This window comes from Cryptotermes secundus, unplaced genomic scaffold (assembly GCF_002891405.2).
Source record: "Cryptotermes secundus unplaced genomic scaffold, Csec_1.0 scaffold1044, whole genome shotgun sequence".
In the NCBI taxonomy this organism is placed as follows: domain Eukaryota; kingdom Metazoa; phylum Arthropoda; class Insecta; order Blattodea; family Kalotermitidae; genus Cryptotermes; species Cryptotermes secundus.
This window is the reverse complement of record NW_019738363.1, coordinates 588248-876605: the sequence shown is the minus strand read 5'-3', so window position 1 is coordinate 876605 and position 288358 is coordinate 588248. Positions and strand designations below refer to the sequence as shown.

The 288358-nt window shown below is 40.2% G+C and overlaps 12 protein-coding genes, 2 long non-coding RNA genes and 1 other non-coding gene across 27 annotated transcripts in view; 9 read left to right on the top strand and 6 right to left on the bottom strand.

The window, feature by feature from the left end:
- Positions 1–23010, top strand: part of LOC117282826 — a 71394-nt gene extending 48384 nt beyond the window's left edge. Inside the window, exon 3 of the long non-coding RNA XR_004513716.1 lies at positions 22972–23010. This is a non-coding gene — a long non-coding RNA (uncharacterized LOC117282826). The remainder of the gene's footprint in view (positions 1–22971) is intronic.
- LOC111870963 (ABC transporter G family member 20) overlaps positions 1–27438 on the bottom strand; it is a gene marked incomplete in the record, with an annotated part of 56529 nt that extends 29091 nt beyond the window's left edge. The window contains 2 exon segments of the mRNA XM_033754058.1: positions 8333–8473; positions 27334–27438. Coding sequence (XP_033609949.1) covers positions 8333–8473; positions 27334–27347 — 155 coding nt within the window.
- A 7029-nt stretch (positions 27439–34467) lies between these two features.
- On the top strand, positions 34468–34540 carry Trnav-aac. The gene has a single exon. It is a non-coding gene; the product is annotated as a tRNA-Val (tRNA).
- A 26076-nt stretch (positions 34541–60616) lies between these two features.
- LOC111870947 (ABC transporter G family member 23) lies at positions 60617–104347 on the top strand. 3 transcript variants are annotated; one of them, XM_023863620.2, is made up of 17 exons: positions 60617–60991; positions 78335–78533; positions 81724–81883; positions 83055–83209; positions 84556–84663; positions 85061–85154; positions 86165–86344; positions 87267–87359; positions 91873–92000; positions 94026–94230; positions 95095–95272; positions 96181–96296; positions 97724–97794; positions 99355–99443; positions 100553–100729; positions 102068–102154; positions 103953–104347. In XM_023863620.2, exons 2-17 carry the CDS (start codon positions 78337–78339, stop codon positions 104165–104167), a joined length of 2253 nt encoding a protein of 750 aa, XP_023719388.1. In that variant the 5' UTR covers positions 60617–60991; positions 78335–78336; the 3' UTR covers positions 104168–104347. The 3 variants fall into 3 exon arrangements, with proteins under 3 accessions (XP_023719388.1, XP_023719389.1, XP_023719387.1); XM_023863619.2 differs by having other exon boundaries at positions 60618–60991; positions 78332–78533; XM_023863621.2 differs by lacking the exon at positions 87267–87359 and having other exon boundaries at positions 78332–78533.
- On the bottom strand, positions 97805–108247 carry LOC111870950. Its single transcript, XR_002843955.2, has 3 exons — positions 108055–108247; positions 101141–101300; positions 97805–98184 (listed from the first exon to the last, which is right to left on the bottom strand). It is a non-coding gene; the product is annotated as an uncharacterized LOC111870950 (long non-coding RNA).
- A 29-nt stretch (positions 108248–108276) lies between these two features.
- On the top strand, positions 108277–111958 carry LOC111870949 (ADP-ribosylation factor-like protein 3). 2 transcript variants are annotated; one of them, XM_023863622.2, is made up of 4 exons: positions 108277–108336; positions 109030–109290; positions 110352–110588; positions 111290–111958. In XM_023863622.2, exons 1-4 carry the CDS (start codon positions 108304–108306, stop codon positions 111329–111331), a joined length of 573 nt encoding a protein of 190 aa, XP_023719390.1. In that variant the 5' UTR covers positions 108277–108303; the 3' UTR covers positions 111332–111958. The 2 variants fall into 2 exon arrangements, with proteins under 2 accessions (XP_023719390.1, XP_023719391.1); XM_023863623.2 differs by having other exon boundaries at positions 108321–108433.
- Positions 111959–119831: 7873 nt separating this feature from the next.
- Positions 119832–185489, top strand: LOC111870959 (luciferin sulfotransferase). Of its 7 annotated transcripts, XM_023863639.1 has the most exons (9): positions 146863–146992; positions 148010–148065; positions 158554–158774; positions 170206–170302; positions 171367–171547; positions 172925–173045; positions 173945–174039; positions 174552–174857; positions 185410–185489. In XM_023863639.1, exons 1-8 carry the CDS (start codon positions 146882–146884, stop codon positions 174843–174845), a joined length of 1176 nt encoding a protein of 391 aa, XP_023719407.1. In that variant the 5' UTR covers positions 146863–146881; the 3' UTR covers positions 174846–174857; positions 185410–185489. The 7 variants fall into 7 exon arrangements, with proteins under 7 accessions (XP_023719408.1, XP_023719407.1, XP_023719406.1 ...); XM_023863640.2 differs by lacking the exons at positions 146863–146992; positions 148010–148065; positions 185410–185489 and adding exons at positions 119832–120049; positions 120845–120942 and having other exon boundaries at positions 174552–175042; XM_023863638.2 differs by lacking the exon at positions 185410–185489 and having other exon boundaries at positions 174552–175042.
- Positions 123961–132944, bottom strand: LOC111870958. The gene is made up of 5 exons (XM_023863637.2): positions 131601–132944; positions 127652–127841; positions 126002–126249; positions 125293–125380; positions 123961–124957 (listed from the first exon to the last, which is right to left on the bottom strand). Exons 1-5 carry the CDS (start codon positions 132554–132556, stop codon positions 124877–124879), a joined length of 1563 nt encoding a protein of 520 aa, XP_023719405.1. The 5' UTR covers positions 132557–132944; the 3' UTR covers positions 123961–124876.
- On the bottom strand, positions 175427–187280 carry LOC111870960 (luciferin sulfotransferase). 3 transcript variants are annotated; one of them, XM_033754053.1, is made up of 8 exons: positions 186682–187280; positions 186358–186568; positions 185553–185749; positions 182375–182471; positions 178661–178814; positions 177638–177758; positions 176408–176502; positions 175427–176268 (listed from the first exon to the last, which is right to left on the bottom strand). In XM_033754053.1, exons 2-8 carry the CDS (start codon positions 186423–186425, stop codon positions 175969–175971), a joined length of 1032 nt encoding a protein of 343 aa, XP_033609944.1. In that variant the 5' UTR covers positions 186426–186568; positions 186682–187280; the 3' UTR covers positions 175427–175968. The 3 variants fall into 3 exon arrangements, with proteins under 3 accessions (XP_033609944.1, XP_033609943.1, XP_023719414.1); XM_033754052.1 differs by having other exon boundaries at positions 186358–187280; XM_023863646.2 differs by lacking the exons at positions 186358–186568; positions 186682–187280 and having other exon boundaries at positions 185553–186306.
- A 4814-nt stretch (positions 187281–192094) lies between these two features.
- Positions 192095–204786, top strand: LOC111870972 (protein fem-1 homolog A). Its single transcript, XM_023863663.2, has 6 exons — positions 192095–193609; positions 195351–195533; positions 196742–196984; positions 197706–197831; positions 198801–199034; positions 204357–204786. Exons 1-5 carry the CDS (start codon positions 192398–192400, stop codon positions 199023–199025), a joined length of 1989 nt encoding a protein of 662 aa, XP_023719431.1. The 5' UTR covers positions 192095–192397; the 3' UTR covers positions 199026–199034; positions 204357–204786.
- A 791-nt stretch (positions 204787–205577) lies between these two features.
- LOC111870981 (protein Skeletor, isoforms B/C) lies at positions 205578–220104 on the bottom strand. Its single transcript, XM_023863680.2, has 13 exons — positions 219964–220104; positions 218385–218610; positions 216308–216582; positions 215413–215485; positions 214710–214884; positions 212673–212778; positions 211023–211159; positions 209851–209986; positions 209152–209341; positions 208643–208743; positions 207229–207483; positions 206215–206322; positions 205578–205817 (listed from the first exon to the last, which is right to left on the bottom strand). Exons 1-13 carry the CDS (start codon positions 220022–220024, stop codon positions 205615–205617), a joined length of 2046 nt encoding a protein of 681 aa, XP_023719448.1. The 5' UTR covers positions 220025–220104; the 3' UTR covers positions 205578–205614.
- Positions 220105–226593: 6489 nt separating this feature from the next.
- Positions 226594–233084, top strand: LOC111870955 (fibronectin type 3 and ankyrin repeat domains protein 1). Its single transcript, XM_023863632.2, has 6 exons — positions 226594–226626; positions 228585–228666; positions 230092–230319; positions 230648–230775; positions 231630–231847; positions 232952–233084. Exons 1-6 carry the CDS (start codon positions 226614–226616, stop codon positions 233030–233032), a joined length of 750 nt encoding a protein of 249 aa, XP_023719400.1. The 5' UTR covers positions 226594–226613; the 3' UTR covers positions 233033–233084.
- A 1003-nt stretch (positions 233085–234087) lies between these two features.
- Positions 234088–239962, top strand: LOC111870976 (39S ribosomal protein L47, mitochondrial). Its single transcript, XM_023863675.1, has 6 exons — positions 234088–234254; positions 234764–234937; positions 236471–236567; positions 237337–237454; positions 237921–238080; positions 239617–239962. Exons 1-6 carry the CDS (start codon positions 234154–234156, stop codon positions 239759–239761), a joined length of 795 nt encoding a protein of 264 aa, XP_023719443.1. The 5' UTR covers positions 234088–234153; the 3' UTR covers positions 239762–239962.
- A 2666-nt stretch (positions 239963–242628) lies between these two features.
- LOC111870971 (UV-stimulated scaffold protein A) lies at positions 242629–257418 on the bottom strand. Its single transcript, XM_023863662.2, has 12 exons — positions 257170–257418; positions 256925–257035; positions 255325–255544; positions 254703–254823; positions 252886–253326; positions 251816–251947; positions 250909–251195; positions 249808–250124; positions 248151–248340; positions 246716–246862; positions 245509–245666; positions 242629–243873 (listed from the first exon to the last, which is right to left on the bottom strand). The coding sequence occupies exons 1-12, from the start codon at positions 257289–257291 to the stop codon at positions 243771–243773; spliced, it is 2349 nt and encodes a 782-aa protein (XP_023719430.1). The 5' UTR covers positions 257292–257418; the 3' UTR covers positions 242629–243770.
- Positions 257419–257580: 162 nt separating this feature from the next.
- On the top strand, positions 257581–283565 carry LOC111870984 (phosphatidylinositide phosphatase SAC2). Of its 2 annotated transcripts, XM_023863687.2 has the most exons (16): positions 257581–257768; positions 257924–258309; positions 259882–260139; positions 260318–260437; positions 261429–261654; positions 263160–263352; positions 264148–264313; positions 266156–266317; positions 267727–267797; positions 269089–269310; positions 271039–271097; positions 273184–273352; positions 274540–274611; positions 275755–276011; positions 278029–278363; positions 278846–283565. In XM_023863687.2, exons 1-16 carry the CDS (start codon positions 257642–257644, stop codon positions 280058–280060), a joined length of 4038 nt encoding a protein of 1345 aa, XP_023719455.1. In that variant the 5' UTR covers positions 257581–257641; the 3' UTR covers positions 280061–283565. The 2 variants fall into 2 exon arrangements, with proteins under 2 accessions (XP_023719455.1, XP_023719456.1); XM_023863688.2 differs by lacking the exon at positions 269089–269310.
- Positions 283566–288358: the final 4793 nt, after the last annotated feature.

Here is a 288358-nt window from a genome sequence, read left to right as displayed (position 1 = left end):
TTGAGTTGTGTTAACTGACTTCTGACTTGTTCTGCCACTTTCACTGCTCGAATGAATATTATATACCCTCCATGTTTATGTTGTTCACCTCGTTTGATTCTACCCTGTAGACCATAAACAAGTAACGGCCATTTTTCATATTGGTGAAGTTTTTCAAGTAAAGCTTCCTGAATATGCAAACAAGTGTCACGTCCGTATGCATGGTCAGCAAGTAGTTTATTCCTGTTCCTTACTATATTGACTCTATGTAAGTCGGGTTCGGTGCTGCAAGAGACCACGAGCGTGCTCGCGGGAGGGAACTGCCGTACAGCGATGTTTTGGAGACTTTCCAGCAGATGAATGTAGACTTCCCCGTAAGTCTGGAACAACATACAAACCAGCATAGCGCAAAACAGATTCTGTTTCGCCATAGCGGCGTCAGAAATTATCCTTTCACCACTGTAATCAACAAAGTTTCTTCCTCCGTGACGATTTTCATGAGCTGTGAACTATGAGTGCTGTATATTGTCCTGAACTGGTACTGCTTGTTCACTGTTACGTATAAAGAAATGTACAAATAATTTGAATTTCTTGCCTTGACAAAAATATATGATATTTAAAGTTTGCTTCTGGTTTACAGTTACTTTGTTAGCGACCTTATAATCAGTTTATGCTCTTTGCTATGGCCCTTACCTTGGACTAGCAACGGGTAGCGTGTGTCTGAATCACATAAAGCTTCTGTATAAATTGCTTTACATATGAAAATTACTTGCGTACATATGAAGAACATCCTTATCGCTGCATTAGGCAAAATGAACAGGGGAAACAAACAACAAAGCAAAGTCTGCATATCTCCTGGTCTGATCAGTGTGTATGCACTTACAGAAACGCAAGCACTTCTTATATTGATGAGTTAGGCTGTGTTCACGATAACAGATCGAAACCTGATTCAGGAGGAAATTAAGAGGCGATTGAACTCGGGTAATGCTTGCTACCATTCAGTCCAGAATCTTCTGCCTTCTCGTCTGCTGTCCAAAAACATAAAAATTAGAATATACATATAATTTTGCCTGTGGTTCTGTATGGGTGTGAAACTTGGTATCTGACATTAAGGGAGGAACATAGACTGAGGGTGTTTGTGAACAGGGTGTTGAGAATATCTGAACTGAAGAGAGATGAAGTGACAGGAGGTTGGAGAAAACTGCATCACGAGGAGCTTCATAACTTGTACTCTTCTCCAAGTATAATTAGAATGATCAAGTCAAGGAGGATAAGGTGGGCAGGTCATGTAGCACGAATGGGGGAGACGAGGAATGCGTATAGGATATTGGTGGGAAAGCCAGAAAGATAGAGACCACAGGGAAGACCAATGCGTAGATGGGTGGACAATATTAGAATGGATCTTAGAGAGACAGGATGGGATGGTATGGATTGGATAGATCTGGCTCAGGATAGGGACCAATGGAGGGCTCATGTGAACACGGTAATGAACATTCGGGTTCGATAAAATGCTGGGAAATTCTTGAGTAGCTGCAGAATTGGCGGCTCCTCCAGAAGGGCTCAGCTCCATGAGTAAGTAAGTAAGTAAGGCTGTGTTGTGCTGTACGTACCAACGCATGCTCATCGCCCACTAGATCCGCCGATAAAGACATGTGCTTAACTAACATCTCACTTTTTAAGCGTACGAGGAAGCAGAGGTATAACTCCACGCATACTTATATTCGGCAATAAATTAAGGCGAATGGTTTGCTTCACGCTCCGGCTGTCTTAATGCTGGGAAAAGAGGTACTTCTGCCGCTCCCCGGTATAGAACCTTGGGCTCCCAGCGAGTGGCATAGTCATTTTCTTGATCTCGCTGAGCTACTAACAGCTTCATGGAAAATACAGCTGAGAATAAATTCAGAGCTACATCAGTATTCTTCTCAAGATGTACGCAGTTCTCAGAATGACGGTCTTCGCTTATTATTATTATTATTTTTATTATTGTCATTATGTAAACTCTCAAATTTTGTATTTGTTTTTAATTATTTTATGTGATTTTAAGTACTCTTGCTAAACTTGCAATTGGCCTCTCTGCTGTTAAGTTGCACGTAAATAAACATGAATTGAATTAGAATGTTGAGCTGCCACACAATTAAATAAGAATTAATTGGGTTATTATTATTATTAACTTCTATGTGTGTATGTATGTGTATTGTCCTGTCTCACCACATAATGGAATAACCAGCGGAAATGTACTTATTTTATTTTCTCACCTGTTAATGCTAATTTTAATTTTTCTTGCAATTGTTATTAATTTATTGCCGTTATACAGACTGTCTTATTTGTAAAGGCAAAAATAATACCGTCTAATGTGACTATTTAAGTTTTATCACTTGAGGATTTATCTCCCTTACATGTTTCGATCCCTACGGATCATCCTCACAGGGTATCAATACTTTCGGAAACTACTATTACAATAGGTGTTAATTCTATGAATACACAAATGATGTCTAAAACGCAAAATATACGCAATGTTCAACCTTCCACATTCACGGCGGCCTTCTTGGTGTTTATCTTGCGAAAGGAGGTTCTTAGTATTTCCGTGTTTATGCGTGGCCTGCTGTGTTGTTTACACAGTTTAAGCTTCATCTTGAAAGTTTTTAAAACAAACTTTTTTAAAAAGTTTTAACACCAAGAAGGCCGCCGTGAATTGTTGCACTTAAGACGGAGTTTGTCTCATGTATATTAAATAGACATCTTTGTCCCACATTCAGGAAAAGTACACTACTGTATAGTGCCATCAGTGGATACAGTAGGAATTTTTATGTTCGGCATGTCTTCCGACAAGACAGACACCACATAAGTGTTTCGGACTCGTTTTGGCATGAGGTTTCTGTGTTAATGTTGCAAACGTTTTATGTTTAGCGTACAAACTACTGCACATTTGGATTCGCCATATACGAGATCATGCCGATTGCTGTATTCTGGGATGTGATGCCATGCAATCTGGTGGATGTTACCAGAACTTCGCAGGAGCGCGCAGAAGCGTTCTCTGGGCGGCATCACATCCTGTAAGAGAGCAATCTCGTTAGTCACCGCCGTTAGAACCGCCCGTCTCACGATCTGTCAACATATGTTGTCGTTTAGAAAATAACTGCTTTGTGCAGTTACATTAAGAACCCACGATTCTAGCTTTTCAGATGAAAATCTGGATTATTAATTCTCTGTCTGCAATATATTCTCTGTTTATAAAATTCTATTTGGATTGGTCATACCTTACGCGGTAACTGCCTTCTAAAAGAAGTTATTGAAGGAAAGATAGAGGGGCGGATAGAAGTGACCAGAAGACGTAAGAAGATGCTGGATGACCTTGAGGACAGAAGAGGATATTTTCATTTGAAGGAGAAAGCTCTAGATCGCATTAAGTGGAGGAACTGCTTTGGAAGAGACTGTGGACCTGTCGTCTTGACAGATTACAGATGAATGAATGAATGAATGAATAAAATTCCACATGCGCGGACGTTTCTGTCTACAACTGAAATGGGGACCACCTTTGCTCCCATAAGTGTTTGTGAGGTAGTGTTACCGAACCAGTTTACGTCATGCCGTGTGGAGGCAACCTTACGTAATATTACGTCTGGTGTGTGTCCGAATGATGGAAGTACTCATATGTTGAAAATAGGATATTGATAACGTGAAGGTTTGCGTCACTGACCGACGATGAAGCGTCCTCGTTGCTAAAGTGGATGAAGTCTAGACGAGATATGTACCACACATGAATAAATGAGGACTCCGTGGCCTATACTTCACAAGCGAACTATATCGACCGAGCGACCGCCGCTTGTCGGCGAAGTTAGTGCCAACTTTTGAGGATAGAGGGTGTCACGTGGTCAGCGCAACGGTTCCCCACGGCCGTTAATATCGGTTTTGAATAAATTAGGAGAGCGTACATAATTTTGCTATAAATACCACGGATGATTACAGCTTGGAAGATCTAGGCGCAGATGGGAAGTTGAAATCTAAATATAAAGCAGGGTGTGCATATGAACGAAGTAGTACAGGGCACAGGAACACGGCGACGAACCGTTCGGTTCCGCAAAGCTGAGAATGTTCGTGATAAGCGGAGATTTAGCAACATACAACTTATGCATAGTGTATGATCTACTTTCTATCCGAAGCGCGAATGTTAACCAGCTTTCCCTGAACCATTACGAGGATATGATGTTTACTGTGTGCCGGAGTGTCACGGGGTTCGATTTGGTATCGGAGGAATCTGCTACCAGCAGATTCATGGTAATAGAAGATTGAAGATGGAGGTAAAAGATTCCGCTGACCCGTTTGTAACGATCTTCCAGACTACATGGCGCCACTTCCAAGAAGAAACTAATCCTCATATTCACAGCCCCGAGAACCCGAAATCTTGCAGTTAGAGGTTAATTTGATAGTTTATCTGTTATTCCTGATGCTCCCACTTGGAACATGGGGCATCCGTGAAACGCTTCGTTTCTCTTCAGTTTCTTAATCTTGTAGAGAGTGGGTAGGACTCCTTGGACGGGGGATCAGCCGTCGCAAGGCCACTAACTTACAAAAACAGACACCCATGCCTTGAATGAGATTTGAACCCACGATCCAGGTGTTCGAGCTTGCGAAGACAGTTCATGCTTCAGACCGCGCTGCTCCTGCGATCGGCAACCGGTGGAGCATGAGGTGCGGCCAGTAAATAACGGGTAGAAGATAAAGTTGTCCCTGTGCTTAACTAATTAAGCACTGCGCCGTGAAGGCGTATGGGGGGCGAATGTACAGATCCACATGTTCTTGACCTTGGCACTAGTTGGAGGTGAGTGGTCAGTTTCACGCTCCTGCGGCTTTACCCCCGGGGAAACTGCCCCCGGTACTAATTGGATGGGAGGTTGGGTGAACCCCAGTGCCAGCCTGGACTACATGGAAAAGAGAAAGTTCTTGCCACCACCAGGATTCGAACTCCGACCCCTCGGTAGCCCAGCCCGTAGCCAGTCGCTATACCAACTGCTCTACCCCGCCTCCAATTAAATAACGGGACTTTTGTGAAAAATCGCGTTGATTTTCAAAATCTTACAAATTAATTTCTATCCCCTTCAACGTACCCCCTCCCCTCATCTATACATCACTGCATACTAATTTTCCATTGTTCAAAGTCGTGCCGCAGGTCATCAGCTGACACCGTGTTCAGCAGGTTCGCCGTTTTCAATTTCACCTCATAGACAGACTGAAAATTATCTCCTTTCAACGCAGCTTTCAATTTGGGGAACAGGGAAAAGTCAGGAGGGGGCTAAATCCGGTGTGTTCAAGCACTGGAATGAACTGTTTCACTCCAAGGGTATTGTCTTAATGCAGAAGCCATGATTTCTTCTTCCTCGGGACCTCCAGATTGTACTTTCCATTAACCGTACGCCTCTGATGGCAAAGGAAGCGATCGCCATTGCCTTCACTTTCCGTGCATGATTCCGTACTGTGTACGTACCGTATCTGCCATTGCTTACCTGTATTTGTTTCCGTGCCGTTTAAGCATCCGTATGATAATGGAAACGTAGATTGGAGGTATCTGGTCTTTTCGTCTTCAGGGCTGAAACCTTGATAACCTCCTAGTCTCATAACTCGGAAGACCGCAATTTTCAGGCCTAAAGCATTTACGCCGGTCACGGTAGCCGAGCGGTCTAAGGCATGTACTGTCTTCGCTCGCTTCGAAACCGGGATCGTGGGTTCGGATCCAACCCAGGGCATGGATGTTTAGTTTGTGTGTGTGCATTTTTCTGTGTTTGTGTACAGGTAGAGGCCTTGCGACGAGTTGATCACCCGCCCAAGGAGTCCTACCGAATGTGCAAGATCAAGAAAAACCGAAGTGAACGGAGAAGTTCATGGAGGTAGGCCTAGGCCCACTGGGGCTGTAGTGCCAAGGGGGAAAAAAAACATTTGTACCTGACAAGAGCGTTTAATGAATTTACATAATTCTACCAATTAGCTATAGGACAATAATGATTCGACACGGCCTTTCTCAGATGTTTTGTTATCAAGGCTTAGAAGGGCATTAGATTTGAGTGCTTGTGACGATGTTCGGCTTCAGAAACTGCATTTAGACACACTTCAAAATTCATCAGCTCTAGCGTATACCAATGAAATGGAGAAGGAAAATTTTATATCGTAAAATAACTCTTTAAATCCTAATGGTTCCTATACGTACCACCTTCTTAAACACATTAAAATTCTGACCACAGAGTGTGTCCGTGTGCTCCTTATGGTTCTCACAATAAACAGCTATTGTTTCCCTGAACAGTATTAACCGGTCGGGCTTGTAGCGGATACGTAATGTTTCCTGTGAGGTACGGACTGGATATTATTTAGAAGGATTTCAAATATCCATAACTTGAAGATATCTACAGAGAAGGCCAATGTTGTGGCATTGAAGGATCAAATTTCCATCTTTTAAAATAACGTGATGGAACAAGTAAATAAGTTTAATTCTGGAGGGATGTTATATCTCATATTTCGAAAAAGAAGAAGAAGAAGAAATCACAGAATGCAAAGATTTACTATATGTTTATGGTATTGTAAAAGGAACCTTTAGAAATAGAACAAGTCTGGATACTCAGATGAAGTTCATAATACTGCGGCAATAAGGAGTGGCTTTCGAGTCTGTGAAACACAAATCATGACATTCAGGGATACTTTCAGGCTGCCGAGATGCGATTCTTGAGAGAAATGCCTGGAATAAAAAGAGGAGCTATAAATAAAAATGATGATATTAGGAACAAGATGCATGTGTACAGTCTGAACGCAGTCCTCAACAAATACAGAGAAACGGGAAAAAAACCACGTACACGGCATGACTGAAAATAGAATTCTCAGACAAAGGGCGGACTGTCAGCTTCAGCGAACAAGAAAGAGTGGACTGTCTGGGAAAAGGCGGCAAGACAAAACTCGAGGGGCCGCAGCAGACCTTGAGGCCTAATGCTTGATGAAGGAGGTGGAGAACTTCAGTCTGAAGGCCGAAGGCTGAAGGCTGAATATACATGAAGACCTCATTGAACATTCACTGACGGCAGACAGAAAGTAACCCTCTGGCTTGGTGTTCGGCTATTGGCTAGCAAACCATCATAAAGAGATCATCGTAAAGGAATAGCTCAGTCGGTATAGTGACGGGCTACGGGCTGGATGGTCGGCCTCGATTCCCGGCAGAGGTAATAGACTTTTCTCCACATCGTCCAGATCGGCTTTATTGCCCACCAAGCCTCCTGTTAAACGGGTACCGGGGGCCTGTTTCCCCGAGGGTAAAGCGGCGGGTGCTTGAAGCTGACCACTCACCATCTAACGATGAGGTCAAGAATGGTGGAGCTATACCTCCACTCCTCTTTACGTATACTTGGCTGGTGCTTACTTAATTACAGGGACAGTTTTAACTTTTACCTTTTTACTATAATCGTGAAAATGTCGTTGGTTATGAACCAGTACGAACCAAATGAGCCTCTGGCTGTAAAATCTGAAGGCTCAGTAATGCTAAATCCAAAGTCGGTCGCTGGACATGATTCTGGGGCCCTTACTAATAGTGCCATCCTCACGGAATTTTTAATGGGATCAGTGTGTACACCAGCGAAACCTATTGCTTTTGCATTCGTATTATTCAAATGGAGTCATTGTTGCAGATGATCGTCGAATTATTTACATCGAGAAGGAAAAAATATTTAAGTAACTAACGGGTGTATAAATTTAAACAGATTTTTTTTTTTTTAGTTTTTAGCCTACTTTTCTTATTTTGAAAAAATAAAGTAGGCTTGTGCGTCTGTGTATCCCCCTTATTAACTTTAAACGCTTGAACCACTCTTTATGAAACTTGGTATGTACATCATGACACCTGAGCCCTTTTCAACGGCCTGCTTCATAAATACCCCCCTTCATCAGTTTTTGTGTTTGTATGTGTATCCCCTACCATTTGCTAGCAGGGGTTCGGTAAAAACGTTACCGCGACAATGATTACACACACAAAAATAGAAGATTTGTTGGACACGTCGTTTTCGATAGGAACCATTTCGTACCAAGGAAAGTAAGCGATTAGCTCGTACAAAAACTTCTTGGTCATTTTGTATTTCGAAAGATATGCTTTACATGTAAGGGCCCAAAATTACTTCTCCAAAAATGAATTAAGCGTATTAATTAGTAATTAGCTTCATGAAAGTAACGTCTCTTCAGCTTTATTATCTGCCATTTAAAGAAATTTAATAACTTCCCGTTAATTAGCTGAAAACGCAAACAATAGACTTGTAGTACAAGAAGTCTTACTTCAGGTCACTTCTTCTTCACAGAATGGATCTACAATACTAAAAGCAAAGAATATACTCACATGCATCCCCTGGGAACTGTCATGTTGAGATTATCCAGGATTACTTTCCCCGTTCGCTTGCTGCCGTAATGTTTGCACGCCTGTCTCACTATAACCGCCGCATCCTCCGCCATTTTGATGTCAGTGTCACGGTTTTCGATCCTGCAATATACGTCATCAAGGGATTAACGTACAGAATTGCCGCTACCAAGAAACCATTCACATGACAGAAATACAAATAAATGTTGTGCACATATTTTCAGCCGTATAAAATGCCGCAAAATTTTGAATATTTTTACACGTGTTTAGTATATTGTTAAAATTCCATACTTTTTATTCTAGATTTTATTTATATTTGTGTATTAGAGAGCGGAATGGAACTTAGGCATAAATTATGCAATTCGCATTAACATATTGGTAAACGTGTTGCAGAGATAAAGGCTGTAGGTAAATTTTATTTCTTCTTCCAGCCAATGTTTATCGAAGTGTGTTTAATATACATATATATGCTGAACGTATGTGCAATTGTGACCCAGATTTTCCAGTCTGCACCTACACTCATTTCCCAACACAGACCAGTTTTTATCTATCCAGCGAGAATGCAGAAGCCTCTGGCTAATAAACATAGCAACATATTCTATTGGATGAAAAAGTCCGTTCCTCTCCACACAATGATTCGCCTTGGTTGGAATGTATATATATATAGTAAAAAAAGTGAAAGTATCCCTGTAACAGGCCGTGGAGGCTCATAGGGTCGTGAGATATTGAGGTTCTCACATTTTCTAGACAATCGGCTCACAGATGGCGGCAAGGTTGTCAGCCCTACGCGCCGGCCTCCCTTTACCCCCAAGATAATTCCAAGAATATTCCTGGTACTCATTTCTATTAGAGGATGAGTCGACCCCAGGGACATAATGCGACTTGAAGTATTAGAGCAATTGAAAAAATCCAATAATCTCATCGAGACTTGAACCCGCAAACTTCCGGCTTGTAGCATAGTGCCTCAACCAACTACGCTACCGCGTGCCCCTAGTTGAAATATATATACATTTGTTATATGACATCCCATGTTATGCGTGTTTTATTTAAATTCATGTACACTGGTTCTCGAATTTACGAAATACTGTCGTAAATTTCACTTGTTCAAAAAGAGTTTCAAGAATCTCTCTGGTAAACGGAACGGCTCTTCGGACATACAAGTATGTATTTATCTCGGCCTGTTATGCTCGTAGAGTGACATGACTTCAGGAAGCGGGAATCGTTCATTGCTAGGCATCGACTCGGTAAACATATTCACGCGGAAGCGAATGCACGTAACTATAGAAGAGCGGCATTTTCTGTGGTACGCACCGCCCTTGTTGCTAGACAACGGTGCAATAAACATATCTTCGCAGCAGTGAATCAACACGCAACAATAGAGGAAGCGGTATTTTCTGTGGGGGCCGCCCCGAGACTATATAACGAGGATCTTATGCAGCCAGAATTATAACTGAATCGAGTTCTCGAGTTGGCAGTTTCAGTATAGAACTGAGAGAGATTTGGCAATTGGCAGAATAATGGGAAGAAAGGAATTAGACTGTCGAAAGAAAACTTAATGTGTGATTAGATGTTACAGACTAGTACTTATTATCCAAAATAGCTGGATAGATTGTATAATAAATTGGAGAAATAAAAAAAAAAAGATGTTACAGTGAGATTGTTATGAATCTGTTGCCAGGAAACGACTAGTGTAGAGTGTAACAGACTGAGGACACTAGCGCTGTAATGGCCTGTAATTGCGATTGGCTTGAATAAGATTTCAGTAAATCCAATCATCCAATCCAGAACCCGTGTATATGTCACACACACCCCTTACACGTGACAGTTTTATCCATGTGCTTAACTAATTAAGCACCACATGATAAAGATATATGGGGGAATGTCTGCATAGATCCACGTATTCTTGACCTCAGCACTAGTTGGAGGTGAGTGGTCAGCTTCACGCCTAGGCCACTTTACCTCATGGGAAAGAATTAAGCACCACGTCAGAAAGATGTATGGGGGAATGTCTGCATAGATCCACGTATTCTTGACCTCAGCACTAGTTGGAGGTGAGTGGTGAGCTTCACGCCTCGGCCACTTTACCTCATGAGAAAAAATTAAGCACCACATCGTAAAGATGTATGGGGGAATATCTTCACAGATCCACGTATTCTTGACTTCAGCACTAGTTGGAGGTGAGTGGTCAGCTTCACGCCTAGGCCACTTTACCTCATGGGAAAGAATTAAGCACCACGTCAGAAAGATGTATGGGGGAATGTCTGCATAGATCCACGTATTCTTGACCTCAGCACTAGTTGGAGGTGAGTGGTCAGCTTCACTCCTCGGCCGCTACCCATTAGATAGGAGGCCGTGTGGGCTCAAGAGCCCACCGCTCAGCCGTCTAGCTCATAGCCAGTTGCTATCCCGGCTCCTACTCGGATGTACAACACAACGAACTTCGTCAGTTGCAACATAATCAGCTTGAGACCAGAAGTGTTTATGATGCTATGGAACACAGAGTGGTCTCAGTGGCCGGTTATTAAACTGCCGTTCGGAAATGCAAAGTTGATGCACCGTCCTGAAGTTGTGTGCTTACCTTTCCAGTTACTTATATTAGCCGTAAGTTGTCTCTTAACTTTGTTTACTTAGGATGAAATTCTCGGAGTGTCACTAATACAGCAGAAATTTCTGCCTGTCACCGTGCAAATATACTTGAAGTAAAGAAAAAAAGATGCACATGGTGCACTGAACTGTGATTTGTGTGACATATTGTAGTGTTGTTATAAGCACTTTGTTATTGAGAAGAGAAGTTGATCTTCATAATCAACTGGAGTTTCGTCATGTCTGAAAGCGAACCGATACGTTTGCATACCAGTAAAGTATCAATAAGGTTTTTAACTCAGTTACTTAAGGTCATTCTCAGTATCGAGATTATAGCTTAGCGTTCATTATGGGAAGTTTAATAGATACGGAGGAGTTGGTGGAATGAGAATTGGCAGGGGATATCGTGGTACTTGAAGGTAATCTGCTATAGTGTCACTTTGTCCAACACAAATCCCACTTGACCTGATCTGGGAATGAACCTGGTACGTCGGGGTGAAAAGCCGACTACTAACCACCTAAGCTATGACAAGGCCCAGGTATCAATAATTAAGTTTCTCAGAGTAATTAATTGAAAGAAGAAATGAACGCCAGGAATATTCTTGGACTGTTCTTCTGGGTAAAAGGCAGCCGGCGCGTAAGGCTGACAACCTTACCTCCATCTGTGGGCCGACTGTCTAGAAAATGTGGGAGCCTCAACATCTCACAACCCTATGGGCCTTCATGGCCTGTTACAGGGATACCTTTACTTACTTTACTTACTTTTTACTTAGTTAATTGAAAGAAACTAAGTGTCCGGTAGTAAATGCAGTTAAGGAAACAACCTTAACGAGACATATCAAAGGAGAAATATTCTGAATTATTATAAGACAGTAGATTCATCCAAACGTAAAGAAAGTAATAAATTAATTAATTTAATGGAGTAGGGTATTTTGGAAAACCTTATTGTCACACAGTTGGAGAGAAATTTGGAACCCAAATACTCGTATTGTCTTCCCACTCATGCCAGAGTCTCCCAAGAGGTTTATTCTGTTAAAATATTCCAAATAAAATTTTGTATGCGTATCATACTCCCCCCCCCCCTGCATAATGAGGAGCTTCATAACTTGTACTCTTCTCCAAGTATAATTACAATGGTCAAATCAAGGTGGATGAGGTGGGCAGGGCATGTAGCACGAATGGGGGAGAAGAGGATTGCATATGGGATATTGATGGGAATGCCAGAAGGAAAGAGAACACAGGGAAGACCAAGGCGTAGGTTGGCGGACAATATTAAAATGGATCTTAGAGAGATAGGATGGGATGGTATGGGTTGGATGGATCTGGCTTAGGATAGGGACCAGTGGAGGGCTCTTATGAACACGGTAATGAACCTTCGGGTTCCATAAAATGCTGGGAAATTTCTGAGTGGTTGCAGATTTGACTTCTCCTCAAGAAGGGCTCAGCTCCATTAGTAAGTACCGTGTTCCCCCATGCGTCCTCTATTTCCTTTCGTCTATTTCCTTTGATTTCCCTAAGAGTATGTGATAAGTAGAAATTACGAATCTCTTGCTTATGTCGATTTCATTATCCTTCTATTTCATCATCTCCTTCCAAACATTCTCCGCGCCATCCTGTTCTCAGCACTCAGACTTATCTATGTTTCCGTAGCGATCGGGAGGCGAGTTTCGCACATGCCGTGTGCGCTGAAACCCCGAAAGTAAGATCAGCTTATATACTATTTCATTTGTTTTCCTTTCGTGGGCTCTTTATATCTTCAGGAATACAATGGGATGCCCTCCGTGTGACGTAGGATGTACCATGTCTTTGCACCGATTATTATATTCAGCCAAGGTCCTACCGTTCATTGTGATACACGCTTAGCCTGAGCTATCCTCTTATTCACGTCTCAGCGCTGCTCTAGCGGCGTTTCTTGATGCACGGGAGAAGTTCACGGATTTTGGGGTCCCCAACCTAATTACACGCCGGTCACGGTAGCCGAGCGGTCTAAGGTGTGCACTGTCTTCGCTCGCTCGGAAGCCGGGATCGTGGGTTCGAATCCCACTCAGGGCATGGATGTTTAGTTTGTGTGTGTGCGTTTTTCTGTGTTTGTGTACAGGTAGAGGCCTTGCGACGAGCTGATCACCCGCCAAAGGAGTCCTACCGAATGTGTAAGATCCAGAAAAACCGAAGTGAACGGAGAAGTTCATGGAGGTAGGCCTAGGCCCACTGGGGCTGTAGTGCCAAGGAAAAAAAACCTAATTACACCTCACGTCTTCATCCCATTCAACATCAAACACAAACGCACTACAAGTAATGTAAATTGCAGAACTTATTCCTTTACTTATTTTATTTATGAAAATAATATGAGCATGACAATATAAAGTAATATAAGTAATGATATTAGTTGAGTCATACAGTTGCAGCAAGAGATAAGTACGATATGTGGATATCGGTATAAAACGAGCAAATGCCACAATGTTTTCAGAAGAGGCCCATAGGGGTTGGGGGCCGTAGGTGGCTAACTCCCCACTCCAAACTATATCGTTTCTATGTTCCTGCGTATGAAGATTCCCCCCCCCCCAAAAAAAAAAATATTCCCGATCTCCCGCCTTTAATGTTATGAATAATTGCAGTTACCGCACGAATATGACGCGCATGCAAAGTACACAATCTGTTAACTGGAAAATGTTGAAATGAGCTGCGAAATATTCTAAAAGCATTTATGGTTTTGTGTTGAAGTGTCCTGTTGCATTAGAGTCTCTGTAGCAACCCTTTTTGTGGCGTTACGAGGTTATGCGAGTTTGTTTACTCGTTCACACTGTCGTGGTACACTTGTTGGCACTACGCCGGTAGCCATTGTGATCATCATGGATCGTCAATAACTGTCACTAGCCTGCTCATTGTACCAGTTTGCGCACTGCATGAGCACACCTTCATGACGATCAAAACACGTACAAATGTAATACATACATTTGTACCTTGACAATGTAAATGATTACACAAAATTTACACAACGTAAGAAACCCACTGAAATGTTGCGTACTGAAGGACGGCGAAACAAAACAGTTCGAAGATTTCACTTATGGCTTATTTTGACAACAACTTCAGTAGCTATGACAACAAAGTTTTGTATATTCGAACGGGTTCGTGACGGCACTACAACTTTTACTGAAATTTCGTAAATGTCAAACAAGATTATTTTGCACAGAATTACTGGGGTTTTGGACTCCTTCCGTCCTCCGGAATTCTAGGTAATAGAGGACACGGCGTTTCGGAAACTGGATCTGTTTCCATCTTCAAGTGAGAACGGAAGACACTAGACCAGTGATTGAGATTAGCTCTTTCTAAGGGGCCCAACTGAGTAAGTGTCTTACTTTCTTACCTGAAAACGGAAACAGATCCAGTTTCCAAAACGTCGTGTCCTCTATTACCTAGAATTCCGGACGATGGAAGGAGTCCAAAACCCCAGTAATTCTGTGTGTTATCCACCATAGTCAGAAGCCTTTAGAATGGGCTGCACAATAGCTCAAGCGGTTACTCGCTGGCTTCCCACCGCGGCGGCCCGGGTTCGATCCCGGGTCTGATCAAGTGGGATTTGTGGTGGATAAAGTGGCGCTGGGGAGGGCTTTCTCCGAGTACTTCGGTTTCCCCTGCCAATCTTCATTCCACCAAATTTTCCATCATCATAATCACCCGGGGCAGGCTACAAAAGACTAATCAGTGGCCACCGTGCCGAGTGGACCAAATTGGACTCCACCCCAAACTAAGCGAATTTAACGCTTTAGAATCTAAGATGATTTTGGCCTACTAATCCAGGACTTGTAGTTAATGGTAGAGGACAGACTGACGGACCTTAATAATTTTTATTTGGTAAGGAAATGAAGCACTTACCAGTTGTGTTACCAATATCAATGACACCGACAGTCACAGAAGTATGCAAACAATATAACAGGCGTGACATCACATAAACCACATTGTGACAACGCACTGGATGAACACATGAAAATTCTGAGGTTGGCAGCTCTGTGTTGCGGGAGTGTTGCCACCTGAGCGCTTTGTCAATTGCAAGCGAGAATACCGCCGACTCAGCTGCTGATCCGCGAGGCAGGACACGTACGGCGTTCGGAAGGCACTGACCGCGCGACCACGGCTTCTGAAGTATATATGGCACGCCGACCATTACCAGAAGATATTAAATAAGTCTACATAACCTTGCAGTTCGGAGAAATTCGGTGTGCAAACATTCTTGCGTTTGTTGTTCGTTTTCACAGCCGTTTCTAAAATCTACAGAACGCCCACCAGTATCCTGTATAATGTTTTGTGTTGGCAGTAATGGGCCACTTTCATAGCGACTCTGGGGTCCATCCGGAGTCCTGCCCAATTGGCATGGGGCTCTCCCCTGCCGGAATAAAGGCGTGTGAAGCCTAAAGCTGGCCATTCACCTTCATATCCTCCTGAAGATACGAATTCGTGGCAGACTTGTCTCCAAGTCTGTACGTTCCTATGATAATCTGCCTAGGATATGGAGGCATATTTTCCTCACAAATATTGATGCTTCTACCAGACTACACGGTGCCCTAAACCGGAAGACCACGCTCTAAACTTTCACCACCATGAAAAATTCCATGGCCTTTAGTGGTCTTCTTCATACTCGGCCGCTTTAACCCCGGGGAAAGACTCAACGGTTCCCATTGGACAGGGGGTTGGACAACTTGGAGAAGGGAATATTTTGACCCTACCGGGACTCGAACTCCGACCCCTCGGTCGTCCAGCCTGTAGTCAGTCGCTGTATAGACTGCGCTATTCCTCTTCCCCTCTGTTTCTGTCCTCGAGTAAAAAGAAAACTACTTCGTTGGACCCTACAAATTAATCTCTTAGTTTCAGAAAATTGATCATCACAGATTTGTAGACCCTGTTGTACAAAGCCTATACGTTTTGTTGTCAAATGCCTAGAATTTATAGTAGGAAACCGCGCGGTCAGTTTGCTTTGTAGATGTGAAGGAGGACTCACTCATGGAGCTGAGCCCTTCTTGAGAATCCGGAAATTGTGCAGCTACTCAAGAACTGCCCAGCATTTTATGGAACCCGAGGATTTATTACCGTGTTCACAAGAACCCTCCAGTGGTCCCTATCCTGAGCCAGATCAATCCAATCCTATCTCTCTAAGATCCATTTTAATATTGTGCACCCACCTATAAATTTGATCTTTGATCTTCTTAGGGGTCTGTTTCGTTCTGGCCTTCCCATCAATATCATATATGTATTTTTCTTCTCCCCATTCATGCTAAATGTCCTGCTCATCTCATTCTCCTTGACTTGATCATTCTAATTAAACTTGGAGAAGAGTACAAGTTATGAAGCTCCTCGTTATGCAGTTTTCTCCAACCTCCTCTCACTTCATCCCTCTTCGGTCCACATATTCTCAACACCCTGTTCTCAAACACCCTCAGTCTAAGAATAAGGACGCCAGTATAAGTTGTTTTTTTCGGTTGTTTTGTTTCATGGTAATTATTCGTTTTCGGACGCGCTAAGTACAGTTGGAACATGATATTAGTTCGTCAGTATTAATTCTTCAGTGTAAGCAGGGTCACCTTGTTGAAGGACAAGCTATTTATTAGTATGAAAATGCCACACAGTGTGACTATGTAATTAGTACTGTGTTCGTGGGAGGTTTGTAGTTATGCACAGGTACGTAACCACCTCGAATGCCCACTTCAGGCTTTGAAAATCTGAAATGACGTCGCGTTGACAATAAAACCTGCTGTTATTTCTCAGCAGACCTTTTGTTAGCTGGATATCACTCGCCTTATGTGATCGCAAATAAATATTGCGACGTGGCAAATGTGATTAAAGACGAGGTTTGGATTGGTAGTAGGATTTATTGAACACTTACACTCGTAACTACAAATAACTACGTCAGTCTAACTGAGTTACACACTCCATAGATCACTGTAACTACAGCACACAAGAGGTCTTCTCAGACCTTATTAACCGTTGCTTGGTAACGGCTTTCGACAGCAGACGTTCCCATTCTCCATGATTCCCGAACTGTCCCCAGCCTCAGCTACCAACTTCTCACTTCAGACAACTGAGAGTCTCAACTGTATCAAAAAAAAAAAAAAACAACTCATAGTCAGTGTTAAAGTTATGTTAGTTAGTTTAGTTATTTAGAGAATGTGGGTTTCCCCATGCACCGCGACCAGTTTGATCTATTGTGCTTCCCTCTATGATATTCTACCAGTCTCTATACCCTACCGATAAATGGTGCGTACCATCAGTCCCGCCGAGCAAGCGAGTTCGGCCACTTGCTTAGCAGTATCTATAATGCTTCCTCCATCTATCAGAGGCCTTAGAGACTATTGTTGGGCGGGAAACGTCCTGGAATTTGGCTCAGCGATCCCCTTTGGGGATATGAGGTTCTTTTACGTGCCGTAAAGTTACGACACAGGACACACAGCTTTAAGTCCCTCCCGGAGGACTTGTTCCCTGAATTTTTCCGCCCTTAAAAATTCGACGACCTCCGCCGGGTATTTGAACCCGCGTACCACGAGTCGTGAGGTGGGAACGTTACCTCTAGACTATGGATGCCGCTTAAAGTTATGTTACGACCGACGGTCAGTCGACTAGTTTCTCTGGTGACAAGCCCCATCTGGAGCCCAAGATAAGATTTTTGCTACTGTCAGACAGTTGCACGTTTGTTGAAGTGGAGCTTTCGCTCTCTGACGAGACGACGGGTTATCGTTTGCAATTACTGCTGGTCGTCGCCAGCACAGTCAATCTCGGGTCCCATTCTCGCGGTACGTAGGTTATATTTTACTGTCTCAGATTTGAGACTCTCCCAACATGGAGGGCCAGGTCCCGAAAACGATTCTTCCATTATAGCATGTTTTCACTTTGCCGGGGAAACAGCGTGTCCACAGAATTGTACCCTAGCAACGGCTATTGTACTGTGGCCTATTTACACAGCTGATACCTGGCGATGGGTCTACATGTCACAATATGAAAACGTAAGGACATTAAATATCATATCGATAATCGTGGATCTATACGTCCCCCTCACATGTAATTGATGATGTCATGGTGCTTAATTAATTAGGCACGGGAAAATGATTTTTTTTCCCCTCTAGGCATTAGCTGCAATTGCCTGATGCGAGGTGCCCGCGATTCCTTCCACCAGATGATTCGTATTGCACTGTAAATTTTGTGTCACTTCTTTGTCCCCGTTCTTCACATCGGTTGCAGTCATCTTTTGGTCACGTTCAGTTCCCCTGAACACACGTGCAGAACGCTCATGTCAGTGGCCGCGCGGGCTAGGGCATGAACTGTCTTCGCTCGCTCCAACACTGGTATCGTCGGTTCGAGTCCCATTTGAGGCATGTTTATCTGTGTGCCTTTATTCTCTGTTTCTGTTGTGCTTCGTGTAGATATCTGCCTTGAGACGGGCTGATTCCCCATCCAAGGAGTCCTACCGACTGTGTATAGATTAAGAAACTTAAAAAGTGGCCAAGTTCCAACAAAGGCTGTAGAGTCATAGAGAGATAGATAGACATACAGATAGATGTAGGATGCGTAGCTAGTGACTGGTTTCCTACTAGACCAATCATTAGTAGTAATATATTATCTGCCGGTCACGGTAGCCGAGCGGTCTAAGGCATGTACTGTCTTCGCTCGCTTGGAAACCGGGATCGTGGGTTCGAATCCCACTCAGGGCATGGATATTTAGTTTGTGTGTGCGTTTTTCTGTGTTTGTGTACAGATAGAGGCCTTGCGACGAGCTGATCACCCTCCCAAGGAGTCCTACCGAATGTGTAAGATGTAGAAAAACCGAAGTGAACGGAGCAGTTCATGGAGGTAGGCCTAGGCCCACTGGGGCTGTAGTGCCAAGGGGAAAAAATAATATATTATCTAGTTCAAAACCAATTGTCACCTATATCACTTATATTTATGTGTATTTTTATAAAGAACAATCTTCCATCCGCTGTGAATAATGCAGTAAAATGTGGTATAAATGAGGAAGACTACGGTCTGGATAAGCGCAGCAATAAATAAACACGTAAACACTGTGAAGAGTGTTATTTCATGGGTTGTAATGCCCCGTACTTCGGAGGAAGCCAACCGAAATAATGGCAGAAGCAGGCTTACTCTTCGACCTTGCGCTGGCCGCCGTGGGTTGATGAGATCCACAGTACATATCCTAAATATACGGTCGGTATTGTTCTCATTTTGCAACAGACTGTACTTACACTGCTTATCTTTTCCTCTGTGACAAGCGGATTCTTCCAAATATTTGTTATGATTTCATGTTTTTGTTCTCCGTCATGTTTTGTAGGTCTTTGATTTTAGTCCATGTACGTAATAACGCAATAAATGTAATTTTGACATTTGCCACAACCAATATAATGAGTAGCTTTGCAAATTTAATCAGTTTGTTTCATTTACATAATAACAAACTTGTTGTTTACGTTTTTAATTGATATTTGGTACTGTGAGTAGTGTTTTAGCGACTTCATAGTGGTTTGAAGACTTACGTGTGCTGTAGTACAGTGATATTGGGAGTGTGTGTTTTAATGAGGCTTTGTAGTTTCCTTGTTATAAATCCGTGAAGGATAGTGGAGATAGACTGAAGAGATTAGGGCGGAGTGCTTTTTAGGGTGAAAATCGGGAACAATGTTATAATTAATTGTAGTTACGACCTAGAGCTGCCTAATAGATCCACTTACCAATCCGAACCTCGCGTCTTTAGTCACCCATACACGTGACAATATAATTGTGTCCCGACATTTGTTACTGCGGTCAGGGTTGCCGTTGTCCCAGCCGAGATTCGAATTGGGAACCTCTCGAATACATTTTAAAACCGTTATCATTTAACTTTTGGGATCTAATCGTAATAAATTCTGATGCGATCTTGGAAATCATTTCAAACAACCCAAAATTTCTGAACACCGAAGTGAACGGAGAAGTTCATGGAAGTAGGCCTAGGCCCACTGGGGCTGTAGTGCCAAGGAAAAAAAAAAGTTTCTGAACGCAGTTCCACATACAGTCAATTTTCATTACACTATGCATGCTGCTACGAAGAACCGTCCTCATGCACGAGTAGATTCAAGCGGCAATAATTTCACAAGTGGAGGAGCACTTCAGGAAATTGTACTCCAGCACGCAAGTTCAAACGACTGCAGAGCTCATAAATATTCCATTGTTCCAGCGCAAATTGCACAAAATTGATTTGGCTGTCAAGTCTGAAACATTTGTTTGTTTATTTCTCTGTGAGAATTGTGATTATGTTACGTTTAAATGCTAAACATCAATCTACGATTTAAAGATAAAATGCTAAACATACACAATTTATTAATTTAACAGAAGACAGAATTACAAGATAAACTGCTGAATTTTTATTTTTCCCACTTTTTAATGAAGGTACACAAGAACAGAGGGCGAATTTAATAAAGACATTTGTAAACGTCTGTATTCTCTATTAAAAATATATATATTCCATAAATAAATACATTCAAATATAAACAGGAAATACAGACTGTGTAATTTTTAATTGAAAGGATAATGCTTGTTACCTAGCTACCTACACTTCTGACAGAACAACACACAGACAACATAGGAATGTTTACTCGTACGAACGTTTATAATATTTAAATCGATCACTTTACAGCGTAGTGCATAAGTATCCCGTGTGGAGACAGGGGTCCAATACCTCCGCCGTAGCCCTGCGAGTCGTAGGAGGCGACGAATAAGGAAACCAGTGCGTGGGTGCATAACTGGGCCACCTTGTTCCTGGGGGATAAATATGGGGACCTAACCCTTTAGGTTGGGTGGAGTCTCGAACCTGAGACAGTAAAATATGTTCATGGGTACTTAGGGACTTGGACATGAGAATGACTGCCCTGGCGAGGACCAGCAGCAATTGTAAACAACAGACCAATCCTCCTGTCAGGGAGGTTGTTACATAAGAACTATACCCGCAAATGTTCAGTTGGGGGAAAAAATTACTGCTCGAAATTCTCAAGGGGCTTGTCGCAAGGACGAACTGATTGGCGGTGAACCGCCAGTCGTAAAGGAACTCTGACTCTGACTATGAGTACATGGGAAACTCGTAAGATGACATTGGGAAAGTTTCTGGTACTTAAGTTGACTACGCTGTAATCAGAGGAATAGTCAACAGCGAGCAATTCACTGTATCAATATTATGAATGAAAAGTTTCTCTGAGAACCAAAACTGGTGAACACAGAAATGTGTCCATGTAGGAACGCTTTTAATAACTAATATTTCCATTTCCAGCCAGAACAGTTGGGAAACAAACAGAATTTTCCATGCTTACCTGACCACTTTCTATCAGAACAAATGTGCAAAGCAGAGAGTTCCTTACGCTCGGCTGACTGCTTTCTGGAGGAACAAATGGGCAAAGCAGAAAGTTCCTAACGCTCAGTTCAGTGCTTTCTGGAGGAACAAATGGGCAAAGCAGAGAGTTCCTTACGCTCGGCTGACTGCTTTCTGGAGGAACAAATGGGCAAAGCAGAAAGTTCCTAACGCTCAGTTCAGTGCTTTCTGGAGGAACAAATGGGCAAAGCAGGGAGTTCCTAACGCTCAGTTGAGTGTTTTCTGGAGGAACGAATGGGCAATGCAGAGAGTTCCTAACCCTCAGTTGAGTGCTTTCTGGAGGAACAAATGGGCAAAGCTGAGAGTTCCTGACACTCAACTGACTGCTTTCTGGAGGAACAAATGGGCAAAGCAGAAAGTTCCTAACGCTCAGTTCAGTGCTTTCTGGAGGAACAAATGGGCAAAGCAGGGAGTTCCTAACGCTCAGTTGAGTGTTTTCTGGAGGAACGAATGGGCAATGCAGAGAGTTCCTAACCCTCAGTTGAGTGCTTTCTGGAGGAACAAATGGGCAAAGCAGGGAGTTCCTAACTCTCAGTTGAGTGCTTTCTGGAGGAACAAATGGGCAAAGCTGAGAGTTCCTGACACTCAACTGACTGCTTTCTGGAGGAACAAATGGGCAAAGCAGAAAGTTCCTAACGCTCAGTTCAGTGCTTTCTGGAGGAACAAATGGGCAAAGCAGGGAGTTCCTAACGCTCAGTTGAGTGTTTTCTGGAGGAACGAATGGGCAATGCAGAGAGTTCCTAACCCTCAGTTGAGTGCTTTCTGGAGGAACAAATGGGCAAAGCAGGGAGTTCCTAACTCTCAGTTGAGTGCTTTCTGGAGGAACAAATGGGCAAAGCTGAGAGTTCCTGACACTCAACTGACTGCTTTCTGGAGGAACAAATGGGCAAAGCAGAAAGTTCCTAACGCTCAGTTCAGTGCTTTCTGGAGGAACAAATGGGCAAAGCAGGGAGTTCCTAACGCTCAGTTGAGTGCGTTCTGGAGGAACAAATGGGCAAAGCTGAGAGTTCCTGACACTCAACTGACTGCTTTCTGGAGGAACAAATGGGCAAAGCAGAGAGTTCCTAACGCTCAGTTGAGTGCTTTCTGGAGGAACAAATGGGCAAAGCAGGGAGTTCCTAACGCTCAGTTGAGTGTTTTCTGGAGGAACGAATGGGCAAAGCAGAGAGTCCCTAACGCTCAGTTGAGTGTTTTCTGGAGGAACGAATGGGCAAAGCAGAGAGTCCCTAACCCTCAGTTGAGTGCTTTCTGGAGGAACAAATGGGCAAAGCAGGGAGTTCCTAACGCTCAGTTGAGTGCGTTCTGGAGGAACAAATGGGCAAAGCTGAGAGTTTCTGACACACAGCTGACTGCTTTTTGGAGGGGAAAATAGTTAACGCATAGAGTTTCTGGTACTTAGTTGATCATTTTTTCATACCAACTGGAAAACACAGGAGGATATGATTGTAGCGCTGGTTAGTGAAACCATAGATAGCAATAAAAGATAAGTTTCACTGCCGGAACGTTTCTGCTAAGATCTTTTACACATTAGTTTATTGTTGTGAGAAGGACACACACTGTCAGTGTTGTGCTGTTTCCGGTAATTCTCCCTTAGTGCATGTGTTTTTCAAGTTCATTCATATAACGTGACTTCATTACCTATAGTTACATAATCTATCTTTTTGTTCAGCTGCTTGCCCCTCATTCATGAATATGGCCAAAGGACGAGACGGATTGGCCGTGTTTTGGAAGAGATGGCTGAGAGCCAGCGCTGCTCTGCGAGATTCTTCTCTAGGCATGGAAAGGCGTACTTGCTGGTGCCTTCATGGGTTCGTAAGGCTTCTCATTAGTTTCAATTCATCACTCCATAAGAAAACATAGGCTTGTACCGTTACCTCAGGTATTTCTCGTACTATAATAACGTTTGAACAAACTCAAATTTTGTACTTACTAACCTTTTGATTTCCTGTTATTAATAGACCCTCAGTATGATGACCGAATGACATCATGAAATGTGGTCATTATGTAAATAACGAGTCTATGGTTGTCTTTGTCTTCGTTTTCTTTTATTATTCCATTTGCTCCCACTTGGAGTATAGGGCATGCTTGAAATGCTGCTTTTCACTTCAGTTTCTTAATCTCAGACAGTCGGTAGGATTTCTTGGACGGGGGATCAGCCCGTCGCAAGGCCTCCACCTAACACAAACACAGAATAAACACAAACAGACATCCGTGCCTTGAGTAGGATTCGAACCGACGATCCCAATTTTCGAGCGGGCGAAACAATTTCATGCATAGACTGCTCGGCCGGCCACTGTGATCGGCTGTCTGGCAGCAGTACCTGATTATTCAACACCGGTGATACCAAAAGTCACCAGTAGACGCGGTCCTGAGGCAGTTCTGTTCACTTCCCGTCCTCATAACCCATTTCCCTGCGAGACGTTTGAGGGTCTAAAGGCGACGACAATGAAAATTATAGTACTCTGGGATGTGGCTCCGTGCAATTTGGTAGATAGAAACTTTTGGTAGAGTGCCTTGAAGGAGAAACAGCTTCCACTATATAATAACGCACATGACTTCACATTTAAAGAAGGCACGTATCTTCATATCATCTGGAATGCAACAGCTTGTAGCCCGGTGAGAGTCAGGAGTTTTTTCGGACGAATGTAAAGTTTATTGCCTTAGTAGAGAAACATCCATGCCTCGAGTGGGATTCGAACCCACAATCCAAGTGTTGGAGCGGGCAAAGACAGTTCATGCCTTAGACCGTGCAGCAGCTGTGATCGGCTGTTAATGTTTATTATGAGGGAAGAATTCAGTTCACACCGTGGAACCCTTCGTAGGGCCCTTTGGCGCACTATACTGAGTGACTGCCTATGTAGTACCTCAACTTAAGCCAGTAGTTTCTTTGCATATTTCTCCGTATCAGTATTCTTTAATCTTTCTATTTTTCGATGCTGTGCGCAGAATGGTCAGCTGACAGCGTCAATAAATAGCCAAGTAACCAACCAGGAAGCATAGCCGACCTGCCAGCCAACAATCCGTCACTAAGCAACGCACATTTTAGGGAAAAATGACAGAGGAAGAGAATATTTTCTAAGACAGTTGCCTTTGTGTCGTGTTATTTATCAGGTGTTACCAGATTATGTGTACAAGTTTCAGGAAGTTCGTGAGTGCCTTAGGTCAGTGTTTCTCAATCGCCGGACCTTCGTCTAAACAAAAATAAACTCCGTGGCATGTAGTCCGCAAGCGAACTATACCGACCGAGCGACCGCCGCTTGTCGGCGAAGTTAGTGCCAACGTTTGCGGATAGAGGGTGTCACGTGGTCAGAGCAACGGTTCCCCACGGCCGTTAATTTCGATTTTCTGGACGGCGATCTACGTCTTATAAAAAAATAATTTACCGGACCGCAGTCTCACGAAGGTTGTTTACCTTGAAAAATCCATAGCCTTAAATTATTAATCACACCCGCGTTATGAATTTCCTTTAGCATAACATTAAGCACTGCTGTAAAAGTATACCCCATGTCATATTTGTTTGTCAACCAATATATGGAACGATCCGGACTTGTATTCGAATATCATTGGTTCGAGTCTCAGCCGGAGAATTTTATACCCTTATATATATTTTTTGTTGAGAAATAATTTCGCCCTATTATATAATTCCGCAATAGTGCCTTGAAATAAGTCACTACCACTTCCTCAATTTCCTCTTTCACTTCATACTATGTAATGATAATTTCACTCTGCTTGTCTCTAAACAACACTGGGAGTCGACGCTATACCGTCTCGACACTCACAGCGTCGTTAAATGCTCAACCAATAAACTTCAGATCTTGATACGGTTTTGCTAAATAGCCCTCTTTCCAAACATGAATAGTTTAGTTCCTACCTCGCAGACAAAATAGGTACCGCTTGGCTTACGAACCGAATCGAGATTTTACTTGAAAGTATTATACTAGTAATTAGCCTTAATGTCAACTTTAGCGGATAGAGGGTGTCACCACAGCTGTTAATTTCGGTTTTATAGACCGGAGCCTTTATTTCCTTGATATATTTCCTCAATTATCCTCACGAGGCTGAGGAGACCACGTTCCAGACCCACTACTTCTCAGAACATCTGGTAGCGCCGGGAATCGAACCCGGTCCTATGGATCTATAGCCAAGAACTCTGACCACTAGACCACATAGTTGGCACTAACTTCGCCGACAAGCGGCGGTCGCTTGGTCGGTATAGTTCGCTTGCGGACTAAAACCACGGAGTTTCTTTTTTTATTATCCTTAATACACTGTGAGTTCTGAGAGAAAATTCCTGATCTACAGTAGGGTCTACACATCGGTACCAGGTGCTCAGAAATGGTCCAGTCCTGCCTCAGCCAGTTGCAGTTCCCGGGTGTTCGCCTCTTGTGGCAGCAGAGAGCACTTCATCGGCAGCGGAAGGACTGTGCGTGTGCATCACGGCACTGCCTTAAGATAGGCCACGACCAATGCATGTTGCATCTCCCAGATTCTTCGTTCGTATTCATCGTAGCGCATGCGCTTAGTAATTCGGAATTGCGTCACATTATCAACGGATATGACGTCGTAAAATAACCAAATAACTATATAGTAATTATTGATTCTATCCTGAAGATGGTGACAGCATATTCCTCCGAAACATTCGTTACTACATACGAGACTAAAAGGTATCATAATCCAGGAGTCCAAAATATATACTAATTAAGAGATGTCTGACGTTCCTTCATATTCGAGGGGAGGTGTCGCGTTCGATTTTCACCTCGGAGACCGACTAACTCTCCAGAAAATTTTCGTGACTGATACTAACAGGATAGGACCATAATACAGATCATGACCGCGTCTCTCCGCATCCTTTCGTATTCATATTTCGCAATCATCAAATCATCCAACCTTATAACTGGTCTGCCCTATGCCAGCTTTTTTGTTAACGGGTGGAACGCGCCCCTCTTATGGCACGCGAGAGATCTCAAAAGTCACAACTTCCACTGATTATTAGCGTAATAGTAAAGTATACACAAATGTACAGATACAATTCTTGGAAAATGGTAACCTTTGTTTCTGCTGCAGTCTGACAAAAACACCCGTGGAGACTCAAGAACCAAAAGGCTGAGAATCACTGGCCTCTATGGCTCAGTTCGCTTTGAGACAGGGAATCTGCCCTCCGGTACTATTAAACGGAACATGCATACCACAAGAGGAATCACTCAAATACCTGGGTCTTCACCTGGACAGGCGGTTGACCTGGCGCACACATATTCTCGCCAAAAGAAAACAATTGGACATCAAATTTAGTCAGATGCATTGGCTAATTGGCAGAAAGTCAGAACCCTCTACCGAAAATAAACTCCTAGTTTACAAGACAATACTGAAGCCTATTGGGACTTATGGCGCACCATTATGGGGAACTGCAAGTACATCCAGCATAGAAATGTTGCAGATATTCCAAAATAAAATACTTCGCGCCATAGTCAGTGCACCGCGGTACGTCCCAAACAGATTGCTACATGCCGATCTAGGCATAGCCGCAGTAAGGGAAGAAACAACAAACATCAGCCGTAAATATAAAGACAAAATCACAGTACACCCAAATAAATTGGCAACCATATTATTAAAATGAGGCAGACGAGCCTAGAAGACTGAAAAGGCATAAGCCAACCGACCTAACGACGCGCTTCACATAAATGCAATACATACAATAACAAAGTTACACTCGAAATAGATTTCCAGAGAATGCTCACTGGAGCATTACTCTCCCCGACATGGTCTTTCTTAGTATTTAAGCTTTAGATTAAGTATCACATAAGATGTAGTTATAGTCCTTAATATGGACTGATTGTACAAATACATGGAGATATACAAAAAATATATAGCTCAGAATGCACCGTCAAATAATCCAATAATTAATCACTAATACTTTGCGTTTTACCCTGAATATAAGTTGTTCGGTAGGTCAAGAGATTCTATATTGCTAAGGACCGTGGAAGCGACATTACTCTGTTTCTGCCAGGGTGTAAGACAAAACTCAGTTACTCACGCGTTTCGCCTCATGACACAGGCCTGTGCCCCCCGCTAACCAAGAAGCGACTGAGCTGCGAAACGTGCTGAGCGGATGTGTACGTAAACTGTGCGTGCATTGTTACTTCGCTCTGCTACAAGATCTTGTGGTATTATACCAACAGCATACCAAATTATAGCCAGCCAAGGTCAACTGCTGAATTCTGCAGTATTCGGCTATAATTTCTTCTTTTCTTCTCATGCCTCTGTTCGACATTAGTTTCGCTCCCTTGTTACTTTTCTACGTATTTTTCGTCTTCCATATTTTTTACATGATCGCCTTTCTTATCGATTAATAGTGCGCAGGCGCGTTATCAGACAGAAAATGATACCACTATTGCTTCCTTGGGAGTAAGAAGCTTTGTTCCTTAAATATACCTTTTAGCTTTTTATATTGCGGAATTTTCAATTCCAGGCATCCACTTACTCTTAATCGATATTACTGCAAGTTTCTTTTTTTGCTGGAAGAAAGGTATACATATTCAATTTAAGTTGGTTGAAGCACTATGCTACAAGTCGGAAGGTCGCGGATTCAATTCCCAGTTAGTTCATTGGGCTTTTAGTTTATCTAATCATTCCAGCCGCACTATGGCTCTGGAGTAGACTCAACCTCATACAGAAATGAGTACCAAGAATCTTCCTGGGGGGCTGGGGGGCTGGGGGGCAAAGGACGTCCGGCGCGTAAGGCTGACAACCTCACCGCCATCTGTGAGCCGATTGTCTAGAGAAAATGTGGGAGCCTCGACGGTTCACAAACCTATGGCCCTCCACAGCTATGTTCTCTGTACGTGTGTCTATATCGGGAAATGAACACTGCTATATTATCACGTTCGGAAATGTATGCATGGCCCAATAATTTTGGGAAATTCTCTCCCTCTTGTTTATTGCCTCGAAACCTGCAATATGTATGGTAGAAAATATAATGGGCATAAAATGTGTTTCAGTTCTCTCTAAAATATTTGTTTGGAATTTTGTTCTTGTAATTATTAAGCGACATACGCTCGGCGTCCGTTCAGAAACTTGTATACCTTGACGTAAAGAGCAGTTGCACGGCTTAAAGGTCACTACCCGGACTATCTCAGGGTTGCATGCGAACCAAGCGGCATGTGTTTACGGTACGCTGCTGGTTTGACAACATCCAGTTAGTATAAGAGTGCAAAACTAGGAGTGGCCGTCTGGACACGGAAATCGATCGCTGCATTAGCCTTCCACATATCTAAAACTTGAAGGCTCTGAATTTCTCATTTTTGGGTTATTGTAGGGAAGAAATATGTCGCGTTAACCAGGTCATTAAGTAGCGAACAGTCTTCTGTTTCAGTGTCTATACTTTATCTCTAATATATATTACGCGGAGGGTGTATCTGTTTATTATTTATATATTTACACACCGTTGATCCTATTTTGACCAATAAGATCTAAAAGTTTGTGACGATAGTATATTGCTACAAGTTTTTGGACATTATCCATAGTCTTGTCTATTTCCTAAAAACCGTCCTGTTTCTTATTTAAAACACAACGTTTCGGAGACTGGATTCTGTCCCCGTCCTTCTAAAACCTACTCAGTTGGGTTCAATAGATAGAGCTAGCCCCTATCTCCGGAGGCTAATATCCAAAAATATAATACTTCTATTTTGACCAAATTTGGCATTGCCTGTAGGAAAGAATTTTAAACTGCGAAAGCAGCGGGATTGTGATAACAGCGAGATCAGGATCGTTGGATGGTGGCTGCATGATAGATTTCAACGTTTGTGAAAGGAAGGTATCCTGACACAAATTTGGGCAATGCGTTACAAACAGTTTCCTTCAAGGCTCTGACTGTAGTACACTGATTGCATGATGACTGTTGGCAAACGAACACAAGGTTGCCCCATGCCAGAGTCGTTGCGGTACTTTGAAGACCGTCACAAAGGACGTCCCAGTTCAGTGGTTCCTCTTCTAGATGCTGCCGATTGAGACCTCTGCCTGGAGACCGACAACTCTAACAGAAGTGTCTGGCGGTTTCCTTATCCCTCCACGCAAATACCGCGTGGTACACTGCCTTGCATTTAGCCCTTCACTAGGCGTCCTACATTCTACCCTATATCACTTTATTTATGGATATTTATGTATAGATCATTTTAAAGAACCGTTTTTATATATGTAGGCACTGTGGTACAGGATGAAATCGTTGAATTCTCCACTTGACCTAATCCTTCCAGCCGCACTATGGCCCTGGGGTCGACTCAGAAACAGAAATGAGTGCCAAGCACCTTCCTGGGAGTAAAGGACGGACAGTACGTAAGACTGACAACCTCACCGCCATCTGTGAGTCGATTGTCTAGAAAATGTGGGAGCCTCGACGTCTCAGAACCCTATGGGCCTCCACGGCCTGTTACAGGGTTAACTTTAGCATTATATGACACAGAACTGTAGAATTATTAGTGAACAACGCACTGGAAATGGTTTCGAAGGAAACCATCACGCCTAATTTCGAAGCAATATCCGGATATACGTTTGCTGTACGGACTAAGGACAGCTATGTAAATCCTATGTCAAGATAGCCGATGCCTTGTTCGAGGTCTGAATCTGCGACCTGCCAAATGCACGTCGGAAACGTTAGTCCTGCAGTTTCAGGTAACTTGTTCGGTCAGACCGTCGTTAAGTAAATTGAAAATATGATGTAAATAGAAGTTAATAATAAAGTTGCTAATTTCTACTGCGCTTTTATATAATTGTAATGAGAGATTGTATAGTTCAGCGTCACAAGCCAGAAAGTGAGCCTGTTTCATCCAATTATTTCGTCAGCCTAGAAAGTTGTACTCGGATAGAACAGAAACCTGTATATTGGTTTTGTCGAGGGAGAGTTTGAAGTTCGATCAAGGCGTCATTTGCATATCGCATTACAAAAACACGCGTTTAGCAGGGTAGGGCAAGTTTCGATGAAGGTTATGTTGAGCAAATGTAAGTGCGGGGCGTATTAACTAAAGCAACACCGGCATTTTAATTGAAATAGAAAGGAAAAGAAAAATATTTTAATGTTATACTTAAAAAATATATAAAGTCTCCAAAATGGCCGGCCATAAAGAAGTTCTCCTATACAGAAATGCTGTAAGGTTTTGAGTTTATTGCTCATACGAAATAAGAGTATAACTTTTAAAACGTGATCGAAGTTACGGCAGTGCATGCAACCTTGCACGTAACCTCAATATGCAGTAATAAGACAGACTTGTTATTTATTATCTCTTATTGTTTGTTTAAAAGAGGTTACATAAGAGATTTTCAGCAGTTGCATTCGTGCTGCCATGCTGAAACCAGCAATCCCTTTCATATTATCCCAACAAAAAAAAAACCGTGACTTTAGTCAAGCGAACTATACCGACCGATAGACCGCCGCTTGTCGGCGAAGTTAGTGCCAACTTTACCGGATAGAGGATGTCGCGTGGTCAGCGCAACGAATCCCCACGGCCGTTAGTTTCGGTTTTCTAGACTTGAGGCGCCATGTCCTTGAAATAGCTCCTCTATTATCTTCACGAGGCTTAGTGGACCCCGTTCCACAACCACTACTTCTCAGAAAATCTGGTAGCGCCGGGAAGCGAACCCAGGGACTCTGACCACTAGACCACACAGACGATCTGGAACACACATCATACTCCATATAGATAAAGATGAATGTCTTGCTGAAACGTCGTTGCCATCTATATCGGGTTACATGTAGGAATGGTCGCTGTTATTTTATCCTTCCGTGCCAGTTCTAACCACATTTTCAGGAACGACTGCTCTATGGTGTTAGTGGGAGTCTGCGACGTTTATTAATAACATCAGTCGGATTTGCCATCTGAGAAGTGAATTGAATCAGAAGACTCTACTGGGGTTTCTAATTCCCTCTGTCCTAAAAGCAATGGTTCCCCCAGTCGCATTCGAAATATTACGCACCACACATCAGTGTTTAATTGATACAGGGTGTTTTTGTTTTGTGTGTGGGTTTGCAGCACTTCACTGTCATCTCTTTTGAGTGTTTACCCAACCACTGGAGTGGAACGGCGCATGCGTAGGTGAAAGGGAATAGTAAATACCTCTATAATGAATTAGCGAATCAGTGAAAGAAATTAAGTGCGAATCCGAACAGTATTTTAATCGTCATGCAGTTCTTATGTAATAAATTCTCAACTGTCCCTGCCTTCAACACAAAGATAAATACGGCATTCAGTAAGGAAATCAGTCCATCATCTGCTTTTGCAGATTCGGTCCTCTGACCTATGCAAATTCAGAATTAACTTCCAAAAATATAGGTTCTTAGAGTTTGTAACGATGGCATATTGATATATTTATTGATTCGTTGGGCATTATTCATCGTCCTGCTTTTTATTTGAAAAAGCAACGTTTCGGACACTAAACTCCATCTCCGTCATCACGAAAGGCCTACTCAGTCGTGCGCAATCGATAGAGCACCCAAAGAACATTTGGAACACGAATACGATATCCTAAACGGAAAGTCTGAAGCACGCTGTTACGTGAAAGAATCATCGAATCATTTTCCTTTTGACGAGGACATCATTACATGCAATTCCTGGACATGTTGGAAAATTCCTCATTACTCATTCAATCATTCATTCATTCTTCAATGGCTGTACATCCCTTTGTCGGGCCCTGGCCTTTTCTTCAGTTGCGTAATCTCATTTACACGACGGCAGGCCTCCTTGGACGAGTGATCAGCCCGTCGCAAGGCCTCTACCTACACACAGGACGACACAAACACAGAATAAAGTACACACAGACATCCATGCCTTCAGTAGGATTCGAAAGCACGATCCCAGCATTCGAACAACCGAAGGCAGTTCATGCCTTGGACGGCGCGGCCGTTCTTTGGTTGTAGGCCCTGTAATTTGCCTAATGAACAGGAGATTTCTTGCTAACTCGGCAGGTATTGTGTAAGGTATTGAATTATATTGTTCAGTTATAATGGAAGATATTCAAAGTAGCTACATTATGCATATGGGTCCTTGGGATTTTTCTTCTGTTTCACTCACATAATCTTGGAATCCTGTTATGTAACACCAATTGTTATCTCTTCGTTGGGTAAGCTCTTTGTAAAGAGTACTGTATTTTGACATGTAAAGTTATGTAGTGTCATAAAAGTTTACCCAAGTTTCCCTCGGAGGAAAGTACAGTCCATGAATTCAGGTTCGTAGAGTTAGGTGACCAAGCAAGTAGACACGTGCAGAACGCTGCTACCTCGTTCGATTCTTGTTGACGCTGACGGGGAATTGCATGCAAACAAATGTGAGAAACTGGTCTCGTTCACATATGCAGCTTCTATAGCAAATGGTTCCTCCCCCTCCTATTCTTCTTCTTCTTCTTCTTCTTCTTATTCTTCTTCTTCTCCTCCTCCTCCTTCTTCGCTCATCATTATTTATTATTATTAATAACATATCCGGTCTAAAAACCGAAATTAACGGCTGTAGGGATTCGTTGCGCTGACCACGCGACACCCACTATCTGCTAAAGTTGGCACTATCTTCGCCGACAAGGGGCGGTCGCTCGGTCGGTATAGTTCGCTTGCGGACTAAAACCACGGAGTTAGTGTTTTATTATTATTATAATTCAAAGAGGATGAGGTGGGCAGGGCATGTAGAACGAATGGGGAGAAGAGGAATGCATATAGGATATTGGTAAGAAAGAGACCACTGGTAACACCAAGGGGTAGGTGGGTGGACAATATTAGAATGGATCTTAGAGAGATAAGATGGGGTGGTATTGATTGGATTGATCTGGCTCAGGATAGGGACCAGCGGAGGGCTCTTGTGAACACGGTAATGAAACTTCGGGTTTCATAAAATGCTGGGAAGCTCTTGAGTAGCTGCAGAATTTTCGGCTCCTCAAGAAGGGCTCAGCTCCATGAGTAGGTAAGTAAGTAACTAAATGAAATAACAATAAAGTTTGTTCCAAATTCACATACTCATTCCGTCTTTTTGCAAAATTTCCCTAGGTGTCAGTATTCTTTTAGTTTATGTTGTAGACTCTCTTCCGGTATTCTTTCATCAGTCTTTCTATCGACATGATTTATCGTATTTGTCCTTGCATTTGATTTTGTGCTGGCTCCGTTTTCAGTTGTCTCCTAATGTCTTCGTTTAATAAACACAAGAGAATGTGTGTGAGTTTTTGTGTTAACGCTGTAACTCCAAACCGAAGCACACGAAGAGCTGACACTTGCATACATAGTTCAGTAAACATGAATACTATGCGATTGTGAGGCACTAGCGTACCCGGGTCAGTTCTTCATGGAACCAAATGACTTTTATGAGGCCCCCTTAAATAAAGCTTTACATTTCATTCGAAGTGTAGGATTAATAAAGGGTTAAGCCAAGGAGGAAGCACAATAGATCATTGAAGGTCGCAGTGCGAGGGCCGGATTTTATGACCCACTCCTTACACCCATACATAAAGAATGTGTCGTGTTTGCCCATGTTGTATGGGAGACCAAAGAAAGTTCCTATAATATTAGAATTATATCATCTAAAAATTAATTTCTATAATCATAGAAAAGGTAACAGTCCGTGAAAGCCCATAGCGTTGCGAGACGTCGAGGCTCCCACATTTTCTGTAGACTGTCGACTCACAGACGGCGCTAAGGTTGTTAGCCTTACACGCCCGCCCCCTTTACCCCCAGCAAGATTCCTGGTACTCATTTCTGTTACAGGCTGAGTCGACGCACAAAAATAAATTAATAAAGAATTCCTGGGAAAGCTGTCTCTGTTGAATTACACGACTTCTAATTGCGTTTCTTCAGAATCTGGCGTTCCTGCGGTTAATGTGTGGGATACAGCAGAAATTCACGTATACGATTATCATTTCAGTGCGCTGTGGTCTGTCGAAATGGGGACCGCTAACTTAACCTCGGCAAGGCAGTGTCTTTGCGTTGCTAAGATTAGAAATTATATTGGATTTTAGGTCCTCAAGGCGCTAACGATAAAGACTAGGGTTTCTGCTTGTTTCCTGCTTGTCCTACTCTTCATCCCTGAAGATGGAGGTGATACTTTACTGAAATGTGTAAAATGTGAGGTTTTCTCTGTGAAACGAACGGTATTTGAATTGTGAGATATATATTACTGATTGCTACAGAAACAAGATTTCGCTTGTTTCCGTGGTGTAGTGGTTATCACATCCGCCTAACACGCGGAAGGTCCCCGGTTCGATCCCGGGCGGAAACACTTTTTTTTTTATTCTTCTTTATATTTCTTCATTTTGCGCGAGGTTGCTAGCTGTGGTTATCAAGTAAGTTGGCACGCAATCTGTTATTAAAAATGTCAGTCTGTGATTTCTGAGAGTTTGCTTGTCATGAAAATCGGCTGACTACATGCAGCTCTTGTCTCAAGACGGGAAGGATCTCTTTCTCATGTGATCAATATAACAAATAATATGAAGCCTTAGAAAAACTGCTGCACATGTACCGAACTGTGTTTATTTCCGTCGGATCAACTATACTACACATTAATCTTCTACTATACCGAGTGTCCGGATGAAAGATGTCCAAAATAAAAAAATGTATATCTCGGAAACTAATTATCATACACGTATCCTGATTATGTCAACAGAAAGGAAAACTCTGGAAGTTTATTTTCATGCCCCGCTTATGCGCAAGCGCCGCCACACTTCTGCCATCATGTTAGGAATCACCTGGACAGAGAAATTGCTAGGAGATGATGGATCGACAGAGGTGAACCAATTGCTTGGCCTCCTAGGTCGCCAGATTTACCGCCAGTGGATTTTTTTCTTGTGGGTTATGTGAAGAACATTGTCTACCGGGTTAAGATCAAAGACCTTCAACACCTGAAAGCCCGCATAAGGGACGCTGTGGCTATTGTAACACCAAACATGCTTCAAGCCTGGATATGTGTCGGGCCACCAAGCGAGCCCACGCTGAAATATACTGAGAAAGTTATATACTCAGGAAAAGTTTTGACAGTTTCCTTTTGTAATGGTGTAACCCATAAATGTGTATAATAAATGCTTTCTGAGATATATTGTAATTATTTTATTTTGAATACATTTCATCCGGATATCCGATATGTTTCGGACTTTCGGCCATCTTAACAGTAAGTAGATTCACAACTGGCCCAGCCTCCCACCCTATCGCATTGGCCAGTGTTGCAGTGGGTATATTTGTGTTGTCGGTTTGGTACATCGGAGTGTAATTCTACCATGTACATATAAGATCTAAAAGATTGTGATCATGGCATATTGCTACAAGAATTATGTTCTTGGACATTATCCATCGTCTTGTCTATTTTCTAAAAAACTGTCCTGTTTCTTTTTTAAAAACACGACGTTTCATACGTGGCATAGGTGCACGGAGATAGGGGCCAACTGAGTAGGTTTCATCGGAGAACTGGGACAGAATCCAGTCTCCGAAACGTCGTGTTTTTTAAAAAAAGAAACAGGACGGTTTTTAGAAAATAGACAAGACGATGGATAATGTTCAAAAACACAATACTTGTAGGTACCATGTACATCTTTGTTACAATGTGTTTTGTTGTCCAAATTATTAAAATCTTGAATTCTGAAATTCTTCTATCGTAAATATTTTGTTCTTTCCTTTTGGTTTTATATTGTTTTGGTGTTTTGTAGAAGCAGATGTTTCTCACAGGTGTCTTATGTGTACCACTTATGCCATGGTGAAGATTGTCGTTTTGTTTTTCGTAGCTGAGTTCTGTTTTAGGATGTGGAATTATTTTTGATTGTGATTTGAAACGTGAAATATGTTATTAGTGTATATGTATCTGGTATCTTGTTCTTGAACTTTATTTGTATGTGCGTGTTTGTTCGTACCTTGTCGTCTTGATTTTTGATTTTGTGGTTTGAGTTTGTGTTCTGGTGGTGGACTGGACATAGGCTATAGTCCGCTATTGCTGAAAGATGGCCACGAATTCATTAGTGAGTTCGGCGTCAGATGTCAGGGCTCTGTCTTTGTAGATGCTTTCGTGTTTCTTTTGAGAATGTCGAGGGCATGTGAAATTCCGACATTCGCCGCATTTTGAACGTTTACCAAAATAGGCCCTTTCTATTAGATGCAGGGGAGGTTCTTGCACTGTGGGCCACAGTTTACCTCTGGTCACCCATTTTATCTGTCTGGATATTCATTGTGCAAATTGCGCTTTGTTACTGCTGAAATTTTACGAGGAACATGTTTTAATCTGGTCATCATTTATGGAGCCACAGCCGAGAATGGCGATTATTGTGTCTGGAATGTGACGCCGTGTAGTTTGGTATCAACGGTTCACCACTCGCATTAGTTTGCTTTTAGTTCCAAACCTTGTCTTCCTCTCCATATACCACTGATCGAATTCTCCCGCTCTGCTTTTTCTTCTACCCTGAAGATAGAGGCACAAGTTCTCTCAGAAACAATAGTACATGTGCCGGATGGGCATTGCCTAGGCCTTTTCTGCATTTACAATTATTTTCCACAAAAAGTTAGTGCATATATATACTAAATTGCACTGGCATGCTGTAGCGTAGTTGGCTGGGGCACTATTCTACAGTCCGGAAGGTCGCGGGTTCGATTCCCGATGCGTTCACTGGACTTTCCTTTCAGCCGCATTATGGCCCTGGAGCCGACTCGGCCTCTAACAGAAATGAGTACCAGGAATCTTCCTAGGGGTAAAGGGCGGCCGCCGTGTAAGGCTGACAACCTTACCTCCATCTGTCAGCCGATTGTCTAGAAAATGCAGGAGCCTCGATGTCTCGCAACCATATGGACCTTCAAGGCCTGTTACAGGGATACCTTTACCTTTTTCTTTACCCTTATTCTAAACTACACTGCATTACATAGCAGAAGTAATATTTATGTATTTTGTTTGAGGTCCGCACACTGGTGACTAGGAACAGTTAATAGCTTCTGAGATACAAGGCTGTCTAGTCTGGTGAAAGTGAACAGACGTTTCGGAGGAACATATCGCCTCCACCATCAGAGTCGTGGATTAAGTCAAGCAAGAAACCAGCTCTGCTTGCTGATTCTTGCATGCTGTTCTTGATTGGTTTATTCTTCGACCTCAAAGATGGAGGTGATATGTTCCGCTGAAACGTCGGTTAACTTTTAACTGACTACATGGCGTTATATCCCAGGAGACAGAACTCTTCAACAGTCTTCATGGTTACTGCCATGAGGGCATCAAATTTCACAATTTTTCAATTTGTTGCGCGCTCTGGGTCTAAATTGTACTGTGAGTGATACGTTTTATGAAGGGCATAAGATGTAATCAAAATTAATCGATTCCCCGATCCCACTGTCATCCCACCTCTCTCTCGCTCTCTCACTTTCTGCCCGGAGAAGAATTTCTGGAGTTTCGACTATAGATGGCAGTCTGTGCTATGACTGGTCTGCCATCTGGGTGCCCTAGTATGGTGGTAGTAAACGTGTCAGTTCTGCCATCTACCTCTGAATTTATGTACTATTTGTCCTCGTCTCTCTGCACACTAAGATAAAGTGGCTCTGGGGCGGGTTTTCTCATAGTACTTCGGTTTCCCCTACCAATTTTCATTCCCCCAAATTCTCCATGATCAAAATCACACGGGGCAGGTACAATAGGCCAATCAGTGGCCGCCGTGCCGAGTGGACCCAGTTGGACTCCATCCCCCCACCAAGCTAAGGAAAAACAAAGTTAAGGTAGGTTTTCAGGTTCTCAGGGCGATGGTTATGGAGAGCATTGTTTTCTGAGATATGTCCGTGTAGTCCGTTGAAAGTTAACCGACGCTTCAGAGAAACGCGGCTTTCCACCTGCTTCCACGCTGGTTTCTTGCCCTGCTTATTATGCCCTGAAGCGGGCGGCGATATTTTCCTCCGAAACGTCGGTTGACTTTCAACGGTCTACACGGCTTTTTAGCCCAGAAGATGGTACTCCTGATCACTGTATAAAGATCAGTAGTGTTTAAAGAACACTCTTCTGCCCGAATGCTCCAGTACGATCAGTAAAAATAAAGTAAGACGCCTTAAACGTAAGTTTGGAGGTAATTTTCTGGCTATCCCCTTCTACGGAAGGGTTCCCTGCAAGATAAGAGGTTTTCCTTTTGTTCCTCTTTACGGCGTCTGGACCACCTCTGAGGTCTAGGTAGCCTCCCATCTAAAGGATTAGTACAGGTTCTTTCCCCTGAGGTAAAGCTGCCAGAGCTTGAAGGTGCCGAGAAAAGAATGCGTGGAGATATACTTCTACTCCTCTCTGCGCCTTCATACTCATAGAATGGTGGTGAATTAGGCACAGGGATAAGTCGCTACTTTCACTGATAGAGCAAACAATGAACCTTGATATGAACCTCAAATCTGAAAATCATTTTTACTAGCGCTCTGTGCTACCCATCTTGCTTCGCATCCGGAAAGTCAAAAATCCTTCGACAGAATTTTGACTGCCTTTCATGTTCGTAATTTTCCGACATGGTCCGATCTAGTTTGTTAATCTTTATGAGAATATTTTAATCTGGTAGGCCTTATTTAAAGACGCTGTCAGTAACTATGATCGCCTCTGTGGTCTAGTGGTCAGAGTTCCTGGCTACAGATCCAGAGGTCCGGGTTCGATGCCCGGCGCTGCCAGATTTTCTGAGAAGTTGTGGGTCTAAAACGGGGTCCACTCAGCCTCGTGAAGATAATTGAGGAGCTACTTGAATGGAAAAGTAGCGGCTCCGGTCTAGAAAACCAAGTTTAACAGCCGTGGGGTTTCGTTGCGCTGACCACGTGACACACTCCATACGCAAAAGTTGGCATTAAATTCGCCGACAAGCGGCGGTCGCTCAGTCGGTGTAGCTCGCTTGCGGACTACAGGCCCCGGAGTCAGTAATTGTGGTTATAGTCCTACAGGGTCAAATGTCATCATAATTGAATAATAAATTGAAAGAAATTTGAAAGGAGGCGGTGGTTGCCTGATTTGAGACTCTGTCCCAGCATTTCCCTCGAGGGACGGAGAGGAACAAAATACCTCTCAGGATAGTCAGTGCTCCGGTCGAGATTCGAACCGATTACCTTTGAAATACAAGTCAGAAGCATTACTCCTTAAACTAACTTTCTCAGTGTCATGCCTTAAAATAAAGTAATTGAATTACGTATATTGTAAGAAAATAACCAAATTATAATGACGCTGCCTTAGAGCATGGTAATCAGAGAAAGGCGCCGTTAGAGGTCTTCTTCTTCTTCTTCTTCTTATATTCCGTTGTTTCGTTTTACTTGAGTTTCTTAATCTAAGACAGTCGGTAGGACTCCTTGGACAGACACCCGTGCCTTGAGTTGGATTCGAATCCACGATCACAGTGTTCGAGCGGACGAAGACATTTCCTGCTTTAAACCGACACGCAGGTTGCAGTTAATTAATTCTACCGGTAGATTGATCTGCTAGCAGCAGTTAGTTTTTCGCACGCGTCACTTTCATGAAAATGTTAATTAGAGAAGATTTTCTAAATTTGTATTTCGTTTTATTTTTTTCAGTATTGGGTGTTATGAGTAAAGGAGTTTATCGATTTATGCTATAAAAATATCGCCGAAGGTGATATCGCATAAATCGAATATAACTTCCCCCCTTATCCCCTCTCATTTCTCGTCTGCCACCCACACAGTACTGCACTACACTTCTCTCCACTGCTCCATGAGCGGTTCTCCTTGAACCTAGCGGTATTGATATAAATCAGTCTAAATTAGTTGATCGCATTGGAGTGAATTTCCTCCTTCCAGCTCACCTATAACGATAAGCGCTTGTACGCTAAATGAAGCCCCTAGCGCTGCTTTGTTATTCGTACATCCATAACAGAATTATCTCCAAAAGTTTGGCAGGAAAATCATTGTAGAAATGTGTGTCCCTTTTATCGATAGCGATGCATAAAAATTCCCACGAAAGTCTCGAACTTCATGTCCGGTCACTAAGCGAAACATGAAATGCGGTTACTGGAGAGTTTGCAGGTCTGACTTAACTTGGTATAATGATTCCTTCTGGTTGAGTTTCACAGCCCAGGTGGGAGGAAGGAGGAAGGGAGGTCATCAGGCGCGGTGAAGACTTGAAGCTGCATCTGTTTGTAACCTCTGTGACGTCCCAAGTAGCGTTCTACGTATTGTGCAGGGATTACCAAGTTATGACGCAGAACGCCAAATATTTGATCCTCAGGGCAAGTCGTGACGTGTGTAACGTTGTGACATACCTTGACATGTCTGAACACTTTCTTTCTTGAGTCGGTTTATCTTCATTACTGTTTTAAGATCTGACTGACCTCGATATGTAGCCCCTTCCCATAAATATTTTGAAACAAATATTTATTTTTGTATTACTGTTTATTTTTACACACTGTTCGATCGCTTTATATTCTAGTACTGCTTTCATTCATTCAGTCATTCATTAGTGGCCCTACAGCCCTCTGTTGGGCCGTGGCTGATTTTTCACTTTCGTGATCCTATGCGTACACAGTCGGTAGGACTCCTTGGGTGGGATCAGCCCGTCGCAAGGCCGCTACCTACACACAGGACAACACAAACACAGAATAAACTCACACAGACATCCATGCTTTGATTGGGATTCGAACCCACGATCCAAGTGTTCGAGAGAGCGAAGACAGTTCATGTCTTAGACCGACACAGCCACCGTGATCTGCTGAGTACTAGTTTAGTTTTATGTGATTACAGAATTTCTTTGCCTTGATTTTTATCCGTCTGCTGAAGCTGCTTCGACCCCACTCGCTCCTTCTACAAATGTGCAACTTCTAGAGCTGTTAAGTGTTTTGAAAGTCTTGCATACCCAGCGTCCTGTTTCTGTGTTAAACTGGGCTGCATCTTGTTTTGCACCAGACTAGCACAATGCTGGAGTAAGTTGTTCCATGGAACAGATTCATTCTTGACAAGCTAATAGTCTTTCATTTTCTCAACTGCTTAGAAATTTCTCACCTCTTATGGCAACCAAATGTTCATTACCGTATTCATAAGAACCAGCCGCTGGTCCCTATCCTGAGCCAGATGAATCCCATTCTCATCTTCGAACCATATTTGCGCAAGATGAAATTTAATATTATTCTCCAATGTATTCCTACTCCAAACAATCTCTTCTCTTCAGATTTTCCCACCAAAATTTCGTATGCTTTCTCATCTCTCGCAGACGTTCTACATGTCCCGTCAATCACAAGTTTGATTTTGTCAGCCTAGTAATATTTACTGAAGTGTAAAAATATGCTGGGTTAAGGTTGGAAGAATTATATTCAGTTTCGTTAAGTCTAAATGGTAGGCCTCCCGGAGGATATAGACTCTACTTAAATTTTATTCCCTTTTTACATCAGGCCGCGCCATAGCTCAAGCGGTTAGTCGCTGGTTTCCCACCGCGGCGGCCCAGGTTCGACCCCGGGGTCTGGTCAAGTGGGATTTATGGTGGACAAAGTGGCGCTGGGGCGGGTTTTTTCCGAGTACTTTGGTTTCCCTTGCCAATCTTCATTCCACCAAATTCTCCATTATCATAATCGCCCGGGGTAGGCTACAATACGCCAATCAGTGGCCGCCGTGCCGAGTGGACCCAGTTGGACTCCACCCCCCACTAAGCAAATTAAAAAAAAATTAGTCACTGGCTTCCCACTGCAGCGGCTCGGGTTCGAGGCCAGGTCAGATTATGTGAGATTTGTAATGATTGAAATGGTAGTGGGAGCGGTTTTTCTCCTAGCACTTCGGTATCCCCTGCCAATTCTCATCCCACCAAATGCTCCACACTTATCACCTATCATCCGGGCGTGGTTAAATAAGCCAAACGGTGGCCGACGTATCAAATGGACTCAGTCTTACCCCACCCCAAGAAATAAAAGAAAACCTAAACTACGTCTACAAATATTGGCATTTTCCATACTCGTTTTTTGCCATTACTTGCAATTAACCGAAGGCCGTGGTCTCCATTTAATGCATACGTAGGTCCGTTGTTGACAAATATAATTTGCTTTGATAATATGGACTGGTTTTTTATACGTCAGCATGGGAGCCGCTGGCCAGATATTGAGGGCACGGGAGTGAAATTTCGACTCCCACAGAATGTTGATAATCCCTTGATTATCTGAGTGACCATGGAGGTCGTCACATATACGCCCCGTCTACACGAGCGCACGAAGTACGTCCGTTGCAACGAAAGTACTTTATGACGGACTTTCCTGAGGATACCACACAGTTGCAGAATGCAGTGCGTAGTTTTTTGTCTGCAGTGGAGCCAGAAGAAAGCGTAGCATTCGCCTCTCTTCATTATTTGCACAACAGACGTCACGACGTTCGTTACAACCGACGCATTTTGTGCACTCGTGTGGCCCCAGCCTTACACTTCATAGATCATACTTCATCCGTTATAAATCATATAACTTCTGTTCAAGTTGCCTCTTCTGTCTCCATCCGAAGTTTTCCGTTATCATGAAACTGTATAATATAATACTACACCATCCTGCTGTGTTCCCCACTCCTAGCCGTTGCACAAAACTGGCTTAATTTTACTTACTTTTAAGTTAAATAAATTACTTTTTAGTAAATCATATTGTGTAGCATCGCATGATCGGATGGTAGTGAATAATGTACTGAAACAAACAAAATTCGTGGCCTGTAGTCCGCAAGCGAACTATACCGACCGAGCGACCGCCGCTTATCGGCGAAGTTAGTGCCAATTTTGGGGGATAGAGAGTGTCACGTGGTCAGCGCAACGGATCCCCACAGCCGGTAATCTCGGTTTTCTAGACCGGAGCAGCTCTTTCCTTGAAACAGCTCCTCAATTACCTCACGAGGCTGAATGGACCCCGTTTCAGACCCACTACTTCTGAGAAAATCTGGTAGCGCCTGGAATCGAATCTGGGACCTCTGGATCTGTAGACAGGAACTCTGACCACTAGAACACAGAGGCGGTCAATGTACTGGGAAGGATACTTACATAACCTAATTAGAGGTAATATCACAGTATTTGTTTGGAGGGATCGAGGAGAATCCCGAAATCAACGTTGAGGCCAAGATTAGAATAGGCAATTCTTTAATCACTACTTTACCTGACACACCTGGGCGCCAGTAATGAGAGACAGGTGCATAGAACTGCACCGTAACCATTCTGCAAGGTGCAGTTTGTTACGTAACTCTGGGTAGGCTGCTGTACATTGGATTTGCACTAGTAGATCTACTCCCGTTAGATAAACAAACAGCGTTTCATAGATACATTTAATTGTGTACTAATATGCAAAGCTGTTTTCTATAAGGTTGGGGGCTGTACCCCGTGTATTCAGAATTCGGTCGTAATAGTCTGTATTAAAAAGTACATACTGTCTCGTTGGTTGCCACGCTGCTCTGCATGTCGCATGCTTCTTGCAATTTTCTTTCCTGTCTTACACTTACACCCTGCAGATGGAATCAGCACGGTCGTCCGAAACGTCAGCGAACTTCTTCCAGACTACTCTACCCCAGAAAATAATACTCGTTGTTGTCTGTGCTGTGAAAACCTCAAATCGTACAAAATACATGTTCTAAGAAGCAGGTTTTTTATAAACATTTCTCTATAAAATGACGACAGTTGAAGACAGAGAGACTCCTGTTGGCAGGTACCGCTACTGGTAAGTTGGTACTATCTGGAATTAACGCTTGCGCAATCATAACTTCGTGCAGCACCATTACTCTTATTTATATAGCGATATATGGGATTGTCAGTGTCGGTCAGTGTGACTTAGCAGATGGCATGTAGCGGTCACACTCCGCGAGAATGCTTTCTGGCTACTGTCCTGCTTCATTATTTCGCAGTCTTCCTCACTAACTCCACGTAACATCTCGAATAGACCATACAACTTCGTTTCACATCCCTTAGAATTTTTTACTAACAATTATACTTCAATTTCATGAGGCCTTCTTAAACCCAATGATTATTCGTCGAGGCGAGCCTGAATGTGACAAATTCAACTGAACTACGAACGCCAATTTTATATCCTTGCCCGTTCATAATCATTTTCTGGTTTTAGTCCACGCTGCTTAACCTCTGCAGTTAAGACAGTGGAGTTCTATTTTCTTAAGATTCAATCACATGAAAACTGTGAAAATTTGTTATCGTGAGCGACATCATGTCTGATATTGGGTACCAGCATTTATATCCTTCATAATATGGTGTTCTGGCTCGAGACACCGGGTAGTCTGATAGGTGGTTATCAACGTACGTAAGTACAAATTCCATATTCAAGAAGACCACAATTCAAACCTTCAAGGCCACTAAAATTTGAAATATCATACATTTGCAGGTTGTTGCGGTGACAAGGGAAGCCTAAGGCAATGTATGTCTGATGAAAGGCCCAGTGAATTCTGAAATGGCGATGACGTATGAATATTGCTCGACAGTTTCCATCGTAGCCTGTCACAACTTCCCCCCAAACGCAATGATTTCTAAATTTTAATTGTTGTCTCGCATTCAGCTTAGCAAACCTCTCCACGTATCCTCTTCACAGCTCTGTGTGTTTATGTGAACATTAAGGAGCTTTCTTGGATTTTAATTTTTAAATGAACATATTTTAGGTTTTTATCGATTAATATTTAAGTGACACGCAGTGTCGTAGTTGGTTGAGACACTATACTACAAGCCGGAAGGTCGTGGCTTCGATTCCCGGTGAGGTCACAATATTTTTCAGTCAACCTGACCCTTCCAACCGCACTATGGTCCTTGGTCGACTCGGCTTCTAACAGAAATGCATACCAGGAATCTTCCTGGGAGTAAAGGGCGGCCGGCGCGTAAGGCTGACAATCTCACCGCCATCTGTGAGTCGATTGCCTAGAAAATATGGGAGCCTCGACGTCTCACAGCCCTGTCGGCCTCCATGGTCTGTTACAGGGAGAGCTTTATATTTTTATCTGTTAATATTTATCAATGTTGTAGGAATGTTATGACATTTTGAGAATTTTAATCAATTCAGTTTCACTATATATGCTTCACAGATTAGCCCCTCCCCACCTCTTGGAAGGTGCGCCCCACATTTTGGGAACAACTGTCATAATGGGTTGTAATATGCAATTGCTGTCGGCTGTTACAGATGTAACAGGGCCTACGGAACTTGATAAGCAATTTGCAGCCTTCGGTGAACCCGAGGTAGCCAAAAATGGAAACTGATCGAAGACATATTATGAAATGTAAGAAGTGCGTAAGATCGCATAGAATAAATGAGGAGAAACCTCGTGGAAAGAAACCCTTTGCTAGAACAAGGCGCAAATGGAAATGTAACATTGAAACACTAAGAGAAATGACTCAGTGCAAAACACACTCGATCGCTTTTACGATGATGATTATAAATGATCGGATAGACCAGTAATATTTTCTTCGTGGCTTGATTAACTATGCTTTCAGTGTAGTGGCCACACAGCTTGGAACTTATGAGTTACTAAGGATTTAGAAGGAAGCGGTCATGGTATAATCGATGTACTGTCGCGGAATTTGTCAGGAGGGAATGAGGAGGACCATGATAAAACTCAGCCAAGATAACCAATATCCTGCTCGAGATACGAACCGAAAACCAACTGAGTAGAAATCTTATGCCGTTGCCGCTAGGCCTACCTTCTGGTTTTCGTATTGTTAAATGCGATTTCTTGCCTCTGGGATGACACATTCTACACAACAGCTTCCCGGATATTACTGGATGCGACCCTGCCACACGGGGTACAGGCCTTCTCTTATTAGCGGAATGCTGTGTTTCTCCATTACAAGTTGTCCTTTCGTAAAAGCTAGTCGTACAAACAGCGACAGGTGTTATAGTGCGTGTTGTTCTGCAAAACAATGTTATATTTTAGCGTCCTGTTGCACTGATTTATGTCCATGATTTATTCTGATCGTCTTACAGTGCATACATATATTCACCTTTCTCTTCTCTCTTGCACCACATGTTTCGGCACTAAAGTGTCATCTTCAGGTGCTTTTCGATGACGTCGAACTACTGCATTGCATGCCCTGTTGTCTTTATACTAAAATAACTAAAATATATATTCGTCATATATATTGCTAAGTTTTAAAATATTAAAAATGTTAAAATGTTCAGGATTTGTCATCCTTATGTCGTATTTCAGTACGCGAGTCACACCTATCTTCTTCTGTCGGAGTATTCTTCCTACTTTCATGTGTATTGTGCTTTGTGCACAGTACACAGTGTTTTCTTAATCTGCAGTTTTGTACTTAGAGATCGATTATTAATTCTGAGATTGTTTAAATTGTTATAAATTTCAGACACTACCTCCGTCTCGTCTCCTGCTTATTGTTAGATTCTTGCTTTGCTTAACCTTAGGCCCTGAAGATGGAGGCTATTCGTTCCACCGAACCGTCTGTGAACTTATATTGGACTGAACTACGTCATATACTCAAAGATAATACTCTTAATCACTTAAGTATATTGCCGCTACTATGCAATTCAATTTTGCCACGCCTCTAAAGGATGTAGTAGCTGTCCACATGTACTGTACGGAGGGTTTCGCCCACATCTTGTGGAATCAGCATGTATGACAATGCTCTTAACAAATACTCACTGTACAAATATTTATATTGATCTCTGAGGTGTTCAGCGGTGTCAAAAACACTTTGCTTTCATAAACTTCCTACTCATCCCAGTATTTACATAATTCCATCCGTTTGAAGCCGAAGACTACGGCCACGAATCCTTAACTCCTCGTAGTGTCTTCCCTATAGATGGAGGCAAATTACCTGCTGTTTTTTAATTCTTATTGGAAAAGAATTGGAGATTTTAACTTAGATCATAAAGATTTGTGTCTTCCGGGATGTGACGCCATGTAGGCTAGTGTTTTGGAGACATTTTCTACCTCTGTCTTCAGGACGTAAGAGAAGATGGTGTCACATTCCAGAAGATTGATCTTCATGTGTGTGAAGATGGCTGCCGCGACTCTCGCATGGACAGACAAAGTCAGATGTGGGGATGTCGTCCAGGAGGAAGGAGAACATTTGGAAGAACAAGGAAGCTATGGTATGAACATACTGTGGCATATTTGCTCGAGGTAAGAACTGAGAAGGCAGCAGAGATGCCCGTTGTTAGGCAATAGATTTGTAGCACACAACAGTAAAGTAACTGGGAAGCGATGTTCCTTACGCGCTCCGTGCGATAGCTACGTGACGCAACAATAGAATAACTGCTGGCGGCTATGTTCTCTGTGCTGCCCGTGCCGAGGCTATATAGCGAGGGCTAGCTGAGGAGAATATTTGGACCGAAGAGAGATGAAGTAACAGGAGGTTGCAGAAAACCGCATAATGAGGAGCTTCATAACTTATACTCTTCGCAAAGTATAATTAGAATGATCAAGTCAAGGAGGATGAGATGAGTAGAGAAAGAAACCAACCATTAGGAAGACCAATACTTAGATAGGTGGCTAATATTAAATTGGATTTTAAAGAAAGAGAATGGGGTGGTATGGACTGAGTCAATGTGGCTGAGGATAGGGACCAGTGGAGGACTCTTGTGAACACGGTAATGAACGTTCGGGTTCGTAAAGTGCTGAGAAGTTCTTGAGTTACTACATAATTGGCGGTTTCTCAAGAACGGCTCAGCTACTTAAAGTTAGTAAGCTGCCATTGGATTAGAGTTGAGAATTCGGCAGTTGGAAGCCTGTTAGTTCAGCTCGGGGCTGTAGTGACATAGGCGACAACCAGTGAAGGCGTGAAGCCGTGAACACGGAAATTGAGGGATCTACGGCGCTGGAAGCCGTTACCAGACAACGACTGGTGAAGACACAGCAGACAGAAGGACTTAGTACGTGCTGTAATGAACCGCAGAGTGTGTGAATTAGCGATAGTGCTATAGTTACTCGTAGTTACGATGGGAAAGTTTTTAATAAATCCAGTTACCAATCCAAATCCCACACTCATTCAAGTGAGAATATATTAGAGTCAAAGGAGGATTTATCCTAGTTCTTGACTGATGATCTGTTTTCGTCATATGCAAATCGGTCTGCGGCTGTGCTGCAGCTCAGACGGTTAGGCGCTGGTCCCTCACAGTGGAGCCTCGAGTTCAATTCCTGGCGTCTTCGTGTGAGATTCGTGATGGATGAATTGGCTCTGGAGCTGGTTTCTCTCTTACTCTCTTCCGTTTTCCCCTTTAATCATCTTCCCATCATTGCTGCATACTCACCTGCCACTGAGGCCTGAACTGTACGGTAGCCCTGACAAGACAGCAAGTTTGTTTTTTGTAGAATTTGGCTTTTTAATTGTACACTTTGGTCTTTAAATGAAGGTGTGTTCACCTCTGATTTGACAGGTGGTTGCTCCAGAGCAAGAAAATCAGGTTTTATAAACCAGTTTTTGTAGCCTTTTGTTTCTACACACCTTGTACGACCCTGTCCTCTAACGCAGGAACGTCTATTTTCTTGTGTCGGCACCCATAATCTGTATTGACGTCACTGATGGGCGTTGCTTATTGAAGTTACTGAAGCAGACTGCTGCAGAGAATAAGCGAACAATAATTTTCTTCCAAAGTGCCCACAAAGTATGGTTACATGCTGGGTCAAATAGTACCCGCCTGCGTTGGTAAGAACTGAAGGTCTAAGTCTCTTCAGAAGGACGGAGCCTCGCCGTCCGGCTCACTGGGTCTCGCTTCTCTGTTGGCGGTGATTCACACCATCAAAGTACGCATTGAGGTGATGACCAAGGCAATGTTTTACTTTCCCATAGACGTAGTGTGAGAAAACAGAGCGATCTTGCAAGAAAGGCCGATGGCAATATTTGGACACATTTACATGCTAGAGCACCCATGTACACGAAAAAGTATTTTTAGCCTGCTTTCCTGGTTTGGGAAAATGAAAGTAGGCTTATGAAATGACCCTTCTGTCTCTGTATCCACCCCTATCAACTCTTGAAGTAAATGAACCAATCTTTATGAAACCATGCATGTATATCATTGGGCCTCAGCTAATCTGAACAGCGTACTTCATAAATCCCTACTTCGAGACTGTGTGTCTCTATATATATCCTCTTTCATTGCTAGGCAACGGCTCTGTAGACAGATACCAGTAGCAACGAATACACGCAATAGTAGAAGAATTTTTGGAGGCGTTTTCTATACGGTACATGTTGCATCAAAAGAAAGCAGGCTATTAGTTCTCACCACAGTTTCTTGCATTTCGATAATATTGAAATATTCTTTTTCTCGAAAACTTCATGAATGATTGGATGGACTTTTCCCTTTACCGTATATAATAGTAGTTTACGGACAATACTTACGAAATGTTTATTTCGGGATAATATAAGCTGAGATTCTTCATTCGTATGTGAAATAATTAAACACTCCTTACGCAACGAGTACGTGACGTAACTCGCATATTCAAAATGGTCTATTGAAAAAACATTTTACTTCTTTTCCAAGGTAACGTAAGCAAAATCAGTCCATATGAGGAAACATGCGCCGATCTTTAACTTGCTGAGCAGCTTATTCTGTAAGAACTGCACACTTCTCAGAAGGAAACTATTTCAAGTAGATTGCTACGAAGATGGAGAGGTGTCGTGTGTCATTCGGTCCGGGCCGAACATCGCCAGATTTGTTCCTCAGTATCTCCAGTGACCGACACAAGGGATTCAGTCCCTTTCGGAACCCTGAACAAGCTTCAGAAACGGATCCGATTGCTGCGTGTAGGACGCTGTGTAGTCTCATAGATATTTAGCGATGTTTCGGAGGACCGTACTACCTCCATCTTCAGGGAAAAATAAGAGAACGTGGAAAATGACATGGGAATAAGGAGAGAAAAGATCAGGGGCAGGGCTATATGCGAATGAATTGTAGTAAAGGGAGCAAAAGAAGATTGCGATGTTTCGGAGGACCGTACTACCTCCATCTTCAGGGAAAAATAAGAGAACGTGGAAAATGACATGGGAATAAGGAGAGAAAAGATCAGGGGCAGGGCTATATGCGAATGAATTGTAGTAAAGGGAGCAAAAGAAGATTGCAAGTGAGATCCTTAAAGAGGCTGTTTCCATGTACAGAGAGATTGTGAGACAATGGTTTTGAGTGCGCGAATGGGGCTTAGAGGGAAATAATGAGAGATATAGTAAGCAAACATTGGCCCCAAAGTGTCCATTCCAAACAGAAAATTGTGTGACAGAAAAGACATAAGACTAACACAGAGTGATACAGACGGCAGTGTTGGGGGGGGGGAATGGAAATGGAAAATAATGGAGAAGCTGAGGAGAAACAGGATAAAATATATAAGAGGGTCGTAGGGCGAGGGAAGAAAAACGGATAACAAGAAACAGTGAAAGAATACAGGGCCCTTAAAAAGGAAGACATTTTGAGGGGCCTCAGATTCCCCGCCCCTCCCCTTACCACTGTTGGTTCGCTCAGGGTCATCATCATGATACTCCCTGTACCACATCCGTAGGACATTTCGACATTCGGCTTACAAGAGGGCAGATTCTACCGAAACGTCGATACTTATCTTCCAGACAATAAGGCGTCACATTCCAGAACACATTTGTTTTTCTCTTTCGTATCCTGCCCTTGCGGGCGTCACGTGACTCCTGAGCCAGGGGCTGTGCCTAACATTCACCCGTTTGATGATGTAACGATTGGCAGAAATAAGAAGCATGTTCGTTTTGTAACATCTAATTTATGGCTCAAGTAATTACGCTCATAATATGCAAAGTCAGCCGTTTGTAATTGCGGACATACAGGGCATATGTACTCAACAGCTGTGTGGAAATGTTATTAGCAAACAAGGGAAATCGCTTTCGTAAAGCGTCAGGTTACGCACGACGCCCGTCAATATATAATTACTAGGCCCATCGTAAAGAAAATTACTGTTCCTGAATTGATCAGTCATAACTTCCTGCTGGTCACTGAAGTTGAGTGAAATGTAAGAAATGACAAAGAACGATATATAGTTGAATTTGACACCGTATAGTATGGCAGAATTTTGGCGATTTTTTTTAGGAATATAGTGCTTTCCTGTTCATAGTCGAAGTCGCTGGCAGCTTGTTTTCCTACCCATTGACCCTGAAGATGAAGACAATACTTTTCTCCGAAATTTCGGTAAAGTTCTATCAGACTACTTGTTCTACCAGAAGTAGATAGAGGATAATATTAAAACGGGGTTTAAAGAAGTATGGCGTTAAGATGTGAACTTGATTCATTTGGGTAAAAACAGAGACCAGCGGCGGACCCACGTAAGCATTGTAATGAAGCTTCGAGTTCAATAATAGGAGTGAAAATTCCTTTGCTAACTCAGCAGCTTTTACTTTCACAAGAAATATTCCCCCCTGCACTGTTAGTACTCCATCACGTTGCCGTACGGTAACTCTCCTGTTTACAGCGGACAGAGCACTGCAGTCCTGATTCCTAATAATTCTGCGGGCGTCCGTCCGTGTCTTTCTGTCTTCTCTTCTGATGACAGGAACCGTACTAATTCCCAACCCCAGGAACCCTGTCATTACAAATTTTATGCTTTCGCGATTATTAATCATTGATGTTAATTCAGTTCTCGGATTGTTATATCCTGTGAATGTGGACGATATTGCTGACGTTTCGTAGGTACATGTTGCCTCCATCTTCAGAGTCGAAGTGTATAAGTTTATGAGTTTTCTTGTAGGTATATAAGGCATGTACTGTCTTCGCTCGCTTAGAAACCGGGATCGGGGGTTCGAATCCCACTCAGGGCATGGATGTTAATTTGTGCGTGTGCGTTTTTCTGTGTTCATGTACAGGTAGAGGCCTTGCGACGAGCTGATCACCCACCCAAGGAGTTCTACCGAATGTGTAAGATCTAGAAAAATCGAAGTGAACGGAGAAGTTCATGGAGGTAGGCCTAGGCCCACTGGGGCTGTAGTGCCAAGGGGGAAAAAAAAATATATATATATATATAAGGCATTCTGTTTTTAAAAAATAGCGGGAAAAGGGATGAAATAAAGTGGGGATTGGTGCCCCGTATGTACAAATAAGGGCCCTGAAGTTTCAGCTTCACAAATTTCCACGTAAACTGTCGCAATGGACCAAACCAAGGCACCAATCTCCACCCTATTTCTCCACTCTCCCCCACTTTCCCCCATTGCTTTTCTAAACCGAACACACTATAAACACACAGAGGCTCACCAACCTACACAGCCTCAAACCTGAAGATACAGGCAACTTAGGCAACATCGCCCACACCCAGACGGTGTAACAACACAAGCACAGACTCAACATCGAACCTATCACGTGTTCACATGGGCTAATTAACTCCGAGATACAGTGTGTTCCATAGCAGCAAATGTGGGACTCTTTGCCTGATCAAGAAATTGCGTCATTCGTGTTAGACATTTCCCTGAGCGTGACGTGTTGTAGTCTGGGTTATAATGTTTTGGAGGAATTTGTTGCTTCCATGTTCAGCGTAAAAGATCTAATCTAGCTCACCGTGTTCACAAGAGTTCCAGAGCCAGCTGAAACCAGTCTGCTTCTTCATAACCTACTTCTTCTAGACAGCTTTCAGTATTACCTGCTTATCCAGCATTCACACTCTGATCATATTCTTCTGCTGTCACCGATTATGACGTATGACCTATTCGGATTTAGGATTAGCACGAATCAGAAACAAATTAATCTTCTTAAGATTATATATAACTCCTTAGAGAGATGGGGACACGCGGTAGCCTAGTGGGTTGAGGCACTATGCTACAAGCCAGAAGGTCGCGGGTTCAAGTCCCGATGAGGTCGTTGGTTTTTTTTCAATTGATCTAATCCTTCCAGCCGCACTATGGCCCTGGGGTCGACTTAGCCTCTAATAGAAATGAGTACCAGGAATATTCTTGGTGGTAAAGGGTGGCCGACGCGCAAGGCTAACAACCTTACCGCCATCTGTGAGCCGATTGTCTAGAAAATGTGAGAACCTCAACATCTCACAACGCTATGGGTCTCCACGGCCTGTTACAAGGATATCTCTGCGTTTTACTTTACTTACTCGTTATAAAGATAACCGGAGCGAAGCTTCATCATCGCTGAACTGATTTTCTCTCTGAGCGGTCAATACAAAATAAGATCATAAATGAAGGAAGGATAAGTATAAAATATTTTTGGAAGTCCATCATCATCAGAATAGTGTTAGAGTCTATTCTTAACATAATACGAGAATTAAAATCGCCATCTGGGATGTCTCGATCCACACCGGCACGTTCCTCCCGGAATGTTACATGCTCAAGACGTGACGTAGCCACAGAGATCCTTCAAAGAGACAAAATCTGTTGCTGGAGAACACAAGAAACGTAACCGCGCCCCTTTGAAATCACAAATGCGTTGTTAGGTGTCATTTTTTCCGTGTACCTTACACGACTCCGCTTACGTCATTACTTACCTTGGCCTGTCTACACTTGAAGGCTAATTCTAATGCTACATAAATTGATGTTAGGATTTTTCTTACCTGGCCTATGTATAAAAATATATTGACTACTAGAAGGTTTTCACGCTTCGCGTAGAGCAATTATATACGAGTTTGTTAGGCAGAGGGGCCAGAAAGTTAGGTGCAGGGTCAAGGAACTGTGTGTCAGCTGACAGAATAAAAGAAAATAAAACAAAGAACTGAAATATCATGTAGTCTGAAGAAGAATATTCGTCTAATCTGAAGATGGATTTAGTAGATTCCTCCGAAACTTCAGTCACGGTCTATCAGACTAAATGCATGTTCCATAAGACACTAATTTTAAGTCATTTTCTTCTGCCATGAAGATGGAGGCAGCAAGTTTCTCCGAAATTTTAGTCACTATCTGCGATACAATCATGTCCCAGAACACGGTAATCTTCTTTGTCCCTTCGAAACACTGGTAACGGTCTACCAAACCGAACGGTCACCGCCGTGAGTACCTCATGTCTCGCAGGACCTCACGGTCGTCCTGACTTAACACAGAAATGGACTGTATACTTCTGTGGCTTTAGGAAAGAGTAAGACCATAATGGGCAGATGCGTTCAGTTTCAAGATGACGTAACAGGTAGGAAGAGAACTACAGGAAGGTTCATTTTGTACCAAATTTATGCTCATGGTTACCATTCGTTTCTGATCGAAGTCAGTAAAGATCCTGCCATCCAGTCGCAAAAGGAAATGTGCGTCACCAGTTCTTCCTAGAACTCATTGCCTTAGGCCCTGCTTCCTTGGAAAAATTCCCTGTCATCTCTTTTCTCTGTTGCCATTTTGTTGAACGGTTATTGCCAGTCAGTGAAATGTAAATACGTTTACGAAACAAAACTTATTCTTGTCAAGGAATATGTTTCCTAGGTGCGGTAAACTTGTGTGTACCAATTTTAAACTTTCAATTTACGCACAATGCTAAGAAGTTATATTTCTGTCCAACCTTATTATTTACGTATCCTAGTTTAGATTTGGAAGAAGAAATTATTCTTTTTTATATTATATATAATACATGTAATATATTTATATATATTACATTTCCACGGGAACCTGTTTGCCACCGTTGCTTAGCAATGAACTACTCCGGCTTTCAGGCGTCATGTCACAATATTCTGTCATATCCAAATAACAGTAAGGACTGTTTCGCGGGAGTTAAAGCAGTGCCGTATGCAACAGTCTTAAGAGTAGTCGGCCATTTGTCTCCCTCTGCTACGGAGTCTCATTCCAAGTGTACAGTCATAGGTTTGGTGTTTAGATAAAGTTTACCTTCACTTTGCTTCTCTAACTTATTAACATATTTTATTGGCCTTACATTCGTAGCTCCAACGTCTATTCCTCCAGGGAATACCCACTTCTTATATAACCTTTGTAATATCGTCCATTGTTGTTTTCTGCGTAGCTTACGGACATTGTGACCTCAATAATGTTTAATTTAGTAACGTCTCTCAGTATTTATGGATAGTATATTTTACTGCAACTTCTTATTCTTCTTCTGTTTCCAGCTCAAGGATTTAATGCTACAGTCCCCTTCTAATATATAGAAATTTTAAAACTCCTCTTGCCATCTATGTCTTGATCTTTCGGCGTTTCTCTGTCCTGTTGCACCGTTTATTTATTTTCCATTTTGTCCACTCTCGTGAATTTACTCCACGTAATGACCTGCGACACCAAATGCATTCACCTTTGGTTTCCTTTCAAATTTTCCTCACAATCAAGGTCTCTCTTCTAAAATATGAACTTGGTTTAAGTCTTATATTTTACACACATAATATAACGCCTTTCATAATTTTACTTTTAAGAAGTTTCTATGATATAAAATTTAGTCAGAAACGGCGTGTGTGTGTGGGACATAAAATTTACTTCTGGATGCAAGAAACTTATTACTTTATTTTTTTTATATTTATTATGCGTATATTTCATATGCTACAAGGCGGAAAGTCGCGGGTTTGATTCCCGATGAAGTCACTTGATTTTTCAATTGGCCTAATCTTTCCAGCCGCACCATGGACCTGCGGTCGACTCAGCCTCTAACAGAAATGAGCACAAGGGTATTCTTGGGGGTAAAGGGCGGCCGTCACGTAGGGCTAACAATCTCACCTCCATCTGTGATTCTACTGTCTACAGGAATGTGGGAGCCTCGACGTCTCACAACCCTATGGACTTCCACAGCCCGTTACAGGGATGGCTTTACCCTTTTTTTAAGCGTCTATTTCAATTTCGAAGGCTGTAGCTTCGAATGATCAGACGATCAGACGCGGTAAGAAGTCGTCATGCCCGATGAAGCCACTATTCTGGAGCGACTGAGGAGTACCATCAACATCTCATTTAGGACAACTGGTATTGGAGCAGAAATTTGAAACCGGGATGGGCCGATTACTTAGAAAGAACGGTACGTCCCGTTGAAAAAGAGTTAGTGGCACGAACACAAGATACCAGCATTATCCAACATTGATCATAACTTACATGGAGCAAGGTTCGTCTGGCGAAGCTTATGGTTTCTCAGCTAGTCAAGATATTCTCCGCTTTCTATGCAACAGAATTACCAAAGATTCACTACAGTGTTCAGTAGAGTCTGTCATTGGATCCTGTCCTGGAATTCAATCGCGTATTATTCCGAGTAATTCGGTATACTGAAGTTTGAAGCAGAAGGTTCCTCCGAAATGTTAGTGCATACTTACCAAACTACACGGGGTCAAATTCCGGAAAGAAGTAACCTCGATTTAGTAGAACTCTTGAATGGTGCAAGTAAAAATGTGAAGTTGCCCCTTTGCTTAACTAATTAAACGCTATGCCATGAAGATGTAGGGGGGAGTGGATGTATAGATCCAGGTTTTGTTGACCTCGGCACCAGCTGGAGGTGAGTGGTCAGCTTCACGCCTCGGCCGCTTTACCTCCGGAGAAAGAGCCCTCGGTACCCATTGGATAAGGGGCAGGGTGGACCACAAAGTCGATCTGGACGCTGCGGAAAAAAAGAAAATTCTTGACCATACCGGGACTCGAACTCTGACCCCTCGCGCGTCCAGCCTGTAACTAGTCGCTATACGAAATGCACTATCCCAGCTCCCCTTTGAATTGGGATCGGTCAAAATTTAAATTCCAATCATAAATTAAAACGTCTCTTTCTCATTTGGGAATGACTGCATTTGAAAAAAATTCATAAAGCAAAAAGGTCTTGAGCAAACTGTTTCTAATTATTGCAAAATATGAGTTATATAATGAACCTGATTAAGCTTTAATCCGTAGAGACATATAAAGTGTTTCACAGGAAATGGCCTAACACGAAAAAAACTGGTTCTCAGTTGTTACTTTTTCGTGGAGAAATAATAATGGTTATTCAACTTCCGTGCTGGTTTGTGTTCTCGTCAGGGACGCTGTGTCTGGTGGACCAGATGTAGTTCTCCATCATCTGTATGCTTACATATTGAGGCACTTCCCAGCACAGTAAGTGAAGTCGGGTTCTCAGGGTGGCCATTGATCACTGCAGCCGTTCCAGGTCATTTTCATCGTATGCTACGGATTTCTCGTACGCGCAGTCAAATACAGACAAAATACAATGTATATAGGTCTCAGTGAGCTCTTATGAATAAACATTTTTATGAAAATGACGGCAGCTTACGAGAGAAACACTTACTTACTTACTTACTCATGGAGCTGAGCCCTTCTGGAGGAGCCGCCAATTCTGCAGCTACTCAAGAATTTCCCAGCATTTTATGGAACCCGAATGTTCACAAGAGCCCTCCACTGGTCCCTATACCTGAACCACATCTATGCAATCCATACCATCCCATCCTATCTCTCTAAGATCCATTCTAATATTGTCCACCCACCTACGCCTTGGTCTTCCCTGTGGTCTCTTTCCTTCTGGCTTTCCCACCAATATCCTATACGCATTCCTCGTCTCCATCATTCGTGCTACATGACCTGCCCACCTCATCCTCTTTGACCTGATCATTCTAATTATACTTGGAGAAGAGTACAAGTTATGAAGCTCCTCATTACGAGAGAAACACTATTGTTGAAAAATCCGCCTATTGCTAAAAACTGTACTAGCTCCATCCAGTGTGCACAGCGCTCTGGCGGTAAACTGTGTTACTATAATTCGCTCAGCATCATTATGATTTCACTTTATTTTATCTATCGTCACATGTTATCGTGAATATAGACGGGATTTTGGATTGGATTTATTTACCACTTTAACCCACAACTCGTAATTACACTTAATTATAGTCATTCTAATTTCCACACAATTAACAAATCACTAGAGCACACGCTAGGTCTTTCACAGCCCACAGTGTCGTCACTAGGCGCTTCCTGATAACCGTTTCTAACAATGGCTATTCATCTGCTTGCTTGCTCAAGTCGTCTCTGAACGGTGGCTCACTTTCAACTGTGAATTCTTGCTCCAAATAAGTATTCTCTTCAAAGAGTGACTGGCAAGCTCTATCCTTCATTGGTTATAATATCTCGGCACGGACCACGTAGAAAACACCGTTTCTTTGTTGCGTGCATATCCGTTGCAGCTGGAACGTGTTTACCGAGCCATTCTCTATTGGCAGCCGTCTATTCTTGCCTATCATAAATCTGCCGTCTTATAACGAACGTTGTTCCGTTGTTTGTTTGTTGCCTAGAAACGGCTGTTGTTTCAGAGCCGTTCGCTAGCAGTGGCTGTTTCTCTTGCTCCACCGTTCTTGCTTTGAGCAAATATGCCACAGTACTATAGTTAATACTGTAATATGCGCTTCGCAGGGCTACAGACGTGCCTAAAATGGAGTTTAAAGATGAGTATTTTTATTGCATATATAACTAGTCGTGTTTGATGAGAGCATCAGAAAAATTCGACTTGAGCCCTGTATAACTAAGCAACTAACATATTGCATGGAGCAAAGTCCTTCACAAGCTAAGATTCGCAAACCTATTCAAGATATTCCCCTCCTTTTATGGAGTCTGTATGCTCGTTACGTGTTCACACGAGCTAACCTGATCTTTATATGAAGTTGAGGTTAACTGGATTAGTACACAACAACATCAAACTCCTCCGAAATATTTTACTTTTGATCCCCTAGCATAAGACTTTATGGTAAGGTAAGGTAAAACTATCCCTGTAACAGACAATGGAGGCCCGTAGGGTTGTGAGACGTCGAGGCTCCCACATTATCTAGACAATCGGCTCACAAATAGCGGTAAATTTTTCAGCCTTACGCGCCGGCCGCCCTTTACCCCCCAGGAAGATTCCTGGTACTCATTTCTGTTAGAGGCTGAGTCGACCACAGGGCCATAGTGCGGCTGGAAGGATTAAGTCTATTAAAAAAATTCATCTCATCGGGACTCGAACCCGCTACATTCCGGGTTATAACACAGTGCCTCAACCAACTACGCTACCGCTTGCCCCCAGCGTCATACTGTATGGAAATGTACTAAATAATTTCAAAGATGTAAAATAAGGACAGGCCGAATGAAATTTCGCACAAAGTCTACGTTTTGTTCACTTCGCATAACCATTTATTGGCCCATGGAGAAGAATGGATGTGCACTCATTGTATGTGTATAGAATTCGATGTGTGGTAAGCATAGAGTAAACTTGTTTGTCTGATAAGTCTCTGCCGTTGTTAAACAATTAAGGAAGGAACATTCCTTCTTGGGCAGTGCCATAGCGAAAGCGGTTAGTCGCTGGCTTCCCACCGCAGCGGCCTGGGTTCAAACCATGGTCTGATCAAGTGGGATTTTTGGTGGACATCGTGGCCCTGGGGCAGGTTTTCTCCGAGTACTTCGGTTTCCCCTGCCAATCTTCATTCCACCAATTGCTCCACAGTCACACTCACCTATCATGGGGCTGTTACAATAGGCCTGAAGTGGCCGCAGTACAAGGGACTTAGTCCCAACCCACTAGCAATAAAAAATGTATTCCATCTGCTCTCAGGTCTTTCTAGAGGTCCTTCTTCCCTTTGGAACTTACGGTACCTGTAGTCTAAGCATTTATCGTTACCCTCGCACACGCGACGGGAGGAAGGCACCAAAATTGGTCAAACAGAAATAAGATGGCGGGTATGTGGACTTGATTCGAGTGACTCACGATGGTGTTCAGTGACCGGCTCTTGTGTGCATGGTAATGAACCGTTGGGCTTAATAAAAGAGAAGATATAATTGTCAGTCTCTCCAAGTATAACATTTTCAAGAAATATTTTGTATATTTAGGTTTTCTCATTTCCCTTATGCGTGCTACCTGTACCGTTCAACTTGTTCTTATTGGTGAAGTCTCCCTTGTTTTAATTAAGACTTATGCATTCAATTTGTATATACACTCACTTCGGCACTTCCAGTGAAAAAATTCAGGCGTGTAATTTGCCAAATTGAGATTGGAGCTGCTTATGGATGTAAGTACTAAGATTATAGTCTTCTGGGATGTGACGCCGTGTAGAGCTTCTTAGATAACAATCTACGTTTCAACTGAAGTGCTGCCTCCATGTTCACGAGAAGGGTTACATCAACACCGAACGGGCTGTACTTTCCATCCCAGAGGTCCATAAGCTTCTAGAATTTGTTTAGGTTTCCCATGTGAATTCTTGTATGTTTTACGGGCATTGAAAACAGATTTGAATGAACATTTTCGACCCATTGTATAGTTACTGATTTCATATCCTAATAACATGTTTTCTATCCACTGCTATTGCAGGGCTGATCGTATATCTGTTAACTCACTCCCCCACCCCCGTCAAAGTTGCTTGCTTCAAAATAATTGGTGACGTAATTCTGGCAAAATTTTCCAATGCTTAGCATTGTGTCTGACCGCACGATGCTGAACTGTAACCTTGCAAACTACCTGTGTAGTTGTATTATTACTTCGCCGTGTGCAATGACAGATTTTTTTTTTTTTTTGCGATCTTCTATGACGTGAGTAAAAATGGTCAGGTTTATATTATAGGTATCTCCTATTATTTCTTGCTTGAGAAACAAATGCTGCGCCGCTGATGGTAGGGGAAAGACAGGGCAATAGCGTACTGAATGCTGTGTGCCACTGAAGCCGTCGATGCTTCATACCTCGCGAGGTCTGTCCCGCCAGCGTGCTGTCCGACTGGCAGGGCGAGTGTTCCATTCAGTGTCCTGAGGCTGGTGCAGACTGGACGCAGTGACTAGCTCTCTTACGCCTTTACACAGCTTCACTGTTTTATACTTAGTTTGTGGTGTGTTTTATTCATACTGAGACAACAGAATGGTGTATAGGTGAATAACACCATTTCAGCGCAACTACCTGAACATTTGCTCAAGATTAATGTGCCTTCAGGAACTGTGATATATTTTATATTTTCTAAATCTGAAGAAGTGCCGAAGGTATGTATGATGTTGTTCAGAGCCAGCCGTGCAAACACCTGTAAGTGTTCGGTACACAAATAACTGGATAAACACAGTTTACAGTCTGTTTGACATGCGCATTAACGACATGGGAACGGGGTTGGTCTTCACTTTCATGATTCTTTGAATGCCACGTGATTATGAACGCCAGAATGTAAAGATGTTTAAGGATGTGCTTGTGTTGCCCCTTTGAGCGTGATGTTTTATCACTTTCTTTGAAATGGTGAGCAAATCCTGATATATCATGTAGATTCTAAAGGGTTCTGACGATGGTGGATGACACGCAGAAGTACTGGGTTTTTTAACTTTTCGCATCGTCCGGAATTCTAGGTAATAGAGGACACGACGTTTCGGAAACTGGATCTGTTTCCGTCTTCAGGTGAGAAAGGAAGACACATACACAGTTGAGCCCTTTAGAAAGTGACTGAGATTAGCTCTTTCTAAGAGCTTCTAAGAGGCCCAACTAGCCGGTCACGGTAGCCGAGCGGTCTAAGGCATGCTCTGTCTTCGCTCGCTTGGAAACCGGGATCGTGGGTTCGAATCCTACTGAGGGCATGGATGTTTGTGTGCGTTTTTCTGTGTTTGTCTACAGGTAGAGGCCTTGCGACGAGCTGATCACTCGCCCAAGGAGTCCTACCTTATGTGTAAGATCTAGAAAAACCGAAGTGAACGGAGTTCATGGAGGTAGGCCTAGGCCCACTGGGGCTGTAGTGCCAAGGGGGAAAAAAAAAGAGGCCCAAGTGAGTAGGTGTCTTCCTTTCTCATCTGAGGACGGAAACAGGTCCAGTTTCCGAAACGTCGTGTCCTCTGTTACCTAGAATTCCGGACGATGGAAAAGTCCAAAAACCCAGTACTTCTGTGTGATATATTTTAGTAAGCAGAACCAGTATCCGGGTTTAGATTCGAAGCAGGGTCCTCCGAATAAGGAGGAGGATTGGTGCTCACTATATTCTGAGGCCTAGCGATCGGAATTGGATGTCTGGTACTGCATTTCTCTATGTGACTGTCATTTATGCACGTGACAGAGCTAAGCTTTAAGATGTTTATTTATGGTCTGCCTAATGAAATTGTCAGTTTATTGCACCGAACGTTAAGATAATTGAAGAATAATGGAATATAAGGGATATGGGAAGGTAGTGGGCATAAACTAATCATGATACTCTACAGGAATTTGCTTGAAGCGGCTGAAGAAACCCATCAGAAACCTCAGAAAAATCAGTGTTGCTAGCGATATCTTGACCGCACACTTCCCGGACACAAGACTAGAGCTTTATCATAGGAGACAGACAGTGCGTGTCTGATTGATTTTCTGGTAATCTTCATTAGTAGCTACTGAACTTGTGGAATTATTTTCTAAATATATTTCGTCCTGTGTAAAATCTTCCAAGGCCGCAAGCGGTAGACCGCGCGACCGCTTTGAGCGTCAGCAATCTTAGCCATACTTTTAGGTTCCAATACAGTTACAGTGTCACGGATAAAACACAATGCCCCCTGAAGATTCCCAGGATTGAATTTGAGACCCCTCACGCAAACGAAGTCTCCGTATGGATTAAATTTGCACTTGATTACCGGAAAGTCCCCTTGTGTTCTCATCCATATTAGTCCAATGTAATCGTCATGTTTGTTGTTGTTGTTTTGCAAGACATAGGTAGCTACGTTTAGCTTCGCAAAGGTCTGGACAAAAGTAACAGAGAATTCTGAAACAATGTTTTACTTACGCTACACAGGGTGATTATAAGAATGTAAGCGCTTTAATCCGTGTTTATTTGTAAACAGTTTTGTATTACAAATTCTTCCTTGCGCAGACTCAGCTGCATATTCAGGAATTTCAATGCACTTACGAAGGACATCTTACGTTAATTGCGGCTCACACTCCGTTCCACATTCTTAATCACGCTTCAAACTCCTATAAGAAACTTGCACATAAATATGAAAATTTTAAACACCCTGTGATAAGTTTCATTAGTTCATCTTCTTCTTGACGATTCAGTCTGATTTAAGTGTTACACTTCTGCTGATGTTTCCAAAATCCTGGATTGGAGGAGGGGGTGTCTGTGCATCATAAGACCACCCTCTGCACGTTAGGTATCTCCTAATGCGAGTTACGTGAACCCAATAAGTTTCAATATAGGGAACGGTGTAGACTTGTATTCAGGAAGTGTACAGTTCAAATGACTGCTGAGACATGAACTGCCATGACTGAAGCTTTTCGAAGGTTTCTTCAACCTCTCCGCCCGGATGCTGGGATAGTATCTAGATTAGGCCATGAGCATTTCTTTCAAAATTCACTCTTCATCAGTCACAGGATCTGAAACTTCGTTACGAACATAATACAGTGATTGGTTTTCTGGACTTTACCAATCTTTGGATTTATTTTTATTAAAACGTCGTTTCACATAGAGATCCCAGTCTCGGAAACATTGTCTTAATCAAAATTTGAAAAGCAGAAAATATCCAGAAAATTAATTACGGTATTCATCTGTCAACCTATCATCCGGCGCTACGGGCTTATAGTGTAGAACAGCGAATTTCAACCGGTGTGACGCGAGGTTTCCGCAGATGTGCCTTGGCACACTGGTGTGACGCAAAGGATCTGCAGATGTCCCCTGCACACTAATGTGACGCCAAGTGTCCGCAGATGTGCCTTGGCACACTGGTGTGACGGAAAGGGTCTGCAGATGTCCCCTGGCACACTAGTGTGACACGGAGGGTCTTCTGATGTCCCCTGGCACACTGATGCCAAGCTATTAAACTTTTAAATACAATCTTATTGCTCTTCTTTATTATAAAATCCCTTTTAAAAACGATGGTGAGCCTTGACAGTTTTAGTACCCCATGATTTGTAAAGAGTTGAAAAATTATGGTCTAGATAAAGTCAGCGTCATTGAATAAAGCGCGGAAGATGGTCACACGGTCTATACTATAGCAAGTAGAGTGCGTATCTGGTGATTATTCTTATAATGTTGGTTGTTATGTCTCGCTGTATTTCATTACCTGTTTTTTCTCGCGTCGCTCTCAACGGCTGGGACTATAGGCCTATAGTGCCGAATAGTAGGTTGATTATTGAGTGATGAATAGGAAAGAATTTGAAAGGAAACTTTCGTAGAGTAATTTGAGGTACTGTTACCGTGGAATAACTAAAGAAATGACTGAAAGCCTCAGTCAGAATATTTGTTGCCGCAGCCGAGATTCGAACTTGGCGCTTTCGCATAGGTATATAGGTCAGAAGCAGTACGTTTGAGCCAAGTTGCTCGGTTATCTGGTATAGAACCATTTCAGTTGTTAAGGCATCGTGAAATAAACTAGGAATTAACGTTGTGTGGTGTATGCTAGTGATGGAAGGTCTAGACACTGTCGTGCAACACAGTCACATGTCCCAACACGTGAAGACGATAGTGCAAGACTTTCCGGCAGTAATAATGATTCAGTTAAAGGGCAGACGTTTAAAATAGAATTGTGGATATTTACACGAAGGGATTAAACAGATGATGGGTTTATACTGCTATACGCAATTTCAGTGCTCTCATCTCACTGTCATATTGTCGCTTTTATACATTATGTACAGGAGGTAATGGACCTTCGGGTTCCATAAAATTTTAGAAAATTTTTGGGGGCTCAGAATAAGGGCTGAGCGCTATGCAGCTAGTTAGTTCGTTTGTTTGTTAGTTATGAAATGTACACCACCTAGTTAGAAGATAAATTATATTTCAAGGACGAGACTAATAAAATTATGAAGACACTGTACTGTACTGTAATAATTTATATAATTGGATCCAATAATGCAATTTTTAGAACTTGAAAGTATAATTTTGCATTTACGTAACCCATATATCTGTATAAGCCCAGTGTTGAAGAGAAGCGAAACATAAACAGGCACTGGTTGTGCAGACCGCTAAGTAATACTGTTATTACACGGAGAAGGAGAAGAGGAACAGAATATAGCCATTCCTGTCCCACTCCCCAGCTTTCTCTTACCCATTTCCCTACTCCCTTTTGTAAGGCCGTGTCACAGCTCAAGCGATTAGTCGCAGGCTTTCCACCGCGGCGGCCCGGGTTCGAGCCCAAGTCAGGTCATATGGGATTTGTGGTGGACAAAGTGGCACTGGGACAGGTTTTCTCCGAGTACTTCGGTTTCCCCTGCCAATTCTCATTCCACCAATTGCTGCACAATCACCCTCACCTATCATCCGGGGCTGGTACAATAGGCCGTTTAGTGACCGACGTACCAAGCGGACTCAGTCTCACCCCACCCAAAGAAACTAAACAAGAAGTACCTATTCCAATTTATACACAACAAATTGGTTCGAGATCTTGCTGAATTGTTTTCCGGAGGCTCCCGCTTCGAACATCAGCAAGGCCACAGGCTGTAATTTCTGAGACGGTCCCGTGATTTAGTTTAATTATTCCAGGCGAATACAATACGTAATGTTTAAATGAACCTGGGATGTCACCTGAGTGCAAGACTGGCAGATATACACAGTGATGCTGATAGGCGGCTTTAAGTGTTCATTTTTAATTTAACTCGTGGTTTCGGCTGGAATCTGGAAGATAATGTTCGGGAAAAGCCTACTATGTGATAGGAGTTTTTTCTTATCTTACTGCGAAATGCCATGTATAAGAACCTGCGCAATAAAGGTAAAGTTGTTCTGTTCCTACTTAAACATCACACCATGAAAACATATGGGGTGAGAGGAGGAAAGCTCCACATATTCTTAATCTTTTCATTGGATAGAGATGAATCGAAACTTCACCTCCTGGTTGCTTCAACGTCGGGGAAGGATTCCCCGGTACTGATTAGGCAACAGCCTGTCTGAACGCTCATGGCGCTATCGCCGGAAACCCGTCACTTAGTCACTGTCCCGAGTGTGCTACGCCGTCCTTGCGTGCTCCTGCGTAATTTGGGTTTGCCTTCCGTATAAATTACAGTAAGCTCTTTGGGTTTTCTATCAACGTGGACATAGTTCTGGAATAGTAAAACCTTGTAACGGAATTTCCAAGGAACTTGGGAATTCTTAGATTGCTGATATTTCCGCTTAATTAAGTTCACGGATCCGAGTCAGCTCAGCTAGTCAAGGAAGTCCCTGCACTTCATATAACTCAAGGTATCTCTCTTGTGTTACAAGATAACTGCGGAATCCAATTGACACCCCAAACCTATGCCACTAAGATCCATTTCAATATTATCCTCCCCCTATTCGCTCCCATGCATGCTATTTCCCCCCCCCCTTATTATAATTTACTTGATTATTGTAAAAATATCTGACGAGAAGTAGAAGTTATGAAGTTCCTGAGTATGCAGTTTCCCGCTCTTCTGATTATACCATCCATTTTAGGGTTAGACATAATCCTCAGCACCCGGTTCTGGCCTTACTGCGCAAGACCAAGTTTCACGCCCACACAGAACTACAGTCATAATTAGTTTAGTTATATCGTATTAGCTCAAGTAGTGTTTTATATATATAAAGAAGATCGTGTGTCCGTTTGTTCCTTATGCATTTGCGCACCGTTGCACCTATTTGGAACTAATTCGGCGCAGCGGTAGAGGACTTACGTGGCAAGGTTTCAGACACTTGAAACTCTCCAAGAATCTTTTTTAAATTGCCAGTAAAGTAGTTCATATATTGCTTGCTTCTTGAGAACCATTCGTCTTACCCTATTGTTTCTCATGTATACAGCTCGAGGAAGACGCGTCGCTTGCTCTCAACGAGGCCTTGACGTCCAGACTCAGTAGAGAGCCCTCCAGTTCCTTGTTCTGGAGTATCCAGTTTCACACCTCTGCTTGTAGGCCTCTGTCCTGACTGAAAGTTTTCATGTACCTGCTCGCTATGCTCAGCAAAATGTCGTGGCAGTACCTCGGATTAGGCCAACACCGCTCCCTTCCTCATCCCTTCCAATCCATTATTCATTCTTCGAAGCTGTATAATCCGCTCTACTAACAACTCCACTAAATAAATCCATACGTGAAGCATTTGTTAATAATCTAACCCATAATTTAGAAATCGTATGAAGGTAAATTACGTTGTTGCTGATCCGCGAATATTTCATTCTTCCTGTAATCCAGCAAGGCTGTCTGCTCATGCTGTGTGGAGTGCTGGCTGTGCTGGGTCGCTACCGTGGATTAGACTCTTTCTGTTGCCATGGCTACATGTCCGCTCGTTCCCTCTGTTGTCTTTGTGAGCTCCTGAAACCTCGTCCAAAGACTCCTGCCAGATGTCTTGACGATTCAGTCTGTTAAGTTCAATTCTGAACAGGGACTGCGACTTATCTCGTGATACTCTAAGAAGAACACAGTTATACAATACATAATTAAATTTTAATATTATACTACAAGTATATACTGCCAAGTTAGGTTGGTCGCTTGTCACCACGGCATGGCGCGTCCTCAGGTTGCGGATGGAGGAGACGCCCTCCAGGTATGGAGGGAAGCTGCAAATATAGTGAATAAGCAGTCGCGGACAGCCGACAAGGGGTGGTCATCCAGCTTAGGAGTAGGGCTTTGGGCTAACTACGCCCCACCGTAAAAAATAACCTTATTGCGAAAATGGACCAAGGCGTAAGTGGGTGGGCAATATTAAAATGGATCTTAGAGAGATAGGATGGGATGGTATGGATTGGATTGATCTAACTCTGGGTATGGACCTGTGGAGGGCACTTGTGAACAGGGTAATGAACCTTCTGGTTCCATAAAATGCTGGAAATTTTTTAGTAGCTGCAGATTTGGCGGCTCCTCAAGAAGGGCTCAGCTCCATAAGTAAGTAAGTAATGATATATCATGTCTTTCCTTCCCCTGGCTGTGAAGCCCGGGCAACCGTTTACAAAACAGTCTGTGTAGCGTATGCTGTACCTTGAATGACATTGGGTTGATTGCATCTTCAGAGGTTATTATGATCAGGATTTCTCTTATGATTGCATAATACGAGTAGATCAGTCTAAAATTATGTTATTTTAATTGGAGCCCAGCAGGCATTAAAAAAAAATACGTTTTAAGTCTTACGCCCAGAGAAGTGATATTGTATGCAGTGTAGCAGGATCATGTACGCTTGACAGCGGTCATAAAATATAGAAAAACCGGTTTTTAACCAACGCTCTACGAAGTGGATATAGAAAAACCGGTTTCTAACCAATGCTCTACGAAGTGTTGTGCTCACAAGACTGGCTACGGGCTGGATGACCGAGGGTTCGGAATTCGAGTCGCGGTAGGGTCAGGAATTTTCTCTTCTCCACAGCGTCCAGACCGGTTTTGGGGCCCACCCAGCCTCCTCTCCAACAGGAACCCCCCGCCCGGGGGGTGAGTGTCGAGGTCAAGAAGACGGTCTTCTATACATCCCTCCCCCCATAGGCCTTAATGGCGTAGCGCTTAATTAGTTAAGCACAGGGACAACTTTACATTTACTTGTTTGTGGTTTTCATGCTGGATCATCTCGAATGTTCTTCTTGTTTATGGCTGTGTGTAGTTTGTAAGTGCTTACTAATATTTTAGAGAAAATTCCTGCTTTCATCTTGAGCGCAGGAAGCGTCGAAATTACAAAATGGCTTGAAAACTAACTTCGTTAAGAGTCGTTCAGTTACTTATTAAGATATATGTGTTTGTGACAATGGTACATTGCTATAAGTATCATGTTTTTTTGGACATTATCCATCGTCTTGTCTATATTTAAAAACCGTCCTGTTTATTTTTCAAAACACAACTTTTCGGAGACTGGATTCTGTCCCGGTCCTCAGGTAAAACCTACTGAGTTGATTAGTGTCCGAAGATAGGGACTAGCTCTACCTATCTGGCCCAACTGAGTAGGTTTTACCTGAGGACGGAGACAGACTCCAGTCTCGGAAAAGTTATTTGAAAATGAACAGAACGGCTTTTAATTATAGACAAGGCGATGGATAATGTCCAAAAACATAACACTTGCAGTTTTTTTTATTGTTAGTGGGGTGGGACTAATTCCCTTGTACTGCAGCCACTTCTGGCCTATTGTACCAGCCCCAGATAATAGGTGAGGGTGATTGTGGAGCAATTGGTGGAATGAAGATTGGCAGGGGAAACCGACGTACTCGGAGAAAATCCGCCCAGCGCCACTTTGTCCACCACAAATCACACTTGAGCAGGCCCGGGATCGAACCCGGGCTGCCGCGGTCGAAGCCAGCGACTAACTGCTTGAGCTATGGCGCGGCCCATACTTGCAATTACTTACTGTGCTAGCCTTCGGAACAGGAGCAGGTTACTTATGAAGTAATGTTTGTTGCGAGATCTCTGCTGCTAGAGAAAGCTCCTGCGCGTGGTCGCGGTCCAGTAACGTCGAAACCACGCTGACCGCTCGTTGAACCACGTCATGTGCGATACGTTGGAAGTGCGCGGTAGGCGTAGTGTTTCAGATTCTGTGGGCAGAAACCGGCGGGTTGCTGACACTCAGGTGTAATCTTAACTGCGCCTCCAGCAAGTAGCCTTACCCTGACAATTATCGTGGCACACAAAAAAAGATTACGTTACAGATTTAAGGCTTTCACGATGGTTCATTTTTTATGCAGATTTTTCTCTTAAATCCTCACACCATGTGGATGTGAGCAGTGTTTCTGACCTTTCGGAGGTATTTGCTGCCTCCATTTTCAGGTTGGAAGATCTGACAGTGCCAACTTCCTCATGGTGTAAAGACACAGCAGCAATAACATCAATACGATTTATGCTGTGGTTTTGTATTTTTGTGGGCTATGATGCTGCATAGCCCTGCCTACTCCGTCTCCGTCCATCTGTATGATACAACTGAGCAGTTCAATAACAGGATGTCATGAGCAGTTATTCAAGAAGTGCTCACTACGAATCTTATCAACGACAATGGTTTTTCCGGTTTAATTTCTTCGAGACTTTTCCTCAGTCCCTCCAAGGAAATATGGCACGCGGTTGCATAGTTGATTGAGGCATTATGCTACAAGCTGGAAGGTCTCGGGTTCGATTATCCCAGGTCAATGGATCTTTTCAATTGACCTAATCCTTCCAGCCGCACTATGACCCTGGGCTCTATTCAGCCTCTAACAGAAATGAGTACAAGGAATATTCCTGAGGATATAGGGCGGCCGGTGCGTAAGACTGACAACCTCACCTTCATCTCTGAGCCGATTGTCTAGAAGATATGGGAGCCTCGACGTCTCACTACCGTATGGGCTTCCACAGCCTCTCACAGAGATAACTTTTCCTTTTTCTTTATTATCCTCCAGGAAAATGCTTGGATAATATCTGTCTCCTTTCAGATGCTTTCCAATTCATTATTAACCCTTCATCTAATATTCAACGCTGTACAGTCTGATGTATGACAGCCTCTTCCAAGAAACGACGAAAGAACGTCACTAGAACCCTATCTTACCATGTAGACGGAGGTAAGAGGTTCCTCCAGAACGTTGGCAGCCATGTACTGGATCGCACGGTGGCGTAACCCAGAAGACTACAATCCAGATCGTTGCGTGAAAACCTCATCTCACAAAGAAAGACACAATTCAGTACTTTGAAACGTTTGAAACGAGTTGCTACCGCTCAACTACGCGCCCTAGGGCAAGGATAACAGGTTCACTTGGTGGCGTGCGAACGTCAGCGTGGTCGCTACCAGAAGCTGGAGACCGCATGCGTGTTTAAGTTATTACGGAGCGTCGCTGCATAGCAAAGGAACGGGGGTTTCAGCTTTGTCCATCATCCGGTATTCTAGAAACCAGAAAACACAACGTTTTGGAAACTGGATCTGTACACAGATCTGTACTGGGATGTACACAGAGCCCAAAGGCTTCTGCTCTTTATTCAGACGGCTGCTACCCTTGGAATTAATGACCGAGTCAATGAAACCTTGGGTATAACCGTTGAGCTTGAGATCAGGTCTCAGGCTGCTGATCTCATTAACCAGATCCACTATATTCCAAGAACGATAAGATGTGGTTATTGCAATCATAAAGCGGAACAGGCTTCAGTCAATTCTCTCGAAGGAAGAAGAAACTTCGCTAGTAAACTTCCTAGTCAGTCTACCATCTAACACATATGTCTCGATCCCGGAACGCCAGGATATAATTACTCCTGAGGGATACATTTTGTGGTGTCCCAACAACGCTTCATGAGGGGTTCGATACCTGGTCTGGTCAAGTGGGATTTGTGGTGGACGAAGTGGCGCTGGGGCCGGTTTTCTCCGAGTACTTCGGTTTCCCCTGCCAATTTTCATTCCACCAACTGTTCCACAATCACCCTCACCTATCCTCTGCGGCTGGTACAATAGGCCAGAAGTGGCCGCGGTACAAGGGACTTAGTCCCACCCCACTAGCAATAATGCAAACGCTTCATGATAATGGCTGTGCGTATTTCTGTAGTTTATACACAGGAACTTCATGAGTCCGAGCATGTGCATAGTAATGCAGTCTACACACAAACATTTCAAACAACTGCCCTTATCACAGCAAAAAGATTCATTGTTTTAATGAAGAAATTAGGCAAGGAGGTAAAGGCATGACAAGAATTAAAGAAAATAAAAATTTGAAGTTGAATTTGAGAAGGAAATTATACACCATTAAATTTCAACTGGATTTTCAACTATCATGAATATATGTGGGGAAGAATGACCGGTTTGAAATCGACATATCTCGTTTATAGCATTCAAGTAGTTAATTTGGTTAGACAGACACTTATGCTTTTTCTAAGTGTGACGATTGCACTTTGCAATGCACAGCAGCCAGCATTTCATAAAAGATGAACCACTGTTACATAGCCGCACATGTTCTTAAGTTATTTTCCGAACAGTTTATAATGTAATTTACATGAAACCTTGTACGAGTATATTACATAACTAATGAATCAAGAAATGGCGTCATAGATATGATGATCAATACTGTATATATCTAACGAAACCGAGAAATATATTGTCACGTAGTATGTGTGACTATAGACGGGGTTTGGATTGGTGAATAGATTTATTGACCACTTGCAGGTCTTAAAAACAAATAACTGTAACACTATCGCTATTTCTACACTTTACAGTTCACTAGAGCACACAGCCTAGTGTTCTCAGTCTCTTACTAGATATTTCCTGGTAACGGCTCGAACTATGGCTCAAGTTCTCACTTCACCGACTCCCGTTCAAAACTATCAACTGACTCCAGAGCTCGTCTCTTGGGTATAACGCATCGGTACGGACCTCATAGAAATCACAGCTCTTCCATGTCTTGTAGTCTAACGGTTCCATTATTACCAATCTTCTGTCTACCAACGGGATCGTGTTTACCGAGCCGTTGCCTATAAACTGCCTTGGTATATCTGTCCATCTAGCAGTCGTTTCATAGCAGCAGATCTACACGCTACAATATAATCACAAGTTAGAATCCCGACAGGAGAAGTATTATATTAGTGGCGCCACTGTGTGAGAGTAAACATGTTAAATGTCCCGCTGTCGAAGTTTCGACCGAAGAGGGGCTACCTTCTTCGGGGATTCAACATTGTTATAGGTCACGAAGGCTTCCTTTCATTTCCACGAGCGAGCATTCGTTTAATAATATTAATATTGTGACTTTTTGTGTTGCGACACTGTGTAATATTGCAGGTGGATATCGACGTACCGACCTGACGATGGATGCGATATGTTCCTCCGAAGCGGTGGCATCCCGCGGCATTATTGCCCGGTAGTATAATTCAAAAGACCGCGGTCTCAACTCTCATCGCTTTCAAAACCTGAAATTCTACTTTCATAATACTGCCCATTGATTGGTTATTGTGTAACGACGCTTATTCAGTTGCGTAGGTCATTAGACTACGCGATGAATAACCAACGTTAGATTTGCGGCAGGGGCAAGTAATTTTCTGTTCATCAGAGCGTACAGACTGACTTTGGGACCCACCAAGTTTTTCCTAGAAATAGGGGTGGAGGTCTTTTCCTAGAAAGAGAGGTGGAGGCCTTTTCTCTTGGGGTAAAGTAGCCGGTACCTGAAATTGCTTATTAACCTCGACCTAGAGGCCAAATTAAGAATGCTTGTATTGGTGCATCCACTTCCCTAAACGTTTTCACGGTCTGATGCTTGATTGATCCCAGGGGCAAATTTACCTTATCTTTTATAATTTCGATTACTACAAACTCAAAACAAACTCCGTGATTTTTAGTCCGCAAGCGAACTATACCGACCGAGCGACCGCCGCTTGTCGGCGAGGTTTAGTGCCAACTTTTGCGGATAGAGGGTGTCGCGTGGTCAGCGCAGCGAATCCCCACGGCCGATAATTTCGGTGTTCTAGATCGGAGCCGCTATTTCCTTGAAATAGCTCCTCAATTATCACCACTAGGCTGAGTGGACCAAGTTCCAGACCCACTACTTCTCAGAAAAATATCTGGTAGCGCCGGGAATCGAACCCGGACCTCTGGATCTATAGCCAGGAACGCTGACCTTGGACTTATGCTGATGTAAAGTCATATTACCTGTGTATATGTGTAAATAGAAAGCAAGGAAGAAGATGTGCTTGGATAAAACTGCATTATGAAGACCTTCACCGTTCTTGCGTTCACAAAAATATCAGCAATGTGCCCAGGTCAAAGAAGATTACATGTCTGTAGTATGTAGCACATATGAAAAGGATAAAAATTGCTTACAAAATTCTATTCGGAAAATTTGAAAAGGAGAGACAACTTTGGAGAAATAGAGTAGATGGGAGGATAATGTATTCCGGTGTTCAGTGGATTCATCAGGCTTAGGTCATAGTCCAGCGGAGGACTGATGTGAAAACAGCACTACATTTAGGGTTCCATGAAAGATGAATTTAGTCTATAGATGATGGACTGTCAGCTTGTCGCGTAGTGCATTGCTGCATGGAGTTATAGTGTTGCGAAAGCAGTTTACCTTGTTTTCTTTTCCGTACTTATTTTCGTCTTTGAACTATTTGCGGTTAAAGAGCGAGATAAGCCAAGAAATGTTGAGGAGAAATAAGTCTTCATGTACAGATGATTCTCACGAACTGTCCTGACGAGACTGGGAGTAGCTGGTGCCCAAACAGCGCCACGCTCTTCATACTGATCCAGTAGGTCGCAAAGAGGAACAAGGCTGGAAAGTGCAGTCCGTGTTGAAGTAGCCTTCTTTGCTAATTCGTATCATGAATACTCGCAAAGGTTACTGGGAAGACCAAGACGTAGGTGGGCGGACAATATTAAAATGGATCTTAGAGAGATAGGATAGAATGGTATGGATTGGATTGATCTGGTTCAGGATAGGGACCAGTGGAGGGCTCTTGTGAATACGGTAATGAACCTTCGGTTTCCATAAAATACTGGGAAATTTTTTAGTAGCTGCGGAATTGGCGGCTCCTCAAGAAGGACTCAGCTCCATGGGCGAGTAAGTAAATGTTTAGTGCCCTCACATCAGAACTTCGTGCGACCATTAAATTACCGTTGCCATTTGTAGGATGTTAAGAAATGCGACCTGGTGCGGCCTCGAGTGGCATAATGTTCATATCAGGTTTCGTTATGTAGGATTTGAGGCTCTCACACCGATGGTTATGAAGATCTCTGTCTTCTTGCATGTAGCGCTAGTAGTCCATTGAAGGTCAACTGACGTCATGTAGGAAAATGTGGCTTCCATCTTCAGGGTTGAAGAGTAAGCCAAGCAAGAAACGAGCATGATGCAGGCAGGAAGCAATGGCATTGTCATGTGTATAAGCGTGACTGTAGACGGGGTTTAGATTGGTAATCGGATTTATTGAACTCCTATAGATCCGTGACTACACAAGTTATTATAACGGTTTCACTAATTCACACACTTCACAGTTCACTAGAGCACACACTTTAGTCTTCTCAGCCTGTTGTGTCTTCGCCAGTCTTCTGGTAACGGCTTCCAACAGCGGACGTTCCCTTAGTCTTCTCAGCCTGTTGTGTCTTCACCAGTCTCCTGGTAACAGCTTCCAACAGCGGACGTTCCCCTTCCTCTGGGTTCCCGAACTGTCCCCGCCCTCATCTACAGCAACTCTCCACTAACTCAGTCACTCACCAACTAACTAACCAACAACCCTCACTAACTATTGTTTATATCGTCTCGATACGGACCGCACAGAAAATACCGTTCCTGTCCTGTTGTGCAATTCTTGCCGTGGAAACATGTTTGTTTGCGAAGCCATTACTTGGTAACGGCTGTCTCTGCTGGCTTCACAGTTCTTACCTTGAACAAATATGGCACGGTAACAAAGAAAGGGTCGATGTCGGAATTTCAAATTAGGAGATTGTTTCTTGTTTTTTTTTTTGAATGACATCATATCAAATTGCAGCCCCGATTTACTCTTCGCAATTAGAATTTCTTGACATAGCAACGTTAAATAATGTTGCAGCACTGATCAACTATCTTTCTTATCACATATATGTGTAGAATTGTAACTTGTACTTGGGAGATACCTGTTCGAATCTCGGCCCAGCCACCACCAATTTCTACTAAGGGTTTTCACAGTTTCCACAGCCCCTCTGAGTAAATGCAGAGATACTGCATTAAAGTAGGTCATGACGCCCCTTCAATATCTTTTTTTATTCTGTTGTTCATTTCGATGCTCCGTAATTTGAGATACTTACGGCCTTTTAACCATTTAAATCTCAGTGGTCACTATATGTACCACCTGTCTTAACATACTATAACTCTGCATTCTGGCGACACAGTGTATCTGTGTACTGTATATGTTCGTCACAATAAACAGCGATTTCTCTGTGTCCGATCTGCTGTATTTATCTACCCATTGTACATTCGTTTTAATCATGTCTACCTAGTACGACAAGGGGCACGCGGGAGCGTAGTTGGTTGAGACACTATGCTACAAGCCAGAATCCGATGAGGTGGATTTTTTCAATTTTCCTAATCCTTCCAGCCGCACTATGGCCCTGGGTTGACTCAGCCTCTAACAGAAATGAGTACCAGGAATATTCTTTGGGGCAAAAGGCGGCCGGCGCGTAAGGCTGTAAACGTTACCGCCATCTGTGAGCCGATTGTGTAGAGAAAATATGGGAACCTCAACATCTCACAACCTTATGGGCTTCCACGGCCTGTTACAGGGATACCTTTACTTTACTTTTTTACTTGCCTAATAAGGCATGGAAGAAATCCCAACCAGTCCTTACCCAACCTTGACGAGTATAACCTCAACCTCACTACTTTCGTGATTACCACAGTGTTGCTGTTCATGACCTCTGTGTCCTCGACCTCCTCCAGGACTTTTGCACCATATGACGAAATAGAAGTATGGAACTTTGATTGATGTTTGTAGCGAGTTTCGACGCTTCTATTAGTTTTATTTCGAACTGAAACAATGACAGACTCACACAGTCTCCCTTCTTCGGTCCTGACAATCGGGAATAATTTAACGTAATCGCCAGCAATAGAAAGGTGATTATAAAAGAAACTGAATGAAAAATCTGCTTGTATATCGAGACAAGGCGAATGGTTGTGTGGAAATAAACAGAACATGTTGCTATGCGACGGCACCATTCTGCTGCGTCATGTAAATTGGTGACGTAGATCGCTGCGTCATTATTAAGAAGATAATAGGTTCTGTTTTCAACATATTAATGAATTTCATAGCGTACTCGGGACCGCCTCTGTGGTCCAGTGGTCAGAGTTCCTGGTTACAAATCTAGAGATCCTGTGTTCGATTCCCGGCGCTGCTTTTCTGAGAAGTAGTAGGTCTGAAACGGGGTCCACTCAACCTCGTGAGAAAAATTCGGGAGTTACTTGAATGGAAAAATAGCGGCTCCGTTCTAGAAAACCGAGATTAACGGCCGTGGGGATCTGTTTCCCTGACCACGTGACACCCTCTATCCGGAAATCTTGGCATTAACTTCTCTGACAAGCGGCGGTCGCTTGGTCGATTTAATTCGCTTGCGGATTACAGGCCACAGAGGAACCGAGGAAATCCACAGAAAACATCATTTACAGTACTGGTTTTTCCTGGACGAGATTCGAAACGACATTTCCAGAATACAGGTTAGAAGCGAAACCTCTTGAACCAGCTTGCTTGTGTTTACTTTTCTATTGCTAGTTGGGTGGCACTAAGTCCCTTGTACTGCGGCCACTTCTGGCCTACTGTACCAGCCCCAGATGATAGGTGAGGATTATTGTGGAGCAATTGGTGGAATGAAGATTGGCAGGGGAAACCGAAGTACTCGGAGAAAACCTGCCCCAGGGCCACTTCGTCCACCACTAATCCCACTTGACCAGACCCGGGATCGAACCCGGGCCGCCGCGGTGGGAAGCTTGAGCTATGGTGCGGCCCTCTGCGTTTATGTTACAGAACCATTTACGTTTGTAAAAAATCGTTGAACAAGCCAGGAAACAGAGGAAGGAAAGGTTTAGGCATCCCCGTAGAGCAGAAACCCACGTATCTGTAAGACTAGAAACACACACAGCGACATCGGTCGTACGGAAAAATGCAGGTTTTTTTTTTTTTTGCCGTACGACCTCCTTTTCAGACTAGAGCGACCAAATACATTTCTTTGCTCTCCGACTGTCGTACGGTGGATGTCTCATGTCGTCACCTATGAAAGCTAGGACTACACTTTATATTCTACTACTTGATGCTACATGAACCGTACGGACGTCGTACGGCCGATGTCGCTGTGTGTGTTCCTAGCTTAACACGTAAAGACGTAGTATAAGACTATCAGGAAGTAATAATAATGCATTATGTGTAACTTCATGCCCACGAATGACACGCACAAATAGTTGTGAACCATACCCACATCAAAATAAAAATATGTCCGAAAAATAATTGTAGGATTTCGAGAAACACAATTTAGAAAAATAAGAAACGTAGTCGAGAAAATAATATCTGATTTTAAAGTGTACCTGAAGTGGTTTTGAACATAATCAGTAAGTCCCTACACGTGTGCTGTTCGTGTCCAATAGATACTCCACTCCTTGACATACACCCTGTATGTTGTTTTCTCGGCGGCTTCTCCTGTTTTTGCTTCCAGACGATTCACATCTCGAATTTTGTCCATGTAAACGTAATTATTTACATAGCCCCAAGAAAGAATCAAGCGGTTTAAATCAGGAGGCAGAGTATACCGACACCCTATCATTACTTTTCGGACACGGGGTGTAATACTCACTGAATACACCCAATACGACGAAAGAAATGACTGCTCGCTCGTTTGTAACCCATTACCTAAGTTATGTTTCATGCAATTATTGGACATTTGGTTGCTACGGTAACCGGAATTTGAATAGTTTTTTATATTTCATCTCACCGTTACAGTACGTTCTATATATACCAGTATATACTGATATTAATGTAACTAATACACGTCAGTGTCATAGAAAATCTAATATTGCAATTTGTTTTCTTGACAGTAGTCATGCCTGTCGAAGTGGAAATTGATCAGACTCTGGCCTTGTCGGAAAGACGGAGTCACTTTCAGTCACAGCAGTCAACAGTTGCAAGCCGTCGGCAACAGGCAGTGTGTGTACGGCGTGCGTACAAGCATTACGGCACCAAGAAGATGCGGCACATCGTACTGGAAGGTCTCAACATGACCGTCTCCAAAGGAGCCATGTGAGTTCCTACTTGCAGGGGACACCATCATTCCTATGGTTCCCATGACTAAACACCGTCGCCATAATTGCATTCGTAGCATGCTTTTAAACAACTCGAACACACTACGAACTAAGCTGTGTTAAAATGAATATGGACCTACATCGCGCCATGATCTCCTGCCATGGCTACTATAAAATATGCAACGGTTACGTATCCATTGTCTTCACGGTCCCAATGCTTATCTTACGGAGTCGATAATGGGGGAAGAAAGTTAATTACACGTTTTCCATGGGGTTTGACATATCCCATGTGATTATGAGGCCATAGCTTACTTAAGATTTCGTCACTTGGGCCAGTTCTTCATGGAACAAAGTGACTTTTATGATACCCCATAAATAAAGATCTACATTTCATTCGAAGTGTAGGATTAATAAAGGGTTAATCCAAAGGGGAAGCACAATAGAACATTGAAGGTCGCAGTACGAGGGCCGCAATTTATGGCCCACCCCTTACACACATTCTTACATACGTACATAGGGGTTGTCCTTTGGCCTTTACTAATTTTTCCTGCGACGTACCGTTTGCTAGAACCAGGGTGGTACAAACGGACGGAGGGACGTTTAGTTATTACGTATTTGTAACGAAATGTATTCCCGCGGCAACACGGGATTCGTTGCATAGCAGCGGGCTAAACGAAATCCTTCGACAAGGTGTTCCCTAGTCAGCCCTAGTGCAGGATATAACAGATCGTATCCGACAAGAGTCCAGTAGAGGTCGTATCCGAAGAGAGCTGAGGGCAGTTGAGCTCCGGGCAGAAGACACTTTACCGAGATTAGCGGTGCGAGAGAGTTGTAACACTGAAGATGATCCGCGCCATAGCTCAAGCGGTTAGTCGCTGGCTTGCCACAGCGGCGGCCCGGGTTCGATCCCGGGTCTGGCCAAGTGGGATTTGTGTTGGACACAATGGCGCTGGGGCAGGTTTTCTCCGAGTACTTCGGTTTCCCCTGCCAATCGTCATTCCACCAATTTCTCCACAATCACCCTCACGTATCATCTAGGGCTGGTACAATAGGCCAGAAGTGGCCGCAGTACAAGGGACTTAGTCCCACCCCACCAGCATTAAACAAAACACTGAAGTAGAAGCGTCCGATACCCACACAATATCTTGTCGCGTTGCCTAGGAAACACGCGACAGTATGAACAGATAATAGCGACAAAATGCAGTAAAATCTAGCTACTTCGGACTTAGTAGACGAAGGGATGGTCGGAATTAGTAAAGATTTTGGAATTATAGAATATAATTATATACAAATGTTTTCAAGTCTTGATTCTGTTTAAAAGCAGAAAAGTGTTATATTTTCAGTAAAGATTAGATAATGTATGCGTCTTTTGTTACTTATGTAAGCCGGCAGGAAGTGTGAAATTATATTATTCTGTATAGAAAGGATTTCAGTTCTATGCAAATAAGAAACACAGCTCTAATTACAGATGTTCCGAATTAGTGAGCTTTTACTATACTGGAACATAAATTATTTTGAAAAGTACATGGTAGAGTTAAAATTGCCCTTGTGCTTAATTAATTGAACATCACGCCATGAAGATGTACGGACAGGTGGAGATATAACTCGCCACTGGATGGAGTGGTGAGCTTCACGCTCTGGCCGCTTGACTCTCGGCCCCAATTAGATAGGTGATTCTGTGATTCTAAGAGCCTGTATGGACACTGGACGATAGAGAAATCTCTTTACACTGCCGGGAATCGAACCCAGGCTGTCCAGCCCGTAGCTCGTCTCTGTGCCGATTGCGGAATCCAGGCTCCTTGAAGTACGCAGTAACACAGAGACTATCGGGACCGCAGGAATTTAACGAAGAAACGGCAGAACAAGCTCCTTAACTGACAGAGATTCTGGCCAAACAAGTTTTAGCGAGTTGCTCTGTGTCGCAATATCTGCGCATTCTGTAGGTCAGTTCAGGATTAAGCAATTCTGATGTGTTTATCATACCTACTGTAGATGGGGGCACTCCCTTGAAAACTCTCAGAAAAAAACAAATTCCGTGACCTGTAGTCTGCAAGCGAACTATACTGACTGAGCGACCGCATCTTGTCAGCGAAGTTAATGCCAACTTCTGCAGATAGAGGGTGTCACGTGGTCTGCGCAACGGATCCCCACGGCCTTTAATCTCGGTTTTCTAGACCGGAGCCGCTATTTCCTTAAAATAGTTCCTCAATTATCCTCACGAGGTTCAGTGGACCCCGTTCCAGACCCACTACTTCTCAGAATATATGTCAGCGCCGGGAATTGAATCCGGAACCTCTGGATCTGTAGGCAGGAACTCTGACCACTAGACCACAGAGGCGGTCAGAACACTCACTGTACGTATCTATAATAAAGAAGAGATGCATCCCACATGAAAGAAACCATCATTTTAGTGTAACCTGAAGGGCACATGTACCCATTTATTTTGAACCTGTATTTACACAGATAGGGTTATATCAGTGTTCCTAGGTCACCTTTCTGACTTCACTGTATACTCATTTACACTGCCACTTTCAAGCTATCTTCCTTTCATGCATGTAATCCATAATTGCTTCCTTTGCTATCTTCTTAAGCCTTATTTCAAAACATGGAATTTGTGACCACGTGGAAGTATTCAAAGTACAACGCAACGAATGCGAATGAATTTGACCTTGGAAAAGTGAAAATGGCATGAAAAAGATAATATTAGCCAAGGTTTCATGCGTTATTCATTGTATATTCTGTTGCACACATATTGACAGACATATCTAAAGAATTCTGCTTGTCCCGTGTGGCCATGGTTAGTTGGTTGTCTTTAAGTGACGTATAATGCTGTAGAGAGCAGAAGAAAAATAATGTGACGCTTATTTATGCTAAATGCAATGAAAGGTCAAAAAATCTAAAGCTGTCCCTGTGCTTAATCAATTAAGTACCATGCCATGAAGACATGTGGGGGAGTGGAGGTATAGCTCCACCTTCCTTGATTTCCCTACCAGATGGAGGTGAATGGTACCCATTGGATAAGACAGTGGGCGAGCCCCAGTGACAACCTGGATGCTGCTGAGAGAGAAAAATATCTTGCTTTTGTCAGGAATTGAACCGCAATGATCCAGCCTGTAGCCTGTCGCTATACAAAGTGACCTATCCTGGCTCTTTAGGAATACATCTCTTCCTGTTCTGACTGATTTCAGATATGGTTTGCTTGGTGCTAGTGGCTGTGGGAAGACAACACTTCTCAGTTGTATTGTTGGTCGGAGAAAACTCAACTCTGGTGATATCTGGGTGCTGGGTGGCAAACCAGGTTCTAAGGGCAGTGGCGTGCCTGGCCCCAGAATAGGATACATGCCACAGGTATGTTCATACATCCACAAAACGTAAGTACTCTGAGGATATTGCTTCCAAGTGGCTCTTTGTGTGAAACATGAAATCTGATCTATGTGAACCTTATTATTCAAAATTCATCTCAGTTTATATACTCCTTCTGTTAACAGATGACTGCAGTCTGATTTTTAACCCGCTCACTGCTTTTCTCTAGAAACATACTTGCTTATTCCCTATAGGTGAGTTAACATATTCTGTTGGCGAATATAAAATTATTTGTATGAAGTATGCGGTGAGCCTGTTAGTTGGTTTCTTTTAAATAGCTAGTGGATTCGAATTATATTTCTGGAGTCGTGGCTGAAGATATAACACTAAAATAAAGCATTGAAATAGTTTTCAAAAGACTACTTTGGATGTCTATAATACATCCATTTTCTTTCTCATACTCCCCTTGTAGATTTCAACTGTTCAGCAACTACTGGACAAGACCTAACAGAATTCCTCATTGTGCCAAGACATAAAAAAAAAACCTTAATGTGTACCTGAACTTGATGAATTACTGTACTATCAATTTTGAAGCCATGATATAAGTACTACAAGATGATGTAATATTTTATTGAAGGTGTATTATATTTTGGAATGTCAAATTATTACTTTCAGTCTAAATACCTTTAAATAAATATTATATGTTAATTGCAATAATTTTCACAAGTTAATTCATGCAGTGCAAGTTATGTCTGTCTATATATCTTACACAAATTTTGTCTCAAAACTTATTTATATTGGTGAAATTGTAAACAAAGTTTCATTAAAAATGGAAGTAAGTGTGTGAAGGGATATATCAGTTCAATGGAATGCTGAAATACAATATTATTGGATGTTTGCACTGTAATTTGTAATGCAGATTTAATGTTGGCTAATATCTGCCACAAATAATTCAATCTTAATACGCAGCTCGAATATCAGTTTGATGCTACTGCTCTCTATTTTAAACATTTTTCTTATGGAGAATATTTAAAGAACTAAAAGGAAAAATATTTTCAGAATCTGTATAGTATGATGATTGTAGTGCCATCATTTCTGTACCAAAAGATTTATGTGTGCACTGAATTAATGCAGGATTGCAAAGAATGCATTTGGATAATTTGTGTATTTCAAACTTGTTTTAATTTTTATACTAATGTTCATTACTATTACACAGGAGTTATCTTTATATGTTGAGTTCACCATACGAGAAACATTCTTGTACTTTGGATGGGTCAATGGAATGACGACTGAAGAAATTGATGAAAAGATACATTTCTTGCTGAAATTCCTTCAACTTCCATCAGCAAATCGTTTCGTCAAGACTCTTAGGTTAGAACCAAGTGTTGTATGCCAAGAGTACAGTATTTATGCCTTTGTACCATGACAAAATTAGCAATAATTTTGTTCTTTCTTACGCTTTCATATTCTTTTATGTTTAAGGCTGTTTTACCACAATGTCTGGATAAAATTTGAAATGAGAAAGCAATATTTAATAAGAACAGTAATAGGCAATATGTTGTTGTGCTCCATGCTTCAGCTTATGCCATTGCTATGCTAATTGTTCTGATCCACCATTCAGGAGAGTTACCCCTTTAAGTTGAGATAAAGAGGAAGGGTTAAAGAATAAGAAAATGTTACAAAGAAATGGGACAAGTAGTTAATGATTGTGTAAGAATGTGATTGTAGAGATTGTAGAGACATAAAAGCATAAACCATTTTCATTTTTCACTGATGACAGTAATAATAACAATTTTTTCTAAAATGAATAATTATGTATATCTTTAGCTTTTTGAAGCACAAATTTCTTCTGATTAGTTAAATACGTACTCAATTGCTACTTCACAGGATACTTGTCATGTCTCCAATATGAAGACCAACATTGCCATGTTGTTCATATCAAGTTGTTTAATTCAAAATTCATTAGATGGGGACAAACACGAGAACCTAGTACTATCCAGAACTTTCTTCATATAGTAAAGAACACAGCCTAACATGTCAGAAAGATTTTGTGGTCAAGAGAAAAAATCCAGAAGGGACATTTCAGTTTGAATTGAATTTGAATTGATTTTTGTTCTGTTAATCCAAGCATAGGTTGACACCATAGGATATGGATAAATTCAAGTACAGATACATATTATCTGTACAATAATAGTTTTGCTTGAAACGCTTATATGATTATAATAGAGTATTAATATTACCGTGCTAATTGGATACATACAGCACAGTCTGCAAAAAAAGCAAAATGATGCAGTAACATGCTTGGGAATACTCAATACCAGTTACTGTTTAGTTTCATTGAAATATTCTTCTGTGGAGCAGAAGGTGAAAGTAAGTAACGTTTCAATGCTGCTTTAAGTTGCTTAATATTAATATTTACTGTTTTGAGACTTTGAGGGAGGATATTTAACACTTTGATACCGAAGGAGTGGACTCCTTTTTGATATAGAGATAGATTTGCTGAATATTGGTGGTAGTTGAGTTAAGTGTCAAGCTTCCTTATGGATATAGAAATCAGACTTTGTGTTTGAGACAACTGGGTTTCTGGACTTTGTCCATGTTCTTGTATCCCAAAGAGAACCCAGAAAACTGGATCAGTTCGGAATGCTAGATGATGGATAAAGCCCAGCAATCCAATAGTTTCGACAGAATCCTATATGTTTCGTGTTTTGTCTCAGTGGAGGACAACAGAGGCGAGTCTCCCTTGCAGCAGCCCTGGTGCACAGTCCTGAACTACTCATCCTCGATGAGCCAACAGTTGGTGTGGACCCAGTGCTCAGGCAGAAGTGAGTCGAGCTGAATATAAGTACACTATGTATGCAGAGCAACATTCTGAGATATTAAAGTGATATGTTCCTATTTTGATCCACCTGGGGCAACCTATGCCCTATTTAGTCAGAATCAGGGGCCCGAAGTGTGTTTTATATTTGTTTTTATTAGATTGTTTTGAAGATCTTTTATTCATAACATTAATTTTGAAAATATTATTTTGTAGTTTTGTGGAGTAGCTGTAGTGTTTTCTATTTTGTGCTCAGCAGCTTCTCCTTACTTCATAAGGATTTACTGTTTGCAGTCAGCTCGACACGGTACGTTGCCATGGGTAGCTGTCTCCAACATGCTGCACACAGACTTAGGCAGAACTGTATAGCTCATGTTGTATCACATTCTCTTTGTTTTGTCCAGCATCTGGGAATACCTGATAGATTTATCAAAGACTAAGAAGACAACAATCATCATCACTACCCATTATATTGATGAGACCCGGCAGGCTAATATGGTAAGCACAGGTTATGCAGTTTCACATTCAGAAAACTGACGTTTTGTTTCTTTGCCAAACATACGGGACAGTAATATCAGTTCTGTCCTAAATAATGGAAAAACTGGAAAAACTTGGGGGGTTATATCTTTTACAGTTTTGAATGTCATATTATTGTTAGTGTATAATTTTCATGTTGGTACAAAATAAAATTGGGAGTATCAATATTATTGGTAATGGTTTATGCTAACCGTCTTACAGTGTATACACTTTTCCACCTTATTCTGCACTTCTACACTACATGTTTCAGCACTAATGTGCCATCCTCAGGTGTCTTTATGCACGTTAAACTACTGTACTGCATGCCATGATGTCTTCATTCTACAATCACTAAAATCTGTATTCGTCATATATGTCGATGAATTCTAAATAATAAAACTTTTCAGGATTCATCCTACATCGCACTCAAACATGCGAATTACGCCAATCCTCTATTATGTGAGCATTCTTCCTACATACATTTGTGTATCGTGTTCTGTGTTGTGTTTTGCTCCTGTTACTGCATGCGTACAATGCACTGAATCATGGGGATAATTAATATCTAGTAGAAATGACACAACCAGAGAGGGATTAGAAGTTGACTGATGCCTGAGTAAATTAGAAATGGATTAGTTGCAGTGGTGTGGATATATTAAATGGGATATAAGAAGGATACTCAAAAGAGTTTTTAGAATTACAGGTGAGTGTCAGAAGGTCCAAATTATGACTAAAGTTGAGATGATTTACACAGTCAAATGGTAGCAACAAAAATAGAGGAAAAACATGGGTTTAAATAGACAAGGAAAACATATTTGTATGATTTTCATTCATCAAGCAACCTACTGATGGAAACAATGCCAGTTCAGGAGGAGAAAGGCTTGCACAGTACAGAAATGGACTCTGGTCTGTTCTTATACCTCAGATACTCTGAGCTCTTCTCTACAATGTTACTCTTGTTGAAGTAGGATCAGTGCTGATTTATGCAATCACAGATTGGATTGATGAGGGGTGGCAAATTCCTTGCTGAGCAGCCTCCGGAGGACCTGTTGGCAGCTCACATGTGTGACACACTTGAAGATGTATTCCTCAAACTAAGCAAGTTGCAAAACCAGGGCAAGCGCCGTCGTAGCAGCTACATGCTGGAAGTAATGGGGCCACCAACACCAGAAGAGGTTAGTGTACTTTGATATAGTACAATGGCAGCTGCAATATCTCACAAATAATTTTGTATACACTTAGATCTCAGAAGTGAATATATTTCTAGCAGTCCAAGTGTTTTTGTGTCCTGTTCAGATGTCTAAGCTTTCATGGTGGTGATAAGCTGAAACTCAAAAATAATCATGAAATCTCAATGTCCAAGATTGCCTTAAGAAGAAATACTTATGCAGTCTATAAAATGAATGCACAACCAGGGGTTTGCTCTGTTTCTTTATCTGCGCTTTTGTGTTTCACACTCCAAGTTTCAGATGAATTCCAGTGGTCTGCATGAGTTTACAGTGACTCTTGCTTTTCATTAAATTTATTCTCATCACAATTTCTCAACTGTGACTCAAAGTACACAAAATATAAATTTTATTAATATCTACAACATTTATTTAAAACTTTTGTATATGTTGATTTTTTAACAAAATACTAGGAATAATAGTAATGTATAGGTTTCTTTGCAGTGTAGGAGGTGTACTGTTAATTAACCCTAACACCAATTCAAAGATATTTTAAGTAAATAAATATGAAGACCAATGACAGATACAAAGCTGCAAAGAAAACACTTGGAAAATATGTGTATGTTCAAAATTAATTAATTTTTATCCACTATCATTCACCAGAAACATCTATCTGCTTGCTGCATCTGGAACTTTTTGATTCTTAAGTTTGATTTTTTTTAAGATAGATGAAACCATTACTTATATTCATGTGATAAGCTCTATTTTTGGAACTACATTTTAATAAATGACATTGTTTTGAGTGCTGTAATTAGTGTGAAGATTTAAAAGTTGTTCTATAATATATTAAATTTTATTAAAATAATCTTACTGGGTGTTTCCTTCTCAAACCATGTAGATATTTTTATCTTAGTTCTTTGTCCTTATGTAGGGACCATCAGCATTTGATACAACTTCAGAAATCAGTGGTGAATATGGAGACAACATAAGTCTCTCCAGCAAAGATGTGAATCCGGTGACCAGCGTAAGTTGTTGTACTCTTTTCTTCATTACGTCTGCAGAAACTGTTTGCTGTCCGGCAACAGAGTTGCACCATTTTGCTGTTGTAATGAAGCTTCATCATCAACTTGTGTTTAATTGCTACAGTACTACCACTGCTGGGTGTTGGAAAAATTGCAGATCATCTTACTTAACTTAACATGTTCAGCTAATTTATCATCATTTAACACCTTTTTCTTGGTGTCATAACAACGTTTTTCATGCTGATAAAGATCATATATTTTATCCCTACTGTTTGAAACAAGAGATGAATTCTAGCAGCAGATCTGTAAACTAGTTTCTGTTCAAAACTCACACTGTCATTTACTACATTCTGTTATTGTTCCAAGAACTATTGGCATGTCTTCGACGTGCTGTACTAACACTGATAACATGCAGCTTGGCATTTTCTGTGTGCGATTCATTGTCATTATTTAAAGGAGATGTGATGCTTGCCTAACCAGTAACATGAGCAGTAACAATTTCAATTATCTCTACTACTTCAAGCATTGTTTCCATCTTATACAGGTTGATAGATGAAAAGACAATGGTCTCTCTTTTCTTCCCATGAACTTTCCTTTTCAGTTTCATGCAGCTCTTTCCATTTTGGTTGAGTCTTAATTCGTATTTGTCAAATTGCAATTTAAGTCAAGTATGTTAGTTTAACAGTTGGTTCTTGGGCTACTTAATCATGCTGTACCAACAGCAGTATTTAGATTGTGGTCTTCTGGGTCCTGACACCATACAGTCTAGTAGGTGGTTACCAGTATTTTACTGCTGCTAATTACAAATGTACAGTAATCTATCTGGGCCCTTGGACCCCCTCATCAATATTTGATTCCTAACCAGAATGTGTGAAAATATGACAAAGTTGTACTGGACTTGTTCTCATCAGATTCTTCAACCTTTAGTGTGATTTCACATAATCTACATAATCAGAAATTTCATGCTTAATAATATTAATATTAAGGAATATCATGGTAAAATAATTTAACAACTCATTCATTAATTAACCAAATAACAAACTGTGCGCAATTGTAGAATAAAGTTTGTCGCTGTAATAAGTAAAATCCAGTAATAGACCTGCCCTGTATCAATTAAATCCAATCTTCACCATTTTGAAATGTCCNTATTGTAGCCTGCCCCGGGTGATTATGATGATAGTGAATCTGGTAGAATGAAGATTGGCAGGGGAAACCGAAGTACTCAGAGAAATGCCGCCCAACCGCCACTTTGTCCACCACAAATCCCACTTGACCAGACCCGGGATCGAACCCGGGCCGCCGTGGTGGGAAGCCACCGACTAACCGCTTGAGCTATGGCGCAGCCTTGAAATGTCAGTCATACTTTTTAATATTATTACGTTTATTACTACTTGTTTCATAAGTAAAGAATTTGTAAGAAAATCAGCATCTGCTAAATAATAAAAATAGACTTGTGGCAGAAATGTGTTTGATCAAATAATCTAAAATTGTAGCATTCGAAGACATATGAAATTATAGAAGAGAGTTGTGGAAGAAAAGAGTCTTGCTTATTTTATGGCAGCTGTACATTTCTCGGCCCTGTGCTTAATTCAGAACCACACAATGAACATATGGAGTAGATATATAGATCCATAAATTCTTAATCTTGGCCCTAAAGAGTCAGTGGCCAGCTTTCTAGCCCAGCCGCTTAACTGCTGGGGAAACAGCTCCTGGTACCCATTGAATAGAAGGCTGGGTGGGCACCAGGGCTAATCTGGTTGGCATTGAAGAAAGAAAAAATCTTTAACCTTATGGGGAATCAAACTCAAATTCTCCAGTTGGCCAGTCTGTAGCCTGTTACTATATTATGACATGATGGCTCGATAAACACTTATCTGTGGCAACAGATATGAGTGCAACAATGTAAGATACTGTTGGGAGAAATGTTTCCTATGTGGTCCATGCTGAGGCTATATAATGAGGACCAGCTGCCATCATGAGTGAGTTACATCTATGAGTTAGTCGCAAGCCACCTGCCGTCTAGTGAGGACGTGAGCACCGAAGCAGAAGAACCTTCAAGTAATGCCTCATGAAGACTTAGAAGCCTTAATGTTTGGAGCAGTGATTTGTATCATGTGTAGATTTGTGAAACTGTTGTAGTTACTTGTAGTTGCGAGCTATAAATATCCAATGACTCCAGTTACCAATCTGAACCCCATGTCTGGTTACTGACACAGACAATTTTAATTGAGCTATTTCAGCTCCTGAGTGATGTGATTCAAATGCACATTGACACTTGATCTATCATATTCTTTATCGTCAAGTGAACATCATATTATATTCATGCCACATGCATCCTTACACTGCAAACGTCTTTCTTCATAATGTTATATTTTAGCGTCCTGTTGCACTGATTTAAGTCCATGATTTATTTCAACCATCTTCCAGTGCATACATTCATCTATCTCCTCCTCTCTCTCGCACTACATGTTTCGGCACAAAAGTGCCATCTTCAGGTGCTTATTCAATTTACGCTAAACTAGTTCATTGCATGCCTTGTCGTCTTCATATTAAAATAACTAAAATATATATTTATAGTGAAAGATAGTGCTCCGACAGAAGAGGATAGGCGTGACTCGCGTAGTGAGATACGACGGAGGGATGAAATATCCTGAACAATTTTAATATTTTTAACATTTATCAATATATATGATAAATATATATTTTAGTTACTTTAATATGAAGACGACAAGGCATGCAATGAACTAGTTTAGCGTAAATCAAATAAGCACCTGAAGATGGCACTTTTGTGCCGAAACATGTAGTGCGAGAGAGAGGAGGAGATAGATGAGTGTATGCACTGGAAGACGGTTGAAATAAATCATGGTCTTTCTTCATGCTAGAAAGAATGTTATTCTAGCAGTTATGCATTCTACAGGTATGGTTGGAATAAATTTCATATTATTAAGTTACTTTTATGTTTTCAGTCTTGTTTCTTGTTGAATATCCATAAGACAGTCTTCAGAATACATGTATAAATCTAAGTACTCTTGGTTCCTGGATAAAGTGAAGATATTCAAATACACAGAAACAATTCTCATGGTATGGCCAGAATTCATGAAGCATATTCATATTGATGTATAAATATTAAACCAATATGAGCTATGGGTAATGAAAAATAATTCTCTGTGTGTCTATATATATGCTGTAGCATTTCAGTTGTAAGTATGTCTAGAACATGAGTCACAAATGTTGGTGAAGTATTTATGATAATTATGTGACAGTACATATAAGGTACTTTGCAGATAACTTTACAGAAACTGAGTAGGTTAATACAGCAATAATATTTCAAACTTTTATTTAGGAGGTAGCCAGTTCAAATCTCAACCACAATAGACTACCCTAGTTAATATTTACTTCAGGTTTTCTTGTGGGACAGTACCTTCAAGTATAACATGACTGACTCGTTCAAAGTCCTTATCTACCCTCCATTCATGACCAAAGTGGACGCTGTGTAATCTTTGTAGATTAACATGTCATCATGAAATAACATAATAACAAATCAATCAGTAGTGCAGAAATTTTGTTATATAGATGGAAGGATGATACTTAAATCACTGTTGAAGAAATTGGTTGGGAGAATGTGGACTAGATCTATTTGGTTCAGGAAGGGACTAGTGGCAGGCTCTTGTGAATGTGTCAGTGAATCTTCATGTGTCTTACAGGACAGGCACGTTCTTGTTTATTTTACAGGCTGTTAGTTTTTCAAGAAGAATTCTGCCCATGGGGGAAATGGAAACTTATTGTCCGACAGAAAAAATGCTGTAGAAATTACAGTATTCATATGTTGTCTTGTAGGTTGTAACACTGTGTAGTCTTGTATATAATTACTGAAGTTTTGGAGGAACATGCCACTTCCATTATCAGGGTCAAAGAATAATCCAAGGAAATAACTAGCGAGAACCATACCCAGAAGTGAAATGGTGAACTTATACTGACTACATGACTTGATTTCTTGGAAGATAGTACTCTTCATTTTTGGCACTATGAGAACTTCAGTTCCAGCAAACCACCACTTGCACACAGTACTGTGTCTGCAGATTGCTGTAACAGGATTTCCCACGGTTTGTCAGTGTACCTTCCAGTAGAGTCAATGGTACAAGGAAATATGAAACTATGCAAGATTTGAGGCTTTCACGGTGGTGACTATGAAGAAAGCAGTCTTCTGGGATTTGGCACCGTGTATATGTGGTGTTAACCGACGTTTCGGAGAAACGTATCGCCTCCATCTTCAGGGTAGAAGAAAAATATAAGAAATCTGCAAGCGAACAGACCGTGAGAACCAGTAAAAGCAGACTGCTTTACCGGTTCTCATGGTCTCGTCGCTTGCAGATTTCTTGTATTTTTCTTCTACCCTGAAGATGGAGGTGATACGTTCCTCTGAAACGTCGGTTAACACCACATATACATGGTGCCAAATCCCAGAAGACTGCTTTCTTCTAAATATGAAACTGTCTTACCCTGTGTGCTTCACAGACTGAACCAGATCTGCCTCCAGAGGAAGGGGGAAAATGGGGCCTGATGGATTATCTCAAGTTCCTATCCATACATAGAATGAAGGCTGTAATATGGAAGGACTTCTTGTGGATGTGGAGAAATGTTCCGTGAGTATGCCCTTTGCAAAAATTATACAGTGATCACCAGCATATGTTAAGCACAGGTTCTCAGTGCCATATAGGAGCATCTGAGAATTTCTTTGAACACGCGTGGTTGTTCATGAACCATTCACTGTAGCAATCAAGTTCCTTCCGTCAAATGTGACACTTTTTTAAGTTTTTCACCTCGTCACCACCTGCCTTACATGTTTCGGCTTAAAAAAATTCACTGTAGCTTTTATTTTGTGGGCTATTTAATTATGCTGTCAGTATCTAGAATAGAGAATCAAATTTTAGGATGAATGATAACTTGCAGAGTTTGAAAGGTACCAGTCATGGCCCAATCAGGGTACTATCCTGGAACATGCCTAGAGGGACTGAGGAAAACAACAAAATACCTAGTTAGGATAGCATGAGGCCAAGCTAAGATTTTAACTGAGCACCTCCAAAGTATTCAAGAGCATTACTGCTAGACTAACCCACTTAGTTACTGAGTCTTAATGATTACAATTTTATCAAGCTTATTTGAGCCTCTACCAATATAATTGGCTCCTTGTTCTTCAGTTTTATTGTCAACTAATGGTCAGCCATATTTTCAGATCATTAGTATGCAAACAGGATTGCAAAATATGTGACGTCGCTTCCATAATCTGAATGAGAAAGGAAAATCTCGATATATTCTCATATTTCTTGCATTGGTGTCTCACAGAATGAATCACTATGATCAGAACAGTACAGCTTGCATGTCTGAGCACTTTCACCTGAGAATGGATAATATGCTCATCAGTTTGAATACGCCCATAAACTTCTTTGCTCTCAGGCTGAAACACTTTAGCCTTCTTCCTTTTGATTCAGATTAGACTGTCTTTTTTCTTGATATCATAGATCCATTGTATTGTTGTGATCACAGCTCCGTCTAATGATCATTAAGCCTACTACTTATGTATGTGTTTATGCTCACAGAGTTGGGCAACCTAAGTTATGGGTTCACCCATAGATCATGAGTTACCACTTGGCTTATAGTGGTGAATTTTCATTGACCCTGCTGAAAGCAAAGAAAGTGCTAAGAAGTTAATCATGTTACATGGTTCTTAATCAAGTTCAAATTAATATCATTAAAACATAGCAATGAACAAATCGTTTCCTGGATACTAGAATGTACTGTGTCCATTAACACCAACTTTGGGAAACTGGGTTTGAATTTGGGGAATTGATTGCACTATTTCAGAATAAAACTCATTCTGAAACCTCACACTTGTAAATAATGTAAACCTGTGAAAGTGTATGGAGATAATGTGACACAATGCACAGATAAGCAAAAGTGTAGACAGAACACTGCATACCCAAGTAACAGTTTCACTGTGTGTTCATGGCTTTTTTCCAGAAACAGTTATCTTTGCCATAAGTTTTTTGAAGACTCAGACATGATTCTCATCATTGGGCTGCTATACTATAATATTTTGCACCTGAAGTGAAGCTTTGGTATCTGTGATTTAAATGCCCTGAAGTTATTGGTAAGAGAACCCAAGTCTCACTAAATTTTGTTATTTTTTAAATTAATATTCAGACTAATTTTTTGTATTTATTTTAGGATATTTACAATCTACTCATAATGTACTAATACAGAGTAATAAGCAGATGTTAAGAGCATTGCGTGGCTTGTAGGGAGCACCATCTGCTGATGGGTTATCCTCTGTTACCTAGAATAGATCTTCTGACCACTGGCGTTTGAGTCTAATTGACTGATTTTTACTGTTAGAATTTTATGGTGTAATAATTTGTAGACCCTGAGTAAAACTAGTTGTTGTATGAAGAAAGCTGTCTTCTGGGATGTGGCGCCATGTAGATATTGTGTTAACCAACGTTCCTCCAAAACGTCGGTTAACACAATATCTACATGGCGCCACATCCCAGAAGACAGCTTTCTTCATAGTCACCACTGTGAAAACCTCAAATCTTACATAGTTCTTGAATCTTTGATGTAAGTGCTCCAGACTGAACAAACATGTGACCCACACTTTCTTGTTTTTGTAGCGTGATGCTCTTCATCATAGGGCTCCCAGTGGTACAGATAATCCTGTTCTGCCTGACTATTGGCCGTGATCCTAAGAACCTGCACTTGGCCTATGTGAACGATGAGCTGAACTTCACAACAGACTGCATGCCTATAGAGGGATGCAGTTATGACCTCCTGAGCTGTCAGTACTTGGATTCTCTAAGGACAAGGACAATCATATTAGTGAGTGTTAGAAAATGATTGGGAGATGGAGTCATACAACGTTGATCTATGTAGAAGTCAAAGCAGTAAGCCATGCATGAATTTGCAGTTAAATGTGCAGAAATATTAGTGTGCTTTGTGGGTTTCTCTCAGTGTATTCTATGATAAAGTGCGGCCACTTGAAACTGCTTCATTCAGAAATTCTTCAAGTAGATAATCTGGTCATAGTCTTTCCTTTTGGATATTTCAGGACTTGCTTTTGGAGCTTATATTTCCTTTTATGGATGTGAAGAGACTAGTTATTTTTGTGTATAAAATTTCTACTTAGAGTTTAAATTTTGACTTCTTCTGAGTTAATTCTTTTCTTCTCAGGCTAAAATATTCAACTGTTTTATAGCAGTCAGTGAACATAATTACTAGGGCTATAATTTTATCATAGAAATACAAATTGTCTTTATTAATTGTGAAAATTAACAGATTACATGCAGTCAGAATATTTTCTATCTTATGAAGGAGATAAGACTGAATAAAAAATCAGTAAGGTCACAGTTCTGGATATTACAAACCCAGCGTTCAAACCATCATAACTTCAATGTACAACAGAGAAAATCTGTACAGCACTTACTTGAGCAACATTTTCATATGATAACAAAAATACAAATTTTAAACAGTTCTATAGAAGCAATCAGAAAGAACATGTTGGAAGAATATGCTCTTATGAGCTCACCAAAATAATTATGGAATACAGACTCAGAAGAAGTAGCCAATTAAAGAAACAATGAAAAATTAAATGTTCTACTTGGCAATATTTGTAACTGGCCAATTGGAACAAATTCTGGGAAGGATAGTGCTGGGGTCAGTGACCAAGTTTATTTTGCAAAACAGGATCGGTTTGAGTTTGAGGAAGAGTCCCTGGAGGCTGTGCAGAAAGGCAGAGCATGGGGGGCACTGTACTTCAGCTCCAACTACTCACACAGCCTCAAGGAGAGGCTAGAGGAAGCACGCTATGCTTCAGAGCTCATTGTCAATGACAGTAACGTGATTGTACAGATGGATATGTCCAGTGAGTAGACCGCCATCCATTTTATTCACATTCACAGATTTCAGCACATAGCTGCAGTACATATTTTACTGAATAAACATGAGGACAGATTTTTTAAGTATGTGTTTTTAGAACAAATATGGAAAAAATGTAGTCGCATACCAGACTCCTATATTAAAGAATCAGTATGATGCCTGCAGTAAATGCGCTGTGCTATCAGCTGCAGTATATTATATTTCAGAACTTCGCTCGTTGTAGAATATTAGTCTTTTTACACATATTTTTGCCTTGCTTTTGAAGAAGTTGTGTTTGGGTATGGTTTTTCTGAATTAGAGTTTACATGCAGATGTTATTCTAGGCCCAAATATACCAAGCATGTTCTTTTGTCTGCAATGTTTTGAGAATTCATTTATGCATTAAAACATCATTTGTTAAAGCATAAATTCCTGAAATTGGTTCATGTGTGTGACAGCATTATTCACATTACCCTGTCCAATAATCTGAAGGATTCAGTTGCTTCCCATCTGAAAGAAATCTTGGAGCCATTATTTCTATGATGGTAGCTGCAACTACTAATATTAGTATTAATGCTACTGAGGGCATGAAGAGAATGCTGCATGAATTGCTGCATTGTTTGCTAAAAGTTCTTGTAACCTGTGGATAAGAGCTGACTTACTGTGTCAGATCTGAGGTTCCCATACCGGTAACAATAAAGATTACTGCCTTCTAGTACATGATTCAATGTTGGCTGCTAGATTATTGCCAGCATTTTCAGGGTAGAACAGTTTTCCTTCTACCCTGAATGTGGAGATAGCACAGTCTGCCGAAGCATCTGTAATGATGTATTATATTGTATTACATGGCATCATATACCAAAAGATAGTAATCTTTACAGCTGACCTACTGTTTTATTGTTTGTCGTATTGCAGATCAACACATTGGGCATCTTCTGAACCGAGATCTATTGATGTCATTTGTGGATTTTGCAAAAAAATTTTTGGGAGCCTGTGGCATCAACCCCAAATCAGCAAATATTCCTATTAGGGTAAGTCTGAGTGGATGAAGCCAGGGACTTCAAGTGTGCACTGTATTCTTAGAGTTCTGATCTGTGAATCACATGACATTCAGTTACTAAATATAATGATGTAGGAAGAATAGCTGCAATTGGTATCTTATAATTTATTCATTATGACATTTTCAAAGGAGGAATATTCTCTGAAATGATGAATTTAAAATTGATTCAACTGCATTGGCTATTTGTAACTGCCACAAAACAGTTGCACGAAATCCACATCTGAAAACTGGGATTTAAAAAGCAACCAAAACTTGGGTAGCGGCATTTCTTTAACTGGAGGAATGGTGATTGTACTTTCATGATATGGTTTGGAACTGTGTAGCAGCCCTTCCTTTGCAACAGATATAACAGCTGCACTATTCACTCGCCACAGTGCCCTTTATGTAAACAGAGACATTAAAGCATTAAAGCAGAGGAGACTTTATATTGCACTTTCCATGCCTTACACCTCAAAATATTGTAATGAAATTGATTACAGTGAATAATACTTACTTACTTATGTAGCTGAGCCCTTCTCGAGGGGAAGTCAAATCTGCAGCTACTCAAGAATTTCCCAGCATTTTATGAAACCCAAAGGTTCATTACCGTGTTCACAAGACTCCTCTACTGGTCCCTATCCTGAACCAGATCAATCCAATTCATACCATCCCATCCTATCTCTCTAACATCCATTTTAATATTGTTGAATAATATAAACATAAATTAATAGCAGCCTGTAAGGCTACAGTTGTGCAGAAAAATAAAATTAGGAATCCAAATTCAAAATGTAAGAATAATGACGTCCTGTTTACTATCCATTCTGCTTCAAAATTCTTCCTTGAAAACAAACATTTATCATTTAGAAGTTGAAACAAAAAAGTAGGAGTCAAGGATGTTGAGTGATCTGATGAAGGGTGATATAGGGAGAATAAGAATAATCTCATAAAGTACAAGAGAGGGATGGAGACAGAGGAGACTGGAAATGGGTCTGCAAAATGACAACTCACACAACTGTTAATGCCTGTGGTTGATGATGACTTGTAATATTATTCTGCAGTGGTTGAAGACTGAAATTTGTTTGAAGTAAAAAGTGGTGAAACATAGGGCCACTTGCTCCTTGGAAGCGTGAAAGCAGAGAGATGACAAAACCCAACTGAGCAGGTAGCGCTCCTACTTCATGTCTGGGATATTATGGATTTGATTTTAGGCTTGCCAGCTGCTCTCCTTACTAAAGTCTGTCATGGGATTTTCAGTCAGAAATATAAAGAGGCCAACAGGCCACAGTCATTCCTTCTAAATCCCTCCAAATTCACATTTTATGATACAAAAGCATTTCGAAAGCATTAAATGAGCCATAAACAAGCAAAAGAGTCAGAAGACTGTCAGCAAGCCCTTTCACATTCCATCTTCTTTTGCAGTTTGAAGAACCAGTGTATGGTGACCAAATACCGGACTTTACCAATTTTGCTGCTCCAGGAGTTATTTTGACGTAAGTCATATTTACAATTCAAAACTGGAACTATGGTTTTAGCATATGAAGAATATAGGGTTTCTAATAATAGTGATACTTAACATTGTAATACTGACTTCTTACATAGGGAACAAGTGATCTTTGAGAAAGTGAGACCCATTGCTTCTATACAATGGAATAAACCACATTTTACAAACTTAGTAAGCTGCTTTCATCTTGTTTATTGTTTACATGGCTTATTTTTCATCAATGAAGATGGAGGCATTATGTTTCTCCAAGATGTAGGTGAAATGCTAGACTGCATGGCATCATATGCCAAACTATAGTATCCTTCAAATAATAGCTGTTGTCTCACAACTGACGTGTAGCTGCTCTAAGTTACTTAGTCACATTTTATCTGTGGTGGTACTACAATAAGACACAACACACAAATAACACAAACAATAAAGGAATACAATGCAAATACAATTACAACTACAATTAATAAATTAATATTAATAGAAATAAGTATACTATACACTAAACAGTAATAGTAATGAAATATGAAATGTCATGAGCTGATGCACCCACATTTCACCATTACTTTCCCTTAATTCCACTTCACATCCTCAAAACAGTCAATTTCCCTTACTTCACTTCACTTCACTTCACTTCACAGAATTTTCAGATGATTTCTCCCACACCTTCACTTCGCCTTGTTTATCACTTTCCTAACCCTTTTCCTACAAATACTTGGTTCCAGAGCTGGGTGGTCCTATTTACAAAGGAATATTTTCTGATATGTCTTTTGCTTCCTGCTCCTAATTTTCTTATCATGATGGTCTTTGTAATCTTTCACCTATAGCCTTCCAAGCCTGTTCTCCTGTGCACGCTTTGAAGAGAGCACATATGCGAGCTATCTTCCTGCGCTGTGTCAAGGCTTCCCAATTTGAATCATTTCTATGATACCATGCTTTGCACACAGTCTAGCACATTTATCTGTTCCTGTAAGGATCCCAGCATGCTGCCCCATATTCAAGAATCGGACGCAATAGTGATGTGCAGGCTACACTTTTAGTGTTACTATTTCCCTTTTTATGAATGTGTATTGTAAGATGAAGCGCCTTCCAGGCTTTTTTAACTGTTTAATTAACTTGATAAAAGGATAAATTTGACAACTTACTGTTTCAGAGAGGTAAGATATCTCAAGGCTTGGGTGCACAGTGAGATGAAAAGAATGTGTATATTCTGATTATAAAAGGCTCTGATGAAAGTGGACAACACTTAAGTTAACTGGATTTCTGGCCTTTGTCCATTATCTAATATTCATTAAAGACACAACATCACAGAAATGACATCTTTCCATACTCAGATGGAAAGGTGGGGAGTTTATCACATGGATCCATTTAGCTGATTACCTGTTTCTAATGGACCCAAGTGAGTAGGTGCCTCCCTGCTCTTCGGCCCAAGAACGGAAACAGATCCAGTTTCCGAAATGTTGTGTTCTGTTAGAATACAAGAAAAAGGACAAGTGCAGAAACTCATTACTCCATGTATATATAGCTTGAACATAAATGATGACATTTGTCTCTTCCATAGCATCATTTTCTTCCTGTCTCTTGCACTGACAGCTGGCTCAATGATAATGGAGAGGAAGGAGGGATTGCAAGAAAGGTGCTTGGTTTTGGGTAAGACGCTTTGCCCCTCCTATGCTACTTGTCGCAGATAATTACGCTGTCAACTTTTGGTTACATTTTAAACAATTACAGTCATGGGATTCAATGATCCTGGCACTGCTTGCATGACACAGCAAGACACAAAGTAGGTTGAAAAATATAGCACTGTGACAGTCAAATAAAATTTCAAGGACAGGATTACTATAAAAGAAATGGACACTTTCAACGTTTTATAAAAACCAAAGTATTATTGATATAACCAAAATACTTACATGGTTTTTAGTATACGAGTATGTCTTTAAGTCTGTGTGAGTAAGTTACAAATGTTCTATGTGTGGGCCTTTTGTCAAACAACAGATATCAATACGATAATCCAATTCATTCCAAACACACATTTCTTTTATAGTAACCCTGTTTAACATAGACCTACATCTGGTAATTCCAACCTATGGCTGTCAGCCAATGGTGTTCTGAGACAGACAGTGCTGGGCGCTGATGTGTGCGTTAATCAAATCCTGGACTGTAGTTTGAAGTTTTCATCAATCTATAGTGCTAATTTTTTCCAGAAATTTTGCAGTGTGTACCTGTAATTATTTGGTTTGCATCCATCCAGTATAACAAAAACAAAAATTTGAATTTTAGCTTAAACATTTTTACCCACAATCGGAGAGAAACACGATGTTGGGATTCAGACAATTTCAATTTCTTCTGAAAGGGGAGGCTCCTTGGAAAGAAAGCTGACTATAAAAGGGTTAACTTCGGGAAAATTGTGAATGTCTGTTGATAATGATGATGGCTGTTTTGATTATTTCAGACATTTTTCATTATTATACATAGTGCAGCATTTTTTTATTGAATACTTGAAGTAAAATTAAGGATTGAATCATAATGTTAAATGTCAACAATTAATTCTGTTATATAACGTTCTGTTTTTTCGCTGTAAATCCAAGGTACCATTGACTTTCTCAACATAATAATTTTCTTCACACAGCTTGAGAAAAGAACACAAATTCCTTCATACTTTTAATATTACTTTCCCTTGGGTAATAAAACTCTGTTCTTATTCAACTGTGTTGAATCTTTTCCTTGTGTCCCTTTTATTTAGCAATTTTTAATCACAGGTGTCACTCCACCTGAGATCCTCTTCTCACATGTGGTAACGCAGTTCGTTGTGATGGCACTACAGACCTTGATGGTGCTCGTCTTCTCCTTTGCCGTGTTCGATATTCTGTGTGCTGGATCTCTCTTGTGGGTTATCATTCTTACAATGCTCAGTGGGCTCTGTGGTATGTGCTTTGGTAAGTTCCCAACATATATACAAGTAAAATTACTCTTCAGTATTACTATGCCATCTATAAAGTGATTGAATGACTGGAATGTTTATTCCCTACGTGAACTTGAATATTTCTCCTCACTATCATATCCACATGGCCATGCCATAGCTCAAGCGGTTAGTCACTGGCTTCTCACCGCAGCAGCCCAGGTTCGATCCTGAGTCTGGTCAAGTGGGATTTGTGGTGGACAAAGTGGCACTGGGGCGGGTTTTCTCCGAGTACTTCGGTTTCCCCTGCCAATCTTCATTCCACCAAATTCTCCAACATCATAATCACCTGGGGCAGGTACAATAGGCCAATCAGTGGCCGCCATGCTGAGTGGACTCCACTTGGACTCCACCTCCCACTAAGCGAATTAAGAAATTAAATTATTACCATGTCCACACTGGCTCTGGGGGCCCATTCAGTGGGTATAGGACGTTCTTTCCCTGGGCATAAGTTATAGCTGCAGCATGAATCTGGCCTCCATCTAGTCCACAGGTTAAGACTGGCTCCATCCACAGTTCCCCCACTTATGAATTCTTGGATAGGACACCTTTTTGAGAGTACACAGAACTTAAAATAATAAAGACAGTCTGTGAAATATGTCATACTAATATTATCTTAACAAAACTGATCACTCAAGAAGATATACTGTAAAGATGAATCTTCTAGCTGATTGTAGTAATTCTCTCACTAAAAAGCATGATAAAGCTGATTGCAGTACCAATCTCACTAAAAAGCATGATAACTTTGCCTATGTTAATATTAACCAATGGTTGAAAGATTGCTGATTCCAAGAATCAGTTCAGAGATACTTGAAGAGAGACATATTCAGAGATAGTACACTACGTACAAGTAGATGCCTTTATGAATAATACAAGCAAGTTTCATAGAAACTGGACAAAACATGTAAAGATATTTTTTACAAGTGCTTCAATAATATGTCTGTAGTCTGATTAATAGTCTAGGAACTAAGGAGAGCACTGGGTATTTATATCTCGCAACACAATATCTTAATAACAAAGATTTCAGAAAAGTTGCAGTTGCAAGGAATATAAGGATTAGCACTTCTATCTGACTTTACTTAAATGCGCCATAAGACATTAGTAGAACTTACTGAGTAGCTGCCTGTAAGTAAGAAAATGTGATCTAAAAAGTGCAAAGCGTCAGGTGGGGCTCCACTTCTGATTTTGCATTTTGGCTAGAGTCAGAGTAAGGAGGTTCAGTTTCAGTTACAAGGAAACATTGAAACCTCAGAGAAGTTACTAAGGAAACATTACATTTTGATGGTAATAGAAATGGGAACTTGGCTGTTTTCAGGATTTGTTGTGTCCAGCTTATGTGACACAGAGCTAACCGCCACCTACTTTGCAATGGGAAGCTTTCTGCCTGTTCTTATGCTGTGTGGTAAGTTTACATCTTGAGACACATTTTTCTCTTACTTAGGGTTTGTAAGTTTCAGTCTTATTCTTACAAAACACATACAGTGGGATGCCAGTTTTAGTCGTTTATGAGTACAGGATGGGATGGTATGGATTGAATAAATCTGGCTCAGGATAGGGACCAGTGGAGGGCTCTTGTGAACACGGTGATGAACCTTCAGGTTCCATAAGATGCTGGGAAATTCTTGAGTAGCTGCAGAATTGGCGGCTCCTCAAGAAGGGCTCAGCTCCATGAGTGAGTAAGTAAGTATGAGTACAGAAATATAAAATAAAAATGGTAAAAATATGTAAAACGTTGCAAGTCATACAGCTGTATATAAATGCTATTATCTATTTGTTGTAGAAACACTGCATGTGATATAGTAGATTTTTGAAGAGTTTAGAAACAAAGTCAAAAAAAGCAAAGTCGTCCCTGTGCTTAACTAATTAAGCACTATGCCATGAAGTCATATGGGTGAGTGGATGTATAGGTCCATGCTTTCTTAACCTCAGCACTACATGGAGGTGAGTGGTCAGTTTCACCCTCCTGCTGCTTTATCCTTGGGTAAAGAGCCCCTGGTACCCACTGGATAGGAGGTTGGGTGGACCCCAGGGCCCATCCAAATGACATGGAGAAGAGAAAGTTCTTGACCTTACTGGGACTCCGACCCCCTCGGTCATCCAGCCCATAGCCAGTCACTATAACAACTACAAGATAAATGGACTGTGACTAGGAAATCTGAACACTAAAATGAAGGAATTGAAGGAATATATATTCCACTGCAAAGCAACTTTGAGTTTACAGTTTCTTGCTATGGAATTTATAGACATAGATGGGAGATCCTCCACACAAAACCTCCCTTTTACCACACTGATGGTTCTTAATAATGGGAGGGACGTAAATACTGGAACTCTCATGACTGTGTTTAACTGCAGTAGGTCATTCCTGTGATGTTCTAAGAGCAGTCAAGAAATTCCCACATTTTATGAAACCTGGAATTTCGTTACTGCCCTCACATAAGTTCAACACTGGACCCTACACTGAGCCAGTAATCCAATCAACACATGCAGGTGCTGTTTCTTGAAAATTTATTTTAATATTTTCCTCACATTTATCAGTAGGCCTCTCAAATGGCGTTTTCAGGCTTTTTGACTAATATTCTTTTCTATTATATGTCTTCTCATTCTCCATGATTGTATTATAACAGTGATACAAAGTATATATTATGATGCCTTATAATTTCCTGCAATATTAGTTATAAAACCTGAAAAACATGCAGATTTCACGATGAGTCAACACAACTTATGGGCTTAAAAGTCAAAACTCAACTTTTCAAAGACTCAGCCATACAGCCNGCAGCTATTCAACTGCTCTGAAGATGGAGGCGCTACGTTCCTCCGAAACGTCAGCCAAAACGAAGAATACACGGTGCATAAACCCAGAAGACAACTTTCTTCAGCCTTCTATATAAGTCACTTCAGATAATGTTCACTTCATGAACAAGTAAATATCATGACAATAATGAAAATAAGACTTAGAGCCATTTGAATTCTCTACATTCAGGTGAACCATGTGCTTACACAGACAGATTCTCTATAAGTCATTGAACCTTTAATTTGCACATACATGGTGTCCATTTAATATCAGAGGCAACTGCCTTAATTTATTCCAGAATTTGCTGTTTAATGCCAGAAAGTGGAGTATATTTCGCCAAAAATTAAACCCTAAATTTGGTAAGAGGTAGATTTTGTTTTGATATGAAATCCATGTTCTTCATCACCAGGCATCTGCTGGCCAGTGGAGGGGATGCATTACACACTCAAGTACGTCAGTTTTGTCTTGCCTCTCACCTTCTCAACAGAATCGCTGCGTGCCATCTTAGCCCGAGGATGGGACATCTCACAACCAGTAGTGTACCACGGTTTTGTAGCAACAGGCGTCTGGATTGTGGTATTCTTGGCAAGCAGTCTCATGGTGCTCAAATTCAGAAAAGGTTAAAACAAAGTGACTAGAAGTACTGTGGACCAATCCTATTTGCAAGGTAGAAACACTGTCAATATGTGTAGAAAAGGGAAAAAATTGGATGTGGCAAGAAAGGAAACGTGATTGCAGATGGAAATTTATGTACTACAGGAATTGCCAGAGAAATTCTGAGATAAAAAATGATGAGATATTGGACTGATTAATCAATGATATAACATCAAAATCCCGTGTAATCCTTAAATTTCGATATTACAGTATAAATAAGAATTGTCAGGTGTACTTCCAGAACATGGAGTCAGAAATGTTAACACCAAAAAATGTAAACCTCTTACTTTACCCAACTTTTTGGAGGAACCTACCACTTCCATCTTGAGGGTAAAGACTAAGCCATGCAGGAAAGGGAGAGTAGAGATACGAATGAAGACAGGAAATGAGAGATTACAGGCCATAAAAGGGTCAGGCCATTAGCCTACTCCATTTCCTTTACTCTTTTCTCTCTAACTGTACACTCTCTTCCCATGCATGGTTTACTGTTGCACTCTGAAAACTGAGGCAATTGGATTCTCTGAAATGCTGGTATCTTTCTTCCATTCTATATGGTGTCACATTCCAGGAGACAGGAACACCTCGAGCATAACTGTCAGCAGTGGTGATTTTCTTCTGTTCCTCTGTATTTTTCAGCTGTTGCTTGGAACAAGTTTTCCTTTGTAAGTTTTGAGGTTTTCACGGCAATGACTATGAAGAAAGTCGTCTTCTGGGATTAGGCGCCGTGTATTCTTCGTTTTGGCCGACGTTTCGGAGGAACGTATCGCTACTGCTCTCTGCATTCCAAGCCATTCACCTGCTTTGAAGATGGAGGTGATACGTTCCTCCGAAATGTCGGCCAAAACGAAGAATACATAGCGCCTAAACCCAGAAGACGACTTTCTTCAAGTTTTCCTTTTGTCATATTTTGAATGTATAACTTAGGAAAGCTCTTTGTTCAAAATTCTTGATTATTTAACAGTTCAGTCAGTCAAGTTAGATAGGAAGACATTTTATATGAACTACATTTTTTTCTGACATTTGCAATGTGGATAACAAGAGTGACAGTCTCATAAAATTTTCCAGTTCCTAGAATTCCTAAAATATGAATGGATATGATTGATTGTTAATTTAGAAATAACTCATTGACATGAAAGAAAACAGACAACCTCCAGTTACACTGTGTAAGAGACACGGGTACCTGAGAAGTCAAAAGGTCTGTGTGTTAACAGAATGTTCACAAGTAACACACTTGAGTACAGGAGCTTCATATGCATATGTTCCTCAGAAATTAGTGAGCTGGTGTGTAACAGAGTAAATGATCACTGTGTGAGTGGGTAATCAAGTTGGTGAGTGGATGGGTAGATGGGTGACTGCGGGTTGGCAGGTGAGAGAATGGCTGTGTGAGTATGTGGGTAAGAGGATATATAAGTCAGTGAGAGGGAGAGCAAACAAACAACTGTGTACATTTTTGGGTGTCCTTGCATGTGTATATAATACATTACCCTAAAAATATAAGAAATAAACCCCAAGAAATAAAACAAACTGATATAAGTATCAAACTGAAAACTCAAATGAATGCTATTTTACAGATGATGTTCATGAACAAAATACACATTAACAACTTAACATTTTACATTTCCATATAAAAAATGATAGTGATGTACCTATATTCAAATTTTAAGAGAAAGCTATTGGTTGAATAAAGGATGTTACTCCGTGAGAATTATTTAATAAATGAGTACTTTAGCCTAACTATATAGGTAGGCAAAGCTGTTACTGTTCACTTTTCTTCTGCGATATGACAAAGCCCTCCACGACTGGTGTTAGGGGGATGTACTTCTGTGTGGCAAGTTTATGCCTGTCACCCATGGCAAGAAGCACTATGGTATTGTGAGTGTGCACTCCTGTACTGTATCTGGTGTCGCTGTCTTCTCCAAAGTATCTACGGCTCCATGGGTAGAGTAGCTGGGTCACGAATCTGGCCACTCACTTCCATGTAGTATCCAGGTAAGTAATGGTGAAGCTATAGCTCCATTCCCCCATATCTGTTCATGGTGTAATGCTTAATTAAGCACAGGGCCAACTTTGCCCTGTTCGTCAGTCAAGGCTGACTGTGGGGACTGCCCAACCTTATATCCCGTGGGTGCCATGGGTTCTTTCCCCGGGGGAGATAAAGTGGATGGAGCATGAGGCTGAACAGTGCTTCCCCTCTTTATACTTCTTTAGAAAGGGGATGACACCGCTTCCGTTCCTGGTTCGTATGTTGCGTTCTCAACATTCATGTAGAGAATTATTTAAGAAATTAAAAATTCTACCTCTTCAATCGCAATACATATTATCGCTTCTCTTATTTGTTGTTTAGAACAAAGATAAATTCAAATTAAATTCTGATGTCTATAACATGAATACTAGACAAAAATATAACTTCCACCTACCCTCATCAACTTTATCAGTATATCAAAAAGGAGTCTACTTTACTGGCATAAAAGTGTTCAACAATCTGCCACAAAGTATTAAAAACTTGGGCAATGATACTAAAAAGTTTAAATCAGAGTTAAAGAATTATCTACATGCTCATTCCTTCTACTCTTTAGATGAATACTTCAATGTAAATAATATTAATTTTTAAGCTAAAATTGCCTGTACTTTTGTATGTAACCTTTTGACTTGTTCTGTATCCAAAGGTACTAACCTACTTAGGATTTATAGAATGTAAATAAATTCAATTCAATTCAATTCAATGCCTCCCTCCCAAGCTGGAATCTTAATCAACGATAGCCAGAAAATCTCCAGATAACTAAATAAATATTTAATACAACGAAATGAATCAATACAATACAATACAATCCAAATACAAACTTTACTCACGATGCCCCAAAACTGATGTCACGTATTTTGGGGATCCCTCGCAGTCAACGGCCAGTAGAAATAAAAACAAAAAAGAAACCTGAATTTTGGAAAAAACAAAACAAAATCTCAAGACAGAATTTCACCCACCTACCACGTCGATGGCGAGTCACTCCCTCTTAGGAAATTCTCACGAGGAATACAAGCACACTGTGTTCGCAAAAAATCAAAACAGCACTAAAAAATATTGGAGCAATACAAAACTTCAGGCAAGTAAAGTACAACACTCCAAGAAACCCCTAAATAGCGACGCTCTATGCAGCCGTCTCAAAATCAAGGGGGACGCTTGCCCTCCACAGCCAGAAGGAGAAACCAAACGGAATTTGGACTAACCAAAACTCAACAGAATTTCACTAGCTCCTCTTCAGACTGCTTGTAAGGGAGTGGGCTTGGTCCTCTACTCTGCTCTAATCTAAACAAGGTAGAAACAGCTGGAGGGGAGGGAAATCACGCGATGGACTGAAATGTTGTAAAAGTTATAGAACCCTTTTTTATTGCTAGTGGGGTGGGACTAAGTCCCTTGTACTGTGGTCACTTCTGGCCTATTGTACCAGCCCCGGATGATAGGTGAGGGTGATTGTGGAGCAATTGGTGGAATGAAGATTGGCAGGGGAAACCGAAGTACTGGGAGAAAACCTGCCACAGCACTAGGATGGGAAGACAGCAACTAACCACTTGAGCTATGGCGCGGCCTTGTAGAACCCTAGAACCCCTAGAACATAGAAGGAAGGGAAAGGGGGGGGGAGGTCAGAAGAAGAGGCCGCTGAAACGAGCCGTGAGTAGTAAGGTTAGTAAGCATCGTAGGGATCGCAAGCATGGCTCAAAGCCCTCGAAGGGCTGGAAGGTGACAAGTCAGCTGCATGCAGTACTGAGGTAAGAATGGTGAAGCTATACTTCCACTGCCCATACGTCTTCATTGCGTAGTGCTTAATTAGTTAATCACAGGGAAAACTTTACTTTTATCTTACCATTTTTGTTGCAGGACACGACTCTTTTCAAATATTTCCGCCGTTGTGTATGAGGGATTTGCTAGCGGTATCACTGTACGGTTTTGTACTCTGGGATTTGCGTACGCTTTTGTCCTTATAAACGTGGATAATGACGTATATCATACAAAATTGATACTCCTTATGGTTAAAAGAAGTTCACTCTAAACGTGACTTTATATACCTAGCATTTTGCAGAATAATTCTCGTTGTAGAGTAATTCTGAATATAATGTTGGAGACCCTGAATCGCATTGTTTACTGTGTAATAGTTTATTGCAGCGTGTTGAAATTTTAATTATAATTTTATTTCTTTAGACAGTTTTTTTTTTTGTAAATCATAACAATATAGTGATAAAATGGTAATACTTTGTGTTGTAATGTTTTAGTCAGGATTGCTTTATAAAACATTGTAATTTTCAGCTCGGAATTGGTTTTATTAGGTTACGTTCGTGGCCGCGCGGACTAAAAGACATGAACTACCTTCGCCCTCACGACCACTGGGATTGTGGGTTCGACCCCCACTCAATGCATGGATGTGTATGTGTGCTTTTATTCTGTGTTTGTGTTCTCTGTGTACGTAGCTGCCTTGCGACGGGCCGATCCCCCGTCCAGGGAGTCATACCGACTGTGTATAGGATCAAGAAACAGAAAAATCGTCCAAGGTTCAACAGAGGGCTGTAGAGCCATAGATAGATAGAGGAATAAAATCATAGGCTTTGTTCATGCACACTTGCTCATTAGTGTGTTCATGTGGCCATGACTAATACCTTTGCTGTAGGATGGTCTTTTCATTAGTCAAGTTAGGACAGTTTATGTTAGGGTTAATAACCTTAGATAAAACCAAATTTAATGAAATGTAAACTGCAGACAAAGTTACTAATCATACATTGGATTTATTAACTATAAGTATACATGTTTGCTGGCCTCTAAAGGTGTACCCTAATTCCAATTACAGGGTCTGCTATCAATTCTTCGTAAACTAAAATCTCAACCAGACAAAGAACTACGGCTGTTATTACTAGGTTTGGATAATGCTGGGAAAACAACACTGTTAAAGAAACTTGCTTCAGAAGATGTAACCCATATCACCCCAACACAAGGATTTAATATAAAGTCTGTACAGTCAGAGGGCTTCAAGTTAAATGTGTGGGACATTGGTGGACAAAGAAAAATTCGACCATATTGGAGGAATTATTTTGAAAATACAGATGTTCTTGTAAGCACCGAAAATGATTCTTTTCATAGATTATAGGTGTATCTATTTATCAGATTTCATCCATTGACAGAGAACTTACACTTTTTAGGATTTGTGAGAAATGTATTTTATTATTTGTATTCAGGAAGTACTTGGTTCATATATTGGTTAGTTACAAGTTATCCTAATTGATTTTTACCCATGTAGTTGGATGCCTTCAGTAAATAATATAAGAATAAATAAATTAATAAATGACTATGAAAACTAACTTGGGAACAGATGTTTAAAATGTTGTCACATATTGGGTATGTAACGCGACAAATAACTTCACGCCGTCTTGGATGTAGCGAATTTATTGAACACTTGCTCTTACACTTACACAATTTACAGTTTCACAATTACTGCCATCTGCAGTATCACAATTACTTCTCCTGCTGGAGTCACTGCCATGCACTCGATACAACTCGACTTGTAGCTGCTGGACTTGAATTCATACTGGATACTCAATCCTCCATACTAGTAACTCTCTCATAATTCAATCCTCACTACTACTGATTAGTGTTCGCTGCTCCTTGTTTAGGCCCGGCATGGACAACATAGAGAACACCTTGCTAGATATTGTCAGGTGTTTCTACCTACACATTGCCTAGCAATAGTCGCTGCACAGACTCGCCTGTTGAGTGATATCACAGCCTCGCAGGGAGGGGTGTATACTGAGTGTTGCATAATGATGGAAGGAGTGGGGGTATGAAACGTCACTTGCAAGAACGCAGATTTCATGTGACCCCTGCTTCCTGTTGTACCATCCACATCACAGTGATGAACTTTGTGATTTATAGAGCATATGTAGTTGCAGTGCCTCCAGACATGGTCTGTGTTACCCTTTCAGGTCTCTGCCCACCTAGGCAGTTGGATTGTCAATAAGATGGATTGGATAATTGGATGATTATGAAAGTGGTGGTCATTAGAAGGGATTTACAACTTAATGTTTGCTCCAAATTAACTGCTTTTGTTCTTGTATATTCAAAATGCTAGTATACTACAATATATTCAGAATAACCTATATCTCTGTCATGTTGTAGATATATGTGATTGATAGTGCTGACCGTAAGCGTCTAGAAGAAACAGGTCATGAACTGGAAGAGCTATTAATGGAGGAGAAGTTAGCTAATGTACCATTGCTAGTCTATGCAAACAAACAAGATCTGTTGCATGCAGCTCCAGCATCAGAAGTTGCTGAAGGGCTAGGACTTCATACTATTAAGGATCGGCCATGGCAAATACAGGCGTGTTCTGCGACTGCAGGGGAAGGGGTTAAGGTAAGTACTTAAGTGTATCATGATAATATACATTCTGCTAATTAAATCAATGACTTTTTGGTATGCTTGACACACAACTTGGCTGTGAGAAACAAGACGTTTGTTTGACAAGCATTTGGACGTGGATTAAATTGAGCTAGATCAGGGCTGTACATAATCATCTGTATTTCACTGAACAGGCTTGTACAGGGATAACATAGCCTTCTGTTTGAGAGTTACAGTGTTCAAAGTCCAGTTAGTGACTAGTGTTGTGGCCCATGTTATTAAGGGATCGATTTTGTGTTTAATTTATTAGAAAATAATTATACATTTCATAAATTTAAAAACGTCAGGTGAACCACAAGTTGGAAACCTGCCCGTTGCCAGAGTTGAGACGCTGTACGTTCTTTAGCTGATTCCTCCCCTCAAGTCTCTTCTGATTGTGAGTATGCTCACAAACGGCTAGTGTAAGCCTAAAGAAACTGACCAACAATGCCTGTGATGGGCTGAGTGGGTGTGTCACATGATGCATTATCTGATTGCTTCTCCTTGGATAAGAGAATATCACGTATTATTTTATTTTTCACAGAGTGTTAGTCAGGCTAACATAGTTAAGCTGAATGCTCTGCCACCGCTTCAGCAGTTGGTATAGCACTATAAGGTAATGGAGTGATCAAGCACTTTACTTTTCTGAACATCGGTTTATTTTGCTTTGCTTCCAGGATGGTATGGAATGGGTCTGTAAAAACATTAAGAAGAAATAGTCGTGACTTTAGCAGGATAAAAATTTGGTGAAGGTACATTATTTTCATGGTAATGAATTTTGCAACAGAAAACCTGGCTAGAATACAGAGCAGTTTGTATAAGAAGATGATAACCAGGTTGTTAGACATTTGCTTTCTTGTCATTTATATGTGGATGCACAAAAGACTGCATTATGGTTTGCACAGAAGCTCATTTTGCTTTTAGTCAAAATGTGTAGGTAGTTTATTAGTAAGTCTCGATCTTGGTGTCCCCTTAATGGACTTCTGATACCCAAAACCATATATGATTGGTCTTCAGCTCTGTCAGCGATGTAATCATTTTGAAAGTAATGCAAGTTACATCAAAGGAGAAAATATTCTGGTAGCTTTTCTTTTGATTGAAATGTCTGTGTTCCTCCATATTCCAGAAACTGCAGAGATTATGAATTTTTGCACAGAAAATTTAAGAAAAGAATATATTGTGCAGTTCTAATTTTATTTAACCAAGAACTGAAGTAAAGGAATAAGCTACTTCTTCAAAGTTTTGAAAGATAATTGAGTTTTTAAACAATTCATAAATTGTAAGATTTGAGGCTTTCACGGCGGTGACTATGAAGAAAGCAGTCTTTTGGAATTTGGCACTATGTATATGTGGTGTTAACCAACGTTTCGTTACTCTGAAACGTCGGTTAACACCACATATACACGGTGCCAAATCCCAGAAGACTGCTTTCTTCAATTCATAAATTGTTTTAAGAAATGGGATGTTTGGGTACAAAGAACTTCAATTTTAGGTTTATTGACATGACATCGCCACCTGAGTGACTTATTGGTGTTAAATCTATTCAGGAAAGTATGAGAAACACTTAAATTAACTGGTCTGCTGCTTTGTACAACAAAGAAGTTATTGTGTTGCATCTCCCATTCTCCATGACACATGAAATATGTGTTCATATTTTGTGTTTATTATCTCTAAATAGCAATTATTCCCTTGTACCTAAAATTCAATTTAAATATACGATGGGGTACCCAGAAGAAACCGAACTAATTTTTTTGTGGGCAGAGCTTCTGTAGTACCGCGTTTTGCCGCTATGAACGCATAGAGCTAACATTCCTGAGTCGATAAGCCGACTACCGTTGCTTCAGAAGGTAAGGACTAGTTTCAGCAGAGTTTATAGTGACAACTGTTTTGTGTGATCATTGTTTCTGCAATGGCTGATTTTCGTGAAGAGCGTGCGGCGGTGAAATTCTGCTTTTTGCTCAGGAAAAGTGTAACAGAAACTCTTGAAATGTTAAAAACGGCGCACAGGGATGATGCTGTGGGGAAAACTCAAGTGCTTGAGTGGTTTTCCCGTTTCAAAAATGGTGAAATGTCAATTGATGACAAACCTCGTTCTGGTTGTCCTTCCACGGCCCGAACACATGAAAATGTTGAAAAAATTCGTGAAATCATCAAGGAAGATCGATGACAGACCATTGAAGAAATTGTGGAGCTGTTGGGAGTGACTTGGAGCTCAGCGGCCAGATTTGTAGCAGTCGGGTGACTGGTTTTCCATCATGACAATGCCCCTGCTCACACAGCCCTGTCTGTATCACAGTTCTTGACCAAAAATGGTATGACCCCTGTTCCTCACCCTCCATACTCACCCTCCATACTCACCCGACCTTGCCCTGTGCGACTTTTTTTTGTTTCCTCGAATGAAAAGAGACATGAAAGGAAAAAACGACGGAGGCGCTGTCAAGCATCTCAAAAGATGAATTTAGACGATGTTTTGAAAAATGGAATAAAAGACTAGACAAGTGTATTAGTGTAAGTGGAGAGTACTTTGAAGGGGATTGAAGGTTTGTGCTTAAAATTTGAATAAATAAGTTTAAAAAAAAATAAGTTTGGTTTCTTTTGGGTACCCCCTCGTATATAATCGTATGGCTGCTGCTGGAAGTGTTGCGTGGAAGTACGCTGTAAGAAATGTGGAAAATCTTAAGGAAATTGTTAATTCACCATGTGAATAATAAAATGAGTCCTCCAGAGGTTTAAAACTTATCAGAAATTTTGCATTGCAGCACCAGCATACTAGTATTTCAGACTTTTAATAGAAAATTAGGCAAAATGACTACTATTATGTTGCCCGTAAAATTGCTTGACCTTTCTTTGGATAAAGAAAATTTTACCCATCATGTACCATTTGAATTCTAAAGGGAAAGAAAAAGTGGCAAGAATTATTGGACAGTATATAAATAAACAGCTAAATAGACAGGATAATAATATCCTTATGTTACCATGGACTGAGGACAATAAGTATCCCATTTCTTTGATGGAAACTGAGATCCCTGCCGGTGTATGGTCAACAGAAGTAATGTTAAATAAAGCAAGAGTATCCAAAAGATCTAAAAACCATCTGTAAGGACATATAATGATTTTTATGGTCGACCACATAAATAATGCGAATGTTAGGCATAAAAAACTAGGACCAGAAGTGTCATAATAATTTTGAAAATAATAATAATAGAGAAGATAAAATCAAATCCTATAAATCTGATTGTGTTCTTGATCTAAATCAATCAAGTAATCCTGCTGGTAGCCATTTGATAGACTGAAGGGAATATAAGGGTAAATCTATTCTCATCTCCTTTTCAGTGTAAATTACATTCTCAGCAACAAAATTCCTGTATGATAAATCCATACGTTAAGAATGATCTAACCATATTTCATCAGAATATATGTGATTTACAAAAAAAAAAAAATAAAAAAAAATGAAATTTTATGTCAGTTTTCATTGAAATTACCTCATGTATTATGTATTACTGAACCATTTATCCTCGTCTGAAATTTAATCAGTTTCTATTGATAATTATACACTTTTTGCCTATTATTGTAGAAAACGTGTATTGAAGGCCGGTGTGTGTAATTTTGTTAATGATCATATAACTTGCTCCAATTTCAATCTGGAGACTTATTGTGTTGACAGAGACATTGAGGTATATGCGGTTCAATTAAACCTTCTCAATAATAAATTTTATATGTTAACAATAACCATCTGGGAATTTATAAATTTAGAGCAAGCATTACAACTGCTTTACAATCCGAAAACTTACCTAATAACTTGCGGGGACACAAATATAAATCATTTAGAAGAGTCAAATAGAGTCAGGCAAATAAATGCCCTACTTAAAACATTTAACTTCGTAAACATGATTATCTTTCCCACTAGATTATGTAGAAGTACTAGTACTGCCATTGATAATATCTTTATGGATACTTCTAAAGATAGGAATTTTTTGGGGTTGTCCGATCATGAAGGTCAACTACTTACCTTAGGCCTCCCATTATTGCATAAAAAAGAACCATACTTACTCTTGTAGGAAAATTAACAATTGCTGATTTCCAAAAGCAATTAAGTTATGAGAACTGGGATGATATTTTTGGTGAGAATAATGTGAATCTCGGGAAGACAGCGACTAACCGCTTGAGCTATGGCGTGGCCCTAATCATTACAATATATATTGAGACCTAATTTTTATGTGAGATATTAGTTTAATATAAGTTTTTGATTAATAAGAGTATTGTGGTTTATTTTTTTAAATTTATTAGCAGTATATTGCTATAAATGCGTTCAATTCATGTTACTTCTTGCTGTGAACATTCATGTTTATAGTGTGATTTGCAGTAAGAGATATCTGTTTTGTTGGTTGCAGTATTACAGAATTCCAGGTAATCTCTTTTCCTTTTCACATAGTCATATCAGTATTTGATACACTGATCTCAATCTTTATGCATACTAGTAAGAATAATTATGATCTAGTCATCCGTCCATGATAGAGCAACTTCAGGTGAATGTGTTTCTATGTGTGTGTCTGAATAGTAAATAATGGGTTGATTATGTGCTAAATTTTACACCAAGTTTGCTTAAATTGACTGTTAATTGTTACAGCAATACCATAAGAAACATATTTATGTAATTTCAACTAAATGGAAGTACTAATTGCTTCATATTAAGTACTTGCATAAATCTGTTGTTCTGTGGAACCGTAGACCAGAGTTTTAACACACTTTGACACTAATTACTGTTCAGAAACTTGAATACTGATTGTAGGTATTGTGGTCTTGTAAATTCTGCTTCCAGTGTGCTGGGTATTATAATCATTTGTTTGTGATACATTTAGCATCATGAATAGACAAAAGAGTTTTATTGGATAGTACTTCCAGTGCTACTACCCAGACAAAGTTAAATTTCCATTTATGTTTTTCCATACTGGGCTGAAACATAGTTTATACTTCTGTAAGATTATAGTCAGAGTAGTTTAAAATATCACTGTTCGGAAGAAAGTTTTAAATTTGTGTTAAGTAACAATGTATTTCCTTTTAAGAGCATTAGAGCCTGACTCTCTAAAAGTAACAACTTTCCACGTTGCTCCTGTTTTTGTCTCCTACCACATCTCACAAGTCCAGTATTCTCCTAAAGTTTGTGAAGAGTGTTAGAAAAACTAACATTGTTTGTTGTGCTGTCATTGAGATGGAAAGTGTATCTGATGGAGAACAGTAAATGCCGCTTATGCAAAGCGTGCCAGTGGACAAGTGCTAATAATTCTTGATCTGTTGTGTATTGCAATGCTGTTGCTATAAGAGCAGTTGTCTGTTTTTAATATTGGGCAGTCCATAGGTTGTAGAATTCTTGGATGATAATGGGATTGACTTTGCTTTAGTAACTAAGTTGTATATGTTTGTATCAGTATATTTTGATTTGCTTTTGTCAGATTTCGCCCTTTTTGTATCATTTGGTTTAAGATGCATAGGGGTTTAAGACTGGGAACTGTTTGTGTGTGGTAGTGTTTATTACAGTGACAGTTTGGGTGAATCAGTATTAATATATAAATCATTGTGTTATTTCATAATTTTTCACTTTAATTTTGTGTGTTTGGAGCTGAGATTTTTTAATGCACAGATGTAGCGTAGTTTGTATGAGACAGTAGTAATATGCCTAACATAAATGTAGAGGTGCAGTTGTTGTAGGAAATGAGGCTTTCTTTACTGTGATCATATATACAAGTTTTTATTTATTTTCCTGGAATGTTATTTCAAATATGAATCCTTATTGGCACTGCATTGCATTATTGTAACAATGCATGCATGCATTCAACTGGCTGAGGTCTCTGTTTTTTTATACTAACACCATGACTGCCTGAGATTACAATCTGGATGCCAACCTCATAGTATCAGATGATTTAAAATCCCTTATTTCCAAAATGATGAACCTTAAAATTGTTTTTGGAGTATCTGAATTTGAATATTCACATAAAGAGCACTAATATCTTATATATCTGCAATGTGAGAAACCAGATATACATCAGGATACTGAATATTTGGTTAATTAGAGGAATCACATTTTTAGTCCACTAAATTGTGTAGAATTATTGTTACTCTCCCAGCTTCACTTTCTTTGTCTATGATTTGGGAGAAGGGTAGCAAGGGCACTTGAAAAGGTTAATGATCAGATTGGAATAACAAAAGCTGATCAATTCTGTGTTCTCTCAGTTGTGTATGCTGTCTCATTTTGTAATCCTGGCTGCTGGAGTGTGTGTTAGGAAACATGGCAGGAACAGTATAGGTTGTGTAGCAGGAGCTGGATTGTATCTGAAGAGAATGCTGATAGTGTGGAGAATGCTGCACTGCAGCTAAAAAATTTTACTCACAGATAACTCCTGTTTAACAAATTCACATGTTTCTTTAAACCCTGTTCTGTGTTCATAGGCTCTTATCACTACCATTGTACATTCATTTGACCCCCTCTGTGTCTAAAATAAGTTGATTGTTAATTAATGATAATTAAAAAGGACCATAATGGATGCATATGTCTTCTAGAAGTTGTTTGCATACATACTATCTTACCTTCAATAATCAAGAACAAAATAACAGGATTTATTTAATGTAAACAAATCTGAGTTGTGAGTCAGAGTAAATAATGTGTGTTTAAGTAATGATGAAGGAATTATATGGTGTGAAGAGCTGTATTACAGAGAGAGAGAGAGAAGCATGATTAGAATGCATAATGCAGCTGTTGCAACATAGCTGGAAATGTAACTAATAACTTGTTTCTTATGCACATGAACATTATGTATAATTTATTTTGTTGTAATAAAATAGTGAGGCTTTGAGATAGAAGATGGATCTTTATTAGAACATCTCTATCAAAGCTTGAATCCTGCTGTTTAAATAAAAGAAGTAATTGAGTGTGAATTCTTATTTTGCTAGAATTGTGGTTATCAAATTATTGGATATCATATGTTTTTTATTTTTTATTATTTTGCATGAAAGTATATTTTGGCTCTAGAATTTGCTAATGATGAGTATCTGTGTATAGATATACAAGAGTCAGCATTGTTGGTTGGTGTCATGATTTGCTGACAGTGATGGAAATAAGCTTTCAGAACTAATAATGATGCTTTCTGGATCTGAGGTAAAGTGATCAGATACTATAGAATTTTTACAGATGTTTGATTGAGTTTCTTATCAGGACTGTTTGTGCTAAGGGTTTTCATGAAGGGCACTGCCTTATAGTATGTCATAATCATCTCCATGTTTTTTTGTGATTTGAGGATTTCTCAGAGTGAAATTTCATTAGGGATTGTTCTGGATGAAGGAGTAGAAGCTGTCAGAAACAGTTTACAGGACATTATGACCGACATCCCATAGACATATCTGCCATTGGATGCTCTCCATAAAGAATTCCCTGGATTGCTGCAAGTACCGCTGCTGGCTCTGGGGGCTAGCAGTGCTATTAATGGGTTTCATTAGAATATTCTTCATGCATAATCTGTGAACTGTTGCCCCAAGTATTTGATACACTGGTGAAGCACTGCTATGGGAATGTTTTCTTTGGGCATTGTCCATTTCAGAGTGTAGCTTTGTCTGTATGGAATGGTACCTACTCTATAATAATCAGAGAAACAGATGACAGTATTTTATGTATGCATGTGGCATGTCATTTTCTGGACTTAATTCATTAAATGCTGCAACATTCCATTATACTTCGTAATGTAAGTATTAATTTAAATACGCAAGCAGAACACAGATCTCAGTGTAATCCAGCGATGATCGCTTTCTTCTATCATGCTTCCATATACTGACAGTGATGACAATCAGTGTAGTTTGTGACAAAGTATGATGAGGTTTACATAGTACATGTAGATTTAAAATTTTACTCCACTAAGTACTGGAAATTGGTTAGATAAATTGCATATTGTCTGGGTTTCCATGGAATTATGAATCTTAAGTATGCGGTACAAGTATAATTGTGTTCAGAAAAACGAATTTTAAACATCTACAGAACACTAAAGAGGGACCACTCTTAAAACTTGAATAAGAAATTTTTTTTTTAATTTGCATAGTAGGGGGTGGAGTCCAGTTGGGTCCACTTGGCACGGCGGCCACTGATTGGACTATTGTAGCCTGTCCCGGGTGGTTATGATTATGGAGAATTTGGTGGAATGAAGATTGACAGGAGAAAATCTGCACCAGCGCCATTTTGTCCATCACAAATCCCACTTAACCAGACCCGGGTTTGAACCCGGGCCGCCGCGTTGGGAAGGCAGCAACTAACCGCTTGATCTATGGCGCGGCCTTGTAAAATATGTTAATCGATACCTGGATGTATATTGTAATGTTGGCACCAGAAGCTGGGAATTTCCGGATGCAGGTGGTCAATTTAGATTCTCAAGATTCAAGATGGATGACGTGAATAAATAATGGCGGGAGATTGCAAATCGTTTAATTAATTCTGTTTAATTTTTTGTGTATAAGGAGTATGTGTGTTAAAGAATGTCATCACGTTGAAGTGAACTGTATTCATAGTGTATTACTTTCTGTGACATTTGTAATTTACAAGAGTTCGACGTTTTCCCACACAACGGTAATTCGTTGAATAAGTACGAAGTTCGTATTAGTTGCATCTAGCGTTTGTGATCATGAAGCAGTTAGTTTACGGAGCTGAACGGAAAGAAAGGGAGTGGTGACATATACAGTACATACGGCCACATGCAACTCGTATTCGTTTATGAACAAAAAAATGTGCAACAGTGAACAGTTCTGGAAGAGCTAACCCAACCTAATTCACGTATAGCATACCTACAGAAGCAGCTGTGAGTGAACTAAGTGAATGTTGGGGCGGGGCCCCGCTGACAGCCAGTGACTTTCGCGAGTTATGTGGGGAGCGACGTAGTGAAGCTGTTGTCATTCGGACAAGATTATTGAAATTATGGAAATTTAAAGCAACTCAGTCCCACCCAACTAGCAATAAGAAAAACTAAGTCCCTTGTACCGCGGCCACTTCTGGCCTATTGTACCAGCCCCAGATAATAGGTGAGGGTGATTGTGGAGCAGTTGGTGGAATAAAGATTGGCAGGGGAAACCGAAGTACTCGGAGAAAACCTGCCCCAGTGCCACTTTGTCCACCACAAATCCCACTTGACCAGACCCGGAATCGAACCCGGGTCGCCGCAGTGGGAAACCAGCAACTAACCGCTTGAGCTATGGCGCGGCCTCAGCAATTCAGTTAGTTTTAGAAGAAAACGGTGGAATCGTTTATAATTTTAATAATTCTTGCGTGTTGGTAGATGTCAGAATTTACGTGTTTCCAATAAGGGTATTAGAAAATTGTTGCAAATATTCGTGCTTTGGAAATGCGTGGAACATTCGGTAGAAAATTTCGAAAAATCGAAGAATGTGAAGATTATGTGAAGTCTAAGGTGTGTACAATATCTGTATAATGTTTTCATGGAATTTGAGGTTAACCACTTTTAAATATGTTATATGAAAATCTTTCTCTTGTGAATAGATTGAAGAGCATTGACGCAAAGATTTACACATATCATCATATGATTGCTATTTTAACCCCACTGATATGAGATGGTCCCAGACTAAGAGAAATTAAATAGCATTATTAGTCAAAACATGTTTGAAATGGAAGGTGTGAAAGAGACGTGGGAAAAATTGTTAGAACAGATTAGTATATTTGTTCTATGTTGACTGCAAATCAAAGACATGATGTGTCACATAAAATTACTTATATTATCTTGTAATATTTTTGTAGAGTGGAGACACAATGGTAGAGATCCATTTTCCAAACTTTCAGGTCACTCCAGTATTGTCAGAGAATGGTGTTTGACATGCAGGTGAAGGAAAGCTGGGAAACAGAAGCCTCTGTAGAAAACAGGAAAGCTGTGGATTTTCTTGTTATTAGCCTTGAAGAGACCTCCACAGGGGAGAATGATTCACATGACTGACGAGGGCCTCTTGGATGTGATTGATTCCTGTTACTATTCAATGTAGTAAATAATTGAATGTAGTTGATTATATATAACTGTCGCTGGTTTGCTATGAGGAGACATCTTGAAGGTTTTACAGCAGCAGCAAAAAATAATTTTGAAATTTCACAATGTCAATTCAGTTAATATCCACTTCCCCCATAGAAGTAAGGACTATGAATATTTGTATTTCTATGTATTAACTATTTCTTTGATACATGTTTTTTATAATTTCAGTTTCTGGTTTGCTTTGAAAGAAATACTTTGTGTGCTGTGGACATAAGGATATTTCTGATTCTGTCTACATCACCGGGAAAGCAGCAGAGGATATACAGGTTAATGTAAACAGCTATACTGTAGAAGGTAGTTCCAGTAGACAGTAGCTTGTAAAAGGAGAAGAGTGTATCTTTTTCAAAAACAATTCACAATTTAATCATCTGTTGGATATTAAATATCACTATAATGAACAGGACATTAAATGTGCTCTTCACCTTGAATCCATATTCTCTGTTATTCACCACTTATATATATACACACACACACACACACACACACACAGGACCCATGCCAGTGACTTCAAACTTTTCTTAAACAACTTAGGAAATAAAAACTATAATTATAAAACTAAACCTGATTTCGCCTTTGTGATGACATAAATACTGATTATATTATCAAAGTTAACAACTAACAGTGTCTAAACTCACTAGTAACACCTTCCAGTCTCACATCAGTAGTTCATTTCCCCACAAAAATTAAAAATTACTCATGGACTATGATTGGTAATATTTTGATAATCGGTTCCAGGAAAGATCTTATTTGTATCAAACCAGCATTAGATGGGTTATCTGTTAATGATGCTGAGCTCAAAGTTATAAGAATTATAGAATCAATTTTCAGTTGTAACGATTACCAGAAACAAAGTAGACTTGCAACTAATGACATTGCTCAAGAATTTGCAACATATCTAATTAATGTAATTTGTAAGTAAGTATGAAGTGGCTATGATGCAGATTCAAATTTTTACACATTTCTGAACATCTTGAGAACTTCTGAAGCAAGTTTCTGTACAAAAATTGAGAATAATTTGTCTTGAAGTAGTGACTTGATAACTGAATGTTTCAAAACTTGAGTGAGATTTGTACCTAAACAACCAAACAATGAAAATTCATTAGAGGACACATTGCCAAGTTTAAATTTGGATCATTAAAGAAGGAAAAATTATGGATTACAATAAATAGATATTGTAATCAAGGATGAAAGTGATCTGTAAAATTATGAAAGAGTTAACAGATGAATTAAATGAATGTACAATATGTGTCATGTATAAAGTTACAACACTGATACGGGGCACGCGGTAACGTAGATGGTTGAGGCACTGTGCTACAAATCATAAGATCATGGGTTTGATTCCCAATGAGGTAATTGGATTTTTCACTTGACCTAATCCTTCCAGTCGCACTGTGGCCCTGTGGTCTACTCAGCCTCTAACAGAAATGAGTACCAGGAATATTCTTGGGGGTAAAGGGTGGCCGGTGCGTAAGGCTGACAACCTCACTGCTATTTATGAGATGATTGTCTAGAAAATGTGAGCTTCAACTTCTCACAACCCTATGGGCCTTCATGGTCTGTTACAGGGATAGTTTGACCATTTTTTACTGATAAAATGTTTATGGCCTGAAATGAATGCCCATATTTTTAAATCTGTCTTAGTTATTTCTGTGAGAGGACTGTTGTAAAGGACTGCAGGTGAAAGGAGGAGAACAGAGAGCTAAAGAATACTTGTTTTTTCTTTTGTAGGGATTCCACAGATATGAGAAGGTAATGAAAATCTATAAGGTTTCTGTGGAAGAAACATGAATCAGTGTATTTCTGGTCAAAGAGAATAATAGTTCAGGGTTGACTGGAGGATTAAATTGAATATGCTATGCTTCCGCGTATCGTAATATGGTAGTCTTACCGATCAGGATGTGGAACCTCTCTCCTAGTAGTAGTAGTAGTAGTAGTAGTAGTAGTAGTAGTAGTAGTAGTAGTAGTAGTAGTAGTAGTAGTAGTAGTAGTAGTATTAATACAGTCTGTTGTTGTTAGTAGTTAATAGTTAAGAGAATCAGTGCTGTTTGACTCATGTTTTGGTAAGGGTAATTTTTACAAATATTGTTTGTTTAAGAAATCAATATTCTGTTGACATTTGTAAAGGTCTTTGTTGTCTGTCATGCACCATAAAGAGAAACTGGACTGGTTCATGAACATGGAACGATGTGGATTCAGTCTTCATGCTGGTGTATTGCTTGCACTGCAAACTGAAATCACATGTAGGGAAACAGATTGAGCAGGTTGTAATGTTACTGGTTGGTTTTGTTGTTTTCGTTAGACAGCAACGGTTAAGCAGAACAGATCTCGATGTATATAGCTCCGAGTAATCAAAAGACCCTTTTGCAATTTGTGAATAATCCTGATGATAATGGCCTTCCTATGAGGACTAAAAATTCACATATCGTCTTGAGTTGTTGACAAAAAATGAAGAAGCTGTTATATTAGAATTGTCAGGAAAATGATTCATAGGCTTGCAGAATTGGATATACATTTACCAGGCAGGATCTTTAAAAGAAGTCAGAATGGATCCATACTGCAAAATGAAGGTGAACATATTAAGGAAGTATTCTTTCTAAACATGACAGTTACAGATTATTCTAAATAACAGTAATGAAGTATATTGAAACAGTTTCTTAATACTGTACACTGAATGGATTTACATCATCCACACAGAGCCACTTCCATATATTTAGGAATATATTTGGATTTCCCACTGGCATATGAATAGCAGAGGTACTTTGAAAACAGAGTCTAGTATCTTTGTAATGGTATAACAGTATGCATCAAGAGCTGGTGATGACACAGTGTGGTTGCTCCTCTGTAACAACTCTAATAACCAATTTTTCTACCTCAGGATAGGTATACTTGAAAGTTTTAAAAGAAATTTGAAGTGACTTACATTGATTAATTGTTTGTATAATTTTTATACCAACTTTCATGATTTGAATATGAATTTTGTTCTGTATGTGATATATCCAGAATCAGAATGAAAATTTATGCATCTTAAGTTTATTGGTATCATAAAAGCATGAAACTAAAAAAATTAGTCGAGCTTAGTCATACTGTTCCCCTGTCGTGTTTATTTCGCAACGTTGGGGACACCATTGTGCAGGAGAGTAACTTCAGTAATTCTGCTTTTGTAGGACTATGTAGAAACTCTGCCTTTTGCTGCTTCAAGCAACAGCAGTAAAGTAAAAATAAAGTTGTTCCCTGTGCTTAACTAATTAACTACTACACCATGAAGGTGTATGCAGGAATGTGTATAGATCCATATTTTCTTGACTTTGACACTAGCTGGAAGTGAGTGGTAAGCTTCATGCCCCTGCCGCTTTACCCATGGGGTAAATAGGAGGCTAGATGACATAGAGAAGAGAACATTCTTGACCCTGCCAAAACTTGAACTCTGACCCCTGGGTTGTCCAGTCCAGCTATCCCAACCGGGATAGCCAGTTGCTATCCCGGCTCCAAGCAATAACAGTAAACATTTCAAATGAAAGTACATAAAACAGCTCAAATTTCTGTTGCATGGAATTTACAAATTTATATTTGTATTTCATTGTTGAGTTGTAATACCTGTAAAACTATAACGAACTGAATTTTGAGAAAATTTAGATTGAAATGATCAAGAAGCATGGATACTTGAGCTGCCCGAGGTGTTAATTGCCCGTTGGCAGCCCTGGATATATATGAATATCTTCAGATTGCTCATGACACTCCTTATTTATTGCGATATTTAACACACATTTGTGTAAGTCACTGTCACGGCGTGGATTCACTTTGCACTTAAGAGATGGTAATAAAAATTCAGGTCTCCCATAACAATATCAAAATTCCTAAAAACTAAGAATTATTTGCCAAAGTGATGAAACATTTTGCTTGCACTGTTTTGAATAACCTAAGTGACATGCTTATTTTCATCACTTTTTCTGACCTTTAAAATTAAATTATATAGTTTGATAAACTTGAGCTTGAAACTTCATTTGCACCACCTGTGAGACCTACCCATGATGGTTTGCATGTTGGTTCTTTCTTCACATGTAACCTTTATGTGCCAGTCAGTTTAATATCCTCTTTAGTATGCTAAATGGGGCGTGGGGGGGGGGAGCATTGAGTTTACTACTACAGTAGGTTCATGAAGTATGTGTCCATCACAGAGCAGAGTGTAATGTGTTCAGATCACTAGAGTTCATTGTGGGCATACTCAGTTGTTGCTTTTATATCTTCTGCATCGTAGTCACTGCAGTCCACCTGATACTTCATCTGAAATGAAACCACCCTATTAGTTGTTAAGTATTGACCAAATTAATTAGTTTGTTTGACCACTTTCAAAAATGAATAACAACAATGTGTAGATGGTAGTGGGGTGGTTATTGCGATGTTGACGACAATGACAACATCGTGTCAGCTCAGTTTGAACTTTGAAGACCAAGTAATGTTGATAGTGTGTGCTTGTTTTACAGTGACATAAGTGTTACACAAGGCTTGTAGCCATTGTGAATACACTTCGCATAAGAAGTAAAGCTTGTTGTGTTATGCACAATAACTTTACACTGAAATTCCATTATGAGAGTCCAGATAGTAGAATATGTGTTTACCTGACAGTTGTGGTCCTCTGTAGCAGCATTGTATAGCTTCCAGAATGGTGTACCTGTGTTGCTTGAGAGGAACCATGAAGCTATGATACTGCAAAGGAAAGTATCAGTCAGGAAAGCTGTTCCTCACAAATGAAAATAAAGTGGAGGGTCTATTTTCAAAATATTCACATTCAGCCTTTTCCGAATGTTATATAATGTAATTGTCTTATATACCTTAAAGATGAAATTCTCAGATTATGATATATAGAAAATATTACTTCCCAGATTCTACTACAGTGAGCAGAAGTTTTCACATGGATTGAGGGAGTTGTAACCAGATTACAAACAGAGTGACAGAATGAAATGAAGAAGAGTGTCAGGAATGTGGCACCATGTAATTTGGCAGATAGGTTACATCTTTTTAGAGGACCCTGAAGAAGGAATAAAATCCAAAATAAGGATATCAGTAAACATCGGAAGATACAAATACTACAAGCTAAACTGCTCTTAATTAATGATGCAGTTGTGTGGATATGTGTTACGTGTGGATGTCACCAACTGAGGATAGATGTTAGCTTAAAAATATAAGAGGGGGAAGAAGTGGAGAGAGATAGAAGAGACTCGCATATGGCAGGACAGAAACAGAGGAGGTTTCGACATAAAATTGCCCATCCAGGCGGAACCGTCAATGGATGAAAATTGCAGTATCTGCCAAATTATAGGAACTCACCTTGCAAGTTTTGTAGTGCCTGGCCTAAGGCCGGCACCCTGATCTGCTGAAGGGTCCTGTTGGTTCACAGCACAGATAACATAACGGTCACACTGAGGGTGCCTGGTTCCATAGCGATATGCTCGCCACACTCGTAGCATGGGCTCTATGACTTCTCCATTAAGTGTCTCCGACAGCTTGCTCTCAATCTCATGTGAATTGAGGTTTGATAGACTTAGACCCTTGCTCTGTCCCATCTTCAGCACCTCCTGTAAAGTTTACATGTTAAGATGAAATTCCTCTGAGCACTATATTTCGAAATAACATAGGAAACATGAACTTAAAGATTTATATATTCTGGACCTGAGCATTAGATTTACATAGTTCAGTGATATGTTTCCTTGTAAGTTTCTTTACCACCTAAAGAAGGAGACTTGTACTCATTTTATAGATTGTACTGATGAAAACTAGCAGCCCCTCTAGTAGGATTTAAGCCCTTGCTGTTAGCTTTGTCAATCCACTCACTGTATATAATATATACCTGACAGTGGCCTTATGTGGCTGAAATATGTCGTTGACTAAGAGGTGACCCAACCAATGACTGGTGAAGCTGAACTGAAGACTATTGTGTGTTTGTATGTATCAAGTGAGTAAAGTTCTGCAGTAGGATGTTTAAATTCAATATAAAGAAACACAATTTTAACTTATTCACTGGTATTGTAGTTCACCTCATCCTGTGACAGTGAAGCCTACTCCCTAACAATCTAAATCATCTCCCTCTGATAGAATATGAAGGTTTAGCTCCGCTGATATAAATATGTGACCACTGTACAGAATCCTGAGCAAGTTTTCTCTCCAGTGCTCATCCATATAACTTATTTTCCATAATGTATGCTAATCTGCCCACTGTCTTCCCAGAAGTTTTCCTACCAGAATTTTATGTGCATTTATTGTCCTCCCCGCTCAAGCTACATGCGTAGCTTCTCGTAACCTGCTTACAAATGACACTTGATCAAAATGGCTCTAAGAAGATAACTGTTCTGAGTTGTTACCAATGTTTTGTGCTTTTCCTCAGGCCTTTCAAACAAATTCCTTTAAAGTAAGATGTGTCTGATTCCTTCCTTATGCTTTGCAATTTGCCGTCACGAAGCAAACTGACAGTTCTACAAAGGATGAGAGGCCTTGACAGGCCAAGGAACTGATGGATGAAAGTCAAAGTAATTTAGTAGTACAAAGGGGAATTTGGAAGGAGGATGAGATGGGAAGGACATGCAGCACTAATGAGGGGAGGAGGAATGCATATAGGATATTGGTTGGAAAGCCCGAAGGAAAGAGACTACTAAGAAGACCAAAGTATAGGTGGATGGACAATATTAAAATGGATCTTAGAGAGACAGAATGGGATGGTATGTATTGGATTGATCTGGCTCAGGATAGGGACCAGTGGAGGGCTCTTGTGAACACGGTAATGAACTTTCGGGTTCCATAAAATGTTGGGAATTTCTTGAGTGGCTGCATAATTGGCGGCTTCTCAAGAAGGGCTCGGCTCCGTGATTGAGTGAATGAAATGGAATTTGGGGTTCCTTCCTTAGTACGAATGTACGTATGTCACTTAGGGAACAAAGCGTATAAAACATGAAAGGGGCTAGTTGATAACACCGTGACGGTTACCTGAACGTATGCGATAGCAGGTTTAATGTAGGTGGCGGAGTTCACTTTAAGGCCAAATTGGCGCTTGAACACTGCGTTTACCAGGTGACTCAGAGACTCTGCAGGCCGCTGCGGATCAAAGAGTTGCCCCTTGTGGTATCCCTGAGCTTTAAGAAACCCATTGCCGACGAACTGTAGCGTCGCCAGGTACCTGAGAAAATAATTACATATGACCTTTTAGTTCATACTGAAACATTCCATTAGTTTTGAAAGGACTGTCAGCAATTTTAATGCACGGTAAGAAGAGTAACCTAAGGCAAGTTATGTAAGGTTTCGTTGCAGTCTTCGGGTCTATCACATCTTGATTAATTTCAGTTATTGAACTTCTTTACGGCCATATCAGAGAATGATACTTGTTGAATGATTTATACAGTCTATATTTAAAATTAGGCTCAATCACTAAAAATTGTGCCCATAAATTCGGCCACAGAAAATTATTAATTACTATAAAGCAAAAAGTACACAGTTTATTGCTATATTTATATGCATAATTTATATTATTGCAGATTTACACTACACGGTTGGGTGTAATTTACAACGCTTTGCATTGAACATTTAGATTAAGTGGTTAGAAACATTGGGAGAGGGGGGGGGTTGGATTCCGGGTCCGAATCTTAGTCCAGAGGCTTCATATCTGGAATGAAGGTTTTCATTTTTCCTCCATATGCCAAGTCAGTTGCCTGATATATGACTCCCTGTTTTTATGCCGTTATTATGCGTTACCATTCGGCCTACCGCTCGACTCTAAACAAGTTAAGCTCCTTTAGATAAAAACCAAGAATCAAACCAAAAACTTTATTCCGTCTTCAGGTTTTCAGTTTTTTGCATGCAAGAACAGTTCTTACGTATCCATCCATACCGAATTTCAGTGCTCGGGCTCTCAAACGGTAATCTCTGTATAGATTCCACCCAATCCTGTATGGCCTTACATTTGAGAACATCTTCCTTAACTAGAATAGTATACATTTCAAACATTGTTACGCAACATTACCTAGTATTATTTCCTCTATTTTGGAAGATAACCGCCTTGGTAAGTCTAACACTATTGACAGGAAATAGAAAATGCAGTGGTGAAGTAGCGTAGTGAAGTAACTTAGTTTTCACGAAAAAAAAAACAGCCTATTTTTTCAAGCATTACTAGGTAGAATTGATAGACATGTCATATACCAAACGTAAACGTAAAAGAGAAAACGTTGCTCTAGGGCTTAATGGTTTAGATTTTAAAAATTGCTTTCCTGGGTTTCATGTTTTGCGCTTTTGCTGAGACACCTATACGTGTTACCTAGGAAATTGATATTTCGTCATGTGTATACCGGGTCTGGGGCCCATCCAGCCCCTTTTAATGCCTTGGGCTGTTTTCTAAGGATTCATTCGTCCGAGATGTAAAATTAACTACTCTCCTTCATCTAATTCCTAGTCATAATTTCTATCTGAAATATTCTCACTATTGAACGAACTACAAGGAAACCCAATTTAAATCTGCACCCGGTGTGGAAGTGGCGGTTCAGAACTGGGTAATGCTCAGGGGTCGGTTCAGAATCCTGAGTAACTGTGAACATGTACTACTATGAATGGAATTATTACAATGCACATTCTCGTTACTGGGCACAAAGAAACAAAAAAGCAGTAGACCTAGGCAGATAGCGTATCCTCGCATGTCCTCATATCCAGCCCGGACTGCGATGTGAAGGCGGTCCCTGAACCAGAACTATCAAACTGTTGCCAAGACCTGACGGCAGTGCGTGCTTAAGAGACGGGGGAACGGAACTGATACGAACACTTACATGAGTCATGTTTCTTGACGTAATTGTAACTTTCCACGTGCTGCTTGTCATTTTGTTCGTTATCACCACCTTAACCGGTTTATGGAAAATTTCAGATATTAATACAAATAAAACTATGCATTTCTTATTGTGATTCTTTTGGTTATTATACCGTATGTTCTATTAGATGTGCATCGACGCCTCCAAGAAACACATGCCTTCACTTTTAGGGACGGTGTCAGTATGTTCCTCCGAAATGTTGATGCCCATTTACCAGAGGACACGGTATCATAACCCGGAAGTCTTCAGTCACCTGGGAAACTTTGAGTTTTACATAGTCTGCAGTTTATTTCTTTTAATGCTAGTGCTGTGGGACTAAGTCCCTTGTACTGCGGCCACTTCTGGCCGCTTGTACCAGCCCCAGATGATAGGTGAGGATGATTGTGGTGCAATTGGTGGAATGAAGATTGGCAAGGGAAACCGAAGTACTCTGAGAAAACCTACCCCAGCGCCACTTTGTCCACCACAAATCCCACTTGACCAGACCCGGGATCGAACCCGGGCCCCCGCGGTGGGGTACCAGCGACTAACCGCTTGAGCTATGGCGCGGCCTTGTCTGCAGTTTAACTATCCTTATGTTACTAATGTTCTCAGTCGGTGTGACGGCTGGCTACGGTCTGGGGCAAGAGATTTTCTCTACACCGCAGCGTCCAAACCGGCTCTGCTGCCCATGCAGCCTTTTATCCAGTGGGTACTGGGGACTTTCCCTGGGGATAAAGTGGCAGGAGCCAGAAGCTGGCCACTCACGCCCATCTAGTTCGGAGGTCAAGAATGGTGGAGGTACACCTCCACTCCCCATACGTCTCCATGGCGTGGTGCTTAATTAAGTAAACACGGACAATTTTGCCTTTTACCTTTGTGTTACTAGTGTAAGAACATGGAGGAGGGCGTTGAGAGTGACATTGCGACGTAACATGAAGGAAATAACTTAAAGGTGTGGAGACATGCATAATGTGGAGCTTCATAATGTGTAGGACACTCTTCGCATATTCTTAGATCGACTAAATGAAGAAGTACGAGATGAGCGGGCGAATCATTGCGGTCGACATGTTAGAGTTTCTGCCCCATGTCCGGGGCGGTTAGGGGGGTCATCAGATTGAAAACTTGAGCCGAAGGCAGGCCATGTGAGCTGAGGTTTTCGTGACTTTCCAATGCATGTACTTCAAGTAGATCACAGCCAGCCGGTCACGGTAGTCGAGCGGTCTAAGGCATGCACTGTCTTCGCTCGCTTGGAAGCCGGGATCGTGGGTTCGAATCCCACTCAGGGCATGGATGTTTAGTTTGTGCGTGTACGTTTTTCTGTGTTTGTGTACAGGTAGAGACCTTGCGACGAGCTGATCACTCGCCCAAGGAGTCCTACCGTATGTGTAAGATCTAGAAAAACCGAAGTGAACGGAGTTCATGGAGGTAGACCTAGGCCCACTGGGGCTGTAGTGCCAAGGAGGGGGGAAAAAAAAGATAACAGGCAGCGTTTCCTTAAACGTTTCCAATTCAGAATGATCCTGCCACTCTGTTTCATAACCACTGCAGTTGTCAAAGAGTCGAAGAAATTTCAATCAAGAGGAAGTCATGTAGCACGTATGAGGAAGTGAAAAGTCGATATAGAATTTAATGGGAAATCAGCGGGAATAGATTTGACTTTGGAAGCTTTAATAGGTGGTAGGATGTTAAAATAGATCTCAGAGAAACATATGAAGGTGAAGTAGTGTAGTTTGAATTGGCCCAGCGCAGGAAACAGTTTCAGGTTCTTGTGAATAGGATAAAACTTCGGGTTAAGTGGCAGGCTGGTACTTTTAAACTTCGGAAGCACGGCCGCACCATACCTCAAGCGGTTAGTCGCTGGCTTCCCACCGCGGCGGCCCGGGTTCGATCCCGGGGTCTGATCAAGTGGGATTTGTGGTGGACAAAGTGGCGCTGGGGCAGGTTTTCTCCGAGTACTTCGGTTTCCCCTGCCAATCTTCATTCCACCAATTGCTCCACAATCACCCTCACCTATCATCTGGGGCTGGTACAATAGGCTAGAAGTAGCCGCAGTACAAGGGACTTAGTCCCACCCCACTAGCAATAAAAAATATATATAGTCTTACCTGGCCTGAGTAGCGGGGTCTGAAATGTGCGCTATCCATTCCGCTACGAAGCTAGTGAGACTCTTGACCCAACGTCTGCGGAAGGACGCATTTTCTAGAGACCCAAAAATGCGCTCCATTTCGAAGTGTCCATCCTCATCAGTGAAGAGCTTGACCGTTGCTTCAAGCCCGCTGTTGTGCCATAGGGTCTGCCCCAACTCGGAGCTCTTAAAGTGGTCCCAGTAGTCATAGAGTGTCTCCATGAAAGGGGGAAGATATGACGTCGCTTTGTGCTGCTGATGTTTGTTATGGATCTTCTTCACTTGATTGCCACTTTCACTTCCACCCAGTAACATAGGCAGCATATTCAAAACAGTCTCCCACCCGCCACCCGTTCCGCCTTGTGCTGCCATGAAATTAGACGCTAAACCCATCACAGAGTCCCAGTCAATCCCAGCATCATTCCCACCGTCCGTCTTTCTGTTCTGCCCCTTCTTTATGTCGTTGTTATTAATGTCAACATTGCTGTTAGCGTTCCCATCACCGTTATCACCACTTACGGCCTGATTGGCAAACATGCTTACCATCTGACCAATTAACTGAGGGTCAAATCCACCTTCGTTACTCTTGCCCTGACCCCCAGTTGCTGCCGACAAGATGGAACCTAGCCCTGATAATATATCTACAGCATTGGCACCATTGTTGGGTTTGGTAGCTCCCATTAGCATGTCTCCTATATTCCGGCCTCCATCGGACTGCATGAAGTTCTGCAACAGGCCAGATACAGCTTCAGCTGCACCTCCTCCGCCTTGACTCTGCAGCTGCTCTTGTAACAACGATTTCGCAGCTTCGATTAGAGGATTCGGTTCTTCCCCTGCAGGATCTGTTTTGGCTCTTTGTGCAGTTGTTAAAGTCGTTATTACACCTAAAAGAACTATATGTAAAAACCTTAAATCTGTCTTCTTTAAGTTTCCCATCCTTAGAATTTATATTGTATCAGTAATAGCTTTGTAAACGGAAGATGTATTTAAAGTAAATGTCTGAGCTGGTACGCCTGTGTCATGTGAATAACATCCTTTCAGACTATCATATGTAAGAGGCTCCAGTTATTAAATTGGATGCCTTAAAGTTTACCAAACACAATTATTGAAGAAATAATGTTACGAAAATAACAATAAGTAAATTATAAAATTGAAGGTTGATTAATGCACTTTTCCTTTTTTATCACAAATTGCACCTCTCCTCGACAAGCTAAAACTTGATGTGAAGGGTTTCACTTTTTACTGAAGAAGATTACGTGTCAAAGCGAAAACAGGATGAACCGTCCGCGTACCGAGCCAGTACACGTCTGTCTTCTTGCCCAGGTGTAGGCCGACTGCAACTGGCATAGCGGTGCCCATCAAATTCCAGCTGGGTCTGTTACTTACAGCGCGAGGATATACGCTGGGTCAACTTGTTTTCAGTCTCCAGTGTCGGATCAGGCAGAAGTACGCGGGAAATGTTTTCCCAACAGTTTTCCGTACCCCTCCAGTTTTATATAATCTCCCACACTTTATTTGCATTTGCTAATTTAGGTCAGTAATCGGGTTATTTAAATTTGAAGTATTCTGTGCCTAGTTCTTTATACACATTCTGGCAAGGAGGTGAGATATAAGGTAGGTGCTTTTGGAAAGTGAAGGCGCAGGCGGGGAAACACTTCACGAATTCTTCCGAGATTGGGCAGGAACATTTTATAGCTTGGTGTAGGTGCAGAGAGGCTGTAAAGCTATTTAGGTTCCTGCTGTCACCGTACAGCCTGATAAGGACCTGCAACAGTGTGCAGAACTGCACTTTCCGTGACTGTACAGGAACATTTTATAGCTTGTGTAGGTCCAGAGTGCCTGAAAAGCTGTTTAGGTTTCTATTGACACCGTACAGACTGATAGGAAACTTCGACAGTGTGCAGAACTACACTTTTCGCTGACCGGCAGAGATGGGTGTAGGGGTCGCGTTGTTACGCAGTTGGAAAACTCTTGACGTAGGATAAAAATGTCTTATGGGCGAGACATGTAGCAAGCATATATAAAATAGGAGATCAGAAAACACCAAAGAAAAAGATAACTTGAGAGATCTAGACATCGATTTGAGGAATGTTGCACTAGTATAAATTTCGGGCGTAGATAAATAGGAAGTGATGATGTGGAGTAGATGAAACTGTCTCAGGTTTTGGATCAGTTACAGCCTTTTATAAACAGGGCGACGAACTTCCGGGATGCATAAATACGGCGACACTCTTGGCGAAAAGTTCAACTTGCTCGGCTTCATCATTTTCTCTGGAAACGTGCTCTGCTAGGGGAGGTGGTTAAACTTTAGCTCTTTCTCAATATGGCAAGAATTTATTTTCATCTATAAATGGTTAAAAAATTTTAACGTCAGATTTCATCAGATTCAGTTCACTGAGGGCGGAGTTCTGTCATATAGTCGGATAGAATGACGTACGGACGATTTCGTTCCTTGACTAATGTACCACCTCAACTAACTAAATTAATTCCGTAGAGATGAATCATGCTTGAGAATATAACAGTACTTAACTAGTTACTATAGGATTCTGACGATGGTGTATAACACACTGATATATTGGGGTTTTTGGACTTTATCCATTGTCCTGGTTTTTAAGATAAGTAATAAAAACACGACGTTTCGGAACTGGATCTGTTTCCGTCCTCAGGTGAAGGAAAACACCTATTCTGTTGGGTACGTTAGTAAGAGCTAGCCTCAATCACTTGACCTGAGGACGGAAACAGATCCAGTTTCCGAAACGTCGTGTTTTTATTAGTTATCTTAAAAACCAGGACGATGAATAAAGTCCAAAAACCCAATATATCAGAGTACTTAACTACTCAAGAAATCCCTTTCTATCATGGAACTCGACGATATAATATATTTCGTAACACTCTGTGTCTTTACAGTGATGACTTGTTAGACTCTGTCAAAGCCCCTGCTAGGAAGACCATTCCTTGTCGGCTGTCCGCGACCGTTTATTCAGTAAATTCGCAAATGCCCTTGACATCTTGTAGGTGTCTCCATCGTCGGCAACCTGAGGACGTGCCGTGCCGTGGCAGCAGGTGTCACACTTGACATGCATTGCCCTTGTCGAAGAAACTGACGAATAACTGTTTTCAATTCAAACCACATTCCAGAATCACATTTCTAAACTACCCTTGAAAAAAAAAAACTGGTCACGGGATTCGATCTCAGTACGAAAGCTGACCGTGAACTGTCTGGCACGTTTGACGTTTAATTCGCGTTCAAACCCATTTCACTTTCCAAGCTTGTGGCTGTATCTCTCGAACTCATTCCTCAGGATAATGGGCATAACACGCCGTTGCGCTCAAAACTTGAACATAAATTCGAGCCACTGGAAAACATTTGACGGGAGACCATTGAAAGTGACACGTTATCTGCACTGAGTGCAACAGCGGCATAACAGACAGCTGTTTTACTTCCTGGATAAAGGAAGGCAAGAGGTTCGGAGAATAATGAGCAGTTCATACGCATTTAATGTTACGCTCTTCATATAGCCTTGAAAAAACTCCGTGACATGTAGTCCGCAAGCGAACTATACCGACCGAGCGACCGCCTCTTGTCGGTGAAGTTAGTGCCAACTTTTGCGGATAGAGTGTGTCGCGTCGTCAGTGCAACGAATCCCCAGGGACGTTAATTTCGGTTTTTTACACCGGAGCCGCTATTTCCTTGAAATAGCTCCTCAATTATCCTCACGAGACTGAGTGAACCCCGTTCCAGACCCACTACTTTTCAGAAAATCTGGTAGCGATGGGAATCGAACCCGGACCTCGAGATTTGTAGCCAGGAACTCTGACCACTATACCACAGAGGCGGTCCACATACTTTTGAATCTTAAGTTATTTAAAGATGCTGTTTCAACTGAATAAACGATAGACCTGTAGCGTCGAATGAGATAGGAAGGCGACTATGAATTATAAGTAGATAGGATTTGGAAGGAGACTGTCAGGTCACATTTCAAGTCACTAATCGCGGCATTTGCCCAGAGAAACTAATGAAAATCTCCAAGAATTTTAGTAATTTCATTTTCTGGTTCTTTCAACCGCGCTGCTGTGGAATGTTGATGGAAGGAATTGTGAATTTTGTGTTGTAGAAAATAAGAGAGGGTGCGGTAACGGCCTAATTCAGGGCGCTATCCTAACACATTCCTATGTGGTCTTCTGGCCCTTATTTGAACCCAGAATCTTCAAATTACGGAACAGAACTGTCATATAGGCTCACCGCAGATTTACATATCTTCTGTTTAGGTCTATGCGCAACATGTCCGAGTTCTGTTTCCGCATTAAATGTAGGATTTCTGGTATCTGTAGCAGTGCAATAGCAGTTACAATGGGAGATCATATCCAGTATTCATATACCGTAATTAATGGTACTGTGATTTAAAATTGGGGTCTTGCGGTAGAATAGTTGGTTGAGGCACAAGCTAAAAGGTCGCGGGTTTAAGTCCCAGGGTGGTTACTGGATTTTTCGATTGACCTAACCCTTCAAGCCGCACTATGGCCGTGGGGGTCGACTCAGCCTTTATCAGAAATGAGTACCAGGAATCTTCCTGGGGGTAAGGGGCGGCCAGCGCTTAAGGCTGACAAACCGCCATTGTCTAGAAAATGTGAGAGCCTCGATGTCTCACAACATTATGGGGCTTCACGGCCTGTTACAGGGATAACTTTATTTTTTGGAAAGCTGTCTAGCACATACGAAATAGTAGGGGATGTTTGTTACATGGAATTACAACACTGAAATATATAGATTGGTTGAATCTTCTTCCAACGAAACCCATCACATGACTAATTCATTATTTTGAAGTAACTTTGATTTGTAACAGGCCACGATGCGTTGAAAAGATGAACAGGATCACTAAATTGTATGCTTAACATCGCGGCCATGTGGTTGGCAATCCTGCTTCGTATTTTGGATGTCCCTGTTTCAAATCTCAGCCAGGGGACAGGCTGTCCTCAGTCCCTCCAGGAAAGCTCTGCTATAACACCTGAAATTGGGCTACTTCCACATTCTTTCCAGTTATACTAATTATCAGGGGCGGGAAAGTAAGAAGGAATGTACCATGAAATTAGGTATTGCCGCGCTACTGACAGAGGCTTTGAATAAATAAAAAATAAATAATATAAATTGCATGTTTATTTGTTTATAATTTAGGCTAGCCTCTGTACATATACCGAAGCTTTAGTGGTAATTAGTAGTTGTACGTTTTCCAAAATTATTTATTATTCATCGACAACTTTGTCTTCTTTCGCGTGTTTCCTTTTGATGTTACCTAACTGATATGACGTCCTTTAAAAATGTTCAAATAATCCAGTTCCCCTCGTTAGAGCTCCTAAACCTGAAGGTCATATCTCGAGGTCACTTCGGAGGCTTCCATTCTAGCTTTCCTGATTCAACCGCTGCTTTCCCACCTCCTGACGTTGTTGCGCCACCTTTGCTCGCACAGGAGAACATTTCCACTGCCTGCCTATCTCCAGGTCGAGTAACTGTTTCGTCTGCCATTGACCTCTCAAGATTTCACCTTGCTGCTATAGTACAAGACAAACAGTAAGGCGTTTCCTTCCTTGCCAGCACATATTGACAATTCTCAACCGATATATGTAATATTTTGCTGGTAAAAGGATTCTTCTTCTTCAATGAGGTTTATCCGAGGTGCGATGATTGCTAGTTGAAACCCCCTCGTTGGTGTCTCCACCTTATCGTGGTGAGGGGGTTTGAGTATGCCAAGGACCCTGAGAGCTATACCAGCGGTAGCGTAGCTACTGGCAGGGCCTCCCTTGCTGGACAGGTCAAAGGGTAGACATCAGACGAAGAGAAACACCAAAAACCAAAAACTGATGCCGGAAGCAGCGTCATCAGCAGCGACTTGAAGCACAGAGCAAATGATGCTCGAGATGGTTCAAGTTCGTATAGCAACAGGCGTGACCAGAGTGGTTTGAACGGCTGTTGTACTGCGATGTGGAAAGAAAATGGAAAAACTACCACATTATGACTTTTCCTGGATAGTCTCTTTCCAAAAACAGAAGATCGCATTATGTGGAGGAACTGTTTTGGAAGAGACTGTGGTCCTGTCGTCTGACAGATTACTGATGAATGAATATGTATTTGCGAGAACATTGTTAAGTTGATTTTGTAACGAACAGTTGTATTTCTTTTCGACAATAATTTTATATTTGTATACAATGACTGACACTATTTAAAGCACAGGTAGATTTTTGTTATAAAGTTGTGTTCTCTATTCTGATTTTAGTGAGACGTGAAATGAAAATGCTTGTCTCAAGTGCGCTGAGAGCACTGACAGTTGAGAACCACTGCGCCATTTTGAACTGTTCAAAGATATATTCACAAGGTCCCCACTTTTACAGTGCTCGAAGTTTCTTCGTCACCTTCACACTGGACCGCGTCATCGGCAGCTCAGTCTGCTTTGCTCCCTCGCACACTCTTCTGAGATATATATTTTTTAAATCCGCTTATGGTCCAGAAGGACCAAGGACCTTTCGAATAAAAAAGGTAGATCTATCCCTGTAACAGGCCATGAAGGCCCATAGGGTTGTGAGAGGTCGAGGCTCCCACATTTTCCATACAATTCGACTCGCAGACTGCAGTGAGGTTGTCAGCCTAATGCGCCGGCCGCCCATTACCCCCAGGAAGATTCCTGATACTCATTTCTGTTAGAGGCTTAGTTGACCCTAGGGTCATAGTGCGGCTGGAAGGATTAGATAAATTAAAAAGTCTAGTGATTCCATCGAGAACCCGCGACCTTCCGGCTTGTAGCATAATGCCTCATCCAAATGCGCTACCCCGTGGCCCTGGAACCTTTCGAATAAGAAATACAAATGCCAAAGTTCAGCCAAAGTTCTGTACATTCTACATCTCTTAACAGAGTGGCTGCTGAGGCCTGCTTTAAGGTTTACAAAGTCAGCCTTTCACACATGGAATGTAGGCCTATAATGAGTTTTTTCCCCGCGAGATTTCTTACGCAATGCTAGGCGTACCCTGATTCGTAGAGCAGGTGTACTCTACATACTGCACTACTGAAGTGATACTTTACACAACAAGAACTGGAATATCCTCCTAGAGGAAGAAGTAAGTTAGAAAACCATGCAAGAGATGGCCAATATAAAGTTGTGGGCAAGAGCGTGTTTAAGCCTAATCATAAGGTGATTCATTAAGCTTTGTTGCCCTGTCAGAGGCCATTATACGTTTGATATCGCTGATTATTTTACTACCAGCGAAGTTACGCAATATTAGAACGGCCAGTAGGCTTGCTTCGATGGATGACCACTTGGAAACTTCGCGTTCTGTCGTTTATGTCGGCTAATTAATTATGTATATTCACGCTCAAAGTGACACCCAGGCTAATGTGCTTGCGTAGAACCTAGACCATATTAATGTATACACAGGCCCACCAGGATCCAGGGTCCTAAGGACCTGAACAGCCACCTCGTAGGCAGACGACAGCGTCCTGGTTACACCGAAATTGTGGGATCAATTGAATAAGGAGGCAACGCACCTGTCAGTTGTGTAGAGGGTGAAGTGGGGGTCATTTAATTCCATGACTCGCAAATTCAACAAAAACGCCACGTTCACTATTGGTCATAAAGCATTAATGTAATGTTGTTAAGAAGATTGTTACAAACTCTAACACGTACTTAAGTGACTCCACAATGACCAAGCATTTGCGTAATTTTTGGAGTTAATTACTACGTAAATATTCCGCTCTACAGCTGCGAGCCCTTAACTACCGAATCGTCCTGCTTATGTTAGAAATATTCTCGCTTGGAGACTAAGTCGAGTCTGCTTGACCGTGTCTCACGGTGTTGTCGCTTGCAGATTTACTTATACTTCTTCAACCCTGAAGATGGGGGCGATACGTTCCTCCGAAACGTCGGTTAACACCACATATACACGGTGCCAAATCCCAGAAGACTGCTTTCTTCAAGTCGAGAAGAGTTTTATTTCTGTGTGGAGTAAGGAAGAATTGCCTGATCAGTGGAAGGAGTTTATTATTGTACCAGTTCACAAGAAGGGTGATAAATCTGACTGTAGTAATTATCGTGTCATATCACTCCAATCAACTCCATACAAAATTTTATCCAATATCCTTCTCTCAAGATTAAGTCCTATATAGATGAAATTATTAGGGATCATCAGTGTGGGTTTCGACGTAAGAGATCAACTACAGATCAGATCTTTTGCACTGGTCTGCTACTGATGAAAAAATGTGAGTACAGTGAGACATTGGGGGCACGCGGTAGGGTAGTTGGTTAAGGGGCTATGCTACAAGCCCGAAGGTCGCGGGTTCAAGTCCCGATGAGGTTATTGGATTTGTTTCAATTTACCTAATCCTTCCAGCCGCACTCTTGCCCTGGGGTTGACTCAGCCTCTAACAGAAATGATTACCTGGAATTAATTAAATAATTTTCCTGGGGAGTAAAGCGCGGCCGGCGCGTAAGGCTGACAACCTTACCGCCATCTTCGAGCTGATTGTTTAGATAATGTGAGACCCTCAACGTCTCACAACCTTATGGGCCTTCACGGCCTCTTACTGGGATAGCTTTACTTTTCTTTTACTTACAGTGAGACAGTACATCAGCTATTTGTAGACTCAAGAAAGCCTTTGATTCAGTTAGGAGGGAATTATTGTACAGTATTCTGATAGAGTTGGGGTACCCATGAAACTAGTTAGGCTGATTAAAATGTGTTTAAATGAAACCTGTAATAAAGTCTGTATAGGTAGACATTAGTCTGATAATTTTCCTGTCCAGAATGGTCTAAAACAAGGAGATGCTATGTTGTCATTAGGACGGTTCAGGAAAACCAGGTGGGATTGAAATTAAATGGTCGCTTTAGAACTATATTCGCCAGATTCTGGGTTTGAACCCCAGCCCGGATACCAGCTGTACTTGAATAAGTTGACGGCCTATTGCACTGCGAGCATCAATGATCTTTGCCAGGTGTACTTACTTTTGTTTCTCGTGGATTTCCTCAGTTCCTCTGGACAAATGCCGGGATACGTGTACCTTGATTGGGACATGACCGTTGCCTTCCAAATCCTTTCCAGTTTATTATTCACCGAACATCCTACCGTTTGACATCGATTTTCAGAGGGTTACATCGTTAATTAATCGAAGAAGAAATGAGCACAAGACTGTTACGGAATTAAAATATAAATTTGATCTTCCTGAATATGACAAACAAATTCTAATTATAATGACGTCACCCGGATGACGTAACGTCGACGTATGAAAATGGCTAGCACTGAGTTCACCTGCCCTCACTTCTTCAGGACATTGAACTCTTCTCTTTAGCAGCGAAACAAACTGCGTTGCGACGGTTATGTGTCCATGACGATACCAAACAAGTGAGGAACAACCGTGCATTTCCGTTATATGACGCGTTTCTTAAATTCTGAGCCGAGAGAACTGAGTCTATTCGTCTGTACGTTTAGATGCGTACCGAGAGGGCACTTCAGCGAAGTGATTGAATTGCCGAATCACTGGCTTACTGACTGGCTGAATGGCTGAGTGATTTTGTCAACAGCTACTGAGTTCTGACTGAACGGTTTGTTGACTTGCTGTCTGATTGGCTGACTTAGTTTTCTGTGATTGGTTCTATGATTGCTTGATTAATTGGGTGGCAACCTGGCCGAACAGGCGATTTAGTAATTGACATACTTAATGATTGTATGACTCACTGACTTAGTTCGTGAATGATGGTTGCTGTTACCTTGTTTCTTGACAAACTGATTGATTTTCTGACTCAGTGAGTGACATGTAGTCACTGATACTAACTCACCGACATGTTGACTGATGAGATGGCTTCTTTACTGCCTAACTGCCTGAAAATGTGACTGACTTTAGTAGTTTAGTGACTGTGTGGCTAAATGTCTGTCTATTGGCTTACTCGTTGGATTGATCTGGCTCGGGATAGAGACCAGCGGAGGGCTCTTGTGAACACAGTAATGAACCTTCGGGTTCCATAAAATGCTGGGAAGTTCTTGAGTATCTGCGGATTTGGCGGCTCCTCAAGAAGGCCTCAGCTCCATGGGTGAGTGACTGAGAAGTAAATAGGAAGACAAGAGTGGAGGGTTGGAGGAGAACTGGTCGTGATTACTGAGGAAGAGTGGAGTTAAAGGAAATTAAGTTGTAAAAGAGATTAAGATGACTGGGAAAGATTTATGAGGAGGTGCATAAGATGACTACTGCCAGATGGCAGTGCATACACCGTAGCAATGCTTATACTGCATATCCACCGTGTGCCAGGCGAGACACAGTGGCCCTGAGGCCTCAGAAGCCCGACGGCTCCACATGGCACAACAGCTGTTACAGGCACCATCAGGTTCGAGAGACACTATAAGAACGGTAGTTTCATAACCTTGTCGTCGTCTGAGGCTTGTTGCACAGGCGCAGCAGCAGATGTTCGCGTCGATACAGACGTAAGAAGAACGGCATGTCTGAATCAGAATTCAGATCTAGTCCAGTTACAGCTGTGCAGGCATTATAATGTTCATTTGTACCGTTAAAATACGAAAGAACTTGGACTGAAGAGAACTTAATATTTATTACAACAACAAACTCCATAATTAGGAGCTCCATAGCCTGTACTCTTCGCCAAGTACAAATATAATAATAAAGTCAAGGAGGATGAGATGGGCAGGGTATGTAGCATGAATGGGGCGAAGAGGAATGCTTATTGGTAGGAAAGCCAGAAGTAAAGAGACAGCTAGGAAGACTAAGACGTATGTGGGTGGATAACATTAAAATGGATCTCAGAGAGATAGGATGTAGTCGTATGGATTGGATTGATCTGGCTCAGGATGGGGACCAGTGTAGGGCTCTTGTGAACACGGCAATGAACCTTCGGGTTCCATAAAATGCTGGGAAGTTCTTGAGTAGCTGCAGATTTGGCGGCTTCTCATGAAGTGCTCAACTCCATTAAGTTAATTTACTTTTAGTGTTAAACCGACCTCAAACAATGTCCGGATCAGTGTGTATGTGCGTGTGTTATTCCAGGCACAGAGAGTCACTTCCGTTCCGCCTGCGTATCATGCAACCTGCAAGCCATACCTGACTAACGTGCTTGAAGCTCATTTTGGCTACATCTAGTGCGCAGACTGTAAATCAGTTGTTCACAAATTTCGCCGTAGATTGCACTAGTAGTTATGAGGCAAGCAGAAGAGTCGATAATGCAGTTCTTCTGTTTTAACAGCAAGCTCATTAAGTTGAATTAAACACGATGTTTGCTTCATTGATGAAGCCTTGTTAAATTATTGGGGTTCACAAGACCCTGTCTCTGATCCTTTTCCTGAGTCTGAAGAGTCCAATGCATACAATCCGAGACAATTTCATTAAGATCAATTTTATTATTATCCTCTCATCTTCGTCTATGTTTTCTTTGTGGTCCGTTTCTTTCAAGTTTCCCTGCCCAAACTTTGTACGCATTTCTCATCCCTCCGTTACTATTTGTGCTACATGCCCTACCACTATCCTCCTCATTATTCTAATAATATTTGTGGAGGAGTATAAATTGGTCGATTTAATTTTGAAGATAAATGTACATGACGCTTGAGGTATTTCCATATAACGATTAAGGCTTTGCGATGGCACAGTACCCCTTACGATTTACCTTCTTAAGGCTTTCTTTTGTTGTCTGTCTTACGACCTTGTCGGCAGCCCTGACTTTATAGCATTGAATGATAGGATTATCCTTTTTGTCCTCCTACTCTGGAGCATTGGGATGATTTCTCCGTTTCATGATCATTTTAAAGACGGTAGGACTCCTTGGATGGTCAGCTCGTCGCAAGGCCTCTATCTAAACATAGAAAAACACACACGTACCAAACATCCATGCCCTGAGTGGGATTCGAGCCCACAATCCCGGCTCCCGAGCGATCGAGGACAGTACATGCCTTAGACCACTCGGCTACCGTGACCGGCGAATGATAGGATGGCGCTGAATAATGAATTGGGAAAGATGTGGAAGAAAACGGTCTTGACGTAATTTGCCTGGCGGGACGGAAGAAAATCACCAAAGACCTCAGTCAGGTTACTTGGTATTTGTGCCCGTTAGGGTCATGAATGTTCTCTTTCTGACGCCTTCCATACCGACTCTTTGGATCACGCAGCCTCCTAGCCAGTGGGTACTGGGGTTCTTTCGCCGATAGTAAAGCGGCCTTGGGTTTAAGTTGACCACTGGCCTCCAACTAGTGCCGAGGTCAACACGTGGATCTATACATCCACTCCCCCACACGTCTTCATGGTTTAGTGCTTAATTGGTCAGACACAGAGACAACTACTTTATCTTTGCCTTTACTTATTGGGGGTGCTGCGGTAGCGTAGTTGGTTGAGGAAGGCGCGGGTTAGAGTCCCGATGAGGTGGATTTTTTCAATTTACCTAATCATTCTAGCCACACTGTGACCCTGGGGTCGACTCAGTCTCTAACAGAAACGAGTACCAGGAATGTTCCTGGGGGTAAAGGGCGGCCAGCGCGTAAGGCTGACCTCACCGCCATCTGAGAGCCGATTGTCTAGAATATGTGGTAGCCTCAGCCTCTCACAACCCTATGGGCCTCCACGGCCATACTGCTGACAGTGTGAATATTCGACATAAAAAGTTATTCTTGGTTTTCTTAAGTCCCTCCAGACAAACAACATCATAGTATCTCGCTTCTGTGGTCTAGTGGTCAGAGATCCTGGCTACAGATTCAGAGGTCCCGGGTTCGATTCCCGGGTCTACCAGATTTTCTGCGAAATAGTGAATCTGGAACGGTGTCCACTCAGCCTCGTGAGGATAATTGAGGAGTTGTTTAAAGGAAATAGCTGCTCCGGTCTAGAAAACAAAGCGCGACGCCCTCTATCCGCTAAAGTTGACACTAGCTACGCCGACAAGCGGCGGTCGCTCGGTCGGTAGAGTTAGCTTGCGGAATACAGGCTACGGAGTTAAACGAAGTTTCTCACATTATGCCACGATTTCTTCCGTCCACATCCTTTCAATTTAGTATTCATTAATCGTCCTTGCATTAGGCACTGTGTAAGCTGAAACCGCAAGTAACCAAATGAAGTACATGAACTGCACTATATGTGTATACTGCCCCACAGCCTTCCAGTTTACGCAGATAGTCACGGCCTCTAACTGGCCGTCAGCTGGGCATACTACAGAACAGAAGAAACTCGTTTGCGGCTTTTATTTCATACATATGTCGACGTGAAGGTGGCCATTTAGGGACCGAAACACGTAACGGTGACTGAGTCGGTACAAATAAAGCTTGTGGGATGATGTATTCATACCATGTGAGCATACCCGTACATAAACAGGATGCAGCCTTATGAAACAAAACGTATATGAAGTCTGAGAACATGAGACAGTGGCAACAGCACAGTATTTGAGAGTGTTTTCAATTATTTAGGGCAATTGAAGGATCAATTATGACATGTAGTAAGCCGCTGGGTGATAATGTAGATACCATAAAGAAAAACACACAAACTTCAATTGACGCAAGTAAAGAGGTTGGTCTAGAAGTAAACACAGAGAAAACTAAGTATATGTTTCTGTCTCGTCACCAAAATGCAGGGCAAAATCATGATATGAAGATAGGAAACAGATGTTTTGAAATTGTGGCACAGTTCAGATATTTGGGAGCAATGATAACAGATCGAAACCTGATTCAGGAGGAAACTAAGAGGCGGCTGAACTCTGGTAATGCTTGCTACCATTCAGTCCAGAACCTTTTGTCTTCTCGTCTGCTGTCCAAAAACATAAAAATTAGAATCTACAAAACTATAATTTTGTCCGTGGTTCTGTATGGGTGTGAAACTTGGTCTTTGACATTAAGGAGGAACCTAGACTGAGGCTGTTTGAGAACAGGGTGTTGAGGAGAATATTTGGACCGAAGAGAGATGAAGTGACAGGAGGTTGGAGAAAACTGCATAATGAGGAGCTTCATAACTTGTACTCTTCTCCAAGTATAATTAGAATGATCAAGTCAAGGAGGATGAGGTGGGCAGATCATGTAGCACGAATGGGGGCGACGAGGAATGCGTATAGGATGTTGGTGGGAAAGCCAGAAGGAAAGAGACGACTGGGAAGACCAAGGCGTAGGTGGGTGGACAATATTAAAATGGATCTTAGAGAGATAGGATGGGGTGGTATTGATTGGATTGATCTGGCTCAGGATAGGAACCAGTGTATCCGACTTTAGCAGAAGCAAGTTCGCATCCGACAAGGGACCAAGGACAATGGAGCTCAGAGCAGAAAACACTTTACTAAGATCAGCGGTGCAAGTAATTGTAACAGGGAAGCGGAAACATCTGACGACGTTATAAGTTGAGAATAATTGTTTGTGTTAGTGTTAGTGTAAGTTCAATAAATATTCGTCCAAATCCGAGAACTCGCACAATTTCTTGTCGCGTTGCCGAGCAAACACGCGACAATATTTTGAGATCATGAATCTAGCGTGAATATACGTTCATTCCTGTTATATTATTTATTTGAAGACGATTGTCTTCTGAGATGTTGTGCCGTGTAGTCTGGCCAATAGTGACTGACGTTTCGGAGGAATCTACTGGAATGTGGATCTACCAGGTTAATCCGCAACGTTAAATAAGTGTCTACCAGACTATACTGCGGCACATCCTACACGATAGCGACCTTTTATATTCCCTGCTGTGGGAACCATAAATCTCACAGTTCTTTCTTACCTCCTTTCTGTGTTTCTCTTTCTCTTGCCCCAGTCCCGTGGGTACCACTGCTGCATTGCGTTCAGCAGGTTTGGTTCATCTAGTTCCGACAGATCGACTATCTTGAATGGTTTCCCTCAGTCCCTCCAAGAGAATGCAATAATTCCTACAATAGTGGTTGGAATCACTGCTAACGCGGAAGATGTCAGTCTTCTCCACAAGGTCGAGACCCAGAACCCTATTTATTGGATATTTATGGCTGTTCCCCCTTGTGTAAGATGGCAGAGGCGTGAAACTGACTTCCTATCCTGTGATTCCCTTCTTCATGCACCTTCACTGTGTGGTACTTAATTAATTAACTGCAGGAACAAATTCTCCTGTTTCCTTCCACAAAAAGGCTGTCAGTATAGTTGATGACCTTGTCGATATTCAAACCGAGCACTCCTGTAAACAAGTCTGCGGCGTTACTGTAGGGCACACAGTATGATGAACACTATTGTACCGATAGACTGCCATCACTCATTAAAGTTGCATAATGCGATTCGCTGTCATTGTGTAGTTTGCATGAAGTGTGTTCAGTCGTACAGAAGACTTGGACGGCCACGCGTCAGCAGTAGGCCTCTGCGTGGTGTTACACGTCAAGCTAACAGCAGCCTGAAACACAGGATAAGTATAGTACGTTGATCGGAAAATATCAATTCCGTCATTATGCGCGCTTCATCTTCCATAAATATGTTTTATTTTTTATATTACAAACAGGTCGTAGTATTAAAATATGTTTTGTACAGTAACCGTCTACAACATTTATATTAATTATTATGCCTTTGGACCGCCTCTGTGGTCTAGTGGTCAGAGGTCCGGGTTCGATTCCCAGCGCTGCCAAAATTTCTGGGAAATAGTTGGTCTGGAACGGGGTTCACTCGGCCTCGTGAGGATAACTGAGGAGCTTTTTCAAGGAAATAGCGTCTCCGGCCTAGAAAACCGAAATTAACATCCGTGGCGATCCGTTGCGCTGACCACGCAACACCCACTATCCGCTAAAGTTGGCATTAACTTCGCCGACAAGCGGCGGTAGCTCGGTCGGTATAGTTCGCTGCGGACTAAAACCACGGAGTTTTTTATGGGTATTCACAAATAAAAGTATCTAGTATTACTGTCTTCTGGATGTGACGCCGTGTAGTCTGGTATACACGAGATCCGCCGGATTACATCAATATTAACATTCTGAAAAAGTTTACATAAATACGGTCGCCTATAACTTTCTATGTAATTAATAGACTAAGCCTAAACTATTCTTACTTCTGTGCTAGACGATATACGTTCGTATATGTTCGTAGAATATTCTAGTCTTTGTAGACCGTGTCCAGTACGACTTTACCACGATTTGAGCAGGCAAATTTAAGGCATAACATGTCTTACATGCAAACAGATCTTCCATAAGGCTGTCCGAGGGATTGCCATTTATAGGTTGCTCAATTTCATACCAAAGTTCACGAAATCAATAACATTTTGTTGTATAATTGTATATAGAGAAGTTTGATAATGATGAGTGAAAGCTCTAAAATGACCCAGTTTTGGAGTAGTGTAGTAACAAATTTGCCGATTGTTAAGATTTTGCAAGAACTTCTTCACTGATATGGTCAGCATTAGTACTACCTGGGAATAAAATTGTTCTGTTACTTCAATGTGCAGGATCAGTTAGAGACGTGCGCATTCTTGACGTTGCCTGAATCAGCGAAACAGTGCCCGTAAGTTTTTATGAATAGCAACATATGTTACATTGTAAATATGCATGAATCTCATCACCAAGGCCCGGATTTTGATGACATGTCATCTTTTTTTCCTTGTATCCTATGCGATGCTCTTAAATATATAAATCTCGGATATGAGCTGCTGGTTACAGAAATGTAAATTTTATAGGTAATTTTTTGACATTTTTAGTTTTAAGGTCATTTTTTCATTTTGGGTATAATTTTTTGGTGAATTTTTGGACTTTTAAGGGTATTTCTTGTTATTTTTGGTCATTTTAAGGAATTTTTCTTCATATGTTTTCTGAAATGTGAATAACATGGAAGCGAAATGTTCTTTCTTTTCTCCTTTAGGTCATTTTTCTGAATTTTTTCGGTCATTTTATAGGTCATTTTTTTAAATATTTTCAGGTCATCAAAATCCGGGCCCTGCTCATCACCATTTATTATGATAAACGTATACAATTTATTGTTCCTTCTAAATAGTTCCGTTCTAATATGTTATTTATGATTCTTCTAATAAGGAAGGGATTTACTTACAAATATGATACCTGTATTGATATTTGCAGTTTACCATTGATTTCAAGGGGCTGTTCTCTAGTTTATAAATATTGCTGTTGCTGCTATTGGTGCAGTCTCAAGGATGTTCCAGGCAGACTACACGGAACATAATATAAGCCTTGCTGTCAGACTTAGAAATCAGAAGACACCGTTGCCTTACATTCTACATGAGCCGCGCCATAGCTCAAGCAGTTAGTCGCTGGCTTCCCACCGCGGCGGCCCGGGTTCGATCCCGGGTCTGGTCAAGTGGGATTTGTGGTGGACAAAGTGGCGCTGGGGCAGGATTTCTCCGAGTACTTCGGTTTCCCCTGCCAATCTTCATTCCGCCAAATTCTCCACAATCACCCTCACCTATCACCTGGGACTGGTACAATAGGCCAGAATTGGCCGCAGTACAAGCGACTTAGTCCCACCCCACTAGCAATAAGAAAAAATACGTTCCACCTGAATACACATGGGAACACAAAGCGCTTAGGTATAGTGATAACGCTCTCAACTTGTATATGGTATCTGCTCGGTTCGTATCTCGGCAAGGAAACCGGCTTTCCTGGTTGTCTTTCGTGGTTTTCCTCAGTCCATCTAGGCAAGTGCTGGGATAGTACCTATGTTACGCCATGGCCGGTTTCTTCCAAATCCTATACAATTCGTTACTGATCCTACGTGTGGACGTCATGATTTAGGTACGGCTAGCGTCGCAAAACAAAGTGAGTCATTCAAATGTTTCTGACCTTGTTACATGTAGCGATCAGACCTGACCACTGCCTCCTATATGACCGGACTCGTACGTGTGCAAGTGAAGTTCTTGGTACAGAGAACATTTTTCATACTTGAAGGAACGCCGCGATCTAGCTGGCAGTGCTGCTGTTTCGTATTCTGGAAGTCCCGGTTTCAAATCTCAGCCCAGAGACTGTCGATTATGACATAAGGACTTTCATGGTTCTTCTCAGTAATTCCAAGCAACCATGAGGGCACTATCTGAAATTAGGCTACAGTTGTTACTTTCCACATCCTTTTGAACAAATTATTCACTAATCAACATATCATTCGACGTCGTTTGATTGAGTTACAGAGGTACAAATGTATTGCTGTGAACGCAGTTACATTACAGATAAAGAGTGACTACGGGCTGGAGACCGGAATTCGATTCCCGGGAAGGCAAAGAGATTTTTCTCTTATCCATAGCGCCCAGACCGGCTCTGGGTTTCATCGAACTTCCTATTCAATGGGTGCCGGGGCTGTTCCCTCGGGGGTTAATTGTGCAGAGGCGTGAAGCTGACCACTCATCTCCAACTAGTGCCGAGGTCAACAAGAGTAAAGCTATACGTCCACTCCCCCATATGCCTTCATGGCGAAGTGCTTAATTATATAATTAAGTATAAGGACGTTTTCTTTTTCTACATAGACTGAGTAATTATGTATCCTTGTCTTTCCTTAAGGGGGCACTATGCTACAAGCCTGAAGGTCACCGGTTCGATTCCCAATGAGGTTGTCGGATTGTTTTTTTAATTTACGTAATCCTCCAAGCCGCACTATGGCCCTGGGATCGACTCATCTTCTAACAGAAATGAGTACCATGAATCTTGACGGGGGGGAGGGGTAAAGGGCGGCCGGCGCGTAATGCTGACATCACCGCCTTCTGTGTGAACCGATTGTCTAGAAAATGTGGGAGCCTCGACGTCTCATAAGTCCATGGACCACGACGGCCTGTTAGAGGAATAGTTTATACCTGTCTTTCGTTAAGTTTTCAGCATACGAAAAATATTTCATGTCGAAGTTGTATAACTTATGGAGTCTTACAACTCATGCCATATGCCAGTTTCTTTGTAAGTAGATTCGTTTTGCCAAGAAAAATCGATAAATGTCCATATAAGTTTCATGTAAATTGAGGGGTATTTTTGACAGAGACGGATTTTCCCGACAACTTTCGGTTTTCCCCAGAAATATTAAATTTAATCGAAGCCCATTAATTAGTTCTGCAGATTAATGTTGCAGACGAACAGGGATAAGGGTATCCGTTGTGCTTTAATTTTATGATGTTATATGTCATTAATTCATAAAAACTAGAGCCGTACGTTTTGTAATGTTTGTACGTGGGAATTATGACGCTTATATTTGATCACGCACATGGCTCTGTCAATCAATGCAGTATTATTTATATTTCAGAACTTGGAACCAAATTGAAAACGAAAGATAATATTGTACTTTCCGGCACGCTATTATGCAATTTTAACTTCCGTCATTATTGTCAATTTGTTTGTGCAATTACGTGTTGAATTCTAAATTGGTTGCAGTCGAATACGGGGAACGTGCTGCATGAAGATACTGTCCCGTAGGATATGCTGTTGCATATTTGGACAGATAGTTTCCAATGCTTCGGAGGAATTTGCTGCCTCGATCTTCAGGTAGAAGAATTCCTTGGATACTTACCCATATAACTGTAAAATGTTATCGCAATGTTGTTCGTCGTGTTAGACCTGCCATCCGTGGAAATCTATTTAGAACAACTAAACCCAGAGCCTCACATTAAAGGATTTTTACAGGAAACCAAGAATCCAACATTTTGAAAAGGGAACCAAAGACCCTACCCTTTTAAAAACAAGAACAAAAGCCTTACCTTGTGCACTTGTTGGAGGTAAATTCTAAGTTTAGACTTTGGTTGTTGTTTCTTCGATTAAATTTCTCAGATTCATAGCGCTGTTAGGCTGTGTTGCATGTGTTATTCATAAACAAACGCCCAAGTAAGAATCACGTGATATACATATACCTTGATTTATTTAGAATTCCGCGAATCTGTCCAGGATTACTTAACGACGCTTTTTCAACCTAAAGGGGATGCAAGTATTGTGGTATTTGATGGATTTTGAAGAACGTGAAAGGAACGAATAATTATTCAAAGATTGACGTTCTTATTTATGGTATATAAACATTTAGCTCGTACCTCGCAGGAAACACATTACAGCTTTCGTCTCTGTTACAAAGATCGACCGGTTAATGCTGTTAGGGAAAAACTCACTACTTATTTTGAGAACCATGCGAAACCTACAAATACACTCTGCAGACAGAATTCAGAGTTCTGTTGTGTTAAAACAGGTGGTATAAATAGTAACCACTGACATTTAAAGAGTTAAGATAGGCATAGTAACTCAGCATTTGACTGTGGCATGGAAAGAACTGGGTCAGAGATTGTTCATCAACTCTTTCTCAGTGCTCAACTGAGCATGTGCTGTGCACCTTTACACCTGAAGACGGAAAATCCAGTTTCCGAAATGTTGTGTTCTTTCGGAATATCACACGACGAAGAAAGTGAAGAAACGTAATAGTGCCAGCCGAAATGAGGCTATAGTCATCATAGACCTTGAGAATTGTAGTATGAAATATTTCGTTTTTATGAATATTTATGTATAAATTAGTGGTATCATGAAGACATGATACTGTTATTTACTAATTTCTCTTTCGTGTTGAGCATACCGTTTTCTGGTCTCTGTAATAGAGTCAGTTTATGTAGGTTTACCTGTATTCAGTCTGAAATTCAGTTAGACTAACTTGCTTTCACTTCTATTCTTGGTAGCAATGTGTACAACGCCTTAAGGTAAACACATGTACACATATGTGTCCGCATTCATCAGCATGACGACCACGTACCATGAGTTATGAGGAGTGTGAAGCCTCTGTCAAAATACCCAGAGAACTGTTAGTGCCAACTAGGAAACAGCTATGGCATATGGGTCAATACCTACGAGGCATTTTCCCTTGAAATGACATCTGTTCAAACTGGGACCGGTAAACAGTCCCATCTGCAACAAGTGCCATTACAAAGATCACATGTCCTGTGTGACAGTAAGGTTTAAATTCATGGCTCGAGGTTTCGTCTTCTGGGGCTTCATTTCAGAAAAGCAAGTCACTGCCTAAATGACTAGTTAAGCACAGTACTGTGCTTAGGTCGGAGCGTGAGACTTCAAAGGGGCGATGCAACATAAATTGCAGACTCCATTACTCCTTGCTTTTAATCTCGTAATTTAAATTATTGCTTTGTTCGTTTGTTGGTTACATACGGGAGACACAAATCGGTTTATGGAACCGTGTCGTTTAAGTGACAAGTAATGAATTATCTGCAGAGAGCTAGTCAGAAGAAGACTTTTTTACCTTAATGTTAGCATGCCGGTTGGGGAAATCCCTTAAAAGGACCAGAGTAGGATAGCATTGAACGATGGGGCAAAGTGTGCTTCAGTTGATATTGCGCTGTCAGCCTTTTTCGAAAATATTACCTCTGTACACCGGTATTTTTTATTGCTAGTGGGGTGGGACTAGGTCCCTTCTACTGCGGCCACTTCTGGCCTATTGTACCAGCACCAGATGATAGGTGAGGATGATTGTGGAGCAATTTGTGGAATGAAAATTGGCAGGGGAAACCGAAGTACTCGTAGAAAACCTGCCCCAGCACCACTTTGTCCGCCACAAATCCCACTTGACCAGACCCGGGATCGAACCCGGGCCGACGCGGTGGAAGGCCAGCGACTAACCGCTTGAGCTATGGCGCGGCCCTGTACACCGGTAAGTAAGTAAAATTATCCCTGTAAAAGGCCGTGGAGGCCCATAGGGTTGTGAGATGTCGAGCTCCCACATTTTGTAGACATTCCGCTAACAGACGGCAGTAAGTTTGTCAGCCTTAAGCGCCGGCCGCCCTTTACCCCCAAGAATATTCCTGGTGCTCATTTCTGTTAGAAACTGAGTAGACCGCAGGGCCATAGTGCGGCTAGAAGGATTAGATAAATTGAAAAAGAAATATACCTCATCGGGATTCGATCCTAAGACCTTCCTGCCTGTAGCATAGTGCTTCAACCAAGTACTCTACCGCGTGTCCCCTTGTATAGCAGTACCGCTCACTTTTTTGGGGTCTTTTCACAGTGTTTTCTATGAGTATACTACTCGTACGTAACGTGAAATGGCGGAATGATTTATGAATTGGAAATTATTTGAAAAGATGCTGTCATATTCTAATCTATATATTATTTTCGCATTTTCCTGGACCTACTGAGGAAAACCACGATATACCTTAGTCAGGATAACACGTGTCTCGGCCCCCACCGTTATACGAACCCTCCGTTTTACCGCTTATCACTGAGGCTAGCTGCTAGAACTCTGGAAGTGCATGCGTAGTTAGTGAAATTGTGGTTTAGATTGCACCTAATGGCTGTAACATACAGGACTGGATCAGCGGGAAGGTTATCTGTGGAAACTGTAACTAAGAGTAGGAATTTCCCAGTTGAGATTTCCACAGAATTTTGATTAGTGCACACAAAAAAATAAAATAAGACATTGCACCCCACGTACTGCCGCGGAGAGATCAGCCTACGCATTTGTCATCAGTGGGAGGACTGAACAGCTCTGAAGGCCTGAACCTGGAGTTGATGACCATGAAATTAATTTACAGTACATTAGAATGAATATTGTATCCGAAAAATGACCTTGTATTTGCAAGTCCTTCCTTGAATTGGCTTCGGTAATTGAATTGTTCGCTGTGCTTTATTGTTGCTTGCTCGACTCGCATTTCTATCCTGAAGATGGAGGCTGTACGTTTTCCGAAACATCGCTGAACTCCCACCAAAAGACAGTATATGGTACTCCGGAACTACGTTAATTTTGGGGACCTTATCTTGGCCTATCAGTCTAGGGTGAAACAGTGAGTGGGTGGGGACGAAGTGCACCATGGGCACTATCACAGTCTGTAGGTCTGTAGGGCCCGTTATCCTGTTTCAGTCCAGTTTGGAGTCTTCCTAGCATCCGTTGCCTTCAGGTCTGAAACACAGTATTTGCTGTGGAATTCAGTGTGTTGTCGTTCTTACCAGCTTTCTGACAGGTTAGTGTCGTATCCGTCAATCACAGCTTTTGTTTTCAGCAATTCGTGTTTATTGAAATGTTACTGCGCTAAATGTTTCCGTCGTTTTGACCATCTTCAGGCGTTTTTATAAACAGTAAAATGTATCACCGCTCGTTACTGAACTGCGTACGTATTTTTTTTTATTGTTAGTGGGGTGGGACTAGCAGTCCCTTGTACTGCGGCCAGTTCTGGCCTATTGTACCAGCCCCAGATGATAGGTGACGGTGATTGTGGAGCAATTGGTGGAATGAAGATTGGCAGGGGAAACCGAAGTATCCGGAGGAAACATGCCCCAGCGCCACTTTGTCCACCACAAATCCCACTTGACCATACCCGGGATCGAACACGGGCCGCCGCGGTGGGAAGACAGCGACTAACCGCTTGAGCTATGGCGCGGCCATCTGCGTACGTAACGGATGCGTTTCTTAGCTTGTAAAATGCGAACCAATACATATAAATACAAATACATATAGGTCACAGTGTTTAAATGTATTAAAATATTTATCAGCGATCAGTAAAATTTCTTAAAGTAAACATAGTTTTATTAGTTTAGTTAGAATTATTTGTTTAATCTAATTATGGGTAGATTTGGGTGTAAGTATGTGGTGAGTTTAAACCTTTTCCTTTTTATTTTTATAATAACCTGTGTGTACCTTGTTATCAGTGTAATTTTGTTGTTTCTACTGAGTAAGCTACGATATTTCTTGTAGGTTATATAACGACACTATTCAATAATAGGATGACTAATTAATATGAAAGGATTTGGAAGGGAGTGGCCGTGGCCTAAATAGATAAGCCTACAATGCCGCCAATTTCCTGGAAGTACTGAAGAAAACGACGAAACAGCTTCTTCAGGACAGTCGATGTCAGTGCTGAGATTCGAACTACCGAATACAAGTCCTCTGAATCAGTTTGTTCGGCCGTTCTTGTCGACTGTTCTAAGTTTCTTGTTACTGTTCTTGTGTCTTCTGCGTTAAGTGGTACATATGCAGTTCTTGCGTTACATCATTGTTTATTTTCTTATCTATTCCACGGTATCCTGCAGCAGGTCTGAAGGACTGTACTTCTGACTCTTTGGCTGTCTTACGCTTTGCTGGAGGAGCACAGTTCGGTACTCACACGACAGTTTGTAATCAGCAGGGCCCGGATTTTGATGACATGTCATCTTTTTTTCCTTGTATCCTATGCGATGCCCTTAAATATATAAATCTCGGATATGAGCTGCTGGTTAAAGAAATGTAAATTTTATAGGATTTTTTTTGTCGTTTTTTACATTTTTAGGTTTAAGGTCATTTTTTACATTTTGGGCGTAATTTTTTGGTAAATTTTTGGACTTTTAAGGGTATTTCTTGTCATTTTTGGCCATTTTAAGGAATTTTTCTTTATATGTTTTCTGAAATGTGAATAATATGGAAGCGAAGTGTTTTTTTCTCTTTCTCCCTTAGGTTATTTTTCTGGATTTTTCCGTCATTTTATAGGTCATTTTAAAATATTTTCAGGTCATCAAAATCCGGGTCCTGCATATTACATTTTTGGGTCATGTTTTAGGTCATTTTTCTGGATTTTTTCCGGTCACTTTATAGGTCATTTTTTTAATATATTCAGGTCATCAAAATCCGGGTCCTGGTAATCAGTTTTGTTATCGAGTGCATGTTTTTTTTTTTAATTCGCATATTGGAGGGTGGAGTCCAGTTGGGTCCACTCGGCACGGCGGCCACTTATTGGCCTATTGTACCTGGCTCGGGTGATTATGATGATGGAGAAGTTGGTGGATTGAAGATTGGCAAGGGAAACCGAAGTACTCGGAGAAAACCCGCCCTAGCGCCACTTTGTCCACCACAAATCCCACTTGACCGAACCCGGGCCGCCGCGTTGGGAATCCAGCGACTAACCGCTTGAGCTATGGCGCGGCCTCTAGAGTGCATGCTTTGTCTCATGTAAACTATATACCGGTACAGACTGTTTCCTGAACTTCTGTCATAGCCTGTTGTTTGACGTCCAAGGAGAACTTATTTATGTATAGGTTGTTTAACGACGCTGTATCTGAGACTATATAACGTCGAGCGGTGGAATGAAACTGTTGTATTGTGTATTGTGAGGCAGGCTGGATAAAGAAAACTGGATTTGCGGAGTAAAAAAGCCTGCTTTTGTATTTTTCATGCACAAAATTTTAGCGCGCTATTTATAGACATCCCAGCACAAAAGCAAATTACCATAAAGAAATAAACATGAGAACCTGTCGCGACATGATCTGGTGTGAACCAGTTTCATTCCCAGGTTACTGCAAAGCGTATGGAGGTTACTTGCTCTTTGTGGTCACGATCCAGACGTTTTTCTTGTGAAGGCAATGATGGATAGATACAGACTTCTAATGGAGCCATGCATGTAACAGCAAACAATTTTCTCGGGATTGTGTCTTTAAGAGAAACTATTTTTTTTCTTACAGTGCGTCTTTTTGCGGAGACAATGAGGGTCATACAGAAGGACAGACATTTTGCTATTGTATATATACGTATATAGTAAAATTCCAAATGAACGCTGTTTTAGAGTGGAAATGCGGTTTTATTTAAATGACCTACGCCATAAGAATTGTGCTCTGAAGGTCACAGGAATGACGTATGTGAGTCCAAGGATCTAAGATTCAGTAAATATATTTAACCACCATGAACAATCGAATGAAAAAATTCTGAAATTGGTTTGGAAATTTTTGCGCACGGGAACGTAGAACGTAGAAATTAAGACACGTGTCTTTTTGATGGTGTTTGGCCGTCAGCCCAATATACGTGGCTGTTTGCCGGTTATCGTAGCATCCAAGATCAGTGAGTTGAATGAGGGTGAGTGGCACTGAGGAGCCACAATTAGACACAGAATATTTTGACATGACGTCTGAAGGCCGGAATAGTGGAGCCAACGGAGACGTTTATTGCTAAGCAATGCTCGGTAAACATATTCCCGCTGCAACGAATACGTAAGTAACAGTCGAGGGATATAATGATGGAAACGGTGTTTTCTCTTGGGTCCGCCCCGAAGCTATATAGCGGGGATCCCAGGCCAATTGAGAGTTAGATGAGAACCGGCAGTCGATGATGATTGAGAGAGAGTTGAGTGCTGAGTGCAGTTGAGCTCTGTAAAGGATAACTGACTAGAGATGGCGCTATAGTTGAGTTGAGGGAGTAGCTGGCAGGCAGTTTTGAACGATAGTCGGAGAAGGAAGAACCTTAGCTCGGGAAGTTGAAGAATCTCCATTGTTAGAAACCGTTGCCAGGAAATGACTGGTGAAGACACAGCAGGCTGGAAGAGGCTTAGCGGGTACTGTGGTGAACTGTAAAACGTGGAGATTAGCGGTAGCGATGTATTACTTGTAGTTCTGAGTGGTGTGTACGAGTAACCAATATGTCCAATATCAAATTCATACCCCATGTATAGTTACACCCAAATACGTGACAGTAATTATAGAGAACTGAGACAATAAGTTCTAAGAAACTCCGTGGTTTTAGTCCGCAAACGAACTATACCGATCGAGCGACCGGCGAAGTTAGTGCCAACTTTAGCGTATAGAGAGTGTCGCGTGGTTAGCGCAACGAATCCACACGGCCGTTAATCTCAGTTTTCTAGACCGGAGCGGCTCTTTCCTTGAAATAGCTCCTCATTTATCTTAACGAGGCTGAGTGGACCCCGTTCCAGACCCACTATTTCTCAGAAAATCTGGTAGCGCCGGAAATTGAACCGGACCTCGGGATCTGTAGCCAGGAATTCTGAACACTAGGCCAGAGAGGCGGTCAAATAATAAGTTCTGTCGTATTCGTAAAACTCTGAATCTACATTAGGAAAATGTTCGTTTCGAATTCGAGGATACCTAAAGTTAGTTTATTCCGAAACATTGGTACCTAAGTACCAAAATACACTGTGTCATATCCCAAAAGAGTCTGTTCTGAATACAGACCACCATGAGAACCTGAGATCTCTGGCTAGTATACTGTATAGCATTTCCTTGTCTGGCAGCAAGGATCACCTCGCAGTGTACTGTATATGTCCTGTGTGCTCTGCAGGCCTCCAGGAGCTATGGGGCCACAGTTCATACCGGCCGACTCGAACGACGAACAGGACCGACTTCTGAACGAGCTGTTCATGCCACCGTTCAGGAAAGGCTACGTCAGGGTGGGCCCTAACAAAGTACTCCTGCCACTGTACTACCTTGACTATGCTGGACGTATAGAGGACATGGAGGTGCGGGACAGTGATGTATGGATCGTATCTCACCCGAAAGCAGGTAGGCTGTTCTTATGGCCGGCTGAAGCCTAGGTGTAGATGTGAGAACAATATTAAAATGGATTGATCTGGCTCGTGTAAGGAATGAAACTTCGGGTTCCATGAGAGGCGAGGGATTTCTTTACCTATTGAGCAACTAATATCTTTGGGCCCTATTACACGGAGTAACTTCGTGGCTTCGATCATTTGTCCTTCACACGGAAACGTGTAAACAGATTAATCCTATGTTTTTTTTTCATATGTGCATATAAAATACGTGGGTTGCGTTCCAGAGTGGGTATTGACTCTAATAAATGTAAGAATTGTGATTTTTATGATAATTCAAAATTGAAGTGCCATTTAACTAACATATATGAAGCATTCGAAAATAATTATCCATTAGCTAAATAGTGTATATACATTAAAATGTTATTTCATGTAGTACTGACATTCTGATAAATCGTACCTGATAACTACTTAACGGTTATGAAGTAATGAGGTTGCAGTTTGATTGAGGTTGCTTGGAGGTGGAAAGAATAGGGGTTTCACCCAGTTTCCTCTGATATTTGGTCAGTAACTGAACCTGATATACGCGAGCCACGAACTGAGAACCTGTCATTACACTAAGCCAGCTGAGCCCCAACCATCTCTCACGTGTTCTAAATTACCATTATGTGCACATTACAACACAAAACTGACCTTCGTGCGGTAATAGGGCAATGGATGTTTTTTCGTCAGTCTGCGTTTGGTTACGATTGTAGGCCTATATATCCAGACTGTAAGTTCCGTAACGTGAATTGCCTTGAAATTAGAATTCATAATAAAATATAATGAGGTTTGAGTGCTTGTGTTGAAACCTCACGGTAGGAGGAACAGCAGTTTCAGTTATATACAATTAAATCAATTTCTATGTGGTTTCTATGTCCTTTCTGGTGCATTTCTTGGCCGCAGCTGGAAGACAAACAAAACTGTTTACTCTGTAATAAACAGTTGTAAGCAGTGAATAGTTTTACTTGTCCAAATTATTCCCTGTTGTGTGTTGCCACGGGACCCTACTATTAGCCAGTTCAATCCAGTTCCCTTCTTCACAACCAATTTCTTCCACATTCGAGGGACCAGTACATCAGAAATCACATATGACATTGAACTGGCTCAGAGAATGGTTCACAGTCAGCAAGAGAACTATATCGACCGAGCGACCGCCGCTTGTCTGCGAAGTAGTGCCAACTTTTGCGGACAGAGGGTGCCGCGTGGTCAGCGCAACGGATTCCCACGGCCATTAATCTCGGTTTTATAGACCGGAGCCGTTATATTCTTGAAATAGCTCCTCAGTTATCCTCACGAGGCTGAGTGGACCCCGTTCCAGACCCACTACTTCTCAGAAAATCTGATAGCGCCCGGAATCGAACCCGAGAACTTTGACTCTGTAGCCAGGAACTCTGAGCACTAGACCACAGAGGCGGTCAAGAAGTACGAGTACACTGGGGAAATATCGTAGAATACTTTCATGTTTAATTATATATTGTAGTTGACGTGTTAACCAGTGTCGGATTCTGGTGCATATATCTCTAGAGGCCCTCTTGTAATTTTCCCTATAAGCAGACGCTCGTTGTACGTTAGAATATGAATGGCATATGAAGGGATTTGGGACCTTTGTGAATAAAGCAGAAACACAGCGGATCTTGTTTGAGTTTAACGAAGGACGATAAGAATCAGAACAGTATTGAAGTTCATTCACAGTGGAACAGGATGCTGAAGTACAGCATCAGGAAAATTTAGCTTTGAGTCTGATGAAGACCGCCATTTAAGGCTCAATTGCTCCTTCAATGACTTGTGTACACATCGGCAGTAACCTTGGGGCTAATCTTAGAAACAAGTAGTGCCTGAGACGGGTAAGGTTAGAGAGCTGCAAGCAAGATGATCGGCTGTCTACGAAGTTTAACCTTGTTCACAGCAGCTATACCAGCAGGAGTCCTCGTGACAGGCTTCTTTTGTTTACCTGATGGTTCTAAAACCGCCAGGATCAGGCAGTTCTGCAGACCGAAAGGGTGAAATTCCAGCGGAAGCAACGTACGTGTATGACAAGTCAGCCAAGTTTGCCCCTGCAGGTATAGAAACAGCAGGCAAAGCCTGGGTGGGAGGTGCTGAAGACTGGCCACGTCTTTTCCACAGGCAGCGTGCGTTGCTCCGTAACATTCCGAGAGAAGGGCGTGGGGGATAATAAAACAAACTCCGTGGCTTTAGTCCAAAAGCGAACTATACCGAGCAAGCGACCACCGCTTGTCGGTGAAGTTATTGCCAACTTTAGCGGATAGAAGGTTTCACGTGGTCAGCGCAACGAATCCCCACTGAAGTTAATTTCAGTTTCCTAAATAATAATAATAATAATTGGATCTGCCAACAATAGTCGCGGGTTCAAGTCCGGATGGATTGGATTTTTTTCCAATTGACCTAATCTTTCCAGCCGCACAATGGCCCTGGGGTCGACTCAGCCTCTAACAGAAATGAATACCAGGAATTAATTAAATAATTTTCGTTGGGAGTAAAGCGCGGCCGGCGCGTAGGGCTGACAATATTACCGCCATCTTTGAGCCGATTGTCTAGAAAATGTGGGAGCCTCAACGTCTCACAACCCTATGGGCCTTCACGGCCTGTTACAGGGATAGCTTTACTTTACTTATTATTCAGAATAACTGTGTGAAATTAGTATTTTGTACTTTTTCCATATTAGGTGCTAGGATGATTTGTGAGAGCTCTTAACACAATCCCTTGTTAGAGCTTATTTCCCCGGTTATAACGTAATTCGTGTTCCTTACGTGCAAACGATGTGTATGGACAAAAATATTGAACTCCAACAGATAACAGGAACCTTGACAAGACACTGCAAAGAGCCTTGTATATAAACGAACGTGATAAAATTTACTAAGTTTATGTAACACGTTATGAAAATAAGATATCATGGCTGTACCATGACATTCACATTGCTTGTTCCTGAATGTTGGTCACTGCCTTTATCATTGTTTTTTTTTTCATCTGGTTAAGTATTCAAACTAACATCTGTCAAACTGATAAATACATTATACTTGGCACTGGACTTCAACAGAATCCAAGGTCTCTAAGTTGTTCTTATGATGAACAAGAAAAGTAGCTGCAAAACAGTGACAGATGGGTACACGGTTGTCGAGTGTGATCCGGTCACTTACAGCAGTGCCTTACCGGCACTGCACACCAAGGCTCGAGCGAACATGGCTCCCGGTATAACCAACGACGGAAGCTGTTCGCAACATCTGTTTGAGTGTCTCTATTTTTAGCAATGTTCGTTTTACCATAAATATGTAATAACCTTCTCTATATAATAAATGGGGCTTGAAGATGCCCTCTATCTAGTGCTGTAATCAAGAATCATGGAGCTATACCTCCATTCCCCATACGCTTTCTCGGCGTAGTGTTAATTAATTAAGCATGCGGACAATTTTACTTATTTTACCTTTTAGATCATCGCATTTCAATTTAATTTCTTATTATATATGACATTTCGTTAGGCAGAACTGCCAGAAAACGTTAAGATTCTCAGACAAAAAAGAAGGAAAGAAGAGAATGCGTAAAACGTGCCGCCCCACATGGCCTTTGGCTTGCCTGAACTGTAGCACACGCCCTCCCAAATATCTTGTTAATCTGCTCAATTTTTCTGATGTTTGAAACAGACGTTCTTGTATACATATATGAATAATGAATTATTGAATATAATACTAGCACAGTTTGTGAATGAATACATAAAGCCTGAATGCGCATAAGCTCTTTTCTTCTTGTTCTTTACTCTTATTGTTAACACATTCATACGGAGGAGTCGGGCGCTCCTCCTGTCAAGTCGGGCCGATTCATGGCCCATGAGGTCGCTTGACTGAAACGCTGTCTAGAAGTCACTGTGCAACTGTTAACAATTTTGCGATAAATAATACGCAATTCGATGTGCCTGAGGCATTAACTACTGGTATATTTTATTTTGTCGGTCTGTGAAGAAGCCGATAAGCACATTCCACTTTCTGTGTGTGCCGCTCTCTTCCAAGTTGTCTTGACTCACGATAACGCGTTTATCTAGACAGTCAGTGACATCATTCTGTGTTACCGTGACTCTGAAGGCCGACCCCGGTCGATTTATGTGGTGTCATTTGGCTGTGCACCGCGCCGAAATAAGCTATCGCTTGATCGGCAGTGGCACTGCGGTTGTAATCACCCACGGAAAGATTTCAGTGACCTGTGACCTGATAAGCAAGAGTTACAGTAAGATACAATGGTTCTTCTATGTTTATCTGATACTTCCTTTCCTTACAAAATATAATACGTATTAGTTAGTTAGTTATTGGAGAGGGTAGGTTTCCCCATGCACTTAGACCTGTATTGGTCCATTGTGCTTCCCTCTATGATTTCTACCAGTCTCTATATCCTACCGGTACTGGTGCTTACCATCAGTCCCGCCCAGCCAGCGAGACCGGCTCTACTAGCTGAGAGGTATCTATAATGCTTCCCCCATCTACCAGAGGTATTAGAGACTGCTGTTGGGCGGGAAACGTCCGTAATTTGGCTCAGTGACCTCCTTTGGAGATATGAGGTTCTTTTACGTGCCGTAAAGCTACGACACGGGACCCACGGCTTAAAGTCCCTCCCGGAGGACTTGTTCCCTGAATTTTTCCGCCCTTAAACATTCGACGACCTCCACCGGGTATTTGAACCCGCGTACTACGAGTCATGAGGTGGGAACATTACCTCTAAACTACGGAGGCCGCTCTATAATACGTATTAATCGCTAGGTGACGTGCCTAAGAAAAGTCAATCAACTTACATCAGACAGCACCACGTCACATTCCAGAAAACAGTACACTTCGTAGTCACTGCTATATCCTGCGCTCGGGCTGACTAGGGAACACCTCGTCTAATGGTTTAGTTTCGCGCGCTGCTACGCAACGAATCTCTTGTTGCCGCGGGGATTCAACAATTTTGCCTCGTTGGGTAGGCAGTTTCCTAGGTAGCATGCGTTCTCGTTGCCCGTTGCGCAGCGATGGCTTTCGGGCAGCACGTCAAAATATAAAACTGAGAATACCAATTAATAAACCTCCTGATCGTGTAATTTGCTGCATCACCCTGTTAACTTCCAGTCCCTTAACCCACATATTCTCAGCGCCCTATTCTCAATCAGTTGCTTAAGTGGTGTTAAGAATCTCTACAAGTCTGGTGCCGTTTGCGACGTTTCGCAGCAAGTTTGCTTCGTTTTTCTGTGAGCGGCTCTTAGTCCAATTCCCAAGTTAGAGGGACATCCTCTGCCGAGTCTCAGCAGCTGTTTACTCAGTATACACGGAGCTACCGGGAGCTACCTTCCAAGTCTTCTGGCCGTCTGCACTGCCCGTAACCAGAGACTTGGTCATTCTGCGGTTACATAAAATTACTGTTTCCCAAACATTTTCTTACAAAACCCATAAATACTTTCTGTGGATGAAATGCAGACGTTCTAAACGTTAAAGTAGGTTGTACACATAATAACAACTGCGCTTTGAAGTTTCAACTGTTCAGGTATTATCATAATCACCAGGGCCCGGATTTTGATGACATGTCATCTTTTTTTCCTTGTATCCTATGCAGTGCTCTTAAATATGTAAATCTCGGATATGAGCTGCTGGTTACAGAAATGTAAATTTTATAGGTAATTTTTTGTCATTTTTTACATTTGTAGGTTTAAGGTCATTTTTGTCATTTTGGGGGTAATTTTTGGTAAATTTTCGGATTTTTAAGGGTATTTCTTGTCATTTTTGGCCATTTTAGGGAATTTTTCTTCATATGTTTTCTGAAATGTGAATAACATGGAAGCGAAGTGCTCTTTCTCTTTCTCCTTTAGGTCATTTTTCTGGATTTTTTCGGTCATTTTATAGGTCATTTTTTTTAATATTTTCAGGTCATCAAAATCCGGGCCCTGATAATCGCTCTACGTTTCAGGTTATAAAGTACTATTATACTATAAGTAAAGGTAACAGGTCAGAGGAGATGGCGATTCTGACATTGGCCGTGTGAAGAATTCTCCCGTTCTGTTGAAACATTCTCCAGTGCCACCAAATGGAGAAGGGGAGAGAAAATTGGCGTAATTTTCATTTGTACTCTAAGAAATCATTATGTGGTCAGTTGGAATCTTTTTTTTTTTTTTTTCAAATCTTTAATAGTAGTCATGAAGGTTGCGGGTACCAACGGCCCGGATAACTGACGATGTCTTTGGCGAAAGGAAACAGTATACATCGTGACTTCGCACTAGACGGTTGTAGGATTGTTGTACGTACAACTGTGCTCAAAGTGATATTCAACAGTTATTCTTTTTCAGAATAAGAACAATACTAGCTGAAACGGAGTTCATACGCAGATGTTATATTAAGCTCAGAATGTTGGAATTAGTTCCTTCTCCTTTGTAAATATAAGACTCAGTTACCCCTTCTCTTTATAGCGAGAAAACTGTTTCGAAATTGTAAATTAAGATCTAAAATTCTGTGACGCTGGTATATCTATGCAACTATTGTATTTCTGGACGTTGTCCTTCGTTCTGTTTTTCTTTAAAACTAAACCTTTTGGAGACTGGATTCTGTTTCCTTCTCCGGAGATAGGGACTAGCTCTATCGATGGCCCAACTGAGTAGGTTCCACCTGAAGACGGAGATAGAATTTAGTCTCCGAAACTTTGTGTTTTAAATAAAAACAGGACGATGGATAACGTCCAGAAACACAACAATTGTGTAGATTAAGAGGTGAATACATTCGTGAAACGCTCTTTATTAATCACTCACTTTATAGTTCAAGTTTTCAAAACATTCTAATTAATATTTGACGCTGTGAAACTGAAATCTGACCATAGATTAGGCATATCGTTGATTTATGCTACAGATTTTTTTTTTTACAAAATTGTTATGTTTTGGAGGAAATTCATTATCACACAAAATTTAAGATGAAGATAAACAGAACTAATATTTTACCTTTGCGAGGTTGGGGGTTCCCACAGCGGTGCCTATGAAAATTATTGTCTTCTGAGATATAACGCCATATTGTCTGGTAGATCGTTACCGACCTTCTTAGGAACACTCTGCCTCAAACTTTAGGATAGACAGCACGTTCATTCGAAAAGTAAGTAGCCATTTATCAGAATATGGAGACACCATGATCATCTGAAACGTCGGTAACAATCTACCAGACGTAAGATGCAATAAGACAGTGATCTTAATATTGTATCTTTGTTTTGTTTTGGTGAGAAAGAAGGTTGGGAAGACACACACATTCATACACTGTCAGTGTAATCTAATTCTACCTTTCTGTATAAAGGTGAATTGGTTAGAAGTGCTTATGCGGACACACAAATAGTTCCGTTATTCTATGCAGATTTGTAACACACAAGACAGTAATAGGATTTCTATTTTTCCACGGTCAGATATTTGGATTGCCTGTATTTTACATTCATGATGCATTCTTTGCTAAGTGGAGGTCGTGGCATCAATACTGGTGATCTTTCGCCCGTGGCATATTTTTTGAGCCTAATTGTGTTGTATGCTGTCATGTATATGAGTGACTGTAGACGGGGTTTTGGTTGGTAATTGGATTATTGACGACTTACAGATCTTAACTACCAGTAACGTAGCATTATCGCTAATTCACACACTCTGCCGTTCATTATAACACGTACCAAGTCTTTTTAGTCTGCAGTGTCTTCACAAGTCGTTGCCTGGTGACAGCTTCCAAAAGGCTGATGTTCTCCTTACTCTGTGTTTCCGAACTATCCCCGTGCCTCACCTACCAGATTCTAACAGCAACAGCTCGCAGCAACTGAACTGCAGTTCTGTTACTAACTCACGAACTTACCAACCAATTCTCCACTTCCTGCACTGCACTGCAGCCCTTACAAATGGGATATGACTTGAGAGATAAACTGACAAACTACGGGTCAAAGACGGAAGATTTTGACGCTCCATTCCACAGTAGTACACTAAAACGTGACAGGGTTTTACTCTTTGAAGACGTCTCCAAGGAAATAAATAAAGGTGACGAAAATCATGACAGCTTACTGAAAATGGGGAATTTTTTTAAACGTTGGGAACTGCCTGTGAAAACTATTACAACAAATCTGAACCAGTGGCCATAGATGAAGTAACTGGAATGTTCAAAGGTAACGTCATTTTCAAGCAATATATCCCGCCCCGCCCCCCTAAAAAAAACACAAAGAGTTTGGCATAAAGATTTATAAAACGATGTACTGAAAACTTTTGTTGTTATGACAGGGTCCATACCACTGAATCCACTGTTCATCTAGATTTCCCTTGTCGAAGGGCTAAGTAAGAATATGTAAGAAGGTGGCAATGGAAAATATTAAGGTAAATCCCAGCATTCGCCTAGGGAGACAGAGTAAAACCATGAAACTAGCTAGCTTTCTGGTCAAGATTCAAACTGGACGCTGCTCTGGTAAAAGACTATAGCCTTCCCATTGCATCAGCTTCACTGTGCCTGACGGACCCGCTATTGGTAGAGGGACAGATAACCTTTATGTGAAAGAGATAAACAGACTATTTAGGATGTGTCTGAGAGAAAGAGAGATATGATTGTTGTCCTGTGTATGAGAGAGAGGAGAGATATATATTTGTTGTAGTACATAAGAGAGAATGAATTACATAAGGGCCTGGTGTCTGATAGAGATCAACTCACAGCAGCGCAGTGCCTATGAAGTTATCTGCTAGGGCCTGTAGCCCATTGTAAGTCAACTGGACGTTTCAGAGGAACTTATCACCTCCGTCTTCAAAGCTGACTAGCAGGGCAGTCAAGACACCAACATGAAGCTTTGCTTGCTAACTGCTTCATTATGGTTTTTTGCTTGGCTTGTTCTTGAACCCTGAAGATGGAGGTGATATGCCCCTCTGAAACATCAGTTGGCTTTTACCATGGCCTTATATCCCAGAAGATAGAACTCATCATATTTAATTGTTAAAAACTACCTTGAAGATGGAGGCATCGGGTCCTTCCAAAACATTGGTAAGTGTATACCAGACACCACATCATATCGCAGGAGACAATAAGTGTTCCTAGAGCTGGGCAAACCCCAAAAGTGTTACACAGACGCTTCCATGTTCAATATTGCCAGTTTGGAGAACAATTTCCATTTTGTCAGAAATTTTGTACATTATTTTCATTTGCAGATACAGCAGATTGTTTGGAACAGTATTCATTTGATTTGTCTTCCTGTTGCACTTCACAAATCTGTACAAAACATGTTGGAATTTAATGAGGTGAATGGTGAATTAGGAGAAATCTTGTTGAAGAAATTCACTAACCAATTCCGGATTGGCTATGTTAAATCACGCGGATACGTTCTACCAGAATATTATAGGAAATTCGGGCAGAGAGTAGAGGAGCTGGAAGTTCGAGATGATGACCTGTGGGTGGTTAGTTTCCCAAAGACTGGTAAGTGTATATCCTCCCACAGAAAATATATTTATTAACATCTTTACACGTATGATGGAGTGCCACACATTTTCAAATTTCTGTTTAGAAAAATAATGCATACAGTTCTAGATGTGAACTGGGATAGCTCAGTCAGTATATTGATTAGACTGTGTGCTGGACGACCTGGGAACTGAGATTCAGTTCCCTACATAGATAGAAATTGTTCTCTTCTCTTTATCCTTGTTCACAGCGTCCACATTGGCTCTAGGTCTTGTCCCTGGGATTAAGAAGCTGGTGGATGAAGCTCTATGCCCCATGCATGGAGCTATGCTTTCATTCTGTGATATGTCTTCATGTTGTGATGTTTAAAGAGGCTCAGAAAACTTACTGTAACCTGCACTCACTTTGCTATTACTGCAAGCCTGAAGGTCCCGGGTTCAGGTCCCGATGGGGTCATTGGATTTCTTTTTTCAGTTGACCTAATCATTCCAGCCGTACTATGGCCCTATGGTCAACTCAACCTCTAACAGAAATGAGTACCAGGAATTAATTAAATACTTTCCCTGGGGAGTAAAGCCCGGCCGGCACACAAGGCTGACAACCTTACTGCCATCTTTGAGCTGATTGTCTAGATAATGTGGGACCCTGAACGTCTCACAACCCTATGGGCCTTCACTGCCTGTTACAGGGATAGTTTTACTTTTTTACGTTTATTACCGAGCAGTACACGTTTTGAGTTTTCAACCTTCCTTCTATTTACCTGAAAATGAAGCATTATATTTTAGCACATTCTCGACATATTCAGATGTTCATAATTTACTAATGTAAGAGTTTATTGAAATTCAACAGGGAAATTATATCTGCCTTATCTTCATTCTTTTATAGAACTGTGAATTGATTTGCATTTTTATCCTTCAGATGGCACATTTCCAGACACAGAGTTGCCACTAAAGTAAATAAATGAAAACTGCTATGGTATAATCACAAACTACCGTTTTCTGTCATATATATGCATACATGCTTGTTTTATATATTTTTAATGGTATTCCTGCCTGCAGATCCAGAAGCCCAGGTTCGATTCCCGGCGCTACCAGATTTTCTGAGAAGTAGTGGGTCTGGAACAGGGTTCACTTAACCTTTTGAGGATAATTGAGGAGCTATTTCAAGGAAATAGTGGCTCCGGTCTAGAAAACCGAAATTAACGGCTGTGGGGATTTGTTGCACTGACCATGTGACACCCTCTATCTGCTAAAGTTGGCACTAACTTCGCTGACAAGCAGCGGTTATGCAGTCATTATAGTTCGCTTGTGGACTCAAGCAACAGAGTTTGATTTGTTAGTTTATGTAGTAATGTATTGCATATGACTGTCTATATGAAGCACTTACATGGTGATGAAATTTCAAGTTTCATCCAAGGTGTGCTATATCTGTTGCCATTATCCATGAAGTTGCATCATAATTGTATTCATGTCTATTCAGCAGAAGCGTGGGATATGTCATGAAACACATTACCATATAAGAACAGTACACTATTTTGAAACAATAATTCCATTTCCGTTAATGTATCAAGCATGTTATTAAGTAGCCAATAAAGATATGGTCAGACTTCACAGTTTCTGTCTGTTTTTGCTAGTACAGACTTGGCCTGAAGATTGAGATGCTCATTCTGTCAAGTGAGGCTGACCCATAAAATATAAGTTCACTTCCTGACTGCACTGTCTAGCCAACTCATCATAGAATTGTCTCATTTGATCCCTGGTAGAAGTGACAAAAATGTCTGCCAGCTGCATCATGTTTGACCCCAATCTACAGCAGGCTTATTATCCAGAGGAAATAGAGAATATTCGTCCTGAGAGTAAATCTGTTAAATGTTCAAGTTGACCACTCATTTCCATTTTGCGCTTAGGTCTGATGTGTGCAAAATTTAACAATATACACCATGGTAGCATGGAAGCAGGGGAAACTTTATCACCTTGCTGTCATTGTGTCTTTACTTTTCAGGTACAACATGGACGCAGGAGATGGCTTGGGTTATTAATCAAGATTTTGATTTTGAAGGGGCCAAAGTGCCCCTGCCAGAGAGATTTCCATTTCTGGAGTAAGTAGAATTGCCAACAGATATTACTGGTTGTGTAATTATGCACAGAGAAAGGGATGTATTTGCCTACACACCTGTTCCTTAGAACACCTAACATAATGTGTACATATAATGTTTTGAAGTGACAGAATAATGTTTAAATAACTTCCTTCTTTAGTCTGTAGAGGCAAAGGTAAAGGTGTCCCTGTGCTCAACGAATTAAGCTCTATGCCGTGAAGGCGTATGGGGGAGTGGATGTATAGGTACACATTTTCTTGAAGTCAGCACTAGATAGAGGTGAGTGGTCAGCTTCATGCTGCTGCCACTTTGCCCCCTGGGTGGACCCCAGAGCCGGTCTGGACTATTTGTAGAAGATAAAATTCTTGACCTTACCAGGACTTGAACGCTGACTCCTAGTCATCCAGCCCGTAGCCAGTCGCTATACCGACTATGCTACCATGGCTCCCTTCTTTATTCTGTGCTTAATGTAAACATATAATTGGAAAGTACTGCCTGTCCATTGATAACACAGTTCTTTTTTCCTCTCCAAAATTATTTGAAGGGTTGAAATGAATTTTTGGTGCAGGAACAGTGTGCTAGGAAAATATGACAATTTGATTTTGGTCCATAATACTCTGTTATAACCCTTACCTGATATGAACCTACAACATCTCTTAAATATTACACAGAACATTACATATCTATGACTTTCATTTGAAACATATCTTCGTATAATATTACATATTAAATTAATTAAAGGAAAAAGAGATGGTATCCAGTGCAATACCTATATTGTGCATTAGCTCAGACAATAATAGTAGTTTTGTATGTATACAGGTGTAAAATTGCAGATGACGCATTTGGGAACTATGTGAATCAAAATGGAGTCTATTTTTGCACTACTTTTGCTTTTAAATGCCCTCTTTCCAGTAACTACAAAAATAATATTCCTGCTGTCATTCTTGAACTGCAAGTTTTGGACATCCCTAACTGATCCTTCCAGGATCCTGGAACAGTTACTCTGATCATATTTATTTATGTATCTATTTATTAATGGTTTAATTTATTGAGTAACTTAATTTCAGCCACACACCACTCTTTGACTACACCGACATCCTTCCCAATTTACCAGAACTTCAGCTGCCTTTGTTTGTGAGTGATTCAGTGACATACATAAATGAAATGAAATCTCCACGCTACATCAAGACTCACCTACCATGGGAACTTCTGCCCAAGCAAATCCGTGAAGGAACCAAGAAACCAAAGGTATGGCATCTTAGCATAAAGCTAAGAGTTGCTTGAAAATTCATCACACTTCAGAACTGATTCATACTATATAGCATAAAAGGCCTATTACCAGAGGGCAGCAGATGTTGTCTCTATATCCCAGAGAGACAGAAATCCTACCTGCCAGACATGTTTGTGCAAGTAAAAACTGTGCTTACTCATGCTGCTGTAATTACTCATTAACAGTCAACTTACCATCACAACAAAATGCATGTATAATGTGTATACAAAATATCACTTACTGTTCAAATTTTGTGTTAAATATCTGTGGTAAAATCAGAAAAAAAGGGGAAAAAATTTAATCCTCTACAGCAGATTTTTTCGTTCATTGGCTATAATTTTTCACTCATCACAGAGAAACAGATATGTGGGTCTGTTGAGTCTGTGGGGATGTCTTAACGTTGTGTCTTTGTCATTACTCCGATGACAACCCACTTCTTCGGAACAATTTGTTGGCCCTGAAAAGGACCGTGATTGCTGAGATGATTGATCGGTGAGGTAGCGCTGAAGTTGCTTGCTGAAGTGAACTGAATCGAACTGAATTAAACTGCATAACTCGGTTCTGGAGTCGCTCCCTTTTATACGCCGGTCGGTGGGGCGGAGCCAAACTCGAAAGTGAGGAGGAAGAATTGATTGGCTAGCGCGCGTTATGACGTAGATGCGGGCCAGGAGCGATCCCAGTATAAATATGAACGTTTGAAGCAATCTGGTTGGTTAGCGCGCGTGATGGTGAAAAGCGATGTGAAGAGCGAGCGTTGCAGAAATGCGTGATAATGTGGGATGTTCCCACAAGTCCTGCCTATTACTTTGAACGTTAAAGTATGGACAGGCAGTATGCAGTAAAATTCTTGGAAGGTCAGATAAGTATTAACATACTTTCTCATAAGATAGCTGTCGTGAACATGACATTGAACCTTAGGGTTCCATAAAGGTCAGGGAATTTCTTGAGTAGCTGAGCAAGACAGATTCAGTTTCATGAGTGAGTTATGTCTTCAGGTATAAGAAACTCAGAAACATGTCCAGATTAGTGAATTTAATTTCTTACCTGGCTTTATCAAGGCAGACTGTCAATGCTGAAGTTATGTGAGATCAAGTTTGATATTGTTTGTTCATTATTAAACAGTACTCTATCATCTGAACATAATATTTAGCTATAATGATACATAACAGAGTGGTTGTGATTCTGAAAAGGAAAAATATGAGTGGAAATGATTCTGTCATACTTTAAGATTCTGTACAAGCATTCACTGATAGAGTGAAGGTACATTAAAAACTAATTGTTACATATTTCAATGGATACTTGAACACTAGAACAATAGGCTGTATAGAGTTCCATATTTCAGTGATCTCTTGTAGATAATCTACGTGGCCAGAAACGCGAAGGACACTTGTGTGTCTTACTACCATCACTGTAAGATACTGGAAGGCTACTCAGGCAGTTTTGACAACTACTGCAAGCTTTTTCTGGGTGGATCCTGTGAGTAAGAACCATGGATATTTGCTCTCCCCAACTCTCCTTTCCAATTTTGGTATTGATTCTGAACACATTTCATATATATTCATATGTGATATAAACATTTCAGTGTTAGGTGTTATTCTGCATGGCAATTAGATGTTAGTTTGAAACATTACTCCAATCAGGAAAAGATAATTATAACTGTTTGCTTTATGCAGAACCAATTTTGGGTAATGGTAACAACTACTGTAATTTGAATTAACAAAAGCGTATCACTGTCAGTGCCAGATGTAAGGGAGGGAGAGGAACTGTGGCCTCCACAAACTATAAATAGAAACTGTGTATTTTGGTGAGAGATATGCTTCTCTAAAGCCTTGAAAAGTTAGTTTGTATTTTTGTTATTATGAGAAATAAGAACACAGAGAGAGAGAGAATTGTCATAATCAAAAGTTGTTGTTACTGACTGAGGCCTCCACATTCTGATTGACCTGGGGCCCCTTTAGCAATGGATTGGCCCTGATCACAATTGTATTACCATCTCTATGAGGACTTTTCCTTCATGTTCATAAATCTACTACAAATATGGTTATCTGTTAGCCCCAGTTGATTTGGTGTCACTAAACTGAGTGTCCTATAAAGAATCTTATCAAATCTTTACTGGTTCATATTTAATTGTAACAGAAATTTCTTATTTACAAAGGGATTTAAAAATATATAATATTTAAAATTTATGTAAGTTGAATTTGGCAGTTTTTAAGATGAAAATAAACAGTTTGATATTATATAGCTTTAACTGCTCATATCGATAATCGTAACATGAATGTGGCATGAAATATGAGAGTTCATTTTCATTTTCTAAGCTGTTATTTATATGTATGCAGTTTATCATGATTCTTACTTGCCTTGTTTCATTTAAACAGTGTGTTTTGCACCATTCTGGCCTCATGTCCTCAACTTCTGGAAACGTCGTGATGAGCCCAACATTCTGTTTCTCAAATATGAAGATCTCAAGAAGGTTAGTGAAAATTATTTAACTTCTTTTCATGAAGTGAGTTTGTAAAAGTCTCTAACAGTGGTTGATTCATTATGTGACATGTTGAACATTCTCCATTGTCTTGGATATATTTGACATACACAACGTTTTGGAGACTGTATCCATTTCTCCCTTGAAAGGTAAGAGCTAGAGGTAAGCTCTTTCTCATGGGCTCTACTGAATACAATGCCTTAGTCCCTTAAATTTGATAATGGAAGCGGATCAAGTTTTCAAAATGTTATGTGCATCAGATATGCTTGAGACGATGGACAGTACCTAGCATAACATTTTATGGACTCTCTCTCCACACCTGCATGTTTATTGTTTATCTCTGGGACACAGATCAGACATCTGAGTTCCATGTTGTCATCCATCTGTAGCTACATTTCTTAAATCTTTTTTCCATCTCCCCTTTCACTTCTCTCATTTACTTTTTTGGACCACAATGTTATGGTCTTTTCTGGATAACTTACTGACACTGATTAACCTCGCAGGATCTGCCAGCAGTGATTAGGAAAACTGCCGCGTTCTTGGGCAAGGATCTGAATGAGGAGCAAGTGGACTTGCTTGCCGAGCATCTCAGTTTTGCCAGGATGAAGAGCAATCCAGCTGTCAACTACGAGGCAGCCATTGAAATTAACCGCAGATTCAACCTGACCACAGCAGATGGTCACTTCATGCGTAGTGGTCAGGTTGGTAACTACAAGGAGGTAATGGGCCCAGAGCTCATTGCTGAGTTTGACCGCTGGACACAGGAGAATCTCGCCAAAAGTGAACTCACTTTCTAATGCTTTTGCCAGGTAGAACGATGCAGTGTTACGTGTTGTCATAGACACCAATATTCCAACAAATGCAAAATTTATTCATGTTTCTCAAGACATAATTGAGTAGATATATTTTCAAATGTATATGTTTGTCCATTGATGATGTTAACATATTCAAAATTGTATAGTTTTCAGATTACACCACTGTGGTTGTTTCGTTTCTTCTGGCTCTTCTTCCCAAATCCTAAAGCATGTTCTTTGCCCCATATGTCCTGCATGTCCTGTCTGTCTCACCCCCCTTGACTTTATCATTCTAATTTTATTTGATGAAGACTGCAAGTTATAAAGGTCCTCATTGTTCAGTTTTCTCTGACTTCCTTGAACACATACAAAACCACAGGACAAACTGTAATATTCATGTAGTTACTATAGGATTCTGACGATGGTGTATAACACACTGAAAGAGCTAGCCTCAATCACTGGACCTAGCTCTTTCAAACAGACCCAACAGAATAGGTGTTTCCCTTTTCCTTCACCTGAGGACGGAAACAGATCAAGTTTCCGAAACGTCGTGTTTTTATTTGTTATCTTAAAAACCAGGACGATGGATAAAGTCCAGAAACCCAATATATCAGTGTAATATTCATATTCTAATTTTTACTTTTTTAGACTTAGATATTTCAGCCTTGAGAACTGAACTTTTTGAAGAGCCTATTGAGAGACTTAATACAATTCCTGATTCAATTCATCATGAGAGATTCGTGCTGGACGAAGTGTCACTGGAGGTTTTCTCCGATTTTATTCATTTTTTTTTCTTGTTAATCATCATTCCATCATTGCTTTACCATCCCATGAGATGCATGTTAGGTCTGACCAGACAGCACATTATCACGTGTTCAGCCATTAAGTCTGGAGCTTCGTCTGTCACCAAGCACTTGTGCATAGGGTAAGGAAATTAAGATTAATAATTTGCTGACATCATTAGGGTTCGAGCTACTTCTAGAGCAGTATGATAATAAATCTTTTTTAAGTCTGCAATTTTTATAAATGTAAATTTACATGAAAATGGAAAATATCAATATGATAACAGAGTGAAATATTTTGACATGATGTGTGAGATGTAGACTTTATTGTTCCAATGGGATTATCAGTTCAGACTGAGTCCAGTACCCCTCAGATTCTCCTCAATCCAGGCATCAAATCGAGTAGTCATTTCTGGAGTCATATGGTTCTTCCAGTCACCCACCTCACCTTTCCTGATGAAACGGAGTTCTGTAGCTTGGAGGAAGTCTGGGCCATTCTTCTTCGTCATAATGGGTTCCAAGTTTACTGAAGGATTCTTTCTCATGCTACTAAAACTGAGATGATTGGCCAGTTTGCTCACTTCGGTCTCAGTGAGTGTCTTGCCTAGAAAGGTGGCTGTTTTTCTGATTGCAGCCTCTTGGTCCTGAAAAGAAAGTTAATACATGCTCAGACTGAGTGTACAGTGTAAGTATGATTATGATAAGTAATGGATAGATGAAAATAGAAGAGTTGAGCATTCAGCCCTGGTTTGGATGTGGGGTTCAACACAGACTTGAACTCACTCTCTTTAACTCCTCATATGTGAGAAACAGAATGTTGGGCTCATGCCTACGCCTCCAGAATCCAAAGATGTGGCTCCAGATGGGGCCCAATGGAACTGGAAGAGAAATTGAACATTGTCATCAGCAAACACTGGTACACTGAATGGGGTTAGGAGTTAGATTGAGGAAGCATGAATTGCATAAAGAATTTTGAAATGTATGCAAATATAAGACTGAGAAGAAGATGTGAAAATAGAATTAAGATGGAAAGAGGCCAAGCAGAAGGAAGTTAGATTGAGGTGTTTAAAATGATGGCCTTCAGTATTTGTGCTTTTGAAACTTCACCTTCTACTACCAGAGAGTTTCCATTTAACTTTTCGAACCATTCCATTCATGTTTAAAATCCATGTGTATAGTTTGTATATACTTTCATATATTTAGTGATGACACAAGGCTTGGATTGATAATTGGGTTTATTTAACATGTATTACTCATGACTATAGGTGACTATAATAGTTCCATGGATCTACATATTGTACAAATCGCTATACTGTAGTACACATGAAGGCTTCTATATCTTCATGAGCTATAGCTGGGGGACGGTCTCCTTCCCCTGGGTTCCTGAACTGACCCTAGCCTGAGCTACCAGCTTCTCACTTCTCACATCTGCAACTCTCAACTGATTCAACAACAACTGAACTACTACTAGTCCTCGTTGTACAGACCTTGCATGGACCACACAGAAAATGTCTCTTCCATTGTTGCATGTTTTCTTGTTTCCAGGGAAAAAATATGTCCACAGAGCTGTTCCCTAGTAACGGCTGTTATACTATCACCTGTTTACACAGTTGTTACTTGGCAATGGGTCTACATGTCACAATATGTTACTACCTGGTCCTATGGTTCTATAAAAATTTTGGCTTCATTTACAATAGATATCAACCCCTCTCTCTATATCTTAACTTATAGTTCTCATGAATTATTCTCTGCACCCTCCAGCCATTTGTATCAAGTCCTTCCCACGTTTTCTACCTTCTGATTTAATAACAAAAATTGTCTTAGCGACCATCATATTAGCCATTCAAATCACATGCCCTAACCAATCCAATCCTCTACTTGTAATATACACCACCAGATCAGGAGCTTAATATAATTTCATCGGTTCTTATTTTCTTCTGATTTTCAAAAGTGCTTTAGCTTCAACTAGAGTTCTATAATCCACTTGAACAGAGTCTGAGAATGGTGTCTTACCTCTGCCCTTCAGAAAGAGTTCACAGAAATCCTCAAAGGAGCCCTTCATGTTGTGAACCAGTGTGCAGTAATGGTAGTAGGACACACACATGTCCTTAGGATTCCGTGTTATATACACCACCTATTGACAGATATTGAAGAAATTAGATAAGCATTCTTAGAGTTCTTGAAACCCCAGGCATTGAGACTTTTGGTGTGTGATGAGAGAGGTAATAATTCCTCAAGGCATGGTAGTGGCAGGCATTGCCAGTATTTCTGTCAAGACATCTGCTTCCCAAATTGGATTCGCATGTTCAGTTTCACAGAAGTCTCTGTGGGATTTATGGTGAATAGATTGGAACTGGGGCATTTTTTCTCCAGATATTTAGGTTTGTTCCTCTTAGTCATCTCTGCACCACTGCCACTGCCACTGATTTGTGTAATGGGCATGAGAATTGGTATGTATGGATTGACAAGTTTTAGTTGCTCCGAGCACTCCGAACACCACACTGAGTTATTTCTGTGCACTGACAGATATTACTATTATTATTATTATTATTATGTTTCTTTCTTATTATTCTTAATGGGGTGGGGCTCAGTCCCTTGTACTGTGGCCACTACTGGCCTATTGTACTAGTCCCAGATGATAGGTGGTGGTGACTGTGGAACAACTGGTGGAATGAAGATTGGCAGGGGAAACTGAAGTACTTTGGAGAAATCCTGCCCAGCGCCACTTTGTCCGCCACAAATCCCACATGACCTGACGTGGGCTTTAACCTGGGCCACAGCAGTGAGAAGCCAGCGACTAACTGCCTAAGCTATGGGGTGGCCCAGACAGATATGACAAGCCAGTACATTATTGTAACCTGTCCTCAGCAAGCAGTTCATCTGTGGTCCAGCACCCTATTGGTGTTAAGGGTGAAAAAGGTTTTAGTTTTAGTGTGTTAATGATAGTTCCGTTCATCTCATGTAGCAACACATGATACTCGTATAGTGGTTCATGAAGGGTTTTCAAGAAATCGACATCGGATTCAAATCTTGTACCTTTGGCTTCACTGTGCTGAGTGCAGCTGGGAGGAGCTCCCAGGTCAAGTGACTTTTGATGTATCGAGGGGACTGCATATTTTCCACTAGCTCCACAGAGTTCCCCAGGTCTCTCATCCACTCCCCATCATCATTAGCCATTAGCACCGTCAACCTACAATGTGAAGTACTTTCATCTTACCTTTTTTCCAAGCATGCCATTCTCAAAGTAATAATTCCTGGTGGGCTCCCTTAATTTCAGTACAAAATACAACAGTAGATTGGAAGAAAAATGAGTTAGTAAACATTCCCATCCTAATATTGAACATACCCAAATTACTTTATATTTCATTTGCGTGGTTTCTTGGATATTTAATCAGTTTGTTAAAAATGTAATACATGTGCTGTATATGGGAAAGTATCTGCTCCGAAAGCTTATGCTCATATAGCGTGGTGTCTACATATGTTTTAATTTGTCCATCAAGATTGTCGAGAATTTCCTAACTGATGTTGTGAACACCATTACCTCCTGAGCATAAAACTGATTATTAATACAATGTGTAGAATTAATTACAAATTTGTAATTTTGTATTTTTGCATAGCCAAAAAGTTACAACCAAAATATGCATGAATTGCATTGCCCTTTATTTTAACACTTGTCTGAATTTTACTATTTCTTCTAGATAAATTCACTCTAATTTGCATTTATGCTTATTCTAATAAGAAATATCTTTTTATAGACTCAGAGAACCTATAACGAATAGGATTCCTGTCTTGATATTTTCAGTTTACCATTAATTTCTAAGTCATTCTTTGGTATTTTATTAAAATTATATATATCTTATTTTCCAAGTCTAGCTATACTTTTCTGGATTCCATACAACCAGGAATTTCTTGACGCATAAAGTAATTATCTGCTGTCTCACTCAATCATGTGTTGTGGAAGTTGATTATTGTGCTGTGAAATGTATTTGAATACACTGAGTGTTTGTAAGGAACTGTTTTTGTTTGTATCTGATGTATCGCTTCCTTCTTCAGGATCAGAGTGCAATATAAGATTGAATACTTTATAGCTACCTATGTGAGAACCTCGGCCCCAACATACTCGTACACTGAGTGTGTTTGAGAACAAGGTGCTAATGAGAGTTATTCAACCTTGGGGGGGTGGCAAAGTAATAGGAGTCTGAAGAAGACTACGTAATGATGAGTTTCATAATATATACTCAGCGCCACATATTAATAGAAGAATGAACTGAAAGAGAATGAGATGTGCAAGGCATGTAGAATGCGTGAGAGCTAATAGTAATGGATTCAAAATTTGGGTGGGAAAACCTGAAAGAAAGAGAATTAGGAAGACCTAGATGTAGATAGAAAAATTGTATTTAAATTAATCTCTCTGAAAGAGAATGTGAGGTTCTGGATTATAATATTATATTTCAGCATCCTGTTACACTCACGCAATATAAATACCGTCTTAAGTGCAACAAATTTTATTGTAGTTTTTACTTCTTTTCCTCCTCCACACTACATGTTTCGGCCCTAAATGGCCATCATCAGGTGTGTATCACTCACGTAGCTGTTATACTGCTTGTTAAAATTTAAAATTACCAGTCTTTCTAATTGTATAAAATCTTTGTTAATCTACACGCGTCGATTTGATTTTTAAATTAGCACTTTTTAAAACTTAATTCAAGTTAAAATGTCTATAAGATCTCTGTTCTTTCTTTTTCAAATTTTTAGTTAAAATGTTTTCAGGGTACATGCCCTATATCTACGGTGCTGCAGCGGCCACTTCTTGTTTTTATCGTTGTTCATGTGTTGTTCAGTGTAGGCGCTCTCTGTGTGTGTCGCTGCTTATCTTTAATACGTTTGCTGATGGCCATTTAGGGCCGAAACATGTAGTGTGGAGGAGGAAAAGAAGTAAAAACTACAATAAAATTTGTTGCACTTAAGACGGTATTTATCCATATATATTCTGGATTATATTTATTGGGTTAGGACGGAAAGCAGTTATGAACTCTTTTGAACACGGTGATGAACCTTTGGGTCCCATAAAATGCTGGGAAATTCTTGAGTGGCTGAGTAAGTATTGGCTTCTCAAGAAGGGCTGTGCTCCATGGAGAAAGTTAGTTAGGTATTAATTCGTTAAGTATGCATAGCTATTTAGATGAAGAGTACTGTCTTCTGGTATGTGACTTAGTGTAGTCTGGTAGATCTTTATCCATGTTCTAGAGGATCGTGTGTCTGCAGTCTTAATGGTAGAAAAATATCTATTCCACCCTGATGACAGAGGCACTTTGTTCATACGAAAAGTCGGCAATCATTCTGTAAGGCTTTCAAGCTTCCCATCCTGTGTGAAGTTTTCATACTCGCATTTGTAACATATCCTGACATATGCATGGCAGTGTGAGATGCAGTTTGTGTTACTTACTCCAGGAGTGGGGTCCTTAAATGTTGAAGAACCTTCGCTCTCTCTAGATCCAGGTCATTTCCAATGCACCATACCATTTCCTGGAGCCATGTGCTGCCTGGAGATAGAAAGTAATGCGTAAAGTTTCGTTGCGACAAACATAGGAAAGGGATTAGTGACTCAACCGCCTCTGTGGTCTAGTGGTCAGCGTTCCTGGCTACCCAGTGGAACGGGGTCCACTCAGCCTCGTGATGATAATTGAGGAGATATTTCAGGGAAATAGCGGCTCCGGTCTAGAAAACCGAAATTAACTGCCGTGGAGATTCGTTGCGCTGACAACGTGACAACCTCTATCCGTAAAAGTTGGCACTAAACTTCGCCGACAAGCGGCGGTCGCTCGGTCGGTATAGTTCGCTTGCGGACTAAAATCATGGTGTTCCTTTTTGTTACTAACTCAGCATTTCTCTCACACATTTTGAATTTGTGTGTTTCTATGTGATTCCCAGAATAATCTGAGGTCATTCTNCCACCCTGATGACAGAGGCACTTTGTTCATACGAAAAGTCGGCAATTATTCTGTAAGGATTTGAAGCTTCCCATCTTGTGTGAAGTTTTCATACTCGTATTTGTAACCTTTCCTGACGTATGCATGACAGTGTGAAATGCAGTTTGTGTTACTTACTCCAGAAGTGGAGTCCTTAAATGTTGAAGAATCTTCGCTCTCTCTAGATCCAGGTCATTTCCAATGCACCATACCATTTCCTGGAGCCATGTGCTGCCTGGAGATAGAAAGTAATGCGTAAAGTTTCGTTGGACAAACATAAGAAAGGGGTTAGTGACTCAACCGCCTCTGTGGTCTAGTAGTCAGCGTTCCTGGCTACCCAGTGGAAGGGGGTCCACTCAGCCTCGTGATGATAATTGAGGAGATATTTCAGGCAAATAGCGACTCCGGTCTAGAAAACCGAAATTAACTGCCGTGGAGATTCGTTGCGCTGACAACGTGACAACATCTATCCGTAAAAGTTGGCACTAAACTTCGCCGACAAGCGGCGGTCGCTCGGTCGGTATAGTTCGCTTGCGGACTAAAATCATGGTGTTCTTTTTTGTTACTAACTCAGCATTTCTCTCACACATTTTGAATTTGTGTGTTTCTATGTGATTCCCAGAATAATCTGAGGTCATTCTCATTGTAACAGATGAATGTCGAGTGCATGTCACTCGTATTCAGGAATTAAGGTCTTGGCCCGGACAACTTTCTCCAGCCTGACTGAGGTATCTCATTTTCTCCGAACACATTCCGGAATTGCTCTTCAAATTAGGTNTACTCCAGAAGTGGAGTCCTTAAATGTTGAAGAATCTTCGCTCTCTCTAGATCCAGGTCATTTCCAATGCACCATACCATTTCCTGGAGCCATGTGCTGCCTGGAGATAGAAAGTAATGCGTAAAGTTTCGTTGGACAAACATAAGAAAGGGGTTAGTGACTCAACCGCCTCTGTGGTCTAGTAGTCAGCGTTCCTGGCTACCCAGTGGAAGGGGGTCCACTCAGCCTCGTGATGATAATTGAGGAGATATTTCAGGCAAATAGCGACTCCGGTCTAGAAAACCGAAATTAACTGCCGTGGAGATTCGTTGCGCTGACAACGTGACAACATCTATCCGTAAAAGTTGGCACTAAACTTCGCCGACAAGCGGCGGTCGCTCGGTCGGTATAGTTCGCTTGCGGACTAAAATCATGGTGTTCCTTTTTGTTACTAACTCAGCATTTCTCTCACACATTTTGAATTTGTGTGTTTCTATGTGATTCCCAGAATAATCTGAGGTCATTCTCATTGTAACAGATGAATGTCGAGTGCATGTCACTCGTATTCAGGAATTAAGGTCTTGGCCCGGACAACTTTCTCCAGCCTGACTGAGGTATCTCATTTTCTCCGAACACATTCCGGAATTGCTCTTCAAATTATGCCACGACCGCTTCCTTAAAAAGACATAAACAAACATAAATGGATGAAGAGAAAGTTTCAGATGTTTACCAAGGTGAGGCTCCATTTCACTTTTCTTCGACCTTCTTGGAAGTGAAAGTGGTAACCGCAGGCCAGTAAACTTAGTACCACGTGCAGTAGCAATGCCTACATTTTTAGGCAGAAGAATTGTACCACCATATAAAAAATCTGTCTCTTTAACATAAGCATTAGGGAAGTCTAGACAAGACTATTAATTTTATTTTAGTTTTTGGGATGGAGTGAAGCTGAATGCACCATTACTTCGACCACTGTTACCCATTACCAGCCCCGAATGGCAGATGATGATGATGGTGGGTGTGTAGCAGTTCGTGTAATGAAAATTGGCCGTGAAAACCGAGGTACTAAAAGAAAAGTGCCCCAATGCCACTTCGTCCACCACAAATTCCACATGACCTGACCTTGGATCGAACCCATGCCACCGAGGTTGGAAGCTACCAACTAGCTATGGCATGGCCTTTAGAGCAGATGCTTTTGACGTAATTATTTACTCAGAGTTTATAAAATGCACTCATGATTGGCTCATAATGTTCGACTTTATATTGGAGTACTCCATGTCCGAAACTATTAAATCTGATAATGGAGGCCGACAGTAAAGTTTTTCGTATGAAATTATTTGGAACAGTACCCACTCAATGCAAACTCAAGGTTACACGAGGCTGTAAGCGGATATATCCTTCCTTAACAATGGCTCGTAAGAAATAAACAGAACACGTCATAGAATGTGGACCTCACTTGAGATTTTCAGCTTTCGAAACAACTTTATGTGGAATATTTAAAGAAATACAAACAAAACTCCGCGGATTTAGTCCTCAGGCCTACTATACCGACTGAGAGACCGCCGCCTGTCGCCGCTATTTCCTTGAAATAGGTCCTCAGTTATCCTCACGAGGCTGAATGGACCCCGTTCCAGACCCACTACTTCTCAGAAAATCTAGTGGCGCCGGGAATCAAACCCGGGACCTCTGGATCTGTAGCCAGGGACTCTGACCACTAGACCACAGAGGCGGTCATTTAAAGAAATACAAGGACAAATAATTTCTATCGCTGTAGTAGGTATCTGCAGTATGATTGCCTTTGTGGAAGAGAGTTTTTTTTAAGGAAAATAATATCTGACTTACGTGCCGTATGATAACTGTATTATCCATAGAGCCATTATTTCAATTGTTTGCGTCTTGCGATAAAGGAGTATAAAAACCTAAAGAATTCGTTTGGTAGATATGTGTATCATATTGTTTTTCGAAACTTACTCCAAGAATCACAGTCCTTGTTGAGATCATACTAGTCTCTTTGCCACTCTAGAAATTCCTCGCTTCTTATGGAACGCCCAGGTTTCATTTTCACATTCACAGGCACACTCCATTGGTTTCTGTCCTAAGCTATATTAATCCAGTCCACACACTATTTAAAATCCCCTGTAACTTTATCTTCACTTCCACGCCTAGGTCTTTGTATAAAGATCTCTTCACATTAGGTTTCCCTATCAAAATTTTGTATTCAATGCTCTCCCTACATGTGATGCACTTTGCGCGTAGCCTGCTGTCTTATCCTCCCCCTTAGGTCGAAATATTCACCTCAACGCTCTCTTCTCAAACATCCTAAACACAAGCAGAGTTCTGTCTACTGTGATACTATAACGGTGTGTAGTCCATTCAACCGACGTTTCGGAGAAACAATCCCTCGATCTTCACGATCCAGGATTAAACTAAGCAAGAAACCAACACGAAGCTGGTAGCAAAGAACTCTTTAGGGTCGGCTCTGTGAGAAGTTCAGGTCTACTTTAAATCTGTGCACCCCCCCCCATACAGGTATATGCGACACCAGTTTTTATCCCTTACAAAATTATACGTAAAATGGAAGCTTTATATTTGTTTAATCTTTACGCTTTTATAGGGCAGACGAGAAGACAAAAAATTCCGACTGAATGGAGTCAAGAATTCCCCTAATTTAATATGCTATTAGATTTCTTTAGTTGGTTGTTTAACGACGCTGTCAGTATCCAGATTACATAAGTGTCGGTGATAAGATGATTAATGGATATGAGAATTGGTAGGGGAAACAGAAGTACTCGGAGAGAACCATTGCTACTTTGTCCACCACAAAAGACTTTAAATGGAATCGAACCCAGGTCACCGCTTTCAAAAGCCGGGGATTAACCGCCTGAACTATGTCACGGCTCCCCTTAAGTTCTTCATGACTGAACTTCTTATTTGATATTGTCATTCCCAGATACTAGAACTTCTCCCAAATATTTACTAATTATATTTGTGTTGTGATTTTGCCCTACTTTCCGGTAATGAGGCCCAGAAGGGTAATTATTTTTCTCTGCGTTTGCTTGCAGATCAACTCCTTTCCTGGGGCCTAATGAAGTTTCTGCGTTATATTTCACGGTACGTATGATCTACCCTAAGAAATTATCATACGTTTTGAAAAACAAGAAGGTGACTGGTTTCGAAACCCGGACTGAAGACAAAACTGGATTACCTGTTCTGGGGTACGAGACGACCCACACATCGCTGGAGCGCACCTCCATTCCTCGGATACGGTCTCCCAGTTCCTCGTACTTTGACGGCAAAAGCACATGTCCCGGATGCACCTCGATGAGGCAATTTTGTCTGTTAAACATTCTATCCAGTTTCCGGGCCTCTTCCCCTTCCAGAGGGGTGTACCGGATGCCGCCCCTGCAAACAAGCGAGAACACTAAGTCGGAGTCCTTGCAAATTCCTGCTAAGAGGCGACATGGTTCTGTGTTTTCTGTGTATGTGTCCTTACGCCTTATTTTCATGATATCGTTTCCGTCGGTCTGCTTGTTTCAGCACATACTCGGTGGATATCGATGAAATTTGGTACTGGAGGTCCACAATAGAAGTGGTTCTCACGGCGGTCAGTAGGCCTTCTAAGATTACAGCCTTCTGAGAAGTTACGCCGTGTGAATTGGTACATACATAGTGACACTTGGGAATAAGATGACTACATGGCATGACATCTCAGAAGACCGTGATCTTAGTTAATATAATGATCTTCAACTCCATTAAGTCGGAGGAAAAGAATAATATTACAAAGCAGTGAACAAAACAATGTGTATCTTTTTATAAGGCGATATATTTACATGTTATATTATTATCGCGAAGGAGAGAAGTCACATCTCAATTGCAAATATCGTTCGTGTAATTACGTCAAGGAAAACAATCTCTGTACCTTTGTAGAATGAAGGAAACTTCACAATTAAAGTATTCTGGCAGAAGTACTCGTAGTTACAAATGCCTCATCAAGAATTCCGTTAGCTCACCTGCTGGGTCTCTTGAAATCCTGGTGTGTGTTTACAATGTTGTCTTGTAAAACAGAAGCTGTACTCATCTTGTTCTGTAGCACGTCCTTCCTCGACGGAAACTTATACCTTTCTGTAATCTCGCAAGTTACCACGAATTCCTCCTCTATACCATCCCGGCGGGGAGAACAACTTTCACTTTCATTTCACCACTCGCGGGAGAAATTACCAACTACAACAAATTTCATATTATAAATGTTAATACGAAAATGTTAAATGTTTTTAGTTCTAAAAAATAATGCTGGATACCTGTCATTTGTTATTTTGTATAAACGATGTTCATACTTTTCGCGTTCTCCCTGAGGAGGAGCTGTAATACTTGCGACTTGTTCAGGTGAAGGAGGAGAAAGCGGAAGTTTGTAAAGAAAGAAGCCTGTATTATGAACACTTCCTGTCGAGAAAAGTTAAACAGTTCCATCTAGTGTGACTGGTGAAGATTTTCCTTACTTCAGTTGTTTATGACCTTACATGTTTGCGTCTTCAGAGACCATCCTCAGAAGGATGAAACGTGACGGACCCGAATGAAACAAATCACTTTCTGTCAATATAGTACACTTTCCATTTCTCAAGAATTTGACTTAAGTTACTATAATTATGACAGGACATTTGCAACAAGAAAACAAGTAAGACGGGGAAACCCCATGACCAAGAAAATCGTTGATCAGAACGCTGTGAAATTTGAAGACTTTCTACTGCCAAATAGCAGCAGCTTTCAGTCAAATAATAAATTTAGATATGTCAAGGAAAGTTGACATGTTTCTGCATCAAACGCGAATCGTCGTCACATCCTTCTTAGAGTGGATATAGAAATTTGTATCTAAATGGTGTCTAATTATAGTTCTGTTTTTGGATGGTCCGTCGGGATATCTCAGATGGACTTTAAAGCAGTTCCATTGTGCCAACGTTCTAGTCGGGTTCGAGCGCTGGTAAAGGACACAAATGTAAAAAATATAAAGTTATTCCTCTGCTTAACTCATTAAGCACTACGTCATGAAGGTGTATGTGGGAGTGGATGTATAGACCCACGTTTTCTTCACCTCTGCACTAGTTGGAGGTGAGTGGTCAGCTTCACGCCCCTGCCGCTTTACCTCCGAGGACAAAGTCTCCGGTACTAATTGTATAGGAGGCTGGGTGGGCCCTAGAGCCAGTCTGGTCGACGTGAAGAAGAGAAAAATCTTGCCCATTATCGGGACTCGAACTCAGAACAATTGATCGTCCTGGCCGTAGCCAGTCGCTATACCAACCGCGCTATCCCGGCTACTTGTTGAAGGATACAATAGTGGCATAATTCTATAACCGGAATTATCGTTTTTATTATTATTATTATTATTATTATTATTATTATTATTTCTGGTGGAAGGCGCTGTGAGGTCACTTCAGTTACCTCGGCTTCCTCACAGTGCAGCGGTTAAACATGGATTACACAAGGCCTGTTCACTCGCAGCGAGTTAATTCGTTTGGTATAATTAGACGGAGTAAAATCTATGATCCTTTACCTCATTCTTATCTCGAAGTTTGAGAAATTAACTCATATTTGGGACGTAATATTCGACTGTCTGTCAGAATATTCCGTGTCATTTTTTTAATGGGATAATGGAGGTGGACAGTGGAAATACGCAGATAATTCGAATACCTATCGCTTCAATCTAACCTTAAAGTTACGTGCAGCTTTGGCCGCGCCACAGCTCAAGCGGTTAGTCCCTGGCTTCCCACCGCGGAGGCCCGGGTTCGATCCCGGGTCTGGTCACGTGGGATTTGTGGTGGACAAAATTGCGCTGGGACAGGTTATCTCCGAATACTTCGGTTTCCCCTGCCAATCTTCATTCCATCAATTGCTCCACAATCACCCTCGCCTACCATCTGGGGCTGGTACAATAAGCCAGAAGTGGCTGCAGTACAAGGGACTTAGTCCCACCCCACTAGCAATAAAGAAAATACATGCAGCTTTGACCGAACATATCCCTTCTCAACAATGGTTCGTTCGGTAGAAGCCGAATATGTCATAAAATGCAGATAGACCTCAGCTTTCGAAACATATTTATGTGAAATCCTTAACAAGATACAAGAACAAATAATTCATATTTCATTGCAGTAGCTATCTACGGTGAGATTAGTTTTGTAGAAGAGAGTTCTTTGTTTTCGACAAAAAATATATCTTACGTACATGCTGTAAAATAACCGCAGTATCTCTACTGTGATTAAGTTTCTGACGTCTGTTTGTTGTTATTGTTAATGTTCCTTTTTTGTCAATATGTTTGTGCCTGCGATAAATGAACATAAAGGCCAGTGAGGCATGAAATACCGCGAAGTACTCGTTTGGTAAATATATGCATTATATTATTTTCGAAACTAACTCCTAGGAACGTAGCCCTTGTTGCTCTGCCACTCTAGAAATTCCCCGGTTCTTGTGGAACCCCAAAGTTTCATTACCACATTTACAAGAACGCACCATTGTTCTCTGTCCTGAGCCAGATGAATCCAGTCCACTCACTATTATTTAAGACCCAGTTTAACATTATTTTCACATTCATGACCAGATCTTCGAATAGATCCTTTTACTTCATGCTTCCCCACCAAAATTTTGTATTTACTTCTCATCTCACATGCACTGCCTGTGGACCCAATTAATATTTGTCGAAGCATACAACTTACAAGCTTCCACATTTTCAGTTTTTCAGCTTCCGGTTCCTCTCTCTCTCTTAGGTCGAACTATTCACCTCAACGCCCTCTTCTCCAACACACTAAACACAAGCAGAACTCTACCTTATGGCATATAATGCCGTATGTTCCGGTTAACCGATGTTTCGAAAGAGCATCTCCTCCATCTTCAGGGTGAAATATTAAGCAAATTATAGAACTGTGCAAATGACTGAGCGAGGGCGGAAGGGAGTGCGCCTTGAAAGAAGCTGTGAATGTCGGGGGGGGGGAATTTTTGGTGGCGAGTAATTGTGGATGTAAAGCACAATAGTCCACTGTAGGTCGCGGTGCAAGGGCCGAGAAGGCCCATCCCTTATACATTCAAAGTCAGGATGTCAGTGCATTGAATGCATTATTGCCCAGAATGAAAACTGAAAACATAAAGGAAAGGACCACTTGGTAGACTGAAGCGTAAATGGAAGGATAAGAGTAAAACAGATTTTAGAGAAATGTGTTGTGAAAGTGTGAACTGGCCTAAGCTCGATAGGAGTAGGGCCAGCGATGTCTTTTGTGAATATATTGATGAGTCACTGGGTTCAGCATGAGGGGATAATTTCTTGACCAGCTTAATAAATATCGGCTTTTCAAAATGCAGTGCGCCATGATGTTTCATAGGTAATTACTTAGCCCTTTTGTTATTTACTCTGTTATGTTGTTACTTAGCTGTTTATTTTGTTATGAATTTCATTGAGTACTCTGCCGTTTCTTTAATTTGTTTGGCCGATATTGTATTTTCGGTGGGTATACCGGCATATCAGTTTTCATTATTTTTCAGGATTTATATGCATTTCGTTCCTTAGGGAATAAGGGTTATATAGCATTGATTAAACTGAGTAAAATCATGACACAGAAAACTTCATTTTGTTCTGTCTTCTAAATGCAGTTCTACATATTTCAAACTTGTGTCCTTGACTTCTGTATCCCACGATTTGTAGGGATAGAATCAGTAAGGCGTCGATATTCCATATTCGAATAATTTTCTGAAGAGGCGAATGAGCGTTTAACCCTCTTTCATAGAAATATGACCAAAATATGAGTCCATAAATTTAATTCTATGTGTGATTCATATTTTCGCGTAATATGTGTGTGACTCTCGACGGGGTTTGGATTGATGACCATTTATACACTCGACTGTGAAGTACAAGTAATTACGGCCCCACCGCTAATCTTCACACTTTAAGAACCACCACAGCACCCGACAAGCCTTTTCCAGCCTTCTGTGTCGTCACTAGCTCTTCCCTGACAACGGCTTCTAACAGTGAAGATTCTTCAGCTTCATGCGCTCAGGTCTTCTCTTCACATCCTCCCGTACAGAACTCACTCGGTCTCCCCACTTGTCTTCAAGATAACTCCTCGGCACGGACTCCATAGAAACACCCCACACACACAGTACCCCACTGTTGCGCGTCGATTCGTTGCTGTGGGAGTGTGTTACAGAGCCGTTGCCTAGGAACATCTCTGGTATATTCGCCTATCTCGCGGTCGCCGCACAATAACGGCTCTACACGCTACAATATTAAAAAAAACAGTAGTTTGAAGAAACCCACGAAGTATTATACAGAACAGCGGAAGACTTAAATAACTCAGTACTTAGCGGCAAGTCTTGAAGGTGCCACAAGGAGCGCCATCATGCACTCTTCCGTCATTTTAGTCCTGAGCAAGGACCCCCAAACTCCACTGGATAGAAGGGCTTCATGGCGGGCTAGTATTAAACTGATATTTCAGAAATCGGTTTTGCAGGTGTGAACATCATTGGTATGCTTCAAGTAAATGCTTCGTGGCAGAATTTCGAGTTGTCCTGATTCTGATTGAACTGATATTGGTGGTTCTTTCCGTCTTTTCTTCGCATACTCTGTTGTGTCCACGGTAGTCTGGTTTCTATGCGCACGTCATTTTCATTCACATTTGTGTTTCGCGACATGTTCCCGTCACTACGTGCCCACCATCAGTCTTTTGGTTTATTAGATGTTAATGAAGCTAGTACTTCTCTATATATTCCGACAGTCAGTGCAGTTTTATTGTATGGGTTTAGTCTGTTCTCTATAGCGTTGGTTGGTAAATGGATCAAGAGGCTTGACCGGATTGTAAAGAAATGGACAACTATCACTACTCCACATGAACAAGTTACTCTTTTCTGCATGCAAAATTTTAATCGACAGACCTAAAGGATACAGGCTTAGATGGGAGGATAACGCTGTAATTAATCTTACAGAAACAGGATGAGAAGTTATGGGCAGACATTTGGCTCGGGACAGGTACTAGTGGCAGACTGTTGTGAACGCATTGATAAACATTAGGGATCCGTGAATTGTGGGGAATTTCTTGATCATCTGAGCTGCTGTTAGCTTCTCAAGAACAAATCTGTTTTGTGCAATTGTTGTTTCAATCATTTAGTCATTCTTCCTCGGTCCACGTTACGAAAAATAAAATTCTAAAGAAATAATATTTTTAGATGTATTCAAAGTGGCATATTTCCTACATAACTAAAAAGTAGCCGTGATCTCTTAGTCGGTATAGCGACTGGGTGGACGGCCAGAGTTCTATTCTCAGCAGGGCAAGAAATTAATTTGTTCTCCACAACATCCACTCCGGCTCCGGGGTCCACCAAGCCTCTTATACTGTGAGTACCATGGGACTTTACCCCAGAGTTAAAGCGGCTGGGGCGTGAAGCTTAGACTCAACTGCATCTAGTGCGACCTAGTGGTCACGGAGGTAAAGAATGGTGGAGCCGTGCCTCCGCTCCGTCACGTGCATTCGTGGTGCGGCGCTTAATTAATTAAGCACAGGGACAACTTTTCCTTGCCTTTACCTATATTACAAAAATCAAATAAATAGAGGAATTTTTTGAAAATCACTTGAAAATGTGGTTGTGTTGAAGGCACCGTACCAGTACAGTAGAGTTAATTTCATATTTATGTGCTAAATCTTGTCGCCATTATTCAGATGAAACTGCGATGTTGGCAGCATTTCATCATGACCTAGAGCGCACGGATCGCTCTGCAGCGTAACCAACCAATAGGAGCGATTTGTGTAGCAGCTGAGAAACAGCAGGGAATAAAAATGTCCGTACGTTTTGTGCAATGAAGTGCTTACGACAGAATCGCATATTTGAATGACTTCATTAAGTTCGGTGATTGTTGGTGCTCATGAGTAATGAGGTCCGAACGCTAAGAAAATTTCCCCAACTCTCCACTGTGGCTGAAAGTTGTGCGTGAAATAATTTCGTTTTATATAAATCGTGTTCTAGTTTTTGCACGAAAGCTGGAACCATTTATTCAGTCATTTATTCATTTCATTCATTAATATGCTTAGCAAGAGTCTGGGAAAGCGACTCGATATGTGGTTTACTGGTAAAATAGATTTAGCTACCCAGAAAAGTGCACTTTTCCATGACTTGATGGAAGAATGCAGATATGTAGCACCTGGAGCCCGACTGTCCTACCAGCTGAGGACTCATTTGGAGCGATTCTGTCGAGAGGTTAGGAAGGAAATAGCTTGTCGTGTGAAAGATGGGTGTGCGCCGTTGTTTATAGCTTGTAAACGAGGAAATGTTGAAATAGTTGAATATCTGATCAATGTCTGCAATGTTGATTTGGAGCAACGTGGACTGTATGAAGTGCCAGATGATCACTCAGTGCATTGTGTAACGCCATTATGGTGTGCCGCAGTGTCGGGAAAGCTTGCTGTTACTAAGTGTTTAGTGCAGCATGGTGCAGATGTGAATTCAGTCTCAGACTCTGGTTCAAGCCCTGTTCGCAGTGCGTGTTTTATGACTCACCTTGATATTGTGTCTTACTTAGTTGAGAACGGCGCAGATATTCTCCGTCCTAATTATAATGGTGGTACATGCCTCATAAATTCTGTTCAGAGTGTTCAGTTGTGTTTGTATCTACTCCAACATGGAGCCTTAGTAAACACGAGGGACATTCAGAACAAGACAGCATTACATTATGCTATTCAAGAACATCGGTTTGAGACAACGAAATTGTTATTGGATCATGGAGCAGATCCGAATGCACGTAGCCGATACAATGACGATGCTCTGCTGACAGCATGTTTGAAAGGAGCTACACAGATCTTTGATTATCTCATTGCTCGGGTGACATACAGCCCAGATCGTTTGGCAGATGCCCATGAGCTGATGGGCTCAACGTTTTTGGATGAACATAATGATGCCACAACTGCATTAAGACACTGGCGCATGGCCACACAGCTTCGCCACACATTTGGGCCACCAGATGAACCCATACCAAAATTCCCAGTGATGCCTCCCAGAGCAGCATTTCATAATGCAGTGGAGTTTAGAACAATGGAAGATCTAAACAATGTCGCTTTAGATTTGGATGCCATGAGAATTCAGAGTCTTTTGATATGTGAGCGAGTTCTTGGGCCTCATCACAAGGACACACTCTTCAGATTGATGTACAGGGGAGCAGCTTATGCAGATGCCCTGCAGTACCAGCGGTGCATTGAACTGTGGCTACGTGCTCTTGAGATACGAGTTGAGAAAGATACGGTAATATTCGTAGTGTCACCATTCTGCATTAACTAATTGAAACTACTAGATTTCAGTTTAGGAATTCTTACATCTTGGTTGATGTAGAGGTAGAAGTCATTGTGCAAACAGAAAATATTGGGATTGGCTATGTAGGTACACATGTACACAAGTATTATGTTTTTGGACATTATCCATCGTCCTGTCTGTTGTCTAGTAAAACATCCAGTTTCTTATTTAAAACACAATGTTTCGGAGACTGGATTCTGTCCCCGTCGTCAGGTAAATCCTACTCAGTTGGGTTCAATAGATAGAGCTAGCCCCATAGGTGTCCAGAGAAGGGGCTAGCTCTATCTATTGAACCCAACTGAGTAAGTTTTAGCTAAGGACGGGGACAGAATCCAGTCTCTGAAACGTTGTGTTTTAAATAAGAAACTGGATGTTTTACTAGACAATAGACGGGGCGATGGATAATGTCCAAAAACATAATACTTGTAACAATATACCATCGTCGCAGACTTTTAGATCTTATTTACATAAGTACACAAATGAACTTTTGGAAGAATTGCGACACTAAGAGAAACAGGAGAATGTTGGGAAGTGGAGTAAACAAAATATTGCATTTGTTACGTACATGAAAAGTGAACCATGCCTTAATTTAAAGTGATTCTTATCACAGAAACAGAAGGATCTGGTTGGAGCCAAACTTGTTTTTAGTTAGGTGAAGAAAGTGTCAGAATTGTAGATGCAGGCCAAATATTTGAGCCTGGTGGAAGTCAGGTGATTTTAATTAACACATTATATTCATGTGTGTTAGGAAAAACTGAAGGAAAGAGAGCTAGGCAGACCTAAATGTAAATGGGAGGATAATATTGAAATGCATCTTAAAGAAATAGGTTGGGGCCGGGGTGTGGTCTGGATTCGTCGTGCTTTAGATAGAGACCACTGGCAGGCTCTTGTGAATACAGTAGTACACCTTCAGGCTCCATGAATGGCTAGGATTTTCTTGAGTGGTTGATTAACTGTTGACTCCTCAAGAAGGACCCAGCCCTTTAGCATAAGTGGGTAGATTTGTTAGTTAATTAGTAAGTAAGTAGGTAGAGTTGTGCTGCATTTTTAGTTTTGAGGTCACCCAGAATTTTTAGCTAATGCAAGGCTCTAGAAATACAAATTAGGTTTCCCAGTCATGTAATAAAGCCCACTCGCCCACTGACTTGCATAATGATATCTGCAGACATTGTGTCCTCACCACCTGTTGTAATGGTGTCTTGAACCAGGGGATGGTAGGATGTAGAATTTTGGTGGGGATACATCTTAAAAAAACGTCCAGTTTGACAACTGAGAATAAACTGGTAAGATAAGGTCCATCTTAAGATGGATCCCAGAGAACTTGGTTATAATATTCAAAGATGGCTCAGGATATTGTTCAGAGTATCATTAATGTTTAATTTTCAATTTCAGCTGTCAGAAAGTCAGGTACGTCCAGTTGTGAACTATTGCTTCTTTAGAAACAGCCATAGGTGATTGTGTCACTTCCTTAATGGAATAAATGTTGGCACTCTAAAGTCAGAATTTGTGCAGGCTTGACAGTTTACTAGAAGTGAACATGAAACCTGAACTCTTCAAGTTTCTGTAAATATCAGCTAAAGAGTTATTTATTTTCAAATTCACTTGAACGGTGTATGATTTTGATATGAGTATTAGGTATGTCCATTTCTGTTCATAAGGAACAACTAGAATCATGCCTCTGTTTACTGTACAGATTCTGTACAGTGACACGTGCTTCACTGCCCAAGCGCTGGTGCGCCTCTTTGTTGATCTGAATGAGAAGAATTTGGAGATACTGAAAAATGGAAGAGAAGAAGGGAAGCCAAGATTTGAAGATGTTGCAGCCACGTTACAGCTGCTCGGCAAAGAACTGGCAACCATGCGACAGCTTCTGGAGGTTGGTTCCATATACTCATTGTTTGTGATGGTGACGGAGCCTATCTCCATACTGGTAATGTCCATGAAATAATATACTCTGGGTACGCGGTAGCGTATTTGGTTGAGACACTACACTACAAGCTGGAAGGTCACGGATCGAATCCTGATGAGGTCACTGGATTTTTTCAATTCACTTTCTTCCAGCCATACTATGACCCTGGGATCAACTCAGCCTCTAACAGAAATGAGTACCAGAAATATTCTTGGGGGTAAAGGGCGGCCACTGTGTAAGACTGACAACCTCACCACCATCTGTGAGCCGATTGTCTAGAAAATGTGGGAACCTCAAAATTTCACAACCCTGTGGGCCTCCACGGCCTGTTACAGGGATACCTTTACTTTTTACCTTACTGTCCAAAGACAAAACACAATGAGAGGGTGTCAGCTAGGTTTATGTGGCACAGGAGAGGGACCAGCAATGGTAATGAACATTCAGGTTCCATAAAATGCTGCAAATTTCTTATTTAGCTGAGGGAATGTTGGCTTCCCAAGAAGGATTCCGTTGTGTGAAGCAAGTTTCTTGGATTGCTCCAGGCGGTCAGTCTCTGGCTTCTCACTGCAGATTCCTTACAGCATTTGTGATGAACAGAATGGCACTGGAGCAGGATTTCCTCAGAATGGTTTGGTTGTACCCTGCCAAATGTTCCACCAATACTCTGTACTTGTCTTTGGTCAGAGGCCAATATGGTAGGCTGATTTGAGGCCGCAGTACCGGGACATTTTCTTACCCTACTCCTTCAGTTTAAAAAATCGGATTAGTGTTTAAGAGATCAATATCTGTTGACACACACACTGTTATTCTCTCGTATTATCCATAATGTTCTGAAGAGTGAAGCCAGTTTTTTCTCTTTGAATTGTTTGAGGTGTTTCTGTATGCCAGCTGTTTTCTGAGCCATTAGCCTCAAATTACAGCAGTTTAGAAATGACAGTACAAAAAGCAATTCCCACTGCTGCAAAGCAAGGAATTTTCTTACTGTTATGAATCAGTTATAATGTGTTTCTTTTACTTCATGTCTAGGTAACAAGACAAATTTGGAATTTCAGTGAATTTTGTTGTATTGAAATAGTATACATGTCTGGCCTAGAATCAGATTAGAGAGAATGGATATGTGTACGTGTAATCGCTGCTTGACATGTACAAGCCCCTAATAAGACTTCTGTCTTTAGCTGCGGCCAGCGCAGAAACGGCAACAGGAAAGCTATGATCGCACGCTAAAGTGCATTACACACTTGATATACATGCTTGTGGAGACAGCACAGACTGACCAGCAGAAGGAGCAAATGCGTGAAATTGTGACTGCTATCATCAGAAGCAACCCTCGATCTGCATCCACTGGTGATACGTTACTCCATCTCTGTGTGTCACGTCTGAACACTATCAAGAGTTCATACTTCTCAGATGATAACCAGGTTTGTCAAGAAGTTTTGCTCTTTTACTGCTATGTTAAATTCTCTCTGCACCATATTTTATCATTTGTTGCCAAATTGTGAATTTGAAAATGTTTCCTTTTCTCAAACAGAAGTCAGTGAGTACTTTTGATGAAGGTCAAGTTAGTTAGGGTTGACAACCTTTCAAAAACAAAATAAATATTAGAAACTGAGCCCACATTTATGAATTTAAAGGTAAAATGAAAGACAAAAGTAAAGTTTTTCTTGTGCCTAAATACCATGGCATAACGGTGATGGGGTGAGTGAAAGAAATGCGTCATGCATTCCAGACCTGGGCATTAGGTGGAGGTTAGCATTGAGCTTCGAGCTTCAGCTGCTTCATTCTGTTGAAAATTTGTACAATATCCATTGGATATGAAGCTGGGTGGACGCGAGAGCAGGTCTGCATATGGTCGTGAATAAGAAAAGAGTCCTCACAAGAATTGAACTCCGGCCATCCAGATTGTAATCAGTATCTTTATTGAGTTATCATAACTCACAATATGTAGGCCTGTATGGATGCTGATCTGATTCTGGCGAGTGGGTGAATAATGGAATTTGGGGAAGGGTGTTTATTTATTTATTTTCATTATCAGGGTAAGGAAGGGTTTTAGTATGGTTTCGAGGACAAGAAAAGCACATGACGTTCTGCTGACTTTGATACCAATTGACAAGTCTCATGGCTCATGTGTGCTACTTACAGTTCATCTTCCCAAACATGGATGTCATTAAGTTACTTCTGGAGTGTGGGGCCCCATTGAATGCTCGCAATGAATCTCGCTGTACCCCTCTTCATGTTGCAGCAAACCCATACAACTTCTACAGTCCAGTAAGTACTTGCTGCATTTTTGTTAACTGAATATCCTGTATCTGTGCATTCATAAGCAGTAAGTATTTCTTTGATTTCCTCAACCACACTGCTTTTGGTGAAGTTCATTTGAGCTTACTCTTGAGTTGCTGCTTCATATGTTTTTCACTGTTGGTAGTGGCATGTAACCAGTGGAGTCGAGTCAACTATGAACTCTAATCAACATAAAACCTCAGTAACATTTGTCTCGTTCTCCTTGTATGTCATTCAGTATGCATCGGTCAATCAATCTGTTGATTCCAAGAATCCACATTTGGTGATACAACCTCCGGATATAGAACAAGCCAATAACTACATATTAATATAACATACATATCATACATGAGTCAACTATACTATAAAACTTAACTACCTACAGATTTCATACACATCAGTCATGCAATACATCATCCCACTTGCAAGAATTTAATGACCAAAGGAAACCGTGTATCCAAAGATTATTTTTATAAATTAAGTATAACAGCTGTACATTTTATGATTGATTCTGCTCTCGTAATCATAGTTTGTTTGGTACCAGTACAAAGCCAAGGTTCAGTCCAATACCGATGATTGTATGAAATGTACATATTGCTGGAAATTCAACAGACTGATATGCAGTTCTACACTCATCCACTGCTGATGGTTTTGTGTTATGGTTGGTTCAGATGGTGATAATTAAGTATTAACTGCAGAAGTTACTAAATGGCAAATGAGATGGAAGTCTGAAGAAAGTCGTCTTCTGGGATCTGGCACCGTGTATTCTTTGTTTCAGCCAGATCCCAGAAGACGACTTTCTTCATAGTAATCACCGTGAAAATCTCAAAACTTACGAGATGGAAGTCTGATTATAAAGTATGAACTCAGAAGAATTGGAAGATTGAGTAAAGCTATGATATACTGTCAGTGACATGTCTTACTCACATAGATAATGTTAAACACATTTTCTGACAGTTATTACAGCTGCTGCTAGATCATGGTGCCCACCTGGATCAGCCAAACCGTGCCGGTGACTGTCCAGCGATATTTGTGGCGATGAATCCACTGAATAATGTCCATCTGGTGAACTATGTGACACTGCGATGTCTGGCCGCCACTGCTGTCTGCAAGTATAAGATCCCATATGAAGGGCAGATTCCTGCCACTTTGGAGACATTTGTTAAGTTCCATGAAGAGTAGAGAACTGTCGTGAGTATTTGTTGTTTTGCTTCCATTAGTTTAGTGACGCAGATAAACATTGGTACAGAAATTACTTTATGAGACTTCTTCTCAAATAATGGTATATGAAGTTGCTGTAGGTAACCCACACAGTACTTTAAAGTTCAAGTCATTTGGTGGTTCTGAAGGAACATAATTTTGTTTTCATGAAATTGCCATGAGAAATGGTAGATTTGAGTATAATGTTGAGAAAGATACTGTGGAGTAAATTGATGCAACTGGCCATGGGCTTACATATTTCTTATGTCTGTGAAGAAGAGCATGTGTCTGTTTGCTCTTTATACATTTTCATATTATTGCACCTATTTTGACATTATTTGGCATGGTAGGGCACCTGTCTGGGTAGGTTTTAGGCATTTGAACCCCCCCNCCCCCCCCCCAAAAAAAAATTGTTTTTGGAAACCCAAGATGTAGTTTTTTTTTTTCTTATTGCTTAGGAACCTTTTTGTCTCTATATATTGAGTTTTCTTTTGAGGGAAGAAGGATATTTTATAGAGCTTAGGGGAGAAAAGAAGCCCCACTGTCTTAGTTTCTGAGATATTTAATTTTCAGTTTTCCAAAAACCGAATGGCGGTTTTAAAAAATTTGCAACAGTGTGAGGATTTTTGTTTTAATGGATTAGTTACTTTGCTTATAATTCTGTTACATTTTATTAACGCCAACAGACTTTTCAGTTCTTTACACTTCCTAATTATGTATGTGTATTATCCCTGTGAAACACTCAGTGGGTCATCTGATAGATGGTATGGTTGTGTGAGACTAAGTTCTTCCATGCTGTAGCCTCAGGGGCCACAAAATCATCCTGCCACATTACCACTTTGTCCTTCAAGTCTTACATGGAATGCTGATCACTAACTGCTTGAACCATACCATGGCCCACACTGCAGTAATGGGCTGAAAGTTCAAATCATTGTCTTGTTGCTGGAGTCTAGATGTTTGGAAGTATGTACCAGTTGTATAGAACTCCCTTAAAATCATTTTATGTTGGCTGCAGGATGATATATGTATAGTATTATGTATGTGGATGCTGTAAATGATTTTCAGCTATTTCGAGGGGTCCGGGGGGATCTGATGCCATACACAGACAGCTGGTATTCTGAATACAACAGAAGTGGGTGGTAACACATATTGTGCAGATGATTACAGTTTAAATTGTTTCTTAGCCTTTTCAGGTCACGCGGTAGCATAGTGGTTGAGGAGCTATGCTACAAGCCGGAAGGTCGCGGGTTCAAGTCCCGATGAGGTCATTGGATTTTTTTCAGTTGACCTAATCCTTCCAGCCACAGTAGTCCCTGGGGTTTACTCAGCCTCTAACAGAAATGAGTACCAGGAATTAATTAAATAATTTCCCTGGGGAGTAAAGCGCGGCCGGCACGTAGGGCTGACAACCTTACCACCATCTTTGAGCTGAATGTCTAGACAATGTGGGACCCTCAGTGTCTCACAAACCTATGGGCCTTCACGGCCTGGTACGGGGATAGCTTTTTTTTACTTTTTTACTTAGTCTTTTCAGCCCCATTATTTCTCTTCTGAGCACAGCACTCCAAGAATATGAATGACTTACTTAGCCTGCTTTAATATTTGTTTTTTTTATATATATTTCTGATATTAGAATGCACCACAAGCTGGAGAAGAAGAAGGAATAAACTTTTTGTACAATAAGACAGTACATAATCTCTTCGTAGACTTTACAAAAGTCTATGATTCGGTTAGGAGAGAAGTATTGTAAAGTATTCTCATAGAGTTTGGGGTACCCATGGAAGTAGTTAGGCTGATTAAAATGTGTTTAAACGAAACCTATAGTAAAATTTATGTAGGTAAACATTTGCCTGTTAAGTTTTGCATGCAGAATGGTTTGAAGCAAGGAGGTGCTTTATTGCCATTGCTTTTCAACTTTGCTTTAGAATATGCCATTAAGAACGTCCAGGAAAACCAAGTGGGACTGAAATGAAATGGGACACATCAGCTTCTACAATCAATCCAGAATCTTTTGTCTTCTTATCTCTTGTCTGAAAACATAGAAGTTGGAATATACAGAACTTAATTTTTCCTGAGGTTGTGTATGGGTGTGAAACTTTGTCTCTGACATTAAGGGAGGAACATATGAGTAGATGAGGTGTTTGAGAACAGGGTGCTGAGGGGAGTAGTTGCACCGAAGAGAGTTGAAGTGACAGGAAGTTGGAGAAAGTTGTATAATGAGGAGCTTCATAGCTTGTAGTCTTCTCCAAGTATAATTCAAATGATTAGGTCAAGGAGGATGAGATGGTCAGGTCATGTAGCACACACTGGGGGGAAGAGGACTGCATATAGGATGGTGGTAAAGCTAGAAGGAAAGAGACCACTGGAAAGACCAAGACATAGGTGTGTTGATAATATTAAAGTGGATCTTAGATAGGGTTGAGTGGTATGGACTGGATTGATCTGGATTAGGATAGGGACCAGTGGAGGGTTGTTGTGAACATAGGAATGAACTTTTGGGTTCCATAAAATGTTGGGAAATTCTTGAGTAGCTGTACAGCTGGTGGCTTCTCAGGAAGGGCTCAACTCGGTGGAGCTAGTAATCTCTACGTTTTTATCAGGTAGGAAATCGTCACTTCCTGTGGTTCGTACTCTTACGTAGGCTTAGAAAGTCTGTAGCACTAAAGGATCATAATACGTTTCGGAGACATGTATATGTGCGCTCAGAAATTTTTGTCTATATGGTGTAATGTAATAAAATATCAAAATCTTGTGTGAACTTAAAATATAGTTTTAGTAATCAAGTTGAAGAAGCAGTTGTCAAAATGAGGATGGTTGGCAAACCTGTTGCACTTCTAAGTCTATTTACTTTCTTGTATTTGGAGGATTTATTAGTTGCGCTGGTATTCTAAAATTTAATACAGACTCTTTTCGAGAGTAGCTTTGAATCAGTTGTCTCACACTCCCTCACTTGAGGACAGAAATAGATCCAGCTTCTGAAATGTATTCTTTTGTGACCTTTAGAGTACCAAATGACGGACAAAGTCCAAGAACCCAGTAATCCTGAAAGCCACAACTGCTTTATATTGAGCAGTTAATTTCCAGGTCTGGATCATTTTGTCACAAGTCATGAGTCATGTATTTCAAAAGAAGGAAGTTTCTTGGAGAATTTTGTGTATGTGTCAGTGCTGTAGTACAAAGGCTATTTGGAAAGTAACCTCCGTTTTAGTCAACTAATATAGAAGTGAATGGCTGCACCATAGCTCACGCGGTTAGTCGCTGGCTTCCCACTGCGGCAGCCTGGGTTTGATACCAGGTCTGGTCAAGTGGGATTTGTGGTGGACAAAGTGGCACTGGGGCAGGTTTTCTCTGAGTACTTCGGTTTCCCTTGCCAATCTTCATTCCACCAATTGCTCCACAACCACCCTCACCTATCATCTGGGGCTGGCACAATAGGCCAGAAGTGGTCGCAGTACAAGGGACTTAGTCCCACCCCACTAGCAATAAAAAATATATATAGGAGTGTGGGAGAGTTGCCACATGTGAGGTAATGTTGCATGACTTATTGCCTTGTAACCTCCGTTTATTTTAGTCAAGTAACATAGGAGCATGAGAGAGCTGGCACATGAGAGGTAGAGTCTCAGGACTTATTGCCTTGTAAATCATCACATAACTGGTCACCTGGTGTTTGTTATTGTCTCTATGGAGTGAGTTATGATGTATCATGCCAGCCAACCACATCACTCTACATCATGATCATTTGTTTTCTGTCCTTGAACATTCTACATCAGTGTCACAGTTCCTTCACTCAACACATTTTGGCTATAAGCCGCACATAATTCACTGTGGATTCCTACAGCACTCATGTTTTTAGCATGAAGAAAGCAGATAACAGTGCAAATTTCACAGCTGGGAGATAATCAGTCACAGGGTTCATCATAACTGACTCTGTAGAGACAAGAGCAAACACTAGGTGACCACTTAAGTGTTGGTTTACAAGGCAGTGAGTCATGTGACACTACCTTGCATGTGTGAGCTCTACCCTTCTCTTACATTAGTTGACTAAAATAAACAGAAGTTATTTTTCATGTAGCCCTTGTATTTATTTATTTATTCTTAAGTCACTTCATTTGCTGTTAGTTGCCTCTTACTGACAGCATACTTGTTCAAGCTGTTTGTGAAATGGTAACAGACCATTTTTTATACTGAAGTATATAGAAACTTGGATTTTGTGGCATTGTAAGCACTGTAAGCAAAGCGAGGGGCAGTCTGCATAAGGCCTGCACTCCAAACGACCCCTGTAATCAACAAATGTTGGTTATAGGCTATATTTAACCTTATATGATCTCTTGGTATCATGTATTGAGGATTGCTGTGCTGCCCAGCTTATAGTACAGACCCTGCAAGAATTGCCATGAGGTTTCATAAGACTCAGTATCGGAAGAGTGACTTCTGTGTCCAGTAAAGGCATGAATTATTGAAAATGAAATATTAATGATGGTTGTACATGGACATAAATTACATAAGTGGAAAGCCTGGTATCACTTTTGCCATGATTGTGTGTATATTGTGTATGGGGTACATCTATTATTGTGATCACAATAGATTTTGAACTTGTGTTTTTTATTTTAATTATCAGTTGAGGTCATGTAAATGAAATTAAATTATTCCTGGAAATAGTTTGCCGTTAATACAAAGACATGTATAACTAATGTTCTGTAAACTGGCTGGCTTACACGCAGATCACGTGTCCATTTTTATTGCCACTTGAGGGATGTGGTGGTAGGTCATTAGTGTATCTGGTTTAAGCATTGTTCAATATTTTTGTCAGTCTCATTTAACTTTTCATTTGTCATAGAAGTATAAAGAACTTAAACATGTGTAATCAAATTGTACAGATTCCATCTAACCTAATGGCCAGGATAGCTCAGTTGGTATAGTGACAGGCTATAGGCTGGATGTCCAGGGTTCAATTACCGGCATGGGCAAGAGCTTTTTCTATGCTCCACAGCATTCAGACCAGCTCCGGAGCCCACCAAACCTCCTCTCCAGTGGGTACCAGGGGTTCTTTCCCTGAGGGTAAAGTGGCTGAGGTGTGAAGCTAAAGTCATCTCTATCTAGTGCTGAGGTCAAGAATGCTGGAGCTATACCTCCACTCCCCTCACATGCCTTCATGGCATGGTGCTTATTTGATTAAGGACAAAGACAACTTTGCCTTTTTACTACCCATCTTGTAGACATGCAAGGAAGCTCTACGTTGTTTATACAAGTATATGAAATTATAATTTTGTTTTTAATTCAAAGACACTGGTATGAAATTTCAATTATTTTCAGTGTGTGGCCTGTTTTTGCATTCTCACAAACATGGACGGACATCGGGGAAATAATGGATGCCATATTCTTTATCCTTTGATGTTTGACAGCTGGAGACACCAATTACATTTACCCTCCATGCGGAGCAGGGGTGTTCACATATTCTTAGTTAGCCATGGTTTTACTTTATAAGTATATTCTACCCTGCTTAAGGAGTGGTGTGTAGGGATTCCACACAGAATACAAGAAGTGCAGTTTTTTTTTTTTACATTTTGATTAATTTGGCATATTCTGTTTATTTTCATTATGTAATTTATGTGAGTCTCCCATAGAACTGTCTGTGATCTATTGATATTATAAACATGGCATTTATTGTTATCTTAGATTGTGCTGTTCTCTGTATGTTTTCTCCTGTATTTAATTGAATTGGAATAAAGACACTGACAAGTTTTATTTTGTATTCTTTTCAGTCCATTTCTGTCCATTTACAGATGTAAAAGACATTGTTACAGGTAATGTTGAATGCCTTGTGTAGACTAGTTGGCATAATGGTTTAGTTATATGCTGTATTGTAAAGTGCCATATTATTTGAAGTCATGACAGTTTCATCAAACCAGTAGTGCAATTTATCATTAATAAAAAATTAAGATTTCCTTAAAAAATTTAACCTGAATGAAAAAAATGTTAAGATTTTTGTCATGTGTAATATTTATTTTTGATGTGAACTTCATGTCCTGTCGATGTGCTCTCCACAACCCTGTGTCTTCACCCAAAATGGAAACCACTATGAAAGCTTAGAAATCTTTATGAAATGATAAATTGTAGGATTTGAGGTTCTCACAGCAGTGGTTTTGGAGAGTCCTGTTTTCTGCCATGTAGTTGCTCAATGTTTAGAGAAACATGCCCTCTCCAGCTTCACGGTCTAAGGCGAAGCCAGGCAAGAAACCACTATGAAGCAGATAGCAAGAAGAGGTTGACCTTCAACAGACTACACAGCATTATGTCCCAGAAGATAGAACTGTTAATAAATATGTAAGATTTGAGATTTTCACGGCAGTGAAAGCCGTCTTCTGGGATGTGGCACCGTGTTGATATTATATTAACCGACGTTTTGGAGGAATGTATCGCTCCCATCTTCAGGGTTGAAGAAAAATCACTGAGCGAGGAACTAGCATGGGCCCATGCTAGTTCCTCACTCATGGAATGTGTGTATTTTGTGTAAAGGATACATAAAAACCAGAATGTTAGGACAGTGTATTTATCATTTCAAAAACATGTGCTACAGTGCTGCAAATATTGCAAAAGCACACATGACTATCACAGTTTGTACAGACATTTGGATGGATGGGAGAGATCTGCTGGCACTTGTATAGCTGTCCACAATGTGAATCTTCCAGCCCATGTTGGCATGTGTGAAACTGTTATAGTACACAACATCTGGCCACGTTGTGTTGGGTGTCACTTCCAAGATGGCTGGTTCACCTGTAGCAGAATTATTGTCATCAGTGTTTTTCAAAATTTTTTTATAAGTAACTTTAAGTAAAATCAAAATAATATACCATGTATGTATATGGTTTGGCACAACTGTTATGTATAGACTGGGCTCACGTGGCTCAGAATTGGGTAAAATAGCGAGTTTCTGTAAATGCAGTAATGAACATTCAGGTTTTGTAAAAGTAAGGAATTTCTTGACTGGGGTTGTAAGTTACCAGCCTTTGAAGAAAGACACTGTACCATGAAGTTAGTTTTCAAATTATTTCTTGCATAGATATTCTTTTCTTCTCTTCAGTTCTTAGCTGTACCACGTTCCAATAATATATTCTCATTACATGTGCTACCTTATTCAATCAATACAAATACTAGAAGCAGTATGATTTACCTTCATCACACGAGAACACCAGAGAGCGATTGAACTTCTTAAATGTTGGAAAGTCATCATCCAGTCTTCTATCCCTTCCATTGTGCCGTGCAATGCACAAAGGTCCCGCTGAAATACAGTCAATCATTCAGTAAAATCCTACAGCATCAGTCGTTATTAATCAGCACTTTATGGACTTCAAATCTATTTAAGGTTTCTTTTGGATCCAGTGGATTTATTCACTAAAATAAGGAAAATTTTAAATGGAGATTATTTAATAATGAGGTTACTGACTTTGTATCATTGAAACCAAATATTATATAAGAGAAAGCCTTAAATCGAGGAATGTTACATGAAGGTTTCACTGTTTAGTGCAATCATTGCTGATGATGGCAATTTTCTGCTGAAGTGAGTGTGTTCTACCATGGTAAATGATGATTCATGATGTCATAGCTGCGTTTCCTTATCAGATACTATTTAGTTCCCACAAGACATATAGTGATTATAATGAGAGCTCTGGATAACCACTTGCTTTCCCAGTCAGAAGTTCTTGAACTGGTCTCTAACTGACAGTACTTACTCAGCCCACATTTTCAGCCTGAATGGTCCTCTGGCCATTAGCTTAATGTGGTAGGGACATGTACATATCCTGGTCACCCGAGGAGTTACCATAATAGAGGCATAAGCTCGTGGTAGGGTCAGCCATGGTTAACAAGTTGAAAGGTAGGGATAGGACAAAGGTATCCCCTGGTTTTCCAGATTGGGAATTTTGCATGAGATGACAATATTTGTTAAGGAACCTTGAGTTGTTATTTGGAATGAGCTGGCTGGAAGATGTATAGAGAATGATTTACAGGAGCTGAAAATGAAGAAATGGAGGCAAAAGGCAAGTAATATGGAAGAATGGGCTAGGGTTCTTAGATGCTTGTAGAGCCAAGGAATAAGTAAGACCCAAGCATTTTGTTTTTGATATATTTTCTCCATAAATCTGGCAACAAAAATATGCGATACATTTACTGTTTTGCAGTTGCTTACCTGCAGTGGGGCGTGGTTGTCCCCTTCTCGTGAATTCTACACCTGCCAGGACCCTCACTTTTTTCTGAGCCTCTTCACTGAGCCTGTCAAATCCTCCATGAGGTTCGTCAGTTATGATGAAGGGGTGATAAGTCTCAGCACTATGTGGATTATTACCACCATACACTTTGAAAGCATAAGTTAACCCTCTACGCAGCCACAACTCGGGGATTAAGTAACCATTTACATACCATGCCAGTCCAGTGGAAGTCATGCCTGTGAATTATACTTGTTAGTTATTATTTAGCAACATTTAAATGTCCTTTATGCAGTGTGCTCAAAAGGATATCTTTATTTCTTTGGAATGAACTGGCAACCACACTATTAAATGATGCAGACGAGCCCAGAAGACTGAAAAGGCATAAACCAAATGACCTAACAACGCGCTTCATATAAATGCAGTACACAAAATAACAAAGTCACACTCGAAATAGATCCGTAGAGAATGCTCACTGGAGCATTACTCTCCCCAACCTGTTCTCTCTTAGTATTTAAGCTTTAGATTAAGTATCACAAAAGATGTACTTATAGCCCGTAATGGACTGATTGTACAAATACATGGAGATACAAAAAAAATTCTTTAGAAACACTGATGTTTTATGTGAAACAAGCAGATATATGGATGAAATCAGAAGCAATTGACGCAGTGGGATTTTGTCCGGTGGCATGTGCTGATGTTAGTAATTTTGAACCTTTGTTGATAGTAAGAGAAGTGGCTGAATTTGCTATAGAAAGAGGGACAGAGGGACAGAGGTATACCAGATATTTCATCTGCATTGTGACTTTCTCATTTAAGAATTAGTACTAAACAAGAAAGAAAAGGAAATTCCGTATGACCTGGTACTTGGGATTAATTTAAACAACAGTCTTCTACAGTAACACCTTATTCACGAAACTCAGAGTATGAAAAATAATTATCTGTATGGTAACAATGCTGACCTTTATTTTTAAATGTCTGGTTCGAATCCCAGCTGCATCACATACTAATCTGATCAAGGTTTAAGCCTATGCCCTGAGTCCTTGCAGGCAAATGCCACTCTCTTTCAAATTGTCTTGCTTTTTCTTCTTGTTTCATATTTAGGGTGTTATAGATTCAGATCCTGGTCCAGAGATTGGCTATCCTGACTGGGGTCTTTATGCTTTTCCTCAGTCCCTCCAGCCAAATGCCGAGATAGTACAAACTAGGTCACAAACTTTTTCTTCCACATCCTTTCCAATTCATTCTTCACAACTATTCTATCGTTTGATAGTGTACAGTCTGAGCTATTGAAAGCATCATTAAACAAAACAAGAATTCATAATTGTATGAATTGTTATAAATTAACTTATACAGTCACTCGATCAGAAGAACATACATACATACATACATACATACCAGTAATTCCTTGGTAGCCTCTCTTCCCTGCAGATGGTCCTAGAATTGCTGTAAAAGTGCGGATTGTTCGATCAAAAATTTGGCTCTTATCCCAAGGTTCCCTGGAACAAAACAAACAAATAGCAGAAGACAAAGAAGCTATATTTCTTTAAAGAAACTGCAGTATCATCAGCACACCTCAGTTCAGGGCAAATCAGAGAGCTCATGAACATGCCACTTTTCAACATGTTTCTTGTTTATAAAAAGTTCCATCTTGAAAAATGACACTACAAAATTTATGTCTGTTATTCTGTTCCATAGCAATAACTGATGGATAATTGTACCTGTTCATATGAAATCTGGTATAACAGATCATAAACATATGTACATGCCAACAAAACGTTCCAACTTACATAAAAAGAAACAGTTTAATATATGAGTAGTGTCGCTGAAGATTACTACTTAACTATGAAAACACACTTTCCCTGTGGTTTTGGTTCTAATAGGAGACTATACATACAAAAAAATACCTGAAACTCTCATGAGTTCGAGTGAAAGCAAAACAATTGCTTTCTTTCTCCTTTCTGTTCAGTTCAATTTGCACATTACCCTTGGGGTAAACATCATGAAACATGGGTTCCTTGTTATGGTTCAACCGCCCAATAGCCCACACCACATAGGATGATCCTTCTATGGGATATTCCTTGTCTCCAGGATCAGCTGTAAGGACATAGGTATTTGATTAAAAACCAATAGGCCCACAGTAAGTTTACATTAAGGTCTTCTGGGTTGTGATAAAGTGTGATCAGATAGAAAATTGCCAGCATTTCAGATAAACCTGCCTCAGTCTTCAGGATAGGACATGCAGAACACCAAAGAAAATCTTATAAATGTAAATTTTTATTGCTGGCAGCATGACCACTGACATCAATGGAGTAATGCAAGTTTACAGTATGACAGGCATATGTATTTTCACTTAATTCGCTACAGAATTTCAATATGTTTAGGTTTGTCTGCCTGTGGTATCTTTTCGTATAGACTGATCATGAGTTAGTAAGAGTGGGAGGTTACTCCATTATGAGACACATATTCCAAATGCATTCTTTGCTATTTTTAACCCTCATATTCATTTATTGCAGATTAAAGTCTTTTGTTGAAAAGCTAATTGTCAGAACGTATGTTAATATTTTAACTCCAGTTGAATTGAATCTGAACACTGTAACCCTCACATGATATAAGTGTGCGCCGATAAGTAATGATGTTAATACCACTCTCCCGTACAGCAGTGTGTAACTGGTTGTTGTCAATACCTCCAAGGAGCTCATCCTTACAGACACCTTTGTACTGCCCCAGGACTTTCCCACACTACAGAAGACAGACAGAAATTTTACACGTTAATTTACATAGCTGTCAGAACTAAACTTTACATGCAACATGTTTTACTAACTTTGTTTAAATTGCAAATGTGTTGTTAACTGAGCAATCATTAATTTACTGTTATATTTTGCACTTCTATATCATGAAGCCATGATATCCAACTGACTTACACCTGGTACTGTGGAACCTAAAGGTTCATTATCACTATATATCATCGTTGAATGGTTGGCATTCCTGCTTCATATTGAAGAGGTCCCACCTTCATTTCTCAGCCTGAAGGCTAGCTATTGTGACAGACCTTCATGTGGTTTTCAAAAGTACTTCCACATTAATGTGGAGATAGTACATTAAAATAAGCAACAGCTGCATACATATATTAATGACATTGTAATAGTGGTTTCCTAAATGTTGATCATGTCCTTATGAAGATGGTTAACGCAACCGAAAAATGGTAAGGAAAATGAAACATTGAAATACAACTTTTATAAATCAATCACACTGGACAGTGCTATGAGTCAATTTATATTAGAAATTCCACATTTGGTGACACGTGTTTAATGAATTATTAATTTCTCTTGGAATTTAAGCTGAGACTCATTTTAAAATAAATGGTTAGAGAGAAATGCTGTCTGTGTTTCACATTTTGGTTACGTAATATGTGCATAGGCATTATTATTTCTTCACTAATTTCCAGGCTAATTTCTGTGTTAAGATCACAGTCTTCTGAGATATGAATGGTGTAGCCTGACAGATAGATGCAAAAGTGTTAGAGGAACGTGGCCTATCCGACGTTAAGACAGCAGGTTCCACCAAAATGTTGGTGCTATGTAGCCTGAGCTACCAACATTGTAATTAAATAAATCATACATAAATAAATTTCATAATGTTGCTGATAAAATTTATATACTAATATAATAAATACACTGTTCTTCAGTAGTTACTATAGGATTCTGACGATGGATAAAGTCCAAAAACCTAACATATCACTGTTCTTCAGTGTTATGTCTTTGATGTAGCAACTTACTGGAGCTTTAGCTGTGATGTTGTAATCAGTAGCATAACCCAAGTAGCCATCTATATATGCGATCGCAACATCAGAACCAATCATTTCACTCTTGTTTTCAGCAGCACTCAGCCCAAAAGCCATGTACTCATCTTCAGCTACAATGAAAGTTCAAGAAGAACAGTGATGTATTCAGTTGTATTCAGATTCACTTTCCACATGCACCATCACATGTTTGGATACTATGTAGCTTCCATTGATAAAATCACATTTAGTGGTTCATTCCTGTACTCTTCTCTGCCTATAATTTATTTTGTAAATAGTAAAGTCAGAACTTGTCTGAGGCCTAATCACAACACCATAAAGGAGTGTAGGATGTATGACCATATAGCTCCACATATTCTAGACTTTGACACTAACAGATGTGAGTAGTTGGCTTCATGTTTGGCTGTCTGCCACCAAGGAAATACCTGCTAATACTGAGTGGATGGAAGGCTGGGTTGGTCCCAGAGCCAATGTGGATGTGGTAAGGAGAATAAGTCCAGCCTCTGCTGTGAATTTAATCCAAGTTTTGAAGCCAGTAGCCAGTTATTGAGCTGTCTGATTTCCTACTTTCGTTACAAGAAATTTGTTTCTTTATAAAACATTTTTCTGATTGAGAAGTTTCTGTTGGTAGAATAGATCTGCATAACATTTGTGATAAAAAGTTCATTTCAATTAAACTTCTCCTTATATGGGGGGTACATGTTCACAGTGGAAAGTTCTATGAATGCTCCCTTTAGTTTTATCATGTCTTCACGTCCATCTGTCATTATGTAACAACCAATGAACTGCTGTTTCAAATTTTCTGTCATCTGGTAACAGAAATGGACCCTTTACATAAAGATAAATGGCATAGATCTTTACATCCTTATTAGAAAGTTACTAGAATCTATTCTGAACATACAGTGGGAACCAATATCATTATACCAGAGATCTCATTGAACACACAGGATATTTTTTCATACAGTTGTCTGCACAAATGTTGAAAATTTGAAGATGTTTTAGACAGACAATAACTTACAGTTATTGAGTTCTTCGGCATTATCCATCAACCTGTTATTTTAATAAGACAATAACTTGTTAAGTTACACATTATATACTGTGGAACACTGGAGGAAGTTTAAGAGGTACATATTTCAGTATGATAAAAATGTAAGGCAAAGCTATCTCTTTAACAGGCCATGGAGGCCCATTTATGAGAGGCTGAGGCTCCCACATTTCCTAGACGGTTGGCTCACAGATGGCAGTGAGATTGTCAGCCTTACATGCTGGCTGCCCTTTACCCCTCAGTAAAATTCCCCGTACTCATTTCTGTTAGGGGCTGAGTTGACCATAGGGCCATAGTGCGGCTGGAAGGATTAGGTCAATTTAAGAATCCAGTGGCCTCATTGGGACTTGAACCCATTACCTTCCAGCTTGTAACATAGTGCCTCAACAAACTATGCTACCATGTACGCCTTTTGTATGATAAACTATAATAATTCTCTGGTACTTGAACCATCAAGTTAAATACTGGTAATATCAAATCCAATGCTGGACACAAACGTCAGATAATTCCATCCACTTTCCTAGTTCCGTAAGTTCTTTCTTAACCTTGTAACATGTTTAGACTAACTGCATGGTACTCACCAACTTGCCCAGCAAGTTGAATGGTAATCTGAGGACCAAATATCTCCCAGCTCACTTGAATGTCTTTGTGTAATTGGAAACAGTTTGGCAGAGCATTTGTGTGCGGCTGAAACAGAAATATAAAGCATTCACACGAAGAAAGTTTTATGCTTGTTAATCTGCACCAACTTCCGCTTTGCAACAGTACACAACTGCAATGTGTATTCCTAAAAGTAATGTAATATGCAGGACATGTCTTGCAACTTGCTTACTAGTGATTAAGACTTTTCTTTTGGACTTTTTCTTAGGTAGGCCAATGGTTTAGGACTAGTTCTGCTAGGAAGTCAAATGAGTATGTCTTTTGTTCACCTGACGAAGGAAATAGAACCAGTTTCCAAAATGTAATAATTTAAAAAAATTGGATGATGGACAAAGTATAAAAAGATTCTCTAAATCAATGTGTCACACAATCATAAGAAGCTTTAATCTTAATTCGTGTGTACTAGTTTTCTGACAGCACAAAACCTAGCGATACTTCCCTCTGTGCAGCACATCTGTCTCCTCATCATACTGTCATTAAGATGAAGCAACTTTTATATCCTTTAAATAATCTGTTTCTTTCTTCCTGTTTAAACTTTTACACCAAGCTTTGCCACATACCTCTCTGCTAGGAATGCCAATGCTGCTTGTGTGTAAATGGAATTTCACAGAGAAACCTACAATTCTTGCTCATATGACCTTTAAGTGATCAGAGATATGAATCCTGTGGAAGTTTGTTATTTCTTCCATATATCACCAATAATGGAAGAGGTTGAAAATACAATAGAAAAATGAAGAGTAATAAATCTGCTAGCAGAACTATTAAAATTATTAAAGAAATGGTCAATGATATCATTCTCCAAGTATGGCTAATGGAAGGAATCCCTAAAGACTGGAGGAAAAGCATTATCTGCCTAATACATAAAAAAGGGAGCTCTAATGGAATGTCATAACCATACAGGGATAAATATTTTAATTATAGCACTATTTACAGTTGCTGGTATACAAACTAATGGCACAATATTTTATAAGTCTGTCCAGTTACTTGCATGTGCAGATGATACAACATCATAGCAGGATCCCAACCCTCACTTAAAGAAGACTTTCTCAGACCAGAAGGTGCAGCAACAAGAATGGGATTAAGAGTAAACCAAAGAGATACAAATTATATGATTAGAAGTCAGAATGCAAAACAAAGTTAAAATATAACTATTTGTAATTATACTTTTGAAGTAGTACATTTAAATATCTTGGGTCCTCTGTCAATTATAATATTGATATTAGTCAGGATATTAAGGAATTAATTTTGATAGCTAATACATGTTTTTCTGGATTAAAGAACCAAATAATGTCACATGTAGTACTTTCGTTGGATAATAAAATCATATTATACAAGACAGTAATTAGGCCAGTCCTGACATACACATTGGAATCATGGATATTATCTATGTCTGGTAAATAAAAGCTCTTTATATCTTTGAGTTCACATATGGCCCAATCGAAGATGACAAGGAATGAAGAATCAGATGCAATTATGAATTGTAAGCTTTGTATGAGGGTGTGGATATTATAACCTTTATAGAAATGGGTAGGTTGAATGGGCTAGCAATCTTCTGCAAAAAGTGTTCTTAATGCCAAACCAGAAGACAATAAAAAAAGGGGAAGGCCTAAACTGAGATGGGAAGATGGAGTGGATGGTTATGTTAAAGCTCTGGGGGAAAGAAACTAGAAAAACATAGCCATGAATAGATAAATCTGGCAGAATCTTCTAAGGAAGGCTATGGCCCAAAAAGGCTGTTTTTCTATTGATAATGATGATCGGTATATAACACCTAATGCCTTCTTTATTGTTAGAAATGCTGTACTAAGTGAGTAACATGAAGCCAATCTTCAACTGTTACAGTTTCAGGGTAAGTGTGTCAAGACTATCTAATCACCTTGTGGTGTGCAATGGATAACTTCTTTCTGGTTCTAGACTAAAATTATATTGCAAGTCCATTGTATTGTTACTATACGAACCACAACTTTAACAAGAGAGGGAGGCACATTCAGACCATCTGGGATGATCACAGATCCATAGTTCTGCTTGCTCTCAACATCAAATATACTGAACCAGTCAATTTCAAAAATGGTCCATTCCCCTGGAAGCTGAAGTATAATGTCTTCTTTGCTGTATGTTCGCAGAGGGTCAAGACTGTTGGCATAGAATAATATTTGATCATGTGATACAACATTGGTGTTCATATAACAACCACAATTGCCTTACAAGAATTTTTAAAACTGCATATTGTGTTATAAAATTCCCTTCTTACCATGAATTTCAGTAAATAATTTTACTTTTTAAGATCATGTTTTGCTGTCAAATACTCTTTACAACACAAACCAAGAAGTTCAACTACTGTGTTTGTTTTTCACATTCTTCAGATATTACCTAATCAAAAGTTGCATATTTTTTTAGCATATGCTACAACACTAAATTTCAGCATCATACATTAAATGAAATTAATGTTCCTTGCACTGCATAACATCATGCAGTATTCATAGATAGCAGCTTGCAGGAAACTGCACGTATTTGTTTCTTTCACTAGACTGCTTTCATCCCATAGCTATTTGAAGCTACTGTGCACATTTTCTGATATCAAGGTATGAAAAAGAATATCTAGAACAAGGATCACATCAAATATATAACAACAAAAAAGCAACAGTAAAGCAGAAAACTTACTATCCATATTCATCTGGAACTTTGGTGCCTTTAGAAGAAGGCTGTGGTCCAAGTCCAACCCAGAAGTATGTATCTGCAAGGTATACAAAAAAGCACTCTTCCAGTTGGTTTGTTTGATTATGAAGTGTACTCTCTTATTCTAAAGGAAAAAAGTAATATGCATTTATATGTGAGCTGCTAAATAAGGGACTGCATGCCAAAAAATGTTAATACTGATTTTAGTGGTGTAGGTTGTAAGGATGGGAATGGATGAAACTGGCTCAGGATCATGTTATGGCTTTAGTGTTACTGTTGGAACTGCAGAATATATTTAGCTTCAATTAAGACAGCTCATCTCAGGGCTAAAATTCAAACCAAAAATCTCTTGAATATGAAGCAGGAACACTACCTGTTCAACTGAGATAATGGTGCCTCGTTAAGATGATTACATAAAGATCAATGTAATAAGCACATCATTGTAGCATGCATAGCAGAAACAAAAATGGTACAAATTTGATTTGGAAAACCATATAGAAAGTCATTTGGGACAGTAAGATATAATATTATATACTGATATATGGAGGAAAGAACAAGCTTCCATGCTACCAAAATCTCTGGCCAATTGATAGAAATCTGCAGGATTGTGGAGTTTTGTGCACAACAGGTTTACCCCCAAGCAGGCATGGCAATTTTAGCAGTCAAATAGATACTAGGTCCTAGGCTGTGAATTTGTGAATTCGATTGAACTCAGTTGGGATAGGGCCAATTACGCACTTTTACAGCAATAATGGTGAACCTTTGGATTCAATAAAAATGGAGTTATTTTTTAATATCTGAATATCAATTACTGAAGGAAGGCCTTGTACCTTAGTGTTGGTTAGTGGACAGAACTTAAAAACACATGAAAGATTCTTACCTTTTCCTCCACCATTATACGTAAACTGTGATATCTTTATTGTCTTTGCATCGATAATCTCGATGGTTTCTGACTCCACATCATGGGAGTGACTTGTGAGCCTTGAGATCTTCTGGGTTGTGGGTGGCTCAAATTCTTCTGGTATGTAGACATCTCCGAAAGTGTTCTGACTTGAGAGGTCGTACACAGCAAACCACTTGATTTCAGTGATTTTCTTGTTGTCAGGTAAGGTCAGAGTGAAGTCTTTATTAAAATAACGGTCCAATACGTTTGTCCTGTAGGACAGAAGCCATTTTCTACAGGAAATACGTGTTTTATAAACTATGACCTCCACTGTTTCTGTTGTGTTTCTTGAATAAAGTGCTTTTTGGTGAGGGATCATCTGTCTATTAATTTCATATTTGAATGAAGTTTGATGAAGTTTCGAATTAGTTGTCTACATTGTCTGGAGAATCTAATTTTGATTCATATTGACATAATAAGACCTCTACTTCACATGAAGCTCAAATTGTAATGTCATTGTGAATTTTCCAAAGAAATGGCACAATGCAAAAACACCTGATAATAATATAAGTAGCAGGAGTTATTAAGATTTACAAATTTTATTTGAAATATTTCTGATATATGTATGTAGGTTCAAGTATAGTACTTTACTACATATTTCGACTTTCAAGAAGCCATCGTCAGGTAAAGACATTTAAAAACTTTTTACCTATTGAATTGAATGCTAATTACACGATGTAGTATTAGATTAGTTTTTAAGTGTATTTACCTGATGATGGCTTCTTGAAAGCCGAAACATGTAGTAAAGTACAACTTGAAACTACATACATATATTATTAATTGTTGTGTTCTGACGGCTTTCAATAAAGAAATATATATACACAACAGGTTGCCTTCACTGAAAATTTATTTGAAACATTTCTGATATGTTGAATATTTAACTCAGTGTATGATGAAGTAGTTTACAACTAAGCAGTGTACTTGTCATGTTACTGACTTTGTGGCAAAAGTCTGATTCTGCAGTATGTGAACATCATGATCATGGGGGTACATAAAATCACAAAAAATACATTTGTGTATAGCGTAAATGGGCCTTCATTCTGCAAAATGTTTTATCATTTCAGTATTGCACTATTCAGTTCCCAAGGCAAATATTTATAAACACAATATATATTCACATGAACCTATATTCTTATATGTTTTCTGGAATAGCATAGTGAGTGGATGACTAGGGTTTGATTCCCAGCATGATAGGTTCACTGATAGCAGATTGGCTCTGGTGCCCAACCAACCTTCTATCCAGTGGGTTGGGAGCTCTTTCCCAGGAGTAAAATGTCCAAGGTATGAACCTGACCACTCAAAATTCAATCTAATTCCAAGGATATGCATGCATGGAGTTGTACTTCCACTTCTCCATATTTCTTCATGGCATGGTGTTTCATTATGCATAGGGAGAGTTTTATATTTAGCTAATTACTCACTAATGGAGCTGAGCACTTCTTGAGAAGCCGCCAATTCTGCAGCTACTCAAGAATTTCCCAGCATTTTATGGAACCCAAAGTTTCATCACTGTGTTCACAGAAGCCTTCCACTGGTCTCTATCCTGAGACAGATCAATCCAATCCATACCATCCCATCTTCCCTCTCAGGTCCATTTTAATATTTTCCACCCACCTACACCTTGGTCTTCCCAGTGGTCTCTTTCCTCCTGGCTTTCCCACAACATCCTATATGCATTCCTCTTCTCCCCCATTTCTGGTACATGCTCTGCCCACTTCATCCTCCTTGACTTGTTCATTGTAATTATATTTGGAGAAGTACAAGTTATGAAGCTCCTGATTATGCAGTTTTCTCCAACCTCCCATCACTTCATCTCTTTTCAGTCGAAATATTCTCCTCAACATCCCCTTTTCGCAAACACCCTCAGTCTATGATCCTTAATGTCAGAGACCAAGTTTCACACCCATACAGAACCACAGGCAAAATTATATTTTATATTTACATTAATAATTAATACTGACAGTAGATAAATCTTAGCCTCTAAGTCTTTAAGTACCAATAATATTACACTTACTTTCCATATTCATCTGGAACTATAAAGCCTTGTGGTCCTGGACGGTTCGAAGCACCTGCCCAGAAGAATGTGTCAGCTCCATTACCATCATAGTTGAAGTTTGTGAGCAGAAATGTGTACTCATCTACAGCATAAATGTCACCTGTCACCTGGTGATGATAAGAATTAATCTTGCCAAGGTACTTCCCCTTGTATACCTCCGTATCCTCTGAGATTACATTGTTTACTGTTAAGACAAAAGAAACATAAATAGACCAGGCACAAATAAGTTTGACTGTTAGTTTGCCACTGTATCCTGATAAGTACATTCTAATGCTTGCAAATCAAAAAAATCCACTGTGCTATATAAATATATAATCTTCATGTCACTGCAGACATGTCTCTAAATATGGCCAAGATTTGGTCTCTTTCATTTTATGGGGATTCTGAAGTAATGAAACTTAAAGAAATTCAGATAATTATTATTTTGTTATTTCTGGGTGATTCTGATAATTAATATTGCTGATTATGGATAACTACTCTTTCTAGCAATGAAACTGAAAGAATTTGGTTTACAGTTCATCTGTTCACTCCCCCTGCAAAGCTGTAAGGCTATCAAGGAACTTATAATCCATAACTTGTTTTCTTACTTTATTAACGCACGAACCTCACAGCCTGCATGTGTTATTAAATTCTTGGAACAATGCACTTATTTGACTTGTTCGTAATTCCAAAATAACATCATTAAGGTACAGCTGTTCTTGTACTTAATTAGTTAAGCACTATGTCATGAAGACATGTGGGGGAGTGGAGGTATACCGCCACCTTTCTTGACCTTGGTATTAGATAGATGTGAGTGGTCAGCTTCACCCCCATGCCACTTTACCCTCAAGGACAGAGTCCCCGGTACCCATTGGATAGGAGGCTGGGTGGGTTCCAGAGTAGGTTTGGACACTGTGGAGATGAGAAAAATCTTGCACTCCCGGGAATCGAACCCTTGCCCACCAACCCATAGCCCCTTCGCTATACCTACTGAGCTACTCCGACTACTAAAATAACACTATAACATTATAAATGGAAACGTGTATATGACGTCATCTTAAAGTATCACAGTCATCGGATATGTCATCACGTTCGTCATAATTGAAACCGTTAGGCTATAAAGTGATATGTAGATCGAGTTCAATAAACGAGCATCACGTACGCATGGTTCCAGTTTAAGACGACTATGTGTTATGTTCTTGCATTGAAATCTCCGAACTTACAGTAAAAATTATGGGTTTTACACTTTTTTACTTCACTTTCATTCATTTCTGTTACCAATCTCGTCGTTACTTTGTATACGCATTGTATAGATAAGCAATTTCGACATTTGTGTTAGATTAATGAATTGTTGTCAACAATGTCACCTTGTTTTGTTGGCTAATCATATAATTTTATCCAAATTTTCTTCTCATTCGTGATATGTATTCAACACAAAGACAAACAGAAACTGGAACAACAGCAAACTTCTCGAAAGCTACGGAGCCGACATTGGTGTAGAATGCTAAATAATTTCTTCCAGCTCAACAAACCATCGTTGTATGGCGAACAGTCTTACCTAATAAAAATATATTCAACACACTGAATAATATTCGATGTTTAAATCTCATATTTGGCATGAATGAATGGAAAAGAGCATTTCTTCTTGCCGTCTTGATGTTCCAGCTGTTCACTTATCCACAGACTCTCAGACTGACACTTCCACACCGCAAGACTTGGAACAAGACGCACAAGGATTATACTGCCGAAACTCATAATGCCCTTCAAATCTGTAGTCCAGTCTCAATTATTTAGAATGAAACGAAGACACACTTGAATATTCATATAATAAGAAAAGCATCAAAAGCTAAGAGATATTAAGCAATAACAAATATCCGTTATTCTGATTAGGGCTTATTTCATATTCCAACCAGACAAACCTTCTCTGGCTTTGCCAGAAGACAATCATCAAATGATTGGTATGTCTCAACATTCAGTTATCCTATGTCAAAACAGTCTGCGTATAGGGATTATTTTCATTACATTTTTAAGTAAAGATCTTGATAACCACCCTGATAATTTAGTTGTAAGCCTTATGAATTATTATCCAAGGTTTCGTACTATTAAATTTCCCACTTTGTTCCATATTCTTTCTAGTCCTACATTGAAATTTATAATTTTTATCTAGGGTTGTGATTGTGAATTCTTAAAATATTATATTCTTGTGCAAAAATAAGTTAAAGTAAGGATTAATTGTTGTAGAATCACTGGGGGTGGCTGTACTTGAAAGGCAGTGACATATCATTTACAGAAATCATATAAAACATGACAGAATAGTGAGTATAGTGACTGGCTGCAAAGTGGATGGCTGGGGATCGACTTCTTATAGCCACGTTTACAAATTTCCTTCTTCACCGCCGCGTCCTGAACAGCTCTGGGGCCCACTGGTCCTTCTGTGGAGTTAAAGCAACGTGGTCTCACGCGGTAGCATAGCTGGTTGAGGCACTATGCTACAAGCCGGAAGGTCGCGGGATCGAATCCCGATGAGGTGGATTTTTTCAATTTTCCTAATCCTTCCAGCCGCACTATGGCCCTGAGGACGACTCAGACTCTAACAGAAACAAGTACCAGAAATATTCTTTGGGGTAAAGGGCGGGCGGCCCGTAAGACTGACAACCTTACCCCTATCTGTGCGATTGTCTAGAAAATGTGGGAACCTCAACAACTCACAACTCTATGAGCCTCCACGGCCGGTTACAGGGAATTTACTTTTACTTACTTTTTTTACTTCTCCGTCTACTGCCAATGCCATTAATGAAAGTACAGTCACACTTCTTACAGTATGAACATTCTAACTGCAATATATGCACTTCTGCATTATAAGTACGACGCCCACATTTTTTCCTTGGCATTCCTTTTGTTCTGCGAAGCTGTCGACCGCCACCAATCAGGCCCCGTGTCCCCTCGTCATTTCGTTTATCCCTTCGTGTCCACAATCAGGTCACTCACTCTCCTTGGTCAGTACCGAACTGGATAAGATTTCTCACGTTAGCACTGGCTTAGGAATTCGCTACGAAAAAAAAAACCTGAATGGTATGCGATAAATAAAAAACTATTGCTATCAGAGTTTTTCACCTTGATAACAATTCATATTGTGACCTTCTGGGCTATAACAGCGCGTAGTGTGGTAGGTAGGTATCAGAGTTTTGGAGGAACACACATCTACTGCATCCATCTTCAGTGTACATGAGAGTCAATTAACATTACTCTTATTATACTTCCTTCCGACTTTCCTGGAGTAATTGGCCCCTGCGAGGGCATAAGTGTCCTGTTGGTTCGGACTGGCCACCCATCTCCTCCGTGACTCGTTTCCTTTTCCTTCCACTTCTCTATAATCAGCAAATTTCCACAAACAGCTCATTTGTACACTGAAGTTGGAGGGAATATGTTCTTCTGAAACACTTGTACCCATCTACCAAAGATTTCAATGTTATAACACAGAATACCACAAAAAATGCATGGATACTAACTGACCAACTCCACGGAGCTCAGCCCTTCTTGAGAAACCGCCAATTCTGCAGCTACTCAAGAACTTCCCAGAATTTTACGGAACCAGAAGGTTCATTACCGTGTTCACAAGAGCCCTCCACTGGACTCTATCCTGAGCCAGATCAATCCAATCCATCCCATCCTATCCTATCTCTCCAAGATCCACTTTAACGTTGGCCACCCACGTATTTCTTGGTGGTCCTAGTGGTCTCTTTCCTTCTGACCTACCCACCAATATCCTAAATGCATTCCTCTTCTTCAAATTCGTGCTACATATCCTGTCCACCTCATCCTCCTTGACTTGATCATTCTAATTATACTTGGCGAAAAGTACAAATTATGAAGCTCCTCATTATGCAGTTTTCTCCAACGTCCTGTCACTTCATCTCTCTTCGGTCAAAATATTCTGAGCACCGTCATAAAGTAAAGTAAAGCTATCCCTTTAACAGGCCGGGAAGGCCCATAGGGTTGTGAGACGTTGAGGCTCCCACATTATCTAGACAATCGGCCCAAAGATGGCGGCAGGGTTGTCAGCCTTACGCGCCGGCCGCGCTTTACTCCCCAGGAAAATTAATTAATTAATTGCTGGTACTCATTTCTGTTAGAAGCTGAGTCGACCCCGGGGCCATAGTGCGGCTACAAGGATTAGGTCAACTAAAAAATCCAGTGACCTCAATGGGACTTGAACCGCGGCCTTCCGACTTGTGCACCGTCATAAATGAATCAATAAATAAATATATATATAAATAAAATTATCACCGTGTCTGACCTCACACTAGTGAAGTTGCTGTCATTTTGCAGCTTCACGCTCCTGTCACTTTACTTCTAGAAATGAACTCATAGTACCCACTAGAAAGCAAGCAGTTTGACGCCAGAGCCATTCAGAACGTGGTGGTGGAGGGGAAAGGTTCGAATGGCTCAACCTGGAACCGAACCCTCCACCACGATGTTCGATCCATGCATTTCATTGTGCCTATAGCAGTACAGAAACGGGTGATCATGTGAGGCTGGGCCGATCTGCGCCTGCAGAGAAGGGAACACTGGTCGTCAGGCTGGTAACCAGTCATTTTACTGGATTGACATGCAACACTAACTCGCACATGACAGCTGGTTTACGGGAAACTGAATTTCATATATCGGGCCTAACCGGTTCAGATGTTCGGTATGTGTTGGCGGAGAGTGTGCCGTATCCATGGAGACAATCTGAAAACAAGACGCCATATCGCTAGCAAGTACCACCACCACTCATTTTCGACAGGGTAAGAATAAGACAAACCCTCTTAATATTCATGTCTTGATTGTTAGAGAATCATAATTGTATATATGGAGCACAAAGCAAGACAGGTTCAAGCCATATTTTACATACAGGTTATGAATAATATTAATAAATCTTGTAAAGTTTAAGAAGATCACTGTCTTCTGAATATGACGACTTGCAGTCTGGTGGAAATTTACCTACGTTTCGGAGGAACATGATATTTCCATCTTCAGGATAGAGAAGTAAGGTTTTATCAGAACACACAGCGTTACGTTCCATAAGACAGTAGTTATGAGACACACCACCTTGAGGTACTCAAATGTGAAAACTACTTGTCTCTGTGAAAGTACACTGTGAGAAACTGAAGCCTAAACGGTTGTTGTTGTTACTGTTATGATGATTATTATCACTGTTACTATCTGTACAAACTCCATTACCTAATTTTAATATGGGGCATACACAGGTGGAAGATATAGGTTATGATAATTTCGTAAAAGTTAAGGTAAGGTAAAGGTATCCCTGTAGCAGGCCATGGAGGCCCATAGGGTTGTGAGACGTTGAGGCTCCCACATTTTGTAGAGAATCGGCTCACAGATGGCGGTGAAGTTGTCAGCCTTACACGCCGGCCGCCCTTTAGCCCCAGGAATATTTCTGGTACTCATTTCTGCTAGAGGCTGAGTCGATCCCAGGAACATAGTGCGGCTGGAAGAATTAGGTAAATTGAAAAAATCCACCTCATCGGGATTCGATGTCGCGACCTTCCGGCTTGTAGCATAGTGCCTCAATCAAGTACGCTACAGCGTGCCCCATGATAATGCGTACTGGCTTGAAATGCCTGAACACAAAATTGTGAACTGTAGTGTCGACGCAGATTCTTGATAGTTCCTGTGACATTGCACAGAATTTCTTGAAGCGTTGCAGTTGTTTACATTTATTTATTTGTCGATGTTTAACGGCGCTGAAGGGGACTCACACAATGTGACATCCAATGGGAGGGTGAAAAGCGAATGCCGAATTAGGAAGGAAAAGACATTGGCCTTAATTTGAGATACTATCCCATCATTTTCCTGCAGGGACTGAGTAAAACTAAGACGAAGAACAGTGAAGAGCACCGGTCTTCGGGCCCAGGACTGAACCAGACATCTCTGCAAAATGAAACAGGAGTGTTACCCGAACGCAACATTCTGTAGTTTTATTATTGATATTGTATTGTTTTGTTTTTCCTTCATCTGCTTAATGCGTACCTCAAGGTGCGATGGAGAGCACCGTGCCTACGCTGCGGGTCCTATGTTCCACTTCTTCCTCCATAACTTTTTCATGGGACGAGGAAGAAGGACCTCCTTGCGGCAAAGATAAGGACATCTGTCGACCGAGGTACACAGTACATATCAAGGACAGGCTCCAGGGCTGGATCCCTGTCTACTGGTACGTCATCTCCATTTATGAAATCACATAAACTCCATATACCTTGCGAACGAGTATTCGTCATCGTCAGTTGGTGACGTAGGTTGTTACGTCATCATTACAAAGTTACTGAATTCTGTTTTCAACATATGTTCGGTATTTTTATAAGAGGCAATCTGCTCCGCTCCACTTTCAAATGAATTAATAAGTATCAAGGTTCCATCAAGTGAAACGATTTAATATTTAAAAAGCCTATATATATTTCGGCCATTATTGGACAGCGTTCGTTTTATATCTTAACTACATGACGGTAAAAAGCTAAGTTATCCCTGTAACAGGCCGTGGATACCCATGCTTTCAATAAATTTTTATACCAAGTGAAGTAATTTAATTTTATGATGATACAAATTACTTGATAACAAAATATAAAGTTACTATTTTCTATTTAAAGGGGGTTTCGAACGAAATGTGAGGTAACTGGACTTGGACCACAGGAGTGCTACCATTTTAGGCTTAAGGTTACCACTTCTGAAAGAGACGGCCCATGGAGCCCAGAGCTCGCCGCTACAACAAAAGGTAACTGTTACCAGTTTTGATGTCGAACAGATCACATGAAGATACCTCGCTGAGGTATCAACTGTCTGTTACAACTAGTGCACAGAAGCCTCCTTTCTCAATTAAGCAGTCCGTGAGACACCAGTCATTAATATCTGACCCAACAACAACATGCACGGTGGGAGGCATCCTTACCCCACACACCTGTCCTTCAGTTCATTGCCCCTGCACCTAACACAGAGAAGTTATGCAGTTCCGGCATACAACAATGCAGTCTTCATTCACTTGAAGACGCGCGTGTGAACCCAGTTAGTCATCAGCGCAAGAAGCACATGTTCCCGTTGCAAGCACGAACCTACTTTTCCACTGACTACGCAAGTCCATTCATACGGGTTTCTAGATCCAGTTATTCGACCAAGACTTTCCCTTCTCCAACTTTCCGTTTGTGGAGTGCAGGAAATCGGTATATTTATTCATAAATACTCGCTAAGTACGGTAAGGATTTATATCCACCCTGTACTGAGCAAGTTCGTGGTACGTTCCAGTTGTGGGGGGTTTCGTGACTCTCTTCGAAGTCCCGCAAACAAATGCCCGGACAGTACATCAGAGAATATATGATCTAGGATTGCAGGTTCGAATCTCATTCGCTTCTTGGGTAAATGTCCGGTTTTCTTTGTATTGTACAACGTAGGTAGAGTTCTCGTCAAATGCTTGAAGATTAAATTTCAGACTGAGTTCTGAATTGGTACAGAGCATTGGTATTTTTACCTTGCAAATGTAACATAATCATTTTAAGTTTTGGTGGAAATTAATGATTTTGCCTCACATTTACTCTCTTATATTTGATTTGTTTTAATTGAACTCGGAACCTTCATGGACCCTAGTTCAGTAATTTCGTTTGTTGTTCAGGTTGTATTGTATGAAGTTATGGTCGATTTGTGGGATATATATATTTATATTAGATAAATCAAAGTAAAAGACAGTCAGTTAGTAGGTCTTGGTGTCGAGCCTCATCTGCGGCTCATTACCAGATATTTATTGCTGTTTGACAGTTACGGTCTTGTTTTTGTGGGGCGCACTCTCTGACGAGAGGACGGGTCTGTCATTTATTTATGCTGCTGGTCCTTGCCAGCGCCCTCTTCCTCGGATCCGAGTCCCTTGGAACTCGCAACTATATTTTACTGTCTTATATTTGATACTTTCCTTTTCGTCGCCTCCTACGACTCGCAGAGTCACGGTGGAGGTATCGGCCAGCCTCCACACGGGATTAAACATATTTATGTTAGAAAAATTATTTTATAGCAGACTCTTATTGTTGTCAATAAAAAGAACATAAGTTTGATAGTAATAGAGATAATATATTCACCGATCTCATTCGAAACCATGTTGAATTGCCACGAACTCAAAGAAAACAGAAACGAAAGACAACCTAACACACAAAAATGAAGAAATTAAATCTGTTGATGAAGAAAAAAGGTAATTAAGCTCATTTACAATATGTGAATTTATTTTGTTTGCGTACATTGAATACAATCAGATCCTTCACATCTACAGCTCCAAATTCTGAACGCCATTTTATGTCCTGGCGTATCCACATGAAACCGAATGCTACCAAATTAATTTCTTGCTTTAAGATTGGTGTAGTATGGAAAATAAGACGTCGAGCAAAGAAGCCAATCTGCACGCTGCCACAAGTTACCAGTTTCTGCACATGTAGTGTGCTTTAGTGCCTGTTGGTACTGCAAACTCTCTTGCAGGCGAATAAGAATATATACACAGCCTTAGAGGCCACGATATTACGCGAGTAACTATTTCATCTCCTTGGAGCAGGTCTTGTAAATTGATACTGTGATGCTGTATACCCATTCCTAGGTAACGACTCGGTAAACATATTCCCGCGAAGCGTACCCATGGAACAGAAGGATGTCCATTTCTAAGTAACGGAGCAGTAAACATGTCTCCTTAACAATAAAGGTTATGTTTCCTGTGTTCCGTGCCGAGGTGTTATAAATTCACTCATAAGCCTTTCAAATGTTAGAGGCATCCGTGTGGAGGCGGAGTCGAATACCTCCACCGTGATCCTGCAAGTCATAGGAGGCGACGAAAAGGGAGGTCTCAAATCTGAGACAGTAAAATATGGTCACGAATCCCAAGGGACTCGGACCCGAAAAAGACTGAGCTGGCAAGAGCCAGCAGCATATACAAAATACAGACCCATCCTCTCGTCAGAGAGGGCGCCCCAAGAAAAGAATACTGTAACTGTCAAACAGCAATCAATATCTGGTCATGAGCCCCAGATGGGGCTCGACACCAAGAATTACTGACTGACTGACCGTCAGTCTCAATGTGACTTTCACTTTGACTTCAAATGTTAAAATCCGTGTGTAGGCAGGGTCGAATACCTCCATCATGACCCTGTGACTCATAGGAGGCGACGAAAAGGGAGGTCTCAAATCTGAGACAGTAAAATATGGTCGCGATTCCCAAGGGACTCCGACCCGAGAAAGACCGCATAGCAAGGGCCAGCAGTGTATGCAAAAGACGGACCCGTCTCTCGTTTGAGAGGGCTCCCCACAAAAACAGGACCGTAACTTTCAAACTGTAATAAATATCTGGTCATAAGCCCAAGATTGTGCTTGATACCAAGACAGACTGACCGACCGTTAGTCGCAATGTGACTTTGACTTTGACTTCCAGTATTAATACCAAACTTCATTCTGATCATCTGCTTCTGAATTTTTCTTCTCTGCCCATAACAACGTCCATGCCCTGACCTTTTACTTTTTGCTTCCTAAAGCCTTAACCTCAAGAGCCGGGATAGCTCAGTCGGTATAGTGACTGAGCTACAGGCTGGACGAATGAGGGGTCAGAGCTCGAGTCCCGATACGGTCAAGAATTTTCTCTTCTTCACATCGTCCAGACCCGCACTGGGTCCACCCAACCTCCTGTTTAATGGGTACTTGGGGCTCCTTCCCCGGGGGTTAAGCGGCCGGGGCGTGAAGCTGACCACTTGCCACCGGCTAATGCCAAGGTCAAGAAAATGTGGATCTATACATCGACTCACCTATATGCCTTCATGGCATAGTGCTTAATTACTTAAACACAGTGACAGCTTTACCTTTTGAAAGCTTTATCACCTTTTGAGACATACCCCTACACGAAAGTGAAGAGGGTATTGTCTGGGAACCTTCAAAGCCAGAAAATTTTTCTGTCCCCTCACCCTTACATGTAATGTCTCTCATTCTCCTCTCCTCTCCTCTCCTTCAAGAGTTAAATTGGCCTCCTCTTCTCATGTTTTCCAGACAAATCTTTGTCTGAAACCTTCATTTTCTACCATGCATATATATACATGCTTCGCCTATTTCATCCTACATTATTTGATTATTACAGATTTACTTTCAAATGACTACATGGTTAACCTGTTTTTTTTTCAGAAGATAAGGTGGCAATTGTGAACCTATATAGGGCAATTCAATATGGCCAACCAAAAGTTGCAAAGAAGATTCTTACAAATAGGTAATATGAAATATAGATATCTGTGTTATGGTGTATCTGCAAGGTGACTATTGCATGAAGGTTTTCACTGTAGTCTGTGCTTCCACATTCCTAAATCAGAAAGTTCTTACTGATCACATAAATTACTCTGTCCAGTTAATTCATCCAGTGGAATGTTAGTCATTCAAATGTTTATAGCTGTACTGCCAAGTTGCAGTTCCTACACCCATTTAGAATATCATGTCCTTTCATTTTCTTAATACAGTCAAACCTTAAGTTTGCTGGTTTTTAAAGTGTCATGCTATTTTACATTCCAGGTCCTCACAACTATGAATATGAAAGTTAGTCTCCTCTGGCATTTTTTGTTGTGTAGTCTGATAGAACGATACCAGCATTTCAGATGAACTTGCTGCTTGTATCTTCAGAATAGAAGACCTGAAGATGGAGTCATTAGCTTCCTCTGAAGTGTTTTGTACCTGTACATGCGTCACATAGCAGGACACAGTCATTTTCATATCATATTTTTTTTATGTATTAATATTTTCTCCATCTCCTCACTTTTAGGTTGTCTCATTTTGTATCAACAATCAAACTTCTAAAATATTTAATATCTGCTGCCTGCAGTTTATATATATATATATGTATACACACACACACACNATATATATATGTGTGTGTGTGTGTATGTATATACACACACACACACACATGTTTTTATGTTTATTTTTATTTTTATATATGTACATGTATATAAATGTAAAAATAAATCTATCCCTGTAACAGGCCATGGAGACCCATAGGATTGTGAGATGTTGAGGCTCCCTCATTTTTTAGACAAATAGCTCACAGATGACGGTGAAGTTATCAGCCTTATGCGCTGGCTGGCTTTACCCCCAGGAAGATTCCTGGTACCCATTTCTTTTAGAGGCTGCGTCTACCCCAGGGCCATAGTGGGGCTGGGTCTTGTAATGCGGTATAGTGGTAAGCATTTCTGGTTCATATGAGTGGGGACTTGAGTTCAGATCTTGGCCTAGAGACAAGCTATATTTCACCTGGCTGTGGTTTCTTATGGCTTTCCTAAGTCTCCTGGAATCAATATTGGAATGCTATTTTGATGTACTGCAACTGCTTTTTTTCTGAATTTGTCATCCATCAATATTGAATCTCACAGTAGAATGGTTACCACCCTTGATTCATGTTTGGGAACTCTGTGTTTAAAATTTCAACGCAGAGAGCAGCTATCCTGACTCAAGTATTATGTGGTTTTCCTAAGTTACTCCAGGCAAATACCTGGATAATATCTTAAATTGAACCAGGAATGATTCCTTTCACATACTTGCCAATTCACCATTCTCTGCTGTCTTCCCATTCAGTGCTGTGTATATAAGGGTAACATATGCAGTTGATAAAGCTTCTTATGTAAACTAACAACAATAATGATCCTAGGTATGGCTCTGTGGAGATCTTCAACCCTATGGACATGTCCCCACTTATGCAGGCAGTATCACGTGGGGACCCACAGATGGTGAGCCTGATGCTGAGTGTGGGGGCTGATGTGAATGTGACCAGTTACAGAACTGGTAGAACAGCTCTCATGATGGCATGCTTCAAAGGAGAAACGGGCATTGCACAGCTGCTGATAGAGCGTGGGGCAAGCTGGAATATCTGTGACAGGTCATACAGATGGAGTCTAATTTTAACTGTGAACAATTCGTTATTTGATGGGTGTGTTTGGTACAGGATTATCACAGAAATTTCTGTTTCTCCCTACCATTACAGCCGTATTTGAGCATTGCCTAAAAAGAAATCTGTTTTCAATCAGTCCTGTCTCTGCTAGGTCTTATTCTAAAAATCTCTTCCTGCTAATAATTTTCCATTACGTTCTACTGTAAAACTGTCACAGATTGTAGTGGTGAGGTAAATCATATATGCAGGCTTAGGGAAGCAGATATGTTTTTCAGGTTTTCAGAATCTGATAGGTTTATGTGATGTATGGGCACAGGAGTGGTTGCACTGCTCTGCATTATGCAGTCGATGGGTCACAGATGGAGACAGTAGAGCTTGCTCTGCATGAGGGTGCAGACATAGAAGCCAAGGATATTGAACAGTGGACACCACTTATGAGAGGAGGTTGGTGGAATTGAAGAAAGAACTGTCTTTTTAATGTATAGACTTCCAGTCACTGAAATTTGTGAACTAACAACTTTCATAGAAAAAGAAGCATGTTTCTTAAAGATTTTAGGCTTTCATGGCAGTGATATTTAGACTATAGTCTTGTGGGTTATGAGACCTTGAACTTTTGAATGTAGACACCAGTGGCTCAGAGGAAGGTGCTTGCTCCATCTGCAGGGTCAAAATTTTTAAAGTGAAGATGTGTTTAAGTGATGGAGACAGGATGTAAAGGAGGTAGTCATCAGATTCATAAAACAGGGACTGGAGACAGAACCCAGTCTGGTTCAATAGGAATACTGAACAGGAAATGTGAGAAAATTCCTTTTTTAGGAACCACAGACTATCATCACAGGACTGACATAGAATTGTAAGGAAAGACACGTCCCTTGTTCATTGTTCCTGCTTCCCTGAACTGAGGTCTGTATTCTTTCTCTCATCTTATTCACTTTGACTGGTTGAAAGCGTACATTCCTCTGAAAACTTGGTGTCCATCTACAAGACTACATGGTGTCTCAATCCAGAAGTCCAAAATCTGAAAATTTGTGTTAACTAAGTAATAAATAAATATATATTTATATTCTGAAAATATTTCACTTCTTCCTGTGAAGATTTTAACACTGTATGCTAGGGATAATAGCATCATATTCTTGAGAGTACTTGTCAGCAAAAGAGTTTGTGGCTTTGAAGTTGGAGTAAGATAAACATTTGGTGTGGAGGCAGAAATTGATTAAAGCATGGGTTTTAAACATAAATGCACAAAAAATGTGAGAAATATTATTATAGTAAAACATATATTCTTGTATTTTTCCCAGTGGTAATGGGAAGCTCAGTTCAAATTCTCAAGAAACTGCTGGAGCGAGGTGCACTGTTAAACTGCATAGATCGTCATGGACAAACATGCCTCATGCAGGCTGTTCTATCAGGTCATCAGGATGTTGTAAAGCTCTTGATGGATTCAGGAGCAGAATTGACTGCATGCAATGTTTACCATAACACAGCTCTAGACCTGGCACTGGCAAAGGGCATCCAGGTGAGGGGAGTGCTGAAGGTAGTCCTGTTCCTTGATGGTAAAAAATGATAATGCTATTCCTGTAACAGGCCATGAAGGCCCATAGGTTTGTGAGACATTGAGGCTCCCACATTTTCTCTACACAATCGGTTTACAGAGGGTAGTAAGGTTGTCAAGCTTATGTGCCAGCAGCCCCCCCCCCCCAAGAAGTTTCCTCTTTGTCATTTCTGTTAGAGGCTGAGTCAACCCCAGGGCCATAGTGTAGCTAGAAGGATTAGGTAAATTGATAAAATCCACCTCATCATGACTCAAACCGATGACCTTCTGGCTTGTAGCATAGGAATAAATGTGTAAGTATGTATGTATGTATGTATGTATTATGGGAGGGGGTGGGTTCCCCCATGCACTTAGACCAGTTATTGGTCCATTGTGCGTCCCCCTTTTTAATTTCTACTGTCGCCATACCCTAACGGTAACGGTGCATGCCATCAGCCCCAGTAGAGACAACGAGGTCGGCCCCCGGTACCTCGATGCTTCCCCCATCCACCAGAGGCATTGGAGACTACTTGGGCGGGAAAGGGCCTGTAATTTAGCTCAGAGGTCTCCTAAAGACATGAGATTCTTTTACGTGCCATAAGCCTATGACACAGGACACACAGCTTAAAGTCCCTCCCGGAGGACTTGTTCCCTGAACTTTTCCGCCCTTTAAAAATTCCATGACCTCCGCCGGGTTTGAACCCACGTACCTTGAGTCATGAGGTGGGAACGTTACCCCTAGACTACGGAGGCCGCTAAAATGTATAAGTAAGTAATGTTGTTTTATTCTTTACAGAAACTTATACCAATATGCAACTAAATTAGAGGCAAAATCTCCCAGAACTAAAGTATTGTCTGTTTAATATGAGGTAACAAAATACTTTGTGATATATGGATATGTCTTGCAGTTATTCAGTAATATTTACATGTATTAAGATGTATAATATAAACTGAAAGAGAAGAGTGAACTTGATACAAGTAGGCTGCAGAAATGTCCCGAATATAATGCTAACTGAATGGATAGCTCTTTCCTTTCAGGAGAGTCATGATACTTCTGCTCAAATATATTGTTCCAAATTAATTTTACAGGAAGTAATTTCAATCCTATCCCCCAGAATGAATGCAAGGAAGGACGTGAAGAAGTGGAAGAAGGTCATTAAGGAGATATAAACATAAGTGATAAAGAACTTCGTGAGGTGAAAGGAATACAGCAACTTCTCAAATTTTGTGCATTAAGACGGAGTCCAGTGTTGCATGCTGCACTGTATTTCGTTAGAGTTGAAATGCTTTTAAGTTTCTGATGTAATGGTTTATATTGTAGCTAGAAGCTGTTCATGTTTGTTTATTATAGCAAAGTGTTATAGCAACTAAACTAACAGAATGGAGAAACTATTTGATTAACCATATCCTTTTTCAAACTGTTTTTTCTCGTTTAAAATTTTCTTTCATCTGGACGAGTCACCTCTAAATTTTCATCACCGAGAGCTCCAGCTCCATCAAGGATATCTGAGATTCAAGTGCTGAGAATGTGCATTCCTCTGTGTCCTAAGAGAGAAGAAGTAGCAGTAGGATGGGGTGCAATGTAAAATAAGGAACAAGAATGTATGCTCTTCATCATTTAGGCTTGTTAAATCAAGAATGATAAGATGATCAGAACATATGAGAAGTGCAAANATTTATTTCGTCACTGTAGATCATTGTACATGATATATGACAAGTCAAGTTAATTCTGAATATTAACAATTTGATATATAAGTAGATTAAAATTACAATAGTTACAATTTTTTACTGCTGATTACAATTTAGAATTAGTTTGATATTCTTATTTGTGGAGAATTTGATGGAATGAACATAAAGGAACATTATGTAAAGGTAGGCACTGGATTGAACTGGCTCAGCATTGGCTTAAATCGCTGGCATTTGTGAACCCTTGTAGTATTTAAGTGTATAGAATTTATTGAATGGCTGAATAATTACGTGTCCTATGGACTTGGCATGGGGAGACGTTGAAATCTGTGTAAAATGATGGTGAATATATTACCGATCAAGCCACTGATGCAAAACCATTAGCCGAAAGTTTAAGTTTGAGATATAGATGGCAGAGAATTGCTATCATCTGCTCGCCAAGTAGACGAGGTCGGAAGCGTCGGAAGGTTGATGATCGTTGATGATGGTCATGTGTAGATGACCGTAGATGATGGTTTCGGCGACGATCTGTGGTAAGCCGTTGGGGAAGATGGGGGTTTGGTTGATGATAGGAAGTGCGTAATGCTTTTCCGAATTTTAAAAAGATGGCAGGAATAATTAATGTTACAAAGACTTTAAATAGTATGTGTAAGATCTTTTCGTCTATGTCGGTAACAAATTTGTTGAAAACAAAATATGTTCCAAGGTATGGTCATTTTATACTTTCCTTTTTTTGCAGGTTAGGTTTTCATTGAAAATGAACAAGATTTTAGCTCTTCGGTTTTGCTCAGCTTGATCGCAACGAATGACTTAGGCGTTCAGAAATACGCCACATGCAATGTTGAATATTTTCCATCGTTTCGGCAAACCTTGCAGCAACCATATTCAGGTTTAATGACTTGGAGAGGTAGGGGATTGGCATCTCTTTTGTGGCTCTCTCATTAGTCTTCACCTCCAAGATACTGCCTAATTCAAGAGCTAAATAAAAATTACAAACTCCGTCTCCCAAAGTGATTATCCTTGAAAATGGCAGCTACAAGGTTTGTCGAAACGTCGGAAAACATTAAGCATTCCACACGTCGTATTCCCGAAAACCCAAGTTTCATATTAAAGTATGATTATAATTCAAGTAATAAGTAGAGAGTAGAGATAAGTAAGATTATCTATAATTTCCACAAATTTTTAACACAGTGAAATTATGTCTTTATATTGCAGAAGCAGTTCTGCAGTATGTTCATGCTTATATTTCCATGGAACTGCAGTGAAACATGATTTAATGGAGTTTTTTGATGATAAAAAGAACTGGGGAGAAAGTGAAGTTAAAGTTGGCAGATCATGGAAGAAGGAAGAACTCCGAATCAAGAGTAATTCAGACCTACATAAATTATGGTAGGTTTTCTTATATTTGTTTGTTTTAATACTTGTTTGAAGAAGTATTGTGTATTTGCAATATCATGAACACTTGCATTAGTTATTTTAGAATGGTTTGTGTTATGAGTTCTAAGTAACTTCAGTAGATTCCCGATTTTGCAGGGTGGATGGGAAATGAATTGCCCTGGATAATCAGAAACATATATAACTAACATGTGAATTAGACCATGCCATAGTTCAAGCGGTTAGTCGCTGGCTTCCCACCACGGCAGCCTGGGTTTGATCCTGGGTCTGGTTAAGTGGGATTTGTGGTGGACAAAGTGGCGCTGGGGCAGGTTTCTCCGAGTACTTCGGTTTCCCCTGCCAATCTTCATTCCACCAATTGCTCCACAATCACCCTTACCTATCATCTGGGGCTGCTACAATAGGCCAGAAGTGGCCGCAGTACAAGGGACTTAGTCCCACCCCACTAGCAATAAGAAAACAAAAAACATGTGAGTTGGGTTTTATAAAGTGACACTGACATTTATAAGTGTATTTTATTTAAATGCTATTGAGAGAAACATGAGAGTGGTTTCTCAGAAGCTTCTGTGTCATTTATACATACTAAAAAGATAACCCCAAGAAAGCCTTGTGTTTCCAAGCACATATTCCAATGTGAAATAAAACTCTCTTTGTTTTGTACTTGTTCCTTTCTAAAAAGCAGTTCCATATGAAGTTTATCTTTTACCTTTGGACACACCAGTCAGTCTTATAAACAAAGCCCTTGGATAGTATCATCGTTGGCAACACAACGCTTTTGGACCCATAGTCTTCCTTAGAAGAAGTAATTTTTTTACAGAGCAAGATCAGCAGTTTTGTGTACCCTGGATAATATGCCCCAAGTTAACTGGTAGTCTGTTGTATAAATGAAGCCCCAGATTAGTGACAACTTAGGAGGATCAGTCAGGTCTAGCAACTTCACATTCATAGACAGGTATTCATTTTTATTTTAATCTAAAGTTGTATTTTAATTTACCAGCTCCCTGTTGAAGTCAGCAAACTGTGTCAGGAACATGGTTGAGGTTATATCATCGGATAGGGTTTTTGATTGTTATGTTACCATTAAGAATTTACTGGATTCAACATATGATGGAATCCATAATGAAGGGTAGGGCTGTAACACCATGTAGTTCGCAGAGACCCAGTTGTTTAGGGGGAACAAATTACTTCCATCTTCAGGGTTGACGAGTAAAACAAGCAAGAAACAAACAGGAGCAGCTCAGTTTGCTGCGTGTTTGTACTGGTCTCTTTGTTGGCTTATGCTTCAGCCTTGAAGATGGAGACAGTATGTTCCTTTTTAACATCAGGTCGTCTCTGAAGTACACAGTGTTACAACCTGGAAGACTGTACTCTGCATCGTCACCACTGACAGAGCCTCTAATCCAGCAGTGGGAACCACAGTTACTGTACTGTTTTCTCTTTCAAGAGGTTGCCTGTTCATTTGTGGTGTACCTCAGACACACAGTACTATCATGTTTTGTGTTACTTTAAAATTAATGAATTTTTAAGGTTTGTGCTGCTAAAGGAAAAGAACATGCTGCTTACAATGGAACATGAATGCAAAGAACAAGTGGAACTGTTCCCTAATCCTGAGAGAATAGATAAAGTAAGTAATTTTATATGAGACGTTTAGTTATTATACTTTAGGCTGCGCCGCAGCTCAAGCGGTTAGTTGCTGGCTTCCCATTGTGGCCTACCTGGGTTCGATCCCGTGTCTGGTCCAGTGGGATTTCTGGTGGACAAAGTGGCACTGGGGCAGGTTTTCTCTGAGTACTTCGGTTTCCCCTGCCAATCTTCATTCCACCAATTGCTCCACAATCACCCTCACCTATCATCTGGGGCTGCTACAATAGGCCAGAAGTGGCCGCAGTACAGGGACTTAGACCCACCCCACTAGCAATAAAAAAAAGAAGCAATATTATACATTATCCTGATAATGGCATAATAAAAATCAAGTATATTGTGTAGTAGTTAGAAACATTATTTATGGGATAAATTATGCCTTACATGTTTCATCCATATAGGCCATCATGAGAGGTATAAATGTTAGAAATGTTTGCTTTGTATGCATTAATTTTTAGCAGTAACACTGACATTTAAATCCCTTTATAATTAAGAATGTTGAGACTACTTGCTTGTTTGTAATTTCTAGTAAGCAAGAACTTTCTGTGATCTGTAAGGCATATGTTATCTAATAAATAAAATTTCTAAGTGGTACATTCTATATTTGATGGTTTTTATTACTTCAACATAAAGATATATGTCCTCTGTTTACCTTTATGGCATGAAGCATAGTCACAGAAATAACAATAAATTTCCTTTTAGTAGTTAACCTCTTCTGTTTGCTTCAGGAGTTGATGTGCTTTTTGTTCTAGGTGGAAGAAAGCATGAGTAATTTGGAAGCTGTTGTGAGGGAGAGAAATGAAGCTTACTTTATGCTGGAAACAGGACAGACTGGTGAACGACCAGTCTGTAGAAGAAAGGGTTCTGTAGGTGAGCAAATCACCTAAGTATCTCAATATGAGCTATGGATAATGAAAAATAATTCTGTGTGTGTTTATACAGGGTGTCCCAGGAGGAATGTGCCAAACTTCGGGAGGGTGTTCCGTATGTTAAAGTATGCCGATATAACCCAAAACACCTATGTCCAAAGTTGAACAGTTATGGAGATAATGGCCAGAGAAGTGTGAAACTTTGACCGGTGTTACACACTTGTTGATTACAAAATACATGTTAAAACTGGCAGGAATATGTGGTTTCTGTAATGTAAATAATGTACGTAACATCAAGCTAACTTGTGAGTGACATGAAGCCATTAAATTGAACTACAAAAAAACTCGCACACCATGTCATAGTTGTCCTTAGGTTATGTCTATAATTTTGCCCCACCTTGACATACTTGATAACATTTAGCTTTTAGTAAAGTGTTCTGATTTATTTCTTCTCTGTACATTCACAGGTTTGATGTACTATCAGCTGATGAGTGAGCACATTATACCACGTTTCATGAATAAGAAGTGGCAACAGGACTATAAATCTTATGGTCATACTCGTGATTCCAGGGAATTTTTGAAGCTTTACAGAGAAAAGTTGTTTCTTGAAAAGAGAAAAGCTCGGAAGTAAGTATCTGTAACATTTTAGGCTTTCACGGCGGTGACTATGAAGAAAGCAGTCTTCTGGGATTTGGCACCGTGTATATGTGGTGTTAACCGACGTTTCTGCTTTACCGTTTCTCACGGTGTTGTCGCTTGCAGATTTCTTATACTTTTTCTTCTACCCTGAAGATGGGGGCGATACGTTCCTCCGAAACGTTGGTTAACACCACATATACACGGTGCCAAATCCCAGAAGACTGCTTTCTTCAAGTATCTGTAACATTTTTATCATTTTTGGGGGCTTTTGTTTCTTTTCTTGTGTTTAATGAATGACGCTTAAACTTGAACTTGGTGGCTGAATTGTGGAAAAGGATTGTGTAGAAGAAATTCAAAATATTGTCCTCTGTTATGTGGGAATAACAATTTCTGCATTTGCAGAAATTGTCACATGCAGATTTTATTATACATAGAAGTTTTATGAAAGTGAGGTATAACATGATAAAAACACTAAACTGTCATAGTATTTTCATTAGGCATTATTTGGTAGCTGTGTGTAAAGATAATGTGCATTCCTTGTGCAGTTTGTATTAAGTAAACACATACAGGGGTAGTCATGTTTGCCTGGTGTTTCTCCAAAACTGCCAAATGGGTTTTAATGAAATTTGATACAGGGCTCTATAAAAAAGTCTTCTAGGTATGCAATGCAATTTCGGTTTGTATCATTCTAATATGACTTCTGCTTTACATGAAGCTGAGACCAGCCTTATTGATTTTTGTACAAGTAGATAGTCACTCACACATGGAGCTGAGCCCTTCTGGAGGAGCTGCCAATTGTGCCACTACTCAAGAGTTTCCCAGTATTTTATGGAACCCAAAGGTTCATTACCACGTTCACAAGAGCCCTCCACTGGTTCCTACCCTGAGCCAGTTCAATCCAATCCATACCGTCCCATCCTGTCTCTCTTAAGATCCATTTTAATATTGTCCATGCGACTACACCTTGGTCTTCCCAGTGGTCTCTTTCCTTCTGGCTTTCCCACCAGTATCCTATATGCATTCATCTTCTCTCCCATTCATGCTACATGCCCTGCCCATCCCATCCTCCTGGACTTGATCATTCTAATTATACTTGGAGAAGATTAGAAGTTATGAAGCTCCTCATGCATTTTTCTTCAATCTCCTGTCACTTCATCTCTCTTCAGTCCAAATAATCTCAACACCCTGATACAGTTACATCATTGTACAAAAAAATTGGTGCATATCATAAATTGCGTATTAAGGTCTACAATATTTATTTGAATAAGTTTCTTTGAAAAATATTTAATGACATACAGAAAAAATTTATGACTGTATGCATTGTGGTATCTGCAATGTGATTATCTTTGCAACAAGAGATGAATACCAGCAATAAGATAAGATGTGAGAAATCACAAAAAAAAAAATGCAGTTGGAAAATTCACTTCGTGGACAGTGTCCAAAGGAAGTGCTCCCAACTTTGGTAAATCATTATCACATTATTAGAACTAAAGACAGTAAATTGATGTTTAATTGTTGTTGCAGCCGGGAACGCAACCATGTAATGGGACTCATGAAGAGGTTCCCTAACTTAGATTTGCAAGCTGTGAAGGAGCAGTTCCCTTCTGTAGACATTGAGAAGATACGCTACCACAAGAAGACTCGTGGTCATCGTGAGAATATCTGCTGACAGATTTATAATTTCATTGTACAGTGATTTCACTATACACCATACATATATGATAGTTGCTGTTTTTATTTATTCAACCTGTATTCCATGTTCTGGGGAACTCTTCACTCGTTTTGGTGGGTTGTAAATTTATTGCATATGTTTCACTGTGTCATATATGTAGTATATATGAGAAAGCTGAAAAGAATTGTTCTAAAAATTTGACAGATTTGCACATTTTGAGCCCTTGTGAATACAAAAAAAAAAAGAAGTGGTTTTTGGGTATGCCACTTGTATGGATGAGTGCTTCATTAGTGCCTGAATTGGACAAATTTTATTCATATTTGGTATTTGAGTGTCTTTCCATCATAGGTTTGTGCCAGTGAACATGAATATTCCAGCTCCAAAAATAGAAAACCTCAGATGTGCCCCAAAACTCAAAATTGCAGTTTCCAAGGATTTTGATTACATTCCATTAATTTGCACAGAATATCTTCCTAAACAAAACTTCACAGTTGATATCTTCAGGAATGTTATGCTTGCTAGGGGCCCAAACAAGAAATGTTGATTTTGTTGAAACTGGTTTTACTTGTCAGATGGTTTCCATTGCTGTTTAGCATGCAGCAACCAGCAGTTACCTACCTAGCTACAGTTGGTTTTGTTTTCACTGTAATGTACGAGTAGTCGAGGACAATTGTATAGAAGAGAGTAGGTGTGTGTACAGTCTTTGCACTGACTTCTAACATAGTGACGCTGTACTGACAAGGAATTGGAATCTGGAGACCGTTTCTGTCTCCATCATCGGAAAGTGATTTCATGAATGACAACACAAACAGCCAAGACACACGTATCATAGACATAATGAAGCCCAGTTTTCATATTTGCTGTGTTCTGGTATATAACGTGATTTGCCATGGGACGCCATTTAATGTTCCAAAGTGTACGGTTGTCCTTCATTCAGTGTTCAGTTCCATTTACCCCAAGTCAGTAATCTCAGTGTTGAATTCCCTCAGTTTTTTGTTCAAATCCATTGATCCTCAAAGAGTCAGGCTGCGCCATAGCTCAAGTGGTTAGTCACTGGCTTCCCACCGCAGCGGCCCAGGTTTGAGGCCATGTCTGGTCAAGTGGGATTTGTGGTGGACAAAGTGGTGCTGGGGCAGGTTTTCTCTGAGTACTTCAGTTTCCCCTGCCAATCTTCATTCCACCAAATTCTCCATCATCAAAATCACCCGAGGCAGGTACAATAGGTCAATCAGTGGCCAACATGCCGAGTGGACCCAGCTGGACTCCCCCCCCCACTATGCAAATTTAATCCTCAAACGAGACCTTAAATTGGGGGGGGGGTCACTGTATTTTGGTAGATAGTTACCAACATTTTGAATGAACATGTTGCCTCTTTCTTTTGGGTGTATACCCCAAAAGACATTACTCTTGATACCCATCAGAGGTAACGTGCCCCTGAAAGGCTGGTTGCTTTCAGCAGGCTACATAGCAGTATCTCATCATAACCACTGCTATGAGAATATCAAATCCTACACATATTTGGTGGCTGTGAAAACTTAAGGATTTTATATAATTTTTAATATTTAGATTGTGGTCAGAAAGAATCCACTGTCTTCATCTACCCTGAAGATGGAGACACCAAGTTCTTCTAAAATGGTACCGGCCTACCATATCATAGCCTAGAAGACCTAATCATAATCTTGAAATATAGTAATACTGCAAAACAAACTTATTTTAGTTTATAAATTACTGATGTTCATTTTCATAACATACCTGCCCTGCCCACCTCAGTCAAGGAAGATGAGCTGGGCAGGGCATGGAACACGAATGGGGGAGACGAGGAATGTGTATAGGATATTGGTGGGAAGGCCAGAAGGAAAGAGACCACTGGAAAGACCAAGGCGTAGGTGGGTGGACAATATTAAAATTGATCTTAGAAAGATAGGATGGGATGGTATTGATTGGATTGATCTGGCTCAGGATAGGGACCATTGAAGGGCTCTTGTGAACATGGTGATGAACCTTCAGGTTTCATAAAATGCTGGGAAATTCTTGAGTAGCTGCAAAATTGGCGGCTCCTCCAGAAGGGCCCAGCTCCATGAATAAGTAATTACCGATGAATGAGCATCAGTACTGACAGCATATCCTTATTTTTGCAGCATAACTGTCAGTATTTATTCATTGAGAATAAGGATGAGGTGTAAATTTATTATGATGTATTAACTGTGATGGACACTACAAGACTTTATTTGCTAAAAGTACTGCCGGTCACAAAAAGTATATATCAGCGTATACTAACAAATAATGGACAAGAACTGAATTCAGTTCTGTTTCATGAGCAGGTAAACCTAATCATTTCAGTTACTTACAGCATTAGGATAAATGTAGATAGGAAGAATGTAAGAGGCGTGAAGTGTAGCTGCCCTACTTATCTATAACTCCAAAGCGGCCTCCATAATCTAGGGGTAACGTTCCCACCTCGTGACTCAAGGTACATGGGTTCAAACCAGGCAGAGGTCGTGGAATTTTTAAGGGCAGAAAAATTCAGGGAACAAGTCCTCCAGGAGGGACTTTAAGCCGTGGGTCCTGTGTCATAGCTTTACGGCATGTAAAAGAACCTCGTGTCCCAAGGGGACCACTGAGCCAAATTCAGAACATTTCCCGCCCAACAGTAGTCTCTTAACGCCTCTGGTAGATGGAGGAAGCATCGAGATACCGCTGAGCCAGTAGAGGCCGAATTCGTTGGCTGAGTCGGGACTGATGGGACGCACCAGTACTGGTGGGGAATAGAGACTGGTAGAATATCATAGGGGGACGCACAATGGACCAACAGTTGGTCTAAGTGCATGGGGAAACCCACCCTCTCCAATACAATACAAATACAATATCTGTAACTCCAACTTTATCTTATAAAATTACACAAAATATTTTACATAAAAATGTACACTTCAGGTAGAAATGTGTATAAATCTCTCAAGTTCATACACCATATAAATTCAATTTATCATTTACAATTCACTATAAATCACAACCATTCTAAAATATACTTCTATACACATAAATAAGTAATGTAACAGGAGATGAGAACTCCAGAATTATGCGATGTTGAGTTACCAGAGCAACATATTGTTAAGCATTAATACACTGCATGAATGTTATTCATGCAGTAGGTCATGAATAAGCAAGCAGGCTTTTGTTTCAGAGTAATGTATGTGCTGTGTGAGTATTCATATTTTTATGTTGTAATGTTAAGTGTAGTGCACTGTAAAAAGAAGATTGTTTACAATTTACTGTTTTTGTGTTTTACTTGTGGGAGATGGTGTTAGACATGAGCCTTGACATATCATTCAGTAACATGTAGGACAGGGAGAATGCATATTTAGTTAATACAGTCATCCCACATTAATCGATGTTAATTTGTTCCAAGAAATGTCATTGATTAGCAGTTCATTGGTAAATTAACACAACTTTAACATTTATTTTGCTTTTCATTGTAGGGTCCCTGTTGCATGAGAACTCTGAATGCTTGGATCTCAGATAACGAGGGGTTTACTGTGTTTAAATAGCTCACAGGGCAATAAAAGATTCTGAACTGAGTAGGAGCCCAGATTTAATCTGCTCTTATCTCATCATCATTATTTTGCCACGCTTTAAGAATGAGACCTCTTAGCTTCTACATGTATTCATTATGGTGTGAAAATGCATTACTTTCTAACTGAACATAAAAGGAATACTGACTTCCCTAGTTCAGGATATGTGAATGACCCTTTGCTTGGCAACTTGGGTTTTAATTCCTTGGCCTTTTGTTTTTGATACCTTCTAGCATGTATCATGCATTGATAACCACAAGAAGTACTGAAATAAAAGCTATGAGTCATGGGATTAAACTAACACCTTCATGGATGGAAACCTTAACATATTCATCTCTGTGGTCATTTATACAAATATACAGCAGACACCATGGAAATGACTCTCAACTTGAACAGGAAACAAGATCTAAGCTGGTGAGATTTATGCTCTAACTTCATTATACAGTATTATACATATAATGAAACTGGTCTCCATATTTGTCCCTGAATCTCTTGTGATCTGCTGCATCCATTGATCTGGCAACTCGTTTCATTGCACCCCTAGAACAACAAAAGATAATGTGAATGGGAAAAATAACGAAATAAAGTAAGGATGTTGCTGCATTTAATTTGAGCACTGTTATGGAAACATGGAGGAGTGAAGATATAGCCCCATGTACTCCTAACCTCACCACTAGAGGAAGGTTAGTCATTAGCTTCGCACCCTAGCTGCTTTACTCCTGGGAAATTAACTTCCCATACCCATTGTATAGGAGACTGTGGGCCCAAATCAAGCCTAGACTGAAGTAGACAGAAATTGTTACCCCTTCTAGGAATCAAACTAAGATTCCTCTAACCCAGGCATGTCCAATGCATCGATCGCAGGACGATTTTTGGTTGATCTCATAGGCCTATAAGGAAATTATACATGAAAAGCATGTGGTATTTTTACCAATATTTTTGCTTAAAGCGAGGTACGGCGATAGGATGGGGTGGTAGATCACTGGCAGTTTTGACACTAAAAAGTTGATCACAACCTCTTTGAAGTTGGACATGCCTGAGCTAACCCATAGCCTAGTCATATTTTTACTAAGCTATTTCAGCTTAGCCAGTAAAACAGGATCCTGTTAATAGGTTGTTACTGGTCTACTGAGCAGTATTTTGCTTGTCTAATTTACTACCAGTATTTCAAATTACTTATCACCACAATATAAATTAGCAAATAGTTTTTTAAAAATGTAATGTTAGGAGGTATCCTGGCTCGTATCTTGCTTCATGTGGGCTATTGTGTTTGAGAGTACATTATCTTCCTCCAAAATGTTATCCCTTATACCACAGTATGCTCTCCCCACCTTTTTTTTTTTTAATCATCACTGAATCATCCTGTTGTCTACAAATCTCTTCCAAGGTTGATCAGCTTCCACTTGTTTGTGGCTGTTCAACATTAGACAATGCTAATGCTTTTATGGCAACAGCATTGCAGCATATAGTGGGATAATGAAGACCACAAGCTGAAATCCCTGAAATGCCAGTAGAGTCACTTAAAGTTACATTCTTACAGAACTTTTATAATTCAGTCAGTGTAGCTATGGGCTGGATGGCTGGGGTTTGATTCCTGGTAGGTGTAAGAGGTTTTCCTCTTCTCCACATACCCAGACTAGTCCTGGGTCCCACCCAGCCTCCTGTCCTGTGTATATGTATGTGTGAGGGGGCGGTTAAAGTGGCTGAAGCATGAAGCTAATCACTAACCGACATCTAGTGCCGAGGTTAAGAATGGTGCTGTACCTTTGCTCCCCCATGTCTTCATGGCATGGTTCTCGAACAATTTCAACTTTTTTTTGCCCACAAAACACATGAGATATGAGGTTCTGACAGCAGCAACTATGACACTTACAGTCTAATGGGATGTGATGCCATGTAATTACGCAGTTAGGCGGTAATATTTCAGGGATGTCTGCTACCTCCATCTTTAGAGGAGAACCTCTAAGGTCCAATAATCTTAACACTGTTGTCTCTATTCCTATTACTTTGCTCAAGACAATGGTTCGAATCAACACCAATTTCTTATATGCTTGGCTTACTCTTTTATCCTGAAGATATAGGCAGTATGTTCATCCGAAACGGTGGTAATAATCTATCAAGCAACATGGCATCATATCCCATGAGACATTGATGTTCAATGTGATAAGTGTTTACCTTTTGAAAATCTTTTTGGAGAGTCTGGTGTATGCTGTGTTTTGTTTGGCAGAGATATCGGTGAGCCCAGGGCATTTGCTTTGCTTTGATTGCTTTTTCTTCTTGCTGCCTTTCCTTTTCTTTTTCTCTGGCATTCTTAGATCGACTCCAGTGGCATGCTGAAAAGTGAAAGTATCATTATAACCACTCAGTGAATTAAAGCCTGCTTTTTAACATGACTGTCATGTGTCACGCTACAAAGCAGGTCACTGGATTTTTTCAATTGACCTAATCCTTCCAGCTGCACTAGGGCCCTGGGGTTGACTGAGCCTCTAACAGAAATGAGTACCACGAATCTTCCTTGGGGTAAAGGGCAGCCAGCAGGCTGACAACTTCACCGCCATCTGTGAACCGATTATCTAGGAAGGTGTAAGCCTCGATGTCTCACAACCCTATGGGCTTTCACAGCCTATTACAGGGACAGCTTTATCTTTTACTGCATATGTAGTAAGTTTACAAGAAAACAGCATCAATCATCACATACCTGTTCTTTAATTTTAGACCTAAATTTTTATGCAACACCAGTGTTTCTTTGATGCTGTGTAATGGCTTGTGTAAGTTCCAATCACTTCTTTGTGTTTGTATGTATACTTGCTGTTACCGCTTCACATTTCATGACAACATTTTTCCTTGATTTATCTTTCATAGATAAGAATGGACTGCATGATATATAATATACATTTTGTTGCATCTCATGCTCTCACATCTGGTATAGAAAACCGAGATTAACAGCCATGGGAATCCATTGCGCTGACCCCGCGACACCGTCTATCCACAAAAGTTGGCACTAACTTCGCCAACAAGCAGTGGTTGCTTGGTCGATATAGTTCGCTTGTGGACTAAATGCCACGGAGGAAGGAGGCTCTCACAGCTTGACTACAAACAATGCTATCTTTGAGGATCCAATGCTGTATAGTCTAGTAGAATGCCGCCCACATTCTGGAGGAACGTACTGCCTCCATCTTCATGGTAGAAAACTAAATCAAGCAAGAAAACCAGCAAGAAGCAGGTAGAAAGCAGAGCCTGCAGGCATGAAGATGCAGGCGGTACTTTTGTGCAAAAATAGATGGACATCTACCAGACTACATGGCGTTACATCTGAGAAGAAAACTACTCTTTGTATGGAATTCTGTTAGAGAGTGTGAGACATGCAGGGTGTTTAAGTGACCTTGATATCTTCAAGCAGCTGTGGGTCTTGCCAATCTGGACATTCTTTTGTTTTTTTCTCTTCTTCTTTTGCCAATCTTTGAGCATCATCTGGTTTGGTGCATTTTCCAGTTTCATCTCTTGACACTATTGGACCATGGAAAGGACACTGAAATCAAAGAGAAAACTTAGGTCCATAATAAAAGTAAAAACAGTTTTCATGCTCCTAATGTTTAGAAAAGCAGGATCCACCACAATATTTCTGGTAGATCCTTAGATATCTGAGTACCTACCAATGCAACTACTAGATATGACACATAACCAGTGTACCAGCAGTTAACCTTTATCTTCTGGAATTAGAGCATTTAAAACCCTAGCTACTGTGATGCCAGTAACTAAATATTAACCTGGAGGCAATGGTATTCTTATGGCTGCGCCATAGCTCAAGTGGTTAGTCGCTGGCTTCCCACCACGGCGGCCCGTGTTCGATCCTGGGTCTGGTCAAGTGGGTTTGTGGTGGACAAAGTGGTGGTGGGGCAGGTTTTTTTCCGAGTACTTCGGTTTCCCCTGCCAATCTTCATTCCACCAATTGCTCCACAATCACCCTCACCTATCACCTGGGGCTGGTACAACAGGCCAGAAGTGGCCACAGTACAAGGGACTTGGTTCCACCCCACTAGCAATAAAAAAAATGGTATTCTTATTGTATTGTGCTGTACCGTATGCAGCACTAGTGCTGCTACACACAGATGCACATCACAACAGTCTGATAAAGGCTAAGATGTATTCACACCACACTTAACGCAAATCAAATAATTGTTCTAAAATGTGTGTAGAAACATTAAAAACACATTTACAACAAATTTCTCAATTACCAAAACATTTTAATACATAGAAACGTTTCTTACTTATCAGGATCAAACCCAATCATTTTACTAACTGAACTATGCACTTCATGTTTCTAGGATGTTGTTAATACATACCATAAGGCCCTCATAGTGTAGAATGCGTCAAATGATCAGATTTTACCTGTTCTTCCTTATATCTCAAAATTGTTGTTTTCCTGTGGACTCTACATATGACAGAATTAGTCAACAGCCCCCCTACAGTATATGTTGGAATTGCCCTTGTAAGTAGACGTCCAGGGTTCAAATACCTGCAGAAGCATGTGATTTTCTCTTTGGCTCTGTGTCCAGACAGGCTCCGACACTCATCTACCCTTCCATCTGATGTAAATAAAGCAGTTTGAGCATGTCTGTGACCACTCACCAAACACATGTAGCTTTACATCCATTCTTCTACATCTTCATGCAACGGTGCTTAAGCACATGGACAATTTTACCTTTATCTTACATGCTACTGTTAATGATTCTCATATACTATGACATTAAGTATTTCCTGTGCTCTGCTGTGGGTGCATTTCTCTCCTCCTATTTTGGTGCAGTGTACATAAATACCTTATAGCGATCTCGACGTGGGCAGAGCTTTCCACTAGGTAGGGGTGCTCTGCAAGCCCACCGGACTGGTTCAAATTTACCAGTGAATTCAATTACTCTGGTCCTCAAACTTGGTATACCATCAGGCACTGGTACCTCTTCTAGCTCTTCTAAAGAAGTATACCAGAATCTGGAACCTTCAGCTCTAACACTAGAACAGAACCCACCCACTATGTAGTGCTCTAATACATAAATACAAGCAACAATCGATTGCTGCACGTTCAGAAATATAACTGGGGAGTGGAAGCAAATACAACAAAGGAACACAGTTCCCATACATTGTATGATCTACTGAAGCACCCAGAAAGATAATTTTCCAACAGATGTCAGTAGGAGATAGGAAGGAAACAGCAGTGAGGTACCATCATCTGGGATGTGATGCTTAGTAGCATAAAGGTACTGTCATTTCAGAGGAACCTGCTGCCTCCAGGGAAGGGGAACGTTTCTCCTCAAATTTTGGCCCTGACCTTTTAAGGCCCACCATCTTCCACTGGCCCACTTGCAGCCTCCCTTTTGTCCTTTCCCCAAATTTGTACCCTTGTTTTGCCATGTGAAATGCTGGTACCTTCCTACCACACTACAGGTGCCACGCTCCTGAATACATTCAGGGGATGAACAAAATAATGGAAACACTTTACACATTTCTTTACTAATATGGTGTTGGACCATCTTTTCCCTTCAGTACAGCCATAATCCTTCTTGAAATGGACTTGTACAAGTTTTTAACAGTCTCTAGCATAATTTTATACCATCCTTCTTGAAGAACATCTTCAAGTTGCTTTAGAGACGCTGAAGGTGGGAATCTGTTCCTCACTCTAGTCTCCAAAACTGACCAGAGTGGTTCAAGGATGTTAAAATTTGGTGATTGTGCTGGCCCAGGGAAGATGCTGAAGTTCACCTTCATGCTCTTTGAACCGTGGCTGAACAGTTCCAGCTGTGTGAAGGGGGGCACTATCATCTTGGAAAACCGCATCATTGTTCGGAAATGTCTGGATCATGGGATGCACCTAATTACCCAACCCGTCCATGTACTCCCTTGGATTAATTCGGCCATGAAGGATAATAATGGGACAAACAGAATACCATGATATTGCTGCTCAAACCGTCACAGAATCTCCCCCGTGTTTCACTGTTGGTACCAAACCAGATGTTCCCCAAATGTAAACTCTTCCTGGTGTAGGGAACAATGTGCATGATAACTCATCTGACCATATGACACATTTTCAGTTGTCTGATATCCACGTTTTATCGACGTGTAAACAAACAAAAGAAGAACATTCAATGTTGCCAACACAAATTCTATTCCTCAATTTCTTAGTGTTTCTATTATTTTATTCATCTCCTGTACTCTTGGGACAGATGACGATTAAGGGACATTGTACGTAAAAACTCTGAAAATTTAAATGGAAGGAACCAACAATTATAATTAAATGTATTTAAATTATAAGACTTTTGTGGCAACAATTTTTATTTTAATGTGACATGTATTTACTCATGTCAACTGAACCAACATTTCTAATTAATTTGGTGAAAATAATATGACTTTTGTGGCAACAATATTTTATTTTTATGTGGTATATACCTCATAACGTCAATTTTTCATGAAGATGATACCTACGCAACCATTGTAGGAGCCTGAATTTTGTCATCCTCCCAGTGATATAGATCAATATCAAATGGAACTTTTGGAGCTGCAGCTAACAGCTTTGCTCTTTGACTTTCTTTTGAGATGTACACTGAATTATCTTTTGATGTTGAAGGTACTGGTTCTTCTTCATTAACTTTTTCATTCTCTGAACAGCCTCTTGTTGGTGTATTCTCATGTTTGCTACAAGATGCTGCTGTGTGGTCCATATTTTCTTTCTTTGGAGATTTTGGCATTGCTGAATTTACTGACTTCAAAACTGACAATGTGGACCGAGCAGATGTGGGATCCTGTTAACATAAACAAAGAAATCTGGAGAATATAATGTGAAATTAGAAAGTAATAAAAAGACAAAATCACATAATGGGAAACTCAGTAATGTGTAGTTCTGAATGGAGAGAGATTGTAAACATAGTTTCAAATTCTCTATGAAATGATGAGTACTATCCTCTGGAATATAACGCTGGGCAGTCATTGAAAGTCAGCCAATAGATTCAGCTTTCCACCTGCTTTCGCGCTAGTATCTTGCTCATCTTATTCAACTGTGACTATGGTGGTGATATGTTCCTATGAAAAGACAGCTGCCTTTCAATGGATTACATAGCGTTATATCCCAGAAGATAGGACTCTTCATAACCACTGCTGTGAGAACCTCAGGTCCTACATCTGTATGAAATGTTCGCATCAGTATTTATGGACTTTGTGATGTTGTGAAAGTTTGTATCTGGCAATGTTAGAACTGTTGGAATCGCTGCTTTACTACTGGAAATTATATCCAGAAATGGATCACTATATTAGTGAATATTAATGCACAGTTCTTACTAACCTTACCATACAGACTGAAATACTTGAAAAAAAGTAGTTATAAGTCATTACCAAAAGCTTTTATTTATAATATGGTTGACAAATTAATTCCAACTATTGCTGTCCATTCTGGTTCAAATATTCAGATATTAAAAATGATCAGAACTTCGCTCAGGTATTCAACTTAAGAAAATTAAAATATTGAGTTACTGTATAACACACTCACTATCTTGAGTATAAAGCTCTGAATACAAGAAAATAAGTAACTACCATTTCACTATTATCTTCTGACCATATATTCCAACTGGACTGATTTTCTGTCTTTGTGTTGAATTTCTTTAGCCCAAACACTGTCCCTGCAGACAGACCAGATAATGGTACATCTTCCTGTGCCATCTTCTCGTAACCATCTTTCTCTTCAACTTCTTCAAAGTCTGAGTCAGATGAACCATTTGCATCATTAGGAACAGTGTGGCACTTTAATTCTGTGTATTTCTTTGTTGCTTTTTCAAGAGAATTCTTTAGATCTAAAATCTTTTTCAACTGGTCTGAGCTTCCTGTAAACATACAAGATCATATCCCTGTTTATCTACAATATGCTTTTGAAGGTTTGTGACAAAGGTGTGTTATTAAACTGACACATATTTCGAATCTGTTCCACTGTCTTGTGGAAGATGGTTTTGCTTCCGTCATCAGGTAAAGAATTAAATGTACTTTAATGGGTTTGGGGATACAGATTTGCTCCATCTACTGGACCCAACAACCCTAGACAATATGTTCCATACTTTTACCTGATGTTGGAAGCAGATGTAGCTTCCCAACTATTCTCTCTCTTTAATCAAAATGAGACAATTGGTTTACATTACTCTTGTTCCAGCAGATAGTGGAATCAAAAATAGTTTACAAGTTTCATGGATCTACTGTGTGTGTGTGTGTGTGTGTGGGGGGGGGGGCTTTCCCCAGGGGCAAAGTGGATGGGGTGTGAAACTGACTACTCACCCCCATCTAGTGCCAAACTTAAGAATGTATGGCTGTGCTTATTTAAGCTTAGACAACTTTACCCTTTTCTGATATGTTAACTGGTCATATGCTCTGGGTTCTTGCAGAAATTAAACTAATTGATAAAATACCAGCATATAACATCTGAAATTGAATACAGTTAAGTTTATGCACTTGCCTGAAGCTTTGGTGATAACTTGTATCCACTTCTTAACAGTTGGTAGATATCTGTTGTTAATAAGTGTATACATATCTTTTGCATTTTCGAAGATAGCATCATTATCAGCTGTCTCCTTAATTGATGTTGAATCTGTTACAAAAAACAAAAATAAGTTGAAACCCCTTGAACCACTTTGGTTGCCCCCCACATATGAAAGGTTTCTGTATTTCTTTACCATTGTCAGGCAGGCAGAGGTCAGACAGGTCAAATAGCATAAATACATTCATCTTTCCACATTTGTGGCTTTACTTGCATTATCACTAACTGTCTTTGGAAGATTTATTGGGAATCTTGATTTCATGCAGGTTCACAGTATCTAACCTATGTGTGCCAGCTCACAGGCCACCTGTCTGCACCTTCCTTTTATACTGGCAACATCTTTGGGTTTTCAGTATTTGTTTTACATTTTCAATGTGCTTCTGTTTCTCAGAAGGGGTACGCAGTAGCATAGTGGTTAAAGTACTATGCTACAAGCCGGAAGGTCGCGGGTTCAAGTTCCGATGAGGTCATTGGATTTTTTTCAATTGACCTAATCCTTCCGGCCACACTAGGCCCTGGGGTTTACTCAGCCTCTAACAGAAATGAGTACCAGGAATTAATTAAATAATTTTCCTGGTGAGTGAAGCGCAGCTGGTGCATAAGGCTGACAACCTTACCGCCATCTTTGAGCCAATTGTCAAGGTAATGTGGGACCCTTAACGTCTCACAACCCTGTGGGCCTTCATGGCCTGCTACAGGGATAGTTTTACTTTTTTACTTTTACTTTTGTTTCTCAGAAGGGTAAGTGATGTTTAGCAGCTGAAGAAATGAAAATAATAATACATAAATCATTAACATGGTACACACACATATTTATTTATGGCAGTGACCAACTTCACAAATTTTGCTATTTGTGATCTCATGAACATGCCCCTTACAAATATGGAGGTATGTCTGTAAAGACATTAATAAAATATACCATTTATGAACATCCTTATCATCTTTATTTATAACTGAAATAATATTTCATTTAAATTATTAACAAATACCTGTATTTACATTCACTTCAATACTATATTTTGAATTGAGTATTCCATATTCTCGAAAATCAATGTCTTCCTCAGAATCTGATGTTTCACTTCCAAACTCAGAATTGTCTTCTTCCATATCATCATCATCTTTAGATCTGCTTATGGATGGGACATCAGAGTCATTTTTTACAATATTTTTCTTCTCTTCAACTTTTCTAGCACTTTCAATTAATTCTGACAACCTATCTTTCTGATCTAAATCTTGTTCTTCATTTTTATTTTGATCTTCTGTTTGCTTTGTACCAGAACAGTTTGAAGGACTAGGTTTTTCATCAGAGATTTTAGATTTTGTTTCAGTTTCATTTCCATCTTGAATAAAGAAATCTTCTGGTGTTGGAAAGAGCAGACAAATGCAGTTTTCCAGTGCTGTCAGTGTATTTGTTATTTCAGGCTGCATTTCTGTAATAAACATAAGAAAAATTTAGAAGGCATTAATTTATGATTGTCAGAATTTTCTGTGAGAATGTACACTCAGAAAACACAAGCACTGAATCCTAAAGAGATATATTTTAGTTGTAATACACTCACACACCATTACAGTTTTCCACATTCTGTTTAGTACCAACACCCACAAAATCCATTATCTGACAGTTAAGTGCCTTTGTTGGTATGTTTGTGGGACATGGTTTCTTACCTTAAGTGAGAGTATATTAAAACCAAATCTCAAATACCTGGACCGAAGGAGATGAATTAAGCAGAGGACTGAGTAAATTACATAATTAAGGCCATATTAAGATTTGAGATTCCCATGAAAGTGGCCAAAATGATTATGGTCTTCTGGGATGTGGCACCATGTAGTGTTGTAGACACATACTAAGATTTTCAGAGGAACCTGCTGCCTCCATCTTGAGGGTAGAAGAGCACTATTCTATCCTGAAAGTGGAAGCAGTGAGTTTCTGTGAAAAAACTGGTACCTGTTTACCTAACCATACAGTGCCACAATCCAGAAGACCACAATTTTGACATAACAAGATGTCTGTGATTTACACTCTTCTCAGATGTGGCAAACAAACACATTCTTCCTGTAAAGTAACCTCACTGACATAGGCACAATAGATCACTGTGGTCGCGGTGCAAGGGTCAAGAAAGCCCACCCCTTACACAGTCATTCCTTCATTCAACCTCACTGACATGTGGATGGGGGGAAATTGTTAAAATGGATCTTAAGGGACTAGGAAAGGTGTGGAGTGTGAAGTTGGCTGAAGTATCTTAGAACTCAGTCCATCTGTGGACTCCTGTATTGAAAGTACCTTCTGCTTCTAACACAGAAATTTAATGGACAGATTAGTCAGCCTACAGCAAAACATTATTTCTCACTCAACAGTTTTGACATGTATAATATATGCGAGTCCCACTCTTCCCTAAACAGGTTTCTTGGGCTTTGAGAACTTTCATTGCAAATTTATAATTTAGCAATTTTTTTTAAAAAACTGACTTGTCCAATTGTACATAATGTAACAGTTATGGATGTTAAATAAATCAAAACAATACTGAAAATTACTGTCTTCTGAGATGTTATGCTGTGTGTAGTCTGGCAGAACATTGGAAATATTTTGGAGGAACATGCTGCCTCAGGTTACTTCACTTTTCTGCCATAAAGATGGATGTTGGTACCTATCTACCAGAATTAACAGCGTAACATCCCAGAAGACAGTGACCTTTACAATTACTGCTATGGGAACTGTAAATCTCACACACAATCCGTATGTTTTGTGGTTATGCCATACTGATCAAACCTTTTACATCATATCTGCATTATGAAACACAGCACAAACCATTTATTTCTATCATTATTTTCTTCAATTTCTCCTGGTTTATCAAATTTTGCCTTCTTTCCTGCTCCTGTTGCCTCACTTGTTCTGCTGAATTTTCAATTTGTAATGCATTAAAATCCACCTGGAACAAAAAGGAAGGTAATTAATTAATAACATTTTCAAATGTACATTGTATATTAAAAACGTTGTGCAGTGTGTAGTTACATGCATGAAAGAAATAAATTAAGTGGAGGTACTAAAATAGCAAACTTATCTTAAATTGTGGTCAGGTTCTACCATAGAAACTATAAACAGATGAAATGTAAAAGTGAAAGAACATGGAGAAGGGAAGGATATGAAAGAAATAACGAGAATAAATGAGGAAGGCTGCTGAAAAGGAAAGAATATAAAAAATGTAGCACATATAGCGATGATGAGTAATATAGGCAAAATGTGATCACTTGGAAGATACTAGTGCAGATGAGAGGATAATATTAAAATGGGTCTTAAGAGAAAAGCATGTAAGGGTGAACTGAAACATACATACTGATTACATATACTGTATATGAATTGATTACATATGTAAATTAAAATACCCAATTATACTTTAAGCTGTTGATTTGAATTAAACAAAATACTTTGCCTTCTTGCAATGTTTCAGGAAATTATAACCAAGTTGCAATTTCTTATATCCATCTCCATATTCCTTATTCCACTCTTGTATGCACTGTAATGCCATACGTTTAAGACTTAGAGCAACAGATCGAGGTGGAGGAAGAAGTCGATCAGAGGAAGTTTCACATGTCAGCTCCATCACATGTTGCATGTTAGAAACCAGCAGTTCTCGGAAAAAGTGTGATCTCCTGAATGACAGTAATTCAATATATTGTTATGTTGGCAACTCTCTAAAGTTAAAATATAATGCTAGAGTTGGCAACATCTAAGTAAACAATTTTCAATAATAGACTGTGCTACATGCACTGTTCCTAATTTCTCTATTGTTATGTGTGTAAAAATAGAATTTCTCTATTGTTATGTGTTACCATGGTTATGTGTATGAATATATATAAAATGCTTTAGTGTATCAAATGTTAATCTTAATAAAGCAGGGTTAGACTGAACACTAATTTTTACTTATCATTTGATCCACGTAGGCATGACAAATAACATATATTAGTTAAATGAGAACCATGAAGAATAGAGGACAGCACAAACAATTAGTTATCATGTCAGCTCAGTCAATGAAGTGACAGGCTTGGGAGTATGAGAGTTATTTATTAAACAGTATCAAAAATCATCAAAGTATTTTCTTCTGTATATATAAAACTGAAAGGTAATGGTGAGATGATTTGAGTAGATGGATCTGCTTTGAGTTTGCCATAAGGCCATGATGTGTGCCACTTGCTAGACTTGCACACAGAGATTGCAATAATAGATGGCACTGCTAACAACTGTTTGGGATGCTACAAGCAACGATTTTTTACATTACTGTATGCCATTGACTGAATCACCATTTGACCAGTAGCCACAGAAAAGTTCATAATCAGTAGAACAGCCACTTTTCGTAGCTCATATAATATTGCTCTGTTTGTCTAACATGACAAAAATTATCAAATGGCCCTTGGAAATAAATATAACCTTGGTAAACTTACAGTTAGAATCATAGCATCAACTACATTTGATCATTTGGTGTTCTCTAGCACAATGGACAGTTACTAGGTGTTATGTACTCCAGCTAAAATAATGCAAATCCACTATGATTTTAAACTGTTTGCGTCAGTTTATATTATTGTAATGTGTGTCACTATTTTCAGAAACTGAAAAATGACAATTCTTTTTTTGTATGTGGGCTAAAATTCAGAATAGAGATTTAGCAGTACCTTCTCCTGTATGCTAAACTCCATTTATACTGATAAGGATGAGAACCTAGTAAAGCTGAGGAGGTGGAATGCAACAATTGTCATTAATCTGTGTGTCAATCAGACGTCATTATAAATATGGATCCAAAATAGTATGTACTAGTTTTTAAGACGATACATTGTATCAGGGATTAATTACATTCCTACACCTGATTTACTTAATTTATGTTATTTAGATATCTGATTTTCTTTTGACAGTGCCATCCCTTAGTAAGCAGTGTTCTTATATTACATTTAGTTAAGTCTAGCTGAGATTACAAATATGGAATAAGCTACATTGACAGTTTACCCTATAACCCATAATAGGTACACAGTTTATTTCACCTAAAGAGTTCATTACAAATTTGAAAGGCACTGAATCGTATCTCTGCATGTGCCTTCTCAAGTTGATAAATAAGTAAATGGTAAGCATGTTCCACATAGCCATCAGATATCCTGCAACAAGAAAAAATATTGTAATTGAATGGTAATCCACAGGATACACAAAGTAAATTAACACTGAACCATTAAGTACAATGCTAAATTCAAACATATGATCTACACACACAAGAAAAACATGGTTAGCATACTTGCAGATGTTCTTTAATTTTTTCAATACATCTTTATCCAACACTTTTTGCCCAGTGTGTGTAAGAGTTTCCACATATTTTCCCACTTGCCTACTGAGATTGCTATCTAAAGGTGTAGGCATACTTATATAGAGACAGAATCAATTCAATTACTTCCTTCTACACTGGCAAAGTTGCTACTAGGCACAGTGTTGTGCAATATTTGCAAATGACAGTTCAGTAATTTGCAAACAGCTGTTATGCAGTAGCCATATTGAAAGTGACGATACAGTCGTTTTTTTTTGGGGTCGAGTTCAAGAATCCTCAGGTTTCGGTGGCGTTTAGTGTACAGCCAGGATTTCTTTCTGAATTGCGTCGCGTTTGTGTGAAACACGGATTACCAGGCTTCACACCCCACGCACCCCACAGACAAACAAAATGGCATTAGATTAAGTGACATTTCTGTATTTTTGTGTTGGTTTTCAAAATAATTATGACCTTTCAGGGAAAGGCTACCCCAGAAATGGAATTATTCCGTACCGATCAGTATTACATACTTGTAAACGGTGAATATGGGTTATGGTGGGATCGGACAACTGGTGAATTTGATGCAAAATCAGGTAATGGGGTGAACCACTCCCACCCTCTGTAGCTAGTGATGTGACATGAATAGAATGTTAACCGTCTTGGTGCAGAATATAACATATTTGTGATAAAAATTACAGTTATTAATACTTTTGCCTGATGTTACCCGTTCTTTTCAATTTTTTCTTAGCCTGGGACCTAGCATCAGCTGATGATCCAGAATGTCTAGGTGTCTTGTATGGTATTGTTGGAAAAATTGAACTACAGTCTGTTGTAGACAGCCGTTTGATGCTCATAAAGGAATGTGCACCAGTTGGAGACTTGCCTGGTGGTAAAACTGTTTACAAGATCAAATCAGTAACGTTTCTACAACTTGGACCAGCAGGGGATGCTGCAGACTTAGGTCTCAAAACATGCAAAAAACATCAGAACAACAAAAAGGCAGGCCCTTCTGGTGGTGGTATTTTTGACATACACCAAAAGGCAGCATTTGCTAAGACTTGGGGTACCATTAAGTCAGCTACTAACACGATTAAAAATACAACACAGCAAGCAGCAGCACTAGCAACATCTCAGGTGAATGTTATAAATAAGTGGGATTTAATTCATTCATTCATTCATTCATTTATTGTAAAATTCCATTGATCCAGTCGAGGCAACAGAGTACGCCAGATGGATGTAGAACCAGTCACATCTCATGTGCTAGGGATGTTGAACTTACATTTTAATGCAGTAATTTTTTGTCCAAATATAATTTGTATTTATGAATTTAAAATATTTTTTCCCTTCCTCATGCTAATTTTTAGGTAGATTCTATATCTGAACTTAGTTTGGCAGGATCTGTTTATGGCTTTCCAGTTGTCTAAAAGTCATTTGGTTCACATAAATGACATGCATTCTTCATGTGATTAGGCTTAACCATTTTGACTGACTTACTGCATTTTAAATGTTTTTGTATATTGTTGAACAAGAGTTTTACAAGAAAGAAGAAGTTTTCAGTTTCAGCTAAACTGCTTAAATAGTTTACAAGCAAGAGTAAGCAGATAAATCTCAGGTGACCAGTAATTGGAATGTATGCAAGGAATACTTGAGAGATTGCATGTACACAGAGATAGAATAAATTGGTTGCTTTCTTTTGTAAGGGTAGTTTCAGGAAACAACCACAAGTTCCTCTTATTTATATGCTGAGTATATATTGAACAGTGGAATTTAAATGAAAACAGTAATATCATAATGTGCCTGCATCTGATTACTGACAGTTATACATCTTGTCAAGAAGTACTGTTTGTTTTGTATGTTTTCGTAAGGTTATTTTATGGTAAATATAAGTTTTGTGGTTGTTGTGGCAATGATTATTCAGATTGTGGTCTTCTGGGTTGTGGCATCATGCAGTCTTTCAATATGTAAGATAGTGATGTTGTAGGAATGGGAATTATGGACTGCCTATTACAGCAGTACTGAAACAAAAGTTTGCCAAAGCTGCTTTCAGTTGTAACGTTTTTATATTTTTGTGCCATCATGTACAGATTGTTCCAAAAATTAAAATATTCCTTATAAAGATATATATTAGGTAACTTTTGGAGGTCAAACGTCCTTTACAGTTTTGCTGGAAACATCTTTTTGTGACATATGTGATTTCAAAGTTTGGCCTTGCTGATTATCCTGAAATGCAAAAAGAAAGGGAAGTGTTTTGTGTTACCTTAACATCTACCGGCACAAAATAAACCACTTTTTAAAGGAAATACGTTAGCCGTTATGCCATTTTCTGAATGATACATGAGAGATGCCCACAATTATTCCAGTATCTCTGATGTCCTTTGTACAGTTTTGTCGGTTGGTATAACAGTGTTGACTTTTTTCAGAAGAAGGTACATCTGAACTCTTATTTTGGCTGTTATATTGAGCTGTCTGTCCAGAAAATTTCAAGCTAATAGCATGTAAATTCAGTCAAGTCACGAGTTCATAGTGTCCCTCGAGGTCTACAATGTTTAAGAGTAGATCCATGGACGTATTATCTGTGGAAGCCATAGGTATAAATGAGAATTAGTGTTTTCCCTCTTGAATTTTCAACAGACATTCTGCCAATGTTAGATAAATAACAGAATATATCTTATATTGAGTCTAAAAATATTAATGCAAAACTTACAGGTGAAATTAGGGAAACGAAGAGATAGCAAGGACCGAGAGAAGTTTGAACGTCGGATACTGGAAGAACTTCAACGAATTTTTACAGAGACGGACTCTTTCTATTACTGCTTGGATGGTGACCTTACAAACTCTCTGCAGCGGCAGTGTGATCTGAAAGAAAACAATAAGGAATTTTTGAATAACAGAGGTTTTTGGAGAACTGTCGATGATAGATTTTTCTGGAACAAACACATGCTACAGGATATCATATCATTGAATGTAAGCATTTCATACAGGTGTTGGTTACAGTTAGTCTAATAGAATATGATGATGATGATGATAACGATAATAATAACAACATTAATAATAAGGACAAAAACAACAATAACAATAATAATAACTTTTCTTTATTATTTCTTATGATGAAATAAAGGTTCCCTGAATATTTTCTTTCCAGTGTCCTCTGGCAGATCCATGGATAATACCAGTTATTCAAGGTTTTGTACAAATTGAACATTGTAAGGTAGAAATAGGATTTGATCCAGCAGTTAATGAAGCTTTAGAACCAAGATACGAGGTAAACCAAACTGTGATTTTATGTGTGTGTTTGTGCATGATCTTTAGTATTTATGCCCTGTGCATGCATGGAAGAAATATGAAATGGGTTCAAAATTTAGCTGCAAAACCTCACAGGAGAGAGACAAGTTGGGAGGCATGTGTAAATGAGTTAATAATATCATTTAGTGGTCTTAGAAAAGTAAGTTGTGAAATGGACTGAACTGGCTCAGAATTGGGGGCACTGGTGGTCTTTTATACTTCTGGTATGAACATCTTCCATAATGGAATTTCTCGATTACCTGAACTGCTCTCAGTTTTTCAGGGCTTTCCGTTAGCTATTGATTCCCCTTTGTATGCATTTATTCATAACAAACTGAATGACGTAACACATTTTGTTATAGAAAACGATTGTCTTATCATAGACATACTGTATTTGTTATTTTGAGATGTTGCAGGACATTTATATCTGAGATATCTTACCACCATATATAAGAAAACTTGTTAACACACCTTGTGTAATAGTTCTTGATGCCCATTATTTTTTTGTGGGTGGGTTATGTAGCATACATGGGGGAGAAAAGAAATTCCTGCGGGTTTTCTGTGGGGAAAGTCAGAATGAAACAGACCATTAGGAAGACCAAAACATAGATGGGGGTGTAACATTAAAATGGATCTTAAAAGAAATAGGATGAGGTGGTATGAACTGGATTAATCTGGTTCAGGATAGGGACCAGTGGCAGGTTGTTTTGAATATGGTAATGAACCTTTGGGTTCCATGAGATGTTGGGGAAATTCTTGGGTATCTGAGTGACTGTTGGCTTCTGAAGAAGGACTTTACTCCATGGAGTTATTTAGTTAGATCTTTTGCCTTTTGTGACTTGGGTTATTAGCTTGTTTGATTTGAAAATTAAGTTAATTGTGACTGACAGTCTGTAAATACTATTAATGCAATTCACATATCTATACATCATCTGTCTGATGACATCATTTTTTGGTGATCTTTGTTGCAGACATTTACACTGAGTCTTATCTCCCGCCGCAGCCGTTTCCGAGCTGGTACTCGGTACAAGCGACGTGGGGTTGATGAGGGTGGAAAGTGTGCCAACTATGTTGAGACTGAGCAGATCGTGTCTCATCACCACCATCAAGTGTCTTTTGTACAAGTCCGAGGTTCTGTTCCAGTGTTCTGGTCACAGCCAGGCTATAAGTATAGACCTCCTCCTCGCATTGATAAAGGTAAGGTGCTTCTCCTGTTCAGTAAAATCTCCAGCCAATGGTTCTATAGCTCTCTTTAATTGCCAGATGGAGGAGAGGGTAGCAGAACAGTCATGGAAATATGGTAAGGGATGGTCCTCTGGTTTAGGATTTGGGTGCAAGATGAATCACTCTTCTCCATAAAATTTTGCTTGCTGCGAACTTTCATAAAGGCCTTGGAATTAGATGGATTATTTTTAGTGATCTAAGTGGTGGATCAAAAGGGCCAAGGATTGTGTCCGGTATTGGGCTTTGGTATTAGTGATGTTGTATGTTCAGGCTCTTCTTTCAGTCTTAGTTAAATTGCTAGTGGAGTAGGGACTAAGTCCCTTGCACTGCGGCCACTTCTGGCCTATTGTACCAGCCCCAGATGATAGGTGAGGGTTATTGTAGAGCAGTTGGTGGAATGAAGATTGGCAGGGGAAACTGAAGTACTCGGAGAAAACCTGCCCCAGCGCCACTTTGTCCACCTCAAATCCCACTTGACCAGACCCAGGATCGAACCCAGGCCACCACGTTGAGAAGCTAGCGACTAACCGCTTGAGCTATGGTGCAGTATTCCAGACTTAGTTAGTTATTTAGTTAGATGATATTTAAATCTTCAGTTCATTTTGGGCTGTATGAACTTGCACTTTGCATTTAGGCCTGTGTTTGTCTTTAGACTCATTTTGTTAAACATTTATTATGGCCAGAAAAAAGCAAAGCATATCACATAAGTTGTAGCTTTTAATAAGGCTTGTTTGTGTTGGCCTACATGTGAGCAGAATTTCTCGGTTTGTGTGTTTGCTGTAAATAAAATTTCAGTATTCAATAAAAAGTATTTTTGTCAATAAAGTATGCTGTTCAAACTCATGATGGACAAGAGATTATTGTGTCTGAATTTATTATTGTAATCTGGTTGAAAAATACATTTTTATGCTTATTTCTGGATAAATTTGCTTTCTTCCTTTTAAAAGAATTTCTTGTCTCTTCACTATTGTCATTTTTGGCCTCTTAAATTGTAGTGTATATGCCAATGAATGAAATATGTTTTGTTATTCACAGTTCTGCCGAGATGAAGCGTGAGTTTGTTAAATCCAGTACATTGTTTTTCAAATTTCTTTGCACCACAGAACTGTTCCATGAACACAATACTCAAATCCTGGTCTAAGTAATTATTTCCAAGAAATTTCCTGCATACTTGTCTCTATCAGTTATATCAGACACTCACTCACTCTGACCCCTCATCGCACATGTAGAAATGTATATGGTGTTTCAAAAATTATTTCCTCTCAGAGAGGAAATGCTCTTTTATTTGTATATCTCAACTATGCAATTAGAATAAAATATAACATACTTATAATGCCAGTTATCACACCAATGCCATAATTTTTTTTTTTGTGAATCCATCTTAATATGATTGTCCCTGTAAATATGCCTGAAATGTTTTCCATAACCCCATTTTGGAACCACTGCCCTAGTGTAATGCTGTTTAATCTGATGCTCAGGGGAAGCAGAGACGCAGCTAGCTTTCGAAAAGCACTTCGAAGAAGAAATAGCTATTTATGGACCAGTCTGCATTGTGAATTTAGTGGATCAGTCCGGGAAGGAGAAGATAGTTTGGGATGCCTACACCAACCATATCCTTGCATATAATAGCCTAGACCTAATGTATGCCACATTTGACTTCCATGAATATTGGTAAGTAGTAATATAAATTAGTCATATACTTACTAAGATAAATAATCATTACATAGCGCAAGCAGATCTGTTACACGTTGAATGTAGTTTTGGAAAAGAGCTGTATCTTTCCTCTTTGGTGTTTGTTTTTACCTCCTTCATTGATCAGTATATTCTCTGAGTTTTCAAGAAAGTTGAAATGTATCTCTATTCATTAATTTTGTGGAGAAAACTTGCAGTTATATATATATGCAGGTGTTTCTACCCTCCTTGAATTATTTTTAATGCAGGTAACTAAATATTTCTGGCATGTGAAATGAAGAAACCGTGAACATTAATTGAGTGAATTTAACAGTTTAAACCATGGGGTTGTATAAGAACACCAGCTGGATAAGAAGTCCTGATGGTTCTCTACTAAAATATATAAAATGCATGGTTATGTTTGTGTCAGAATTGCAAAATTAAATGAATTAATATTTATATCCCTCATGGAAGTATGGACAAAGATAGGTGCAAAATTTTGATGAGATACTTGTTGAAAAATGGTAACAATAAGATGGATGGAACAGCTCAGAATGATGTTTAGTGATGGGCTTTGATATTAGTGGTGTTGAATGTTTAGGTTCTGTTATAATAGACTGGGTTATTTACCTCAGGTGTTTCTTATACTTCGTTTAAATTGCCCCGATTGAAATAGCACCGCATGTGGGAAGCATGGTTATGTAGACACTTTTAAATTGAAAACAAATTTTGTTTGTAGTTCCTTTATTATTGTCAATATAAATACAAATTTTGGAAGTTACTCCTTGCTTGCAGCCGAGGTATGCATTTTGAAAATGTGTCGGTACTGATTGCCAGTCTTGTGGACATTATCCGGGATATGAACTACTGCTGGACAGACAAGGAGGGCCGGATATGTAGTCAGAAAGGCATCTTCAGGGTCAATTGCATTGATTGCCTTGACCGAACAAATGTTGTGCAGGTGGGTTAATGATAAATTTTGCTTAAAGAAAGGAATTTTAGTAATTTACATTTCAGAACAAGCTTATAAGATTCATTAATATCTGATTTTTGATAAAGCAGAATTAGATAGCAGTTGCGCAAGTTGCACAAAATGTTCAGGTGGGACAATATCCGTCTGCACTCAGATTTAGAATTAAGCAGTTTTGTAGGAAAGTGAATATGCCAAGAAGATTTGCATAGTGGGGGTTGGAATCCATCTGGGTCCACTCGGCATGGCAGCCACTGATTGGCCTGTTGTGCCTGCCACGGGTAATTATGTTGATGGAGAATTTGGTGGAATGAAGATTGGCAGGGGAAACCGATGTACTCGGAGAAAACGCACCCCAGCAGCACTTTGTCCACCATAAATCTAACTTGACCAGATCTGGGATCGAACCCGGGCCGCCACGGTGGGAAGCCAGCTACTAACTGCTTGAGCTATGGTGTGGCCTGCCAATGTGTCCTTATTATAAGCAAAAAATAGTATATGGTAACCATATGAATTATAAACCTATTTCTAATAATACACGAAAAGATGTACAAGTACAGCATACAGTTTGCATAGGACAGAAAAGAAAGTGCATTTCTCGCAACAAGGGCATATCTACTACCACTCTCCGTACAAGGATTTTACCTGCTGAGACAGACTTTTCCCACCGAAACTGGATTTGGATCTTACTACATTTGGTATGGAAATGGAAGGTAACATGTGAAAAACAATTGGTAACATTTCTTTTGAGCTTCAACAAGCTGTACTTAAATTTTCCTTTCATTTATGTGACATTTACAAGAGAAAGTATTATGTGCCTACACATTGGCAGCAGCCCATCACTTGACGGGATCAACATTAGCATGCAGTGTTCTTTAACCCATCAGATGATGGCAAGATTGCCAATGAATGTATTTATCTAAAATTAATACAGGTTCATGTAAAAATAGTGTCATATGCATTGGCTCCCTGTTGTCTTTAGTTTGTGAGGAACAGAACAGAATCAGTTTTGGAAATCACTACTATAATGGTCTTTGTGGGGGAATGGATCCTTTTTGTTGAAATCTTCGAACTACAATTAAGAGAAAAATTTTGACAAAAGAGACTGGAGCCTTCTGCTTGTTTCTGTTAACAGGCTCAAATTGTGATGCATAAGTACGACTAACTTATATTTATGTTGTTTGTAATCTTGTTAATTTTTTGACTAAACTGTTATTGTACAGATGTCATTGTATGTATGCAGTATTTGACGTGTTCTATATCCTATGGTGTCTACCTGTACCTGGATGTACAGAACGTAAATAAATTGAACAAATTGAACTGCTGTTACTATATCTTTAATATGTCCCATAGGAAAGTTATGGGAAATTTCTTAGTCCAGTTGATTGTCAGTTGCATTGTGAGAGTTGTGCTTCACCCAGACGCAAAGATCTGTTTTTGGACTGTGAATGTGTTGTTCTCTAAAACTCTCAATATAAAATTGATGTGATTATGTTGGTAATTGTTAATTTAAAGCTGTCACAGTTTATTATAGTAAATTTAAAGAAAATGACTAGAAACATTCTTCCAAAGAAGGAATATATTTGTTTGAGAGAAGATGGGATGCTGGGTTAGCAGGCATTTGTATTACAGTCAGGGATTTTTAGAGATGTTCGATATTTGAACCCCCCAAGTTATGATTGGGCACACAGACATACACATTGTTTTATTTATTTACATACATTAGAAAATATGAAGTTAAGGTTTGAGAAGAAAATTGATGTGGTGAGTTTGGCAGGGGACTAAGATTTTCACTTGTACTAATCCTATGTGGCTTTTGCAATTGTATTTCAGACTGCACTAGCAAAGGCTGTGATGGAAATCCAATTCTCAAAACTTGGTTTGATTCCGCCTGAAGGGAACATTCCCTCCAACATTCGAAACACTTTCCAGTTGCTTTGGGCAAACAATGGTGACATCATCAGTAAGCAGTATGCAGGGACCAATGCCCTCAAGGTATGGAATCCAAATTTATTTATTTTGTGAAACATTACTCTGAACAATAATATTATGATTATTGTTATATTTCATGTTTAATATTTTTAAGGTGAATGCAGTGAAATTTGAGTACCCAAGTTTTTCATTTTTGCTCTCTGGCCATTCTGCGTACTGTTGTAACAGCTTATACAAATGTGTTGCATTTTATTTTGCAATACAGTGAAACCCCTATATAATGTTCTGTGATCTAAGGCTCTTCTTTGTTTACTGTTCGGTTTCAGTGATACAAAATCAATAATCTCAGTGTTAAAATTCTCTCAGGTTAAATTTTGTTCAGTTCATTGTTCAGATGTGCTTCACCCCAATGAAACATTGATTGGTATCGGGGTTTTGCTGGAGTTAAAAAAAATTCTCTTATGTGGAGGTATTTCTTGTATCATGAGGCATGAAATAAGTTTACCTGTGCTTACTGTCTAGTAGCTGTACCGTTTAAAAGTTTTATTAAATTATACTGTAGCCTGATTCAGGAGAAAATTAAGTGGAGAATGAATTTTGGTAATGCTTGCTACCATTCAGTCCAGAACCTTTTGTCTTCTCATCTGCTGTCTACAAACATGAAAATTAGAATATACAAAACTATAATTTTGCCTGTGGTCCTATATGGGTGTGAAACTTGGTTTCTGACATTAAGGGAGGAACATAGACTGAGGGTGCTGAGGAGAATATTTGGACTGAAGAGAGATGAAATGACAGGAGGTTGGATAAAACTGCATAATGAGGAGCTTCATAACTTGTTCCGTTCTCCAATTATAATTGGAATGGTCAAGTCAAGGAGGATGAGATGGGAAGGGTATGTAGCAGGAATAGGATATTGGTGGGAAAGCCAGAAGGAAAGAGACCACTGGGAAGACCAAGGTGTAGGTGAATGAACAGTATTAAAATGGATCTTAGAGAGATAGGATGGGATGGATTGGATTGATCTGGCTAAGGATAGGGACCAGTGGAGGGCTCTTGTGAACATGACAATGAATCTTTGGGTTCCATAAAATTCTCGGAAGTTCCTGAGTGGTGCACAATTGGCGACTTCTCAAGAAGGGCTCAGCTCCATGAGTGATTAAATTATACTGTCCTGTACACTGTTGTAACCATTTTAATGTTGTAATCTGGCAGAAGAGCTGTCTGGAGAAAGCATATCTGTTTGCAGTGAGAAAATGAGCATATCATAGAATTGTAAGAAATGTTTAGAATATCAGCCTGGAAGAGGAAAGTGCTTAGAAAGACATCAGAAAAGATGGCAGGATATGTTACGCAGTACCCCTGATGGGTTAAGTAAGCATAATGCTGGGAAGAAAGGTGATGAATGAATTGTTGTAACTTGTACTTTCTGCTTATTCATTGAATTTTTAATGGCTGTTGTGTAATTATAGGGTGATTATACACGGACTGGAGAGAGAAAATTTACAGGAATGATGAAAGATGGAATGAATTCAGCCAATAGGTAAGTTAGGGTACAAATCACTCTTTACTTCAACATATCACATTGATATTTTGAATTCTTGGTTTCATGATGGAACGTCAGTCTTTTGGCACTGGGTAACAGGTCCATGTTGCAGTTGACTGAGGTGTGTGGCTGAAGTACTGTAGAAGAATGGTGTAAAGATTATTTTTGTAGATTTGGAATTTCACTTAATTTGATTGTATTAAAGTTTCAAATTGTTCCTCAGTTGTCTTCAGCATTGAACTTGTCAGGTAAATGTGACTGTCATAATATTTATATTTGGTCATGTAATAGATGATTTTAGGTTTGTGCTTTATAAATCAATTTTAGTTGCTGTCAGTCAGGAAGAAATTCTTAGCAGTGAAGTTGAAATATATTTGTATTTAACAAACATACATTTTTTAAATTAATTTTTTAGATTGGATTTTCATCTGGTTTACATTCCTGGTTGGTGACTCCATCTTGTTTTGGGCTGGTTTGCTGATGATTTGGAGAACCTGGTTGTCTCTGTCTTCAAAATGAAGTGACTGGCAGCCTGACATCTTGAAAATGGAGGCAACCACATTCTTTGAAGCACCAGCAAACAAAGGCACTGAAGACTGTGTCATAGCCTGAATTATTTGAGAGAAATATTAAATTGCAGTTAAATGTAAGGCTTCTGAATATGAGAGACATATCATACATCAGTCATGCAGAGGTCAGGATGGTGTGCATAACGAGTATGTTAAGTGAAGTGCTTCTTTGTTAGTCTGTACCAAGAAGTGTGAATTAGCCATCATTCCGTATGTCTTAATGGGTTTATAAATATTTTAGAGGGTATGTATCAATTCTCTGTTATAATTCGTGGAATTATTGGTGCTGAAATTGCTCAGGATGGATGGCTCATGTTGTGAGTATTGGTAGGGTTCAGAATTTTTCTTTTTGCCACCACATCCAGACTGGCTGTGGGCCCCATGCACCTTCCAGTGGGTACTTGGGACTTTTTGTCAGGAGGTAAATGTACCTGAGCGTGAAACTGATCCCTCCCGTTTAGTGTGAAGGTAAAACTGCATTGAATTTTACCTGCCTACCCCATATGCCTTAATTAGGCAGAAGAAAAACCTTATTTTCTTACTTTTTACATTTATAGTTCAGTTTATAGAAATATTTAGAGATTATCTGTGATAAGGTCTTAAGTTCTTTGACATCTTTGCCGCTGAATCTCATGTAGAGGGGTCCTTATGTTATATTTCTTGAAAAAGGCTCTTAAATTTAAAAGAGTTACTAGCCAGAGGTGTTATTTATGTGACAGATATTACTTGGGTCACTTTGTTGACTCTTATCGGCAAGCTGGTATCGACATAATGCAGGGTCAAACCATCGACGATGAGGATCTCGAGAACTGCACCAATGAACTGCAAACTGCAGTTTCTATAGCACAGACCCTGGTTCCATTGTCTCCACCTATGTACATGTCAGACATAGCACTCGGTCCTGAGATGAGGTTCATCAATGCGTTGTATCACATGATAAGGTGTGTGTGTCTGTCATGGCTCTCACTTCCTCTTGCCTTCCTTATGTATGGCATTTTGTCTCTTATAGGTGTATACTTAATAAGAGGCAGTGATACATTCAATTTCAGGGACTCCGTATTTGAAATTTTTGTGCTTCATGAAGTAGGTGCCTCTCACTAAACAGGTTCTCTCCGTCAGTATAAATATATCAGTGGAAACCAGAATAGTTGGTAGGTATGAAGTGTAAAGAAGTTAATGTTAGTTCACTTAAAAATGAATTGTGTTTACAAGTCAAGATTTTTCAGTTGTATAAATATTATTATTGTCTCTCGTTTTAAAATAATTTGTATGACATTTATACTTGTGAAAGTACATGACTTCTCTTCCTCAGAGAATACCATTTCTGTAGTGTCAGCACCCAGTCTGGGGGCCATGACCCAGCGGTTGGGAGACGCTGTTATAGGGAATTAGTTCATGGCTCTTCTCATATTTTTCAAATGAAAAATTGTAAATTTGCTAATTTAATGCTCATTTAAAATTCAGTAATATGTCTCTTCACTTGCTATATAACTTTGTGTAGTTTAATATTTCTCTTTTTTTCTCCTGTAATGTTTCCTATTTTACATGTTGTATTGAATAATTTGTCAAGGTTGATTACTAACACCATGTATCAGACACTGAAGGCAACTTTCCTCCATTCATGAATAACACACACATCAGTCATGAACCTTTCCCTGTTATATATGCGTATGTAAACCCACACCATTAGGCCTATGTATTTCAAATATCACATGTTACAGTAAGTAAGTTAGTAAAAACGAAGTAAAGCTATCCCCGTAACACGCCATGGAGGCCCATAGGGCTGTGAGATGTTGAGGATCCCACATTTTCTAGACAATCGGCTCATAGTTTGTGGCAAGGTTTTCAGCCCTACACGCCGGACGCCCTTTACCCTGGGACTCATTTCTGTTAGAGGCTGAGTTGACCCCAGGGCCATAGTGCGGCTGGAAGGATTAGGTCTATTGAAAAAATCCAGTGACCTCATTGGGACTTGAACCCGCGACCTTCTGGCTTGTAGCATAGTGCCTCAACCAACTATGCTACCGCATGCCCCCAAGCACATGTTATAGATGAAACAAAATTTTAAAACACATATGGCTGCTTTGTATACATGTGTTGAACTTTGATGTGTCTTCATCTGCATGCAAAATTTGTATGTGGATTTGTTTGTCAGTAATGTTACCTTAAGATAACGTGTAAAAATATAACACTTCAGAGTCTACAGGTTCCCCAAGGTTTAATTTCTGGATTTGAAACTTAAATTGTGCCAGATGTTGTTTGTGGTATTTCCATTATGTTCCCCCTTTGTCTTTATCATTGATGAGCTCAGTCTAAAAATTTGAACCAAAAATAAATTGAAAGCCAACCTGGTGAGTTGTGTGTAAACTTTCTGGTGTGCCATTGCATCCTGATGTTGGAAGACCAGTAGATTTGAACCCTTTTGAACTCCTACCCAATTCTCTTCTCCTCATGCTGAACAAGATAATCAGACTACCATTCCAATTCATTTCAACGAACAACTCTCTTACTTCTTGTAACTGGTTACATATTTTGCCACACTGGTGCCACCATCAGACCATTACCCTAAATGAAACCAGAATTATATCTTAGGATTAAAGAGGATTTACCTATGTCTTTTTGGTATGGTATTAAACTAACATATTTATTTTTGTGTCGTTATCATTTAGGTACTATCTGAGTCGCTTCAAGGACACATACAGACAAGCCACAATTGATATGATGTTAGGTGAGTGCTACTTCATCTTCCATGCAGAGAATTTATTTAAGATATCTAAACAGTTTATTTTATATTTATAACAACATGAAGACTTAACGAAGTATGAAACAGTTTGTCTCTTCAACCTTGTCTTTCTGTCTGTGTTTGTTGAGATTTATATTTTCATTTCATGTGTGATACTTTAATCAGTTTCTTAGCTAGTATGTTTTTTGCCTTCCAGAGGCACTGGCTGTTCAAATATCAATATAAGTAGTTTTGAACTTGGCCACAAGGGTGAACTTATCTTGTTTTATGCTCAGTCTATTTGGTAGCAGATTCAGACAAGGAAGGCTGTGTGAGTGTAACTAATTCCTGCAAGTAAGCCACAAGCCTGTTGTTGGCAGAAAGAGGACAGCTACATATTTTCACGTGTTGCTGTTTGTCACGCTACAACGAACTTCATGCCCGTTTGGATCTAGCGTATTTATTCCACACTTCATGTGTAATACCTGGCCAATTTCCTTGCAAATTTCTATTCACATTACCTTTATTTCTGTGGCTTAATAAACACTCCTTATAGTTTATTCTTTAGTCTTTACCAGCTGTNAGATAGACACTGATCACCATATACTTCTGTCAACAAATTGTAAGTTTCAGTGGCAGATTTTCCAAGTTTTGTGAGGAATTTGATGTTAGCACGTTGTTCTGCATTAGCACTCAGCATTATTCCGACGGAGCTCAGAAACACGATCCGCTTCTAACAATGGTCGCGGCCAGACTAACCGATGCACGTGAATGAAACTTTGTGTGACGGTAGAGGGAAGTCCAAGGGTCAATGCCCTACCCTCCTCTTCGTCAGTGACGTGGCCGGAAATGAGTCATAAAAGTAATCCGGGTTCTTTATTGCCACACCTTGTATTTCCATTATGTTCCCCCTTTGTCTTTATCATTGATGAGCTCAGTCTAAAAATTTGAACCAAAAATAAATTGAAAGCCAACCTGATGAGTTGTGTGTAAACTTTCTAGTGTGCCATTGCATCCTGATGTTGGAAGACCAGTAGATTTGAACCCTTGTGAACTCCTGCCCAATTCTCTTCTCCTCATGCTGAACAAGATAATCAGACTACCATTCCAATTCATTTCAACGAACAACTCTCTTACTTCTTGTAACTGGTTACATATTTTGCCACACTGGTGCCACCATCAGACCATTACCCTAAATGAAACCAGAATTATATCTTAGGATTAAAGAGGATTTACCTATGTCTTTTTGGTATGGTATTAAACTAACATATTTATTTTTGTGTCGTTATCATTTAGGTACTATCTGAGTCGCTTCAAGGACACATACAGACAAGCCACAATTGATATGATGTTAGGTGAGTGCTACTTCATCTTCCCTGTAGAGAATTTATTTAAGATATCTAAACAGTTTATTTTATATTTATAACAACATGAAGACTTAACGAAGTATGAAACAGTTTGTCTCTTCAACCTTGTCTTTCTGTCTGTGTTTGTTGAGATTTATATTTTCATTTCATGTGTGATACTTTAATCAGTTTCTTAGCTAGTATGTTTTTTGCCTTCCAGAGGCACTGGCTGTTCAAATATCAATATAAGTAGTTTTGAACTTGGCCACTAGGGTGAACTTATCTTGTTTTATGCTCAGTCTATTTGGTAGCAGATTCAGACAAGGAAGGCTGTGTGAGTGTAACTAATTCCTGCAAGTAAGCCACAAGCCTGTTGTTGGCAGAAAGAGGACAGCTGCATATTTTCACGTGTTGCTGTTTGTCACGCTACAACGAACTTCATGCCCGTTTGGATCTAGCGTATTTATTCCACACTTCATGTGTAATACCTGGCCAATTTCCTTGCAAATTTCTATTCACATTACCTTTATTTCTGTGGCTTAATAAACAATCCTTATAGTTTATTCTTTAGTCTTTACCAGCTGTATTTAAATATCGGGCTAACTACAATATTGGTGGGCAGATTTAAACTTGGTGGTAATGGGATTAAAATTGTGAACAGTGTGATGATAAGACACTTTTGCTGGCATTACTATGCAGTGTATGGACAGTATAGTTAATCCATAAATGAAAATATTTATTTCTAGGTAATCCTGTGTCAGAGGATGTCTTCAGTCAGGAGAAGACCGATGATGAAGTAGATAGTGCATCCACTGCTGAACATGTCAAATTACTCATAGAGGACTGTAAGAAGATGTTGATTAATGATACAGACATCATTCTGGGAGCATGGGGACTTATTGATGCAGATCCTGTGTAAGTCTTCTGATGTGTCATATCAGAACCAAAAGGTTCAGCAGTGCCAGCATTGGGTTTGGCCTGGTATAATCCAGATCACATCAGTAAAGAATTATAATGTCAGTCTTCCTTCTCTGTCTGCTTTTTCCATGTCATGTTGGACTGGTGACATATGGACTATATTTGGCTCAGCAATAAGGTTTTTTGACTTAGAAAAGTATCCTTCCATCCCCAAAAATATTTGTTAATGCTTTTGGCCTTTTTAAGAAAGGTGGAAAATCTTGCTAAAATAATCTCACTCCCACTTTGGAACATAGGACTGATTTCTCATTTTCATTGATCATTTTTACAGATGGTAGGACTCCTTGGATGGGTGATCAGATTGTCACAAGGCCTCTACCTAAACGCAGGGCAACACAAACACAGAATAAATGTATATTCGCACCAAACATCAATGCCTTTTGTGGTATTCAAACCCACAATCCCAGGTCCTGATCAAGTGAAAGTTTTTAAAAAAACACATTTACTGGCATCACTGTGGATCCTGGGACCCGTGTTAGCCCTTGGCCCCATATAACAGTTGAAAGATTTTAATTATAATTGTAATTTTGTCTGTAGTTGTGTATGGATGTGAAACTTGGGATCACACACTGATGGAAGAACATAGGCTGAGGGTATTTAAGAGTAGAATGCAAAGGGGGGAGAAGTAAGAAGAGCGTAGGTAAAATTATCTGATCAGGAGCTTCATAACGTAAGCTCCTGATTATAATGTTATTAGGGTTATCAAATAAAAGGGGATGGTATTGTCTGGGCATGTATCCTAAGTAAGGGAAGATGAAATATATACAGAATTTTAGTCAGAAAAACCTGAAAGAAAGGGACCACGTAGAGACCTAGGCATAGATGTGAGGAAGATATTAAAATGGGTCTTAAGAAAGATATGAGGGTGTGGACTGCATTCATTTGGCTGAGGGCAGGGACCAATGTCAGGTTCTTATGAACATAATACCTTTGGGTTTCATGGAAGGTTGAAAGTGCCTGCTGACTTCGCAAGAAGGACTCTGCTATGTGGAATTAGGTGGTTGATTATGCCCTCTTAAAAGACGTGTAATATGTAGCATTTCACTGTGTAAGGAGTAACAACATTTGTATATTGGTACAACTGACAGCATTATTGACAAAGTAATTTAAATTTTGTATTTCAGGTCTGGGGACCCAACGGAGACAGAAATGGACACAGTCTTGATTCTTACAAGGGATTCATACTATGTTGCAGAGTAAGTTCCATGGAGAGTTACAAGAATGACATTGTGGCTAACGTTTCTGGAAGATATGTCATATTGCTATGTACTGTTTGCAAAAAGTTAATGGAATGAATGCAATTGAGATGGGTTGCAGTTTTCTTATATGCCTTAAAATACCAAATACATTGTGATGAAATATTTTGTGGGTGGTGTCTACACCCTAGGATGTCTGGTGACCCTTAATTGTAGTCCGTACTGGGTCACTGTAATCGCTGCTTCACTTGAAGGTCAAATCAGGGCGTATAACAAGTACTGGAATATGACATAAAATGTAGGTCTCATTAATATCTACAACTTTTGCTTGCAACATTTTTGGTATGTAGAATATATGAATATAAATGTGACAAAATGAAGTAAAATAAATTTTGGTCTATACAGTGTGGCAGCTTCATTGCTGTCCTTAGCTCTGCATCAATAGACTTGCAATAGACAAACATCAAGACCAATGAGATACACAAAATGGCAGAAAGCACATTTAAAAGATGTGTGTACTTCAGATAGGAGTACATATTTTCACTCTTCATTTTAAAAGTGGAAATTGGGGATTAGTTTTAATAAAGCACTCAAAACTGACTCATGCTTCTGTACTGGACATTTTTCATCATCAGATTGTTGTTATGCAAACACAACATTTCAGAAACAGGCTCTTTATCTGAAAATATGAAACCAACTTTATCAGGTGCATTGGATCAAGGTAACTGCTTTCCTTGGACTGATGTAGTGTATTCCTCTGAAATATTGGTAGCCACCTGTGTGTCTCCAACACAGCGGGACAGCCTAGATCACGGCATAAATCTTCACTGTCATGAAAACTTCAAGTCTTGCATTAGGTAACTGCTTGATCAGCAGAATAAGTAGTGCCATGGAGGTCATGTAGGATTTGTGGTAAATGAAGTGGTACTGGGTCAGTTTTTCACTGAGTATTTTAGTTTTGCCTTACAATTTTTATTCCACCAACTGCTCCACATTCATTAATTATCCTATCACTGATGCTGTGTAGTCCCATTACTGACAGCATCATTAAATAAGCAAGAAAATGTACCATGGGCATAGTTATTTGTGGCTATATTTATCGTGTACATCATAAGTTTGTAAGTTATGCATTTATGTTGACAGGTATGATGATCAGGTGGATAGAGTCACAAAATACCAGCGCATCTTCCTAGATGACTTGACGTTGATTGAATTTGGAATACCAGAGCATGGTGGTGCAGTATCGTTGTTCAAGCAGACTTCAAAGACAGAACACCACTGCATCAGGCTGCACTATAAGGTGGCTTCTGTGTCTGGCTATTTTCACATGTTCAGATCCACAAACCTTAGGTTCTTCAACAACATGGCCGTTGGAATCAAGACACATGAGGAGATGATTGGTATGGATTGCTGTCACACGTCATGTTTGCATTCTTATGCATTATTATGAGAGCTGGTATAGCTCCATCAGTGTAGTGATGGGCTATGGGCTGGATGGCAGGGGTATGATTCCCAGCAGGGGCAAGAGATATGTCTGTACTTCACAGTGTCCAGACTGGCTCTGGGGCCCACCAAGCCTCCTGAACAATGGGTACTGGGGGGAGGGGGATTCCCCCAGGGATATAATGGCCAGGGCATTATGCTGACCACTCACCTCCATCCAGTGTCGAGATCAAGAATGGTGGAGCCTATACCTCCACTCCTCCATATGTCTTCATGGTGTAATGCTTAATTAGTTAACAACAGGTACAACTTTACCTTTTACATTTACCTGTTAAAATTTAATGCTGTGTTGTGTCAAACTTCCAGACTTATTTATCATATTACATAAACAACACCAGTTTTGGTATAATACATGTATTGTAGCGTGATAATGACCTTTAAGGTCAAAACGTGTAGTTAGATATAATACGATTTAATTTATAATACTTGTATAAAAGGTTGTTTGAGCATTTGTGCCTGTGTGTGTGTGTTCATTCATTCATTGAATTTGTGTGTGTGTGTACTGATTCTTATGCATGGTTTATGCAAAATGCATGAAGTGAAACATTGCAGGGAGGTGAGATTCATCTCACCACAAGTTGTATTTTGAAAACTACTCAGATTTCAGTGACATTTTCTATTTTGGGGGAAGGGGATATTTCTGCTTAAAAATATTGGACCAAGTTAATTCTTATTCATATTTGTCAGATATTACCGTCCTTTACATGAATCTCAAATTCAAATTTTTTTCTTTAAATTATACGTTGTACAAAAGATTTATTTCTGCGGTAAATTAGTATAAAACCTGAGCTATTCTTCTTGTCAGATCATTTGAAATGAGGTTTCTTCCATATTTTTATAAATTTCACTATACATAAATTCACAACATGTCACATTCATTCACAGACATAATCTACATCTCATGATGCCAAATTTATGTGAATTTCACAGTGCTTCCAGCATAGGATTCCTGTGATACCTTCTTGCTAGTATGGCTGTACTAAGTATTATGACACACTTTGTTTTGTCTGATAGTCTGAAAGTTAAAAAATTATAAAATCTTAATTTAGTTTCACTGAAGTTTATATATTCTATAAGTGTTGTATTACAAGCCAAACGTGTGCTGCTTTGTCGTTCTTGAGAAGAGGGTTCTTTAAAGTTGTCCCGTATGTGTTTGTTGCCTGCTGTGTTGTTTTTACATTTTTTGTTATATTTTACATTACATTATATAAGTAACAAATTTCAAATGCAGATTTAAAATATTTTGTATTGGCAAAAAATTGTTAGATGAAACAGGTGACTATAGATGGGGTTTGGATTGGTGAATAGACTTATTGACCACATTCGGGTCATAACTATAAATAACTATAATACTATCACTATTTTGACACTTCACAGTTCACTAGAGCACNAATATAAATAATATACAATTGGGTGTAAAATCTAAAGTCTTTACAATTACAGTGACTGTTCCAATACATTAAAATATTTATAGTTAGTTTGATAAGGTTCTATTGGAATTTGTAAACCAAGCTTACAGTGTAACATTCTCAGTCTGTTCCTAGACATTTCCTGATAATGGTTCCAACAATGGCTATTCCTTTGTCTCCGATTCAAGTCCTGTCTTCACAGACCCCTGTACAGAAGTGGCTATCAGCTGACTATGTGCCAAACATCCTGGTTATGACATCTTGGCATGGACCACATAGAAAACACAGTTCTTCTATTGTTGCGACCGTTACCTAGCAATGGCTGCTGTTTACAGAGTCACTGCTTAGCATCTGGTCTATATGCCAGAATATTGTATGCATCATGGTTTAATGTACATTTAGACTTGCATTTCTGTGCGTACTTATTGAAGGGTTAAAATTTGTGTAGAATATCAGATCTTGAATACCTTAACCATTAAGGAAGTGTGACTCTCATTTCTTTCAGAGTCCTTGAAGGCAATATGTGAGGCATTTGTAGTTGCAGTCGAAATAGCCCACCTTCCGGCCGTACCATTCAGGCAGAATAAGTTGGACAAGAGGAAGAGTAAAGTTGTGTCATCAAATAGCAGCAGTCTATTGGGACCAGGAAGTTACCTAGATATTACAGCTCTGCCCCACATGACTCGCAATGTATCAGAGACACAGCTGTTGAATCTGAAGACTGTGGGTACCAAGGCCCTGAACAATGTGACTCAGCAGTTCAACAAATTGAACAAGCTTGGCCACAGTTTCAACACAAGGAGGCCAAAACAGGCTGTAGATGACACTGAGAAGGATAAGGTAACACTTGCTAATGTCCATTATAGTAATCTTAGGTATGTTGTTATCTGTATATGATTATCAGTCCATGAGGTGTATCACTTAAAGGGATTAACCAAGGAAATGATTTCCATGAAATTCAGTATGGAAGTTGTATCCTAATAGGAAATCCAAATACCACTCTGTCCTCATATATATATAAAAGTATTCATTTGCCCAGTTCTTAGTTTATGAACTGATTTAAGCGAAACATGGCATGTTATCAGTATATTCCTGCAGGAGTTTTCCTAGTAATATGTTTAAAGATACATGTTTCTGCATATTCACCTATTCTGGTATATTTCATGTAATCTCACTGATAAAAGCTTAAAGTATGGTAAGAGCTCCAAATGTACAGATAAAAAAGCAAAAAATGGAAAAAAAAAGTTCAGTAATGATTCTCTTGGACCTGAATGTTCAGATATACATTTTTAACTAGTGCTGAGTTGACATTTCTGTTTCAGAAACATGGACCTATCTTCACCCTTGGAGTTCTAGATAACGCAACACAAGATGTAAACTCTGCACTTACAGTTTCAAAGCATTCCAGTGATGAAGATGAAGAGGTTGCTGCATATGACTACCTTCACCATCAGACATCATTGCTGACTGAACAAGATCAATCTCTGTGTCAAACAAGAACTTCTCTTCATCCAGAGTTAAAATGTACTGATTTGTTCCTGCCTAATGTTGGAATAGTCATGAGTACAAAGGTTAGTGATAACGTAAATCATTCCCTTCTTGATACGAACAGAACACCGGATCCTTTTCTCCGCTTCCAGCCATCTGCAGCACCTATGATAGATAATGTTTCTCTTTCTCGAGTAGTACAGAATGTTTCTATCCGTGGTCACGTTCTTACCCATTCCCGAACAGATTTAAGCCTTGATGTTTCTAGTTTGGTTCCACCTTTCACATCCTCAGTTGGTCATGCAGCGTCTAGAAATTCCTCCTTAACCCCAAGCCCTCATAGAGGTGGTGCAACAACACCTGAAATCACTGTTGAAAATACAACAGCTGCTCAGGATGAAAGATCTGCTTTGATAGCAGCTTTAAAAGCTAGTCAAAAGTCTTTGGTGGCTGAAGGCTCATGTATGAAACAGGTACAGTCAGAAAGAAAGTCAAGTGATACAAGCTCCAGGACACCACAAACCGAGCTGAAATCTTTACTGTCTTCAGTGAAATTGACTCCTCCAAACACGCTTCAACTTGCTCGTAAACTGTCTTTGTCCTCGAATGAAGTAGATAAAAGGCAGGGAGGCAAAGTTGAAGAAGGAAGGGACATTAAAGGACAAGGTGATAAGATGATGGATTCATCAAAGAATACTTTAACACAGCAATCAGGGCATCTCCTTGAAGGTCAGAGGTCATCATCTGTACATGACCTTAGCCTCAGCATAACCTCATCACAAAGTGAGAACGCAATTAAAGCGATCCGCAGTGGATTTACGAATGTCATCACAAGTCCAGCTGCAGCAACAAAAGATCTAGTCCTGTCACCATTCTCAAAATTTGCTAAAGGCATGCAGAACCTTGGTGCAAACTTAGATCCTAGAAAACTGAAAGCTGGGAGTGGCACTGGTATAGGGAGACATGTAGTAACAGAACATCAGATTGAGGAGCACAGAAAACTTCAGGAGAAGTGGAAGTCCTGCAGGACAAGGCTCATTGCCCTCTAGAAGGATCTGGTACTGAACCAAGGATAAACAACCAAAGAATAAAAAGTGGCGAATTTAGTTCCTCTTCCTCAGAGAATAGTTCAAGCAGATATCTAGGCTGTTTAGGTAATTAGTGAAGGCAGTATGATAGAATTCACTGTTGAGGAGCTTCAGTTTCTGCACTCAGATGTAGAAATTAGAAATTAAGGACCTTAGCCTAATGAGTGCCATGGATATGGCTAATCTGTAATCTAGACTTTTAGACTTAAGACAGAAATATTTGAATCATATGTGGGGAATCATAAATGATTTTACAAATTTAGTATGCGCAGTTCGAAGTAACATTATTATTCAGTGAGAACTGTGGGTAAATGATAATTGTAGGTGTAAGTCACAGTTGATATGGTCACAACAATGTAATGTAAGAGAACGACATCATTGCCCAGACAAGCATAACAAAAGTCTTTCATGTATTTAACTTGTCATAATTGGGCATGTAATTTGTTGGTAATGTTAATGTTGGTCCATGAAGGTCACATTCATTGAGGTTTGGAGTTAATTTAAAAAGAAAGAATTCTTTTTCATGGTGGAGTGTTTCTGTCACTACATGAAACCTTGTGATCTGTGTTTGCAGTACGAGTTATAAATTAAGAATCTGTAATACGTAACACAACCTGGTATGTTGGAGAGTCATACGTAATATAAAATTGAATGTCACATTAGTCAATTATAATGCTTCAGTCACTGTATAAAGCAGTATGCGGATGAGATATACAGAGGAAACAGCTTAGTTCTGTAGCACATACTGTACTGCACTTCAGAAATATGAACAAGTCTGCTTTTCATTCTTTCTTCAAGGATGAAAGTATCCGTAGGTGAATAGTACCTTCATGCTTGCTCAGTAATGATAATGCTAAGTATATATAGTTTTATAGGATTGTGAGTATTCTTAACAAGAATTATATTTTGAGAGTGATTGCATTGAGTGCTGGTGATCCTCACGGTGTAATTAATGCCAAACATTAAACATGTAATCATGATGGAGACTGGAAGGTAATTGAAGTGCATCGAGTTGCCAAATTAAAAATGTCCAGCTTATGAACACCTATACATGTGAATGAAGTTACTGTATATGTCAATATTTTGATACTTTGTGAGGTTTGAGTTTCACACAGTGGTAGCTATGAAGATTCCTGTCTTCTGGGATGTGATAGTTACCAGTTTGTAAGAGTAGCTTGCTGATCTTCAGGTGGAAAATGTAAGTAGTTGTTTCTTCGGAAGCATTAGTAACCATCTACCAGACTACCTGGTGGCACATCCCAGAACACAGTAATTTTTAATGTGAACATTGATTCATGTATATGAATCATTACTCGTGGTAAGTAACGCTCAAAAGGAATGAATGCCATTCAGCTTCTGTATCTTTGATAGTCCTCAGAAGTTACTTTCAGCTTGGTCAGAAAAGTTTCCTTCTACTTTCCCAACCTTGACTAACTACCCTGCTGCTCAGTAAGGGAGGCAGTGCCAGGATTCAAGTAAATAATTAAAACTGTTGTTTGCTCAGTTTGTTTTGCTTTTTTATTATGAGCATTGTTTCATAGTACAGTATTATTCATTCCAATTATAATATATTTCAGCTTAATAATGGGTTAAACAGGTTATATTGGGTTGGCTTGGGAATGTAGCCATTATTTATAACATTGTGTCAGTGTAGAATTGACTAGCAAATTTCAAACTAAAGGCAAACTTTAGGATTGTGACTACAGTCCCACCATGATTTTATGATCCTTTGTAAAGTCCATCTGCTGTACAAACCAGGCTATGTCATGCCTCATGTAGGGAATCTAGTAGAAGCAAAGTCTGGTGTAATTGTGTTCAAGTTTCACACTGGCATATGGAAAACCGAAATTAATGGCCATGGGGATTTGTTACACTGAACACATGACACCCTCTATCCACTAAAGTTTGTAATATTTCGCCGACAAGCAGCAGTCACTTGCTCGGTATAATTCACTGGCGGACTAAAGCCATGGTGTTTTATTTATATGTATACTGGAAGTGTTTGAAAATTGAATCAGGTAACTTTCTCATGGTATTGTAATGAACCGTGTCACTAACTGATGTTGACATATCCTATTTTCCATAGTAGATGATATATATCAGTGCTCAGTGTTGTTCACCTTGACACAGCATTGGCTGATACGTTGATGGATGCTGTACTTTTGAGTGAATCACCTGATAGTTGTTTCTGCCACTAGACATATTGGTATGCAATGTATCCTCTACAAGCTTGCAACTCATGCTTTGTTTGGAATTGTAAGTAAGGTCTGGCAACAGTGCTATATTCTGTGGCCTGACTTGAGCTTGCTCCATCAGGCAGATCCAGGGATCTTTATATTATGGTGGGACTTTGTGTTGTTGCACTTCATTATACTCGTATTACTTAATAACATATCTGAATATTGTGCTATGCCAAGAATGTAACTAACAATATGTGATTTATTGTCTATATTATGTCATTTTTATGTTTTTAAACAGGACTATCTGTTATTCATGTCCTTACTTAGGAGAACACCAAAGATCTCATGTGATCCTTAGTGTACTGTGACTTGACAAGAACATTTTAGAGAAGCATTCTGTCTTTTCTGCCTTATACCAAATTGTGTGTCACACTTTTTGTTATATTTATTGATTTGCAACATTTACGCTTTCTTGCAGGATCTTCCTTTACTTAAAAGAAAACTGAAATTAATATAAAAATGGATTCTTAGATCAGAATTTATCAAGTTAGGAATTTTATCATTTCAGTACATTCAGTATTTATCTCTGGTGTCTTGATTGTGAATTGATAGTGCTAACGTGTACACCCTCTTCTCAGGCAACCAGCCTTTTCAGTGCTGAGTTAAAACCAACATTTCAGAGATCACCTGTTCCATCCTCAGGGTCAGTGTGGTGAGTAACCACTCTGTCAAATTGTTATCAGCTGTATGTGGTCATTCACCACATCAAGCCTGGTGATGGCGATCTGCGAGACATTGGTTTTTACAACTATTGTGTTTCTGGACATTATCTGTCATCCTGTTTGTATTCAGAACACAACTTTTCGAGGACTGGATTCTGTCTCCGTCTTCAGGTGGAACCTACTCAGTAGACCCAATTGATAGAGCTGGTTCCTATCTTCAGACACCTGCACCAACACAAGATAGGGTATACATACCAAGTACAGCACAAACCAGGGACTAGCTCTATCAATTGGGCCCAACTGAGTAGGTTCCACCTGAAGATGGAGACACAATCCAGTCTCCAAAACGTTGTGTTTTAAATAAAAGCAGGATGACAGATAATGTTCAGGAATACAATAGTATTAATAAACCATCGTCACAGACTTTTGGATCTTATTTACATTGGTTCTTAATCTAACATTGGTATTGCTGATTGCCTGACCACCTCTGTGGACTAGTGGTCAGCGTTCCTGGCTACAGATCCAGAGGTCTGGGTTCCATTCCTGGCCCTACCAGATTTTTTCTGAGAAATAGTGGGTCTGGAACAGGTTCCACTCAGCCTTGTGATGATAATTGAGGAGCTATTTCAAGGAAATAGCTGCTCTGGTCTAAAAAACTGAGATTAACGGCCATGGAGATTCGTTGCGCTGACCACGCGACACCCTCTATCTGCTAAAGTTGGTACTAAACTTCGCCTACAAGCAGCGGTTGCTCGGTCGGTATAGTTTGCTAGCGGACTAAAATCATGGAATTTATTTTTTTTTGTGTATGGCTGATTGCCTTGGATAATGGCTGTGTACAACACTACATTTTATAACAATCTCTTATTTTGGTTCTGAAGGATTTGGATTTTATGGGTTGAATGAAGTCCTTATTCCAGCAGATGTTTTAACACTATCTCATCAGTCATTTTTGGGCTGTTCTATGTAATTTGCCATTATTCCTTACTTACCCCTGGCCCTACACTCCACTCTTTCCTATAATAATGTATAGAGTAAGTCACAGTACAGTGAGGCATAATTTTAACATTTTTATCCTTGTATGTTAATGACATGTTTGTGTTACACATGTTTAAACTACAAGGAAGGATTTTCTATGTACATTACATCCAAAATGATGACAGTTACGTTTTGAATCTTATTGTTCCAGTTTTATATTATTTGTTGTTTTAAATACATTGTTGAATTGTAATTATGCAGATTATGTTTTGTACATGCATTGAATTAGGATGCGTAAGTTCTACTCTATTGTCATGTATCTCTGTATTGGTTGTTCGCTGTCTGTGCATCAGGGAGAACTAAGTGCTGTTTCAGCAAATGGAGATTTGAGGTTGTCATGGTGGTGATTTTGAAGGTTATTGTCTTTTGGGACGTGACACTGTCCACATGATAGATATTTGCTGATGTTTCAGAGGAATGCGTTGCCTCTCTTTCCAGGGTAGAAGAGTAAACTGAACATGGAGGAATGATATAGGAAAATATGGCACTGGGACAGGGGACTTCAGGGAATCAGTATGAATAGGAGAATTGTGGGAGAATGTTAGAGTCTTTAAGGGTCATTTTGAAAGCAACAGCAGCAGCATTCTGACCAAGAAATCCAGTTGCAGTGACTGGCTCATGAGGGAATTGATGGGGATTGAGTCTCACCCTGGAAACATGAACAGGGAGGGTAGGGTCTCCTTAAGCAGGCTGTGGAAATATCCCCTGCATACAAGAGATGAAGAAGGTCCTTCCCAAAGACAAGGTAATCACTTCCCTATTAAATGACACCCCCCCTGTATATGGGCCACTGAAAAAGGGCTGTTTTTCTCACCTCCCACTTCCATTCCATAATGACCCTGAAAAGGTCATTAATAATCCATAATTCCATTTCCTTCCTGTGACAAATATTCTTCACCACTCTTATTGCCTCAGACTAGGTTCTGCCTGTCTTGTGGATATGAACAGTGACCTTCCTTGCAGCTGGGATATTTATGTAACTGCATCCCTGCCTCTGGAACACTAGCATTCATCTGTGAGACTACACATTGTCACAATCTAGGATGTAGAATGTGTGATAATGCCATACTGTATATTGTTAGCCATGGAAGTATGACATTCTTGCTCAGTAGTTAAATTACTTTTTATAGAAGTCACAAAATTTTGACGCAGTGTAAACTAAGCACATACATTCAGATCTGCCTGTAGAACTATAGTTATGAAACAGAGTCTTTACTGTCAAATGGGGATAATATAGTAAATATTATTTCCAAGATATGGAATTGTGTGAAAAATACAGTTCATGGATGATCTTTACCTGCAATTGAAGAGCTGAGTTTCAGTTGACTGTGATGATTTTAGTTTGGTGTAATAAGAGTGACAGAAGTGAAAGAAGTTTACCTTAGTTTATGTTATATTACTTTATTTGTCATAATCAGAAAGCTGGCTGGGATTTGCATGATTATTCACATTATGTTAAAAAGAAAAGCAGATATCTGTGATGCATTTCATATCAATTATTATTGTCTGTTTTAAACAAAACTAATTATATGTTGATTTTGCAATATTTACCATTTATTTGTTTCCTGAAGATCATAATTGACATTTGAAAAGTCTGTATATTTTAAAGGTCAGTTGTTAAATGAATTCTCATCATGAATCAGTTGCCATTGATTTTATAGCATTGCTGGATAATGATCAGAATACATGAATTGTAGTTATTCCTAAACTTTCTGCTCTGAATCTCATTATAAGGCATTTTATTATTTACATGCATGTTATTTTCAGTTCCAGGGAGTTGTTACTGTATCATACGTACAGTACATATAAGAAAGTGTGGTGGTGAAGAAACTAGTCTTGAGATTTTAATGGATTTATGTCTTCTTAGTATGTCTCGCTGACACTTGAACAATTGGGCAGATTATATTTATATTCAGTATTCATGAGTGTATCCATCATAGTTCAGTGCCCAGTGGATATGAAAATTCCAGGTCCAAAAAAAAGGGACCCTTTAGATGGGCTTCAGAACACAAAATTGCTATTTTCTCAAAAATGAGTGTAACAATTTTTATTAAATTCCAGTCGTTTTTGGAGACCATCTCCATAAATAAAACTATGTAAGTTGTACCTTCTGGAAAATAACCACATGCTCATTAGGGTCCCAAAAGCAAAATATTAGTTTAGCCAAGACTGTATTTACCAGTCAGATGGATTTCATTTTTGTTCGATATTCTGTAAGCAACAGTGATCTACTGAACAACAACTGATTTTGTTTCCAAGGTAATGTAACCAAGGTCAGTTGTATATGAGTAAATATGCACATTGTCTTTGCACTGATTTTCTACATTGTGTTTTTGTTCTTGTTTTGTCATTTACTATTATTACTTGTTTGTTCATGAGAGTTATTTGCTTTTAATTGGGAACTGTTGTATTGTGAATAAAAGACAAGAACATTTTTATGGCAGTATACAGTGTATGCTATACCAATATATTTTTAACACAAAAGATGTTAGTAAAATTGAACAAAGGTTGAGGTTTATACTTTAAACTCTTTAATGTAACTTAAGTTTCTAATTTTCTAAATTCCAGGTACATTTACAACATTTTTTGTAGTTTTTGTACATTGCAGTCCTCACCCCATCCATTGCTACATTGACTGAAAGAATCATTTTTAAGAAAACTGGAGTTCACATAAGAATAGATTCTGTTTAATATAAATTATATTCAGATAATGGTCTGTTTATAAATTCTTATGAGAANCTTTCCATACAAATTCATGGATAATACCTTGAAATATTGCTCCCCCATGCTACCTAAATCACTGTATACATGGGTGCAGCCAGGAATTCTTTGGGGGGGGTTGGGGGGCAGCCAGAGGATTTTCATACAAAAGAAAAAAAAATGTTAAATATTTTTTACTCTTATTTGTATAAGAAATTGCAGTTTAATTTACATGCTTATTTGAATTTGTTTTGAGTTCCAGTTGTTGACCGAGAATATTGTGAAGGTTTGACATGAAATATGATGTGCATGACCATTGCTCATTAATAACTGGGTGGGCATCTGATGTACGGATACTTATCTACAAAGATAAGTAGCAGATGTCCCAATTTGACAGTACTCTATTGGATATGTATAGTCTGTTCACAGGATATTGAAGCGTGTTGTATGAGTTAAAAAATAACATCCAAAGCAGAAGGTGTATGAACTGTTATTGGGCCTGAGTCATGGTGTTGTGGAGTGTGAATCAGTACAGTATTTGAGGTCTGAGGTTCCAGTGGCAGTAGCTGTAAAGATTACTGTCCCCTGAGATATGATGCCATATGATGTGGAAGTTATTTACTAACATTTTAGCAGAGCCTGCTATCTCCTTCCATTTCTCCTTATACCTTGGCAGCAGGTTCCTCAAAAACATCTTTATCTACGAGACTACACGATATCACACCTCAGAAGACAGCAATCTTCAACATAGTATATTTCTGATTTTACTAAAGATTGTACAGAATTGTCAGATAGAATTAAGATGCAGGACCTGAGACTGTCACAGCAATCATCATGAAGAGTTCTGTCTCCTGGGATATAAGCTGTGTAGTGGATTGAAAGGCAACCACAGGTTTGTCTCCATGTCGCAGGTTCTGCTTACCGCCTTCTTCACACTGATTTCTTGTTTGGCTTATTCTTCGATCTTGAAGACAGAGGTAAAATGTTTCTCTGAAACATCAGTAGACTCATACAGCATTACATCCCAGAATATAGAACTCTTCAGGAATTGAATTGTTAGAATTTTTATGTCTGTGGCTAAAAGTTGATATTGTGCCATTGCTGACACTAATAGTTTTACATTGTAGTAGGAATTCTTGAAACCTAATAGTATCTTTACTAGAAATAAACTGAAAATCAAATGTTTCTTTTTGTAATTGGAAAAGAGAAAGAATCGAGGATTCTTTTAAGTTTTATGCATTTGTAACTTTGTCATATGACACAATGTCATTGATATGTTAAGACATTACTGATAAACAGCAAGCCATTTCCAAAAATTAGGTTATATATTACTTAGTTATCATTACATACACAGTATGTGCCTTGTTTCAATACATGAGGAGCCACTGTTAGTGGACTGTGCTGATAATGCCATTGGACTCATTTATGAACTAGATTGGTTGTGTTCAGATCCTTACATCCATTTAATGTTGTTGGATTTGAGGTTCTCACAGCAGTGACTGTGAAGAATTCTGTCATCTGGGTTATAATGTTGTGTAGTCTGGTGAAATGGCTGCTTTATGCTGCTTTCTTGCATGTTTACTCTTTGACCCAAAAGATGGAGATGGTATGTTCCTCTG

What these genes read in the sequence shown, in the direction of transcription:
- LOC111870947 (XM_023863620.2), top strand. Translation starts at nt 78,337, where the DNA reads ATGCCTGTCGAAGTGGAAATTGATCAGACTCTGGCCTTGTCGGAAAGA. An exon ending in CGTTTCGTCAAGACTCTTAG is followed by an intron (nt 83,210 to 84,555) that starts GTTAGAACCAAG and finishes GTTTTGTCTCAG; the next exon opens with TGGAGGACAACAGAGGCGAG. An exon ending in TGGATGTGGAGAAATGTTCC is followed by an intron (nt 92,001 to 94,025) that starts GTGAGTATGCCC and finishes TTGTTTTTGTAG; the next exon opens with CGTGATGCTCTTCATCATAG.
- LOC111870949 (XM_023863622.2), top strand. Translation starts at nt 108,304, where the DNA reads ATGTTGGAGACCCTGAATCGCATTGTTTACTGT. An exon ending in TTGAAAATACAGATGTTCTT is followed by an intron (nt 109,291 to 110,351) that starts GTAAGCACCGAA and finishes GTCATGTTGTAG; the next exon opens with ATATATGTGATTGATAGTGC. An exon ending in CTGCAGGGGAAGGGGTTAAG is followed by an intron (nt 110,589 to 111,289) that starts GTAAGTACTTAA and finishes CTTTGCTTCCAG; the next exon opens with GATGGTATGGAATGGGTCTG.
- LOC111870958 (XM_023863637.2), bottom strand. Translation starts at nt 132,556, where the DNA reads ATGGGAAACTTAAAGAAGACAGATTTAAGGTTTTTACATATAGTTCTT. An exon ending in CTGCTATCGCATACGTTCAG is followed by an intron (nt 126,250 to 127,651) that starts GTAACCGTCACG and finishes TAAACTTTACAG; the next exon opens with GAGGTGCTGAAGATGGGACA. An exon ending in GGCACTACAAAACTTGCAAG is followed by an intron (nt 125,381 to 126,001) that starts GTGAGTTCCTAT and finishes TTTCCTTTGCAG; the next exon opens with TATCATAGCTTCATGGTTCC.
- LOC111870959 (XM_023863639.1), top strand. Translation starts at nt 146,882, where the DNA reads ATGAAGTGTGTTCAGTCGTACAGAAGACTTGGACGGCCACGCGTCAGC. An exon ending in TGAAACACAGGATAAGTATA is followed by an intron (nt 146,993 to 148,009) that starts GTACGTTGATCG and finishes TTCAATGTGCAG; the next exon opens with GATCAGTTAGAGACGTGCGC. An exon ending in GAATCAGCGAAACAGTGCCC is followed by an intron (nt 148,066 to 158,553) that starts GTAAGTTTTTAT and finishes TGTGCTCTGCAG; the next exon opens with GCCTCCAGGAGCTATGGGGC.
- LOC111870960 (XM_023863646.2), bottom strand. Translation starts at nt 185,853, where the DNA reads ATGAAAATAAGGCGTAAGGACACATACACAGAAAACACAGAACCATGT. An exon ending in ACTCTTTCTGAAGGGCAGAG is followed by an intron (nt 176,503 to 177,637) that starts GTAAGACACCAT and finishes TTTCTCTTCCAG; the next exon opens with TTCCATTGGGCCCCATCTGG. An exon ending in CATATGAGGAGTTAAAGAGA is followed by an intron (nt 176,269 to 176,407) that starts GTGAGTTCAAGT and finishes CTTTCTTTTCAG; the next exon opens with GACCAAGAGGCTGCAATCAG.
- LOC111870972 (XM_023863663.2), top strand. Translation starts at nt 192,398, where the DNA reads ATGCTTAGCAAGAGTCTGGGAAAGCGACTCGATATGTGGTTTACTGGT. An exon ending in ACTTCTCAGATGATAACCAG is followed by an intron (nt 196,985 to 197,705) that starts GTTTGTCAAGAA and finishes TGCTACTTACAG; the next exon opens with TTCATCTTCCCAAACATGGA. An exon ending in CATACAACTTCTACAGTCCA is followed by an intron (nt 197,832 to 198,800) that starts GTAAGTACTTGC and finishes ATTTTCTGACAG; the next exon opens with TTATTACAGCTGCTGCTAGA.
- LOC111870981 (XM_023863680.2), bottom strand. Translation starts at nt 220,024, where the DNA reads ATGCCAAATATGAGATTTAAACATCGAATATTATTCAGTGTGTTGAAT. An exon ending in GTTGAATATATTTTTATTAG is followed by an intron (nt 218,611 to 219,963) that starts GTAAGACTGTTC and finishes TTGTCTTAACAG; the next exon opens with TAAACAATGTAATCTCAGAG. An exon ending in CCTCTCTTGTTAAAGTTGTG is followed by an intron (nt 212,779 to 214,709) that starts GTTCGTATAGTA and finishes TTTCTGTTTCAG; the next exon opens with CCGCACACAAATGCTCTGCC.
- LOC111870955 (XM_023863632.2), top strand. An exon ending in AAGAAGATTCTTACAAATAG is followed by an intron (nt 228,667 to 230,091) that starts GTAATATGAAAT and finishes TAATGATCCTAG; the next exon opens with GTATGGCTCTGTGGAGATCT. An exon ending in AGCTGGAATATCTGTGACAG is followed by an intron (nt 230,320 to 230,647) that starts GTCATACAGATG and finishes GTATGGGCACAG; the next exon opens with GAGTGGTTGCACTGCTCTGC.
- LOC111870976 (XM_023863675.1), top strand. Translation starts at nt 234,154, where the DNA reads ATGGCAGGAATAATTAATGTTACAAAGACTTTAAATAGTATGTGTAAG. An exon ending in TAGAAGAAAGGGTTCTGTAG is followed by an intron (nt 237,455 to 237,920) that starts GTGAGCAAATCA and finishes GTACATTCACAG; the next exon opens with GTTTGATGTACTATCAGCTG. An exon ending in GAAAAGAGAAAAGCTCGGAA is followed by an intron (nt 238,081 to 239,616) that starts GTAAGTATCTGT and finishes TTGTTGTTGCAG; the next exon opens with CCGGGAACGCAACCATGTAA.
- LOC111870971 (XM_023863662.2), bottom strand. Translation starts at nt 257,291, where the DNA reads ATGCCTACACCTTTAGATAGCAATCTCAGTAGGCAAGTGGGAAAATAT. An exon ending in AGTTATCACCAAAGCTTCAG is followed by an intron (nt 251,196 to 251,815) that starts GCAAGTGCATAA and finishes GTATGTTTACAG; the next exon opens with GAAGCTCAGACCAGTTGAAA. An exon ending in AGCTGCTTGAAGATATCAAG is followed by an intron (nt 245,667 to 246,715) that starts GTCACTTAAACA and finishes TTCACTTTTCAG; the next exon opens with CATGCCACTGGAGTCGATCT.
- LOC111870984 (XM_023863687.2), top strand. Translation starts at nt 257,642, where the DNA reads ATGACCTTTCAGGGAAAGGCTACCCCAGAAATGGAATTATTCCGTACC. An exon ending in TGAATTTGATGCAAAATCAG is followed by an intron (nt 257,769 to 257,923) that starts GTAATGGGGTGA and finishes ATTTTTTCTTAG; the next exon opens with CCTGGGACCTAGCATCAGCT. An exon ending in CTTTAGAACCAAGATACGAG is followed by an intron (nt 260,438 to 261,428) that starts GTAAACCAAACT and finishes TCTTTGTTGCAG; the next exon opens with ACATTTACACTGAGTCTTAT.